The 240,744-nt window shown below is 34.5% G+C and overlaps 19 protein-coding genes across 30 annotated transcripts; 8 read left to right on the top strand and 11 right to left on the bottom strand.

The window, feature by feature from the left end:
• The first annotated feature begins 6,646 nt into the window (after positions 1–6,646).
• Taf5 (TATA-box binding protein associated factor 5) lies at positions 6,647–14,279 on the top strand. Its single transcript, XM_073080454.1, has 12 exons — positions 6,647–6,850; positions 7,712–7,897; positions 8,281–8,483; positions 9,128–9,327; positions 9,603–9,804; positions 9,983–10,172; positions 10,331–10,406; positions 11,222–11,359; positions 11,863–12,056; positions 12,457–12,570; positions 13,197–13,377; positions 14,016–14,279. Exons 1-12 carry the CDS (start codon positions 6,788–6,790, stop codon positions 14,222–14,224), a joined length of 1,956 nt encoding a protein of 651 aa, XP_072936555.1. The 5' UTR covers positions 6,647–6,787; the 3' UTR covers positions 14,225–14,279.
• On the bottom strand, positions 14,234–16,175 carry IntS10 (integrator complex subunit 10). The gene has a single exon (XM_073080455.1). The coding sequence runs from the start codon at positions 16,033–16,035 to the stop codon at positions 14,302–14,304; it is 1,734 nt and encodes a 577-aa protein (XP_072936556.1). The 5' UTR covers positions 16,036–16,175; the 3' UTR covers positions 14,234–14,301.
• Positions 16,176–16,658: 483 nt separating this feature from the next.
• On the top strand, positions 16,659–18,635 carry Fsn (F-box synaptic protein). 2 transcript variants are annotated; one of them, XM_073080601.1, is made up of 4 exons: positions 16,659–17,188; positions 17,271–17,583; positions 18,043–18,133; positions 18,291–18,635. In XM_073080601.1, the coding sequence occupies exons 1-4, from the start codon at positions 16,863–16,865 to the stop codon at positions 18,383–18,385; spliced, it is 825 nt and encodes a 274-aa protein (XP_072936702.1). In that variant the 5' UTR covers positions 16,659–16,862; the 3' UTR covers positions 18,386–18,635. The 2 variants fall into 2 exon arrangements, with proteins under 2 accessions (XP_072936702.1, XP_072936703.1); XM_073080602.1 differs by having other exon boundaries at positions 16,660–17,188; positions 17,271–17,544.
• Positions 18,636–25,757: 7,122 nt separating this feature from the next.
• Positions 25,758–29,974, bottom strand: LOC140747834 (transmembrane protein 164). The gene is made up of 6 exons (XM_073080453.1): positions 29,708–29,974; positions 29,363–29,545; positions 28,336–28,452; positions 28,189–28,267; positions 27,985–28,085; positions 25,758–27,445 (listed from the first exon to the last, which is right to left on the bottom strand). The coding sequence occupies exons 1-6, from the start codon at positions 29,840–29,842 to the stop codon at positions 27,200–27,202; spliced, it is 861 nt and encodes a 286-aa protein (XP_072936554.1). The 5' UTR covers positions 29,843–29,974; the 3' UTR covers positions 25,758–27,199.
• Positions 29,975–34,139: 4,165 nt separating this feature from the next.
• Positions 34,140–48,226, bottom strand: Col4a1 (Collagen type IV alpha 1). The gene is made up of 12 exons (XM_073080451.1): positions 48,134–48,226; positions 47,889–47,928; positions 42,311–42,604; positions 41,955–42,197; positions 41,640–41,864; positions 41,243–41,548; positions 40,457–40,924; positions 39,980–40,363; positions 39,425–39,881; positions 37,259–38,776; positions 35,688–36,919; positions 34,140–35,237 (listed from the first exon to the last, which is right to left on the bottom strand). Exons 1-12 carry the CDS (start codon positions 48,151–48,153, stop codon positions 34,980–34,982), a joined length of 5,445 nt encoding a protein of 1,814 aa, XP_072936552.1. The 5' UTR covers positions 48,154–48,226; the 3' UTR covers positions 34,140–34,979.
• Positions 48,227–48,294: 68 nt separating this feature from the next.
• On the top strand, positions 48,295–77,336 carry vkg (Collagen alpha-1(IV) chain viking). Its single transcript, XM_073080450.1, has 15 exons — positions 48,295–48,432; positions 67,218–67,403; positions 67,483–67,527; positions 67,660–67,944; positions 68,336–68,584; positions 68,870–69,653; positions 69,766–70,026; positions 71,143–71,365; positions 71,848–71,963; positions 72,097–72,497; positions 72,707–74,777; positions 75,100–75,277; positions 75,693–75,807; positions 75,972–76,192; positions 76,761–77,336. The coding sequence occupies exons 1-15, from the start codon at positions 48,340–48,342 to the stop codon at positions 76,921–76,923; spliced, it is 5,391 nt and encodes a 1,796-aa protein (XP_072936551.1). The 5' UTR covers positions 48,295–48,339; the 3' UTR covers positions 76,924–77,336.
• A 1,373-nt stretch (positions 77,337–78,709) lies between these two features.
• Positions 78,710–80,618, bottom strand: LOC140747829 (PITH domain-containing protein GA19395). Of its 2 annotated transcripts, none has more exons than XM_073080448.1 (4): positions 80,244–80,618; positions 79,908–80,029; positions 79,508–79,612; positions 78,710–78,976 (listed from the first exon to the last, which is right to left on the bottom strand). In XM_073080448.1, the coding sequence occupies exons 1-4, from the start codon at positions 80,424–80,426 to the stop codon at positions 78,766–78,768; spliced, it is 621 nt and encodes a 206-aa protein (XP_072936549.1). In that variant the 5' UTR covers positions 80,427–80,618; the 3' UTR covers positions 78,710–78,765. The 2 variants fall into 2 exon arrangements, with proteins under 2 accessions (XP_072936549.1, XP_072936550.1); XM_073080449.1 differs by having other exon boundaries at positions 80,291–80,430.
• A 1,118-nt stretch (positions 80,619–81,736) lies between these two features.
• SelT (selenoprotein T) lies at positions 81,737–83,624 on the top strand. The gene is made up of 3 exons (XM_073080551.1): positions 81,737–82,046; positions 82,471–82,600; positions 82,786–83,624. Exons 1-3 carry the CDS (start codon positions 81,886–81,888, stop codon positions 83,098–83,100), a joined length of 606 nt encoding a protein of 201 aa, XP_072936652.1. The 5' UTR covers positions 81,737–81,885; the 3' UTR covers positions 83,101–83,624.
• Positions 83,625–89,807: 6,183 nt separating this feature from the next.
• Positions 89,808–103,848, bottom strand: Oseg4 (intraflagellar transport protein Oseg4). 3 transcript variants are annotated; one of them, XM_073080438.1, is made up of 22 exons: positions 103,580–103,848; positions 103,384–103,495; positions 102,708–102,850; positions 102,294–102,396; positions 102,041–102,201; positions 101,706–101,853; positions 101,177–101,307; positions 100,633–100,836; positions 99,578–99,692; positions 99,255–99,368; positions 98,826–99,054; positions 98,222–98,447; positions 97,507–97,676; positions 96,978–97,193; positions 96,545–96,688; positions 96,108–96,231; positions 95,494–95,622; positions 94,492–94,585; positions 93,242–93,414; positions 91,045–91,131; positions 90,759–90,868; positions 89,808–90,291 (listed from the first exon to the last, which is right to left on the bottom strand). In XM_073080438.1, the coding sequence occupies exons 1-22, from the start codon at positions 103,601–103,603 to the stop codon at positions 90,126–90,128; spliced, it is 3,123 nt and encodes a 1,040-aa protein (XP_072936539.1). In that variant the 5' UTR covers positions 103,604–103,848; the 3' UTR covers positions 89,808–90,125. The 3 variants fall into 3 exon arrangements, with proteins under 3 accessions (XP_072936539.1, XP_072936540.1, XP_072936541.1); XM_073080439.1 differs by having other exon boundaries at positions 98,826–99,045; XM_073080440.1 differs by lacking the exons at positions 89,808–90,291; positions 93,242–93,414.
• A 300-nt stretch (positions 103,849–104,148) lies between these two features.
• Positions 104,149–120,668, top strand: na (sodium leak channel non-selective protein na). Its single transcript, XM_073080435.1, has 35 exons — positions 104,149–104,561; positions 105,086–105,271; positions 105,476–105,699; positions 105,927–106,055; positions 106,141–106,286; positions 106,372–106,480; positions 106,624–106,823; positions 107,039–107,199; positions 107,282–107,449; positions 107,821–108,012; positions 108,244–108,381; positions 108,487–108,693; positions 108,960–109,174; positions 109,655–109,780; positions 110,105–110,293; positions 110,920–111,099; positions 111,354–111,474; positions 111,638–111,769; positions 112,136–112,303; positions 112,674–112,741; positions 112,940–113,080; positions 113,317–113,437; positions 113,519–113,652; positions 114,454–114,619; positions 115,005–115,199; positions 115,512–115,729; positions 116,075–116,298; positions 116,635–116,771; positions 116,990–117,126; positions 117,355–117,514; positions 117,916–118,020; positions 118,211–118,274; positions 118,360–118,450; positions 118,564–118,640; positions 119,126–120,668. Exons 1-35 carry the CDS (start codon positions 104,376–104,378, stop codon positions 119,242–119,244), a joined length of 5,334 nt encoding a protein of 1,777 aa, XP_072936536.1. The 5' UTR covers positions 104,149–104,375; the 3' UTR covers positions 119,245–120,668.
• Positions 120,667–129,272, bottom strand: l(2)34Fd (nucleolar protein 10 lethal (2) 34Fd). The gene is made up of 19 exons (XM_073080436.1): positions 129,059–129,272; positions 128,690–128,950; positions 128,455–128,595; positions 127,971–128,179; positions 127,518–127,746; positions 127,100–127,226; positions 126,734–126,902; positions 126,248–126,482; positions 125,983–126,117; positions 125,492–125,907; positions 125,302–125,319; positions 124,285–124,381; positions 124,007–124,081; positions 123,767–123,930; positions 123,323–123,524; positions 122,967–123,142; positions 122,509–122,689; positions 121,354–121,569; positions 120,667–120,990 (listed from the first exon to the last, which is right to left on the bottom strand). Exons 1-19 carry the CDS (start codon positions 129,122–129,124, stop codon positions 120,748–120,750), a joined length of 3,360 nt encoding a protein of 1,119 aa, XP_072936537.1. The 5' UTR covers positions 129,125–129,272; the 3' UTR covers positions 120,667–120,747.
• A 1,369-nt stretch (positions 129,273–130,641) lies between these two features.
• On the top strand, positions 130,642–132,074 carry LOC140747808 (M-phase phosphoprotein 6). The gene has a single exon (XM_073080431.1). It carries the CDS (start codon positions 130,733–130,735, stop codon positions 131,135–131,137), a length of 405 nt encoding a protein of 134 aa, XP_072936532.1. The 5' UTR covers positions 130,642–130,732; the 3' UTR covers positions 131,138–132,074.
• Positions 132,075–132,279: 205 nt separating this feature from the next.
• LOC140747807 (katanin p80 WD40 repeat-containing subunit B1) lies at positions 132,280–141,442 on the bottom strand. 3 transcript variants are annotated; one of them, XM_073080429.1, is made up of 17 exons: positions 141,208–141,442; positions 141,004–141,134; positions 140,454–140,787; positions 139,903–140,101; positions 139,452–139,602; positions 139,100–139,274; positions 138,432–138,566; positions 138,277–138,333; positions 137,402–137,569; positions 136,675–136,815; positions 136,105–136,207; positions 135,763–135,898; positions 134,200–134,328; positions 133,761–133,873; positions 133,598–133,672; positions 132,793–133,407; positions 132,280–132,639 (listed from the first exon to the last, which is right to left on the bottom strand). In XM_073080429.1, the coding sequence occupies exons 1-16, from the start codon at positions 141,236–141,238 to the stop codon at positions 133,152–133,154; spliced, it is 2,334 nt and encodes a 777-aa protein (XP_072936530.1). In that variant the 5' UTR covers positions 141,239–141,442; the 3' UTR covers positions 132,280–132,639; positions 132,793–133,151. The 3 variants fall into 3 exon arrangements, with proteins under 3 accessions (XP_072936530.1, XP_072936529.1, XP_072936531.1); XM_073080428.1 differs by having other exon boundaries at positions 135,763–135,901; positions 141,208–141,441; XM_073080430.1 differs by having other exon boundaries at positions 135,763–135,901; positions 138,489–138,566; positions 141,208–141,441.
• A 357-nt stretch (positions 141,443–141,799) lies between these two features.
• On the top strand, positions 141,800–142,925 carry LOC140748000 (UPF0598 protein CG30010). The gene is made up of 2 exons (XM_073080678.1): positions 141,800–142,079; positions 142,162–142,925. The coding sequence occupies exons 1-2, from the start codon at positions 141,930–141,932 to the stop codon at positions 142,678–142,680; spliced, it is 669 nt and encodes a 222-aa protein (XP_072936779.1). The 5' UTR covers positions 141,800–141,929; the 3' UTR covers positions 142,681–142,925.
• A 299-nt stretch (positions 142,926–143,224) lies between these two features.
• Positions 143,225–145,323, bottom strand: LOC140747999 (protein crossbronx homolog). Its single transcript, XM_073080677.1, has 5 exons — positions 145,098–145,323; positions 144,852–144,916; positions 144,546–144,646; positions 144,013–144,200; positions 143,225–143,769 (listed from the first exon to the last, which is right to left on the bottom strand). Exons 1-5 carry the CDS (start codon positions 145,181–145,183, stop codon positions 143,523–143,525), a joined length of 687 nt encoding a protein of 228 aa, XP_072936778.1. The 5' UTR covers positions 145,184–145,323; the 3' UTR covers positions 143,225–143,522.
• Positions 145,324–155,417: 10,094 nt separating this feature from the next.
• LOC140748101 (protein big brother) lies at positions 155,418–163,940 on the bottom strand. The gene is made up of 3 exons (XM_073080818.1): positions 163,597–163,940; positions 161,558–161,737; positions 155,418–156,851 (listed from the first exon to the last, which is right to left on the bottom strand). Exons 1-3 carry the CDS (start codon positions 163,768–163,770, stop codon positions 156,498–156,500), a joined length of 708 nt encoding a protein of 235 aa, XP_072936919.1. The 5' UTR covers positions 163,771–163,940; the 3' UTR covers positions 155,418–156,497.
• Positions 163,941–199,258: 35,318 nt separating this feature from the next.
• On the bottom strand, positions 199,259–201,875 carry Dus2 (Dihydrouridine synthase 2). The gene is made up of 6 exons (XM_073080679.1): positions 201,544–201,875; positions 201,314–201,452; positions 200,907–201,239; positions 200,301–200,588; positions 200,060–200,219; positions 199,259–199,558 (listed from the first exon to the last, which is right to left on the bottom strand). The coding sequence occupies exons 1-6, from the start codon at positions 201,692–201,694 to the stop codon at positions 199,280–199,282; spliced, it is 1,350 nt and encodes a 449-aa protein (XP_072936780.1). The 5' UTR covers positions 201,695–201,875; the 3' UTR covers positions 199,259–199,279.
• A 2,891-nt stretch (positions 201,876–204,766) lies between these two features.
• Dp (transcription factor Dp) lies at positions 204,767–215,592 on the bottom strand. 6 transcript variants are annotated; one of them, XM_073080417.1, is made up of 12 exons: positions 215,473–215,584; positions 215,089–215,192; positions 214,676–214,797; positions 213,421–213,469; positions 212,243–212,325; positions 211,620–211,789; positions 207,874–208,042; positions 206,892–207,104; positions 206,662–206,810; positions 205,942–206,024; positions 205,643–205,726; positions 204,767–205,262 (listed from the first exon to the last, which is right to left on the bottom strand). In XM_073080417.1, the coding sequence occupies exons 2-12, from the start codon at positions 215,135–215,137 to the stop codon at positions 205,093–205,095; spliced, it is 1,341 nt and encodes a 446-aa protein (XP_072936518.1). In that variant the 5' UTR covers positions 215,138–215,192; positions 215,473–215,584; the 3' UTR covers positions 204,767–205,092. The 6 variants fall into 6 exon arrangements, with proteins under 6 accessions (XP_072936518.1, XP_072936517.1, XP_072936515.1 ...); XM_073080416.1 differs by having other exon boundaries at positions 215,337–215,478; XM_073080414.1 differs by lacking the exon at positions 215,473–215,584 and adding an exon at positions 215,420–215,444.
• A 481-nt stretch (positions 215,593–216,073) lies between these two features.
• On the top strand, positions 216,074–223,989 carry Eogt (EGF-domain O-GlcNAc transferase). Its single transcript, XM_073080413.1, has 8 exons — positions 216,074–216,617; positions 217,210–217,300; positions 217,706–217,806; positions 218,273–218,449; positions 218,867–219,141; positions 219,753–220,087; positions 220,527–220,629; positions 220,884–223,989. The coding sequence occupies exons 1-8, from the start codon at positions 216,302–216,304 to the stop codon at positions 221,049–221,051; spliced, it is 1,566 nt and encodes a 521-aa protein (XP_072936514.1). The 5' UTR covers positions 216,074–216,301; the 3' UTR covers positions 221,052–223,989.
• The last annotated feature ends 16,755 nt before the right edge of the window (positions 223,990–240,744 follow it).

Here is a 240,744-nt window from a genome sequence, read left to right as displayed (position 1 = left end):
TACATTAATTATATCTTGCCCCCTTTTCTTAGAGAAACGTTTGTATATGTTTTTCGTGGATATAGATAATATGAATTATATTTATTATTAAATTATATGAATTAAAATTAATAGAATTAGATTTTTAATAATACCATTGCCAAATAAATGCGTAGGGTTAGTTTACACAATCCTACAACGAGAGTTGGAAGGTTTTCTGCAAATACTTAGTGTACCCGCAGTCCCAAAAGCCATTTTATAATAATATACATAATTATTGTCATTGCATTGGCGGACTAAAGTGGGGGGCGCAGCAGAGGTGGTTCACCCCGGGCCTCTGATTCTATGTTTTTTTTTTTTTGTTTAAGATTCTTTATTTCTCAAAAAGATTTACAATCACTTACTGAGAAATGAGGTTTAACAATAATTCTCGTATTTAATTTTGTGACCAAAAGAGTGGGTAGGCGGATATTTTTTGCTTGTAAACGTTAGCCGAGTCAGAAGTAATTAACAGAACGCGCCCAGTTACACCATGTACTTAATTAATTGATTAATGTTCATATTTTACTTCCAAGATTCTAGTTCCAAATGTCTACAAATTCCCTTGTAGACATTTGTAAAAGCATGTAACATTAGATCAATTTCTTAGACTGGGGACTTCAACTTTCCGCCCCGGGCTTCATTCAACATTTCCGCTCGGACCTACGACGAGCTAAGTTCGCCACTGAGTCATTGTTGTTTCATTTTGTTTGCTGTTTTCGATGTAATATATGAACTAAGTACTACATTTCAAATATTTCCAATCTTCTAGATACTATTTTCTCTCGATTGACTGATTCCAAAAGCCAAATAGAAAAAAATAAGTAGATACTAAGTATATTATTAGACATATTTAGTTAGTAGAAAACCCTTCATAGGTAGACTAAAAGCGTCTGCATAAGTATTTGTGTTTCCTTTACCAGAGGATTTCATATTATACATATATTAATCACAATACATTTTATACAAATAGGTACATATATGAATAACCGTTGATTGATTGAGGAATTAATTCAAAGTTATCAATAATTCAGAAACATGAAAATATTTATATCAAGAGAATAACATATTAAGTAAAGTAAGGATATTAGATATTGAGATCTTTGGCGTGAAATAATAGTGATTTATTTAGCATATACTTTTAACTTACAAAAACTATCAATAATTGAGGCGATTTTAAGTTAAAATAGAACAAAACAGCCCATTATACCCTAGACAAAATAAAATAACCCATTAATTAGGCATTTTTAAAAGTATAATAATTACGAAAACTTACCGAAATCTAAAAGAAAATATGTCTTTTACTATTGACGTTAATCAGAGGCCAAAAGCCGGAAACTGTCTTTTAGTGTGCTATGAAAGGAGCCTTGCTTCATATTTTGCGACCTACGTGACAAAATTCATAAAGATGAAATCCGTACACGAAAAAGGTTACCGACATAACTCTTAGAATTACAGGTCGATCTAACAATAGGTCGGTCGTAATGCTCGGAGGGCTAATAAACGGTGGAGATGAAAGACCCTCCAATGACGACCAAGCCTTGGCTAAAAAGAGCCTTGTTGGTTCTCGACCAACTGGACCGATGATCTGAATAGGACTGCGTGAATCAGCAATGTGACGTCAATTGGACAGACCTGAGTAAAAAAGTGGACGTTAAAAAATTGATGATTTCGATTTAGTTAAAATAAATAATAGTTTAAACGAACGGGCGATGTCGAACACAAAAGAAATGCACAAATGTTTTTAAATGAACGCCGTCATTACACTGGCTCTCGCTAAACTGGGGCTGGATAACATTAACAAGTGGAATTACGACATTTTTACTGTAAGCCACTTCACGCCGATGACCTGAATATGCAAAAATATATAAAGTTTTTTAGTACGACTACTTGTAACTTTAATACATATATTTGTTAATGATTCTTCTACCTTAATCTATAGCTTTACTTATTATCGACCAAGATACATTTAGTACAGTAGACTAGATATCTTTAAAGTTAAGAACTGAACTCGTTATTTAAAAACCTTTTCATAATATAATGACCTATTTATTACGATACCTCTTAACGCAATACTAGCCATATAGGTAGTAATTGTTATATAGGTAATAATAGACGGATCTTAAGACTGACACTGACTCTACAGAAATCTAACAGATAAATAAGTTAACTAACCTTACTTGATATCTTAAGATGTGTTTATTATTCCTTTTTAAGAAATTTCTAGCTTTTGTTAAAAATAGGACTTCTTGATTATGTAGATGAATGAGAATGACCTGTAAACATATCTCTTATAGATAAATTTTATGCTGATGATAGCTACTTAATGCATTTAATTAGAATAATTTAATGGTTTAAAATATTAAATAAATATTTCGTTTTAAAATCGAATTAGGTAAGTAAGTACTTAATTTTGTTTTTCCGAAATCATTGAGTATTTTATATAATTTACACAATATTATATCATTTAATTAAATTATAGGTAGAATCATAAAATGAGTAGATTTTTTATTGTATTAAGTAATCCTCATAAAACTTTTCTTTTTTAATTAGGTGATCACGAGGTTTTTACATTGAAATAGTAAAATGTATGAAAGCACTTCGGTGGTATAGATAATAATGAATAATAAGTATAGTCCGCGCCAAACTTTTAGTCCGCTCTGAAGTGGTTGCGCGCAGGTTTAGTTAGCACGTACCTACTCCGTAACGTAAGGGCCCATTAACTGCGCTATGTACCCGTGGGCGAAAGCGGGCAGCGGACGGGTGCCGGGTGTGTCCCGCGCTGTATTCTTCCCGCTTATATATACACATTAGTATTGGGACGCGAATCGTTTCTATATTCGGAGCGGACTAGCAATTTGGCGCGGACTCTAACTAGCTCGCCCAGAAGCAGAAGAAGCTGGACTATAATACATTTTGTTTCTTTTTTCAATAACTATTAAGCTCATCAATAGCTACCAAGCAAAAATAAAATAGATTGACAAATAAATTCTAAAATAATACATTTTTGCCTTAGCCTATTTATACTCGTATATAGAAGATGCTTTGTTTAAATTTTCTTATTCTCGACTTAACACATTTGTTTAAGTTTTTTCTCGTAATAAACATCTATTCAGCAATAATTATGTAGGGTATTATTAATTGTTTAATATATAGCCACAGAAACCCCGTCACCCCTTTAACCTTCTTTAGGTGGTATTATAATACTTTTAAGTAAATACATCAATTAACTCGAATAACCACAATACAACTTTTTAATTTTTTGCTTATTAGAAGTTATAATGATCATACACATTATCACATACTAAAAAATACTTATAAATATAATATTTGCATGAGCCGCACCACGAAGGAAGATAATAGCGACCTGCAGAAATAAATACAATATATTTTGTTTCTAATTTATTTTGTATTACAATTAAATTTAAATATAATATGTATAACATCATTTCGCGTTATTAATATTCGTATAAAGGTATGTGTGTACCTTGCGTAGAGAGAAATTAATGCATAATTCCCTGAACCCGCTTCACCTTTGTATGCCTTTTTCGAAATTAGACATTCGATGGTTCCATATTTAAATTGTGCGTAATTTAATAACAGAAGAATAGGCAACATTACCGCCAAATACCTACAAGTAACTACTTGTTTATCAATTTTCGACGTTTTCTAATTAACCTAGATCCTAGGTAGACCACCATCGTCCAATTAGTTAGAATGCTTATTAAATGTAGAAAATCGGCAGTATTTTTTTTATTTCAATATTAAAGTGAATAAAATGTGGAGTATAGTTATATAAATACTGCTGAAACGATATAATATGTATCTAGATATTAAATATGAATATTTTGCATCCCTGATGCCTTAAGAAAATAAGTTTTATATGGTATTATTATTGTTTAAAGTAGGTATGTATTTTAGTGCAATGCTCCTGTAATTTTGTAATACCCTGAAGTGCGATTTATAATAAACGTTCATACCTACAAATACTTTGTTTTATTTTTCTTTTTATATTCCAAAGATATACCTAATCCAAAAATCTCCACACATAAACGTATTGATAAATGCTCTGTAGATTGCAATAATAATAAAAAACTGGAATTCAATAAAATATTTTAACATACGCAGTTACCTACACAGACTCAATGTGCAATAATCGATTTTTGATTACATATTGTAAATTTCTTGATAATCTTATGATACAAATAAAATTATATTATTATACTCTGACAAACTTTTTTGTGCGTGTGGCGCTTTTCGATAATAATAATTTGATGTTAGTAAAAACGTTTACATTTGTACGTTAACCAAAAAAAAATACGTACTTATCTTTTAGACCGTACGAGACAGTTTTCATTTTCATATCATTCGTGATCAGTGTCACAATTGTCATTGATATTTGACAGTTGTCAATATGACACGACTAATGGAGCCCATGAATAATAATATTTATCGTTATTCAATATCGATAAACTTTAAAAGAGAAAATGGTAATGAGAGAATTAAAAATGACACTCACTCCCACCGTCGTTGTTTCCCAATACATATGATCTGGGATTGTTCAAGTCAATGGCGAATAGGCTACTTCTAGACAAGCGTGTTTTGTTTAAGGCTGCGTCTTTATTAACATCAGGTAAGGTTGCTGTCAAACGTAAGCTTATTGTTAGAAAAAAAAGAATTAAATAGGAAATATAATTTGTTTGCTTATTTACATAAGTAGAAAGTGTCTCTATATATCATCAATGAACCACTTTTACAACGTATATGGTGATATATGGATATCGATAAATGATACATTTTAGTATACATTCTATACTCGAAAGTCAACAATATTAAATTTATCTCTGCAGTTATATAAAATAAATAAATGAATGAATAGCAAATAAATGATATTTCATTTTACGCGAATATTTAAATCTCTCAATAAAATTTTCTCTCAAAACCATTATCGATATAGAATTTCGGTAAATGTTATTTATGGTCTTGTTAATCGTGTCATATTCACAACTGTAATTGACAATTATAACACAACTGTCACCCGCACCAGCTCACGGACTATAACAACTATACCTTAAATTATTTGTTAATAAAATTAATAATTGTTGTTATTTAATACATTAGAGATACGTTGTTAAATATAAATAAACATAACTGTTAAAATAGTCTCCTTCTTATAGTCTGATTCATAATTAGGTGTCCAAAATGTAAACAATGGTGGTGTAAAAAATACGTTAAAATGGTAGTTTCTTATTTTTGTCGATATAAAGTATTACAACAATAATAAAATAATAATCTAAATAAATTAAGACTAATTCATATTTTCTAATATTTATATCACCTCAATTTCGTCTCATATAGTAATAATAATAAAAAACAAAGTTTATGGTAGAAAATTAAAATGTGATAATGGTAACACAATCGGAATCCAAGACATTTTTTGTGCTGTCATTTTTAAGTTTCGTAACTGATATTATTCATTTTCGTGATTGTGATCGAACTCGAATGTTTTCTCGTTTACACAATACGTTTACGGATCCATCTCGAATACATCTCGTTTACGAATATACACAATTTACCAAATGCGTTATCATTTGTTAAATTGTGTATATTTGTTAAATTTTCGTTTTTTGTTGAGTTTGTTAAAGTTTTTGTTTCTTGTTAATTTTGACAGTGACATTTCTTTGTTTACATTTTGGACACCTAATGAATCAGACTATAGGTAATTTTGATCAAAGAGTATAGTAACCTATATAGGTTTTGACAATCTAGAAACATTATGATTGCCAAAAAGTTTGTTGGACTATAAATATGCGTGTGGCGCATTACCAAAAAAACTATACTTTATTGCTTATGGTCATGATCATATTTTGTTGTCAGCTATATGAGGGATTTTTCAAATAAACTATACTAATAATACGGTATTCAATGTTTAAATACAGTATATGGCGTATACCATTGTTGTAAGAATGCAATGGCTTAGTTACTAGAGCTGAGTACTCGAATTTAGTTCGACCTGTCAAAACGCTTATAATTTTATTAAGATTTTCATAAAATAACAAAATCCAAATAAATACATAGTATGAGAAAAACAAAATACTGTCACCTTACATTAGTTCATCATCATCATCAACCCATTACTGTCCCACTGTTAGGCACGGGTATCCTTTAATAAAATGTAATCCTTTAATAATGAGAAGGATTAGGCCATGGTTCACCGCGCTGGCCAAGTGCGTATTGGTAGACTTCACATACCTTTCAGATTTTTTTTTTATAAATCTCCCAGGTATGCAGGTTTCCTCACGATGTTTTCCTTCACCGTTTAGCAAGTGACAATTAATTTTTAATACGCACATAACTTTGAGAAAACGGAGGTGGGTGCGAACCTAGGACCCCTTTGTACAATTTGATATCATTTATATTATAGTACTTATTTTTTAGCATTCATTAAAAATATATTAAATCAGAATATATCGTTAAAACAACTGTTCGTCCCACCTCTAGTCATCTAATCATAGACTATTCATTCTGATAATTTAGACACTTGACAGTTGACATTTGACAGTCTGCCATCAGCCATATTGTTTTATAGTTCATGTCACTCATAGAGTATTATAATATACATGTTAATGTCACTTCATGTTTGTGTATTTAGATTTACGAGCATAAGAGGATTTCACAATTTTTTTAAATTCTGAGAATAATACTATAAATACGACATATAGTAAATAATTGTTGAATTTTTAAGGACTGAAACTAAGTAAGGACGACAATGGGGGAAAAATCAGCACCCCTCTTAGCTGTGTTACAACTTCTTCGAAAATACAACTTAAAGGTACGTGCAGTAAATTATTATGTCTAAGAAATCTATTGGTTTAGTTACAAATTGTTTTAGCTATACGGAAGATAAATATCCGTTAATATAAATGTAATTAACATGTAACACATGCACTTTGCACCTTTTACTATACTGTTACCATTTCTACCAGTTTGTTCTTTTCTATGTCCCACTAACATATATGTTTTTATGTATAACCCGTATGAATATTATCTTTCTGCTCCTTCACATGTTTTTTTTTATAATATAGGAGTACCAGACGAGCATGCAGTCCACCTGATGGTAAGTGACTACTGCCGCCCATGGACATCTGTAATCAACTCCATATAGGATTAGATATTCCTTCCTGAGGTCGGCCAAAGACGCGCCGCTGCCCCTGAGGACTAAGCTGGAACGCCTCGGAAAAGTATGTCTCCTTTACCACACCCTTCAAACCAGAACACAGCAGCGCCTAACACTGCTGTTATTAGGTAGAAATAGGTGTGGCAGTAGTGCCACCGGAGTCGAACCACAATGGGTTCTACCACCTGCATATTCTAGATCACATGCTAGATATTTGTTACAGTTATGTTATGACTGCTATAACCCATCTTTATGTTTCCTCTTAGTTATTGTTAAATATTAAAGGCGACAGAGCTACATATTTCTTGTTTGACTGTTAAAACACTCATAAAATGTTAAAACACTCGCCTTCACCGAGTTCAGTAGCCATTTTAATACATATTAAGATTTTTTATTTTCATTTACTGGGTTTACTAGTAAATTATTTTTTCTACATAATGGAAACTAAAGAAAATTATTTTTTTCTCTTCATTTTTATTTTAACCTTACACTGTTCTTTATTCCGTTTTTACTTAGGGCACTGAGGAGATTTTAAGAAAGGAAGCTAGCCTAGGTGATGTTGAATTTGAGAGTTTGGACCTGCCGGAGGTGGAATTGGCCAGCATCCTCACCACCCATCACACTGAGAGTGATCCATACACTTATGAGTTGGCCTACGACAGCCTCAAGAAGTTTGTTGAGAATTCATTAGATATGTATAAGGTTTGTTTTTCATGCATGTTTCTTGTATGAGTAGCCTAAATTCTTACTATACCAGAAATAAAAACTTGCAATCTTCATTTTACTTTCACTCGGCTTAGACATTTATTTTTATTCACATTGTAATCAGAATAATCTTAATAATACATTGTAACAAATTGTGAATTTAATCCTAAATAATATTATGAATGCAAAAGGCACTTTGTTTCTTTGTTTGTTAAGTTTTCATGCCTTAACTATCAATCAGGAAGTTAGACACATCGGATGCCTTTTACCCTGAAAAAAACATCTATTTTGATTTGATTTCTGACGACGAGCTAAGCCGAGGAAAAACTAATAGTATATAAAAATTATAGAAACCATTTCATAATTTATTTTATTTTCAGTATGAACTATCAACACTCTTATATCCAGTATTCGTCCACATGTATCTGATTCTGATTTTGTACGACCATAATGAACACGCTTATAAGTTCTTTGAAAGATTTGCTGCTGATCAAGAGGACTATTACCAGGAGGACTTGAAAAGGCTATCTTTAGTAAAAAACAAGGACCAGATAAAAGGAAATGAACTTGCTGAGATATACAGGTTGACTAGTAAATATCATGTAAAATCTTGTTAGTGAAAAATAAAATTGTTATTTTTTTTTATAATATACGAGTAGCAGACGAGCATACAGTCCACGTGATGGTAAGTGGCTATTGCCGCCCATGGACGTCTGTAATCAACCCCAGATAGGATTAGATATTCCTACCTGAGGTTGGCCACAGATACGCCGCCACCCCTGAGGACTACGCTGGAACGCCTCGGAAAAATCTGTCTCCCTTACCACACCCTTCAAACGCAGCGCCTAACACTGCTGTTATTAGGTAGAAATAGGTGTGGCGGTGGTACCGCCGGAGTCGAACCACAAAGGGTTATACCACCTTAATAATGTATAATTGTTCTATAGTAAAAATTAATACAAAACCACACATATACAAAGATCAATGAGTTTAATGTTATTAAACTGCTTAGTTTTATGTCTGAATGTATTGTTTTCCTGAAATAAAAATATTTATTTACATTTGAATATAACTAGACTAATTAATATGAGTTGTGCACCAGCATTAGTTATATATGGTTATCCTGCACAATTTTTCTTTAATACCAAACAAGTCACTTTTTTACTTTAATACCATTAAAAACCTATAAAACCCAATGGAAATTTAAAACTTATACATTTGTAACAGCTCAAACAAATTTGAAGTGCAATTGTCAAGAGATGCTTCATCACAATTGAAACGGTTCTTGCACGAACAGAAGAACTCTTCAGTTGTTATCAACATCATCAACAATCACATCCAGATTGAAGTGCATGACGGTCCGGGACGCACACAATCACAGGTCAGAGCTGTGGCTGGCGGGATTTTGGGAGAAGCAGCTCGAAATGGTAAATTGTCTTAAAAATTATTTTAATTATATTTATTTTAAGAGTAGTGAACTAGGTGTCATATAACAATATTGCTTGTAGTTGTCTTAAATTATTGATGGCTATTTTCTAAATATTTCTTTATTATTTAGCTATTCACACTGTCACACTTAGTTATCAATGTTATCATATATGGTATAGTCCGCGGCAAACTGCTAGTCCGCTCTGAAGTTGTTGCGAGCAGATGTAAGTCAGGAAGATCCACAAACCTTAAAAAGTAATATTTACCATTTTAGAAAATCGCGCAAAAGTATTCTATGGTTTGCTGAAAGAGCCTGATATTCAAGTACTGCCTGCACCCGTTGAAGACGAAGATGATATTGAAGAAACTCCGGATAAACCCAAGAAAAAGAAGGCTAAAAAAGATAACATATTTATGAAGAAGCCCAAGTCAGATCCTAACGCACCTCCAAATGATAGGATACCTCTGCCTGAGCTGTAAGTTTGGTTTATGAAGAAATTAAAAACTTACCATAACAGAGCACATCCATTCTTGTATCTTTAACTACAGAAACATAACTTCATCATTTTCATATAGTTATTATTGTTAATGACATGCATTTAAAATATTTGTATATATAAGCATTAAACATCAAAATATTTTGTATGTTTCCAGGAAAGAAAATGATAAAATCGAAAAGGGCAAAGCTATTAGAGAAGCGGCAAAACGTGTGCAACTCGGCCCTGAAACACTGCCATCTATATGTTTCTACACTCTACTGAACAGTGGCAATACGGCACTATGTGCCGACATCTGTGACGATTCCACACTGTTGGCTGTGGGTTTTAACAATTCTAATATAAAGGTATGTTGGTATACATTTTTTCATACTATTAATCTATATACAGGGATATTTTTTTTAAAACACTACATACATAATTACTTTCGTGAGCTGCTAATTTATTTATTTTAAAAGGAAAATGTATTTTAAATTCATATTTTATGGGTAAATATTTATTTTAGGTATGGACTCTGACTACTGCAAGGCTCAGAGGAATGAAATCAGCAGACAAGCTTCAAGAAATTGATAGAGATGCTGGCAAGTATTTGAATTGCGTATAAATCGTTATAATGATGTGTGTAAAGTATATTTTTTATTACATTTAATTAAGTGCGTAGATCTAATTCTCGCTAAACTATCCCCACTCGGAACATTTTGTGTATAGAGTAAAAGTCGCGCGCTGCGTTCATTAATTTATGTAAAATGCAATACTGAGCAGTGTTAGGCGCTGCTTTGTTCCGGTTTGAAGGGTGTGGTAAGGGAGACAGACTTTTCCGAGGCGTTCCAGCTTAGTCCTCAGGGGTAGCGGCGCATCTGTGGCCGACCTCGGGTAGGAATATCTAATCCTATCTGAGGTTGATTACAGATGTCCATGGGCGGCAGTAGCCACTTACCATCAGGTGGACTGCATGCTCGTCTGCTACTCTTATATTATAAATAAAATATATATTCGCATTTCATGCTATTTCATAGAAACAATGAATTATATTATGCAGTGTAAATCAATTATAAGCAGTCTATATAATTTTATTTTAGTGGTTAAGAAACTTGGCCTCTTGATCAAGGGGGTCCGAGGCACGCAGCTCTGATTTTATGTTATGTGCGTATTAGATATTAATTATCGCCTGCTTTAAACGGTGAAGCAAAACATCGTGAGGAAACCTGCATACCTGAAAAATCTTAAAAACAAAAAAAGAGTTTTCAAAGGTATGTGAAGTCTACTAATTCACACTTGGCCAGCGCGGTGGACTATGGCACAATCCTTCTTATTCTGAGAGGAGACCCATGCCCAGCATTGGGACAGTAATTGGTTGATGATGATATGAATTATACTAATTCGTTTAATATTATAGGTGATGTCCTTGTGAGAATGATGGAAGAAAAAGATAGAGACACTTCTCGCACGCTGTTTGGACACTCTGGCCCAGTTTACAAAGTTGGATTTGATCCCTTCAAAACTATGTTACTGTCATGTTCTGAGGATGACACAAGTAAGTAAATGAAAACTTAGTAATTAACTGTGGATTTTTCCAATATATTGATCTCTAATGAATACAATTAATTAACTAATAGAGAAACCTAAGTCAGTTTCAACGGCAGACAACTACATGAATTTTAATACATGAACTGACTGAAAACTACCAGTCTGTATGAGGGAAACCTGTACGCCGTTTGTCCACCGCAAGCGTCACCGAGCCGATACCGATAATTAATGACGGCGCCGAAGTAGCGCTACATATATTTACTATAGCCGTTTGTCCACCGCACGTCGACACCGAGATTTTTCCATACACTGCCGTCACACGCTTGACAACTGGACAAAATAAACCGCCGATATCGATTGCGGTGGTCACGTCATATAACAATCGGCCCGAAATAATTTCGTTCTCGGTATCGGCTCGGTGACGTTGCGGTGCACAAACGACCTAACAGCATAAATCTACCTATTTGGAAAATATATAAAGTATAAATGAATATTTTTCGCCTGTGACAGTCCGCTTGTGGTCACTGCAATGTTGGACCTGCCTGGTGGTGTACCGCGGGCACGTGTGGCCCGTCTGGGACGTGAGGTGGTCGCCGCACGGCTACTACTTCGTCTCCAGCAGCCACGACCGCACCGCTCGCCTCTGGGCGACTGACCACCACGAACCACTCCGGGTCTTCGCCGGACATTTGTCTGATGTTGATGTGAGTGCTAGTTAATCAATCTATCCATTTTCACATCAAAAACTCATTACTGTTCCATTGCATCCCAAGTTTGTTACAAAGCTCTTTTAAAAACTATGACATGGGACTCTTCAAGGTGTAAGAAGAGCTCTCCTCCAAAGCCGGCGATGCATTGGCGACTCCTCTGGTATAGCAAATGTCCATAGGCGAAGGTGACTGCTTTCCATCAGGCAGCCCGTCTGCCTCATTGTTTAGGTATAATGAAAAAAAAACCTACATTTTGGTTATAATCCATAATCAGGCAAGGAACATTGGTTTTATCCTTGTTGATTCTTGTGTTAAGAGTACTGCCTGCAAATGTTGAATTCTTGTTTAAATTATTAAGAAAGTATTTCTCAATTACAAATCGTTACTTTTTCAGTGTGTCCAGTTTCATCCTAATTCAAATTATATAGCAACAGGCTCAAGTGACAGAACTGTTCGCGTATGGGACTGTTTGACTGGGGTTCAAGTTCGTATAATGACTGGACATAAGGTATGAACAATAATTTATAAAATTTCAATAGTAGAATTAAAGTAAAAGCATTTAATTAAATCACTTCTTTGCAACTGTAATCTAGGATATTACAATCTTAATAATAAGCCTAATCTTAAGGCATGCTCACTATTCATAAGGTTAATATTATTATACATTATATTGAATTACTGCCCCTGAGATCTAAATTGGAATATAGTTTGACTATTTCTGTCTTATCCTTTTAACTAAAATATAACTTTTGTTATAAGCACTTTTAAGGAAAAAAATCTTGACATGTCAATGTCAATGATCTTGCCAACAAAAGTAAAATTTTTAGATAAAGGGAAAAAAACGGAACCCGGAAATTTCTACAGAGTATGCATAATAGTGGGCACTTTAACTACAAATCCTAAAAAGAAAACAAATCAATATAAGAGGGAATGCTCAATGCTCGTACAAGAAATCACTATTTTCAGAGTTTTTCTATTGAACCGTAATAATAATAGGTAGACATTTCATATTTTCATAATACATGCACTTCATTGGCTGCTATAATAATAAATAGTAAAAAGAAAATGCTAGTGGTATGGAACCGAGTTCGACTTGCACCTTGCCAATCATTAAAATATTTGTATGTATTTCAGTCGACAATATACACACTCGCGTTCTCTGTGTGCGGGCGGTGGCTGGCGTCGGGCGGCGGCGGCGGCGAGGTGCTGGTGTTCGACCTGAGCTCGGGCGCGCCCGCCGCCGCCGCGCCGCCCTGCCACAGCGCGCCCGTGCACGCGCTGGCGTTCAGCCGTGACGGCACTATCTTGTCTTCAGGTAATATAGTAAAGTATCGCAGTGCGGCTCTATAAGCTCTCTTAATTTCGTCATTTGCGGGGGTCATGCACACAGGCTATTCTTATTCCTTCCTCTTTATTCATACAATGCGTACAAGTGCAGTACAGTCCGCGCCAAACTGCTAGTCCACTCCGAATATAGAAACGAGTCGCATCGCAATAGCTAATTACAGATATTAGCGGAATGAAGACAGCCCGGGACCCTCCCGGCACCCGTCCGCTGCCCGCTCTCGGCCACGGGTACATAGCTGCGTTAGTGTACCTTACGTTACAGAGTATATGCTAACCAGCGGGCACTATATTTTGGTAAAACATTTAAACCTTCCTTGTGAGGCAGTGATGTTATAGTCATAAGAATTCTGGTCTTTCAGTCCAGTTCGTATGTCACCTGACTATGATATATTAAAATCATGTTCGTTTTAAAATTATACATCAATTAAATAGAGAATAGTGAAGAAAAAGTAATTTAAACATATTTTCATATGAATTTTCTGTTATCTTCTCTTAAGTTCTAAATCATACTTGCATATCATATATTTAAAAATAGTATAATCAAGGGTATAAGTAACATTAGAACCCATTTAATGAGTTAAAAAAAAACAATATTTATTCTTTCAGGTTCATTAGACTGCAATATAAAGCTATGGGATTTCACTGCCATCACTGAAGAAGCTACCGGAGAAGAACCTGGAGTTAATACGTCAACTTTAAAAGAAGATAAATTTTTATTAAGATCTTTTTCCACTAAAAATTCTCCTATAAAAAGTTTACATTTCACTCGGCGTAATTTACTATTAGCTGTGGGAACCTATGAAGGAAGTTCGTAATAAAACACCTTATATTATTATATTTTATTCTTAATACAATAAATCATTTTATATATCCATAATTTTATTTGAGAAACTTATAATATTTGAAGGAGTCTTTCATTAGTGATGAATTGAATCATTAAATTTAAAATTGATTCATTACTCCTTGCAACTTGAGTTTTCATAGCTTGTTTGAAGTCTTCTTTCACACCCTTATCTGCCCCTCTAGTTCCAATCCTCCTCTGTCCCAGATGTTGCTGTGAATTGGGTAAGATGTCCAAAACAATATTTTTTCCGTCATTCCATATAAAACTGAGTTCTTCTAAAATATCTATATGTATAATATAGGCTGAGAATAGATGATAATGAAAAACGCCTCTCTGTTTTATAATTTCTAGTATATGTATGAAAACTGCTTCCTCTTGAGGCCAGCCGAGTTGCATTAATACAAGCATGTGACCATATGTTAAATCAGCAGTATTTCCTGAATTTAATAGTATCCTTATAAGCAAAGTGCAGAAGTAATGCATAATTGCAACTTTAGTCACTGGCAGAAAATGGAGATGTCTATGCTTGCCTCCAACAATTAAGTCTGATTCCAGTACTCCTTCTACTGATGGTAACAGCGGCAGAGCTATTAAAATATTTTCAATACAAGCTGTATAGTTCTTTTGAAAGAAACATATGGAAACCCTTACTACACTGGATGCCAGTGAGGTTACAGTAGGAGGTGGCATTGCTTCGTCATATCGTCCACGATATAGGGCTAGTTCTTCAGAGAAGCCTTCACACCATGGCTTTATTTGTAACTGTGAAGTGAGTTTCATGAACTCTCGTGATATTACTTCACTACTGTGTAAGAGCTCCCAACAATTAGCCGCAGCTTGAAACTGATGTGCTGATATGCCTGACACTTCAATGTCACCTTTCTTTCTCTTCGATAAAGGCATTTCTGGGTCTGAAAGGGCTTCAATTAATATGTGATTCCCCTTTAAAGACTTTTGTTCAAACAATGACCTTAGAAAGAATGCCACACCACAATATAGCAGTTGTCTGCAATCTTGACTGTTCCTTAACGTCATCAACTTTTGAAAATATGATTCTTTATTCAAACTGTTACTGTAGTTGACTAAATATGTATCCCATCCTAATTGTCTACCCAATAGATCTAGTACACCATACAGCCGCTGCCATGGATCGGTAATATCGTTTTCTGCATCATTATAGACATAAGAATTGTAGAAATCAATTGCTTTTACTACCAGCCTCTGTAGTAACCGAGGTGATTCTAATGAGCTGAGAAGAGGCAAGGTCTCAACCACCAGCAAACGAGCATATCTATTATCATAGAATACCTTTTCAGTATTTATTAAGGTCTTCACAAGACTGTCAACACCCAATTGCGGAAACTTTTTTAGAAGTAACACTAAAAGTCTACAATGTTCCATAGTATCATCACTGTTCTCCACACTGGTTTTAAGAATGGTTAACTGTATATCTGGACTTATCTTATCAAACATCTGACTCAGGAAACTTGGATCGTTTGATTTCAATGCATTAGCAATTGCCGATATTTCTGGCAACAGATTAGGTAGGTTTTGTCTCGGCATCATCAATGAACTAAAACATTCTGCTGCTTCTAATACATTACCAGACTGTTTCTCCATTAAATAGGCTTCAAACTGAATTTTAAAATTAGTAGGAAATAATGTTTTGGCAGTAAGCATCCAAGCCTTAGCGGAATGAATATTGTATTTCTGAGCTTCCTTAGCTCGCGATATAATATAATCTTCATCGTCCTCTGTCATGATCGTTTCCAATGCTGGCATTCTATGTAACCTCAACTCAATAGTTAACTTAGCTTATTATAAACTTATTCAATTTAATAATATCTTAAATTAAATAACTAACTCCTGGAAGAATAACGAGACTAGCCTCCTTTAAAAAATAAATACAATTGACATTGACAATTAACACTATTGACATTTGACAAGAACGTAGGTACGGACGATGGTCTGAGATCGATTAATCAAACTATCGATTTTTTTAATCGATCTCTAGTAATGGATCGATATTTCATCCCAGAAAATCGAAATTCGATTTTTTCGAAGTTGATTGAACTAACAAACTTTTACTAATGTGTTATATAGACATTTTGTGCTGGCAGACACGGATTTCACTGATTGTTAAGTTCTGACGACCTTTTGTTATCGCTAGGTACATCCCTAAATAGCGATTTGAATCGAATCGAATCAAGAATCGATCTTTTTCAGAAGGAATCGCCATCTCTAAGGTGAGGCACTTAGCACACGTATTTTTTTAATTTATATTGTTGGCTTCTTGCCTTTTAGCCAACATTTATATATATATTTTTTAACATTATTTTGTAACATTGGTAAAGTGAGGCCGAAAAACAAGAAGCCAACGCCATGGAACATTGTAACAAAAAATGATTTAAATTGAAATATGTCAAAAAATCTCATGAAATGAAAATACAATAATGTTGTAAATATTTTAAACTCAGTCAGTACAGCAATTGATTTCGATTATTATAAGAACCTAAATCGTCTTCATTTCATACTCAAACAAAGAAAATAAACTATTTTCATGTATAAACCCAGACTAAAGTGAAAAAGTGGATTTGAAATCCTAAATCATGAGTAGGGTTAGATTTAACTTTTACGATCATTCACCTGAACTACCAGATCACATTTTAGAGACAATATTTTCATATTTGAGTGTATTAGAACTACGGCATTGTGCATTGGTGTGTAAAAGGTGGTATAGGGTTTTAAATGATGAAGATAGTGACGTATGGAGAACACACTGCATGAAAAAGTTAACCGAAGAAGTTGTTAAATCAGAATTATTGATCCCTCTGCCGTCATTTAAAGCAAAGTTAAGAGCATTTTACCATGCTTGGAATCCATATGATTGTTCCAGAAACATATACATTAAACCAAATGGTTTTACTCTGCACAGGTAAAATTATTTAAACTGTTTTTAGATGTTGTTGTGTTATTTAAATCCTTTATTATTTATTTCATATATAATTTCATTACAGAAACCCTGTAGCACAGAGTACTGATGCATGCAGGGGAAAAATTGGCTTCCAACGTGGGAGACATACTTGGGACATAGTTTGGGATGGCCCACTGGGAACTGTGGCTGTTATTGGTATTTCCACAAAGGAAGCACCTTTGCAATGTCAGGGTTATGTAGGCCTGCTTGGATCAGATCAACACAGTTGGGGCTGGAATCTAGTAGACAATCAGCTATTACACAATGGAGAGACTAGAGGCCACTATCCTCTCTTAAATAATTGTCCCAGATATCAAGTATGTAACTTTTCGTATCATGGATGGAAGGGATGGAAGGTTCACAAAATTTTAATTTTTGTATTATATTTTAAGTTGACGCAACAATATTTTGTCTGGGAAGGCACATACCACCACCACTGCGCATATTTGTAGTGTGAAGCAGTTCTGCATTTTTGTGCATGCAGGCCAACTTATATATGCGGCAATCATTATAGTCCTCAAGAATGGCAACACATCTGTGATTGGTTTCAGATTCTCTATTCATGTATGTAGTTGATTATAGATGTCCATACACAGCACTGACTACTTATGATCAGATGAATAGTTTTTTAAACATTTTAAAATAAGAACAAACTTATGATATTGGTAAATACTACTTATAGAGATGAAACCCAGTCAAGAAATCCCATAAATGAAGCCTTCATTCGGAGGTCTTCTTTCATGCTTTGTGTAAATTATATCGTAATACTTTGTTCATTGCCTTAAAGAAATGAATTAAATGTGTCTATTTTGCAGGTAGGTGAACGCATAAGAGTAATATTAGACTGTGAAAAACATTCATTGGCCTTTGAAAGAGGATATGAGTTTTTAGGTGTTGCATTTAAAGGTAAGAATTGTAACAAACTTTCAAACTTTATTTAAATAAAAAATAGCATTTTCAAGTATATTTCTATATTCCTTTTAGAAAATAGCATTTATTAGATCTTATGTTGTCATAAATGTAGTTTTTTTCACTTGCAATATATAATATTGGCTCTTTCCAGATCTTCCACATGAAATAATATTTCCAGCCATATCGGCTGTATATGGAAATACAGAAGTGTCTATGGTTTACTCTGGAGTTCCGATGGATGGTTGATAATTAGAGAATTTTAAGGATTTTTAGTAATAAAACATGTGTGATATAATTTAATTTACCACTAGTTTTAAGATATTGAGTTATTCAGTCCTAATATTGGATGTGGCACTGTATGAATACTTTTGCAATAGCTTTAATTTCACCATTAATTTTAATTTATTTGTGATTTACTATTCTAGTCATTTTACTTTTGTAATAGTAATAAAACCATGTACAAACTTGTATAAAAATTGTGAAAACGATGACATATACAAACAAATACGAATCATCTAAGTGTGGAAAGTAAACTATAATTATAAAATATAAATTGAATACTCATTTGCTTGCTTGTATCTTGAAATTGTTGAAATGAAAACTAATTGATGGATCAAAAATGCCCCAGAATTTATTTGTAAAATCAAATTAATGTTAATAAATTTGTAAAGTAAGAGTATGTACTTACTGCGTGTAATATACATAAATTGAAAGGATGTTTTTTGTTTTTCTCACCAGGACAGTGAAACTTATAATTGTCTCATGTTTTTATGTGTTTACATAATAACATTAGATAAGTGAGTAAAATGTCCTTGTTTGAATGTTAATAGTGTTACACCAATCATCATGTTTTATGTATCATTAGTAACATGGAAATTTAGATAAAATATGTCCGTGTCTATGTTGTATTCTAATGGAGAATCTGATATGTATTACATACATTTAAGAGTTAGGATTCATAATCATAACAGTGAGTTCATTTACTGTTTGTTTGCTTGTTATTGCGCATTTCATTTATTAATAATTGTTCAGATGATTGCCTGTTTTGACTTTCTACATCATTGAGTGTGAATTCCACTGATATACCTAATGTAGTAAGGTCATCTTTGCCTAAACTAGTCCTTAAATGATATATTTAGCTAGATATAGGTAATTAATAAAAATTGAGCACTTGTACATTGATAGTTAGGACCCGGCCACATTTTAATAAAGAAATGCACCTATAGCCCACTTATATGTATAAAAAAGCAACATAATAAATTATTGATACTAATTTAATAATAATAATATAATTGTATGATATTAACTGATTACGTTTTACCAACAAATTTATATTAAGCTCATATGCAATTTGTTCATTATATTAAAGACTGCGACGAAATGATAAAACAACTCCAAATATAATACCTGCATACCAGTTGCATTTTTAACTAGATTTAGTCAATTGTTTGCGTTATATTTATTCTTATGGTCAGAGAGGCAAAATCTAAAAGAAAGATCTAAATCAACCCTATAAATAAATAATCTCTAATTATAAATGTATGTATCTTTGTAAAGTGGGTAGGTATAAATTATAGTAGGTATGCGTTAAAAACTTTACTTTGATCCAAATTATCCTAATTTAATTTATTTTGATGCTTTCCATGTGGAAATAAATGTAAATCCATGTACCTGTAAGGTAGTTCCCCGCAGTTTCATACAACATTCCTCCCAAAATGAGTATATTTCATAACAATAATTTTATTTACAAACATGTATTGTCTTGACTTGTTTTTGTTAAAGTTAATAATTCTGCTTGTGTAGTAGAATTGTAGGTAGAAAAAGTAATTATTTGAAATAATTCATAAAAAATATAGAATCTGCATCAAATGTATCCCATAGGTATTCTGGTTAAGAAAACTTAATTGTATGTGTTCAAAGATGATTATATGAAAAGGTTAATACTTTTCCTACTGTTTTTCCTTTTGCACTCTATTGGTATTGTTAATACATTCTAAATGTTTTTTTTTATATTCAACTTTGTTGTTATATTATATGTACTATGTACTAAATTTTTAATGGAATCAGCTCGGGGAACAACCAATCATATCTTGAAGAAATAACTATACATTCTGTTCTGTATTTATTTATTAATTAAATGCTTTGTTCTTGCTATGACATGTTATATTTATAAAAAGTATTTTTAAATTCGTTAATTTTTATTTGCTCCATCCAAAATAAAATTAAGAATCAAATTAATTAATAAACGACAAAATATGTATAATGTGTACTACCTCAGGTAATACTTTGATTACCTGAAGCTGAAGCTGATCATAGATTTGTTGCTACTATTGCGGATAAACTTGAAGATTGTTATTGTCAGAATTATTCCTTACTTCTAATGAAGTAGAAAAATACGTACCTATGCAAAATATCTAATACCAACGTTTTTAAGAAATCCTAAATAACTTGAATCCTCTGGGTGGGTAATGTGACCTGGATGGAGTCCAATGCATTTGAATTGCTACTATTCCTTTCCTCCTTTAATTTTTCTACTAGTGATTTCATCATGTGGTCTTTTAAAAAAGTAGTAGATTTTATTAATTATCTATCGCGAAATAAAGCCCTTTGTCAAAAAAATAGCGGCTAACGGGCTTACTGAAATATGGACGCCTTTGCCTCATAACGACAATGCATTAATTGCGATTTGACGGGAAATTTCTCCCACATTTCTCAGGATTATCGAGTTATGGAAATCAAGACAGGACTTCTATTTATATAATTATATACATTATAGATCAGTATGCAAAAGCTACACTGACCATTTAACATTTTATAATACCGCTCATTATTCGGTAATTATTTAATTAACTGTTATTTTCTATATTCAATTTCTTTTTTTATAGTATAGGAGTAGCAGACGAGCATGCAGTCCACCTGATGGTAAGTGGCTAGTGCTGCCCATGGACATCTGTAATCAACCCCAGATAGGATTAGATATTCCTACCTGAAGTCGGTCACAGACTTGCCGCTACCCCTGAGGACTAAGTTGGTACGCCTCGGAAGTCTGTCTCCCTTACCACACCCTTCAGAACGGAACACAGCAGCGCCTAACACTGCTGTTATTAGGTAGAAATAGGTGTGGCGGTGGTGCCGCCGGAATCGAACCACAAAGGTTTGTGGTTCGACACCACCTGGTTATTTCCGCGACACTGAAATTTAAAAATATATACTTTTGCTTGTCGGCCTATTATTTTACATATTTTTTTAAACTAAACATTTAACTTTTTTACTAGACTCCTGCTAATAAATGTTATTTTGTGAAATGGCCCCACAATCCATTTTTAGGGTTCTGTACCCAAAAGGTAAAAACGGAACCTTATTACTAAGACTTCGCTGTCTGTCCGTCTGTCCCAGGGCTCTATCTTCGGAACTGTAATAATAATAGATAGACACTTGCATTTTTGCAGAGGATGAATAATGGCCGCTATAACAACAAATGCTAAAAAAGAGGAATATTAAAGGAGATCTGCAATCTGCATACAACATCGGTTTTTGTAGATTTAACTGTTAAATCGTACTAGAAAGACAGCTGACATTTTTACAATCCATTTACTATAACTGCTATAAATAACACAAATAAGAACAATAAAACATATTTTAATAAAATTATCTCAATTTTATTATACGTTGTTTACGTATCATTCATCACGCCGTGTAAATATTGTTGAAAATAATACAATGAATAAAGGAAGAGTAAAAATTGAGTAACATTTGGTGGTACGGACGCCCCTATGTGCGAGTTCGAATTATTTAAACTTATTTTAGTATAATTCACCTGTATGAATCTGAATTATTTGTAGGTAAAATAAACAAAAAAGAATAAAACATTTGCAATGTGTAAACAAACTTTATTATTTCGAATACTGGCGCAGGTTGCACAGTGTTGAGATTTAAAGCACACTTACATATTAACCTACACATAAATAAAACAGTGTTTTAGTGGTTTTAACCCATACAATACTTAACAATTTCTGTTATATTTTAAAGCAGGCAGGCAACAAGGCGAACTCTGGCTGTTAGAATAATAATAAGGTATTGCTTGTAGGTACTCAACCAGGTCAAACTTTATAAAAACAATGTGGGGTGAATAGTTTCTTTAAGATAATAAAGAGTCACAAAAAAAATCACATTTCCAAAAAGGAAACGAGTTGTAGTATAGGTAAGTAAAACCTAGATACTCACTTTCTGATTAACCAAATCAATTTCAATAAGTCATATTTCTATATGTGTACCTTAGTATAGTCCGCTCCAAACTGCTAGTCCGCTCTGAAGTTGTTGCGAGCAAGTGTAGTCATACAATTTTCCATGGCGACGCGATTCATTTCTATATTAATAGCGGACTAGCAGATTTACGCGGACTATAATTAGGTTCAATTATCTATTTAACAATTCTGTGTTTACCAGTAACGAATCCCTAGCCATACTTACAATATAAGTACTTTTACAATATTTTTATTAAACTAAGTTGGTTGGAAAAGATACGTTAAGATAGCTGTTTAATAAGGAATGTAACATATTCTATAAGTATATTGGAAATAATTCCAATACAAAATAAGTATGGTGAGCGACCTTATTTTATTACGTGCTTTAGTGAAATGCCGATTTATGCACCAAGCTAAAATCATTACTACAATAGGTAAAACTACACATTAGACAAAACATATTAAATAATTATATGTTTTATCGGTAACAATCGTAGAACTGTGAATTGTGTACTAAGTACTTTAAAGTTGCAGCAAATGTTTATTAATTTTAGATTAATTTAAGATTTTATAATTGATGATGCTTGCAAGTATTAGATATACCTACTACCGTACCTACGGTAAATTTGTAATTAATACTGCAAGGCTGCTAAGTGTATTAAAGTATATTTGAACAAATATTAATACATATACTCAAGAACCCATAAAAATCATCTTTGAGCAATGAGTACTTTTTACTAATTTTTGATATATATTTTTTTACTTATTTTGAATTCTTGTTAGCTCTCTGAGTATGAAGATCTTTGATTAAAACTAAAAATGTAAGTAATTTACTGTATGCACATACAAAAAAATATATTCCTACATTTATTGTTACAGAATAATGTACCCATTCAATGACACATTTTATATTATTCCGTAAATATTTTGAAAACTTTGTTAAGGTCTTAGCTACGTATTGACTCCCATTTAATAGTTTATTTATTCAGTTTTAGTCGCAAATAAGTTAACAAGGCAAATTAGTTAGATCAATATGCACTAAGCAGACCTGACGCACTTAGTTCACCTAGCAAATAACACCTGGGTAAGTAGATTCTGCAGTTTTAAATTAATTAAATTCATTTGTGTTTTGTTTTTATTTTTAGCAAATGAAGTTCTTAAAACTTGAAAGTTACGAATGATAATTTATTTCGTTCAATTTATAACAAACAAACGGACAATTGTAATCCAAGGCGAACCATAAATTAAAATTAAATGGCAATAATAAATTTGCGTGAATCGAACTGCTGGAAAAAGCTACTATGTTCATACAATGATTTACATAATTATTTTGCACATAATTCGAGATTCGTACTGCATACAAAAGTGCAGTAAAAACTATTATAGGTATTTGAAATGCAAATTATAATCTAGAAAGAGCAAAGTACTTCTTATATTGTATATTTGCATAGACGGCGTGTCAGTTAACCAGACTATGACTTTTTATTAGACGATCAATCCATAAGCTCGAACAGTATGTTTTGGATGTAAAGTGCAGTACAATTCCAAATAAACACCTAATGATAAAAAATGTAACTACACGTAATTTTATATGTAATGTAATACGGTTACCTTACATATATATCTCACATCAGTTTATAATTATAATCATAAGATTTTTTTCTGTTAAATCATAATTAAGAAGTCAGAATTATAGAAAGTTAATAGTATTATTTGTAATATTACTCTAGCCTTGCAACATTCGTTATGGAAAAGTACTAAGTAAATACTACATAACATGACATAGAACATTATATTAAATTATACATATTATTGTATATACGAGCTTAAAGTTCATAACATGCTATTTATTTACAATAAGGGTATAGGAGGAAAACTTAAGAGATGTATTTATATGTGTAAACTTATAAATACATATACTTAGGTATGTATATTACTACACAGTATACTTTTCTTAATACAAATTACTAAGCAATACTTATATTGGGTTATATCTAGCACCAAAAGTACTTGCTTAGTTTTCCATTACGAAGACCTTTTAGGGCACAATATAATTTACATAGGACGTTCCAGATTTTCTACAAATGTCATACATTGACTCCAGTAGAATGAGCAAACATCATATAAGGTATGATACAAGTGACGACTATGAGGTAAGCTTTTGCCGCGTGAATAAACAACATTTGCTCGTGCTATTCACACACTAAAATCGTAGCTCTAATGTGTAACTATGTAAAGCGCCATCTATACAGCATACATAAAATAAAAAGAGGAACTAAATTCTTGTTTATATCGACTTAAACATATTTGTGTAATACTACAGACGGCAATATCATCCACAATCAGGCGTAGCGTGCGAGAGCAGTTCGCGCCGCGCGACAGGTTTTGAGGGGCGGCAATATTTCAAATACGAGGCTCATACTGAACCCGGCGGCACCCAAGCTACGCTACTGTGCACATAAGCATCTCAAAAAATAGATTCTGCTGCATGGTATTGGTCCGATAAACATGGTGTGGCGTGGTATTATAGACATCTTGAGTTAGAAGGAAAAGTAGGAAATGCGAATAGGTACATATAATTAATTACAGGTATATAAATTATGAACTATAGCTAGAATAGTTTCTGGTTAAATTGGCATAAGTATGATAACCAATCCTTTTTAGGTTTGCATGCTACATTTCCTACGCAATTTTAATGTACTACTAAGTGTTGTACAGCCATTACCTATCAACGTATAACACTAAACATCACTATAGGCCTGACATTAATACACTGTTTTGTTATGTTTATCACAAACTTCACGTTTAATAGCGGCAGTACCTAGTATGAGCAACAATTTCATATTCATATCTAGACAATTTAAATACATGAAGATCATCGAGCATTATTGTACGGAACCAGGCGATTTCGATTGACACAGGTTTATTACAACCCAAAATTGTTTTTTTTCCAAAATGGCGACTCCAAAGGCATTCCCCATTTTTCAATAATTTCAGATAAAACATCAAACGATTAATTAGTCTACCGTGTATTGTCGTGTAACGTGATATTGAATTCTGAAACTAAATATACTAGGCACATAAGAAAATTAGACTAGAATAAAAATTCGAGACTTAAAATAGGTGCAACCTTAGTTCGTTGCTTCTATAAATTATTAAGATCTGTTCAACGATTAATTTTAAATCATGTACTACGCAATAATCATTACATGTATAGTCAGACAAACTTTTCTGTGCGTGTGGCTACTAGCCATTATAGGTAATGTTGCTACTACCAAAGAAATAGAAAATGTTAACGATTCATCAATGTATATATATAATGACGAATCTCAAAAGTCAATGTGAAAAGTTTTCATGAATTTCATGAAATTCGTTTTATTGACAAATAACATGGGATCTAGTTTTCAAGATCTTAATTTTATTAAGAAAAATCGCTTTCGAAGCTGAAAAACAATAAAAGTTTGTTTGACTATAACTACGTACACATTGAAGGTAGTAAAGATTATTTTGGAACAGCACTAGGAAATAAATTATAAGTAGGTAGCATAGTTTTGAACAATCATGTACAACATACATCCCAATAAAGAGTTAATAATCTTAAAAAACTCAATATAGCAGGTGGGTATACGATCTTTGAGACTGACGTCGAGTAGGTACAGCTGTGTATTGTAACCAATAGGTCTAATATCGAAAAATAGATCACTTAAGGCTTAGTAAGTAATATAAAAAAATGTATTTTATTAAATATGACTGTCTCTTTGGTTTACCCATATTATTATCATAGCTTTTTAGAATTATATCCTTTTAAGTCACATTATTCGATGGCGTAGTAATAAAAGTGTATTTTATTTCATTGAAATAAACACATCTAACTACTGGCTAACAAAGAAGATTTTTAATTATACAGTTAAAATCTTTGTCCAAATCGTCACCCTAATTACGTTAAGCCTTTTGAATATTCTTAGGTATATTTTCGAATTTAACCATCCCCACTACCGGTTGAGATTTTCTGTATTTTATTAAGTAACATTTGTGGATCTAAGAGTTTTAGATAGGCAGTCAGTATTTTTAGTTTCATTTAAGATGCCTACTATACGAATACGATGGACGCAATTATGGGAAGTTACAAACAACGCCCAATCCAAATATAATAATTAACTGAAGCTTCCCTGTGTGATTCCGTTCTAACTATTCGTTGGTAAATTCTATGTTCTCTTTGTTCAAAGGTAACTTAGCTGCGATTCTGGTAACTTTCAAGTTTTTGATTAAATATTTAAGAACAGTTGTACTAAGTATGGTGTATATGTTACATATTATTATTATAATCGATCTCAGATCAGATCAGATCTTTGTCTCTTATTTTTGTGTTTGAGATTCTAATAGAAAACAACATAATTATAAAAGTTCATAACAATAGTGGAACATAATAATCGATCACTGAGAGTGTAAATAATAATTAATACTAGAGCCTTAAAAGCTTATAAAATTTACGTAATTTGGAGTTGCTGCTACTCTACTGCAATAATATTTCTCCTTTTTATTAACAATTTTAAAGGCAATACACTTTAATCTAAATAACACTCTACTAAGTAGTGAATACAGCACCACAAAATGTAGAGAAGAGATTAGGCATTCGTCTTAATATACCAATGAGTATTTTTAATTAGAAACCAATCTTATTTATTAAGCCTAACTTCACCGCTTACTGACTAGACACAGCCATACCGAATTATACCAGTACCCAACAGAATAACACTAAGGCTGTGAAAGAAATAAATTTAAGGTACTTAGTGTAACCTAAATTTACCTTAATCCACTAATTATTGTGTTCATGTTTGTCTTCCTTGACTAATTTCTCATCTAGTAAATGATCCTTCATTTGCGGCTTCACTTTGGTTGGAGGAAATTTAGTAAGACAAAACTCTGCAATTAGGCAAAAGAGTTTACAGAGCAAGGGACAAAGGATTGCTTGATGTGTTACAGCAGCTATACGGTACCAAGGGCCATCGAAAGGGTCCAATATCGCCGGGCACAGCATGTGGTTCAAGTTAACTTGGGCAGGCTGTAAATAATCAATGTAATTATGAATACAATATTTTTAAAGAAAATTTTTCATGAACTACAGCTTAACTTCACTATTTTGATAACTAACTGAACTTAACTACTACAGTTAAACAGTCTCATTCAAGATTTTCTAAGCTAAGCTTTGTGATATTTCCTGAAGAGTGTATATGCATGCATTAGAGGCATATTTTTGAAGAAATCTTATTTTTAGAAGGGAAATTGAAAATGCCACAGCTGAATAATATCTGAATTTTAAACTTTTGAATAGAAGCAACACAACAAAAAATATTAAGTTCTTTAGTATTCTAATCCTGACAATAATTATTCATAGGTAAGTTTAAAAATCACTGACCAAAATCTTTTTTCTTTTGCACTTTTAGGACATGTAATTCCATAAAAGTAAATGAATCTTCTGAGAATAAAAAGCTTTTACTATACAATAGGTATAATATTATCTATGCAATATTAATTATTATTATATTGAAGAAAGTAAAAGTGTTTAATTATTTATTTTAGATTACTCAAAAAATTACTTACAATTGCAATTGGTTGAAGGATAATGAAGTGATACAACAAATTTAAACAGTAGCTGAAGATGGCCCAATTGAAGTCCCATAATGGTTCCACATTATACACACCTATAAATAAAAATAAAAAATCTATCAATCTGGTTTAAATATACTTAACTTCCTTGCGTTTAGGAATGAAATAAATATATTATGTATAATATTTAGAACATACCACCAATTCGCAGCAAGTAATATGGTATCACAAACATCATCCCATGTTGTATCCAATACAATGCAGCTTCAGCTAAAATCTAAGGAGTAAAAAGGTTAAACAAAATAATTGGACAAAATATATAAAATAACAATGTCAATATCTTACTGTTCTAGATGCGGTTTCTGGAAATAGGAACGCTAAAAGGGGCCCATTTAATAGGTTTAAGTGTATTCTAAACAATGCAGTGACAGTCTTACTTGGTGGTGCCGATAACAAATATATCTGAAAATGAGAAAAATATACTGGTAAATGATACTCATTAAAACCAAATTGAACATTCAAATGTGCTATTATATTGAAGAGAATATATTTTTAATATAAAATGTTAGCTCATTTGTAACAAATATTATTGTATAGGCTATACAAATATTCAATTATTAATGTAAATTATAATATGCACAGCACCTTCAGGCAAAATCCATATGCATATTTGAAGATTTTTTTTTATTTTTTATACATAAACCTCTGGGGTTTTGTATGCCCAAAGAGGCAGCAAAGTTGGTAAAAAAGCTTTGTTTGGCTATCCATATAATACAACTATAGTGAAAGTAGCATTTGTTTTAAAATTATAAGAAAACTTAGGTTTTATATAAAAAGATTATTTTGTCCTTATAAGTCAGGTTTCCCTGTCCATTACCTTTGTAACAATGACACATATATAATGTATGTTCTTTTCACTACATTATAATGAATAAATTAGTATAAAGTATAACATTACATAAACAATTTGTATACTAATGTTATCACAAATAAAAATATAACTGGTTTGACCACTTTGTTGATCCACTGTCAATTATAATTTTAATGTTTTTACTTTAATTTATCCAGAAGCTAATTGTAAAACATAAAATTTTAATATAATTAAATTTGTGATAGAGAAGTGAAGACCTAAATAGGGTGAATAGACCTGAAATGTTCAGCATATGACACATTTAATTTAGATTAATTCAATTAATATAAATTTGTAGAACTTTACAATATACATTCATTGTAACAGGTCAATTCACGAACATTATATGCTAATGATGTATTCAATGGTAAGTAGTAAGATGTTTTAGGTCAGTGTAACTCTGCATCATTTGTAAAAAAAATGCTAGTTGAAAAGGTATACATATGAATAATTTGGACAGACCTGTATTAATGTAGTAACATGACAAGGGTTAAGCAAGTATATAACGGTGCGAGACGCAAATTTAAACCCTATTTCCATCCCCCAAAGCAATGCCAAAAGGATCACAAGTAACCTCTTGCCACCTCTGTCACTCTTCACATAGTCGGTATCTTGGGATATTTGTAATTTTGGATAAGTTTTAATCTGCAAAAAGAAAATAAAGGACATACAGTTAAACTGGACAATTTATTTTACATTATCAGTAATACGTAAAATATATCGTAAATTTTTAAATGAATTTATATTGACTAAGCTATAATCTAATTAAAAAACTAGCGGTTTACAGTACCCTTCAGTTATACTTACTATAAAATACACGCAAGCTGCTGTAACTATTACAGTTTCAATTATTTGTCTTTGAGGTGGTAAAAAATATGCACATTCGGGACCAACATTGCGAGGGACGGCTTTATTCGCACCACTATATGCCCATTCAAACATAGTAAAAAAATGTATCAAACATATAACACAATAGGTACTATAATTAAACAATTTAATACACTAATTGTCTTTCGATTTTCAGTAAATAATTGAGTTTCTGTTGATTTCCCGCTATATGACAATAGTCTTTCAAGTGTTGCTATAAATCAATAAAATTGTTATTCTTTCTTTGTAATGAAGTATAATAGCAATAATGTTACTTTTCCAAAGTATAGATACGCTGAATTGATTTAGTCCTGAAACACTACTAACTTAGTCTGATATATTCCTAAATAATTAATCTATCAGAAAACTTATTTTTTTCTTTACGGTATAAAGTGGCTTTTAAAAATAGTGGTTTTCCGTATTTTGTGATTATTGGCAACATTTAAAAATAAAACAACGGACTGGAAGTTCACTTGTCTTCAGGATAGAGTATTAATATATTGGGATGGTGCGTCCACACCTTGCTTCTCGCGTTACTCCTAGTCAGCCCTAGTGTTGCCGGGATTATTTCAGTCATGGTGATACGCTGCCCTACTCGTGTCGGTAAGGCTGCAACTTTTTTTGAAGAAATAGTATTTTATATCACGGCGTGCGTAAATGGACGTTTTACGCACGCTTCGCGTGCGCAAAACCCCCGTTTCCGACCCCGTAATATAAAATTTTATACAACACGCGGACGAAAAATGTTTTATATCACGGTGTGCGTAAATGGACGTTTTACGCACGCTTCGCGTGCGCAAAACCCCCATTTCCGACCCCGTAATATAAAATTTTATACAACACGCGGACGAAAAATGTTTTTCTGACTCGTGTGATTGCAGTCCTCGCCTGCGGCTCGGCCTGCAAACTCACACTTGTCAGAAAAAAATTTTTCGTCCTCGTATTGTAATGTACTATTATATCACGGCGTGCGTAAATTGACGTTTTACGCACGCTTCGCGTGCGCAAAACCCCCATTTCCGACCCCGTAATATAAAATTTTATACAACACGCTTTTCTGACTCGTGTGATTGCAGTCCTCGCCTGCGGCTCGGCCTGCAAACTCACACTTGTCAGAAAAAAATTTTTCGTCCTCGTATTGTAATGTACTATTTTTACAAAAACACCGCAAAAATATAATACTTTAGGAAAAAATAAAATAAGTATACATTTAGATTTCGCCAATTAATTTTATTGTAATTATGAGTAGGGATACCTATACATTTTTATGATAACTATTTTCTATAATATAAGCTAAAAAAACATATTTTACATTTTTCTGATAATCATTGTCTATAATATACACCAAGAAGATGTACATTATATTTTTCAGATGGCCTCTTTTTTAAAAAGATTATCATGAAACGAATTTAAGGGATGACTACGATTATCAATGATGCTAAAGTATCTTGAGTACGACATAACTTATGGTATAATAAATAATATGGTATAAGTAATAATTATTTGTCTACAATATATAGTACAATTGAGTAAAATATAACAGAATACTATATATTTTCAAAGCAGTGGCAATCGTAAAAATCTGACAAAATTCGATAAATGATCGGCAGGACGAGAGGCATGATGAGAGCCTGGCCCCATGTCCCTGCCCACTTCCGGCTTCTCTCATTATTTCCCTTGCCATTCGACGAGTATGTGGCTGCACTGTACAAGGCTAGTCCACATGTTTAAAATAGATTCTATATTGCCTTCGATCACTAATATTGCGTATATTTTTCTGGCAACTTAATTAAAAAAAAACTTGCGACATAAGTTATAGACCTTCGTTATAGATCGATAAACTTTTTTATTGTGCGTGTCGCAGTGGCGCTACTGGCCATTGTAATATTGCCAGGTTGTCAAAACTACCTAAAAATGGAAAATGTTGAGGAACATGTTTGTCAATATTTTCCATATTATTATGAATCTCTAAGAATAATGTTCAAATTATTCATTTTATTAACAAGTAATATAATTTCTATTTTTTAATATCGTAATTTCATGAAATAGGTAAACATAAAAATTAAAAAATCTTTTACTTTTAATTGAAAAATCATTAACGTAGTTGACAACAAATGAAGTTTCCGAAAGAAACCACACGCGATTAAAAGTTGTCGGACTATAATAATTCACTGTGTGACGTCTTGAGACAGGTAATTAGAGATCCATCATCAGACCATCCATCTGAGATCGATTTCTTCAATAAAAAAATCGATTCTTTTAATCGTTATCTAATGAGTGAATCGAAATTTCATATTTCGGTAACAGTATAAAAATAACTACATTGCTTGAATGTACTACACATATAAAGAAATGTGAATTATCATTTCTTTTTTTATTTTTAGTAGGGTAAATGATTAGTTATTGGCCACTTAGCGACCGCAGACTAAATTCGTTTTAAATATGCATATGATAGTTAGATTAAAAATATAAAATACTAAATACTATATCTACGTTTATCTGGGTTGCATACGTTTTAATCATTTATTAAATAATACGATTAACGTTAAGTCATAAATGACAAATTTATAGTTATAAATGGTATTGGCGGGTTCATTACAGGTATTGGCCATATTAACAAATCATAAAATGAAACAAAATTGAACAAAAAATCTAGGGTTTTATAACTAAAACATATCATCATGACGATCTTCGATATCGAAATCCTTAAATGTATAGATAAATAATAGCCCCATATTTCATTGAATTCCAAATACTATAACTACTTAAAATTATTTTGAAAATCTTTATACATATATTTCGTATGTGCGTGTGTGTCACTGAACTCCTTCTAAACGACTGGACTGATTTTGATGAAATCTGTTGTGTGTGTTCAAGGGGACTTGAGAATGGTTTACATTCACAATTTAGTCCGTGGGAAAAGGTTTTTTTTATTAATTTTTAATTCGTAAGTAGTTATAGAATCGGAAACTATGCATTTGATCAAGTGATGATCTTTAGCAAAGTTGTTGTCCAAGAGCCCACGAGGGTTTGGGAGTTGGTAAGCACAATTTTCGACAGATGACATCACTGTCATTCCAATGCAGGTACAAATTTTCCGTTTTATGTATGACATAAAAAAAATACATGTTATGTATAATCCTTAAGGATTAATATGCCAATGTATGGAAAAATATGTATTTTCTTCAAAATTTTCCGTTTCCTTTAATTTGTCACATAATATTACTTTCCAGATTTTTATCCTTATAAGCAACATTATTAGATAGTGGAATAATATAGAGGGTATATTTTTTTCAAAATGAACTCGTTCGATTCCCGGCTAGGGAAAAATTTATTTTAAAGAAATAATTATGCAGTTTTAGTTTTTACCAAAATCGGCCTCGTAACTCCTTTCAGCATTTTTCGCTAATCCTTATAGTTTCGGATTTGACCCTGAAGGCCCGTTTGAAAAATTCACCCTGTATATATCTTTAAAATGCGGACGAAGCCGCGGGCACCACTAGTAAAATATAAAAATTATCTCTTGTCCTAATATTTTTAACAAACTAGGTAACATGTTTTCGTTCTATCGGAAAAAACACAAAGTCACAAAAAGATCATAATCTTTTTTTAGTTCACGAGGGGCAAACCTTCAAAAGGTACCCGATGCCGTGGGAGCGACACAGGGTTATGTGGGACTTTTATCGCACTAAAACCCCCCGCTGGCTGTACTCGGCGCTGCGTAGAGGACTCCGGGATCTGCAAAGGAACGCAACCGGAGTCCTCTTAACGCGCTGAGCATGACGCTCGCCACACCGTCTAATACGTACGACGGTATGCGACCACACTTACCGCCGACCTTCCCGGGGCCGGGCGGTTCGACTTTGTAATCATAGCCACCATAGAAGTAAATGCATTGTGAAAATTTGAACTGTTATATTATTGATTACGCTTCAATAGATAAAGCGAAAAACGCTGAAAAATGGCTTGCATGGCCCATATATTCTTATTTTTAGTATTTGTTGTTATAACGGCCACTATTACACACATTCAGTAAAATTTTCAAGTGCCTATTTATTAGGATTCCAAAAATAGAGCCTTAAGAGAAACGGGCAGACAGTGGAGGCTTAGTAATAATAATTAACTTACCTCGTGTATAATATTCTATTGTAATAGGGTTCCGTTTTTAACTCGTTGTCAATGTTTTAAGACTTCCCTAAGTCTAACAATGTTTTAATGTTCGGCAGCTATAAAAATTCTAGTAACTTTTACAGCACTAATTATATAAAAGGTAATTATATATAGGTATTACATACCTAATACTTGTAAAGTTTCAATATTTCTAATGAGTTCGCAATACTGAAGATGAAATTTAAGGGAACATTTAAACATCTTGTATTTTTTAAGTTTTTTTTATTTAAATGAATTCTTATTATAGATAGAACTACATAATATTAATTTATCTACATGGCAGTGCTTATATCGACATAAATATCAATTCCAGTACAATGTTATGTGAATATTTATATTAAAAGTTGTTTATTATTATATTGTTGATTGATATTTTTTATGGATAATAAATGCACGTCGGTTATATGTTCTTGCAAAGTTAAAATTATAAATTTTAGTTTAAAAGGAATATAATATAAAAACGATAAATCACAATATATTATAAAAGTATGTCACAAACTTGGAGTAAATTTATTTTGTTAATAATATGTATGTATTTTTGAGTCCAATGCAAGTTAACTTATTTGATCCTTTTTATTACTATTTTGATTTTCAATGTGACTAGTGTAAATACACGATGACTTAAAATTTAAAAAGAAAAGTTATTTTACACAACTAAACTATTTATTATCTATATCGTAATGTTACTAAGGACAAAAATCACATGGTATAACTGTCGCAGAAATAGAATGCAATTAAATAATCTATATAACATATACTGTACTTAATAATAAATCTTATTTTCAAGTAACTTTGGTTTATTTTAATAGACTCAAGTAATATGGAGGAACTATTATTGTCTTCAGTTATAGCTTATGTTTACCACCATCAATACTACTGATAATAATTTTAAATTGGAGAAAATATAATGTGTAGATATTTAACATGTAAAACATATTATTATTATGTACTTTAATAGGTATTTAGAATAAATATTAAACATAGCTACAACACGAGTGTGTCTGTGCAAAATGAGTGTTGTGTAAAGTCGAATATCATTGGACTATGTGTTTTTTATGCAAACTGCGCATCTAGATACACGCTGCAACAGCCGACCTGCTTTTATTGTTTCCCGCTGGGGCATGGCAAACTGTTTGTTGTCATCGATAGTTGTAAGCCAGAAACTAAGTTTGTTGGCGAAGTGATGACACGTGCCACCTTCTCCATTGCATTCAATGAACGGTGTCGCGCGGAAATCTTCCAAACAAGAGCCAGGACTCGCCAAAGCTTGTCCACCACCTTGGCCACCTGCACCAGTGTGCTGAAAGAAAAGCGAAAATGTGGTATATTCTCCGTGGATCAACAATTGTATTGAACATGTAACCTACCTAATGATATAATATGTAGTTATGACAAATATTTATTGGTTCCATTCCACATTAGAACAGTGTAGTATAGTGTACCCCAGGCCTTACCCACTTGCGAGAGGAGCCACGTGTTTATGAGACACAAAAAGTCATTAAGTATATTAAAACTGTGGAACCACAACATCAAACTAATTGTAGGTATGATGACTACTTTATTACAATTCGACTAGGATCAATCTTCAATTATAAACATTACACGATGACCATATGCATCTCTTTCGCGTAATACTAATCTAATGCACGCAAACCCCCCAGTGTCCCGTGTAGATACCATAAACTTCAATGAGTCCAGAATAAAAAATATTGTGTAATAAGTAGATGTGCTTATTAATAAAAAAACTTACCATTACAAAACTGTATCCAATCCACAACGGACTCCAGTTTACAGGGCACCTTGGAATATCCAGTGTTTGACTGTGTACAGCTATAACATTGGCTGGTACTTCGCAAACAACACATCGCGATATGTATCTTGAAATTTCATTACTTTCAACCGGCATCATAGGTATTGGTTGGTTAGTGGATAACCAATAACTCCTATCGTTTCTACTTGCGTAATTACAGACATCATTCAGATCACAGAATAGGAACGGCATTGTGCTGAATTTTCTAACGCATGAGCCTGCATAGCCTAGGTCTTGATTGTGTGCTTTTTCATTTCCATCAATGTAAAGTAAAGAATATCCGTCCCATAACTTAATATGACCCTCTTCACATTTAGGTACCATATCAGTTTGACTATGTCTAACCAAAAGTATTCCTGTCAAGTAGTCACTTGTAACGCAAGGAGCACCAGGTGGGCCTGGAGGACCTGGCAATCCAGTTCGTCCATTAAATCCTCTTTCACCTGCTAACCCTTGTATTCCTTGAAGACCTTGGAGACCAGGAGGTCCAGGTACTCCAGGGAATCCACGGTCGCCTTTGATCCCTGGAGGTCCATCGATTCCAGGTGAACCCGGAGCACCATCACGACCACTCATTCCATCCAAGCCAGGAGGACCCCGTGGGCCTGGTTCTCCCTTGGGACCGAAAACAATATTGGCTGGTTCACCTTTATCTCCCTTATGCCCCATGGCGCCAAACGAACCCGGTCTGCCTATCATTCCCTTATCACCCTTTTCACCTTCAAGTCCCCTGGGTCCGTCCTGACCAGGTAAGCCATCTAATCCTCGATCACCTTTGTCTCCCTTTTCACCTGGTACTCCAGTAAGGCCACCTGGGCCCCGTTCTCCTTTCTCACCTGGTGGACCATAACCTGTTTCACCTTTCTCACCCCTTTCACCTTTTTCGCCTGCGATACCAGGTAGGCCTGGTAAACCAACTTGGCCTGGCATACCTGGTGGACCTGCAATACCCTCACGTCCTTGGTCACCCTTGGCGCCTCTTGGACCTGGAAGACCTGGTGTACCAGCTTGCCCAATTTCTCCAGGTAGACCTGGTAGTCCTTGCTCGCCCTTATCTCCCGGTGATCCAGGTGGTCCTTGTCGTCCATGTCTGCCTGGTATACCAGGAAGTCCCTTTTCTCCCTTAATTGTAAGTCCTGGTATACCCGCTGGTCCAGCTGGGCCTCTTTCTCCTGTATAAACAAGTTATTTGATAGTTAACCAAATAGTTTTTTTTAAACGATTTTGCATAATTTAGCAAACGAAAACATCAAATATTACTCTACATTGTCTCACACCTAAAGATTATAATTAGTGTCGTAACTCTTTCTTAGGGCTTATGCGATATATTTTTCTTACATGGCAAATGGACATATGTAATATAAAATAGGAGCATTACCTAAATGTAAACACGGAGCTACGCCAGCTTTGTCTTTAAAATAAGTATTTTAAATTACTTTACTAAAACTCATTTCACTTGTTCATTGCTTATTTTTTTAAATACTCTAACTATAATCGGAGGAACAACTTACCTTTATTTCCTGTTCTGCCAATTTGGCCCATTTCTCCTTTTTGTCCCATAAAACCACGATCTCCTTTTTCACCTTGTAGACCTTGGAGACCAGGTATACCACGTTCTCCCTTGTCACCTCGTAATCCTGGTGCACCAGGAGATCCAATTTCTCCTTTATCTCCCTTAGTATCTATAGCAACTCCAGGAAGACCTTGGTTTCCTTTTGGCCCAGCAGGTCCTTGAGGTCCAGGTGGTCCCATTGGACCAATAGGCCCACGTTCTCCTTTAACACCATTAAAGCCGTCTCTTCCACGGAAACCCATTTCTCCTTTGTTTCCTTTTTCACCCGGAAAACCTGGCATACCTATTTCACCCGGTATCCCTGGAGCACCATCCATACCAGGCGAACCTGGTTGACCTGATTGACCCGGTAAACCTCTATCACCTTTTAGGCCTGGCAATCCTTGATAACCCTGGTCACCTTTATCGCCACGTTCTCCTGGGAAACCATCCAATCCAGGAGGTCCAATATCGCCTTTAATACCAATTGCTCCAGGTGTTCCAAGGCCAGGCAGACCTCGGTCTCCCTTGTCACCTTTGGTGCCATTTAACCCTGGTGCACCATCAAAACCTCTAAGTCCTTCTATTCCAATTTCACCCTTTTGACCTTTTTGTGCTGCTAGTCCTGCCTCTCCTTTCGGTCCAATCTGGCCAGTATAACCACGATCTCCTTTATCACCTTTCAAGCCTTGCCTTCCAGGAGGCCCTGGAGGGCTTGGATAGCCCTGGTCTCCCTTCATACCTGCTTCACCTTTAGGTCCTGGTGGACCATCAAATCCACTTTGCCCAGGTAGTCCAGGATTGCCAATTTGTCCTTTGTCTCCTTTTGCTCCAGGAGTTCCATCTATTCCCACGTTACCGGGAAGACCAGATCGTCCACGTGGCCCTGGGAACCCTTTGGGTCCATCGGGACCTTGTATTCCTGGTTCTCCCTTATATCCCGGTAATCCTATAACACCTGGTTTTCCGTACAGGCCTGGATAGCCTTGCTGTCCTTTTTGGCCTTGTCTTCCAGGCGTACCAGGTATGCCCGGAACTCCAGGTGGCCCTACAGGACCATCGTCACCTTTTGGACCGGGTGGACCAGTGGGACCTTGGCTTCCAGTATATCCTCTATCTCCTTTTTCACCTTGCAAACCAATTGGGCCCGGAGGACCATCGTTACCGGGCGTACCAGGTATACCTCTTAAACCGGTCTCTCCTTTAAGACCTCGCATACCAGGTAATCCTTGTGGTCCTGGCATGGACGGACCTATCTCGCCCTTATCTCCTTTGATTCCTGGTGGGCCTGGTAAACCTCTAGCACCAACTTCACCGGTAGTTCCCGGGAAGCCCATTGAACCTGTTTCACCTTTGTCACCCTTTTGACCCAAAAATCCACGGGGCCCTACAGCTCCTTGTGCTCCTGGCAATCCCATTTCACCTTTGTCACCCGTTTTACCAGGATAACCTCTATCTCCTTTATCTCCCTTATCACCTGAAAAAAATATATATATTACTATAACGTCCCGATTAGATGAAGGCGGACTAATAGATTAAGTGAATACATATTTACTATAAAATGTAACATTAATAATGCGAAAAATAAGTATACTTATATGTAATATTTTGCACCCTAATAAACATGCAATCCACGTGATGGTAAGTGGTCATCGCTGCTCATAGATAGGACAGGATTTAACCAAACGAATGTTTGCCAAGACTAAGATATATTTTTTTGCGATAGTTCAGACACTTTTAGGTTATGTGAAAAAAATTGTACTATTTCCACCACTACTACCCCTTATATCACCCTCATACTTGCCATCCAGTTTTATTTATTTTTCTACCTATAATCCATTTATTTAGCTGTTACTATTTTTTTCTTATAAAAATCTGGTTTAAATTCTCTTAATTGTACCTGTAATTAGTTATTGTTCAGGTACTTGTGAAATAACTCTATAAAAATATGAATATATATACAAATATAATTGTGCGATAAGAATATCACACAATTATATCACAGAAGCAAATTATTTAAATACTCATCGGAATCAAATCTTATTTAAAACTCTTTATTTCTTCGAACAGTTTTTTTATAAAAAAAAAAACATATTACATTTAAACATATACGAGATAGTTTTACCTTGTGGTCCTTCAGGTCCTGGTGCACCAGTAAAACCCTTATCGCCTTTAGTTAATGCTTGTAAATTGGCGGGACATTGACCTGGTTCACCCTTTATACCGAGTCTGCCGGGGAATCCCTTATCACCCTTCTGTCCAAAATCTCCTGGTACACCTTTTTCTCCTTTAATTGAAAGTCCATTTCGTCCTGGAACGCCTGGTATTCCATCGTTGCCTGGAATACCATCTATTCCTGGAGGGCCCATTCTACCCTCGTCGCCTTTGAGTCCGGGCATTCCACTAAGACCCCGATCACCTTTAAGACCGTCACTGCCTCTTTCACCCTTAGGACCCATTCGACCTTTCTCGCCTTGCGAACCTTTATCACCTTTTTTTCCTTGTATCAAATTAGAAGGTATCATGGCATCTTTTCCGGGCTCTCCTGGTGGTCCTATGGGTCCGTCTTCACCCCGGTCACCCTAACAAACATTATAAATGTTAAAAAAATTCACTCTGTTCTACTCGTAGCATTAATTTAATAGAATTTAATTTAGGAAAAATAAATAAAATGACGTACCGGTGCACCAGGTGATCCTGGGAATCCGTTGAGGCCATCAGCGCCTCGTTCACCAGGAACTCCAGTTGGCCCTGGTGGTCCTCGGTCACCTTGCTCCCCAGGAGTACCATCACTACCTCGGTCTCCTTTCATTCCTTGACTGCCGGGCCAGCATTCGTTGCAACGTCCTCCGATATCACCTTTTGCTCCAGGATTACCTGGTATACCGTCGAATCCTGGACTTCCTTTATCACCCTTATCACCAGGAGGTCCCATTTCCCCTGGCATTCCCGGAGTTCCCCTTGTAGAGTTACCAGGTGATCCTCTCAATCCCGTGTAACCTTTTTCACCTTTTTGACCTTTATCGCCGAAACGACCAGGTAAACCAGCGCTACCTTTTTCCCCCTAAAACATTAAAATAATATATTTGTTACGACGCTTCTTATTAAAAACATCAATGTTATAACATAATAGCCACTAGATTAAAAACAATCTTACTGGTATAGTAAGTCCATTTTCACCCTTAGCGCCTCTTGGTCCTTGTGGCCCTGTTGGACCATCGTAGCCCCTAGGACCAATTTCGCCCTTTGCACCTTCTAAGCCAGGTTCACCTTTCTCGCCCTTCACTCCTGCTGGCCCTTCTCTACCAGGAGTACCAGGTTCACCTTGACCACCAGGAGGACCCATTGGACCTGTTTGTCCTCTATCACCAGGTTTTCCAGCAGTACCTGGTGCGCCTGATGGTCCTTGATAACCACGAGGGCCGGGCGGGCCTGGAGGTCCACGAGCTCCTGCACGCCCACCTGGAGCTCCAGGTACCCCTCTCAATCCCCTTAACCCGGGGGTCCCATCCTTGCCAGGTTCACCTTTACTTCCTGGTCTACCAGGTAGCCCAGATATTCCGTCATATCCTCTATCTCCCTTTGGTCCCATAGGTCCAGGCGGCCCATACATACCGTCTCTGCCCTGGAATAACACGTGTCAAATTGAACTTTAAAAAACATACGTGTACCTTAAGGTGCTCCAAGAAAGCTATGTTACTTTATCATGTTTTAAGAATCCCTTCAAATAATACTTGTAAATAGTTCAAGGTTTTATACAAAATTTAAAAAGTCATCAAAAATCAATGTGTAATTCAAATTTCAAATCAATATTCGGTCCGTCATAATTTTTTAACTTATAAAGTACTGTACCTAAAAAAGTTATAACACAGAAAAACATGCTGGAACCTCTTTTATTGGGCCCCCTTAAATTGTTTGTATTAATATTTATATTTATGCTTACTCTTTCGCCAGGATTTCCTCTTATGCCTTTTTCTCCTTTATCACCTGGTTGACCTGGTAAACCTGGTTCACCTGTATTTCCCATGTCACCTTTGATACCTTGATTTCCAGGTTCACCTTTTTCACCTTTATGTCCCATATTCCCTTTTACGCCTTTGATGGCACCTTTATTATCCAAAGACGGTAAAATCACATCGGGACAACTTGGCCCTTTATGTCCCCGATCTCCTCTCTCACCTTTGTCTCCTTGTATCGATAGACCTTTAACACCTTTAGACCCTTTGTCGCCCTTCGCTCCTTGTGGTCCCTTTAAAAAGTGTTAAGATTTTTATTTTATTTATAATAAAAGATCTTAACAATATGTATCAACATTAAAATTAGAAAAAAGGTAAAGTTACCATTGGACCCGTACTTCCCCTAGGTCCTTGCAACCCAGGAGGTCCAGTAGGTCCAACAGGACCTTGAATGCCTTGCATTCCGTCAAGTCCAGGCTCTCCTTTCTGACCTTTGTCGGGATAACGACCAGTATGGGCTGCTTCTCCTTTGTCACCTTTGTCTCCTTTAGGGCCTGGAAAACCGCGTGGACCTTGCATTCCTTGTGGCCCCTGTGGTCCTGGTTCACCCTGAGAAAATGTATGATTACTTAGTGTGTTTTATATTTTAATATTATATGTGTTCTTCATACATTTTTTTCTGTTGTCGAAGATACTTACGTCCGTTCCGTTACAACCATCTCTACCCGGTATTCCTGGCAATCCAGGGTTACCTTGAACACCCGGAGGCCCTGATAAACCAATAAAACCTTGAGCTCCGGGTTTTCCTCTCTCACCACTAGGCCCACGTGGACCCTGGGGGCCTATTTGTCCCTTCTGACCTTTTGGACCTTGAGGGCCTTCAATACCCTCATGACCAGGTAGACCTCGAAGGCCTTGAGGACCAGGAGATCCTGGTATTCCCTACAATAAACACATAATTATAATATGAATAGCAAGGAAAATTTAAGTTAATGGATAAAACAATAAAATGGATCTCAAGATTTTAGGTAAATACAAATAATCTATGAACTTACTCTGTTACCCTTTTCAGCAAAACATTTTGGAACACAGCAGCCGGGTGCAGTACAGTTGCGATCGAATTGAGTGGTCCGTTGTCTTGTGACAGGGTCGTACACAGCAAAATTTAAACCAATATTTGGTTGCGGCCGTGGCGGCGGCACTGGCGCTGGATAATCTTGTCTCGCGTACAGACCGTATGTATTCTGTGGTGGAGGTGCCTCCGGAACATTTTGCATGTAAAACTCATTATCGTCTGTATATAATATGTTATTATTATCTCCCATATCGCCTCTTCCATAGTTTTCTTGCTGTAAAATAATACGTAAAAACAAAATAAGAGTAATATCTACTATTATATTTGTCGTTGTGCCCAAAATTCACAATATTTATAATAATTTATAATTTGCAACATTTGCACGTGTAAAGTTTTTAACGCTCGAGTCTCGAGCGTTTCAGACTCACACTTTAGCGCTTGACTTCCGCCCTCAATATGTATATCTAATAAACATCGATAATAAAATATATTGTTTTCTATCATAGGTAATCCATATCGAAAGACTAGAAATAGTTATTTAATGGGATATTTAAAAAAATATATAGTTAGAGATTATAATTCTGTCGTGCATCATCTATTATATATATCATAAATAAATAGTTACAGATAAAACCATTTTACAATTGCTTGTATGCCTGTTTGCCCTGACGCTCACGCTTAAGTCAGAATCGAGCATCGAGTCCGACGCTTTTGGCAAACTTTTTTACGAAAACACTCAAGAAACTGCTCGAGCGTTATAGAAACGACTAATTTCCCGACTTGAGCGTTTTAAACTGCTCGAGCATTGACTCAAACGTTTAAGCTCCGACTCGAGCACGTTTATAGCAGTGCATGTATCTATATAACCAAGGAAATTATATCAGACTTTTTAACATATTCGAAAGTTATTGTATATAGATCATTCGATTATAAGTGTCTTATTTTTTAAGTCCACGATACTTCATATGTACCTACTATGATGTAGATACCAACAATGATTATAAAATCACAAATATACATTTTGTAGGTATGACCTGATAAGATTCTAATCTGATTATTTAAAGAATACAATTAACGCACTCTGCAGTTCTTAAGTTACCTATTTTAAAAGGAAGTCATTTGAAACTGGTAACCAGAAACACAATTTCCGCGCGATTCGCCAATTGTATGCGCTATACGATAATTTTATATAAATACTAGTGGTGCCCGCGGCTTCGCCCGCGTTTTAAAGAAATAATATGACATACATAAAACGGAAAATTTGGAATTGGAATTGGCATTCGAATGACAGTGGTCCCATCTGTCTAAAATTGGTCTTACCAACTCCCAAGCCCGCGTGGGCTCTTGGACAACAACTTTGCTAAAGACCATCACTTGATCAAATGCATAGTTTCCAATTCTATAACTACTTACGAATTAATAGGAGGAGTTCAGTGACATACACACGCACGTAAGAAATATATATATATAAAAATACATATTATGTACTTGTACCGTTTTATGCATTAGTTAAGTTTAGGCAGGTCAACAGAAAATTAGATTTTTTAAGTAATAACTTATTTATGAGACCATACAAAACTTTACCTGCTAAAAAACGCAAATATTTTTTTAAATCCTGTTTAAGATCAAGTATGTTGATTAAATAAATACATAAATGTAAAAATAAAATTGCATAAGAAATAAATAAATAAATTCTTGACCATCTGGTCACGGTGTATTCATCTGAATACACCGTGTACACCTCTAGGTGTATGGTACCACATGTCATGCATAGTTGGAAAAGAGATACCCTCAAGATGTAGTACTTGTATAGGTTAAAGTTTTAACAGTGTCAAAGTCCATCGGTCTGGACGTATCTTTATATAGATATAACATATTATTATATCTATACATAAATATTTCAATTTAGACAGCCAGTAAACATTCTACAATTAGTGCTCGCTATGACACATGATATTTTGCATCGTCTGCACTTTGTCGTAAAATGATCCTTTGTGCTTACGATCACCATGTTTTAAACATCTTGAAGTATTATAAAATCACATTTAGTATTGTAATATTTGTTCGTTAAGCATCATATCATATAATCCATAAACAATAGACAAGGATTAATATATTCTATCATTATAAACTTACAAAATAGATACAGATCAATCGTTTTTTAACAAAAATAATAATAACAAACTTATTCTTTATTCTTTATGCAAAATATACAAAAATAATCTTTACACCAATATTATATTTATATTAAAACCACCAGATACTAATTAACATGTTATTTTATTAACATTATCCAGCTAGGTATGTTTACATACCTATGGATAAAATAAAATCATCACTTCAAATCTCTTATGTAACCTAAAGTTCAATTGGCAAAACATTTCTGCAATTAATTTTAATGTAAACGGCCATTATTAAGTAACCAAGAATAAAGCTTGATAAAAGCGGCCTGATTATTATGCTACTTTTATTGATAACGAGTTAACGAACTTTACCGCTGGATTCTGCAGTTATACTTAGGGATAATTCAGAAGTGTTTACTGGGTAGTTATCAAAGTATCCCCGTAGCCTCAAGACCAGAATAAGGCTACGGTACTGAAACTACGGAAAAAGGCGAATAAAAGGGTTTTCCGGGGATGCAGGTAACAAGTGAGTGCTCTAACCGCCGTAGCGATCAACCCGTATAGAAGAATAGAATGACAAAACAGATTTTTTGAAGTTGTGTCAAAAAATACATACCTATAATAAAAATATACCTACAACCTAAGTAACGCTGTATTTACATTACTAAAGACAAAAATACTATATCTACATCCAATTAAAATGCAAGTCGATACGACCTGTATATTTTAGGGTTTTATACCTATTAAAAATATATTATTGAGCGTAGACCTAAACTGTCCGCATTCTTTATTTGATTCTTATATAAATATAAAAGAGTTTAAAATCGCTTTAGTTACACAATATTTTAGAAGTCAAGAACGACTGGACCAATTTTTATGATTTTTGGTTTTGTTGGTTTTGTCTCATCCTGGATTCGCAGAATAACTATTAAAACATTTGAAAAAATAAGGAAAAAATATTATATCGACGTTTTTCGGGTACCTTTTTTTGGCGAACGCAGCAGAAATTATGAAGAAAGTATTTATGGCAAATTTGTTCATTATAAAAAGGTTCACACAAAAGTCCTCGACAGTATATATCTACTGTCGCCTATACCAGGGGTTCCCAAAGTGTGCGCCGCGGCGCCCTGGTGCGCCGTAGAAAGTAAAGAGGGGCGCCGTGAGTCGATCCTCTAATTATTGGACACCACAAATATTGGCGTTTTGGTCATCGATTCAAAATGAATATCCAAATTTAACATCCAAAGCATTAAAAAATTTCATTCCGTTTGCAACATCATATCTATGTGAAGCTGGGTTTTCAGATGTAGCTATGATAAAGAACAAATATCGGATCAATGTGGAGCAAGAAATGAGAATAGCAGTGTTAAGTGATATTCCCCGCTTTGAAAAACTGCGCGGAGATCACTTAGCTCACCCTTCACATTGATTTGACTGAATAAATATCGTATTTTATTTTTGTTATCCTCAAGTCTTTCTTCTAGTTTTCCGTTTAAATTATTTTATAATAATGTATTGTACAATTTCATATTGTGGTGTTTTAAATTCGTTTCGATCAACCTAAGGTAACTACTATTATTGTAGTTACCTATTTCTTTCGACTGTCTTCTTCAAATAGTTAGCTAGGACAGGGCACAGGGCGCCGTGAAAGAATATTAAACTTGTAACTGCGCCGCGGGTTACAAAAGATTGGGAACCCCTGGCCTATACAATATATTATATAAATAAAAAAGTAATTACCCGCAATTACTTTTTTTATTTTTTATGTTTAAAAAGAAATAAATACCTTAAATGGATGTTTCGATGGGTTTAATAGACATCAAATATAGATAAAATTTGCTTTGTCACTTACAAAATATTAAATCAAATTATTTAAGGTGGTACGAAGTCACCGTCGTCTACTTAGTAATAAATACGAAACAAAACAAAAACATCTAAATGAATGAGAATTAAAAAAAACCGACTAAGAAAGGCTTATTTTAATGTATTTGTTCTTTCCTAAGCAAAAAGGATAATGCATACAGGCGTCAGCGTAAGAAATAAATAGGTGGACCAACGCAGTCGAATCATGAAGTATTCTATCACTTTTAAAACTGTATCCATACAGGATCCTCATAGCTTAAGTAGCATTGACACTTAACTTTTTTTAATATCCGTCACTTACGTCTAGCATGTACCTACTAAATATTAATATGCGGATGTCTTTAAGAATAATATATTTAGCAATATGTGTTTCGTTGCATCGAACAGGTTATCGACCAAGTAAGAACATTACCAGCCACGATTTTTTAATCACGTATAAGTAGAGACAGATTAGATGACATAACTTGGCGTTGTTGACACCTATACCGTTTATTACAGTTGCAACTAGAAATTGCTAATAAAATTATCATTTTACCAGTAGGAAAAAATATGAATTTAAATTATATTTCACACATTAGTAGTTAATATTTTTTGAGCTTTTATCACTCAAGTAAAATATTACAAAATAATTATATTCATACGTTATTTAATGTTTCATTAATTTTTATTTTTTATAAAAAATAAGCAATATTTAAGCAAATTTCTGTTTCTCTAACACAAGTATTTAAATAATAAATTCATCGTAGAATTATGGGAAATATTTGTACTTAGACATTAAACAATATATTTTAGAAACCAACACTAGATTCGAACTAATATAAAAAAGAATCAAGCAAAGTATTTTTGTAATAATATATTGCAATTTCTCTATACTTAGTGTTTGTTTTTTTTTTTGTAAAAAAAATAATGAGAAACAAATGTCTTCAAGTGTAAATATTGGTCGTTCGCCAAGCTATTATAGGCCTGGGGCTTTATTAAATGTAATTATATTTTAATTTAAACAATATTGACCAAAACAGGAATTAATTGAAAGTTTTACTTTAATATTTTGTAATTTATTGAAATACTATAATAATATGGATTTTGGTCATTGTTTCAAATGTGCATTAATATTTAATTGATAGATAGGTATTTTATGAAACATTAGTTTGCGCAATGCCGACACTTAACATCCGAGTGATGATAAACTTTGTCGGCCTCGTGTACATTTGCGTTATACTTAAATATTTGATTATTGAGGAATAGATTAATCCTGCCAAGAAATATCACAAATTGATATATTAAACTTTTTTTTAGAACAACACACATTTTGTCAGCACCTTCCTATTAAAAAAAAATAATTTCTTACAGAATAAATTACCACACAAAACCTTGATAAATCTTGCATTTTTGAGAAATTGCAAAAAGACGATTGCAAGCGGACGGTCGAGTCGGCCCGCGCGCCCTCGTGCCGCGGAACATTCCCTAATTCCAATAAGTAATGTATTTGAAATCAGTTTCTTATAAGAATATCAATTCATATAAGTAACTATCGAAAATACTTTATTATTTAAAAATATAAAAATGACTTACCGAATTTACAACCGCTAAAAGTGCCAGAGCGGCCACCAACCTAAGAAGATAAATATTTTATCAATTTATAATGTCTGAAGTTACAACAATATGAAAAATATATGCATAAACTATTTTTTCTCAATACGTAATAATGATTGAATTATTATTAATATGAACAGTTAAAGTCGAATATATATCTAATAAATCATAAATATTATTTGCATATTTTTTTACAAATATGAAGAATAGAGTTAGAATCTTACCATAACTCGTTGACCGCCATGGCACGGTGCGCGCCGCGCCTTTGTCCCGTGCGCGCGCGCCGTTTGTGCCGGGATACTAAGGAAAGAAGAGAGCTCGGGCGGCAGCCTGTGCACCCCCGCCCCGCCGCGGAGAGGCGGTGGTGCGGGCGCGGCGCCTGCGGCCCCGGCCAGCAGCGAGGGCGCGCGTCCAGTAGTGTGGCGCAGCCATGTCGGGTCCGGCGCGTGCGCGCCTGTTCGCGACCCGGTTCATACTTGCCGCCTTTCTGCTGCTGCACTGGAACCTGCACTCTGTTTCAGCGGTAAGTTCATCACCATTCACCAATACTGTGTCTGTTATTGAAAACTTGAAAGTTGACGACAAAAAGACATCAACGCATTGCTTGATTCACTTGACTCTACATTCAACTTATAAGATATTTCAATGTCAATATTTGTAACGTTTGGGCTGAAAAGCTTTCTAACTTTCAATGAAACATGCATTACTATCTTAATTACGAACAGTTATGTACAATAGAACTCGAGATATAAACGTTATTTAAATACATTATGTTACGTTTACATACGTACTAAAATTGCATTGTAATTATGTATTTGTTGCTGCAAAATTCCCGCCTTCTGTTCACCATTTGCGGCCGTTTCTCACGAAAAACTTTATACTAAAGCTTTTATAATTAATAACACCCTCAATCATAATGAAAACTGCAATACATGTATAAGTACTTTTACGGGTCAAACTATAGAATTTACGAATAATGATTTTATTAGTCAGCTTAATAAAAATGAACGTGTTATTTCAAGAAAAGCTCTTATTTATTATACTTACTCTTGAAAAGCTTAGATACTTGTTAAAGAAAAAAATAATTTTAATAGTTGATGTGCAGATTTTAGGGCTTTTTAAATGAATTCAAACATAGTTGTAGTGGGCATATAAGTACTTCATTATATATTTTTCCGGATTCTAAGTTATTTAGCAAATATTTTAAATATGGCAAAATAAAACAAACTACGATTTTATCGATACCATCTTTATGTTTATAAGATATTCACATAAAGTAACGAAAATTTAATATCTAACCGCTTTGTCAACAAATTACACGATAAAAATCTAGGAGTTCTTTCTTTAGAAGGAGAACATAATAATTATTGGCGGAGACAGGTTTTTTTGAAAAGACTACAAGTTACCACAAAAAGTTAAAAGAGTTAAAGCACCAACAAGAATATTAATAGAAATAAGGACAATGATTAAAGCCCTTAATCTTTATATCATCCAACTTCTTATCGTTAACATTATCATAATGCTTGTTATGAAATGTTACTGTTTTGTACTTTTATATTAAATACGTCTGCATCACTATCATCATAGTTGGGTTGCTGTGCAACTGCTAGTAGGTACATGACTTCTTTCAGGTTTAAAGTTTTAGATCATCTTCTTTTTCTTTTTTATAATAGGAGTAGCAGACGAGCATGCAGTCCACCTGATGGTAAGTGGCTACTGCCGCCCATGGACATCTGTAATCGACTCCAGATAGGATCAGATATTCGCATTGGAGGTCGGCCACAGATGCGCCGCTACCCCTAAGGACTAAGCTGGAACGCCGCGGAAAAGTATGTCTCCCTTACCACACCCTTCAAAGCAGAACACAGCAGCGCTTATACTGCTGTTATAAGGCAGAAATAGGTGTGGCGGTGGTGCCGCCGGAGTCGAACCACAAAGGGTTCTAATCAATCAATCAATGTGTGGATTGACAAACTTCACACAATAGGTATAACTTTGACAAGGTTAATATGATGTAGAGCTCCCAAGCATGTAGATTTCCTCACAAGGTAAACCAAAATACAATTGATTTATAATTACAAGAAATTGAAAATTACATTACCACAATATCTAATATATTTTGTTAGATAGGTCTCAAACCAGCTTTCAGCCTGATGATATGTGGTCAATGACTTCAAAAATTTCAAATTAAATATTAAATTGAACGTTCATACTTATTTTAGTTTCTGTTGCTATAGTTGTAGCTTAAGACAATGTAAGTTGGCATCTACCGTTGAATTATTTATATGTTTATTTTTCAGGATTTTCTCATAAACCTCAGGACATCATATAGAGCATATTTTTCCTTATTTACAATTGTATATAATGAGTCTAATTATCCGAAATACGATAATTCTATCTAGTTCATCTTGCCATGGACATCGGACTTACATTTGTATTTATGAAAAATAAAATTGGTTAATGGAATGGCGGGATTTTGCACTTTAATGCTTAAAACTATATGAAAGTTGGGCATTTCGATGAGAGTTGCTAGATTATTTCACAATAAATCTAATTAAGTACGTAACAGACTGTTTATGTTGGCCATGCTGTCTGCTCAATAATGTAATATCTTAAAATGAAGCTATTACGTATACGATGAAAACGTATATGTTATATACATAGCATACATGTATAAGTTTGTATCTAAAGAAATCGATCATTCATTATAGGTACTAGCTGAAATTGTTTACGTTACATTGAAATTCATTGAATAATTCTGATGTCGTTAAGGTTGTTTGATAATGGAAGCGAAAAGTCGTTATTCCCTAGTGACCGTAAACCCTCCATTTTGGGTCACTTTTAGATAAATGTAAAAAAAGTAAAAAACATGTATGGAAAGTTATCTGAGGGCACGACAATAATAAGTTAAGCAAAAACAAAAAGGGCATACCGTAACTATCTTTTCTGAAAGCCATCGGGGCATCTTAAAACCCCCTATAACTTCGTTTCGGATAAAGCTAGAAGCATGGATTTTAGTGTCCAAGAGGGCATAATATGGCTAAGTATATACCTAAATTTCATTAAATTCAACCTGAAGTTTGCGAATAATTATAAATTCCTTTATTTTGTCACTAAAACAATCATCGAAAAAATATATGGAAAAATTTACCTGACCGGGTTTTACATCAGATCTCGCAAATCTTAACAGTGACGTACGATTGTGTACATTTAATGTTTTTAATGGGATGGGATTTTGATCTTGGTATCTGTAATTTCAAAGGCATAATTTCGGGGAAGTTAGGGTGATTTTTTTTGTTTATGTATCGACGTGCAGTTTTTAGGGAATACTTAATAAGACGAATCTTGGACGAAAGTAACAAGATCTAGGCTACTCAATCATAGACCCAGAAAAACATATTTTAACCTTTTTTTCTATCCAAGCTTATCGAAAACCAACATGTTATATTTATTAGCTTACTTTAAAATTATAATTAAATGATATCATGTATCGGATGTTCGATATAATGTATAAAACTTACGAGGCTCTTTATTTTTAAACATTCATGTAAATGTTATCTAGGCCTTCGATTACACATAAAATGTAACACAAATGCTATCAAATAACATCATTATTTGAAACTTATGTTATTCTACGCGTGAATTTCGTCAAATAAACGTTTTATGCTTTGACATAGCATTTTAATTAATATATATATTATACGTTAGTATTTTAGTTATGAAATTGCTACTTATTATATGTATTTATACTAAAGCTGTTCTTCAATTTTAATAGTTGAACACATAAATGTAAACGTTGAAATAGTGACATTTGAAACTAAATACTAATTAGGTTAACTCCTACGTGGGGGTTAACCCAATTATTTAAGTTTAAGGTATTTTATTATGTCTATCGTTTAAGGCATGTTTGCCTCCGAAAATTATGTCCAATAATGAAACATTTAAATACATTGTCAATATGATCTAAAAACTCATATTTAATTTAAGAGTATAAGATGTTAATTGATTTAAACATTTGCATGAAACCTAATCGTAATTCGGTGTTCGATATGACGAACCTCGAAATATGGTTAGGTTGTAAGAAGAAAGATTTTTTACTTTGTATTACAAGCAACAAAAATGCAAAGCTTACGAGACATACTAGATATAAACATAACTATTTACTATTACTTAATTAAAACATCAATAAATATGAATGTGAGCCTTGCTTACGCGATAAAAATTAAAACAAAAATGAAAAATAAAGGGCTGTGGAACCCATAATGTAATTTGCAGTTATGATAGGATTTGCAATGAAGTTTTTTTTTCTCACTGCCAAAATCTATAATATAATTGATTGTATGAGTAATATAAATGAGTAAGAAAATATTATTAAACGGTTGAGTGTTCGTGAACCCTGCTTGGACACGATTGTATATGACGCTGCGGTAGTGTCGCGTTTACACGGCGTATGCGCGGCGTTGTCGCAACGTCTCTATCTACCTAACACGCCTATCGAACTACGCTGAAAAATGCTCATGGTAATAGGTATACCAATAAAAAAATACGAAAATTCACTCATGATTATGCACTGATTTCGAACACTGGACGAACAGTATTTTAAAGGATTTTATTTAAAATATTATGAAAATAAAAATAACCTAAGTATGTGCAAAATTTCAGAACTCTACCTTCAGCTTTGCATTGATCTCTGGCACAGTGAATTAGTAATTTAATTTCTTAATTTATATATATACATATATATTCACGCCATTTTGTTTATTTTTTTTTCAAACAACTATCTAAGGACTCTTAGGTATGTATTTAAGACGAATATAACGACACCCTTAATATAGAATTCCCTCCAGCGGTGTGGAAGATCAGAGGGTATTAACAAATTTACAAACATATAAAATGCGAGCAAAAGCATTACCCTTCCTTGGCAGTGGCGTAAATAGTAAAGAGTAAGATTTGGGTCACAGAAAATCGTTCATAATGTTCGCTTTGTAGTGACAAAACAGTGGATCTTAATAGGTTTACCTAAGAATATAAAAAACTGTTAAACTTACGTTTATATTTTAATTTTTGTAAAGCGGACGTGGACTAAAAGTTGAAAAGAATGAATTTAAACGATTTTGTTCATTATATATAATAGGCCTATAAAATTAGACCATTGTCCAATAAATAGGACCATCTCTAACGGATTTTACGGTACATATCTGTATATCTCCTCATATAATTAATTTTATTTAATTCTTAATGAGGATAAATTCGTAACGAAATTGGTATCTATAAAATAAAAATAATAGGAATGATTAAATTTTAATATACAAAATTAATGTATACAATGATAGATAAGATTTCATTCAAGCAGCATTAATAGGTACCTCCTTCTTATGATTGGTTGTTTAAAGTCATCAAATTACAGTTGGCTGCTTGTGGAGCAAAAAATTCAGTGATAAGATAATTCGATACAGAGGCTATCTTAATACAACATAACACTAGTGTCATCATTTTAGCCAATTAGGTATAAATATGAAATACAAACAAAAATCCGATACACAAAAATACTTATATAAATACAGGCCATTTTTAATAACTAGTTTATCACTTCCTTTAATTATAATATAATTAAGTATTCTTCAGAAAAGTATTTTTATAAAGTGTATCAACGAAATAACTATTTAACTGTATCTGGATGAAATGCAACGATGTTTTCAACTAAATATTATTATGATTTCCATGTTCTAACCCTTTTGTAGAGCTTGCCCACCTAATTTTCAAAAACCGTGATATTCCTGATTTTCCGCGACATTATATCGTTCAACATTGATAACCAGGTAACCTGTAAATGAACGGACGATCCAAAAATAAACATACAATCACGTTGTTGGCGTCACGTTTTTAATCGATAATACAGTTTCTTGTTAATTTGACAATCTAGTGTTACCGTAACCTTTGATCTACTTTATCATATACGTTTTTATTCGGTACATCTCAGCTAGCAACTACTCATCGTTATCTATATACAGCCTCGTGACCTAAAAAAACATTGTTAACTTTAAAAATTACAATACATTGCAATTATATAATGACTATTTTACTTCATATTGGATTTTGGCCTCCAGGCATCTAACATCTCCAAAAATGATTGTTATCAGCTGCGTTACACCAATCAGCTAGTGCAAAGAGTTTCTCTATTAATTTATAAAAAAATTAAAACACTAAAAAAGTCATTGAGTGGTACTAGAGATCAACATTTATAAATTAATTAATATTTATTCATAATTCATAAATTCATATTCATAATTCAAATTTAATTCAGGTGGTAGAATCCCTTGTGATTTGACTCCGGCAGCACCACCTATTCCTGCCTAATAACAACAGTGTTAAGCGCTCTGTGTTCTGGTTTGAAGCGAAAGGACACATACTTTTCCGAGGCGTTTCAGTTTAGCCCTCAGGGGTACCGGCGCATCTGTGGCCGACCTCAGGTAGCAATATCTAATCATATTACAGAAGTCCATGGCCGTCCATGGGTGTTAGTAGCCACTAACCATCAGGTTATGCATACTGCATGCTCATTTGCTACTCCTATATTATAAAACAAATATTAAATTGGAAATATCCAATCAGACTATCTGCCAAAAAGTACAACCTAATCTTCGTCCCTTGTAGAAAATTAAGGTTAGACATTTTGTCAATGGTAAGATAAGGTAAGAGGTTGTTTTCGTTGTTTTCATTTCATGCATAGCTTTTTTTTATATAATATAAGAGTAGCAAGTAGTAGTCAAAGTGTGTTGTTATTATGTTAATATCATATACCTAAACTACTCGTATAAGATCTCGACTCCGGCAGTACCACCGCCACACCTATTTCTGCCTCATAACAGCAGTGTTGGGCACAGCTGTGTTGCGCTTTGAAGCGTGTGGTAAGGGAGACATACTTTTCCGAGGCGTTCCAACTTAGTCCTCAGGGGTAGAGGCGCATCTGTGACCGACCTCAGATAGGAATATCTAAACTTATCTGGGTTTGTACCTACCTTCAAGTACGAGTATGTTCTTTCAAGAAAATAACAAACATAAATTTTAAGACAAAACATAATGTTTAAGAAAATCTTATTACACTCATTTATAATAAATATAACTGTAATATAAAACAAAGCAGGATAAGTATAGCAGAATGTAAATTATCTTATCAAATGAATATTAAACTAATTCTCATTATGAGAGGTTGTAACCTCTGATAATTTGGCGGACAAATTACGCACAACATTTTTTATAATGACATCCTATATACTTAACCGATTTCATGAACTTAATTTTAAAACACGGATACGTACTCGTATATAAGATAATAATCCTTCTTTAATTCTTCTTTTTTTAATAACATTTTTACTTACGTGCCAGTTATTTTATCTTTCAAAGAGAGAAGGGGTTAGTTAATACTATGGTTACTTTAGCAAAAGTTGTTATAAACTCGCAGGCGTGTAGCCTACCTGCCTTATATATTAAGCTAAGATTAATATATATATGCTATAGCTAAGATTAATAGCTAATATATATAATGTACGTATATAATAAAGTCGTATTAGTTACGCTATTTTCAACTCAAGAACGTCTGAACCGATCTGGCTGAAAATTGGTGGAAAACCAGCTTAGAACCAGGAGACGGACATACGATCTGCGATATTTTAACATAGGAATTTTTAGAGACGTAAGTCAGTATTTGATCTTGAACCGAGCCACTAGGAGTATATTTTTGGTGATCATGGCAAGAATATGTTTTTAAAGTGGCTATCTAAGCTCGATTTATACAATTTTTTGTTTGTGTAAATATTGTGTTGTCTTTAATGTCATTTGGTAGTGTGCCAAATTATATACAATATAATATGTAATTATTGATGCTGTCACATTCTAGAATTGTAATCTAGGCGCATAACCGGCATAACAGAGGTGAAGCTTTTCGGGAACGAAGGGGACGATTCACCAAAGGCCAAACACATTTAGCAAAAATAGCGTTTTTGTATTATTTTACGTGTATATCCTAAAGGAAGACCTTGAAATTAACTATGGCCCCGAGAGGCACCTTTCAAAGACCATTTAGTCTTGACGATATTTTTTTGTTTATGATATGGTTAAATTTCTTTTTAACGCGGGTGAAACCGCGGGGCACAGCTAGTCTTAGATATAATCATGGCGTTTTTCTTCACTATTAAAAATATTGCATTGCAATTAATATCAAACCGCAACAAACAAACGTATTGTGATTCGAAGACCAAACATTAAGTTAACCTGTAATTGCTACGAAGCATCGATCTACACTCCCATCAATTTGTCAACCCTTTTGCGCCTATTACTGCACGTAGAACTTGAAAATGCTAATGCTATTAAACTTAATAATGAGTAAGTCGCAAATTATTACGGAAGTTAAATCGTCGCTTTAGATTTAGTTATAGATATTTGGAACTGTATATCACAGAATATAAAATAGGTCAAAATCGGCTTCCATTGACAAAGCTTTCGTAACGAGGTCGCGACATATACAGCGGGACCTGTTATCAGTGTCACAGGAAATAATTATCAAGTTGTCGTTAGGTATATAACACAATTTTTGCAATTGTTGCCGAAATAATGATATAACTCCCACAATTTTATATCATTTTGTTGAAAGGGCATACATGACACATCAGATGTAGAATTATACGTATTTTTTTAATTGGAGGACTAATGTTCTAATTAATTTCTTCTTAAATGAAGATAGCATTGATATTAGCATAACTTGAATTACGAACAAAGATAATTTAATTATTTGATGATATGCACAGCTGCTGCGCTGGCCCTATTCTTTTAAATAGGAAAAGCTCAGATGTCGATTAGGTGATAATTGCAGAAATAATATATACTAGAATATAAATAAACCTGAGGTAATGTAACAAACTATTTCCAATTCAATGTCTATGTCGGATTAATATTTCGTTGCACGGACGTTCCGTTTAACATATACCAATCATATAAAATATCATTTTAGTGAAAGCGGGAAGAAACTCATGCGCGAGTTTCTTGTAAGTTTATATTTTATCTTCGGATCTGAGAGTTTTACACAATACATTGATTTGTTGTGTTGTTGGCTCAGTCTTCCGTTGAATATACTTCATTCTGGGGTGAGTCGCCCTGTCAATGCACGGCGCAATTCATGAGTCGGTGTTTTATCATCGTGACGTACTCTAGCGTAGAACATTGAACCCAAGAGGAAGTATCTGATACTCTTCAATTTTTAACATCGATATCTACTGTCCATGACAATAAATTAATAATCTTACATATATTATTAGAAACAGTTTGTGGCAGAAAGTTAGTGCCTACATTGACTTTAAAAGTTCTATAGGGAGCATTATTGCACGAGAGGAAGAAAAGTAACGTGACTTATAACTTTATTTTTGCTTCATTGCCTGTACTGTGGGATTGAGCTTTATAAGATTATGCAAAATAGTGAACGTATAAACAATCTCTGGAAACCCTATAGACGGTAAAAATAGTGCAAAGTTAAAGGTAAAATATTAATAAAAAATAGTAGGTAGGTACATAATCATACTTAACACTTGCTTTCAAATAGAAGAATATCCGAATACTTTAAAATACATATTAATTATGTATTCTCGGTTAAAAGATTGGAAAAAACAAACATCAAAGAATTAAGAAGGATTAAACAAAACATCACCAGGAAACATATACCTACCTACGCCTGAGAGGTCATTAATAAAAAAATCTCAAATAGAGTGAAGGCTGTCAATTCTCACTTAACCAATGCGCTGGCCAGTGGCCTAGACTACTCTTATTCTGAGAAATGAACCATATCGAGCCGTGGGACCGTATGGGTCGGCGACAAGAACGGCGAGATCGATATTTTTTTACGTGATGATTACCACCATTCCTCCAATCACAAGCCGTGTTAAGGAAAGCCCGAAACTGTTTTGTGTTCTGATCTGATTGATCTGATGATGATGATTGATGATCTCATCGTTCCGGTTTCGTTGCAGTGCTACTGAGTAGTTCGGAGGTAGGCAGGAGTATTTATGTACATAAGCATACAGCGGTAGGTACCTATACCCCGCTGAACGCTTGCGGTTTTGTTGCTCACAAGTCGATTTTATGGCAGTACCAATGCACTGAAAGTTATTGCTTACTTCCAGTAAAGTGAAATAGGTCAATAGTTTCAGTGCAGTAAAGAGCCAGTTGAACGTACTGTTGTTCACCATCTATTTTTAGCGCGACTGACAGCATTTGATGGGCCTTACTAGTAAGAAAACAACACATAAATATTGTTAATTCAATTACATAATATTAAATCGACCGTGCATGCAATAATGTAATAAAGTATGCAATGATTGTGCATAATTACGTTTATTGTAAGCAATCATTTATTGATTTTTCGTTTGTTTATAAATGTAATATATCTAATTATCTATACTAATATCATAAAGAGGAAAACTTTGTTTGTTTGTTTGATTGTAATGAATAGGCACATAGGCTCTAGGCAAAAACTACTGGACCGATTTTAAAAATTCTTTAACCATTCGAAAGCTACATTATCCACGAGTAACATAGGCTATATATTTATATGAAATATATTTGATAAATAGATTTGAGGCGGTACAAAGTTTGCCGGATCAGCTAGTGTAGTATATTTTTAAACATAAAAATAGACTCAATTTAAGAAATAAAGTAATTTGTTTTTGTAAGAACCACTAATAAGAACCAGTAAATCGTGGAAAACTGTGCTGGTTGCAAAGTTAAATAAAATGTTAGACGTAATCATATTACAGTAATAATGAATTTTGTTACTGCTTGTTTTCTCTAATAAATTTAAAAAAAACTATGTAAGTATTATGGAAGGCTTTGCACCTGGATAGTCCATGCTAACATAGTTAATATTAACTAGTTAAGATATTTCAGAAAAGATTGTTAAATTTCCTACCGACTTATCAGATTATTAGTGTTAATAAATATAAGAAAAAATATATACCTACTACCACCTACACGTGTTTCGCTCCAAAACGGAGGATCATCATTATTCAGCGTGTGGCGATAAGGGGTATCTAGGTGGTCGTATTTCTACAGTCTAGTACTGACAATTTTACTATGTTTTGTAGTTTAATTGATCTCAAATACAATTTTTGAGGACGAAAGCTTTTTTTACAATGTAATGTGGTGCGTATATCATCACCAGAAAAAAAAAAATGTGAGCCGTCACGGGACGCCTGGCAGATGTGAAACATCGACATTATTTTGTAAAAGTAGGTAATATGCAGAAAAAAACATATTAATTTTTTAATGTTCATATTTATAACAAATAAGAAAAAACTTTCGTGCGCTGCACGCCATCAGCTGATTTTGAAATACAATTCTGTCAGTCTTAATAAATTTATTCTCTGAGAAGAATGACATTAAAATTAATTAATAATTTAAAAACATTGTATGCAATGATTTTTATGTGAATTTTAATCTACCAAGATAGTAGATTTTACATTTGCTGGCGCTCAAAACACACCAAATATACGCGTGCTTAATGCACAGATAAATGCATACTTTAATTATAAAAAAATAATTAACTTACTGATGACTTGATGGTGTGTCATAGTGTGATTTTGCTTTCTTTGCAGAAGGCTGATCACTTTCACTCTCTAAATTATCACGGTCAGACATTTTATTATCAGAAAAATAAGCGGGCAATACTTAAAACATACAAAATACGTCAAGTGGTGTAAAACGAGTTAAAACGACTCCAGTCGCTCTCGCGCGGCGTAGTAATACACACGAATGTCACTGAACACGTTAAACGTCATTATTTTGAATTTTAAGCCTCAAAATGCCTTCTTGTGCAATGCATAAATGCAAAAATTATGCTCGAAAAAGAAACAAGATTCATGGAATCACCTATCACACGTAAATGAAGAGAAATTATTAAATTTTGTTTATTTTTCGTGTTCGATCCGCCATGATTACATGAGTAACCAGAAAGAGACAAAGTATGTTTTTGTCAATGAAAGTGATAAAGACGCAAAATGCATGACCATGCATTTTGCGTCTTTCATTGACAAAAACTTTCATTGTTGAATTGAACTGTCATAGATCAATGAAAAAAATTTCATTGATCTATGACCATAGATCAACAGAACAGAAGTGACATTTTATTGAAGCTCACGATGTTCATACGTGTATGTTATAGTTTAAGATCCCACTGCTTAATTTTTATATTAGTGTGTTTTAGTCAAAATATAACTTTTTATAGTTTATTTTAATAAAATAAAATCGATATATGTGAAAATCTGTATCCTAATCTCTAAATTTTCTTCGATATCTGTGGTAAATAATAAAAAATATTACCATAAAATTTATATAGGATAGTATACGGTATTTTAAAATTTCTTTAATTGAATAAATTAACCTAAACATAATTTAATAAACAATCTTTGTATAGCCAGAAATTAATCCTCAAAAAGACCACGGTAAGATTATATAAAATTCGCATGTCACGATGTTAGTTACTGTACTCCTGCGAAACGCTCTTACTGATTTTCATCAAAATTTATATGCATATTCAGTAAGTCTGAGAATTGGCTACTATCTATCTATTTTTCATATCTCTTAAGTGATAAGGGTTGTTCACCCTTAACATTTTTTTTATTTATATGGCAACACAATGTTTGCTGGGTCAGCTAGTACATTTATAAAATGTACACAACTTTGCAATTAATGGTCGTGTGTAAAATAAAACTGAAAATAATAAACATAAATTAGTAAAGATACTTCGCCGCCTTGAAATTGAATGAAGCCACAAACGGCTTATTAGTAAGTTTTTTTTGAATTCTTGACAAATAAAAACATTTTTAGAGAAAATTTACAAATAAATAACTAATACTGCGTAATTTACATAATAGATAAATAATTATTTCAAATATTTTAGGGACATTTTAGCACGGAGACGTGGCAAAACTTTTTTACGCAACTATTTCAATTCTCAAAACTGGGTACATTTTCTTGTTAGGAGTGAGTAATCTTTACTAATATACGATAATAAATATAAACAATTTTTAAATCGTATATTTTAAACCAGTCGATACATCTGTATAGATACATTCTTTCATCAAATTATATATTTATATAATAATAATTTATTTAGTTAAACTGTACTATAACATTTCTACGTAAACGATGTACTAAAACTATTATCGACAGTTCTGGACATTTTTTACCTTCTGTTCCATTATTTCATTGTCTTTGACAAGCATGAGTATCAATGAGAAATATACGTCCATACGTCCCGTTTTTAACGGGACAGTCCCTTTTTTCGATGCTTCGTGCCGTTGTCTCCGAAATGAACCGTTGCCATTGTCAATTAAGTAACAGTAAATATAATAATTGTGAAAAAAACATGGGGTGCTCCATTTATCAGTTTTCATAAAGCGCCCCACATTTTTTGCACAATTATACTATTTACTTTTCCTTAAATGATTCCTAGATTGAAAATTATTTTCTACTTTTTAGTTAATTTTATCATAAAAGCGTGTTTTTTATTATTTCTAACTATATTTTTTCAAGTAAAAAGTATTTGACATAAAAAAATCGATGTCCCGTTTTGACTGAAGTAATCATTGGTCACTATATTCCATGGTCAATATTTACGTTTGCGTACACTTGAAACGCAAGGTCAAACACTAGTTGTCTTTTTTTATCACATTGTTCTAATAGCTCTGTCCCTTATAGAACATTTGTCTATGTAGTTAAAGGTAATCGTCGCCACGCCAGAAATCTTTTTTACGTGCGGCTATAGATGTTTCACATCAAAAAATTATTGTCTTGAAGATATTTAGTTCCTTTAATTTTAAATTGTATTTGTCTAGTTTTACTTATTTTGTCTGTGGCCATCCTTGCATTTTAACAGTTAAATTTTCGCAAATAACAAATTCCTTAACTTTAACACCAGTTAAAAATTAGTGCATAACCTATAACGTCATTTCGCAGCAAGAATCATACGCGAGGTGTATCGGGAACGCGTAAAGTTTATGAGCCCCGGGTCACCAGATTCCGACAAACTGCTCGTAAATTCCAGAGTTGTTCCATTTTTTAATCTTTCGACACAGTTACAATCATATCTAAAAATAACGAATATTATTAAATGTACCTACCAACAACAAATACATAATTTAGATCACTTGGCTCAGTGAATATCACGTCACATTAAAAGTTCCTACTTCGATGAACGATCGGTTAAAATATCTAAATATGGGTAGGTATTAGCTTAGCATAATCAGGCTTGAACACATTTTTTATCCTTAATTTGTAAGTTAATAACATTATCAATATGAACATTTAACTTATCGAACAACTTTATTGTTATTTCCTGGTCAGCGATATCAACTTTGAAGTAGGGGTAATAGTTATGCTTTATTATCAGCACTGATAGCCTAGTGGTTTTAAATTCGACTTCTTAATGAGAGATCCGTGCTTAGAATATCGCTTAGAATGTAGTGAGAAGATCTACTCGCCTCAATATTCTTTAACAATGGTTCTAAAAGTTGTCAGATTAATAGGTACACACTTGCTCAGGGTGGTAGATTATGGCCCAAACGGCATAAACCCCTGTCACTCTGAGAAATAACTCGTGCTCAGAAGTGGGACAGAAATGGGTTGACAATACTGTTTATTTAAAAATCGTATACATGTGTTGTATTAACGTGTTTGTGGCGGACAGCGGGCAGAGGCAGCGAGGCGGGGCGGCGTCGCGGGATGTGCGAATGGCCGTTATCGCCTGGGACACTGCAATGATTGTTTATCCAGCCCGTTCCTTGAATTGCAACTAATGAGTCACCCATTCTATAATCGCCTGCTTCTCTAATACCTACAACATATCGTCATGCCTAACATGTTTGTTTTTACAGATTTTACAACTTCCGCCAACGCAAAATAAGAGCGTTTTGATAAACTTTAGATTCTAAATAATTATCTAACATGCATCTAAGACAAATTTAAGTAACAAATTTTACTAAATATAAGTTACGTTTCGTTTGAAATTCAATCTTCAAATATTCCGTTCAATTATATCATTATGAGTCTGCGAGATATTACTAAATAAATTGAATCAAATGAAAGCTCACAAATGTGCTCAGTGTTCAGTGTTTCCTATAGTAAATGATTCAGCAAGAAAGTTACATGACTTTCAGGAATAATACCAATAGTACTATCATAAAGTAAGATATCCCTGATATTCAGACCATAACATGACATACTAGTGATAGTACACTGTACAACATCCACGTTAGTCGTTAATACGTACGTGTGGCGTTGCCGCCGGACGCAATGTTCGCTCCGCCCACGCGCGCCGCACCGGAAGCTCGAGCTGGTACGGTTTGCAACTCCACGAATTACAGATTGCAATGTCACATTGTCAAACGGTTTCATCGTATCTTAAGAAAAAGAGCTAGCTGCCCCTTTTAAGCTTCGAACTTATGAGAAGCTTTGACATAGGCTATGCTTTTCGTAAAAGCTCTCGCGGAGAAGTATGTCTGAAAGTTGAGTACGAGGAAGGGAAGCCAGTTATTATAGCGTATAATCACAGTGATTAGGAGATTCAAAGACTCTATACATGCGCATGATGACTCAAATGTTGCGCGCAACATCGTCCTATATAAGAAAGCTTTTAGCCGCCCTAACTGTCAAAAGCACAACTATTCCTCAATGATCTATTTTGCGATTCCAAATGTTTTGTTGGTATAGGGTTTTCATAAATGGCATCAGGCTAAAATTTGCCTATTGCCTTGGTTTAGAACTCGGATGTTAATTTTCAGTGACCTTAGACTTCTGTAACATCACATGGATGTTCAGGAAACATGAAAACTCACAAGTGCATTACTTAAATCAAAAAACAATAGCATAGTATAGTAATATAAAACTGTGTATTAATTTGTTGTTATGATGATGTAAGCAGCAGAATCTCATTCTTCATTTATTGCAGTTTATGATCCTTTATATTTTACTATCGCAACGCTGACACACTTTCAGTGATCGTAGGAAAATTGTTCCTAATATTAAATGAATGATTGACGGGGACCGGCGCGTTCCGAGCAAAATAATGTTTCCATCTACTAAAGTTTATGTACAAACAGGCAAGGATGAATTGATAATTATATTATAAAAATAACGGTTTCGCGCGGCTCATCCTATATTTACAGACCTGTACCTACACATACCTACATACAAAGACAACCTACAAGTACATGTAATTAAAAATATTAATATCCCTACTTATATCCGATTGATTTATTGAAGAAGGTTACTAGTGTAATAAAATATATTTAAAAAGGAAAAGGTTTTTACATAAATATATTTGTCATTTCCTTTCTATAACCCCATCTAACAGAACAAATTTAACTTATCAAAAAATTGCAGTTATTGCTTGTATTGGCAAAATCATCATTCATCTAGTAAAAATATATGATAAATTAAAATAAGCATAATTGATTAATTATACAAAAATATAGTACGGGATCCTACACAATAGGTGCAGATAATTGAACAAAAAGATTGTATTAGGGAATTTAACATTAAGTTTTATCCCGTAGGTATATTTAATTACATATAGGTATGAGGTAGGTAATACAAATTTATTAAGATTATTATATTTAAACCTCTGCAGATATATTTAATCTCAACTATTTCTTATAATTACAAATAATTTGATTTTGATAATGAATAGCTGTTTTAGTTCCGTATAAAGAAAAAAATCGCTCATTTTCACACATGACACTTATAAACCCATTAATTTGTATAAGGTAATCTATTGTAATGACCTGATTGGGAGCATAAACTGTTGCTAGCACAATGAACGTGCCTTATCGACGGGACCTCTGACATACATTCCGCAGTCGGAGCAACTGGAGACCTGTTTGCACTTCCTACTTTTTATTTTACATATTTTTGTTATATAGGTACAGTTAGTCTTTTCAATTAAAATTAAAAATCAAAAGCTAATTCAGTTTTATATTAAATTTAATACTAAAAATATAATACTAAAAAAGTGTTTCGAAGGGAACTTTAACCTTTCTGTTCCACTTGTTATCGTTGCGATGCAAACGTTAAAATTAGTGGCTTGGAGAGCTTTTTGGGCTATTTGAAAGAATTCCGACACAGTTTATATCCAACAGATATGCAGCCATGCAATACACAATAATAATCATAATAATAGCTCCTGGTTATAACACAATACGATGGCAATAAAGACAATGGTAATTGATAAAGCAGTAATTCTGTAAATTATGTCACCAGGGCCAGCCGTCAAGAAAATGAATTTAACAGCCCGACGTAGTATAAATAATGGGTATAGTCAATTAGATCATTTAGTATGTCTGATCTATACAACATTGAAGTGACTCTCGATATTTTTTAAATAATAAACACATTATTAGGGCATATGTGGCGTCTTGCCACAATGCCTAGAGTATAATTGCATTTCTGGCTGAAAAAAAAAATATTATGCATGCCTACAAGACATGGACCCGATAGGGAACATTAGAACTCTGAAACCCAGCTCAATGCCCAATCATGCATAGAGAGCAAGCCCTGGCGTAATAGAAGTCATAATCATAGCTCAGGGTAGCATAACTGAATATTTAGATTAAAATTAGATTTATTGTAATAGATTTGTATTAATTTCGAAATGACGAAAGTAACTGCTTTGATATCAGTAGAAATATTCTAGTAGTGGTAGTTATAATTATCTACAGATAGAAGAGATCCCTCACAAGATGAAATGGTACATTATAGCTACAGCTTACTTAAGGAGGAAAGGTCCAAAAGCAGTGGCATAGGCGAGGTCGCTGAAAAAAACGTTAAACATCGACTAAAAACGTGAAATATCGACTAAAAACCATTCCCCTTGCATACCCAAGAGTACCTTATTGATTAATGATATCAAAGAACTTCGTTACCATAAACTGTGGCATTAAGTATATTAAAATAAAGTTTTATTTGCAGCAAAAAATCGTAAGAAATTTGCATATCTTATGCCGCGCATTGAATTAAAGCTAGGTAGGTAGGTATACTATAGGATCGTATATCTGATTGCTTTGTTATAATTATAGACGAGTAGGCACTCGTTATTCTAATACCGAGGTAGCATAAGCATACAGGAATGTTGCCATATATGCTATTCTTTACTTGGAATAGCAGTCACAAGACACCATCTTCGTTGATTAAGTACCTAGGCATTTCAAATAATATCAATTTACACATGTCATAACTGATTTTGCTTGTCTATGTAATACAGTCGTCGTCCAGTTGTTCATAGCTCTGCAATAATTTTCGTATGATTGAATAATTTATTATCACACTTGCGTACGATCGTAGACGATATAGGTAAGAGATTCAAGGTTGCTTGTGATGTTTTGTCTATACTATAACAACAATAATACCTACCTAATTACTAATTTATTTATCGATATTCGTGTCTCCATCAGCGACATATGTAGATGTTTGTTTTTTTTTATTTAATTTTGTTTTTGTTTTATTTTATACTCAATATTTCCTAAAAGTAATAACTTTTGTAGATTATTTTACCATGCTATCTAAATTATACGCCTGGGATTTGAGGTTTGGACCCTAAGCCTGAAAGGCAGATTTAAAATGTTTTTTTTCCGCCCATTACAACTATTACTGTTGTCAACCTCAGATAAGAGTCCTACCTGAAATCGGCTTTAGCTACCCATTACCCCTGTCCTAGTCAGTTACTATGACCAAGAACGGGAGTGACCACTTCAACAGGGGCCTACACCATCTTTTAAAAACGATCATAGTTCAGGAAAATTTTATTTCAATATTGTATCAACACAATTTTTTTTCGTATCACGACCTCCTTGAAGCAGATCGTGGCACAAAAATCCAATGTATGATTAAAATAATATTGTTTTAAGAGATGGAAGTAACCCCCCAGGTGTACCTACAGCATACTCGTTTCCTACTTCAATCTTGTAAAATAAAATTATTTTACCCGACTGCGGTAGAGTGAGATGTTTGTCGAGTTCATAAATATATTCGAGTGTGTCTATTTCTTTGGCTCTGGCCTGTTTATCTTCATAGTATGTAATATAAAGCGTCGTTAGATTCGTTCAATTAGTGCAACCGACACTGAGTTCATTAAATTTTCAAACAATCAGAACGGCGTCTTTTATTTCCTTTTTTTTAACTCAGAATATGCGAATTATTCACACAAGTTTCTTTTTTTACTTAACTTTTATTTAATTTTAATAATGATCAAAGCTTAATTCATTCTTTCAGGTGGTATGCAACCAGACTGTGTGCGATTGTGCAGGCATAAAAGGTGACAGAGGAGACGTGGGTCCGCCTGGAATACCAGGTTCACAAGGGGAGTATGGGTATGATGGACCAGAAGGTCCTATGGGACCACCGGGTGAAGTTGGAGACTGGGGTGAACGGGGTGATATGGGTGACAAAGGAGTGCGGGTAAGTTATATAAATACACTTCAAAAATAAGCAAGAGACCATATTAGTAGAAATTATTAAACCTTTCTATTCATTTCAGGGTGCCGATGGTCGTTACGGCATAAGAGGAAATGATGGTCTTCAGGTATTTAAAACACACAATATATTATCATACAATTATTTTATCCAAAATACATGTTACATTTTGAAAAAAAATATCTTATTTAAAAAACTGTATTCGTTTTTGTGAAACTCAAATATTTTTCTAACATTTTAGGGGCCACCAGGATTAGAAGGAGTGAGAGGTTTCGCAGGTTTAGATGGATGCAGCGGAGTCGATGGCATGACAGGACCAGTAGGTCGGCCAGGCATTCCGGGTTTCAGAGGATTAGTGGGTGCGTACGGTGATAAAGGTGCACCGGGTTTGGCTGGCGAAGGTGGTGTCAACTCTAGAGGTGCAAAGGGACAACAAGGTGAACCAGGACGCCCCGGTACGCTTGGAATTATTGGTCCTATGGGATTCGCGGGAGACAGCGGACTTCACGGAGAAAGGGGCGATCAGGTATCTATATTTTACACAATTACTCGTATTACCTGCTAAAATATTTTTAAATAGTTGCATTCGACTTTACCGGTAAATACCTATACATGTAATTATGTATATTATATTATACAAGGTGTCCCGTAAGTACCACGACAAACTTGGAGTGAAAATATATAGCTTAGGGTCTGACCACTCAAGGAAGGAAAAAATACCTTAGTAACAGTGTCACTATTTTTGACCTATCGATTGTTTTTTTTTTTAAATCAGCCTTCTTCATTTTCTTTCGTGTTTATTTTTTCTGTTAAATACTATCAGATAGTTGGTCTCCCATATTGAAATGTAAATTGGTTAAAAGATGTAAAGGAACCATGAAAAAAATAGAAGAAACAAATACCATGACTATTTTTAGGGTCCGAGAGGATTTCGAGGAGATCCAGGTTACAGAGGAGATCCCGGTACCGATGTGATAGGACCTCCTGGTGAAAAGGGAAATCAAGGTGAACCCGGTGAAGTGGGAAGACCACCAAAATATATTTACGTAGATCACGTGAAAGAAAATGTTACTATCCTATCAAAAGGTAATATGGGTGAGAAAGGGTTGCCAGGCATGCAAGGCGTAAAAGGAATCAAAGGAGAGATTGGATCAACGGGTGCACCAGTACGTACAAATCATATATCATACAGTTTTATAATACTTAGTATTTTAATTTTCGAATAAATCATATGAATTCACCTTGTTGAAACAACATAATTTCCTAAAAAAATAATTTTGTAATATATGTTTATTTAATCCGCCACAATCAAAATTATAGCTATGTTGACGATATTTAAAAAATGTACATAGTTAATTAGTAGTTTTATTCCAGACGATTGAAGTGACGGATGAAAATTAAGTTGTTATCCATCCTTTATCAATATAAACAGTATATATTATTATTTCTAGGGTCCATATGGCATAAATGGTCTTCAAGGTTATAAAGGCGACCAAGGTGAGGAGGGATATCGAGGAAAACCAGGCCATCGAGGTCCAAAAGGTCCACCAGGTCCTAGAGGTGACAAAGGAGCACCCGGTAATCCAGGACCAGATGGTGAAGATGGATATAAAGGTGAAACTGGCGAAGATGGAAGACCAGGAATACCTGGCGAGCAGGGACCTATTGGAGAACCGGGGTTATATGATGAAAGGCTTAACGAACCCTTACTACCTGGAGCTATGGGTCCTCAAGGATCAATAGGTTTTCCAGGATTCGAAGGACAACCGGGGCCAGACGGATTACCGGGAATCCCTGGTATTCAAGGACCACAAGGTTTACCTGGTACAAAAGGTCTTCCTGGTAGACCAGGAAATCCGGGTACCTCACCCAAAGGTGAACAAGGCGATGATGGCTATAATGGATTACCAGGTTTACGTGGTCCTTATGGACCTGAAGGAATGCCAGGAATTTTAGGTCCTAAAGGTTTCAAAGGTTCGACTGTAATTGGCCCGGATGGTGAAGATGGTATGCCTGGCCTTGATGGAATACCTGGTACACGTGGTGAAAGAGGTGAAATTGGATCTACGGGTCCACCTGGATTTCCTGGTACTGGAGTATATAGAGTTGGGCCACCAGGTGAAGACGGCTTACCTGGTCTTGCGGGTCCAACAGGTGATGCTGGAAATCCTGGGATTCCAGGCTTTCCTGGTTCAAAAGGAGAACGCGGCGAAAATTGTCCTTTCTGCCCACCAGGTAATAATTGAATACGGTTGTAATAAATTTTTAGTACTCGTATTACCTATCTTTTACCTGCGCATGTAGCACATGTTGTATTTTTTCATAGTTATAAAATAAACTATTTTAGGATTGCCTGGACCAAAGGGTCCTAGAGGAGACGTTGGCTTGCCCGGGCTAAAAGGAGTGCTGGGTTATGAGGGATTATCTGGCCCACGAGGTCAAAAAGGTGGACAAGGTTCTTCAGGTATACCAGGACCTGCTGGACCAAAGGGCAATAGGGGACAACAAGGTATGGAAGGACCAAGAGGACTTAAAGGAGCCGCGGGACAAGTTATACGACCGCCACTGTCCCTGACAGCAGCTGAACGCGGGCAACGTGGAGATCCAGGTATACAATACAAACCAATTCTAAACATGGTAATATTCTTCATATTTTGAATGAAGCACGGTCAAACCCATTTTGTCTTATGCTAGGAGTATAGCTACTTAAACTGTCTACTGTATTTTTAAGGCAAATGTGCTCACGTGAATTGTTCCTAATCTAACTATTTAAAGTTGATTGTAGATGTCCAAAGTCGAAAGTGACCACTTAATATAATGTGGATCGTGTGGTTTTCTACTTCTTCAAAATATGTTAAATTTATTATTATGAGATATGAGTAGCCAAATGCGGTTACCAAATCATGATTTATTTATTAAATGCGGTTATTTATTAAATGCGGAAATAACCGAAAAACCATACAAGTTGGATCAGTAGTTTTTGAAAAAATCGCGGACATACAAACTTACATACATACTCGTACATAGCGGTCGACTACAGAACCTGTTTTTTGAAATCGATTAATGTCAAATATTAATCCAGTTACGATAACATGTTGTTAAATAGTTAATTAATTATAATAATTTAAATGTGACCGGAGGTTTGTTATTCCCATAGTGGTCTAAGATCCCGATATAAGACGACCTTATCCTGGACTGATATTTTTAGTCAACATATTTAATTTGATATAAACAAACGTTTCAATCATTAACCAACTCGGTGAAGGTCGTCAGATACTGGGATCCTCTACTATAGGAAGGTTCTCAATAAATTAACCGACTTGGTTGTACAAAATGTACATTACATCTCACAACTTTTTACGATAAAAGGAATATATTACGAATTATTTCAATTTTGCAATGAAGATTACGACACTTCATTTCTCACGAGGGTCGCCCAATCGCACCTGTAACCTAATAAGTATTATTTTATTACAAAGCTTCTGACTCCTGACCGTATGTAGAGCTAGGGGTCGATACTAAATTAAGTTTTTTCCTATATTACTTCAGATAATAGTATAGGTACAGACAAGACAAATTATGAAGTAAGTCATAACTACATGTTTTCGCTATCTTTATAACGGTTAGTGTATATAAGATAAGGTAATTGGTAAAGATAAGGTAATTGGCGTTAAAAACTAAATTAAACATTAAAAACGTTAAATAAAAACATTTAACTTTACAGGATTTTCTGGGGACCAAGGACTTCGCGGTGACTCTGGCTGGCCAGGAATATCGGGAGATTCGGGACAAAGAGGGCCTAAAGGCCCCACGGGAACTGATGGCTTCCCTGGCCAGCCTGGAAGAAACGGTTCACGCGGCCGTGACGGCATGTCAGGAAGACCAGGGAGTCAAGCGACTATTCCTTACTTTGCACTAACGGGGCAAAAAGGAGAAGCAGGAATTAAGTATGTATATTTTAAGCTATTAAGTACTTAGTAGAATTCCTATAAAAATACACAGTATATAAATCAAATATACATATTATCTTCAAGTTACTAATACGTGCGAGGAGTGCGAATTTTAGCATAATTAAAGCTCATAAGAGAAGGATATTTACCTAAGTATATTATACGTTACAAATATATTAAATAAATAAAATAATACATCTATTTTTTGAATTCCTTCTGCTAATTTAATAATACTTATAAATACAATACTCTGTCAAAGAATGGCTTATTAGTATTACTATTAGATATGGCTGAGCAAAGTTTAATTGTCGACTTATAGTTTAATTGTCGACTTATATAATTCTGTTACTGAATATGACTTAATTTGAAATTGAGCATAAATAACTCGAATAAACTTACCTACAATAGTAATTGGAAATGCTCGTAAGTGCACCTAACATAAACGCAATATTTTCTAATGTATACCTATGTTTTATTAGGGGTGTAATGGGCGAACCTGGCGACGACGGTGCACCAGGAGAAACCGGCGAATCTCTTGATCACGGGATTAACGTTAGAGGCGATAGAGGAGATGTAGGTCCCCCAGGCAGAAAAGGTAAATAAATTGTATACGAAGGCTTTCGTAGCAAAAATATTAATTAAGCCTGGTTCTTTGACTATCCAGTTTATTATCCCACTGGATACATACTTAACAAAAGTAACAAATTCAATGCATGTGCTTTTTATAGGTATACAAGGGTGGAAAGGAGAACGCGGCGACCTAGGTTTTGAAGGACTCGTTGGTATGCGTGGAGACAAGGGTTTTCCTGGTATCTCACGAGAGGGCCCCAAGGGATTTAAAGGATCTATCGGAGAAAAAGGTGATATTGGCCCTTACGGAGAACCGGGAAGTAAAGGAACTCGTGGACCTGACGGTTATTTAGCTCTTAAAGGCAAAAAAGGATCACGTGGTGATGCTGGGTATGCCACATTATATGGTGAAAGAGGAGTTGATGGCAGTCCAGGAGAACCTGGTGAGGACGGCCCGCCAGGGTACCCCGGTTCCCCTGGTCGTGCTGGTACTCTAGGAATCAAGGGACAAGTAGGAATTCCTGGTGACCTTGGATTTGTAGGACCTATGGGACCAATTGTAAGTAACTTACATTTTATTTACGATTATTGTCATAGGGTGTGTTTCGTCTGTACAATAGGCCAACAGACGAAATAATTCACATTAATTTAAGTTGTAAAGACATGTCTCTACAAGTGTCGTGTACATTAATCTAGGGATGATAAAATAAGACATTAGACGCTGTTCAAAATTAGAGGACAATATTTAACACTTTATTTCGTTAACAGGGACGAAAAGGAATTCAAGGAAACATAATACAAGGGGCGCCAGGTCTACCGGGAAGTCCTGGTTTTCCAGGACCTAATGGCCCTATAGGTGAACCTGGCTTACAAGGCCAAAATGGATTACAAGGTGACATCGGACCTAAAGGAATGAAGGGGGAGGCTGGTTCTCCCGGTAAAAGAGGACCTTCTGGAGAACGTGGACTTACAGGTTTCCGAGGTTTTCCAGGATTATTGGGGAAACCAGGTTTCACTGGAGAGACAGGTGATAAAGGTGATTCTGGAGTACCGGGAAATCCTGGGCGACAGGGAAAGATCGGTTTACAGGGCCCGTTTGGTGATAAAGGGGAACAGGGAGACGCCGGTATACCAGGACTAAAAGGTTTAGATGGCTGGCCTGGCATGAAAGGAGAACAAGGTGATATAGGCTTGAGAGGACCTCAAGGATTTAGGGGCGATGATGCTATCAGCGGGATGAAAGGTGAAATGGGAGAAAAAGGTTTTATGGGAATGCCAGGACTACCTGGTTTACGTGGTTTTAAAGGACAAAAAGGAAACCAAGGTGATATTGGTTTCTCAAGTCAAGGTTACGACGGCTACAAAGGTGAAGTGGGTGACGTAGGACGACCTGGATTACCAGGACCAAAAGGAATAAAGGGAGACATCGGAGAATACGGTCAATTGGGACTAAAAGGAGAAATAGGAGATAAAGGATTTCAAGGCAGTCCTGGATTTCCCGGAAGACACGGACTCGATGGAACAAAAGGAAAACCAGGCAGTAGAGGATTTCTTGGGATGTTGGGTGAAGTAGGAGACAGAGGTGCGGACGGTGAACCTGGAAATATGGGCTTAGATGGCCTACCTGGTGATAGAGGCTTTGAAGGTCCAGAGGGACAATTCGGTGAAATAGGTTTTAAAGGAGAACAAGGTGCACCCGGTTCTACTAGTTACTTAATTGGAACCAAAGGTGATATGGGCGATACTGGTATCGAAGGCATTCCTGGGTTAACCGGTGAAAAAGGTGAACCGGGCCTTTTTGGATTAAGGGGTATTAAAGGAGAAGTGGGCGACATAGGTTATCAAGGAAAATTTGGAGAATATGGATTGCCCGGGCTTCAAGGTATGGTTGGAGATCTAGGACCTCCCGGTTTGCCTGGTTTAAATGGATTCAACGCAGAAAGGGGGGAAAGAGGTAGGAATGGTACCGATGGTCTATCAGGGTGGTATGGTTCCATGGGACAAAAAGGTGCTCCTGGAGAATATGGTGTTGATGGCCCTAGAGGAACACCTGGACAACCTGGGCTAACTTTCGAAGGCCCTAAAGGAATAAAAGGAATGGATGGTCTAGTTGGTCCTCAAGGCCAACGTGGTATACCTGGTATTCGGGGAATGGAAGGAGCACCCGGTTTAGTAGGTCTCAAAGGAGATGTTGGTGAAATAGGTTTTTACATCAGCCAGAAAGGCCAAAGAGGAGATCAAGGTTGGCAAGGGTATGAAGGAAGTAGAGGAGAAAAAGGCGAATTAGGTGAATTTGGCAGCAACGGATATCTGGGACGCCAAGGAGAACGTGGATTTAAGGGAATGCAGGGTGATGAAGGACTTTGGGGCCCGCCAGGATTTCCAGGCCCTAAGGGATTAAAAGGAGACGTTGGTGATGGCATGAATCCAATAGATATTAAACCTGGCGAACGTGGTGACATGGGGCCATCAGGATATGATGGACTTCCAGGTAAAGATGGTATACCTGGATCCTTTGGAAGTAATGGCTTACCTGGACCAAAAGGTGAAATGGGTGATAAGGGTTATGTGGGAAGAATGGGAGAACAAGGTCCTCAAGGATTTCAGGGACAAAAAGGAATTATGGGGATAACAGGCATAGATGGTTATCAAGGTCCAAGAGGTGCAGCTGGTGTACCTGCACCGCCACCACCCACACCAAAATCACGAGGCTTCTATTTTGCGGTTCATTCGCAAACGATAATGGTCCCACAGTGTCCGAAAGGAACATTGCCACTTTGGGATGGATTTTCCCTAATCCATATTATCGCAAATGGAAAAGCACAAGGGCAAGATCTAGGTATGTATTAACATACTTATTTGTCTAATCTCGTCCCACAAACTGCACAAATTAGAGTTGTTGATATTTGATAGGGTTATATTCATTATTGACATTATTATTATTATTACGTATGTATAAATGATGTGCATATTGTGTCAATGATTTGCAATGAATAATGATATAAAGCTGGCGCCTGAAAATGATTCGTTATGAATAGCAGAATTTTCTTTACACTAGCGGTTAACATTTGTAGGTGCTAGTCGGCCCATAGAGTTGGATTTTTTTAATATGAAACAAAGTATACAACAATAATTATTAATTAAATATTTCAATATTCCAGGGGATGCAGGAAGTTGCTTGCGAAGATTTTCAACAATGCCTTTCATGTTCTGTAATATAAACGACGTATGTGATTTCGCTCAGCGCGAGGATTACAGTTTCTGGTTATCAACGCCGGAACCTATGCCTATGACCATGGCACCCATTCAAGCTGAAAATGTTGGACCATACATTTCAAGGTTGATAAATAATAATTTTAACTTGTGCCACATTTCTTCATTAAGTCCTAATTTAAATAGTAATATAGTTAGGAGCTAATAATTTAAGCGTGCATAGCTCCAGGGTTTGTGTAGATCGAAAGTGCAATGTACAAAGACGTACCTTCATAAATAATTACAATCGTTAAATAAATATTTTGATCTACTCTTATTACCATAAGTTGAGTTAAAAGAATATTAGTATTTTAAGGTAGTAGCTTTTAAAGCTAATAAACGAATCACCTATATAAGTAATCAGAATTTTATGACGACACGTAGGTACTACGTGGATTAAATTTAGATGTCGCGTTAAATTTTAATTTAATGTTAAAGTAAAACAAAATTTAAAAGTTCTTTAAATTGCTTAATCATAGTAACATATGAATATCTTATTTAGGTGCCAAGTGTGTGAATCGTCCACGAGAACAATTGCAATTCATAGTCAAAGTGATACCGTGCCCACTTGTCCACCGGATTGGGAAGAATTGTGGATTGGATTCAGCTTCTTGATGGTAATGTGCTTTTCCATATGTTTACTAAATTTATATTTACTGTTGATAGGCCCTTACATACAATTTATTTTTAAATGGCTTAAGGGGGGTTGCTCCCCAATCAAAATACGATGTTCTGTCTTTTGAGGATAGGTATATTACATAGTTTAATACTATATTTACAGCATACTGCCGGAGCTGATGCATCAGGACAGAGTTTAATATCGCCCGGATCATGCCTACGTGATTTCCGCACCAGGCCTTTTATAGAATGCAACGGATTGGGCCGCTGCAATTACTTTGCAACTTCAGTTTCCTATTGGCTATCAATTATAGATGACTACAGAATGTTCCAAAAACCTCAACAAGAAACTATAAAGAGGGATCAAGTGTCGAAAGTCAGCAGGTATGCACAAATTATATCATTTTTCAGTTTAGGCTAGGTACCCACCTAGCCACCACCTAGTTAACCTAAGTCACTAACATCATTCCTAACCTCGCTAAATAGCCGAATTTATATATTACTAGCTGACCCAGCAAACCTTGTCTTGCCATATAAATAAAAAAATGTTAAGGGTGAACAACCCTTATCACTTAGGGGTATAAAAATTGATTGATTGAGTAGCCGATTCTCAGACGTACTAAATATGCATATAAAATTTGTTGAAAATCGGTAGCCGTTTCGGAGGAGTACGGTAAGTAACATTGTGACACGAGAGTTATATATATACCTATATATAAAATATTGGCCGAGGTAAGCTCTGACTAATGAGAAACACTAAGGCCTTAACCAGGAGTGAAGACAATGCTTTAATTCTGTAATTTGCATTGGTTGCTATTTGATGTATTTAATGGTAACATCGAACCTACGTATGATTCATTTGTACGTGTACATAAAATTCGTTCATTGATGTATTTGTGTGCAGCCCAACACTATTAATACATCTTGTAAATATTTACATTTTACTCCGCAGATGCGCGGTTTGCATGAGGAGGCAGCCAGGAGTGACCGCGAGACCAACGTATCTAGAATCGGTGCCGAACGCTGTGCGCCGACAACCAGCCAGCAACCGCGGAAGGGGGCCGGGCGGTCGCCGCTTCAACCGTTTCGTTCGTGGAAGACGCCGACCTGTTTAATGTGATAAATACATTTTTATAATCTAATCAAGAAATAGTCTTAACAAGTGATAAAATGCAAAGTAAACGTAGAATTATAATGTATGAGACTATCACTGCCATCTACATAATTTAAAGTAAATAGAGCCTAATATTTATTTAACTTTATGTGCTACCTACTTACTACGTTTAGTTAAATATTGAACAAATCGAATTTGAAATTGATACGAAATAAAATGTCAGTAAAAGCATAGCATAATAATTACATTTTTAAAATTGATATTTACTGTAATTGATACCTACACTTACCTATTATTACATACCTACTTAAATCTTATTTGTCTAGCACTTTCTACAACGAAGTAATGTAAATATATGTACTACTTACTTATAACTAGTAAAATTATATTTTAATAAAAGTTTAATAATTAGTATTGATCTGTTTCTTTATGTGCATTCATTCTTTTAACATAAAACAACATCGTAGTGGTTTAACTGCGACAAATCGCCACATAAATATTTTTATTTTATAATATAGGAGTAGCAAACGAGCATGCAGTCCACCTGATGGTAAGTGGCTACTGCCGCCTATGGACATCTGTAATCAACTCCAGATAGGATTAGATATTCCTACCTGAAGTCGGCAAGTCGGCCACAGATGCGCCGCTACTCCTCAGGACTAAGCTGGAACGCCTCGGAAAAGTAGATATGTCTCCCTTACCACACCCTTAAAACCAGAACACAGCACAGAACAGAAGGGTTCTACCACCTTCGAATATTTGTTTTACTATAATAAAAGTGTTGTTCTATGAATAAGATGTTACAAGGTAAATACGGGGTAGTTTGACATGTATTCAAAAGCAGCATCTACTTACCATCTGACTACTGACAATCATAAAATCGTTTTATATCACACCAGAATGGTTGGTTTTGCATTAGTGGCTATAGCGGCGCATTTGTGCACAGTAAGTAGGTAGGTAGGTACACGTCAATATCATGATTTTTAAACAAGTGATTTTTTCATTAAATTTGCATATTTCTATATACGTCTGTGTTTTTGATATACAAATTGTAAGGAACAATTGGTACTTTGCACAGTATTTAAAAAAAACGCTTTTTAGATTAATAACCTCAGCCATGTGCCGGTGAAGCCATAAGAACATACATACTAATACATAAATCTAGACCCAAAATAGAAATCTAAACTGAGCCTAAAATTCAATTCACACAGGTCATCTACCTATTACAGACACTACTCAATTTAATTTCTATTAATTATTTTTTAAAAAGCATCGAAATGCCACAATTCATACGTAAATACGGTACACATATAAATATAACAAACTGTTTATTATTTATGTGGGCAACATCAGCTTTGAAGTGCTGGCACAAAACAAATGAGTGTATGTGTTAACCAAATATTAAAATTTCTATAATAATTAGCAAGTTTAGGGTTCGTACACAAAACTGCGATGCGACGTCGCATCGCAAAAATCTGCGAGCTCCCTCGACGCATCGCAAGAACTTGCGAATTGATTCGCATCGCACAGTGGTTGTTGTTGTTGGTCACCCTGAGAGACACTACGCCGCACGATATCGCATCGCAGCAATTCGCATCGCAATTTTCTGCGTTGCGAATTCGCATCGCGTCGCATCGCAGTTTTGTGTTCGAGCCCTTAGCAGTTAAGAACTACATATTATACTTAAGATCAATGCCCCTAAATTCAGTAGGAGCTGACTAAGCTTCAATTACGTAGAATACCTATTTATATTATAATAATATAAGGTGATTAGAATAAAAATCAGATTATTTTTTTATCAATGATTTAATAAATAAATGTTGCAAAGTTTACTTTAATTGTATTATTCAATATGTTTAGTAACAGAATCTAAGTGTTTTAATTTGTGGTCATCCAAATTAGGCCTGGCTTCATATGTGCAAATGGTGACTCCATGCCTGTGTCCTGGTGTCCATTCCCCTTTTAAACCAATATAATAAATCTTTGTATTTTCAGCACCAAAGTTACTGGGGAAATGCATTGTCAAATGTGACACAGAAGAAAATGTAACAATCCTGTAACAAGATGATAAAAACAAATTATTTATAATATCTATACATACTGTATATACTTATAAGTAGCGCATCATTTGCTTAGAAGTTTTGCAAATTTTTCCAAACCAGTTTCTAAAGTGGTGTTGTATTGTTTATAGACATAATATGAAAAAGTTCCATGTCAACGTCTTATAGGGCTCTCGGGAATTACCATAAAAATGGAAAAACTATTAATATTATGAATTAAACTATTTAATTCATAACTAAAAGAGCATCACATTTGCCTGATAGACCCATGTGTGCGATAACACATTAAAAAAATGTGTGAAATCTTGTGATCACTGTCGCCTAATTTAATTATCTACATGGGATTCCTTTAATCTGATTTAGTAATAATTAAGATTAAGATACCCAACACCGCACACTTGTTGATGTAACAATGTGATTATGCCATGGCACACAAGCATTAGAAAAATATCTGAAGGAAGCTCATTCCAACTTGTACAGCTAAGAAAACAAAGATTAAATTGTGGTGACACCACCGTAACTCACTTTGGCATGTACTCCAAAACCCCTTCGCTATCTTTTTGTAATTCAAACTCTTGTTCTGCTTCCATAGACACATCATCAAAAGTCATGTTGGGCTTATTCTTAAACCTGTAATTAAATTAAATTACTTCATGGTATAATATTGTAACACATACAATGGAATATGCTACAGAATAAAAATAAGAGCTTTGCTATGAAAATCCTATAAGTGTACATGATGTTTATTCCTGGGTATTATTTGGTTATTAATACTGCCACCTTAAATATTTAAATTGATATTTATTTCTACTGCCTGCTATGGAAAAGCCTTTATCAATTCTTATATAATGCCTAAGACCATTTTAGTAATAGGGTTTTGTTTCTTACCCTTAGTGTACAGAACCCTAAAAATATCTGAACTTACAATCTTAATTTGGAAGGATGTGTCGGAGAGTCTTCTGAGGCTATTCTTATTCCCTTTAGTTTAACATTTCCAGTAAAAGGTATGTTAAAAAGTAATTCTTCATCGGCATCACTTTCAACAAACTGGAATGGAAAACAGATATTTTACTATTAATACAATTAAAGTTTGGGTGTATCATGTCATAAGCCACAAAAGCAGAATTAAATGTAATGTAATATCTGTTGCAATAAATATAAAAGTATCTATTTAATCACTACATACGAAGCTATGAGAACATACACAACCTCATATTTACATAAATAAATGCTAAAGGTATTACTTAAAATCGGTACTAACATTATTTCTATCTAGTCTGTTTTCCCATGACTTAAATACTGTTTTACCTGATCCATCAATTGTTTCATTTAGACATTGCAAATTATGTTTGTCGATTTTCTCATACAAATTGTATTGAATACCAATATCTTCTGCATTACCGTGATCGTGATCACAATGTCCATGACAATTACCGTGAGACATTACTGTATTATTTGAATATTCCAAATTCACGGTTTGCAACCAACGAAGTCTCAATAAATAATTTAGTCCTATGTTGTTTTTATACTGTCCAGAAATTAAAGGAGATAAAAGATTCTAATGTATCTAATCAAATTGTCAATAAAATTCGTCATGTCATCCTGAATCCTAACATCACAATCTGACAAGTGACAACTGAATGACAATTGACAATTCAGACATTTAATTTCACGTTAATGTCGCGACCAGAATAAGCATCTGTGTAACGCGAGCATTAGGCCAATAACACACTGCGCACGTCTGTTACTCCAAATAATCATGGAAACCTATCCTATATAGGTTACTATACTCTTTGCCTGTCACTACATTTGTGACAGGTTACTTGTGCACTCCGTATGCTATTGCTGAATGAGTTTATAACCTAATTGCTGCGACATATAACTTTGCTGAGTAAGGAAGTGTGCCCTATATGATAGCCTATATAAGAGCAAGTGGCATATAGAAGCTCCTATACAGGAGCTTGATGGATGTCCCTACTATTAATTCAGGACGACTACGACTTAGCAATGTGGTACTTTTATTCATACTCGTAACTCACGCTCGACAGAGAGATTCAGTAATATTTAAGAAAAGGGAAAGGTTCCCCCAGGTAGAGTTTTTTGATTAATTAAATGAAACGGTCACCGTAAAAACAAGAACTTATGCTAATTTTTAATAAAATGTGTGGCGACCTCCCGCTACTCGTCAAGAGATGGCGCCACGAGTATTCTGAATCATGCTATCGAAGTTTTCTAAATATCTGGCATATATACAAGTTCCGAACTGAGACTGTCGGAGCACGGCCGCTCCCCGGGCATGATCACCTAGCCCGGCGGGAGATCTCCTTTTGCCAAAAAAATATTATAATTTTAATATTATAAAAGATTAATCATAAAATGTTAAATATTAATAAACATAAAGGTTGCAATTTTCAGCTTCTTATAAAGATAGTTTTGACAATTTAGCAACAAAAACGTTTGGCGAACTATATTTATATCGTTTAGCCCAAGTACTGCAATAAATAAACAATGTAGTATTGTATTGTAGTGTATTGTATTGTATTGATATGAGGCATCTGCCATCTAGCCCATTATGTATTCGTAAACTGTGCCTAATGAGCGTAGACTAAATAAGTACACATTTAGTTAAATACCATAATAAGTTATAGTAATACACAAGCCAAGTCTGGTCGCGCTCTAAATGTATTTAGTTTGTTTATCTGTTAAGAGTACATGCTCATGTCTATAGTTAGTGATTTATGTTATCTGTTCTGTAGCTTTACTGTGGCCTGTGGCTGTCTAGTTAAAAATTGCTTGCGCTTTAAGATCTTGTAATCAATCGAGTTTTCTCCTTCATTTGCTAATGTAAAGTCGCTATAATTGAACAATTTATGATTATAATAACTAGATATTATTAACGCACTATGGCTTGGTCTACCAACGTTTGTGTAGCTTTTTTTGTTACAAGTTTGTTCCTTTGTCTTATTTTATCGGCTGATAACTTCGTCCAAGCAAATGAACATGAAGCTGAGAGTATCTCAAAAATTGGTCAAGGCGTTGGGCATATAATGAATATATATTACTGGTACTTATTAATTTCATAGTTTCACCTAAGTATTTTTCATTAAGTAAATATTAAATAAGAAACATCACTTTTATTCCGACACATTAGTCACGTTTTCATTGGTAAAAATCAATGTTGTTGTCATATGATATCAATTTGTATGCTTTAGCTCTGAGAGATGTCTAGAGTGTATCGGCAAATTGAACTTAAAAGCAGCGTACCTAATTTTTTTTCTAGTTAAAAATAATGCATTTCTTAATATAACTACCTAGCTTAACTTATACTTTAGAAATCATCTTGAAGTATGTCCCGAGATATTTGTGAAGTATTTGTAAAGTGAGAATACCTACATATTAGTACATAAGATTTATGTCCTCTTCTTAATTGATTCAGGTAGGGTTATAATAGTAATGGGCAGATCATAGTTCTTTGTATTTTTTTACAGTTATTCATGTGGATATCGTAAAGTTTTTGAAGATTATGCTGGGATAATACAGCAAAAGTATCCTGAAATCTCAGTTATGGGAGCAAACTATGATCCACCGGGCTTCAACATGTACATGTCAAGATTAGTTGTGAGTAATTTCTTATATCTTATCATCATGTAGCTGATAAGTACAACCTTCATCATTGTCTTGTTTATTGACTTATTTGACTTGTTTATTCTGTTTAAGTTTCACTATTTACATATATTTAAAAAAAATAAATATAATGTTAGCAATTAGTAAGATTTTATAACTATTAAAATGTTGTATTCCAGGGTTTTGGAAAGATGATACTAATTATGTGCATATTGAGTGGCGTCAACATATTTGCATGGTTAAATAAACCCCAGCCTGCCTGGTGGAGCTGGTGCCTGGAAAACAAGTTATATGCATGCATGATGATGTTCTTCTTATCCAACATGATCGAAGGCCAGTTAGTGTCTTCAGGAGCATTTGAAATATCTTTGAACAACATTCCACTGTGGTCTAAACTAGAAACTGGAAGAATTCCTCAGCCACCTGAACTATTTCAAATTATTGATAATACACTACAGTTTTCTAAGATAGATACTAATAATTTTGGTCAATAGGCCAACTAATAGATAAAACATTATGTTTAATGTATGCATTATTAATTTCATAACACAGGATAATATATTATAACACAAGAATAGGAAAAAGATGCATTTTATTTTTAAATCCAAAACTGTTTACAACAATCATAGATTATAATATGAGAAAAATATTTATCTGCTTGTTTAGATAATTGGTAGATATACACAATTTATTATTATTTGCTCATTAGCTGATAAACAAAATTTATTAAAGAAAATTTAAGCTGGTCCTGGTCCTGAGCATTAGGCTAGTCTATAATATATTTTAATAGACTATAAGAGATGCATTATAATGTAACCAAAAAGTTACAACAAAATACTTTTATTATAAACTTAAATCAATTTTTACCTGTCACTGATCAATATCCTACCTACTCAAGTAAATTTTAATTATCTAGTCAGATAATTGTAATTCAAAATACAACAATATCAAAGATTATATCCATAAAAATATTGTGATTGTGACCACCTTGTTAAATAAAGGTTATAGTATAAATAAATTTGTCTTTTAATAACATTCCTTAGAACATATTAAATTAGTACTGATTTATATACTCTGAAATGTCATTATTTATCAATCTACCCAACATTTGGGCTATCAAAGATCGAAATTTGTCATTCCTGCCTATGAGAAATAATCAAAATTCGATCTTTGATGGGCAAAAATTGGATAGATTAAATAATAACAGATTTAAATCGTTAGCCTAATAGGTAAGTATCTAACTGATCTATAACTTCCAATAAAAACTGTGAAACACCACATTTCATCATGATAATAACAATGAAACTGGTTTAGAATTAGTTTGCACCAAATATTTCTGCAGTGGCGAACTATGGTCGTCGGAGGTCTGAGTGTTAAAAGTTGGTTCGATTACACAAAATGACAAATGTGTCATAGAATTATTCATCTGATTCGGTGACCTGTTTTTAGTAACTGTGTTTGGGGGCCCCAGGGTGGACCGCCCCTTCCATGGATCAGGATTGTCCCTGTAGAATACACTAAATACTATTAGCAGTTCCAGTAGCCAGTTCCCTTATCCCTGATGGTTACGGGTAAAACATTTCAAGTATATTAGACTCTAGAGATGATGAAACAAATGTATGCATACAGATGCACGATACCCCAAATATTTCTACCACCCCTTGGAATTCCCGGCAATTTCAACTGTTTCTCGTGATAGCTGGAGGATATTTACAGAGTAGTAGTCACCAATGCAGCTGCTGTTTGTGACTACATTTTTATAATTTTGTAAATCTTTAGGGTCTTGCTAGTATGAACGTCGTCGAACTAAGATTTTTTTACGAAATAAAATCAATTATATATTTTTATTTCTTTATTTATTTAATGGACGGAATTTCTTACAAACTAACATACTAATCTAACTAACTAACAAGATCTTAAAAGTTTTCAGTGGAATAATTATGTTACTTTTAGTCATCATTACAAATCAATTTTAACTGTGCCGATCCACCAAATATTGATTTATAATAATAATTTTCACCTTTTACAACTGTCTGGCTCAACAAGGCCAAGTTCTTGAACTTCTTGATCTCTGCTATTAGCGGCGCTAATCGAATTTACACGTTAGTGTCGTGCCCCACATACAAAATTCGTTGTTATATATCCCAGCTGCAAACTATATACAGTGTGGCCCATCGGCAAGTGACCGCCCGAAATTTTCTGAATATTCATGAAAAATGATGGAAAATAAACTTCAAAAGGGGGGGTCTATCTTTAATATTTTTGAAGTTATTCAATTTTTTACTTTTTAAGTAGCGTTTGTGACCTTGGTTTACATTTTTTACCATATCTCCTACGTTTTTGGCTCGATTTGGATTTTGTTTATTGTTTCTAAAAGCTGATGAGTTACTTTAACTGATTTAGTAACATTTCTTTCAAAACTTTATAGACTATGAAAAAAAAGGGACGTTTAGCCTTTTTTTTTCAAAAAAAATGTTGTTTTTTTTTGAAAATCAAGTGTAATTCCAAAAAATGTCCCCATAATAGCACTTTTTAAATAATTATTTATAATCTACTACATAACAGCTACAAATTCACAGAACATCATTAATACCTACCTGTAACAAAATCCAATGATAAACTATTACGGCCTTACAAATAAAAATATACTTATACCATGGTTATGCTATGAATAGTTATATTTAGCATAAATTATGCATAAAAAAAATTTAATTTTCTAACAAATAAACTCGGCATAACATCGTCATAACTATACCCAATTTACGTACAACTGCACGAAACGGCAACGTCGCATTTCACAAAAAAAGTAGACAATTGTTTATGGATATTATGTCAATTGTATCACCAAAGATTACAGTTGACGTTTTTAATGTCATTTGAACATATTTATTATTTTCTCAAGTTCAAATATTCAAATTATTCACATCGTATATTTTCATAAATATTGAAAAGTTTATTGAAGATAAGCCACCTCCACGCCTATCCACTCCTAGAGAATCACCAAATAAGTGGTCCAAAAACATGACACCTTCCTTGGAAAATCGATATTTTATACGAAATTCTGCATCATTGAATAATTCAAAAGGATTTTCTCTTTTTTTATAAGTTTTTGTCCTTCTTACAATATGTAAATTGTTTATTACATAATTAACTTCCTCTACTTCTTCTACAGCTCTTACTCCCATCATAATGCTTTCAATTTAATTAAACAAACAATTTTTATAAAAAAATGGAGCGATGTTATATTATAGAATGTCAAAGATTTTATGTTATACGGAACTTAAACAAGGGTGAGGGATTGTATAACTCTTGTATGGACGGTTATATAGACGATATACTATGTATAAGCTATTACAAGTTTATTTGTAGGAATTTCGCTTATTCTCCATTTATGCTTAACATAACATTTTATGACACGTTTATTTGTAAGGCTGTTAGAGTTTATTGTCAGTTTACTGTCAATAGTAAAATTTACGAAAAAAATAGGAAAGTCAATTTAATATCCCTGCTCTTAGCAGTGAGTACTAAAAGCTTAAAATAATTATGAGGATGATAATTAAAAACAATCAATCAATAAAAATATCTTTATAACATAAACATAAAAAAACACACGAACATAAAAAAATAAGAATGTTAGTTGATTAGATGTTCAAAATGTCCCCCACCCTCCTGTAAACAAACTAAAGCCCTTATGGCTACACTTGTGGTAGTACGACGCAATTCTGCACGTTTTTCTTTTATTTCCGCAGCAGCAGCAAAAATTCTGGTTGAAAATTGCTCGCGGTTTTCAATGGGCATGGCATAAACTTTCTGTTTCATGTAGCCCCAAAGATAAAAATCTAGGGGCGTAAGGTCGGGAGATCGCGGCGGCCAAGCAATGGGACCTCCTCGGCCAATCCACCGCGGATAATTTTCATTTAAATAACTACGAACTAGACGCGCAAAGTGTGCTGGAGCTCCATCTAATTGCAGCTGCATCCGCCTTCTTGTTTCCAGCGGTACATCCTCCAAAAGCATTGGTAACGTATTTTTTAAAAAATCCAAATACGCGTGTTGATCCAGCCTGTTTGGTAATACGAATGGGCCAATTAGGTGTTCGTCTATCATTCCAGCCCATACATTTATGGAAAACTGTGACTGGAAAGTGGTTTCCCGAATGGCATGTGGATTTTCAGTGGCCCATACGTGGAGGTTGCGGTGATTTGTTATACCCGCCCTTGTGAAAGTGGCCTCATCTGTCCACAAAATCTTCCTCATAAAATTGATGTAAGTTCTTTGCTGTGCAAGTATCCAATTACAAAAAACAGATCTCGGACCGTAATCGATACCTTCCAAACGTTGTGCTCGTCGGAAATGATAAGGGTGCAGGCCTTCTTTTTTGAGAATTCTCCATATTCTTACTCTCGGTATACCGACTCTTATCGATAGGAGACTAATGCTTAGCATAGGGTTAGCGCGTATTAAACGTAACACTTCCTCTTCCACGCCTACATCAATAATCACGCCGGGCTCATTTTGTTGTGGAAATAATCCTCTTTCGCAAAAATTACGATGTACGGCAATGAAAGATCTGTACCCAAGTGCTGGTCTATCTGGATAGCGTCGTCTGTACTCTTTGACAGCTGCGCGTGCATTCCCATTACAAACACCGTAAATAAAATGCATATCTGCCACATGAGATGGCTGTAGATCACACAATCGAACCATTGTAGAGATAAAAAAATACGTGTGGCACTCGGAGACTGCCGCGGTAAAGCTATTGCATAGCATTTTTTATCAAACAAACAAAAATGGCGCCAAAAATCATAATGGCGTTTTGATTTTGTACTGTCAAGTCTGTCAGTTGTAATTATACGTTTAAAAATTACAAACATTCTTTTACGTTATTTTATTAATCCAGAATTCAATATAGCTTATGTTGATAGAACATACTATTTGGATAATGTGGGAATATAATTTTGAATTTTATAATGGGAATATAAAATGTACTTCACACAATTTTAAGATTTCCGAACGGATTATAAGCCAAAATTAAAGCCCGCGATAAAAGCTATGCAATAGCTTAAAATTAACTTTTCTTCACTAAATTAAATAGGGCACAAATAAAAAAATACGTAGCGTCACAGGAACAGTTAACAAGCAACTAAATGAAGTAACGCTAGCCGATAAGTCGACAACAATGCGCACGAGGTGTGGACCCATTGTTAAAAAACTGTTTCTAGGAACCGTTTTTATTTGAATCATGCCAAATGTTCAAGAAGTTATTTGTTAAATTTTTTTAATAGATAGGTATTAATAATGTTTTGTGAATTTGTAGCTGTTATGTAGTAAATTATAAATAATGGTTATAAAAGTACTCTTATGGGGACATTTTATGGAGTTCCACTTGATTTAAAAAAAAAATCAACATATTTTTTTTGAAAAAAAAAGGCTAAACGTCCCTTTTTTTTCATAGTCTATAAAGTTTTGAAAGAAATGTTACTAAATCCGTTAAAGTAACTCATCAGCTTTTAGAAACAATAAACAAAATCCAAATCGAGCCAAAAACGTAGGAGATATGGTAAAAAATGTAAACCAAGGTCACAAACGCTACTTAAAAAGTAAAAAATTGAATAACTTCAAAAATATTAAAGATAGACCCCCCCTTTTGAAGTTTATTTTCCATCATTTTTCATGAATATTCAGAATATTTCGGGCGGTCACTTGTCGATGGGCGACATTGTATAATAAATTATTTAAATATTGCTCATTTTATCATCTATTACGAATGCGATCAACTAATAGGTTTAACAAAGGTGTTTAAATAAGTTAACGTGCATATAGTCATTATATGCTTGGAAGGGTAGATTGAAACAGAGTTCATGTAAGATTAAGCCAGTGGCTGTTCAGTTAAGCTTTGACTTTGTCGCTATAAATAAAGACTTGATCTGGTCTTATCGACAAAAAAAATAATTATTTGAATATTTTTTAATAACGCGATTCAACAACATTCTGGTCTGGGAGACCTTTTCCGCCGTCAAATTATTGTGGTAAAATGTTAGCTTGTTCAGCCTAGAGACCGATTAATACCCGACCCTAGGAGGATAGTAATGTTTTTCTCTCTTTGGTGTGTCTTCCAGCCTAAGCGCCTTAACGGATTTTTACCACGCTTCTATTGGCTTTACCTATATGTAATGGATTATATGAACTTGATTTTATTGATTTTTACTTTGAACAGTCAGTCAGAATTATCAAGAAGGACAGGATTAATGATTAGTTGATTACCCTTTTAGTACTTTTTAGTTTTTTAAACTATGATATCGTATTATAAAATGTGAGGTGTCCTTGGATTTATCTAAATTGTGGGATAACATATTTGTCAGCAGTTGCGTTTTGTGTTTATATTAGTCTTTTGTCGAAGTTAGCTCAATGATATAATCACTAAAGATACGTTACTAGCGGGAAAAACTTAAAACATACAAAATGCCATCTCGACTCGGTCGTTCTCGCTCGGCGTAATTATTGATACGTACATATGTTACTGTACCCGTTAAACGTCAATGTCTATATAGTAAACTGAAAGTCATAAAACGTGCGTGGTGTGCTGTCAATGCGCTAACGCAGGGGTTCCCAAAGTGTGCACCGCGGCGCCCTGGTGCGCCGTAGAAAGTAAAGAGGGGCGCCGTAAGTCGATCCTCTAATTATTGGACACCACAAATATTGGCGTTTTGGTTATCGATTCAAAATGAATATTCAAATTTAACATCCAAAGCATTAAAAATTTTCATTCTGTTTGCAACATCATATCTATGTAAAGCTGGGTTTCAAGCTGTAGCTCTGAAAAGAACAAAGGCTCAAGGATCAATGTAGAGCAAGAAATTAGAGTAGCAGTGTCAAGTCATATTCCACGCTTTGAAAAACTGCGCGGAGATCACCAAGCTCACCCTTCACATTGATTTGACTGAATAAATATCGTATTTAATTTTTGCTTTTTCTAAAGCCTTTCTTGCTTTCCGTTTAAAGTCTTTTATAATAACATATTGTACAATTTCATATTGTGGTGTTTTAATTTTCGTTTCGATCAATCTAACATAACTACTATTATTGTAGGTACCTATTTATTTCGACTGTCTTCTTGAAATAGTTAGATAGAACAGGGCGCCGTGAAAAAATATTAAACTTTTAATTGCGCCACGGGTTACAAAAGATTGGGAACCCCTGCGCTAACGTATCCAGTGGCGGACTAAGGTCGTCGGAGGCCCGGGGCGGAAAGTTGAATGGAGGCCCCCACTATAGTAAGTTCACCTGTGATTCGGTGACCTTTCTTTTTGGCTGACTGATATACATTTTATAAATTGTTTGGTGCTGACGACCTTTTTTTAGTAACTGTGTTGGGAGGCCCCCCAGGATCGGAAGCCCGGGGTGGCAACCCTTTTAAGCCGCTAGAGAGCGTATCGCTCACTTTTTCGAGTTTTTCAAATTGGGTATGTATTGTATTTATACATTTTATATATGATAGAGTTATCCGTGCGTGTAGGGTCTACGGCCTCGGCGCGTGGCACACGGGGCAGGCGTGTCGCAGCACCAGCTCGTGCGGCGCTGCGCGCGCGGCGCAGTGCGCGCAGCGCCAGGCGCGCGCGGGCAGGCGCCGCGCCGACACCGCGCACGCCGCCGCCTCCGCGCCGCAGCCCGGACACGCGCCCGCCCTGCGCACATAACACAACTTAACGCCGGCTCAGTGTTGCCAGCTCAGATTTGTAATTACTGTGCATCTGGCAACACTGCGGCTATACAAACCGTACAGTTAGCCTCTGGGACAAAACATTCAAACACACCATTTTACAGTTGGTTAAAAGGTAAAAAGGAAACCATAATGCTAAGCCTCCAGTATCTGACCATTGTCTATATAAAATCTTAAGTTCTATTCCTCTGTTATAATCAATTTATTGTTATTGCTTTTGAATACTATTTCATATAAAGCGTTAAATATGAAATTTTTGATAGAATCAAAAATATGTGTTTCAAATAGACTAAAGCTTTTTAGATCAATTTCTGGCATCATTAACAACTGTAAATGACCATTTGCATATCAAGATGGACTTCTATGGGCTACTTACATTTATTATTGATACTAACGCAATATACATCCTTTGCCTATTCAATAAATACTTACCAATCAGGCATAGAAATATTGCATTGCGGACATTCCACTTTAGTTCCTTTTGCATCCTTTGGCTTACATCTTGTAAATATCTCTATAGCCAAATTTTCAAATACTTCCGGCTGGAAATTAATGTTTACGTTATAAAAAAATGTTTTATGAATACCTATCATTTTAGCAACAAACATGTTATATACCATTAACGTGCAAAGCTTATTAATCCAAATATCTCTGGGGTAAAAACAAAATTTATATTTACTTTTGCAAGAACCAATTAAAATTAGCATATAAAACTTACATCAAGTGCTTCCAACTTTATAAACGCTTGAGAGCATAAATCAAAAGCGCGAGCTTGAATAGCAATCGATGCAACCGTGCACCACACCTTGAAAAAAGAAACTTTATTTTAGTAACTATTATGGTTGTGAAAATACCTACTGTACCTATGATAATGTATACTTACTGCCAGTAGGTCAAAATATGATTATTGCGTTCTTTAATTTATTGAAACAGGTATTTGAATATCTATTGTTTTAAGACACTTAAAGGTTATTTAAGTAGACCTTGTTTCGGTCCGGAAAAAAACCTTGACTAATTAAGAAATAATAATACAAAAGATTAAGATTTCAACTACAGGCAATGAACTGTATACTTTAACGAGGGGGAAACCTTCAAAGGGTACCCGACGACGTGCGAGCAACGTCGAGTTATGTGGGATTTTTACCACACTAAAACCCCCCCCGGTGGCCGTCCTCATCGCTTGTTGGAGAACTCCGGGATCTCCGACGGAACACAACCGGACTCCTCCAAGCGCGATGCCCCGATCGGGCTCTGCCCTGGGAGAGCAGTTTTCGCTCCTCCCAAACCATCTGGTGTTCACGACGGTATGCTGGACGGTTCGAGCTCCCACTCTTGTCGCCCGCAACCCCTGAAGCCCCCTTTTAGTTGCCTCTTACAACAGGCAGGAGTAACCGTAGCCCTATTCGAGTCCCGGAACTACAGGGACAAATGAACTGTATAACCTTAGCGGTCTAATTTGCTGTACACTGAGTATTAGACAGTCTTAAAATTACTTTTGAGGCATTTAAGCATGGAGTTCTATGTGTCGTTGGCAGACTAATTCAGCAGCATTCAACGGTCCGCCCAGGGTCTCTAGTCCACGTGGCCCTCCTAATACAGCAGTAGATCATCATCATCATCATCAACAACCTATTACTATCCCACTGCTGGGCACGGGTCTCCTCTCAGAATGAGAAGGATCCATAGAATCACCGCGCTGGCCAAGTTCGTATTGGTAGACTTCACATAACCATGAGATTTATTTTATAAATCTCTCAGGTGGGATTTGAACGTCGAACCCCTCGATCGAGAGGCCGAGTTCCTTAACCACTAGGCTATCAATGCGTTTAGCGTTAGTAGTAGATCGATAGATAGTAATAGTGGCTGAAAAGTCATCAGACGGTATTTATCTGGCGAAAAAACCAAACAATCTCTGAAATGGGTATTTATCAGCGCAAAAAGTTGGTCCTCGGACCAAAAATACTTCCAAAGGTCTACAAGTTCCCCTTCATTAAATTGAAAGCGTGTCACCGTGTCGAAATGGTATAGTCCGCGGCGTAGCAAAACTTCAATTCCGCTCTGAAGTTAATGTGTGCAGGTGTGTCAGAGAGCCGATGCGGTCGAACACAACTACAAGCGTATATTCCGTAGCAACGTAAGGGCACACTAACGCAGCTATGTCCCCGTGAGCGAGAGCAGGCAGCGGACGGGTGCCGTGGGGGTCCCTAGCTGTCTGCGTCCCGCTAATATCTACAATTTGCTGTTGCAACGCGACTCGTTTCTATATTCGTAGCGGACTATCAGTTTGTTGTAGGGATTTGGAAGTGAAAAAATAGATCGATATATCGATAAAATTTAAAATTATAAATTAATATATCGATGTCGCTGTCAATACATTTCTAAAAATATATCGATAATCAGTAAAATTTTCAAAATATTTGGCGGTTTTAAAATAATAATATATTAATTTCAACCTAAGTCAATAATTTCAATAGGTTTTTTTTATATAATATAAAGGTATACATTATTTTAATTTACAAAGTATTTCTTTTTAATAGCCAAATTACAAAATTTAAATATCGTGTCGTGTATCAGTACTGATGGAATAAAAAATTTATCGTTCTTTATACAATTTTCGATATTGGATTTGATTTGGATTTTGTATCGATATATCGGGTTAAAATGTATCGGCAAAAAAACGATATATAGATTAAAAATATCGATGTTACGATATATCGATATTTTTTCAACATCCCTACTAGTAGTCATTTTATTATGTACGGGTTCTCACGATATGCGTTTTTTATTGCCGATATTTCGACCCAGTTCGACCCAAACTCGGTGACTCGTGAGTTACATAATAATATGTCTCAATTCCGCGATAATTTTAGTCCAAAATCATATATCCCTAGTAGTATCAAGATCGCTGCGTGTACCTGCAGCAGCTGCGCGCGGTGCAGCTGCGCGGCGGCGGCGGCGAGGCGCGCGGCGGCGCGCAGCGCGGCGTCGGGGCGGGCCGGGCCGCGCGCGCGCGCCGCCGCCAGCCGCAGCCAGTGCTGCGCGCCGCCCGCGCGGTAGCTGCGCGCCGCCTCGCGCCCCCGCGCACCCTCTGCGACAACCATACGTTACTAAACATTACTCACTCCTGACAAGAAAATGTAACCAGTTGTGACTATTGAAATTGTCACTGTCATCTATTTTCGTGTTTGAAAATATTTAAAAAATGTAGTTTTTAGATCATTTACGAATGAAACGATATTTCTCTGCACTTTTTCTCCGATTTCGTATTTTTGCACCACCTGCACATGTCGGCATTGTTCCGCGTAATTTACAACATGACAGCCATTAAATGGCTGACAGGTTTGTCAGCCATTTAATGACTTCCTTCAATTACAAGGCGGTGAGATATCTATACTTATCTATGGCGACAACCCGCAATGTTATGCAACATAACGGAAAACAATGTTTTTAGGGCTCCATACCCCAAGGAAAATTGGAACCCCATTGTATGTGCTTCCACTGTATGTGCGTCTGTCACAGGGCTCTATGTCTTGAACCGTATTCGATAGAAAATTGATTTTTTACAGAGTGTATTGCTATAGCCGCTTATATCAACGTATGCTTAAAATAATATAATAAATCATTGGAAATAAGAAACAGTCTCCAAAGGAACCAATACTTTTTGGGGATACGAAACAACTTGGTTAATAATTATTAATGCTATCATTTCATTGATAAAAAAAATATATATTTGACGGCACTTGTTAGAAATCGAGTGATACCGCGGGTGTCATAGATGTGATTTTTATCACTACCCTCTATTAAGTAATATTAAGCTATTTTCATCATCCTTTGAGATCAAGCACTGGAGGGGCAGCCGCCTAATTAACAGTCAGTTCGATCGTAACCTCCGACTGATGCACACGCGCTCCGCGTGCCCCGTGGAACGTCGTTAAGTGTTTTAATTACAGAAAAAACGGTTAAGTGTGTGTTTCTTTCGGCGTTAAAATTTATTTCCTCAGCCTTATACACTTACTGCATATAATTTCGTGATAGGCGAAGAATCTGAGGCTCCTGTGCTATTGCTTACACATTTTACTTACCATCTATTCATTACATTTATGTTTAATAGTATTTATACTAAACATCATGCAAAACCTTTTTGTTCTAGAAATTTTATATTTACCAACTGAACATTGAGTGTATAGATGGCCCGCTAAAATGTATAGTTTCTTTATTCGCGATGGAGAAGCCCTCTTCGATGCCTCAATATTCGCCAACTACACAAAATAATATCGTATTTATTACCTATTACTTATGCTTATTAAAACTTTTTTCATACATGTAACTAATACAATTACAAAGGAGCGTAAATCTTATATAATATAAAATAACTTCTACAATTTATGAAAATGTAATCAACCCTAAATAAAACAAGCCTGTTATCTGCGATGAAATGGTCATTGCTGCCAACAAGGACTAACAAAGTAGGTCTGTTTTTAAAAATTCTTATGCCTTACAAATCAAATCTGACCAACATAATCGAACACAATGTATTACAAATACTATGTAGCCAACCAAAAAATATGTACTTATATACCACGACATAACTAATGCATAAAATTTAAAAAATACTTAAATTCCTCGTTTAGCATCATGTTGACCAGGCATAGAACCTATTATTAATTCTAGGGCAGACCAGTGCGATGTCTACGTAATGTTATTCATTAAATTATTATTCATTAATAAAAAGGTACATTTTTTTATAATATAGGAGTAGCAGACGAGCATGCAGTCCACCTGATGGTAAGTGTCTACTGCCGCCCATGGACATCTATAATCAACCTCAGATAGGATTAGATATTCCTACCTGGGGTCGGCCACAGATGCGCCGCTACCCCTGAGGACTAAGCTGGAACGCCTCGGAAAAGTCTGTCTCCTTTACCACACCCTTCAAACCGGAACACAGCAGCGCCTAACACTGCTGTTATTAGGTAGAAATAGGTATGGCGGTGGTGGCGCCGGAGTCGAACCACAAAGGGTTCTACCACCTTCAAGGATTCTACCACATTATGATTGGCGTGCAAATCCCACTAAAATATATGCGTATAAATCATATATGCGAAATACCAACAAAAAGTCCTTCTAACTGCATTAAAGTGATCTATCGATAGATAAATTGTGTGACCTGGAACGCCATAGCTGCAGCTTGCATGGTTTTGCCGCTCTCTTTAAGCTGTGTTATCGCCTGTATCGACGGCATCTGGTTGCTTACGTCACTCTTTTCGTCCATGTACATCTGTTTCGCCAGACCATCCTGAAATATAATGAAATCAAGTGAGTAAACCAACAAAATGTATTTAGATATAGAAACACAATACATTTCAAGCATTTATTTTAATAATATTGAAAATATAAGTATTGTATGTAGTGGTAGTAATAATTTGAGACGTCAATTGTTGCATCATTATATTCTGTTACATATTTTAATAGTCACTTAAACGACGATTTATTCCTTATTTTCAAAATATATTTCACAAAAAGGTCTTAATGTAGGTATTGTATTTGTAGTTTTACTGTTCGATAGCTTAAAGAGCCAATGATCTTACAGTTCGTTGTTATTATAGTGCACAACAATCATACCAATCTCAGGCATGGTATGTTGTACCATACCAATAAAATTAAAAATGTTACACTTATAGTGTCAACAACAATACTGTAAATAATATCACAAATATCTTGAAATATATATCTCTGACAAGAGAACCAATAAATTTATTTATTACAAAGTAATAATAATACCTTTTGAAGTCTAGGTGAGCCTGCCATAAGCTTAGATAAAGATTCATTATCTTCTAACGCCATATAACACTTCTTCAAGCCTTCGTTGTTATTTGACATTGTATAATATTCAATCGCACCAGTCCTGCGAATTTATATTAAAACAAATTTGAAATAATATTGCACAAAAAATAATCAACGACTTGTTAGAGTACGTAAATTTATTGTAACTAAAATAAAAAAATAAAAGATATGGCAATAACAATATAAAGTACAATTTTATAAAAACTGCACGTTTGTAAAACATTTTACCATTATTACGGGCGTTGGAAGATGTTTTTACGATGACTACAATTACTGGCAATAAAAACGGCAATATAACAAACGAGAAAATCACTCGAACAATATTCCCCAATATTTCATTCTTTAAAAATCAATCAATTCAATAACCAATTTACCAATTTTGTCTATCTAGGTAATAGTCTCCAATATGAGTATAGGCTTGCTTCACTTGGGCTTCAGACGCGTTCACCGACAACTTTAGTAACTCCACAACGCGAAACCAATGGCCCAACCTCTTTCTTAACGCTATAGCCAAGTCCCTGAAACAAATACATGATGTAAAAGTAGCTGTAAAACATATTATAAAATAATAAAATCCCTTTTTAAAATAAACAGCAGGTATTACATGATAATAACAATAAATCAATGCATATTTAAAAAAAACTGTATTCAATGTGTCGTTTTCATGTGACGGTGTGCGCTTTATATTCAAATAATAGTCCTGTCATTTCCTCTAATGTGACTGTATCTTCTAATATGTATATCTTCGTATAAGTCTATCTTCAATAAGTACTCCTGTGTCTCCTTTAAACATAAACAGAACCTCACCTCCTATCCTCATCCAGGTATATTTTCTCGGCAGCATCAAAATCCTTGAAGTACGCACAGATTTCAGCCTTTTTGAGCGCGTTAGAATGCAGTGCGTTAACTCGCGCCACAAATCTTATTCCGGCGTAATCGTTGCGTCTCACGAACGCAGCCTCCGCAGTTTCCAATGCTGATTCCGATTCAAAGTTTTTCAGGGCAGCTTCGGCTAGCAATAACCTAAAGAAATGAAGATAAAAAAATCAACAATTTTTCCGATCATATTCATAGCATAGCAGGGTTTAAAGCAATGAGAATTAGGAATAACATTAGGTTGTTTTATTAATCCTTGTGTGTCCTGCTATAAGTAAATGTACATAATCCAAATATGTCCATATAGACATGATAAGTTTTCGTGTAAGAACAAAAAACTTTGTAAAGTTTCTTTATTATATGTTCATGTTAATTCTCTATCCTACATTTGTATAGGGCCTGATAATTAGCTCGAAAAACTATATTGTTATATTTTATTGTATAGACATTTTTGGCATACCAAAGTTGCGGATGTGGATTATCCTTTATAAAGTTTTCAGCTTCCTTTAAGCCTACTTTTTCAATAAGTTGACGAGTATCCCGCAATGACTTTACTTCCACGCGTACAATATGTTGTGGTGTACACTTATCGGTAATATTGTCCAATAAGGCCATAGTTATCTCCAATTCCTGAAAATAAATTATATTATTTAAACGGGTATTGACGTATTTACTGATGGCAATAAAAACCGGTACCGCTATCGTACATGCTTATTAAATATTACGAAACACAGTAATTTTATCACTAAAACAATTTTATGAAGATGTTTAGTTTGAGAGTACAGTATTTAATGTGCCATCTACGAAAATGGACAGAGTTGTGTCTGCCGAGCTTGTAATGCTCTTCAATTTTGAGGTTCGACATAACATTTTCGACTGCTACCTAAATGTAGAATAACTATTAATTTAGTATTCTATGTAAGAGTTTTAATTTCCAGCTTATTTATACTGATAATTCTGCATCTTAAATTGATCAATAGCTTCAAAGTTATCAAGAATTATCAATTTAGTATTCGATTACAGGGTCATTTAATGCCTGGCGACAGACCGCGTATTTTAGCTCCGCGCTGGGCTTTAGCGCTTTTAATTTTAGCAGTTTTAATTTCTAGCTATTACTATTTTAATTGACTGATACCTAATTCTACATTTCGCATCAACCTAACTCTCAGAGCGACCTTAAACTTGCACAAGTAGCCTTGCATCTGGAGCGGCTCCTCGGGCTCGGCGTCGCGCACGACGTACAGGCGCGCCTTCTCGGCGACGGCGAGCGCGCGCGCGCCGTCCGCCGCCCAGCGCGCCGCCCACGCGTCGCGCCGCACCGCCTGCCCCACGCTCACGTTGTTCGCCATGTCCGTGTCCAGCATGTACAGCGACCCGCCCTGGTCGATCACGAAGAATTTGCTGCGAACGTTGCATGTTTGGATGTGTCATTTTGTTGATTTCTGTTTTTTTTTGTTGTTTGGTTTGGCTTTGATAAATTATTCGGATTGTATGAAAATATAATAGGTACATGTAGGTATTTTTATTATTTATTATAGTAATTTCATTAGGCTTTTATTACAAGTTGAAAAGTACTAAAAATATCACATTATGCATCCCAATGACTGGTAGATATAGTACATTTACAAAAATATCGTAAATAACATATATCACAATAAAGGGCCGCTTAAGAAAATCTCTAATATTTTTCTCTACGTAGCGAAACTTTTAACATTACAATGATAAATTAACATTCTTAAACGAATTTGATTACATTTAAAATATTATAACATTGCTTACCTCGAATTTGAATTTAAACCTAGTTTATACGGTTTTGTATTTATATTAATTGACGTGATTTTCTTGAAATTAACCAAGGAAAAGAGTAGTATAGTTCCAGAGTGTCTTCCTATCAAGAGATGGCTATCCGAACACGTTATACAGCATATTGCATCGTCTAAAAAACCTCCATCTCCAGTTACAGGCAACCCATCCGCATGATAAAGTTGTTCATTAATTCCTGCAATTACTTTAAAAATAAACACTTAGCTAAGCATTGAGGAAAAGATGACGGTAAAATTTTAATACACGAGTACGCATCGCCCAGCAAAAACGAAATGATTGAAGTTGTGATAAAATATTAAGCACTTGTTTTCACTTTTAACGCAAATGATTTATAAAGACGTATAGAAAGAACACGCTAAGTAAAAAAATATGTAAAAGACTTACGTGGTCTAGATGGCGTTGAAAATCTCCAAATTAGAAACGATTCCTTTGAAGCAGCCACTGCAATAGCCTTGCTATTTATAGTCACGTATGCCACAGGAATAGAAATGCTCTTTGCTGAAATATAAAAAATCAATATAAACATATTTTTAATTCCATGTATGATTAAGATATATCATTTCGCTAGTCTATTTTTTTTTGGTGTGGCGAACATTTGCGACCAGTAAGCTAACCGCCACCTGTTTTTGCCGGATAGATTTTTAACAAAATCTATAATTCGATACCCCCTATTGAAGTTCTGTGCAGATATAGTACAGATTACCGACCGTCACATTGTATCCCTTGCTGGTTGGATATTATGAGCATGTTCGATGTAGCTATGACACAGTATTCATCAACTCCACACATGTCTATGACATCAGGAATGTGATTTATCCATGACTGAAAAGATTAACACATTAGAATTTAATAAAATAAAGATATATTTATATCTATCATATTTTATCAACAATATTGTATGATTGATTCTATACGAAAAAACAATTAAAAAAATATTTCAGAATAAGCGACGTTTTAAAGAAATGCCTCTATATATTTTGAATATTCCAAGTGAAAGTAAGCATTTTTTTACTCAAAATTTTAATAAATCAGGGGCCGTTCAAGTATTACGTAACGCAATTTTTGAAGATTTTTGACCCCCCCTCCCCCCCTTGTAACGCACCGTAACGTTTTTCTATACCCCCCCCCTCCCCCTCTAAACGTTACGTAACACTCAAGTGTCAATTTTTACCCTAAACTCGCTAAAAAGTTATGTTATAGTTTTTATCCTTGGGCGTGTTCAGCCGAACTAGGTCTCCTGAGTATTCTAAGTTAGTTTAAGTATAGTCAAAGCATATATGCTACTATACTGTACTATACTTAGTCTAACTCAGAATACTCAGCTAATACTGCCGGACTTAGTTCGGCTGAACCCACTCATTCAAGGGATTCCCCGTAAAACGTAAATGAAAAGGGTTGCCAATTTAGGAGTTTTAATTCTCTATTTTTTTATTAAAAAATGTTACGTAACGTGTATTAAGAAAGACCCCCTCCCGCCCCTGTAACGCATCGTAACGTTTTACAAGACCCCCCCCCTCCCCCCCAAATTGCGTTACGTAATACTTGAACGCCCCCTCACCGGCACCGGCACACCAAAGTTTAAAAGGTATACATAGACACAGTTGTTATAGTGTGTATTTCTATGGCTTCTATAACATTAAAAACTAAAAATACTATTTTAAAAATATAAATATTTCATTCAGTACCGAACCCTCCGTATGACAATTCAATTCGCACTTAATCGATCTTTATGTATGTATAAATTATTTAATCCGGTACATACCTGATGGGTAATGGTATCGAAGAATGTAACAGTTTCGTTGCTGGAGACATAGGCTAACGTATTTCCGTAAAAAGCGTATTTGTGATCTGGCTTAACATTAGCGAAATATATAAAAGAATCTATGGCTATGGCGAGCCGCAACGAGCGCCGTTCCCAGCACAGAGCCCTCATTGACCCAGCTGGTACCCGCAGTGTCCTGATGTGCTGAAAAACATACATTTCCTATGTGATTATAGATTATAGTATTATTACTTATTTAGGACTTGTGAAGTCATTATTGAAAGAAATTTTGGACATTTAAAACTATCATATACCCTCGCGGCGCTAAGGACTTGCCAACTCACAATAAAGTAATAAAAAGTAAAATGTTACGTACAAAAACATTTTTAACATAACATTGCATTTGCATGGAAAAATAAATTAAGATTTTATACTTTATTTGATCCATTTTACATTAATAAAAAGTGTAATAAAATTCTTTGTAGATACAGCAGCGACATTACCACTCTTGCAGCTTTTGGTTTCAGATAATCAATTTTTTTACCTCTCCATATGCACTAAAGAACTGAACAGCATTTGCCTGGTCCTGAGTGTAACCAGCAGCAGCCAAAACCGTGCCATTGTGGTTCCAGTGACAATCAATTATAGTCATATTTGTTTCCACCACCACACTATCTGTATAAGAAAACATCAAGACTATGTTAATCTTAATACTATTTCTATTTAAAAAAAATGGTGTGTGGATTTAAATACGCACATAAACAGTTATATTTTTTATGCATTCAAACAAAGAATTGACCAATACACGAAATAAAATATTAAAAAAATGTGTTACACCGAAACGCGCAACATTGTGCCACACCGAAAATATATTATAATCTCTTATCTCAAATGCACCTTCAAAGAATAACTTCAAAAATAGATTTCCAAAGACCTTCAAATTTGTTTCTCAAAAACAATTAACTAGCTTCATGCCAGACTTATTTCTAATGGAGATACTTGGCAAGTTTGGAAGTTTAATATTTTAACAAAAATGTTTACGTTTGTATTTAAAAACAAATAAAAATACAAACCTTCTTCAGTACAACTTCTCATCAGTAGCAAGATACCATTTTTGTAAGAAATGAGTAAAACTGGCCTGTTAGCTGGTCCTCTACCAGAATACCAATCCATGCTTACAATATCCATTGATCCGGTAACGCCATTTTTTGCCACCGGCATCTGAAAATATGGTAGTAATACAATTATATTTTTATTTAAATAATTTAATTAAAATTTCCTACAATACCAATTAATTTCATTTTATTAATTGACCATAGTTTCAAAGAACAATTTCATTTCATAATCAATAACCATTAGTTAAAAATATAAGAATATAAATATTTTCAAGATATCAAAAATAACAGACTGTAAAATTTCCTTGTTCATCATATAAATGTAGTTCTCCATTAGAGAGTGCAAAGAGTAGCAGGCTGTTATCTGGAGACCACTGCACAGCTCTCAATCCTGGCCCTTTAATATCTTTCCCCCACACCCGGGACCCATCCACAGAACCAACAATAACAGCTCCTAAAATTTCATAATAATTAACACCGTTTTTCTGAGCTTTTACATCATTCTTTTATAAATATTTTTTAGTATGTAGTAGTAATAAACTATACCATCTTCATATGCTATGCAAATTTTTTGTCCATCTGACCCCCAAGCCATACTTGTTACTGTGGATTTATTCCTATTGTTTATCATTTCCTCATACCATGAACCCTGAAAATTTAATTCAATATTGTCAACACAGTAAGTTTTTTTTTGTGAACTTAATAATGACACAGGACTTGCCTATAAGAAATATTATTTTCAAATATGTTATTTCAAAATGTATACTACATTATTTAGATTGTGGTGTAGCAGTGGTTGTTTTAGTAAACTAATTTATAATCCATACAAAATCCACTTATTAAATAATAAAATAATAATTATTAATCATTATTATGAATTATTATAAATGTAATGTATAGCTTTAATAAGATTGTATTTTGTAAAGCTATGAGCATAATAATACCCTGTAAAGCAAATACCTTATACAACATCCAAACAATGATGACACCATGTTCATCGCTTGTGGTTAGCTTTTGGAAAACCTCATTCCATGTTGCCACTGCCAGCTGGCCAGTGTGTCCTTCTAAACTTAGATTCATTGATAGATTACCTCCCCCACCTGCTGTGAAATATAAAAACAACTGTATATATCTTTTTTTTTATAATATAGGAGTAGCAGACGAGCATGCAGTCCACCTGATGGTAAGTGGCTACTGCCGCCCATGGACATCTGTAATCAACCCCAGATAGGATTAGATATTCCTACCTGAGGTCGGCCACAGGTGCGCCGCTACCCCTGAGGACTAAGCTGGAACGCCTTGAAAAAGTCTGTCTCCCTTACCACACCCTTAAAACACAGCAGCGCCCAATACTGCTGTTAATAGGTAGAAATAGGAATATCTACTTTCATTATGGAAGTACTAATGGTGTATCTGTTAATGCCTTTTAATTCTTTGTATGCAATGTGATTCTTTTATAAAAATGAAGTAGCAAATGCTATTTTTATCAAAAGCAAAGTAAATTAGGTACATGTCTATAAGATCTTGCTAGTGTTTGGTTAACATCAGGAGGAATACATATCAATGTCTATCTTAACTTCATGAATATTTATTATTCATTCATCACTTTTTTTAAATAATATTAAATTATAATTACCAGATTCCAATTTTAAAACTTTCAACATTCCATCTTCACCACCAACTGCTATGTATCCTGAGGCATGATTCCATGATATGCAGGTCACGTTGGATTGTTTTGGTATCGCAATCTGAAATTATAATACAATATATGAGCATACTGAATTAATAAGGGTTTCTTTATTTAGAAATATAATCGAAATAAGTTATAGTACCTTTTTACTCATATAAACAAACATTTTAGCACTCCTTGGATGTATTTGCACACAATAACAAGTTCTAACTGCTATTGCAATACGTAAGAAGTTAATTTGTTTATCGGATAAATTTACATAATTCGTTTTGAATATGAATCATTATAAATAATTTGTTCATTAAAAACCACAGAACACCTATACTCCTAAAAACTAGCTTTCCAACAACATAGAACACCTATAATAATACTCCTAACGAATGTCCGACAACCACAACGTTGCTAGGATACCGCTTTTAAAAACAATAGTGACATTAGTTAATTTGTTCAGTAATGTTCAGTGTTACCAACGAAAGAGTATAGTGATCGCTGCCAATATTTCCGAATTTAAAAACACTAAATAGTTACTAAAACAATAAAATCTCCTGAGTGTTTAATTTTTTTTAAATCATAGATTAATAGTAATATACACACTAATTTTCAATAATTTATTACACTTTAGTAATAATAACAAATCATTGTTATGTTATCTATATGGTAAAATCAAATATATTAGCTATAAATAATCTGTACGAAAATTGATGGCGCGCGCGCGATAGTTCGATCGATATTTTATTTTGCCTACAAGTTTTCCAATTTTCAATCTATCACAATATTATTCTACGCTACTTGCACCGTTAAGTCCATCTCTAACTAAATATCTATCTTCTAGATTAATCTAGTGAGGTTTTACGTGCCCCATTTCTAGTATCAGAAGTAGATTATCAAAATTTTAAAATGCAAGAACCATATAGAATTCGTAACTAAATCATAACTAAATGAACATTTTAATTTTTACCACAATTATTTTCACCATACAGTCCAACTATAAATCTGCAAAAATTCTGTTTAATAATATAAAGATGTTAGGACGAAAGCAAAGTTTAAAAGGCGAGGCAGTCCTCGCAGATTATGGGCCCGAAGAATCATTAAATGAAAGTGCGGATATAGAATGGGTAAATAAAGTAAGTCGCAAATTATTTATTCTTTTCTTTAGACATAGCATAAGCACATACTTATGTTGAGTGTAAACTTACATTTATTATTCTCTACATTTAGTCATCAATTTAGTCATCATAACCTGGGGTAGGTTATTATTTATACAGTCAAATCAAGTAAATTAATATAATTCAATATTTGTAAATCTAAGCGGCGTTTATACTAAGGCTGCTGCTAAATGTAAGTGCTAGTTGAGCTGGACCTTTTATTTAAAATAAAATAGAAAGTTTTGGCTTTGGATTAATATTATATTAACTGATGGAGACCAATGGTCAACAAACCAATTTTACAGCACTGGGGTTCAATATCTGCAAAGGCACATATATAAATTTGGATCTGCATACTAACTTCAAATGTCTTTGTATGTGTGTATCTGCTGCACCTATGATACAGAATCATAATGCAGAGCTACCACATATTAGAACAACACAACTACAACTACATATTTAAAAATGTTTAATAAGCATTATTTATTTATTTTTAATTACAGGTATGGGTAAGAAGAATCTTAAGATTCTGTGCACTTATCAGTTTAGTATCAGTTTCTTTAAACACACCGAAAACCTTCGAAAAGTACCAATTTCTCCAGACCACAACTTTTGCCATGGATTGCAGTGTTACACTGCTATTTACAGCAGAGATGATAGCAAAAATGCACATAAGGGGAATTCTCAAGGTTTGAAAATAAACTGTTATTGCTTAGTATTCATTGCATTATATATTGTGCAAAGTAAACAAATAAATGTAACAATTATCCTGTAAGAATAATTTGTAAAGGATTCTGTTACTATATTCCCATAATATACATTAAAGTAGATGTAGAAGTAGTTTTAATGGTAATATTTTGTAGAATAATTGTTTCATTTGGGTGTTTTTACAGGGAGACGTTGCATACTTAAAAGATCACTGGTGTCAGTTTGATGCATCTATGGTATTCTTTCTGTGGGTGTCGGTACTGCTGCAGATGTTTGAACTAACTGGAATTGTACCAAGATATAGTTACTTGAGTATATTGAGAGCGCCTCGTCCCCTTATAATGATAAGATTCCTTCGAGTATTCCTAAAATTTTCAATGCCAAAATCAAGAATTAACCAAATCTTCAAGTAAGTGTATTCATAGCTTAATTTATTTGATCACAATTACTTGGAGTAATCCAGGCTACCTCTACTATAAAAAGGCTTGTAGCCAATTAATTTTTGGCAATAGAAATAACCATATTATATTATAGTTTATTTCTTGCAAAAAAATATAGGAAGTATATAGAATGAATATAATAGTTATTATTATTTTAGGATGTATATTTATTAATCATATATTTTGTTGTTTGCAGGAGATCAAGCCAGCAGATTTATAATGTGACTTTGTTCTTTTTATTCTTCATGTCTTTATACAGTTTGTTGGGTGTACAATTCTTCGGAGAATTAACACATCACTGTGTCAGAAATACAACAAAACCAGAGTAAATTATTTTCTATTTTATAATATTGCCCTATTTGTTATTAAGTAACTATATTACTAATGTTTGTTTTTTAAATTCGTTCCAGTGAAATAACTATAAATTCTTTAGCAATTCCTGACACATTTTGCTCTCCAGAGCCAAACTCTGGCTATCAGTGTCCTTCTGGAATGAAATGCATGAAACTGAAATTATCAAAATATATAATGGGGTTTAATGGTTTTGAAGAGTTTGGTAACTATTAACTTATCACTAGTTATCTTCTGATACTCATTATCAGTTTAATTTGGATTATAAGTTATTTTTTTACGTTTTACAGCTACCAGTTTATTCACTGTTTATCAAGCATCTTCTCAAGAGGGTTGGGTTTTCATAATGTATCGCGCTATTGATTCTTTGCCCACTTGGAGATCAGCTCTTTATTTTAGGTAACTCTAATGAAGTTAATAAATGATCTTGTCTAATGCTGTTTTTCTGTATTATTTTACTTTATTATTTATATGTTTTTAATTCCTATCTATACTTCTCAGTTATTGACTTGTCTTTAAATACTAATATTTACAAATTTCAGCACCATGATCTTTTTCCTAGCTTGGCTAGTGAAGAATGTATTCATAGCAGTCATCACAGAAACCTTCAATGAAATCAGAGTTCAATTTCAACAAATGTGGGGTGTCAGGAACCCCATAACAAAAAGTAGTACCACTCAGTTCTTTACAGGAGATGACAATGGTTGGAAACTTGTGACTATTGATGAAAACAAACATTCAGGTATTTATTTATTTTTTTTCATTTTTTTTTTAAAAAGAAAAGTATTTAATTATAAAAATTCGAAATTACATAATAATTCAATATGTCTTAATGATTGTTGTATGTATGAATAAGATGACCAAATAATCATAAAATTACCATCATACTGTTTTACCCATCTTCTACCTTACCATAATGTTCGTAACAATGTAATGTTACATTACATATTCTTTCAGGGAGTGCACCAGAAATATTACATAAATTGCTACGCTCACCTTATTTTAGACTTCTGGTTATGGGAGTGGTTCTTGCTAATGGAATAATCACTGCCACAATGAATTTCAAACATGATGACAGACCCAGGGAATACTTTTATGAAAAATATTATTATATTGAGGTAGAACACCTAAGTGTTTTATGCATTATTTACTTGTGCATACTCTTTCTTTCTACATATTTAAATTAATATAATATTCCAGATCGCATTTACAGTATTCTTGGACCTGGAGGCAATCATCAAAATGTGGTGTTTGGGATGGAAGGGTTACTTCAAACATTCTGTCCACAAATTTGAACTATTGTTGGCTGTAGGAACAACAACTCATACATTGCCCCAATTATATCTGTCGGCCTTCACTTATTTTCAGGTAAGGCGTATGGATTTGTTATTGGAAATCATTTTTTTTTTTGCTTGTATGGTTAATTCTGCTTCGCCATGTTGTGTAAACTAAAGGAAATCTCACCAACTATCAGGCGAGATCTTTTCAAGACTTTCAAGGGTTTCTTGAAACTTTTTATGTAAGAGAAGGATCAATAGGACCATCTATTTTATAATGTTGTCTATTCACTACACCATTTAGACATGTTACAAGCTATCAAAATGCCTAGATTATTGATTTTGTGTCTGCTTCAACAACATTATACTGCTATCACAAAGTAGAATAAGATAGGGCGGTGTCGCCATAGTAATTTCTTAAGTTGTACCACATTAAAACTAATCATAAATAAATAATTACAGGTTCTTCGAATAGTAAGACTCATTAAAGCGTCACCGTTATTGGAAGGCTTCGTATACAAAATCTTTGGGCCTGGCAAGAAACTCGGCAGCCTCATAATATTCACCATGTGTTTGCTTATAATAAGCTCTTCCATCTCGATGCAACTATTCTGCTTCTTGTGCGAGTTCACCAAATTCGAAACATTTCCAGAGGTAAATAAAAGAATTAATAGATTATTTTTAGAAAATAAGTTGTTTGTTTTTGTCCTCAAGCATTTTACACATTCTTGGTTTTATTATGTGGTGCTTATTACAATAATTATTTAAAACATTGCTTTAATATATCAATTATAAAGATACCAATATCACATTAATGACTTGCGCTATTAAATTTTACATTAATTAGAATATACATAAAAGTGATTGTTTGATTTTTCATTCCAGGCGTTCATGTCTATGTTTCAAATATTGACGCAAGAAGCGTGGGTGGAGGTGATGGACGAAACGATGGTGCGCACCAGCCAGACACTCACTCCTCTGGTCGCTATATACTTCATACTCTACCACTTGTTTGTCACTCTGGTATGTAATGTAGTTTAATCTATATAAAATGACAAAAGTACTAGTAAGCATAAGCAATTGAAACAAAACAAAAGCAAGTAACGAAATTTTGAAACCTAATTTCAGATTGTGCTGTCGCTTTTCGTAGCGGTAATTTTGGATAACCTGGAACTTGATGAAGATATAAAAAAGTTGAAGCAACTGAGGTACCGACAGCAGAGCGCAGAAATTAAAGAAAGCTTGCCGTTTCGTTTAAGAATATTCGAAAAGTTTCCTGATAGTCCACAAATGACGCGGTTACATAAAGTTCCTGGCGATTTCAACTTGCCTAAGGTATTTTAATAAACTAAAAATTTAAATCATCATGGAAAATCTTTTGTGGTTTATCATCAGAGGCACCACTGCTGCACTTATTGTGTGTTAACACTGTTGTGTTCTGACTTGAAAGACGTAGTACGAAAGATACACTTATACGGGCATCCTAGCGTAGTCGGTAAGGGTAGCAACATAACTGTGATCACCCTCAGGTAGAACATCCTGTCAAGAAATTGATGAAACTTCCTGTGATTACAAATTCCTGTGATTCTTTTATGGTGCAGGTCCGGGAATCTTTCATGCGTCAGTTCGTGTGCGAGGCGGAGGGCGAGGAGGAGGGCGGCGCGGACGCGTCGCGGCGCGCCTTCGAGTACATCGGCGCGGACAAGATCGCCTTCCCCTACCGCAAGCGCTGCCTCGTCAAGACGCTGGTGGTGGCGCCGCCCTCGCAGCGGCCCAGCGCCGCGCTCAGGCGACACGTCGTCGCCTCTATCATCAAGTCAGTTCAATGCGAGGCAGCCTTTTTTCAAGCCGACTGTATTTTTTTATTAATTTTTGCTACTGTAAAATGCATGCACTATATAGTACAATGTTCAATGTTTTGTCATCCCTGTCACCTATTAAGACAATCCTTGCTGAATTAATTTCGTAGGTACGCAAGGTAGGTGAAAATACAATTAACTGTTAATCACTTACTAAATATTTTTAAATTGCGTGGGATTATAATAATTATTCCGGTTTATTTTGTTCTTTTGTTTATTTTTTATTTTTTTATATTTATTTTTCTTTTATTACAGGTATAACATTTTGTAACATTAGACCTTCTTTTATGCAAGGTAGATATTTGGTTTTATTTTGCATGATTTTTTCTTTATTTTATTTAGTTGATCATACTGAAAATACTTTTTAATTGATTAGATCAGTATTCATTTGTATATGTTAAAATTTATTAATCCATTTTTAATAATATTTTTCGCAGTGATTCAAACGATCACCGTCGGTTGGTATTGGGTGATTCGGCGATGCTGGCCACAGGCGGAAAGTCCGGTCTCAAGTCGCAGGGAACTGTGTCTAGTGCTAAGCAAATTCGTGTTGATCAGAAGAAGTTAGTATGCTTATATTAAGTCCCTTTTAACTAAAGTAAAAATTATCTGTAAACGAGAAAAACCAACACAATTATTATAAATATTAAACTACAAGGTATTTACTATTTTATCTCTATGCATCCATAAACCCATACAAATGAGACACATATGTGTGTGAGCGATTATCTAAGTTTTCATGCAGAGACTACTATTCGATTATTCATTCATTATTTATTATAATGGAAGTAATATTTTGTTTCTAACCCATAAGCAAGTATACAATAATGATTATTTAAAGTATAGCTATTATACAATATATTTTAAGATATTGTATATTCCAACAGGTTCGGTTCCCGTTCGATCCGTCGGTCGGTGCGCAGCGGGTCGATCAAGCTGAAGCAGACGTACGAGCACCTGGTGGAGAACGGCGACATCGGCGCGGCGTCGCGCGTCGTGCCGTCCTCGCGCGCGCGCCCGCCCTACCTCGACATCCGCCTGCTGCAGGCCAAGCGACAGCAGGCCGAGATGAGACGGTACTGCTGTTGGTTATAATAATTGTGTTACAGTTTTGTATAATATTATTGAGGCTTTTATTTTATATCCATATGCGATCAGCTTTCCAAAAGACATAACTGATGAAGGACTGGATGTAACCCTCCCCTAATGAGGGGATTTTGAAGTATTCGCTACATTGAACTGTAATAGTGGCTACATAATTAAAATATTGCAGGGACACGTGTCTACTGATCTTAAGCTCTCAAGAAAAAAAAAATCTTTAATTCTTAAATCTTAAAAAGATGGACTCAAATTTACTTAACAATTTCATCTCTAAAGGCGAAAAAGCATCGCTGAAAACGTTCAAAAATCTGTGTATACTTTTGACCATTTTAGAGTACATGTTTTATTAAAGTGTATTTTTATTTAATGGAAATTCAAGGAAATGCATAAAAACTAAGAGGCCTGGAAATTTTCCGGTTATCCTTAAATGTGCGATTTTCAATGAGTCCACATCACATCTGTGTTACTATTAATTGAGATAACTTTTACAAAGCTCTGCCTATCCCCATGAGGTACTTTAAATATTTTTTTGTTTATCTATACTATACAATGCAAAAAAATTGCTACTTTCACTCATATAACAATAACATTGTGATCGCAGCAACCAGCGCGAGGAGGACCTGCGCGAGAACCACCCGCTGTTCGACACGCCTCTCCTACTGGTGCCGCGCGAGTCCCGCTTCCGCAAGATCTGCCGCGCGCTCGTCGACGCACGGTACGACGCCCGCCTGCGCGACCCCGTCACCGGCAACGAGCGGAAAGTGCACTACAAGAGCTTCCAGTAAGTGATATGACTGTACAAGTCGAACCGGTAACGAACGGAAAGTGCACTACAAGAGCTTTCCAGTAAGTAATATGTGTACGTCTCGACACATTAAAACAGTTATCGACAGGTTGTAATTTATAATGTAAATTGAAAAAAAACGAAAACTTCCCCATCTTGCGTTTCCCGCTTTGAAATTATATATATATTTTATAAATGTGCGTTTAATTCAAAATCATTTACCACTAACAAAAGTCTGTTTTATTTTTCAGTAATTTTCTTGGGCTGGTGACGTACTTGGACTGGGTTATGATTATGGTGACCACACTATCTTGTTTGTCTATGATGTTTGAAACACCAACCTACAGGGTCATGGAAAACTTTGTTTTGCAGGTGATATTTACTATTTTTTTAAATATTCGTCCCAATAGATCCATTTAATGAACGTCTAAGCTATAAAATAATAAAAAAAAGGGTAAAAATGTAAATGGAAGTGTTGTTTTATTCATAGGACTATTAGTTATTTTGTTTATTCATGCTTTGTTTTAATTTTCAGATAGCGGAATACGGTTTTGTGATATTTATGAGCTTGGAATTGGCCCTGAAAATTTTGGCAGACGGCCTGTTTTTCACTCCAAAAGCCTATTTGAAAGATGCTGCTGCGGTGTTAGATGTTTTTATTTACATTGTAAGTAACTTTCAGTGCGATATACTAGTCTGGCCTTACATGCGAACTGCATAACGGATATAATATCAGATAACTTATTACATAATATGTCTACTATCATATTATATTCAAAATTCGTACACTTTGAAAAATAAAATCTATTTTTATTGTTTTAGTAAAAAATGTAGAAAAAGTAAAATTGTTATTAAATTAATTATAAATATTAAAGGTCGTAAGATTATCGTTGTTGTATGTTTCACATTAAGCAACATTTAATGTAACTTAGACAAGCGGGGTACTGAGTAACTTACGGGTATGAATAGCGCATACTAGTGGGTAACGATTAATAACGAACGAGGTATAATGATATGTGTGTGACCGCGGTAGGTGTCGCTGACGTTCCTGTGCTGGATGCCGGTGCGCGTGGCGCCGGGCGGCGCGGCGCAGATGCTGATGATCCTGCGCTGCGTGCGCCCGCTGCGCATCTTCACGCTCGTGCCGCACATGCGCAAGGTCGTTTACGAGCTCTGCCGCGGCTTCAAGGAGATCCTGCTCGTGAGTCACACACATAGAGTGCGGGCCAAACTTCTAGTCCGTTCTGAATATAGAAACTAGCTGAATGCTACGCGAAGCAGCAAATTGTAGATATTAGCAGGATAAAGACAGCGCGGTATCCCCCGACATCCGTCCGCTGCCCGCTCTCGCCCACGGGGACATAGCTGCGTTAGTGTGCCCTTACTGTTGCTACGGAATATATGCTTGTCTGTGTTCGACCGCATTGGCTCGCTGACTACACCTGCGCGCAACAAGATCAGAACGGACTAGAAGTTTGACGCGGACTATACCCTCTTACGCCCACTCAAGCTCGCAAGCACAAATAAAACAAGACTACAGTTTATTTTTAATATTTGTTTGATGATTTCAGGTATCTACGTTACTTATTCTTCTGATGTTCGTGTTTGCAAGCTACGGCGTTCAGTTGTACGGTGGCAGGTAAGATTCCTAAATACAGCATGTATAAACATTAAGAATAAAGCATATCATACGGAGCTTGCTATGACATTACTTCGAAGCCCCCTCCCTCACCCCTTTTGTCACATAGCCATGGTTCTGCCCATGCGGTATTAACATATGTATACCTATAATATGTTAGCACGTGTAAATGAATGACCGATATCTACGGTTGAGCAGGTTAGCGCGTTGCAACGATCCGACGATCACACGGCGCGAGGACTGCGTGGGCGTGTTTATGCGCCGCGTGTTCGTCACCAAGATGAAACTGAAGCCGGGACCCCAGGAGACATTCCCCTCCATGCTCGTGCCCAGAGTATGGTACGTTATAATTACTATAATAATATGATTTATAATTACTTTAATATTATAAATAAATAATAATTACGAATATATTAGCAATTGATCCACATTGGAGAAGGTTTCCAAACTTATGCATCTTTAACCTAATTATTTGTTACATTTATGTTATAAAAGCCCTCCTTCGACTATGTTTTTAAAACAAAAACGACAAACGCTTTGTATAAGATTATATTTTAAGATCTATTTGTTTTCAGGGCGAATCCTAAGCGTTTCAGTTTCGACAACATTGGAGATGCTTTATTAACTCTATTCGAAGTTCTCTCATTCAAGGGGTGGCTCGACGTTCGCGATGTTTTAATTAAAGCTCTGGGTCCAGTAAGCCTTACATTTATCAATTATTTGACTATTCAATAGCAAACTATCTTTTCAGTTTTAAAAAGAGTGTTCCTTTTACAGGTACACGCCATATACATCCACATATATATATTTTTGGGTTGCATGATTGGATTGACATTGTTTGTTGGCGTTGTGATTGCTAACTACTCGGAGAATAAGGGCACAGCTCTGTTGACTGTCGACCAGCGACGATGGTAATTTTTTTTTATAATATTAGAGTAGCAGACGAGCATGCAGTCCACCTGATGGTAAGTGGCTACTGCCGCCCATGGACATCTGTAATCAACCCCAGATAGGATTAGATATTCCTACCTGGGGGGTTACTACCTTCTCTTAACACAATATTATTTATTCATACTTTTACTTTTTTGGTAGAAAAGATAACTTTTTAAGCAAAATATGACAATTTCAGTTGGTTTTATACAATGGATAAGCGAAAAATTAATAAGGGTTTAAGTTTGTTCAACTGTGTATGACGGAATATTTTACTGTTTTAAGGAAGAAATAAAACTTTCCTGAACTATGATGGCTTTTAAAAGATGGTGGTAGGCCCCCTGAGCTCGGCCATAGATGCGCCGCTACCTCTGAGGACTAAGCTGGAAGGCCTCGGAAAAGTCTGTCTCCCTTACCACACCCTTCAAACCGGAACACAGCAGCACCTAACACTGCTGTTATTAGGTAGAAATAGGTGTGGCGGTGGTGCCGCCGGAGTCGAACCACAAAGGGTTCTACCACCTTCGAGTTTAACATACTGAGATCTTATTATGCTTTTGTAAAATATAATAACACATATATGTTGTATTAAACTTAACTATTATATCCCTTATGTGCACTGACAGTTCAGTCCACCCTTTCCTATGTAGGTGAAAACAGGCCGATAGGCTAAACTATTAGAAACTGGGTTTAAGTAGAGGCAGACAAAAAACGAGAACTTGAGATTGCGTTCCATGAAAATAATACATTCATTTCATTCATCAGGCTGTAATTTTTGACAGGTGTGACTTAAAGAAGAGATTGAAAATCGCTCAGCCGCTGCACTTACCCCCTCGTCCAGATGGTAGGAAAATTCGAGCATTTGCATATGACGTCACACAGAACTTGTCCTTTAAACGGGTTATTGCCATCGTCGTACTCGTCAATAGTGGGTTACTGGCGGTAACGGTGAGTAACCAGTATTTATGAATAATAATTTATAAATATAATAAATCATATAACAATAATCAAACAGTTTTCACCGCCATTAACTACTCCCAAAACATATACATAATTACATATATAAACTATTAGCGTGAAACAACAATTACAACAATTCTGCTTACTAAACCAGAACTTTATTCTACTAAACTTTATTCTACGTAAATTATGTACGTTACATTTAACTTTCACCCCCGCTACAGACTCACGCCGAGAACACCCGAGAAGCGTGAATGTGATAGCTTTCTTGCCTTCTGGGTTCTCGCGCAATTTCTCGACTTTACAATAACTCGCAAGCTCCGCGTGTAGAAACACTCACTTACTGTTTTAATAGTAGTCGTTCATGTCACAGTGGTCCCGGCACTATTCATACACGGAGCGTCTGGCGCTGACGTCGGCCATGCTGACGCTGGTGTTCGTGGTGGAAGTGATCCTGAAGACCATCGCGTTCACGCCGCGCGGCTACTGGCAGAGCCGCCGCAACCGATACGACCTGCTCGTCACCGTCACCGGCTGCATCTGGATATTCATGCACTTTACGCTGAAGGTATGTATGAATAGAACTCTCAAGAAATGTTTGTTACAAAAATACCACTTCACATATACAATTTATACTTAACAAATATATAGTAAAATATTATTTTACACGATAATTATTTATTCACAAAAAATGTGTAATAAAGATATTCTATTCAATATAAGCACTTTGCCATTTAAAATTTATTAAGTATTTTAACCCAAACTTCGAGGGCAGCAGTAGAACTCCCACTCCTCTTATGCTTTTAAGTGTTGACAAACTTCATGATCGCTGATTTAGTACCGCCGAAAATAAATAAAGACTACTTAATATTTATTCTAGAATGATCTATCTTACTTCGTGGGCTTCATGGTAGTGATCCTGCGCTTCTTCACGATCACGGGCAAGCACACGACGCTCAAGATGCTGATGCTGACGGTGGGAGTGAGCGTGTGCAAGAGCTTCTTCATCATCTTTGGCATGTTCCTGCTAGTGTTCTTCTATGCGCTCGCTGGTACCATAGTCTTCGGAAATGTCAAGTATGGGGAGGGTATTGGAAGGTAAGTTTTTTTTCTAAGAAAATTGCAAGATAATATTTCACAATTTTTTATGCACACAAATTATATTATGTGGTTTGAAAATAACTTTGACTTTCTAAGTCTTATGCTTCTTTGCATGTCAAAAGTGCTTATAGGCAGACTGCCTCGTAAAACTAAGATATTCAAAGTTTCAGCTTAAATTTTAAATTAATATACAAAATAATGTAAAATTATAAATCCATCCATGTGTAGAGCCATGTATATAATGAATAAATGCCATTTTATTATTAAAATGGCTATTTGATATATTTTGTTCTTATGTCTACAAATTTTTAAATTCTTCCGTTTATGCTAATTGTTTATCAGGCGCGCGAACTTCAACTCGCCGATCCACAGCGTGGCGATGCTGTTCCGCATCGTGACTGGCGAGGACTGGAACAAGATCATGCACGACTGCATGGTGGCGCCGCCGTACTGCACGCCGGCCGACAACTACTGGGAGACGGACTGCGGGAACTTCACCGCCTCGCTCGCGTACTTCTGCACCTTCTACGTCATCATCACCTACATCGTTCTCAATCTGCTTGTCGGTGAGTAACTTCTGGATCGCGTTTGGTGGCTGGTGGAACCTAATATGTACGATTATGGAGAAAGTTTTATATAGATTCTATGGAATTATTTCATTATATTTCACGTCTGTTACTTTAGTGCATTAAAATGTAAGCTGTATATATTGGGATGTTGAGTATTTCTTTATGTGTCCAATATTAGCTGCAACATGCATTTAAATCTGCCAACATAGTGTGGCTAGTGTCTTTATTTTTTTTATATAACTTAGATTTATGTAATCATAATTAAATATTTAATATGTATTTTTTGAGCTTTTTCGATATATTTTACTTTATTACACAAACATTTCCTTGCAGCTATCATAATGGAAAACTTTTCTTTATTCTACTCAAACGAAGAAGATGCACTTTTGTCGTATGCCGACATAAGAAATTTCCAAAACACTTGGAACATAGTCGATGTTCACCAGAAGGGAGTAATTCCAGTTAGAAAGGTAAACATATTTAAAATTTGTAGTTTAATAAACATTCAGTTGCATAGCATACAGTACTTATTTACACTTGTTTTGCAAGAAAACGAGTCTAAGATTTTCACGTTATATAATTTCAGAATGGATATGTATCCAGCTTGTAACAACTAAGTAGTAATAAGTCGACGAAAGAAAAAATATGAAAGAGTAAAAAATGTCTTTAAAGAATATTATATTTTCAGGTGAAATTTATCCTACGGCTTTTGAAAGGTCGTCTAGAATGCGACACGCACAAGGAACGGTTACTCTTTAAATATATGTGCTATGAATTGGAACGATTACATAACGGCGAAGATGTCACATTCCACGATGTTATTAAGTACGTTAGATAGTTCCTTTATAATTTATTCCTCCTCTGTTGATCTTATTTGACTTATACATAAATATGTGTTACGTATTTGTTTTTGATTTATAATATGTGTACGTAATATTAATTCCTTCCACTAATAGTCAACTATAAAAGCACAGACTCGGTTAACAGGCACACACCACTTGTGGTTTTCGAAATTGACATGATAACGTTGTTGTACAATGTACATGATTGCAGTATGCTGTCGTACCGCACGGTGGACATCCGCAAGTCGCTGCAGATGGAGGAGCTGCTGGCGCGCGAGGAGTTCGAGTTCCTCATCGAGGAGGAGGTGGCCAAGCAGACCATCCGCACCTGGCTCGAGGGCTGCCTCAAGCGCATACGGGCCAACAGTGGCGTGCGTGCACTTCTATTTGACCTACCTACTACCTACCTACCTACCTACCTACCTACCTACCTACCGACCTACCTACCTACCTACCTACCTACCTACCTACCTACCTATCTACCTACCTACCTACCTATCTACCTACCTACCTACCTACCTACCTACCTACCTACCTACCTACTGTAGTTTTCTAACTACTGTAGTTCTTACGTACTCATTTTAGAAAACCCTAAAATTCTTAGATTCCATACAAAGAGTAGATTTGTTCTTAAACTCAACTTAAAAGTTTTCTTTCAATTTTATTTAGAAATATTTCCTTATTTTCGTTTAAAAGTAAAAGACGCATGATTTTAGATGAAATCACAAGAAATGATAGATAGCGTTTTAAAAGGAAATAATGTTAATTTCAGAAACAGCAGACAAGTCTAATAGCTGGCCTCAGAAAAACAAACGAACAGATTCTGGATCTCAACGCTGAAAAGGCGGAAAAAGAAAAGGCTGAAGCAGAAGCTCAGGTAAAATAATAAGAAAGATTAAGTTTGAAATAATTATTTGACTGGTGTACATTCTATTAAAACGATAAGTTTGAGTGTGAACTATTGTGAACTGTGGTTGGTATAGTGGAGTTTTAACAAAAAATATCACAGATGCTTGAAACATCTGACCTCATTATAAAATTTAAACTTTTTATTATTTACATTTTAGCAAGCCCTCGCAAATTCTGGACGAACCGAAATAACCGAGTCAGCATCTCAACCCATTATATCAAGTAAGTCAAATTAATAAGTAATATTATACAATACACTTATACCGTACATTAAACTCATAATAACAAACAAAATGTGTGATTATAGACGTGTCGTCGTCGTTTGAATCTCAGCCGAAGAGATCGTCTGCAAAAGGACAATTCAAAAGATCAGGCATTCCAACTATGACTATACCAAGGTATGATTATTATTTCATGTAACATCTGTCTGCGTTTTTCTATAATATGCGCTAATATGTATGAACCGGTACAGTTCTATGAGATTTAACATAGTTTTCGTATTTTATTTCAGACCTGAGAGTCCCGTTAAGAAATATTTACAGCCCACTTTAAGCGATCCTCATCCAGCGCTTAATAAGAAATCAACACGTATGTATATTCATTACATTATAAAAATTGTTCTCACATAATAAAAAGTAATCATTACTCCAATATTATTGTAGTAAGCACATGAAATAAATTATAGGTAATTTAATTTCAATTTTGTAATTCTAGTTTATGAGTAATGATTTCGCAAGTAAATTACAATACATTACATTAATAAAAAATGAATCCATACTTATCTATACGTTATAAATTGCTCAGCATGGTTCCGATTTTCTAAATTATACATTTAGATGTATTCCAGGCCTTAGTGTTTTGTTACTCTTCTGTGTATGTACGCATGGCGCAATATAGGGCATCCTAGTTTAAGCTTAAAACCGTAAAGCCCGCACCACAATCTCGCGCGAACGCGAGAAAAACCCGTTTCGTAAAGCCGGCTCCACATTCTCGTTTCTGGTGTTTTTTCGCGTTCTCGCGAGAATGTGGAGCGGACTTTAGGAGCGATATTAACTTGTGTCGTATGTTGGCAGCGACGGCGAAGAGCACCCGCGGCGCGGCGTCGGCGGGCGAGCACGCGGCGCTGCACGACCTGCACGCGTGGTGGCGCGCGCAGCTGGCGCGCCCGCCGCCCGCCGCCAACGCGCGCTGACACGCACACACACCACACCCCTCACATACTGCTTACACCAGATACAGACTCACGCGAGAACTCATTTGATCTAGAAGAAACTGCGCGAAAATTGAGAAGGTATCTACACCCATGCGACCTTCTCATTCTCATTCTATACCGTTTTCCAGAACGGATGACAGTGCAGCGGCTCTACCTCCACAACAACATACAATGTCATGGTCGCACTGAGATCGAAGAAGAATGTTATACCGTTAGCCGGGGTTATAGCGACTACAGACTCACGCCGAGAACACCCGAGACGCGTGAATGTGATAGGTTTCTTGTCTTCTCGTTCTCGCGCTCGCCTGTTCTCCGATCGGTGTCGGTATTTTTGCCCGCACCAAAAGGTTTCTCGGGCGCACATTCTTCTTCGGTCTCAATGCGACCATGACATTTTATGTTGTTGTGTAGGTAGAACCGCTGGACTGTCGTCCGTTCTGGTTAACGGTTGATAATGCGAATAAGAAGGTCGCATGAGTATAGATGCCTTCTCGGTTCTCGCGCAATTTGACTTCTCACGTGAGTCGGTAGCTGTCTTAAGAATTTGAACAAACTTAAAAATCCAGGTTTGGACGTATACCTTGCGATATGCAGTCGCTTGAGCCAACGATAACAGGCTCACCTGACCTACTCTATACATAATTTAGAATTCATTTATTGTTATTAATAATACAACAAAATATTGTCTACCTTAGAATATAAACAAACGTAAAAATCCAGTTTCAGTCAGTGCCCAGTGTAGTATATAAATGTTTGAAAATAAATTATGCTTCTGGTAACACGATACTTAACAAAACGTGCAGCCAACATAACTCAATATCATTATTATCTAATATTGAATGTGCAGGTTCCTCTAATGAATGGCCATAAACATTTTGAAATTTACTCCACAATGTTGCTCTAAAGCAAAAAAATACAAATGTGTGGACAAGATATTAATCAACAAAACTCAATATTATATATAATCTTTTATTTATTTCATTATTATAGAAGTCGTTCAAGAAATCAATCATTTATACTTGAATTATTATTATAGAACATTTATTACATGTTTTAGATGTATTTTAAACATAATATATGTTGTTATGCCCGATAAATCGATAATTGTTAACATCTTAAATGATTTTATTGAGAACAAAATTTTAGGAAATACTTTATAGAACTTTAGAAAAAAACACTATTTTAAATAGATGACCTTTCTAGTCCGACAAAGGATGGAATAAACGTTCAGTGTCATTAAAGGCCTTTAAAATAAAACTAAAAAAAAAACATACATATACAGCAGTCAACATAATGAGACACTGGCAATGATTACTTTGTTTGTCGGACTTGATACTTTTAGTTTTAAGTATACAAATGAAAGTTGCCATGTAGTGCCAAAATAAATAAACGAGTTACAACTATGACAATTAAAGTACTTTATTTAACGCCTACTTAATCAAATTAATATACATAACATGTAATCAGCATGGTATCCAACGCTCACTGTAAATAGTGGCACATGCCCAAGGCGAAGAGGGCGATGACGGCGAGCGTGAGCAGCAGGCAGAGGTAGCGGCCGGCGATGGGGTAGTGGAAGAGCTTGGCGTGCAGCTTGAGCGTGGCGGCGTAGGCCAGCACCGTGCTGATGTCCTCGTGCGACGTGTCCTGGTGCAGGAAGGGCCGCGCGCACAGCTCGTGCCCCACCGACTGCGTGCGCCGGCACTCCTGCGACAGCCGCGCCGCCTGTACACACACACACCTCACTCTTATACTATTCAGAAATACTAACAGCTTCGTTCTGTATCACCGTATAAAAGCTGTTTTCAAGGCATGAGATAAGAAAACTGACTACAGTAAACCGGCAGTCAGCAAATCGGTAATCCAGCCCTCAGCTTAACCGATTACTTGTAATAAAAAATTTAGCAATCTTTAAATGAACAGGTTACAACCTGGTTACGCGTATTATAAAGGGAAGGCTGTACTTATCGTAGTTCAAAAACTCATTAACTTGCAAAACTGTTGGCGCATCACAGCGACTATTGTGTTCGGTTACCAAACGTACTTCCAATACAAGTAAAATTATATGACACAAACTTTTTAATATACCTGCACAAAAGGCACCACGACGGCGGAAATCCAAAGTAACTGGTTGAGTATGCTGATCCCTACTATGGGCTCGGTTCCGGTGTCCACCTTGTCGAGATTCAGTAGCCACATGACGCCAGATGCTGCCCACGAGATATTCACTATAGTGAACAGACAGACAGCAGGCGCTAGGTCATCATTCAAATATTTGAGCAATTTTCTAAATTCGGCTATTTCCTGTAGAAATATCAAATATAATCTCATAAAAGTCTGGTAGGATTATCTGAAATTTGACCATATTTAAAAGATTAGATATTACAGTACAGTAATACCTCGACTTACGCTACCCCGACTTACGCGAATTCGGAGTTACACGATTTTCAAATCGATCTCGTTCTCGATTCTTCTTTGGTTTGAGCGTCCCGCAACTCTCTATTATGGATTATTATCCATAATTGAGCCATAGTAACCCTTACTGACCCCATAATTATTCATATAAACATTTGTATTTGTTGCGCGAAGTCAACACATTCGAAATCATACCATACGATGTTATGTACATGCATAACCCGACTTACGCGAATTCGACTTACGCGGTTATCACTCGGTCCCACCAATCGTGTAAGTCAGAGGTATTACTGTATTGATTTTTTATAAGTTTAAAGAAGTAAACGAGTTAGGGAAATATGTAACGGGTACTGCTTGAAGCCAACCACCAATGTGTATTAATTTCTTAGAACGTCGATAGTCGCGTCATAATATGCAAGTCAGCCGGCATCTACATGGTGTGGGTGGTACTTCTCTGGTAGAACATAACTTTGAAAATTCAGAACCTTTCAAACTAATTTCAGACTATTTTGTCTGATTTGTTTTAAATCCATTCCTTCTATTCATAAAGTTTGGTAATGATAATAAATTTATATCTATAGATTTATTTTTGACAATAGCATTATATTGACGACCCGCATGGCGGAGCGCTCACCATACCGGTCTGACGCGCAGAGGGTCCCGGGTTCAATACCCGGACAGATGATGAGTTTAGGTCTCTGGGTCTGGGTGTTTGTATATTTTTCTCTGTGTGTGTCCATAGCACCCACGATACAGGGAATCTTAGTGTGGGGCTGTGAGTGTAGAAGGCGTTAAGTGTTACTTAATTTCAACATAATTACTACTTACCCTCATCCAGTTTAAAGGTGATATGGTTCTATTAAGCAGACGTTCTCTTAGAAACATGAGATGAGCCTGCAGCAATTGGGCTTGTAGACAATAACTTGTAATTACGGTTGCCTGCACCATGTCATGAATTAACGTACATATTATAAGCAGAACTTTTAATGCAAGCCTGACATCACTGGAACTGAAAAAATAATTGCGTAATTATGCAACTCATGTACATACATATTACCTTCATATAGATACAGTAGTCATTATGAGAAACTAAGACTTCTGATAGCCTGATAAAATAGGTAATATGAACAACTAGAATCTAGTAAAGTTGGAAGCTAGTTATTTTTTAACGATATTTAATACAATAGACATGCTGAGAAATTTTTGGTTAGTGGCTGATACTCGGACAGCTGATAATATAGGTTAAGTTAGATTAAGTTACAAACAAAAAACTAGTAACAACATACGTTGATTCCATCCATCTGAACATTATAGTTCCTTGGGCCAACATTAGGTTCACTGAACATAACGATATACACATCCATATTATACTAAGGATAATAAAGAACCATAGCATGCGAAGTAGTCGCTTCGGTTTAGCGGTAGGCGTGCCTTGCGGAGCATAAGATGACAATAGAAATACCTGTAAAAATGCAATTAAAAACTTTTTACTCTCCACATTTTGCAAATACATGCCATAAAGATTTTTAAAGGATAATTAACTTATGAAAGAATATTTTAGATAGCAGTGCCCAATGATGCCTAGTAGGTATAATGTCGTTAAAGCTTTGTAGTGATTTATATTAATGCAAGTCTCGCTTACCCTTTCCATAAGATTTTGCAACTGTTCGTTGTCCGATATTCTGAACAAATACAATGCATAAAGAAAACCAAAGAAATGCAATACACTTGGCCCAATGTATGTGAATGTTACGTTTCCGTAACATACTTGCTTGTAATTATCATATTCCAAAGAAGATGTTAAAGCAAGTGGTACTAATTTGTAACAGAATCCCCTGTCTCGCCTGAAAAAATAAAAGTTAAGTTTTTACATTTCTGTAACTTACATAGCTCTTATATAAAATTTAGAGAGAGTAATAGCCATTAAAGTTATAATTATTCATTATGATTAGATTCCACATACCGCTAAAAACAAAAAAGTCAAAGGAAAAGTTCGTTTAGAATTCAGTCCTACAGAGTAGAGGGCGGAATGTCTTACCAATGTTAATAAACTAACTCATAAGAAAATAATAGTCGTAGAACATACCTAAAACATGCCATATATTGTAGAATATATCCTAAAAACATAAACACTGCCACTTGTGCAGTGTGATAATGCGAAAAACATATCGCATATTTGGAGGAGTTGGACACGTCCACGACGGGCCGTAAACCCATTATTGTTAGCAGTTTAAGATACGGTAGTAATATCTGAAATACATAATAATTCCATAAGATTAATTATTAATTAATTTTCTAAAACAATCACATTAAAACCATTAATCACCTTAGATTTACAGTAGTGTAAAATTGCTGAAGTACTCATGTATTCTGTATCTGGAGATTCAGTAATCTCACCTATCTGTAAATCAAAACATTGTTATTACTTATTTAGTTTTATTACTTAGTTGTTTTGCGCATATTTACAGTAAACGGATTGCATACCTACAAACAATAGTTCAAAGAACTTGTTAAGTCAATGTTATTGATATATTATGTGTTTTATATACAAAATAATATACTTATATATTATATAAACTTTATGGAATATTGCAATGAACTCACATCGACGCTATTAGCGTTAAGACTGGATCTGGTGGATCTCTCCATCGCCGGCACTCCCAGCTTCTCGTTGCCCAGTACATGGCTGTCCAGTAGATCACTAGCTTCGCAACCATTTAAAAAATTCACATTATCCACTTTATTGCCCATATCTACACATTAATTGTCATTATGCACATTATACAAAACGATAAATCCTTAATAGTTCTACGTAGTATTGTATCTTAAATATTAACGGTTATACGAGAACAACATCAATCAAGGGCTAGACTTATTTACTTACCACTGCCGTAAGAACCGTTATCGTTTTGCATTTTATTAAGAAAATCTTAAATTGCTACTTTAAATATTTTAATTTACGTAAGTCTTTACGGTCCACGTAAGGTCTGTCATGATTTAATGTATACCCACACGATATAACATTCTACTTACTAATATTGTAACAACAACGGTCAGAAGTAAAAAGCAATGAACTGTAATTTAATGTATGTTTTAATTACTGACTGATAGTTGAAACATACAGTGTTATCCAGAGATGATAAACATTGGGAGCTAAATTTTAATATGAAATCTCAGTCTTTTTTGGCATTAAGTAAATAGTAAAAGGATATTATTAATACATTATTGTTACAAAAAATTATGTTATATGGTTATCAAACGTATAGATAACATATTTTTACTAATAATATATAAAACTTATATGTAATATGTATCGATCAAAATAATGCAGAATGACCTATATGATAAATAAATATATTTTTTGCTAAGAAACACTGTCTCCCATAATCAAATTACTGAATGGAATGACCTATTTTATAAAATTAATTCAAAACAACAACCAATGGTGCGTTGCGAATGTTGCACTCTGATAACCTCATATTATCAAGAAAAATATATTGTTTTTATGCACCCACCACCATTGCATCTGTACAAGTACTGTAGGTACATATACAAATTACTAAGGTATTGCAATTCATCTTCAACAGATTGATTAATAATTTTTAATTTAAAATTAAGTACCTACTAAAATTATTAAAACTGAAAAGTAATACTTTTGAACAAATGTTTTATAAGATTTTTTTTTCATAAAATGTATGATATCAGTAGGTTACGTTATTTCAATGGCTTACGATAATACACTAAACATATTTTAAATAAAACATCAGATAATGTAAAAAAATGTTTTATTATTACTAATTATTACATTTACATTCTAGAAAGCTTTTTCTTCGTCAAAAATCCTGTCCGTCTGACTATTTTCTTCCTTTCTTCATAATGTTTCTTCATTTTCTTCTGATTATCTGAAATATTTTTCTTTCCTCGCATAGAAAACTTCATTTCCTTGTTGCCCCCAGTTCCAGTAACCACCGTGGCGCCTTCTCTGGCGAGACGCTCGCCTAAGCTACTTTTGCTGACACGAACAAGACTTTTAATTGTGGTAGTTTTTGGAGATTTACTAAACTCGTAAATATTGTTGTCGGTTTCTGGTTCATCTTCGTGTTGTTTTTTCCTTATCATTTTGTGTTGTTTTTTAACTTCTTTTGTCCACGCTCGATCTTCATCTGAACTTTCTTCACTCGACTCGTATAACTCACGATCTGAATCGTTTTCTTCAGTCTCTTGAACCTGGAATAAAAATACAAAAATTAGAATAGCCCTGAATTATATTAAGAGTCAAATGTAACTCTATATTATATTTACCTCCATATTATCTGCTTCCGTTTGGATTCTTTCAGTTTTAGATGCAGATTTACTTAATCTTGACAACACTGGATTGAGTAATCTGTATTCATCAGCTTCTTTATCAACTTCGAATTCAGGATTTTCAAACATTGCCTGTAATAATACCAAGATTTATGTTTTTAGCTGTAGATATTTTTATTTTATGTATTATACATACTTCAGCATTATATAATAAAGCTCTGAGTAAATAACCAAGCAAATTTACTAGATATCATCAACTGACCTTAAACCGATCGTCTTTGAGTAAATTACCAGATTGCTTCTTCTTCTTTGTGTCAACGTCTAGCAGCCGAGAAGCTAACTCCCGATTGACCTTAGGTAACTTATCATCGACTTTGATCCGAGCTGGTCGCTCTTGTTCAATTTTTTCTCTAATTTTACGTTTCTTATATTCCTCGAACGCAAATGGATCGGCTATAGATTTCGCTCTCTTGTATAGACGTACGTCTACGAAATATCTGCAAAGGATACATAAAATAAAACAATGAATAAAAAGTATGTTTAGTGCTTAATAGTAGTGGCGGTCTACGCACATTTGTATTTGCATAAATTCAGGTAGGATTCTGCATTCCTCAGGACCACTTACATATGTCTAAAGGTGACGGTGGCCAAGTGCAATTAAATAAGCTACAGACTCGTTTTATTTTACCATTACTTAAAAGAAAAATAAAATACAGAAACATTCTGTATTTTATTTATTAATTCTTACCCGTGCATGTAGGCTCGTAAAAGATTTGTCCCCAGAAGGTGATCTAAGCCCAGCGACTCCAATTCCTGTTTAGTGACGAACTTATAATCGTCATATACTGTCTGTGACGCTGAAGTCTCCAACTCTTCAGTCAAATTGTCTAAGAAAGCACACCACCTTGGTGCAGGGCCTAAAATGTTAATCCATAAATATTGATATATTAATAAATATGAATATTATGCTGTTTGGTTAATTTTTGTGACAATAAGTGTGGTATTGCACAGGAAATTTAATAATTAGTAATTTTCTATATTCCATGATGGATTCATTTAGTTTTACAATCAGATAGAAAATTTGTTATGAAAGTGTTTAGAAGAATTTACCAACCTAAAGATGGTACATAATAAATTTGCATTTTTTGGTCTTCCACTGCCATCATGCTCAAACCAGTGCTTGGAACCACACACAAGTCATTGAAATCTACTGATGACTCGATATTTGTATATTGTTTACCCTGGAAAAATATTTTTATTAAAATAAAAGCAATTAATATACCCTATATTTTATACTCAGTTGATAGTCAAAGCTAAAATAAAAAAATATTTATTGTGAATACACATTGTTTTAGGTTTAAACTCCATGTAAAAAATTGTATTGTTATCTTATATGTTTGTCAGGTCGTTTGTTATATACACTATCTAATAATTACATACTACAATATTATATTACTCAAAAATGTGTGATAAAAATATAAAGGAGATTTCACACATACACGCCAAAGTCATCTCATCTCACCTATACTTACACTATTACTGTCCCAAATTTTTACGACATTAGCATCCATAGAGTACACATAGTTCATATTTTTATGGAATTCTATACATTTAATCGGAATTTCATTCATGTGATCCTTGATTAAAAGAGGTTTACTTGATCTGATGTCATAGAGCAAAATGTGACCTGAAGAAGTTCCAACACCCATTTGTAGAGCACCATTGAATTTTAGGGCTGTTATAGTTGGTAAGGAATTATTTCTGCAAATCAAATTAATAATAAGAGACTGTTCCATTGCCGTCAAATATATCAAATCTAAAATAAACTTAATAAAATAAGTATAATGTCATTGAGGTCCATATTATACATTGCTACATAATATACATATATATAATTCACATCACTCATTTACACATTAGACACGGTTTACTAATTAATATTAGATGTATATACAAAATAAAATATTATACAAAAATATATTCACCTATAGTCTCCATCAGAGCAATGCAGAGCACAATCTAGCAGTCCTTGTCTGGATTTAGTACGTGGGTCCCACGCCTCGACCTGGCCTCCCTCAGTTCCCAGCACTAACAAGCCATGCTCCTCGTTCACACTGCAGCAATTAATTTCATTGGCTTTTGTAACAAAAGGTGCCATGAACTGACCAACTTCTAGATTTAATCTGTATACTTCCTGGAATATCAGTAATAATTATAAAACATTAAAAATATATAATCATTTTAACTATGGATAAAATGATTATTAATTATGTCAGTTTATCACTCCCACAATATAGAAAAATCCAATGATACCTCGTAATACTATTTTATAATCTGTCACACAAATTGGGCTATAGGGTGCGCCAAGGAATGAGATATACATGCATACATATTGAGTAAATAAGTTAAAATATAATAAAATATAATAAAAAAAGCAGGAATAGAAATTAATTTCTATATAAAACTTACACTAGATGCACCAACAACAAATAAATCACAGGAAGGGCGGTGATATGCCATGTCTCTGCCAAAATGTGGGACTCTGAGTCTGTAGTGTCTGCCGTGGCCCACATGGAATTCGACATACCGATCACATTGCAAAAATACAATCTGGAAAAATGTTTGTAATTTTGTTAGTAACCAGATATAGTGAGATTGTACAATAAAACACTGTTTTATTTTAAATAAAAATATAGAAATTCACCTTTGTGTAATCCTCACTAAGTATTTCAAAAGTGACAACTTCAGAATCTAAACAACGCTCAAACTTTAGAGATAAGTTGTTAACATCAAAGCATTTAATCCTAGGTTTGTATATCCCTGTAGCCATTATATACTGTCCATCCTTAGACACTCGTATACTAGTGCTGACACCAGGCATGTCAAACTCTTGGATGAGTTCAATTCTTCTCCTTAAATCTACATTCTTTTTCAAAAGTGCACGCTTCTTTCTTTCTGTCAACCACTGTAAAACAAAATGTCATATTTTCCAAAGATCACAGTATAACGTAGCAAATTTAGTATATATAAATAAATAAAAAAGGTCCAATTAAAGTTTACAATCAAAACTTACATCAGGTAACGACTTGCCAGCACTAAGATTATAAATCTTAACATTATCAATTTCTGAAACCTGCATTGTTTTACTATCACAAATCAAATAATAGAAAAATAGTCCTGTTTATTTCAGGATTTTCAGATTCACTTTTTAATACCATCAGTCTAACCATATCCACTCCACAATCCACATGTTTTTGACTGTACGCTGTCAATTCAATGTTGTCAATTGTCAGTCAGTTGTCAGCGGTTCGGTTTTTGCGCTTAACCAAAGAGTATAGCGGAGGGTACACTTAGAAGAAAAAGTCAGATTCGTTTACGAAAAACGCCATGTATTGAAATGGGGGCATCAATATATAGGTTACTATACTCTTGCACTGGACATCCAGGGGTACCCCACGGCAGGTGTCTATCGCCGATTCCCTACGTCGTCTATACTAACAACATCCTCACCACAACTCACCCTCGAAGCTTCTTGGGAGCATAGGTTACTTATACTATTTGGTAATAGTCCTGATAAATGGAGGTTCCTGTCCTAATAGAGAGCTGAGCCTGTTTGTCGATTAAAGTATCGCAATATTTTTCAGCTGTAACCCAAGACTCTGTATGATTGCGTTGACCAGGGTGCGAAGGAATCCCAATACGTTCGTTCACTTAGAAGCAGGCCGTTTCAGTGTGAGCATCTAAAACAGGCGCCCCTTCACCTGGTGGTCGACTGAAGCTTAGATTCAGCGTTTAGGTTCAACGAGGTTGGCTATCAACTGTTGTTGTGTTATTGTAATATAATGCTTCATATATATCACCAAGAGAACACCGATATTATCAAGCCACCCCATGATATTACACTCCCTTTTTTTTTCGTTACGAGGGGGATACCTTCAAAAGATACCCGACGATGTGGGAGCGACGCCGGGTTATGTGGGATTTTTACCGCATAGAAACCACCTTGGTGGCCGTCCTCAACGGAGAACTCCGGGATCTCCGACGAAACACAACCGGAGTCCTTCAAGCACGATACCCCGATCAGGCTCTGCCCTGGGGGAGCAGTTTTCGCTCCTCCCGAAATATCTCGGATCGCTTACTGGATGGTTCGAGCTCCCATTCTTGCCACCTGTAACACTGGAAGCCCCTTTTTAGTCGCCTCTTAGGCAGGGGTTGCCGTATCCCTATCTCTAGTCCCCTCTAGTCCCGGAACTACAGGGACAATCATAGACTTAGAATTTTTTCGCTAATGGGGACAATGCTATTATACTCCCTAACGCATTTTGCAATCGAAGCTATTGGTTAGGAAGTCCCTTCATTTAGTAGCGATGTGTTTTTTTCCTGTTTCGTGGATGCCTCATTGTTTAACAGACCATTATATTGTTCATTTAAAATAATATTCCTAATCGATTTTAGAGTATTATCGATACTTACTATGCTGGCTTTTGAGGAAATAAGATCATTGGTAATTATAGTCTATAGCAAGAAGCCAAAACTGAATAAAAAACACCAAACCCATTGTCAATGTCAAATGTCAAATACATAGATTATTATTATATACATGCCTACCGAATACATACGGTTTGCTACAGGTCTAATACATGGTCAACCGTCAAATACGACAAATACTTATATTGTGGATGGTGTATTATTTTGTATTTTAAGGTTAATTACATATTTTGTGTAATTCCTAAACTTAGACGGAGTCATGGCTACTAAAAAGAAGCCTCAATTGCCAAAATCTCTCTTAGAGATGAAATTCATGAAAAAAACAAAGGAGCGAATGGAGAAGGAATATCAAAACTTAGAAGATCATGATAAACTGTATTCAGAAACATTACCAAAAGAAGTACACCACGACATTGACAACTACATTACACAGTCTAGCTTCATATACTGTGAGGATTTGTTAGAAGGTAGGATTTCTTTTAAAGGCATGAATCCAGAAATAGAAAGACTTATGGCTGCTGAAGCTGAAACAGCGGAAAGTGAAGGGGAAATGCATAAAGACGTCCCTGATGAAATACTAGCTAAAAAAATGAATAGCTTCCGACGAAAAAGGAGAAATTTAGATACCCCAAGTAAGTACAGCATTATTAAAAAAAAGAAGTAATGGAACGTCTCGGGATAGCAACAGTAATACATTAGTATATAATATGATGTGAAAATCAACATAATGCTTAGTCTCATATACTGACAAACTGTATAAGTGCAGTTGTAAACAATAAATAATATCTTAAGTGTTTTCAGCGATGTATCTCTAAATGTAATTGTTTTTTTTAAGCCCTTGGTGGACTTACATATTGTCAGTACAGTATTTTTGTTACTGAATCAGCACAGAATAGTATATTCTTTCCCACTGCACCTCTTTATATTGAAATTGTTGGATAACAATGATAGTACTATAATAAAAAGGACTTTGATGTGTTACTAGCGCACTGAAAATATAGCGGACAAGAGACTACAATTGTAGTGTGTTTAATATGTAAGTAATTCAGGTAAAATAGCAACTAATAAAAAATGCCATAATTTGTAACATAATTTTATTACATGATATGACTTGAAACATATTTTAATATTATACAAATGAAGCAGTTAATTTAAAAAATAATTTGTCAGTCTACATGTCAATAACATTTCTAAAGTTAAACCAGTTATAAATACAAGGTTACAGAGACTGGAGATTCAATACAATATATTTAAACAAACAGTGTAAATGATTTAGTTTTTATCAATATCATGTTAAATTGTTACTTTTATCATATATTATGTAGAATTCACTGCAATGAAAATGTTATGGTTTGTACAATGGGCATAGCTTTTTATCTTTTGAATAAAGTTTGTGTAATAAGACTTTTTACCTTTTTAACATGCTATGGGTTAAATATTATTTTTGACACAAAAAATTGTGTAATCCTTTAAAACTTGTAATGTAAAAAACCTGTTACAGTTACAGTAAGGTGCATTTGTTATATAATATTTGTAACTAAATGTAAGTAATAGGGAAAATTTTAGTTTCTGTCTATTATATTTTTAACTTAATATCTATATAAATTAGTTTCATTTCACACCACTCAATTTTACGCATACATTTTTTCATTCCTTTCCTTTTTCAAAACACTGTATAATACAATAAATGCTGTTTAATAATGAAACAATGCATCTATCCTAAATTACCTTGTAAATTTGAAATGGACGGATATTATACTAATTATTGATTAATCTGAGTTCCACAGTATGAGTACTGAGGATCCAGCATTGTTTCAACAAATAAAATTACATGTTGAGTTTCAACATTTTTTTTAAATACACACAAAGCCAAATGCTAAAAGACAACATTAATATTTTGTATCATTGTATTATGTATGCAAAACAACAATGAAATGGAAAAATATTTTTTAAACAATATTTCATGTCAATCAGAATATTAAAATAACGCACATTTTATTATAAATATCCTATTAAAAACATTTCGTTGGTACAGTATGTCACAATACATGCGACTATAGATACCCCATGATTTGCCATCAGGGCCGTGGTTATATTCTAATTAATATTGATACACAAACAACATGAGTCGTCAATAATTGCATTCGCAGCTCGTTCGGGGTACACCTCATTGAACGAAAGCGGTCGTCCTATGCCGCGGCGTGACTTCGCCGCTTGGCGCAGGGTCTGCGGGCCTCGAGGGATCCCTCCTTGCCCGGGCAATCTCCTCAGTGGGTAACACTGCCCACCGGTGTTGTGGGCTGCCGTGAGGCAGTACACCTCATTCTGCTCCACATGTATGGATCAGTCAAGGTTTTAATGTCATAAAATTTATGAGAGAAGTAAAGAAGTGAGATCTTAAATTCATTTAATGACATTTTCATGATACTATCAAAGCACATAACGCCAATGTATATTTAAATTTATTGCGATTTTCATAAATGCCAACGGAATAAAGGGCGGAATACGTCAACCTGCGCACGATTGAAAATACTGTTAAAAACTACGGGAAATGCAAATTTGAGCGGGCGCAGGCGATTATTAATTTCGATGCAAATTATGACTGTAAGGAACAATTACGTCAAAATTTATAGCTCGCATCTCGGGCGTCGTAGAAGAGCATTATTGTGGTATGGCGGTCAGTCGAGCCCTTGCTGCATGAGAGTGTGTAGGTCGCGGAAGGCGGCGCCGAGGCGGCCCTGCAGCGTCTGTCGCTTGAGCAGGAAAGCGCGCACGTCGAGCAGCAGGCGGTGGATCTGTGCGCACTTGGCGTAGCGCTCCTCACGCGGGATATCGACGCCCAGCGTGCGAACCGGCGCGCTCACGTTCGCGCGCACCACAGATGAGAAGTTGCGCACGATCAGCCGCAGCGCGTTGCAACCGCATTGCATGTACCTGTATTGATATTCATTATTACCTTAAACTCTACACAATCTTCATTTCTTAATTAAGGGGTAGAATGGTGTAAAAATACCTAAAACCTACTTACTATGAGGAGCAAAAATATTTAATTTACATATCTATTTAGAAACTATATAAGCTATACATGGTAATATTTAATATTAGTAAATAAATATATACTTACGATTCATATTTACTTTGCAATAGTTCATAAATTTTAGGAAGCATCAAAAGGCAAATGTCCAAGTTCCACAGAGATCTGCAAATATAAAATCCATGAGCTTCATAAGATCAATGGTAAATAGTAGTAAATACATCATTGAACATTCTCGTGTTCTATCACTTACGGTTTATGAGCCATGACGTTTAAAATATCCAGAATGACTGATGTATCTTCAAGTGCAATCACTGATTCTAGTGCAGTCTTTAAATTTTTATTTATTCGTACTGAGTGGAATATCTGCAATATGAGGTAGAATAAGTTCAGATTATTTTTTTTTTTGGTACAAATGAATAATCATTAATTTCTGTATGCAAATATTTATTAATTAAACAACAATAAGTCCTAAGACATTTCTTTTTAATGGGCGTTTAAACTCTAAAGTAATTACTAACTAAAATAACATAAGAAATCATCTATAATGTAATTTTACATTTAGTGTATCTAAAAGATTATATAAGTATCAATCACAAACCAGTCACAAGTTTTTGTTAAAAGTTCTATTTATAGGGAGTATCATGCACTTTTCCGACGAAAGTAAGTGTAGTAAGTGTAACGTTGCGAACCTGCAGCGCCCGCTGTCGCGCGCACAGCACGGCCATCATGGAGTCGTGTCCGCGCATCATGACGCCGAGCACCTCCTGCTCGCTGGGCGCCGCGCCGCCGCAGCCGCGCGCCCGCGCGCCGCCCGCACGCTGACAACCAACAAACACATTTATATTACAAGAATTACTTACGTACAGTCCGCGTAAAACTGCGGGTCCGCTCTGAATATAGAAGTGAGTCGCGTGGCCATAGCAAATTGTATGACTACACCTGCTCGCAACAACTTCAGAGCGGAATAGCAGTTTGGCGCCGACTATACTCACGCTCGCATTCTGGCCACATATGGACCGTTTATTTTGAAAGTGGTGTAAGTCCATTTTCTTTTGTTTCGAGAAAATTAAAGGTTACTATATTTGTTGATTTAAAAATACAGGCAAATCATATGAGTTCTGGCATTGTTTCTATTGTTTTATCAACATTTAATTTGTTTATATAAATTTGTTTTTGGCTAATTAGTCTACGACAACACATATTTATGTGCTGTAAATGGACTTACACCACTTTCAAAATTAGACAATTGTAAAAATCGTTTAATTTCAATTTTGAAAAATCAAATTTCGCTTAAAATATTATTTATCGCATTTTAATATAATTTTGTTTACAAATACGCATAACATTACATACAATTTTATTTTAGATGGTAATTACATTGTCATTACAAGATACTGATTACAAGAATTTACTTATTCTCTGCATGTGGTAGTGTTTCATGCATGATGCACCGGTAGTATATAAGGTAGTAGACGCTTCATGCCTTTGTATTTTTAATCGTAATCAGATTGCGGATTTTTCTGCAAGAAGATGGCGCTACTGTTGTTTTTGTTGTTTTTTTAATTCGCCAAAATACGGGCAAAGATCAGGAGTCATACAGCCTTGTCGTATTTATTTTCTTCTCACAGGTTATGCGCTGTAACATTTTCTAATACATTTCTTTACTTTTTTAATATCTATCTTTTAACTTACGAGTAGTGGAAACACGGAGGGGAAACAATGCAAATCGTCCGCGGGTGAAACCGCGGGACACATCTAGTATAAAATAAATGAAAAATAACAAAACACTGATCGGCATCCATCTGCTATGCCACCTACCTTTGTCAATTGGACTTACACCACTTTCATAATCGATGATTATGCAATTTCATTTACCGACCGATTTTAAGTTGTACAAAACATGGGATTTTTTTGAGAAATTAAACACGGACTAGTTATATATAAAAAAAATACATTAAATTAAGCATGAATCACGTGATAGCTCATTTTTCTCAAAAATGGACTTACACCACTTTCAAAATAAACGGTGCATATATTGATTGATATTCGCTTTTTTGTTTAGTTATCCAAAATGAAGTAGTAATAAGAAAAAAACTAGTAATTAAGCACAATCTATATATGTACTTAATTATTACCACATTTTGGGAATTGGATAAACCGAAAATTTTGATACTTTCGACAAATGGACAACCTGCAGTATTAAATTTTATTATTTGTCGAATATGTATATAAAGTAAAGTATAACTACTTACCGGAAGAAATTCATCTAAATCTAAGCCGACAGGCCTGTCAATAGCAAAGGGGACGAATTCTGGTTCAGGTTCAGTATTGGCGGTTTCAACGCTCCGCGACACTACCACGTTTTCTCGACCACCACTGTCGACTCCCCTTCTAAAACATGTGTCAGTTATAAACATATTATGACGTATGAGATATACATGCTCATGCAATAAGTATTCCATAGAAACTTAATACTTAATATTTACAAATAGGACGAATTTTCGATAATCTTGATTGTATTTCATTCCTTATTGTATCTTAATGTTATAAATATGTAAATGACAAAAATTATAATTAATATTTCACACAGGTACCTTGTATTTTGGCTAGACGTTCTCGTAAATGATAATGACCGTGGACCTAACGATGGAGGGCCTAATGATATTTCGCTATTACTTGGACGAAGGTTGTTGCTGGCTGAAAAAAATAGGTATGTTAAAGATTTCAACATATAGAATGAAGACAAATGCAACAAATACACAATAACAAAACTAGTTAATTGTATGACTTTTAGTTACTGTCTAGACGTAAATTATATAAATAAATTATTAACTGGATGATAATTTACATATAATGTGGATAAGAAAATAAATGAATAATGATAAACCATGGCCCAAAAAGTCTATCTTATGTTATTAATCTTGCACTGGAATGTGGACATGTCTAGTGGCACCCCCAATTAGTTTTTAATAAATTAAACTTATTTAATTAATGCCTCCAAATTCTATAAATACGATGTATTTATTTGTTATAAATCTCTAAGTTTATAGTTTTGAGGCAAGATACTTAAGGACACTTTGTATGTCTAAAAAATGAATAACCAACACATATTAAACATATACAGCATTTATATTTAAAAGCTATACACTGAAAATGCAACTCACGTATATCGGATGATGATTTAGTCTCTTTGTATGAGTTGTGTCGATTAAGCGTAGTCGTAGTTAGAGCATTAGAAGCGAATTCGCTTGCAGGTGCGTCTGCTGCTGTGAACACCACCTCGTCCTTATTGCTGTCCATAATTCCTGTTAAGCATGTAGCCATTGTATAACCCGACAAGAAGCAAGCTTTTTTAACGATGCTAAGGAACCACATAGTATATTTACATTGAATCAAATTTATGAAGCACATCACATAAAAATATATAACAAAAATGACTACTGAAGTATTTTTTCATATTTTATTTAAGCATTGAATTTGTTCCTGTGAGGTCACAATGCAACCTTATTACATTCTAAAGTGTGGTTGCAGACTTTTATATAACATTATATAAGCTTTCTTAACACATGTGCTGGATATATATACTTTTTAACTCCCATGAATACCCATCCTGCACAGAGAAATATAGATGTTTTTAAGCGTTTTCAAAGCTGACCATAAGTAGAAGGGAAGCATCTAAAATTTGCAGACAAACATTTTCAATTTTTCTACCTTTCTATATTAAAGATAAAGACTACACCTTTCTCTCCTCTTGTCTCAAGCTAACCTATTTATTTAACTCAATGTATCCTTTGGTCCTTCATATGTATTTAGTAATTTTATCATTTCAACATATTATTTTTATAAACCTTTATATTTAAAGCAACCCTTCAAGTGAATGCCAATACTCACTAGTGTAAATCTCGGACTTCTTCTCGAGCACAGCATAGTGTTCCTTGGAGGTGGGTATGCGCGAGTAGTGGTCGGGGCGCTGGCGCTGCGGCGGCGACGGCTGCGGCGGCGGCCGCGACAGCTCGCGCAGGGACGTGCTCGCACCGCTCTCCAGCTTCGGCAACGGCTCTGGGAACATATACCATCATACATATTGGTAGCGGATTGGTGCGAAGTAGTAGATAATAATAATTGTTATTTATTTATTTCAGACACTTAAAATCCATATCAATATGTTAGTTACATTATATTAGGTATTTAATCTATTATAGAAATGTTCGGATAATGTATGAGATAAGGACAAATTTATTATTTCACCATTATCCGAACAAACCATTTAAACAGCTGGCTATCGCATCTATTTTCTATAGTATTCAAAATGGTGTTGGTGCTCCCGCGGACCCTGTGTACAAGTGAGGCGACTTTCTTACGCATGCACACGAAAAAATCATCCACACGCGCCTCTGCGAACATGCCAGAGGCACTGCAGTGCCGCGGGAGTTCTAACAACATCCTGAATGCATGATTTTAGTTTTAATCGTTCTTAACTTAATAGCATGAATTTCCGCAAAGTAACGCCTGATATAATTAAGTATATGTGGAAACAATGATATTATTTAGTGGAGTTTAACATTCATTTATAATGTGAGGGGTCTCCACATGACATATTAATCTTACTAGAGCTTGATTACAGATAAGTTACTGCATTCCAGTAGTAAGTCGAAATGCCTCATAGCAGTATTTCGGCCTTGCCACGCTCTTCAAATCAAGTATGATAAGACAGAATAGAGTACCCTTTCATGATTTATGTTACAATGTCACAAAAACAGGTTTACCTGACATTGAATAATCTTCAGATGACAAGCTGGTTGCTGGTGGGGGAGTCCTTGTCACTGTAAAAAAAAAATCTTTATTGTAACAGTAACTTTTTACATCAGGCGCGATGTGGGAAATATTACACCTAAGACAGTGGCCCAAAGCCCCTACTTACATGCTCTAGAAGGGCGGAAAATTTCAGTGTAGTCATTAAAATTGGGTATAACAGCACCTGAATCCTCATCAGCTTCAGTCCCTGATGTTGATTCTTCTGCAGTTTTTTCGTCGAGGATAGTTGGCTTATGCAATACTGTAATAATAATACAATTTATAGTATCACAAATAGAAATCTATGGGTTACGGGCAATTTCTTCAAAACAATATAGTGCAGTGTTAATATAAAAAATAAATACTAGAGTGTAAAAATAGATATAATATAAATTATTTATGATGTTACAAAGACCTGAAAATACAGTTCACTTGATTTTACAGGACAATCAATAATTATGGTGTTTATTTGTTGATAGTAAATGAAATAATTGTAGTTTTAGAAGATTTAATTACAAGTAGCAAATGATCATGCAGTCAATCTGGCAATAGACTATCATATACTTTTTTGTTATTAAACACTAAGTTTTAGATCTCAAGTATAAATAAAGTCCAATAAAATAATCTGTTGCATTAGTTTCAACCCAAAATACACATACAATATCATTATTACAAGGGAGAATGATGTGCCATAAATTTGTACTCACCTACACATGACAGGCCCCCAGTCGTTAACTTATTATTAAAATAAATTATTATTTAATTGTTTCAGATGAGAACAATTTTATTGCTTACCTTCTTTAGGTGGTTTTTCTTTTGAAAAGCTTTTACGGACAGTATGGCCTTTTTGGAATGGGGAGAGATCTCTTACATTGGGTGTGGCAATTGGTGGTGGGCCACCAAAAGGGTGGACCTTGTTCAGATCAACAACTGATAATACTACATAGGTCGAATGAAAAGATGCTGCTATCTGTAAAATTGAAATTGTGTTTATTAACTGATGTGAAACCTTATGCTGTATATATTTTGAAATAGACAAATTAGAAAATACTCATAGATCAAGATTACCACAACTTAAAAACTAGATTATCTTCGAAGAAGTATAAAGATAGAATAGTAAAGCTAACTAAATACAATTTGAACTTACAAGTTGAGTTTGAGCAACAGTCATATCATGAATTTGTCCCCAGTGGCCTGGCACTGTATCCAGCACCCTGGCTGGCTCCCAGCCGATCACATGCAGACCATCATTACCACAGCCTAGTAGTGTTGTACCATCATCACTAAATGTCATATGTCTGTAAAACATACATTAAATTTGATTTAACATACATATTTTTGTCAAAGATCCACAATTAAGAACTTCAACAAATAAATATAGAAATTTAGAGAATCCTATCCCTATCCCTTTTTTGTTATACAATTATGTAACGAGGTAGATATTGTTAGAAAAAAAAAATATGTTGTGTAATCTAAATCACCTTGGTCCACCCAATGACCTGAAATTTTAATGACAAGAGAGAACAGATAAAACAGCTCTATATTTACCTAATAGATGTGTTTTTTTGAAATCAAGAGAGAAGGAGACAACACTTTACCTAACAGATGTGTTTTCCTTTTCAAATTTAGAGACCAATTGGAACTTTTCCATGTCCCAGAAGTTTACAGTTCTATCAGCACCACAGCTGGCTAACAGAAACTCATGGGGATGGAATTTCACACACGTAACTGCAGCTGTGTGCTCCATGAACTCTTGCAACACTTTACCAACTCGAACATCCCAAACCTTTACTAAACCTAAAAAAAATTTCACATTATAAAAAATTTGATGTGAATCATTAAAACAAATATTTCACTCCATAAGTAGTTTAGCTGTAGGAACTAGTATTGTTTTGCTCTAAGTACCAGCAAACAACAGACCTTGTAGTCAATGAAATCAGTGTTAATCTACTATGATCATCACCATTAATGGTTATATCTGATACCAGTTAATAATTGCTATGAACCATAATTATGATGCATGTACTTACTCAACTTACTAATGTCACATTTTATTTGATCATACTTATGTTATAGATAGGTAACTGATATTGATAAATGGAAAACATAATTTTGTATTATTTGATTTTCATCACAACAAAATATTTACCATCTTCACAAGCAGATGCTATCCATTGTCCATCGGGACTGAACTGTAGGCTATTGACAGCAAGCCGGTGACTTGAATAAGTCACAATACAGCCTCTTTTTCTTGTGTCCCATAATTTAATATTAGTGTCACAGGATCCTGTAGTCAGATAATCACCATATGGGTGAAAGTCCATGCATTTTATAGCTCCTTTGTGGCCAGTAAATGTTCGCAATAATTTAGCAGCTTCCAAGTCCCATATTTTCAATGCCCCTGTTTGGGACCCAGCACATACAAGATCTTCAGAATGTCCAAAGCACACACATTCCACTGGAGTTGTGTGACCACTTAAGCTCTAGAAACAGAGGTATATTTGTCAATCACATTTTATGAACCTGGATTAATTTGCAGACATAGTAAGCAAATAGAACGCAGATAGAAGAATAATACGGATAAGAGTGGGGATCTCTGTAAAATATACTTGATTTAATTTAAATGAATATAAACATATTTTTAATTTTACTGCATTCCTTATGCACTGTTCTGTTTAACACTTTCTACAAGTACGTACCATTAAACAACTTTGCCTTCCTATGGCCCATAGATTTACTTTTTTATCATCACCTCCAGTTGCTAAGACTTGATTGGATTTGTGTCCCATTGCAAGGCAGTTGACATTTGCCTTGTGGGCGACGAATTCCTCTGCAATATAATTATTACATTAGTTTCCAAGTAATTGGTTAATAATAATCACAACATATTGTATGAAACATACGTAATTTCCATGATCTTCTTACGGTTTCCATTGTAACATTCCGTGAACGTAATATTTAACCTTATATGGATGCGGATTTTATTTTTACAAAATATCGATTAGACTTAACATGATCATATTATCCTGAAACATACACAAATCAATACTAGAAACACCAACTGAAAACAAATTTTAATTGAAAAAGTTGTAAAAGGTTGTCTGTTGAGATAAAAAGATTTTTTGTTGATTTTTTTAATGTGTTGAGTACTTGAATCAATGTTGCCAGATGATACAGAGTACAGACTTGAAGTTACCTTGCGTAAACTTTTTCTAAAGATCCTTACGCTATAAATTTAAATAACTTATTTAGTATATTACCTATGTCATAGCTTGTTTCTTTGCAAAACTAAGTGTTTTTTTAAGTAAATGTTTTTTTTATTTATTGATGAATCAAACATCGGTTTCGATATTCCTATCGATTTCATACATCGATGCCTTTAATCATCAATTTATATCGATCCTAGAAAGGTGCTGCCCTAAAGTATAGTTTGACATTTGATTTTGAATTGACAGTTGACTTGACATTGAAGTAAAATATTATGTCATACTCATATGACATTTGTGATTAGTTTTGAATATAAATAAATAGTTATTTTTTTACAGATTACACTGTTTTCATTTAATTTCTATCTTGTTTTTGCTGTTATACTGTTATTACCTAGCTTTAAATTCTTACATTTGCAATGACTTTATACATGACTTGTTTGCAGAAAAGCTTAAATTCAGCTGCGCATATTATAAGATTGCAAATGCGATTAATTCATTATGTGCAAGGTCAGGAACCTGAGCCAAAAATAAGGGAATATTTTTATTATATTGATCATCAGGGCATGGTAAGATATCTCTGATCTAGATTCTGTAAGACATCAAAGTACTAAATAAAATGAACAACAAATACTAAATTTGCTATTTCAGTTGTTTTTAGATGACTCTAAAATGAAGAATTTCACATCGTGTTTTAAGGAGAAAAAGTTTTTGGAATTCTTCTTTAAGCGTATACGTATAAATAAAACGGGAAGATATCAAGAAGAGTTCCCATTTATATCTCTTTGTGGTAGGGAGAGAAACTATATTAGATGTGATGATCTCCCAATAGTATACACACATGTTATAGAAAAACAACCTCCCGAGAAAGACATTTTAACATTTGGGTATGCAAGTGATTTATTGAAAACTGACTTTATACCAGATAAAATTTTTATGCTACCCACCACAGGAAGAGTGTATCATCCTGCTGATGAAAAGTATGGTGGAATTGGTTTAGTCAGATCAAAGTTATCAATAGAATTGAGTAAAAATTTCACGTTTTCAAATGGAGAATCTGAACCGCCAACACATTTTACTTGGAAAGGTGAGATGTATCAACTGGACCATATGTGGTTTTATAATAACATTAAAAAACATAATATAAAGATTCGTTCTGATCCAGATTAACTTTTAAAGACATGAACCTGAACGCACTACTTGGATGATAATGATTATTATAGTAAATTTTAATTTATTACTATTATTGAAATTTGATAAGCTATATTTATGCGAGATGATATGCTCAATTGAGTAGTATGTAAGGATAGTTTAATTATTACAAGAAATGTTATATATTCAATTTAATATTCATGTATATATAGAAAATAAATTAGTAAAGTTTAAAATTTTATAAATAAATATATTTTTTGCAATTTGTTTTAATTTTACTTAAATATCATTTTAGAAATTATTCACAGGAATTTATTACTGTTTATTGTACATTCTTATACATATATGACTTAGGGAATATTAAATAGAACATCAATTGCATTGGGAAAGGATAGGGAACAGCTAAAACAGTAAATTAGTATAGTCTGCGCTAAACTGCTAGTCCACTCTGAAGTTGTTGCAAGCAGGTTTACTCATACAATTTGTTATGGCGATGAGATTCATTTCTATATTCAGAGAGGACTAGCAATTTTATGCAGACTATAATGGTTTATAAAAAGCCTTTTAATATGTTGTACTGTTTAATGTAATAAAATAAATTCATTATGACAGTTTGTAAATTCATAACATTGCATTATTAATTAATGTAAGCTTTTTTTAAAATCAACATTTCAATAGATATTTGCAATAATTCAATAATGTATAAGTATGATTATCATTATTACTTAATTCCTTTAAATTACTTTGATCATGTGTCATTTTCGCAGTTTATATCACAGATTTGTAATTATGGCTAAATAACATTCAATCAGTCATATATATAATAATTTGTGCAAAGCCTCTGATAAAATTAATAATCATTACATTTCTTCCTTAGAAAATGATTCAAAGGACCCTTGATGCACCCATGAGAAGCCATGAGAGTTTTCATTCAGCGTTGGAGCCTTAAGCATAATATTTTTAGCTGTTTCATGTATACTGGGGTCATATGGCTTAAACGTAATATAGTGCTTGTCTTCTGTCGGAGGATCATCATAAATACGGTTGATGCTGGAAGTTACACATTCCTTTACCTTTTCCATGAATTGCTTTTTGTTGGTTTTGAAGCTAAAAAATAATATGAATTTATGATTAATACATATTTATACAGTTTTTGGAGTTTAGTAGAATCAAATTATTTGTTTCTTATTCTTTCATGTTATTTACTTAGGATCTATTGACAGTATCATCATATATCTTTTATAAATACTATTATACATCCTTGCATCTTAAACTACAACTAATCCCATTACATCAGATGGAATATTAATTAAAAAGTTAGTTATATAATGTACAAATATTCACACTTACTTGAGAGATGCTTCTATATTGGCTGGTGCTTTCATGTTCAGATTGTGGAATATCCAGTGTGTATATTTTAGTATTTGCCAAATGCGGTTCTGTTTTTTATCCCACTGAGGGAAAACTTCATTTAGATTGAGGGCCCCATTATTTGCATCCACTGCTGGATGATATAGTTGTGATGTGAAAGTTAACACCTAAATTGTAAACAAATCATTATGGTTTGTGACAAATTGAAAGTTATTGAGTACAATTATAAGGGAAAAGTATTGTAATAGTGTGACAATGGTATTATTGCCACACCTATTTCATAATATAAAGCAGTTCTTGTGTGTTGGTGGAAAAATGTGGGTGCACATGTTGTGAGAATCTTACTCCTAAGGAATAGCAACACGTTTGTAATTGGTTTCAGATGCAATCCTTGTTTTATTTAGAGTTGTTAACAGGTATTCATGGGTAGAAGTGACCATTTAACATACTGCATGTGTACTGCATACTTCTTTACAACTTTATATGTGAATATATGTTATTTATTAACTTACTGGAACTTTATCATCTGGGAATTTTTCAGGCAAAGTCAATGTGAACCTGAACACTCCACCTTCATATATGCCAGATCTTACAAAAATAACACCATACCATACTGTAACATAATATTGAGTACATTATTACAGAAACAAACTTATAGTGGAATAGACACAAAAATATTACAATAAGAATTGTATTTATATCAAGTGACATTGTGTAGTTAACTTTTTTATTCATTGAATTATCTAAACTGATTAAAAGGCACAAAAGCTAAACGGACCACAATTTTGGGGTATTTATTGGTTTAATAAATCACTTACATAACGAATTTTCATATGAAGGTATAACGTAAATTCCTTGTAAGTTTTCAGTTTGTAGCATACGGCTGAAAATAGCAAAATTGTAATTGTAAATTGTAATAAACTGACTCTGATTAGGTTTGATGCTATTGACATTATTAAAGATGTAACGACTTAACAGATCATGAAGACATAAAATAATTAATTTAGGAATATAAGCAAAAGTATCAAAAACGAAAAACGGTAGAAAAGTTATTTAAAACTTACTATTCGGCCATGATAATGTATTCCTGATGGAATACCGAATAAAGTTCATTCATTTCTTTTGAATTACTGTTATTTTGTTCATTCATTTTTAACTTTACGTTAAGTAATCTATGTGTACATAAATAGGACGTAGGTAATTTATATTTACTTTTAGTTTCTATAATTTCTTTTAGTTATAGTTACACTACTGACTTAACACTATTGACAAATTAGTCTAATTTGACAGCTTGCTGCTTGACGTTTCAATAGCGATTGACATATCCTGTATACATAGATTAGTAAAGATACTTCGCCGCCTAGAAATTGAATGAAGCCACAAAAGGCTGATTTGTCAGTTATTTTTTTTGAATTCTTGACAAATAAAAAATATTTTTAGAGAAAATTTACTAATAAATAACTAATACTGTGTAATTTACAAACTGAAAAATATTTACAATTATAATGAAACTTATAGAAAATTAAATATAATAAAATAAAGTATAGGTAAATATAAAACAACTTATTTACAAAATGTACATATATACAAAAATTAAAAACAAAAACGCTACCATAAAAAATTGTCACCATCACTGTCTTTGGGCAAAATTTACATAATAAATAAACAAGTATTTCAAATATTTTAGGGAAATTTTAGCACGGAGACGTGGCAAAACTTTTTTACGCAACTATTTCAAATCTCAAAACTGGTTACATTTTCTTGTTAGGAGTGAATAATCTTTACTAATCTATGCCTGTATATAATAATACTCTATGGATTGACGTTGGTGGTATGTACCAGTGTTAACAACTCTCAAAAAGATTTATGCCTAAACCTAAGTCAAAACCCCCTAAAATTGCCTCAATTTTTTGAAATTTCTCTTAAAAATATGTTTAATAAAAATAATATATAAATATAATTATGCTATATATAAAATAAAAGTAATATGTAGCAATATTCCTAAATTTTCTTTATTTATAAATTATCTAATACGCTATAAATTATAACAATTTATTCTGAAGAGTCCGCATTTTTAAAATTATATACATTGACATTACATAAACTTAACATTTTTGAAGATGGATTAAATGTAGAGCATGATCCACCATTTATTTGAATATAATTTATTGATCATATTTGAATGACTATTATTGGATTGAATAGTTCTATTATATTCAGTATACAACCCCTAAACATATAAAATTGTACGCGAAGAGTCAAGCAAGACGGGACTTCATACCCACCGGTCTCTCATATGCCGCGTCTGCGTTTGCAATATGGGGGTGGGTAGGGATTATTCGGGTCTCGAGGGTACCCTCTTTGCCCGGGCAAATTCTCAAGGGGGTGAGTACCCCCCGGATTTTTTAATATTCTTTCATAATAATATAATATTATTAATAATATGATAATATAATGAGACAACATTAAAATTATACCAACCCCGCTGTTTAGCGGGGGGTACGGGACTCGGTCAAATTACCAAGCTGGCAGTCCCCCTCCTGATGGTCGGAGGGAGGAACCAACCCTGGGAGCTCCCGCGGAAGCGGCCGCCCCTCAGGTGGTCGATCGTGAAGAGGCGCGAACCCCTTTAGGTGGGAGTGTGGTCCGGCCTCAGCTCGCTCGTACATCGAGCGAGCGAGGCGGACCACAAAATCCTCCACAGACTGCATTTTAAGGTCGCGCTCCAACACGTCGTTCCTGACGTAGCGACCAGCCCCCACGATCACTCGCAAGGCCAGGTTCTGCTGCGCCTGGAGACGCTGCTGGTTCGACCTAGAGACCAACGCGTACCATGCCGGCGCCGCGTAGGTGAGTCGGGAACGAATGTAGGTCTTGTAGATACCTAGTTTCGTTCGTACCGGTAACCTGGATGTAAGCACCGGTCGGAGCATCGCTCGGGCCACTCGGGCCTGGTGGATCGAGTGCTCCACCTGCGGGGTCATACGCAACGAGCGATCGATTCTACATCCTAGGTATTTAACATGGGTCTGCCAAGCTACCTCCATTCCCCGGAGACGTAGCGGCGACGGCATAATACGCTTGCGGCTGAATAGTATTGCGACTGTCTTACCGACATTGACAGCCATGCGCCACTTATCCAACCACATAGGTAATAGGTCGAGCAGGCGCTGCATCCTGGCGGCAGCTAGTTCAGCTCGGCGGGATGACGCGAAGTACGCACTGTCGTCTGCGAACAACGCGAGCATAACGTCCCGTTCCCACTCCTCCAGGTGACCGCGAAGGGTGGGAACGTCGTTGGTGTATAGCGAGTAGAGCCATGTTAGATGCATGTTAGATTAATAGTCTCTTAAACATTTCGACCCAGATTATAGAAGAGTCGGTAACTTTATATAGGTGGTGTGGCATTTGGGTTGTCGTTAACCAAAGAGTATAGTAGTCCATATAGGAACCGTTAACAAAGGTTTCCCCCTCGAAAACAAAAAAAGGTGTATAAACATATAGCGTTATGTTAAAAAACTATTAAAATTATTTCATTATACTTAGTATCATTATGTATTTTTATGATGTGTTATTTTCAAATATTAAGTACTCATAAAATCCCTGGCAAGTAAGATTTTCTGAGTTACTCTAAAAAACAAAAAGAACGGTTCTTGACGTTGGAGTTGTATTTTGAGCGGGAATATTGGCGGGAATAATAAAAGTTGTAATAATACACAGGTACATAAGATTGAGTGTATAATTAAAAATTTGGCGATAGTAATGAATTTGCGATATTACATCGACGTGTAGTCCTTACGTAATGAAATGATGCATGAGTGAGCGACCCTCGTGCGAGCACCTGATGACGGGATCAGCCGACGCGCGCTCTCAATTAGCCGGGATTATCCCACACGTGTCTCTGGATTACGGCTAAAGCTCCTCGTCTCTATTCAAATACTTGATTAATAATTCTTTATTGATTTCGTGTACCCGGATTTTTGGGGAAGTTTCATATTAGGTAACATACCTCCTCTGAATTTGGATATAGGTAGATATTTCTTTTAGGTATTTTTTTATTAAATGGGCTAAGTACCAGTCATAGATTAGTAGTACCAATTAATAACATTTTGCAGTTTATTTTTTGTTTGGTAGCTATAAATGATATCGATATTGGTAGGCAAAACTTTGGATACATTGTATCAGGTAACAAATGTACATAGATTAGTAAAGATTACTCACTCCTAACAAGAAAATGTACCCAGTTTTGAGAATTGAAATAGTTGCGTAAAAAAGTTTAGCCACGTCTCCGTGCTAAAATGTCCCTAAAATATTTGAAATAATTATTTATTTACTAGTTTTTGCCCGCGGCTTCGCCCGCGTTTATAAATATAGCATACTAACATACATAAAACTGAAAATTCGTACCTTCAACTTTGCTAAAGATCATCACTTGATCAAATGCATAGTTTACGATTCAATCCTTACTAATAATATCGATTAAAATAATCGATGTTTTGGGCCCAAAAGATCGATTCTCCGATTAATCGATCTTAGATCGCCATCCTTAGTTCCCGTGGGATTTCCGGGATAAAAACTATCCTATGTCCTTTCTCGGGTCTCAGACTATCTTTGTACAAAATTTCATTAAAATCGGTTCAGTGGTGTAGGCGTGAAGAAGAGACAACCAGACAGACAGACAGAGTTACTTTCGGATTTATAATATTAGTAAAGATTATATAAATTACGCAGTATTAGTTATTTATTCGTAAAATATATCTTAAAATGCTTTTATTTGTAAAGAATTTAAAAAAATAACTTACTAATAAGCAGTTTGTGGCTTCATTCAATTTCAAGGCGGCGAAGTATCTTTACTAATCTATGCAAATGTAAATTACTTATAAATTAAAAAATCTTCAAATTTTCTATAATGATTATGGACGAATTTCGACAGTCAGGCTAAAACTTGTTCTCAATATTACTAATTGAGCGTGGAAGACGTTTAGATTATTAAGCTTATTAGGTTTTTTACCTAGGTATAGGTATGGACAAGAGTCTTAAGTTGATTCTGGCATTTTAATACTTTTATTAACATTTATTTGGTATTTAAATCAAGAAATATAGGTATAACATGAATTTAATACGTATTATCTATGATAGTAGTTCCTCAGATACCGAATTACTTTGCTGCGCTCTATTTTTTCCATCTGGCTTTATATGTTCTCTTTATTATAAACAAACAGTCAATAATGTTTTATGCAGTTGTCTAGATGTTTTACGACGGCAGTTTCGTTCGTAGAAAACAGACGTTAATACGAGGAAACATATGGATAAGATGGCGCTTCTCGCTTTCAAAGTGCCGCTGCTGGATCATAAAACTCTCCCATTTGATGTATGCACTGCAGTCATGTAATTACGTCCGTTGGATAAACAAACAGCTTAAATTAGCATTTGACTTGTCGAGTCAAACGTATCAATAAACGTTTACAAAATGTGGTACGACGTTCTAAATTACATATTTAAGTACAAGCTTTTTCCCTGGCGCTCTACATCCGTTGTTGAATAAGTTCGGTAATACGAAATGAAATGTATGCGTAAATATTCTCAATGACTTTTAGGACATTTTTTATTGTATTAGTTAATTAAAGTTACATCAGCGGTCCAAAACCAATTCGCACATTATCGCATATTAATATAAGTATAGATACGCAATGCAACTGTGAGATATAAAAGCGGAGGTAAATATTATTTTCAACTTTTATTTGAATCTATCCAAATGATAGGTAATTGCAGTGATAATTGAATGTAAGTTATGTATCATTAGAAGGTATCTGTGTTATAAATTTGCAATAGGCATTCAGGTATATGCTCATTCACCTACCTGACTAACTATTTCTCATGGAAACTCAACTTCACACAATAATATTAGGTACCTATATAAAATGTCCTTTGTGTCACATATAATGTATAACTTAGGAGATTATGGCTGAGGTGCGTTACGTCTGTGCTTCTTTTGATATATGCTGTAGATACTAAACATCTTATTCAGTATTCTATAATCTAAAAAAATGAAAAGTAAGTAAATACGATTACAGATCATACTAATCATGTAGGTACGCTTCATAGGCTTACGCCTTAAATTGTAGAGCAAATAAAGAGAATGTAATTTATTTAATAAGTTTCATGTGCAGTGTAGGGTTTCCCTTGACACGCAGACCGCCCGGTCTCGTATCACACTTGAGTGACGCCGGCGTAAGACGCATGCGTGCGGCTTCCCTCCCAAGGATGCTCGGTGACTGCCCTAAGCACAGAGAAACTTTCAAGGCGGCACCGCTTTTGACATAATTGTACGTATCTTCTCTATATTTTAAGTAAGTACGTTTCTTTTGATCAGTAAGTTTAAGATCTGTCTGTCAACCTTAAAAATACTTTGAGCCCCAATCGCTAGTAATTAATGTTGCAACAACTTTCTTTAATTTTTTAATTAACAACAATGTATTCTGTATTTTTTTGCATAGCCAAAGTCCATAAGTAAGTAAGTACCTATACATTGTGTTCTAGGAAATCTTCCCGGCGCGAGTTCGATTCTGTTGATTGGCTATCTTTCAAGTTTACGTTACGTTAAAAATGAATGGTTCGTTTAAAAAATTAAGTGCTAATTTACGATGATTGTCACGCTTCGAGGATGAATGTGTCGAGCCTTGTATGGATATTCCTCTTAAAATAATATAAATAAATTGTGTCTATACAATTATTCTGTAATTTTACTAATAAATTGTTTTATAAAGTCTTGATCTAATTCATATAGGCGATAATATGGCTCTATCTCATCCGAAATATGAAATACAAGATAAAGTAAAGCGAATAAATGTTATTTAACACCAGTATCAACCAATTTAAATATATAAATTTTTATTGAGACGGAATCATTTAGATTAAAGTAGCTACTTATGACGAGACGCACCGTGCGCTGTTCCCACGCTTTGCTCGCGGATTACACGGAATGCCCTTTTGGTGCTTCGCTCCTACACTGACCTGCGTTTTTTTGCTTAAAAAGAACAGTCTGATAAATCACAGGGCATTGTACATCAGATCTGGATAACGTTCCCCGATTTTTGTCCAAGTTTTTTGCGAACATCGATCAGGATGATGTCCAATAATGCACGTACCTGCTCAATTTTGACGGTCAAGGTGCCGTACGTCACAATAAAACTAAGATAACATCGCTCTTTATATCTCATACATTTATTTGTATTGCTCAGTTCCGCGTAAAATGTAATTTTACCTATAAGTCTAGTATTGTGATATATCTTAGACACGAACAATAAAAAAAAACAGTTTTTTGTAATCGAGCTCTTATTATGTGGCTTTTATCTCTTAGCTACCATGTTCCTTACGATTGTGCACTAAAATGTAATTGAAAAACAATAGGCACAAGTTCAAAAACACTTTATTTTTTGTGAACCATGAAGGAATATTAAACGGAAACGAATTTAAAACTATTCATTCGTTAAAATGTAGCAATTAACCGTGTGTTCAATGAGCATAAATGTGAGCATTTCCTTCACTAAATTGGGTATAATGAGCGAGGGTGGCGTGGGGTGCGCGGGCGCAGGCACAGGTGCGCCGCGCGTGCAGCGCCGAGTGGCGCGGCAAGCCTCTACACATGAACACCATGTGACGGACACCTAATTACATGTAATTGACCTAACGTGCGTAACAGGAAAGGGATGGTTTATATAACAAGATAACCTATTTAGGTATTTTATCGAACTACATACTATTTTCAGTGAAATACCAATTTTATGAACTCAATAAGCTTTTTTCATTAAAAGAATTGGTTCACAAGTTTTAACTAGGCTTTGTTTCTTATCGTGGTAAGTAACTACGGGACACACAAGAGTACATACTTACATAAAGGGAAAATTTCGATATTCATGCTTGATCCACTGTGGACAGTGTAGGTAAAATATATATTTTTGTTATTTATGTATTTTTTACCTTTTTACATCCCATATTGACTTTAATATCGAACGAACACCGAACAACAACGAATAATAAATACGTTCAATAGCACTACGACTCAAAAGTAGTAATCCTTTTGGAAAGTAGATGTGGACCTATTATGGACTAGGTAGGTATATTATTTCAAAAGGGACATACAAAAGTCAAGGCAAAAACAGAGGCCTTTGTAACATGTTTAATAATGTATATTCAGATTCCAGTTGTTACTTAGCTACGCCACTAAGATTGTTAGTTGTTGGTGATCAAACACACATCCATTCAGGCAAATAAAATTTTACTGTTACTAAATTACAGCTTGTAGGTCAAATTTAGGTGGATGTTAGATATATAAATGTAAAAAGTAGGTATGCTAATGTATATCAAAAGCTAAATGTGGTCTTCACATCTATTACCAGTATGGATATACAGGTGAATTTTTCAAACAGGCCTTCAGGGCCAAATCCGAAACTATACTTAAGGAATAGCGAAAAATGCTGAAACGAGTCCGATTTTGACAAAAACTATAAAAACTAAAACTGCATCATTACTTTTTTAAAAATTATTTTTCCTTAGCCGGGAATTGGATGAGTTCATTTTGAAAAAAAATACACCTATATTATTCCACAATATAAATTCTTGGAGAACAAAACGTCCGCTTTCGAAAGATGTTAAACGTTAGGCCAAAAAATTAGTTAATACGCGAAATGTTTAAATTAATGAATAGCGGGAACTTGACTGCCAAATGAATAAGAAAAAAAATACGTGTGGCACTCGGAGACTGCCGCGGTAAAGCTATTGCATAGCATTTTTTATGCTATGAAAACGCTCAGAAGGAATTCCAGAAATACAATATATTCTTCCATAATCATCAACATTTACATTAATACATCTTTATCCACTATTTTATCATATCTCCATTATATAAGACATTGCAAATATCAGCTGACATTTCATAACTCCAAGCAAGACTGAACATTCTAAAATATAAAATAGAAGAGTATTTAATAAGTGACGTAAAGTATTAACAACCAGCAATATAAATGGATCAATGTGCCTGTGACATTTGGCCGAATGTTACAGGTACATCGCATTTTTCATTAATAAATGCACTTTGCTTGTTCAAATTTAAAACACTTTGTACACAAATTATTTGTACCATAAATCATAATGGCGTTTTGATTTTGTGCTGTCAAGTCTGTCAGTTGTAATTGTACGTTTAAAAATAACAAACACTCTTTTACGTTATTTTATCAATCCAGAATTCAACATAGCTTATGTTGATAAAACATATTATTTTGATAATATAGTAATATAATTTTGAATTTTATAATGGGAATATAAAATATACTTCTCGCAATTTTAAGATTTCTGTACGGATTATAAAAAAATGTGTATTACTGCCATCTGTGTTCAAGTTGACGAATTAAGGTTATCAAATAAAATAATAAGGAATGTAAAATAATACTTTATTAAATTATATCCATATTTTTCTATTGACAATCAACAACTCGGTTGCCTGGAGACTTGATATCCAACAGTCCTCCACCGCTATTTTCACTTACACCACCAGGGGCGCCGGCAGCATTTGGTCAAGATGCCATTTTCAATTCTGACTTCATAATGGAGTCTACCTAATCTTCGGATGACGACTCCGAACTCCCATTTAACTCTTGGGTTGGTGTAACTGCGGACTTGTACCTTATCACCTTGTCCGAACTCCTGCGTTGGCGGTGCATTGTAATGTAATCTGGATAGTGGGGCGGATTTCTTAAATAAGGCATGCATATAGGTTCTTATCTCTCTGCCGAACATTAACTGATAAGGTGATAACTCTTTTGTATTAGGTGTACGTCTCAAGCGTGCCTTGACAGTTAACAGTTTACCAAATAAACTTCCGCTCTTGCTGATATAAAAGAACATTCAGGTATTAGCCGATTATTTTCTTTTTGTACATTCAAAAATTTAAATTTTAGCTTTGTATATATTTCTTCAAATTCGTACATGTATTTTATTTCCTCTTCTAAATTTTCTTCTTCTGTAGGCCATTCAATTTTTTCTTGAATCGCGTAGAATTTGTTCAAATTTTCTTGTAAAGAATTCAGTCGTATATTTATTTCTTCATTGTCAATTTTTTCTATTCCCGAAATGTAATTTTCGGTTCGTTTCATTAACCCACGTAATGTGGCTCGTATTTTCTTATTGTTTTTTAGTTCATTCGACATCTCGTCGCCAATATCAAATAAAATAATAAGGAATGTAAAATAATACTTTATTCAATTATATCCATATTTTTCTATTGACAGTCAACAACTCGGTTGCCTGGAGACTTGATAGTTGGATATCAAGTCTCCAGGCAACCGAGTTGTTGAAAGGTGTTACTTATTTTCGTTACGGAATTTCTCGATTCGGTCGCCGCGCTCAAAGCCCGCGATAAAAGCTATGCAATAGCTTAAAAATATGTATTTTCTTAAAACTGAGGCTTTTCCTTTAGTTTGTCGTTTATCATTACTTCCCAGAATTTGTATCCTTATAAGCAACACTATCGGATAGTGGAATAATATAGGTGTATTTTTTTTCAAAATGAACTCGTTCGACTCCCGGCAGAGGAAAAAGATATTTTAAAAAACTAATGAAGACGTTTTAGTTTTTATCAAAATCGGCCTCGTAACTCCTTTCAGCATTTTTCGCTAATCGTTATAGTTTCGGATTTGGCCCTGAAAGAAAGGCCTATTTAAAAAAATTCACCCCGTATATTTATATAATTCGTTTTAAATATACAGTAGAATCTTGAGTTAAATAAGTTGATAGAGTTATTTGCTGTTTAAAAGGACAGTTCTATACTGAGCAATCACAAAATCTATATTTGCAATAACCCTATGAATATTTGGAGGACAAACATTTCTCACGGATTATTTGTATATGTAGACCTTTGTACTGATTTTATATTTTAATATCATACAAAAGCCATAAAATATATAAAGTAGATATAAAGTTGTAGACGTTAAGGTCCTCCCTTCTCGCAAACATAAATTATGGAGTATCTACCTCATCGTTATAGAGAGCAATTTTAAATGCACACATACTTAATTAAAAAAATCTGTGTCCAGGAGGATAACAAGAAAACACTTCAATAAGAAGTGTAGCAGAAAATCAGTGCTCATACCTCTTTTTATGCAGTTCTATTAGTACGAGTAAATGTAGTAAATGGGAATACCTATATTATTTTATTACAACCCTATTTATTTATGATATCGATTCCTAGTAATATAACACACAAGAGATATTACTTTTTGATTATGATTTGGGTAGGTACAACTACCATATTGATTAAATTATAATAAGTAGTTCCTACAATATATTTCCACACTTAATTTGGTATAGGGATGAAAATAATTACAACATTTGCGTACATTATTCTAATGGTTTATTTACACATACTATCACAATAAATCGAGTTTTGTTTTCATTACATATAAATTGAACTTAAAAGTAAATAACATTAAGTACCCAATTTTAAACAACAAATCTTTTAATATGAATAAAAGTTATGGGTAATTAAAAATTAATTAACAAATAATTGAAAAATGTTTCTTAGCTTACCTATCAGTTGTTTAAAGAAAATTATATAATTTCGATTTTAAATTGCACGTTAATAATAATACCTAGCTAAGGGAATACATATGTGTGCTATATTAATCGCTAGCGAAGCTTTAGATATTTCTTATGTCTGAGCATTGAAATTTGTCAACGATGGTTATCTACAGCGAGCCTTAATTAGGTATCTATTTTTTCTTAAAAGGAAAAAAGATTTTTTGCCTTAATATTTCCTGCTAGTATTATACTTAAGTAGCAAATGCCACATGTCTGTAGGAGTAAATATATTTAAAAAAGATTTGCTAAATATTTTTCAATAGCACATGCTGATGGTGTTGTGAACAGTTAATTATTTATTTTATTGTAGCTTATTAATATAGGTTAAAGTAAAAATACACATTTTCCTTTAAAGTAATTTAAAATATTAATTACCTACTGTATATTTGGTAGTGGTATCCTGCATGTATATGTATGTATGTGTGTTTTATGTGATGATATTATTATGCTACATTGTATTGACAACTTACTCATATTTTAAGGTATATGTAGGCAGATAATTATAATTATCGTATTTGTTTGTTATTTGTGTAATGGCTTAGTCTAGGGAGCTAATGTAGTTTGAGAAACTACCAATCTGTACCTCTTATAATACCTACGATGATATAAATAATTATTGTTGAGAAGGATTGGCGGTTAATTAAACTGATCCTAGTTTTTAATTTCATACACATGAAACTTGCGTTAAATTAAACGTTCGGTAACGCAAGTTAAATTAAACTTTAAAATTTACTTTTCGCTTTAGATTTGTAGGTGATAGCAAATTTTCACAGGGATAATAATATACCACTATGAAAACTCGTTCGGAATAACTGTCATACAATACCAGTTTAAGAAATGAGAGCTCCCTGGGAGTGTGGTTTGATATGGACAGGATGCGTGGCGTGAGTGTGCGAGGGGTGGGAGATGTGGGGCGGCTGGCGGGCCTGGTGGCAGCGCTGAGCTTGCAAGTGCGAGTGTGCACGAAGTTCTTCGCCGTGTTCGCGATAGGCTCTGTGCTTGTCCTCGAAGTCTCGCAGTCGTTGGTTGTAACGTTCTATTTGGTCTCTTAGGGCGGCGTCTTCAATAGCAGCCCGCTCTTCATCTAGTTCCAGGCACCCTACACCGTCCAAGCGTTCCAAGTCGATCCAACCTCGCCAACGGACGCACACGCCGTTCATGATAAATCTTGATACAATGTGTGCCTGCCAACAAAAACAAAACTCGTCACTTTACGTAATTAATGGTTTGCCTTCCAGGAAAACAAAAAAGGTTAGCAAAAAATCACACGGTAGGTGGTAGGGAAGTGAACGATTGCAAAGGAACCGTTGACCATTTGTCCAATAGTAAATAATGTCATAAATTCAAAAGTTCATTGTTTAATTTTTGTTTCGTATTCACGGCTAATCAAGAAGGTAATCTTAAAGAAAGTTTGCTGAAATCTAGAGCCCACTACAGAAATGAACTCTAGAGAAGTGGTTACTTTGGATTGTTTATAGGTAGATATATTTGTCTTTGTTTTGGGGTAGACAGTAGTTTAACAGAGTAGGATTTTATTTAGTTTTTTGTCTTTGATTGATGTTATTCATTACACTCATCGGATTTAATAAAATATAGTTTTAGGTCTTCCGTAGAAAGAAAAGTATTAGCATAGTCGACGGATTTTTGACCCATTTGATTAATTAAATTGTCATTTTAAATGTGACCGTTGAAATAAAATAAATATGAAACCCTAAAAAAGCCGAATGTTACATAAACGCAGATATAGATACGAAAATCGATTAAATAAAATTTATTTTCCGACCCAGTTGTCTAGGTCCAAATTTCTCGGGAATTTTAATGTAAGGCTAATCCTGTAGTCTCTAAACATTATTGAATTTTAGGTTATTAATTTAAAAGTCTAACTAAAACTATCTAAGATATTAAAACGCAATTCATTAAGCACTCGTTTTTTTCTACAGTCTCAATTTTGATTTTTTACCATTTATTTAGGGTTTAACGCGCCTAGCAAAAAAGTCTTTTTTTAACAAATGTTGGGTTTGATTTGTACCTGTTACAAAACGCCATAAGGCAGGCGGGCAATTCGGATCGCGTGCTTGCTTTGTTCCGGCATCCGCTTCACACAAACATTTAATTATGTAGACACTTTTCCAATGCGTGCAATTTTGGAAATAATGAACTTTTTAATTTTGAAATTAAGCATTATTATACAAAATAAGCCAGCATTAAACGCTCGCCGTATGGCTTTTGACCTCCACGTTTCTAGAGCCAAAAACATAAAACCTTATACAACGAAATATTTGTATAAGTCCTTTTTTTTGATTATACATTATTTTTCTGAAGTTCTACAAAAGATTTACTTTTGTTCAAAGGTAAAATAGAAGGTACAGTATCTTGCTATTTAGGTCTTTACATTGTTAGCACTTAGCAAAAATAGCAATGCAATACATATGGGAAGGATCGAAAGTACATGAGACATTCTAGAAACACGATATAGATCTTCTTTTTTTACAACTGCAATATAATTCTGTAGAGTTAAAAATAAACAATCATAAGTATCGATATATATATAATTCTTTATAATAATTTAATGCACCACCACCTCTCCTTTCAACCTTATTTTCAATAATAATATCAAAAATGATTCTTATTTGCTTTTGTTCGATTGTAAATGTTATGGGGCTTGGTACCGGTTTTTAGTTTGTGTATTCGTATTACAATCCAGCAAGCTGTACACGTATTTATACTGCTACAGGGAGGAGGGTGGCAACTCAGAGCAATGGCGGCCATGATGGCTGGGCGGGCGGGGCGTCGCGGCGCCCTGCGATCTCCCTCGTTTTCCCGTATCGATTGGGGGGGAAAATGCTTCGTATCTGAATCCATTTTGGAGGATCTAAATTTTCAATGAATTGGATGGATAAAATTGGATAAAACTTCCAATATTTTTGAACAAATCTACGATCAGGCATATTTATTCATTTAAAAGCGTTTCATTGAAAAGTATAACTAAGTTCTTATTTTTGAGTTTCTTTTTATAACTATTTAGCTATATATAGTCACTGTTTTGACTTCACGCTTTCCCATTTCTGCCCATTGAACAATTCGCACCCTAATACAATTTCCTCTGACACGGAACTAACAAGAACTAGTATGAATACGCTCTCGAATTCTGTTAAATGAACCAAGCGTAAATAAATATAAGTATTCATATAGAAACGCAGCAGGCGGCCCCTACAAGTAAGGGGCTAAATTCAATAAAGAACGAGTATGGCACCAAATGCGCGCTTCTTGGGCCTCTACTTGAAATGGTTACGGATAGTACTCGATTAAACATCTCATTCAAAGTCAATATCAATATTAATGTAGGTACGAGTAATTTAAAGTTGTGTAATCGAGAAATAATGAGACAGTCAGCCTCTCAATCGACGGGTCTGGAATTCAAATCCCTAGCATGTCTAATTTTTCATAGTTGTGCGCATTAGAAATTAATTATCACGTCCCTTGACAGTGAAGGATAACAACGTAAGTAAACCTACACGTCTGAAACTTCTTTGAAACGTCTCTCTTTCAAAAGCACTTGTAGTCTACTAATGCGCACTTTACCAATGACCTGTAGGAGTGGACCTCCTCACTCCGAAAGGAGATCAGTGGTCAGTAAGACGTAGAGAGTAAGAGAAGTAAGAGATGAGTCCCCGACGATTGAGAAATACAATAACCTAAGTAAGCAAGGTTTGATCTGAAAATATCCATGCTTATACATCATTTGAAAAACCATTCGAGAAATAACCCTATCGTAGGTGCGTATCGTAGATAAAATGTTGAGAGTACTACTCTCAACATTCTATCTTGTAAGAAAAATATAGCACTATTTCTGTTTAATAATCGTATGTTGAATTTGAATTATTGATATTTAATTATTAAGATATAAACATGTACCATAGCCCGGAATAGCGGGGCCGCCGGGGACTGGGGGCCGTGGCTTTTCTGCACCTTTCATGGGGGGTTATTGCCATAGTCACCGCGCCTGGCATGCGTGTTGGTGACCGCAGTGGGTGTTATTTATTTTACACAGGAAGATGCTGCTGCCCATCTCCTGGTATTGTCCCTTAGTCGACTCTTACGAAATCCACGGGAAGAGAGGGAGTGGTGCTATTCGAGGCCGGCACCACACGGCAGATCGCTCGGAGGACCGATAACCGATGGGGAAGAAAGGTCCTCGAGTGGCGACCACGCGTAGGCAAAAGGAGTTCAGGCCGCCCCCCGACCAGGTGGACCGACGACCTAAAGAAGACGGCGGGAAACCGCTGGATTCAAAGGGCACGGGACCGGTTGGAGTGGCGCCAATTAGGGGAGGACATAGGCCTCCAGCAGTGGACCTCAAAGGGCTGATGGATGGATGGAAACATGTACTAATTGTTTACTATATCCAAGAATTTTGTTTCGCAATCTTATTTCGCGTATATTATTAGATATTTTGTCGAACTTAATTATTTTTTAATTAGAACCAGTTGCTTAATAACAGTGATTATACGCTTTATTAATGCATTAGCATGTTTTGATGTGTTCGACGCGCATTAGTGGACATAATTCCTGTTAGAAAAGATGTCATTCATTCAACATGTACAAAACGACTTCAGAGCGTGACAGGCACGTTGTGTGCGGTGTTACGGCTTTATATTTTTTCACTACGGTTTAAAGTAATTTATGTCTTAATTTCGTTATCAGAATGTGGGCCGGAAGCAGCGTGCGTTGATGACGCGCCATCAGCCACGACCGGCCAGTGATGAATGGTGTTATTACTTAAATGTACGAAATAGACGTACGGAATGTGTTTTGATGATTAATATTATTAATGCAATGAACGCAATTTGTCAATTTTTATATTTATATGGAGTAGTTATACATCACGTTTAGTAAAGATACAACACATTTGTATAATTGGAGGGAATACCTAATTAATACAATAATGATAGAGCTAGGTTTCTCGAATGTTTATTTTATATTGCTATTTTATCTATTGTTTGAGTATTTGATACGTTGCATATTATGAACACGTTTGTAATTATTATAGCTGATATATTATGATGGAAATGATCGATATATTGTGATTGTGCTCATAAGCTTAAGCAATGCAAGGTCGATTCGACTGGAAAATTCTCGTGGACATTTCCAAGCTTCATGAGCTTTGCATAAATGAAGTATTCTGGCGAATGTTGTAATTGTAAATAGGAATATAAAGAGAAATTTCCTTAAACAATCAAATCTATAACCCGATAACTAGTAACAATAAGTCTGAGTTGAACACAGAATATAATACAGATCTGTGGAGTTGAAGGTACTATTTCACATTCGAACTTATAACTTGAAATCCTAATTTTTGTACTCTAGTTGAGGTGTCGTTGGACAAGTTTTAATTGTAAAAGTGACATACTCGTACGTTATATTTGATAGCAGTCGGGGTTTATGTTTTTATGATAATACTCTAGTTCCATGATTTTGACCCTTTCAAATAATCATTTAATGAAAATATACGGCCAGAACCTATGTATCTTGAATTAAGTGACAAATGTTTTTTTCATTATTTATTTATTTATCTTTGGTAAAATTTGAAAGTCCTATTTGAAAACAGTGGACTAGGAGAGGGCAGGAGCAGGAGCAGGAGTAGGAGCAGTGTAAGGCGCTGCTGTGTTCCGGTTTGAAGGGTGTGGTAAGGGAGACAGACTTTTCGGAGGCGTTCCAGCTTAGTCCTCAGGGGTAGCGGCGCATCTGTGGCCGACCTCAGGTAGGAATAACTAATCCTATCTGGGGTTCATTACAAATGTCCATGGGCGGCAGTAGCCACTTACCATCAGGTACTGCATGCTCGTTTGCTTCTCCTATATTATAAAAAAAGAGAAAAATGAATCCTTACCTTTCCATTCTCCTTTTGGAAATCGCAGCCTCGGCTGTTGTAGGGCGAGTGGTCGAACACTAGCTGCAGGTTGGTCCCAGTGGCGGTGAAGGCGATCTCGGTGTGGCCTTCGCGGCAGCCGCTCGTGAAGCGCATTTGGCGCTCCTCGGGCGGACGGTCGCGGTATCCAGTGTACCGTACCTGGTTGGAAAATCGTAGCACTGTTAGATGATGTTAAAAGTTGTACCAGCTTCGGTGAAAGGATGCGGACGCCAACTGATTTATTATGAACGCCCATCTTAGGTCCTGTGACAATACATTTGTTATCGGCGTCAGAATCCCTGTTGTATAAGGATTTGGTCCTTGCGCAATAGTGATAGTTTACCATTAGATGGACTGCAGGCTCATTTGATATTTTGATCGCATAAAAAAATGTTTTTTTATCATAGGCATCACCTAAAAGTTAAATTTAGACTACCTGCTATCATGTACAAATAGGATTGAAATAGCGGCGAAGTCAATAATTACTGATCACGATCTAGTATTATATAGTTTATCGAGACGAATCCAACAAGCCACTACGTGGATATCTTGTTGAGAGGCGTTGCTACGGTCAGCATCCGGGTCCATCATATCAGATTAATTCAATAACATCACATTATAACATTGTCATTGAAGTTAAATATGAGAAATTTTTCTTACTTTTTAGATGCCCAAGTAAGTATTTTTTATATTATGGAAATTGAATAACGATTATTCATAATTATTGTACAGCTACGGGTTACCTATACGTAGATGTATTAAGAAAAATCCCCTTATGTATGAAACCATTAGTAAAAATGCTTATAATTTCATTTACCTATTAAATTAAAAACACCTATGTATTTATTCTTCTTATCAGAAAATATGAACTTATGTTAAACAAGGTTCCGTGTACGACTCTACCCAAGATCAACATAATCTGGGGTCCGGGATATTTCGAATTTTGCTAATTGATCACTAAATGTTTATTTAAATTTTCATAACGATGAATATTGACTATTAATATACTTGGAAGTAAATGCATTATGAATATCTAATTAGTGATCTTGACTTATTATGCAATCTGCGCCATCAAACTGACGTAATTTGTTTAGGTCTGATGGTTAAGGAAAGACGAAAGTGGGCACGTTATTCATAAAAACAACATTACACATAATACTAAGTTGTGGTCATCATCCTTGTACGATTCGTAGAAGTTCCTAACTTAGATTCCACCACCACAAGCCCAAAAAAAGTATCTAAAACCATGAATTTTGCGTTATTTTATTACGTTACGATATTAGTTATAAACAGTCGATTAGTATATTTTATGGTTTGACTGCTAAGGCACAATGGCTTCATTTCGGCTTTATAAAAATAGTGTTAAGTGCTGTTTTAGCTTTTACTCGCTACTTTTTTTGACCTATCCGAATATCTATGCGAGGCAGTGATTTCTCACCAAAGGGTGGAGTGCCTATTCCTTTAGTACTTGAATTTCATACTAAAAGTTCTGTAATTGGACATAATAAAAATATACTTTACAGTTTTACGCCGAAAACACGCAGGCAAAGCTCGTTTTTGGTGTCATATTGATTCAAAACGTGAATTACTTTTATTACACATACATATATTATGTAGGTACTCGTAGATGGGTGTGGTTTTCTAGAATGTTCAAAACGCATCGTCGTGTCATCTGGGAAATTCTGCTTGCTCTACGTAGCATTTAATTTAAACATTAACTCTACGTTCATAACTAGAGAGTTCTACATCATTAGATATGATAAGTTATTAGAAAGTCAGTAGATACTATACATTTTGAAATTTGTATCTAAATAAATAGTACTAATTTTACATTGCAATCCAAGTGAATACTTCAATAATGGGACTTCACATTTTCCTGTTAGTTGAAACAGAAAACACCGTGACGCGTATGTTAACATTCATGTTAATTCCTTTCCTTAAATTGTTATAAAATTATAATAATGTAATAAGCTATTATTGTAAATTAAGTAAATAGTTTAAATTATTGGGAAACTCACCTCGCTTTCTCGGCTCAATCTTTTGAAGAGGTCTTCAGTTTCAAATTTGTTTTTCTGATCAGGGACTACTCGGGGCATTTTGAATATGAAACGCGGCTTTGGCTGTTCGTACAGTCCAATGGAGTCGAAGGGCAGCATACCAGCCAGAGCAGCTGGGTCACTCATGGCGTGCATAACACGGTAGACAGTTACAAAACAACACTGCTAATCATAACTATTTACGCGGCACAAACTGACTCAGTTCTGCGAGACCGATGAATCAGAATACAATTACGAAATGCGCTAGTACCTTGTAACGCGACGACTGCCCTACGCGACAATCGGCTACTGAATAACCATCTGCACGGTCACGGGTGCCCGGGGAGAATTTCCATCAGGGCGGGGTCTCCTGATGGAGGGGAGACGAGCGCCAATGACTGGGATCTCTGACGCCGCCCCACTGTATTCGACGCCTTCTTTACACAATTTCGGGAGCTTTCAAGCGAAAAGAGGGTTTTCTCCCCTCGACATGTTTCAAAATAAATACTGTAAGCAACAAAGCGCATGAATGTATAATGATGGGCATTATGCTCTTTCGACGTTTGGAGTGTTTTATGTACTTGTATCACTCCTTTTGTTCCATTGTAACGAGATCAATGTAAGCTATGTGCAGTATGTTTGAAGGGGGAGCATGATCCCAGGATCAGATAAAAATGAAACACGATATTTTTTGAGTTCCTTTAAAACTAAATTATTAATACTACATTCATAATAATAGGGAGTCCCGTAGGAAGGTAATATTTACTAAAGGGCAATTGGCCGTATAGGGACTAGTTGAATAAATCAGTTTTTATTCAAATGTCACTAGAGCAAGTCCGAGTGAGATTGGTACCTAAGCTAAAAAAATTAGTACTTACATAATTTGTAACGATAGTTTACTAAAAAAAAGTTCAGTTTTGATAACCGGTAAGTGCTTCGTTATTGTTTGTAAGCTACAGCATAAAGTTCCCTTAAAAGATATCTACACAAAGGTATCTAATTTTAGTGTAACTTTTAAGGGATTAATTTAGCTGGGAATCTACGTAGGTACCTACGTATCACTAGAAAACAGGTAGTTAAGTATTGCTACATGTACTAGAAGAGCTAAAATTGTGATAAGCCTAAGTAAAAATATAAAAGTAAGTATGTAGAGCTTTTTGCTCTACATACGATTACGTCTTTTAAAATTTTAATTTGAACGCTAAATTTATGCTAAAGCAGAAGTCATGTTAAAAAACAACTATTACATCTATCATGTTTATCGTATCTATCATGGCTTTGTTTAGGAAATTATTAATTTCTTGAGAACCATATTCGTTTACATAAGACAGCAAGCAATTTTCTCTTTAAGATAAGTATCAGGACAGAGGTACATTTCAGTAAGTATAGAGCGGAGTACCTATAGACGGAAATCCTTTACAAAGGATGGCGGCGTGTGTTGTAAAATGTATCAAATGTTTTAAAGCTATCGATAAATGACGATCTATCAGAGATAACGCCACGTCTAAGTGTCGCTTTTGTTGTTACATTTTGTACTTAAACTGTTACTCAAAGCAGCCGACAGCGCAGGTAAAAAGTTGTTTGCTCTTGTTAGAGAGATTTTTCAACTCTACCAAAACATTACCTGTTAAGTAGTTAACATTCTTCAAATATTTTTCCAGGCGTAGGTTTTGCTTAAACATTTGCAAAATCAGGAACTATTGTCTAAATAGGTACTTGTTGGGAGGGGCTTTACATTATTTTTTATATTTCCTTATGAAAAGATAGAACTTATTTGATTAAATTAAGTAAAATTGTAAAAAAGTCTCTCCAGGTTAGTTGCCTTTCCGATAGGAGACTATAAATATTAAATACCAAATATTTGCATTATATTTTACAAAATAGTTTTATTACGATATTACATACCTATGGTAAGGTAATTATAATTTAAGTTTAAAATATACATATACTGTATTTCTGTGATTGATAGGTAAGTACATACTATTCAAATGAATTCTAGTAACACAATATCTACATCTTACTAATGATAGAGTCTCAGTATTTTAAAGAAAGTTGCGTAGGTACTAGGCGTAGAGGGTTGTTAGGTTTTTACTAAAGAATACATTTAAATCTATTTAATGTGGAACTTTTGATATTGTCACGTATTTTGTGTTATTGAAATGATATTGAAGCGGGCAGTCACGTGTCACGGCGCCGCGTTTGATCCCGGGCGTCGGCGGCGAGACGCCGAGCACGCTTCGCTACTCCACATTATCCAAAGAAATCACTTAACAGTTAAGTAACACAATTGTTTCATAATCACGTTTCGTAGTTACTTCAGAATTTTGCTTTTTTTAAATAATAACTAGCTGACCCGGCAAACTTTGTACCACCTCAAAATATATTTATCAAATATATAATATAAAATATAGCCTATGTTACTCGTGGATAATGTAGCTTTCGAATGGTGAAAGAATTTTTAAAATCGGTTTTTGAGCCTATTCATTACAAACAAACATACAAACAAAGGTTTCCTTTTTATAATATTAGTGTAGATAAGAGACAATTTCTGCTTACTAGAAATTGATTATTTATTTATAAAGAACAGAAGCTGATAATAGACATTGGTAACTACTCGTAGTAAGCAACGGATTTCAGAACTTTGCCTTCTTATGAACTAGTTACCTATACCCCTATGTACCTCAATTTTTGGAATTGTAGGAGTTGGAAGAGATATTAAATTACAAAAGGTAAACTTAATTATGATGCTTTGATAAGTTTTGTAATAAATATTGATAATAATAATACACTTAGTCTAAATACTTTACATTCATAAACGCGCGACGACAAACACTGGTGGGAATTTGATAAAGTACTGTAACCACATCCTTTGATAATGATAACAGATATTATGTTGTTCAATATTCTGTAATTTTTGTATTACTTAGGTACTTATGCTGAAATAATAAACAAAATCATTGAATAGTCATAAACAAATGGTTGCAATCAGGAAATTACTAGGTTGACAGGTTAAAATGATGTGGTAACTATTAGGAGGTACTCAAGTATGGTATATTACCAAAGTATCGAGGGGTCCGAGGTTCAAATCCCAGGCACCTCCACTGATATTTCAGAGTTATGTGCGTATTATAAATTAATTATCACTTACTTATACGGTGAAGGAAAACACCTGAGATATCTATAAAAAAAATCTCAAAGGTATATGAAGTCTACCAATACGCACGTGGCCAGCGCGGTGGACTACGGCCTAATCCTTCTCATTTTGAGAGGAGACCTGTGGTGACCATTATTGTCCCAGCAGTGGGACAATAATGGATTGATAATGATGATGAAAGTATAATTCTATCCATAAGATACACTGTTACAACAACATAAAAGAGATCTTGTGTAGATCTCTTTTATGTCCTTGGGTCTTCGCTAATCCAATTAGGCAGTTTTCCAAACCATAACAATTTAGATACATATTTATATAACTCGCTTGCGATAAGTCAGGTTTTACAAACTCTGCTCTAGCATAAATCTTACGTATGAGTGTTTTGATCAGTTTTTTCCTAAAGTGAAATATATTTCTAGGGATAATAATTATTTTTATATTACGATAATTTTTAAGCATAGCAGAATCTATAAACGTAGACGTTCAACGACTTTTAAAACAATTTGTAGTTGGTTATATTTTTAACCGATTCCATCTTGAAAAACTACGTAATATTTTAAATATGGTATGAGAACGTTATTAATAATTAATAACGTTAATAATTACGTTACGTACGTTAATAGTTACGTTAATAACGTTAATAATTAATAATTAATAACGTTCTCGGTACTTACTCGTAGACCCCTTTTTAGAATTTCCTATATTGTGAGTGCCAAGCCTAGTGGTTTAAAATTTGACCACTTATGCTTAGGAGGCCGGAGTTAAAATCCCCCGAACTCTCCGAATTAGTGTGACCTATGTGTGTTATAGAAATTAATTATGACGTATTTTAGCAATAACACAGAAATGTATTAATGAAGATGGGTAATATGGGCATACACAAAGATCCAGAACCAGAGCAGTTTTTTTTTATAATATAGGCGTAGCAGACGAGCATGCAGTCCACCTGATGGTAAGTGGCTACTGCCGCCCATAGGATTCCCCAGATAGGATTAGATATTCCTAGTTCCTACCTAAGATCGGCCACAGATGCGCCGCTACCCCAGAGGACTAAGCTGGAACGCCTGGAAAAAGTCTGCAGCGCCTAACAGTGCTGTTATTAGGTAGAAATAGGTGTAACTGATCTACTCGGAAAGGAACCTGGAACTTGCTGCGTAGCAGTATTGTAACCGTTACGAAATAGGTACACGTCGGCAACTTTAACACAAAAATAGCAAACGATTTTATCTACTAATTGCCTTTTTGCTCTACTTTAATGACTTAATAGCGTCTCTTCAAATTACCAATAATAAAATAAAATTTAAATATGCAGCGTCAAGACAAAGTTCTTTCAGTTGTAGAAAGTTACTTTGTAATGTATGCCTAAAAAGAAAATATTCTTGTAATAAAATAATTTACGAAAGCAACTAGACATCTTTCTTTTATTTTAAATCCGGTTCTTACAAAAGACGAATTGCACTGCATTGTTGAAACAATCCCAGTCTTAGTTCTCACCTCGGTACAAGTTTTTTTCAACGCAACCTGTAATAAATCAACGCATTGTTAGTTGCCCGTTCATTTCCATATTTACTTAGTGACAATGACCGTACCGACGTTTAATTAATTGATCCATAAACCTTTTCACAGATGTAGAGCAAATTGTATGCATTGACCCCCGAATAAAACAATAAAAAATGAATACAAAGAAAGGGTTACAACATGTTCCCATTAGCAAGTATTTTAAGGCGTATTTTGGGCAGTTGACTCATTTGTTATACTGTTTCAATTTTTATTTTACCCTTTTAAATATTGGTGTAAGGGGATTTGTAGAACTAGAAAAAAAACTTTAATTTCGCTAATTTTTAACGTAACACTTTTCGTATTTAAGATTGTTCATTGCTTCTAATAAATTGTAATTCACACTAATAAAAACACCGTTTACTTATTTAGACGATGAATCATAAACGAGCAAACATTGACTTCGAGAGCGTGTGTATTTCCAAACAAGTTCAAGAGAAAAAATACGTATAAACAAGGTTGTATCGACGGGATTTCACCTCGCCCGCGCCGATTAGCGTCACCGATACGATTTACGCCACAATATACCTGTTTCTTCGTAGGTTATAGAAACCAGATTTAGATAAAGGTAATTTCGCTTAACTTAGTTCGGTAAAGTAAAGTATTCCTACTTTATTTGGTATCACTAGCTTTTTGTCACCGGCATACTAAATGTGTGTAAGTACCAAATTTTAACCGATAATTAAAGACACTTCTTTTAAAAATACGTAATGAAATAATTAAACATAAGTGATATACTTATGAATATAATTTTAATTATCTCATTAAATGTTTTATGTTTGCAGTGTTATAGTAACTAACATAAACACCTATTGATACACCGTAATGTAGTTCTTTAGATAGAGATCATTCTCTACATGCTCAAGTATGAGATTAATTAAAGGTTACTAATGACTATCTTCAAAACGTGCGTTTCATATTCTACTAATTAAACGTTTTTATGAAATTTATTATGTACCGAATTACCTAATGTATCTATTTATATTACAAAAATAAACGTGACTTTGATTTTCGAAAGTTGTGAGTCTAGAACATAATGAAAAACCTTATATCTACTTCCGTTTTTGAAGATGGCGTAATGTTAAGGGTCAAAGTAAGAAAGACCTAAACACGCCGTTGGAGACGTGAGTGAAATTTCTAAGTTTAATATGACGAAGTCCATTGACGCGGTGCCGTCTAAGGTCTAAGCCCGTAGGTCGTAAACCGGCAAAGAAGCCGTCAAACATTGTTTATGCGAGCGATTCGGTCAGTGCTTTGTCTTTTGCCGCACGGCCTTCGAACGACACCCTAATAAAAGGCGTGGCAAAAAATGGCCTAATGGCTGTTGATCCCATTTCAAGGCAATAAAATGCAACAAAATTAGCTTTTGTTAAATATAGAATAGTCCGAACCTCTGACGTCGCCAATACGAGTTCTACCGGACCGGCTCAATTATATCTATTGTTTTATGGGCGTATTACTGTTAAACCTATTGTTATATTATGTTAAGGATACAACAACAGCGGCAAACATTCAAAATGAAATATTTTCATAGGAGTTTTATGCTCACTAAATAAATATTTTATACAAAGGACTCACCGACAGTCCTATACTGTCTATACTAAAAGTATACTACTAAAAGTTTATACTTTTAGTAATTATCGCAATAATTGTATTACTTACCTACCTATTTAACAACAACTATCAAATGTTTACAATAAAACGAGATGTGTCTACTTACTAAAACTCGTTATTAATAAATCAACCTAAGCAATTTTTACGCACAAATATTGAAATTTCAGAACTTGTGAAGAATTTGTCAAGTATCGTTCTTTGGCGGGCAAAATATGGACCTTGTGATACATTAAAGTCTATGGATAAATCTACATACGAGTAGATGATAAGTTTATTGTAGTTGTAGTAAACTGATAAGTTTAGGTATTGTTTCCAAGAGAGGGTAACATAAATATATGTTTAAAATTAAATGATCACTATAATTCTTATATCCGTATTTACATCCGTATGAGACAAGATTTTCTGATAAACATAATTATACTTATTAAAGTTATATTTTTAAGTATAAATCTAAAAAAAAACTGTTGTTTATCAATCAGCTTTTTGCGATTTCTACGAACTATATCAATTTCTTAGATATCATTAATAACGTGTATGTAAATACCCGTTTGAAGTGGTTCGTAGAAAATCCTTCTCTATTGCTATGTGTGATAATAACAAGTTAATGCCAATCGTTTAGTAGCTTATTATTAAACATAATTCGAGCGCTCGGGCTCAAGAACGGTTCTTGTGTAAATACAACAACGCGGCTCGAGTTGTTGGATTTAGGTACACAAGAACCGTAAATAAATATATCTGAAGTAGGTAAGTAATAAACTTTAGCTACATCTGGGTATCATGGCAATATTTTATTTATTCGTATTAAAACAAAATGTCACTTATTAGGTTCGATGAATTAATTGTAATTTCTTAGCCTATTTTATATCTATAAAAGCGAAAAGATACTCACGTTCAAAACGTATTAATCAAGGTTTTGACTAAACTACTAAAGCTACAATCATGAAATTTATACTGTAGGTTCAATCTATAACATAGATGCGCACTAAGAATGGATTTTTTTCATATTCCATCGTTAAGGGGGTTAAATAGGGGTTGAAAGTTAGTATGAAAGTCCGTCAGTTTTAAAGCAAACTCGATGATAATTAATATTCAGCTTTCTAATTTAAGATAATAAAAAACTAATCTAAGGGTTTTTCCAAAATCAACCCTTAAGGTGGTCAAATAGGGGTTGACAGCTTATTTTACAATATGCCATTTTGAAAGCCAGCACTATAAAAGTTAGCCATTGCCTTATTGGTTAGATATAGTGGAACTTTATTCCATCGTTTATGGGAAGTTAACCCTTATGTGGGTTAAATAAGGGTTGAAAATTTGTATGAAAGTCCTCCAGTTTTGATGTAATCTCTCTGAAAATCGGTATTTGACTTTTCGGTAGAAAATAATTAAACACCCGTTTCATTGTTTTTGGAAAATCATCCCTCAAGGGCGTTAAAAGGGGGTTGGAATTTTGTTTCAAAATTAAACTACCTGTAAAAACTTGCATTTTTCTTTGCTATTGGAAATAATAGAACTTTTTTAACACCACTTAAAATCTACCCTTAAGATAGTAAAATAGGAGTTGAATGTTTATTGGGAAGTTCGCAGATTTTGATGCAATGTCTATGAAAATTGTTATTTAGCCGTCTGATTAAAAATAATAGAACAACTTTTTCACTGTTTTTGGAAAATCAACCCTTATTAAGGTCGTTTAATTGAGGATGGAATTTTATTTTAAAATCCGTTAATTTAGAAACAAGGACTGTAAAAAAGTATTTAGCTTTCTGGTTCGAAATAATAGACCTTCACATGGTTCATAGAAAATGTACCCTTAAGAGGGTAAAATTGGGGTAGAAACTTCGTTTAGAAGTCCGCAGATTTTGAAGCAAAGTCTATAAAAATTGGTATTTGGCTTTCTGATTGAAAATAATAGGACACCTATTTTACCGTTTCTGGAAAATCAACCCTTAAGGTCTTTTAATAGAGGATGGAACTTTATTTTAAAATCCGTTAATTTGGAAGGAAGCACTATGAAAATTATCATAAGACACAATGAAGCAACTGAGTCACAGTTTTTAGATCAACATTTAAGACGGCTATAAAAGGGTATATGCTGTATGCCTTCCTGCTTACACACCTATATCAGCATTTTTAGCTACTCTGTTGAGTACAAATTAACCCCATTAGGGTACTATATGTAAAGAAAGTTCCTTTATTAAAGTTATACTTCTTTTGGCGTGTCTGGATAAAGAACAGAATCAGAGAGGTTTAGTGCAGGGCGATATTCCACGGGCCGTCGTAACGTATATTTTTATCATGGGACTGAATTGCGCCTGCTGAAGTGCCGAACAGCGGTTTATTAGTAACGCGCAGACCCGCAGGCCACAAGGGAGAGTCGCTGGCCCCACACCACCCATGGGTTACGGGTTGCCGACCGCTGGTGTTGAACATTAGCTTTCAGAAATTAGCTGATGAAATATTTATTGATACATATGCACATAGGAATGTTTTTGAAAATTCACTAAGGAGGTAAAATAATTATTATACGGTATATGTATTATACGGGAATCATTCAGGTTCGAAGTTATAAACGTGAAATTTCCCAAAGTGTCTATTCACAGGTAAGCACTACACCACAACGTGGACGGGTACAAATGTCATATATGATAATGCGTAATTTTATTCACATGGACCACAATTTGGTATACTGATTACAACCACTTTGGATACATTTCTTGCCGACATTTTTTTTGCCGTGGTAAAGTTGTGATTATGCGTGGATTAGTGAGGATGATGTGATAGACACATAGACCTTGCATTAAAATTTTGGGGTAGAACAGGGATACTGTACAGTATCCCCTGCCTTTCGTAAGAGACTAAAGGGGGACTTCTGAGGTTGCGGCAAGAATGGGAGGTCTAACTGTTCAGCCAGAGACCCTGGAAAAAACCACTGTATGTGAGGCCGCATACCTTAAGCTAAGCAACAAAAGTTGTGAAAGGGAGTTTTAGTGCGTTAAGAACTTGCCATACGGTTGCCACCAAAGAGCTGCCTTACGGTTCCCATTAATACGTTTGTGTTTTTTTCATATACCAAGGGATCGTTATGATTTTTGCATAGTGGTTAGTACTTTATGGATCAGAGAATAACATGAACGGTTCCTATCGTGTTAATATTATATTATTAATAGTGAAAATAATGATTATTGTATCCTAACAAGACACTTGTTTTTTAAAGAAGTTTCATTACAGTCCACTGATTAGAGTTTTAATGCATGTTTCTGCAGAAAGCTTGATCAATTTAGGTACGCAATAACGAAAAAATTATGAAGTTAATGAAATATTAAAGCTACTTTACTTATCGTTAAAATTATTAGAGGTAAAAAGTTACAATTACAGTTATTTGTATGTCAAATCATAATTTTTACGCGGGCGAAGCCGCGGGTTCTGCTAGTTATATTATAAAATTGTTAAATCTGTAGAATATATTTCTGGAATCAAAAGAACACAGAATATAGTTCAGATAATTAAAGTTCTGGATGATCATATTTAACATAGTCAATCAACAAATACTTATAGATTTTATACAAGTGGTTTTATGTTTTTTTTTGCTTAGATTTTATTCATTATCATGCAAACGCTATTTAGGCTGTTTTCATGTTTTCAGTTATTTCGGATACAGATCAAAACAAACAATCTAAATATTTTCTTCTATTAGTGTAGATAATTATTAGGCGGTTGAGCCACCACAATCAAACCACAAATAATTTTAAATATAGGTAGATATTTGTAATTAATATGGTTTTCACTGCCTTGTAAAGTCGTTGTGTATCTTGAGACATATCCGCGTACTTCATTCCGTCATATCTACGGATACAAGCTGGTATGCGGTTTGAGGTATAAAGTAACCAAAAGTAGATTTAATTTTTGCCGATAAAGTAAATGATTATTGTTTATATTTAATAAATTGCGTAATTTTTGCCCACCCTTGCATGCTCGGTTACTACTACTTCCATATTATAAAAAAAATATTGTGTTAAAGAGAAATCAGAAAGTAGGTAAACAGAAATATTTTCCTTATATTTTACATTTCCGCTTACATCATTAAGTTGCAGATCCAAATTCCGGCATATAGTAAACAGTATGTGTTATGAGAAGGTCAGTGTTATGTCACGAACGGTTATGGCGCAATGAGTGGAGTGAGGTGCACCGTAAACTTTTTCCTGTTATTTATTTTCTTTGAAGTTGATCTGGGTACAGTTAGCAACGTAATAAAGTAATGATATTTATTTGATAACGTCTTTAGCAAGTAACGTAACTATTTAGAATTATACAACGCAGATTTCCACAAAAATTGAAACCATTTACAATTATGAGGGATATGTACAGAACTCCGAGCCGATCCTTAGATGTTAGACAAAAACCGTACGGAAGTCCAATTTATGTATAATTCGCTAGACCTGGGGGCTTGGCATAGGTACAAGTACTTACAAAAATCTAACAGTTTTAATAATATATTTAACTATCACATTATTCTTACCTACTGTTACGGAGCTTTGGCATAATTATAGTAAATATTAAATTTATATATCCGTTACATGATATTGCAGTCTGTCCCGTCATTACTTGGTGATTTGAGCAGTTAATGTTGCGTTGAGAAGGTCAGTTCTAACTTGGTGGCGGTTACGGTCTGCGTCAGCCGTCAACTATAACCATCGATACAAAAAAATATAACAATTATAGTGAGTTCGTAATTTTAAATACTAAAAATTCTTCATACTAGTTATCATATAGGTGTGTCAATTTTTAGCGATACCAAAACATAGGTACATTAAAATCGGTTATTACTTTTTTAATTCTGACAGAACCGATTTCGATTACTTACTTTTAGAAAAACAAATTTCTAGACAAGGCCCAGTGTGATGTAAGTTTAGTGTCTTTACTCAAAAAAATTACAAGCACCCACATCTACAGAAGTAGTTATTAAATTGATTCTTGGAACGGTATATTATTTATACGATATGTAAATGACTACGTTTTTCTACTAAAACATTAAACTCGTTTATGGAGTGCATATTATATATGAGGAAAATAAATCAATTATCAATTACAAAAATAGAACCGTTTCTCAGAACAAGAGAAGTTGTCGAGCCTCCAATGGCTATAACAACTTTGCCCAAGTTACGTCATGGAACGGAAATTCCTCAGCTCCGCTACTCGTGTTTTGTGACGTTATGGTATTTACAGCTAGAGGATTTGCGTGCGTATGGTATTCATTCTATATGTCCTATTTTACAATTAACCGAAGTTTAAGATAGACTTAAAGTAGTTTGAAAGAAAAAATAAACGTCGGTGTCGCAGAACGTTTGGGAGATTTGAAATATTGCAACTATTTAGGTATTTTTTTACAGAAAATATGCTTGGAAGGTGGTTTAATAGGGGTACGTATAACTTATTACACAATGTTTGGTACCTACCGCACCATCTCATATCCATAACTTTATGCGACATTCCCTATTTGACTTGTTAATTTTAGATGTCAGTTTCTATAAATAAAAAAAAAACCCCTCTCATATATGTTTTACGTTAAAGAAAAATATTCATGCTAATTAATGTGGAAAAATCCACCGTTTCTTTTCTTAGAATAAGAAAGACCTTAGCCAAAGCCTTCAACATAGAGTTTGGCGGCAACAAACACGGATCGGAAATTCCACGCCACTCAGTCACTATCCGTGCGTCGTTATTCTGACGTCACAACTAGCGCTAACATTATTTTATGTTCGGATTTCTCTACATTGGAAATTTTAACAACGATACGGTACAACGATGTTAAAATAATGTTAATAATTTATTATAGAATTCTGTATTAAGTTATAACTTTTAAGGCTTAAAATAAAATAAACATTTTAAGAAGAATTAATTGCGTCTGAGTGTCACTCGCTGTTATTTTACAGATATTAATCGGATTTCAAGTTATTGAAGGAACATGAAATGGTTGCCTACTATTAATCATAGTTTTTTCCGCGCGGCCGCTCTCCAGGCAGATCGCTTACACGTCATTACAGAAAGCTTACATTGTTGTGAGCGGACGGCACCGTTTATAACGCGTTATCTTCAAATCAACACAATAACAAGTTTAATAATGGATGTGATTAATGTGCTCGCAGGATGACGCGCACTTTGCGCCGAGGGTCGAGGGAGGCGCGAGCAAACTCTGCGCAATCCCTTCACCCCTCACCCCTCACCCGCCCCAAATGACCAGACATTATTTAATTGAAATAGAAATGAAAGGGTGACAATTGTAATAGAAAAGAAAAGAAAAAAGGGTTCGCTTTTTGCGAAACTGCCGTGATGAAATATCGCGCAAGCTGTGCATCGCAACATTTGTTCTTTAGTGGATGTGCATGATAATTAGCAACATAATAATTCGAGCTTTTGTATTCTAATATTCAATATTCTACAAACTTCCATATTCAATAGTATCAATAACAGTTTAGTAAATTTACGTTGATTTAATATACGATACAGTTATAAATGATTTTAAGTAAAATATATTTAATTGTTTAGAGATTTTCTAACAATAGATTAAGGCAGCACCTTAAAAGTAAATATTTATGTTTATTTAAACAGATATTGCAAGTGGAAAAACAAATGTGTTAAACGGTCTTAAGGGAAATCATAAATCACGTTCTTAAGTTGTTTACGCGTTTACCTTCTTGTAGATTCAAAAGCGAGTGTCGAAATAGAAATCGGGCTGACATTTAGTAACTAATGATTTTGTCACAATGCTCCGTCGGCCCCTGCCGGGCTACTTGTGACTTTAAACTTCTTTGTCAACGGGAATTTTTAACACTTCACTGTTTGATTTGTGCGAATTTGCGACATCGACAAAAAATCGATTGATACGTAGCGTTTTTATTACTGTTTGTATTGCTACCTGGACCTTTTATAAATTATAGAATAGGGGCAGGATAATTTCTCGCTACCGGTCGATTCTTTACATCACTAGAGGATAACGACACATGACAGACAGACAGAAGTCAGTAACGTTATTGTGCTCAAATGCATATCATGCCGAGAGAATTATTTATGCCCATTGGCAGAATTATTTTATTTCATTATTCCTATTTATTGACCCGTAAATTCTTTCTGTGTTTTCATACCATCGACAGAATTATTCACTGTACAATATTGTAAAATGTTTTCAAAATAATAATTTGTAAATACATATAGGATTACAAAAAAATCTAAATCAATTAAATTACCATGATTATGGATTGATATATAGTTGAACTCAAATAAATAACCAAATGTATCAGATACACATACAAAGGTAGAGTTCAACATACTCGACAAGAAGATCAATAATGTTCAGCTACGAATAAACGAATCAAATTTAGTTAAGTTGCCGTTTCTAGCGTCTTATATTAAAATGATTCATTAATTTGAGTTGCGAATTTTTTACAACATTGTACTTGTTTTATACGAGTATGTAATATTCTATATCTCTGCCATCGAAACAACAAATATTTAATATTCAAATTGTAGTCGCAGGCGTAGCATTGCGGCCTGCGCGGAGGGCGGGAAGCGTGAAATCAAATTGTTAACGCGGACGTTGCGAACATATTGATATTTTAATTAGATTTACAAAGTCGCCTCCGACTGCTCCGTGGGCACACCCAACTCTTTGAGCCGGGCTAATGGCACCCCGCGGGGCTCATTCAAGGGTTGTCGGCGCCCGCTTTTGTACCATTTCAATATTTACTCGCAAATGCATTACTGTAACAATACTTACTTAGTTTTTTAAGTTTTCGTAACAGCTTCCGTGTTATCGTTTTCAAAAGCTTCCAAAATGTCGCTCACGGCGTAATTATAGAGCAGCGCGGCGCAGCAGGTCGCCGGGCGCTGCTACGAATAAAAGCGTAGGTAATTGCTTTTACATCCAAAGGTTCTTGTCGAATAAACCATATGGTGCTAAAGCTTTTGTTTATTTAGCGCTCAAATTATCGATACAAATTACCACAGACTATTACATCGACGTACTTAGCTACAAGATTTTAAAATACTCGTTACAATAATTTTATCAATATAACAAAACACACGGCTCTACGCCAACGCGCAGTGTAATATTATAAAATACTCGTATGTCCAAACATACGAGTGTATTATATATATGTAGTACATGTATTCGATTTGGGCAGATTACTCTGCTTAATTTAACATTGAGATCTTTGTGGAGTATAATATCTCATGTAGGTCCTGTCAATTGCTACATGCTGTTTTTCTTTACTGAAATGAAAGTGATAAATATTTTCCCATAAGCAGGCTGTTTTGAAAACTCAGAAGAGTCGCCCATCACCGTAAAGGAAGAAAGAAAAGAAAATTCATGTTACTGCTTGGTATGCTAGTACGGACTTATCAACATTGTGCTACTGTGATTTGTGTTAAATTGTGTCCATAAGGTCATGTAAAAATGTTTAAAATGCATTTCTGACGTACCTACTTCAGATTTGAATTTCGGTATAATTCTGTAAATAAAAAGGAAATTGTGTAATTATAGTGACAATGCATGCTCTATTCTGTTTTTTAAGTTAAAGTGCATCGTATCAACTTCGGTAGTATTCAACTGTCAAACCTCAGGATTTTAACATAGGTAGAACTACTGTTCTAATGTAATACTACTTGATTAAGGCGCTTATAGTAATAATAACAATGCTTGCGCCAATCCTTCGAGGCTTTGAACTAAACTGTATTATATAAACATACATAGCATGCTTTTACGATGAATAACTGGACTTTAATATACATAGATAGAATGAATGCTCCATAGAAGAACAAGATGGCTGTGACTACATATAGTAAGAGTGCCTACTGCTGTTGAGCTTTGGATGTAAAATGACAATTAATGTCCTTGCTGATTGAAACACAATAATTGAAATGTTGTAATCTATGTTACTATTTATACATTAATTTCTTTAATTAAGAAGGCAAAATATATCCTAATATAAGGTCCGATCACTAAAACATGGATATATGGCAATAAAAATGTCATTAAGATATTGTAATAGAGCGCTCGGCATTAACGAGTGCATTAGTATTTTTGTATTTTTACGTAAAATAACGCCATCAATTTGCGCGTATACAATGGGGACGGTGCCAGCGAGGGTCGCGCAGGTCCCGCGGCGCGCCCCACGCTGCGCTGACGGCACACAGATCTCTAATTGATACACTAAAATAAGTCATGTTGCATATAAAAGCGTTTAGTACGTTATGCCTCCTGGGCTTGTTTTTGACAATCCTAAAAGTTATATACGAACTTGACGCCCCACGACTGGTGACCTGTCTTGCACAGTTTTCATTGTAGCGATCTGCGTCAGAACGATCCACGACTATAAAAGGTAATTTAAAAACACATTTACTACATTTAATTTTGCACATGTACCTATAATTATTTTATTACTATAGTAAGTAGCAGTAATGTATAACTGATTCTGTTAAGTGATATAATCAGTTCCTATATGTATGTTTAATATTAGATATTAGATACTTATTTGTAAATGTAGACGAGTCTAGGGTTTTTAAGTCTGTTATACATATTATCTCTAGGTGTTTTATTGATTTATGTCTATGTAGTGAATAACATACCCTTGAATTAGTAATAACGAAAGAATCATTATTATCGATATTTATACACACATGAATTATAAGTATCGATATTTCCTTTTTTAGCCCCTTAGAGAATTCATATTAATGTGTAGCCCTCATTCGACGACTACCGAGTGCCGACAATAGTCAGCCAGGGGCAAGTATCTACAGAATGCGTGTAATTATTTATTTGCTCTTCGATCCCTCGCTGTGCCCACTACTCTTTCAATGGCCAAACAAATAAATGCAAAGAGAACAATGCTCAAAATGCACGGAATGCGTACTTACTGCGTGCATACATATTCGAAATAGAAAACGCACCTGAATATGCAAACATATCGGAAATTATTGTGTTTAGTCAAATTATACTGGACGCGTCTATATTTTTATATTTAAAGAGATTATCGCATAACAAAGCAAACATATGCATAATTTAAAAAATATACGTAAATACTGTTTAAATTAAACGTATTTTCTTTTGTGTAAAAGTACTCTATTAAGTCCTCTATGTTTAAATAAAAGCTATGTTTAATTTAAATAAAATAAAAATCGCGTTCACGTCATTTTAAAAATAATCTTGTACTTAGGTATAAGCAAACATAAACGAGTACTTTAAATCAAACAATATTTTTATTTCCTGCAAATACGAAATTTCATGTAGGTTATTAGTAATTCGAACTATCTGAGCGAGACCTATTCATTGATCAAGTTATTTTTTTTTATTTAACCAGTCTTCTAAAATATATTAGACATAGTCTAAAGCCTAATGCGCGTGGAAGTTTTGACAGAATTTACACTGAACAATCTTGACTCAGGTAGAGACCTTTTTAAGCTGTGTATTTTAATGAATAAAAAGCTAAAATGGTATCGGTTTTCAGGCAGCCTTTACAAAACATAAAATGCACAATAGCGAACAACAAAGCCGGAGACAAATATCTCGCACTACGTCGCTACTATTTTGACATTTTAATTTCACCCTTGCTCGAAATCCGTTTTGAATGGCGATGGGGGCGCGTTGAGCTCTCTTGATACTTGTATCAAAGTCTCACCCGGCCATGATTGACGTTTATCGCTCGGATTAAAATACAATTAAATCTAATTTTAAATTGTTAACACATTTCCAAAACGTGAACGATGACTTTACCTTGCCCTTTATATACGAATGTTAAAAAATATTTTGTCATCGGTACGGTAGTAGGTACCTAAAATTAAAACTCTTATCTGTATTATAGATATACGAGTATAACAATAATTATTTCATAATATATGTTCGATTGTTACATATTTACGTATCCTATAAAAAGAACTATGTTCTTAGTTAATAAAAGTGAATTAAAAATCAACACAACAGTATTTGACTAATGTGGAGTTTCATTACTAAAGATATATTATATTGTATCGTTACTATAAGCGAATGTGCTTGTCACGTTGACACAAGTATTTTTACTATTAATCGTCACAAAAAATGAAAGCCTAATTCTTTGATCATGTGGTTTATAAAATATAGAATAGAAGAATGTTGTATCTACGTGTAATTAATTACAGTATTTTTTACTTTTTTGTGCTAGAAATAAAATCCCATTTCTTAGTTTAAAGTACAGAATGAAATATTTTATTTGAATTTGTGTATTAACCGATGTATGAGATTTGTCGACAACAGCTAATTTGTGTCAATCACTATTCTATTGTATGGACGTCTACGGGCTGCCTTTTCCCGGAGTGGGCCATTTGCCGTAATTAAAAACTGGGCCCTCGTTTACAAAAGTCAATCGGGAGATTAATGTTCGACGTAAGCGTACCGTTTCCGAATTACACTTCTATGCTCTTTGTAAAGGCTCCCATTAGTACGTCAGTTTGTAAGAGATTAAAATCTAAGTCCTTTGTAATATATATCTACAGACGGTATTTCTAAATGAAATGTCAATCACAGTTGAAATTACTTTGATTAGATAGGTTCAGTACCTTGCATTTTCAAGCGAATTTTTTGACTTAATTTTTTGATCTAGGAACCTACATTTACCAGTACCAACTTACCACATCACATTTTCCCAGGATCTAAATTACAATCGCTTATAACTGGCGAGGGATATACTTGGATTAACCATGACGTTTTCATTACAAATAATAACTTTTATCGCTTCCACAAAACCAATTTCATGACTAAATTTGTTTGCATTTTCGATTTGCACAATTCTTGATATGCGGTGTGCATAGTTCTAACATTTTTCGTCGCCTTCTGTGTGATATAAAATCTGTAGTGAGTAAACGGGACGGCATGCAATAGTTTCCTAGGGTCGTGCCGGTCACGCGGACCAAAGCAACCCTTTCATTTCGCCTGTGACTGGTAAACGATAATTTGATTTCACGGGCATCCGATGATTTATACCGGTACCTTATCGCTCCATATTTTACCGATTTAGTCTTTTTGCCCCTACATGCGTGAGTACAACTTTATCCCTACTTTAAACATGAGCGTGACATACGATATTTTTTATTGTTAACTGATGGATAAATCCCGTCCATAAGACATTGGCGAACAATGATATCATATATGATAAAACAATTATAATAACACTACGCATAATCAATTCTACGAGAAGTCAAATGCATTTAAGCAAACCTAATGCGAGAATAGATCACTCGGATCTTCGAAACTGTAATTACTGTATTTACCATTTTTTTAACGATTTATTACTTGTAACATATTGTTAATCAAAACGCGCGGCTGCGCGTTGGACAAGTTTCCGAAACGTTTCAGCGTGTTTTTTCCCCTATCATCCTACCTAACTTCGTTATTTTTCTACTCAAAGCTTCATAGATTTGGTAAGTACCTATATAAATCTTTACATTATTACATTACATTAGTATTTTAATTGTCTGTGAAAATGTACATACCTAAAATGTTTAAGTATATGCATACCTACATAACTGGTAAATTAGTTTTTTTATATAACATTTTCTTTGTAAACATATTATTTGTAGATAATAAAAAACATATTAAACAATAAACATAATAAACATATTATTTATAATTAATTAGGTAGGTAAATAGGTACTTATTTATAAAAAATTGTCACTATTATGCATTTGTATTATATATTTCTTATGTGCGTGTGTAGGTCACTGAACTCCTCCTAAACGACTGGACTGATTTTGATGAAATTTGTTGTGTGTGTTCAAGGGGACTTAAGAATGATTTAGATTCACAATTTAGTCCGTGGGAAAAGGATTTTTTATTTAATTTTTAATTTATAAGTAGTTGTTGATTTTCGAATGTTTCACATTTGGATTCAACAGACTTCGCTACCATCGCAGTTTCAAATATTCTATCTATTTTTCAAACCCGGAAGTGATAAGGGTTGTTCACCCTTAACATTTTTTTATTTATATGTTTGCCGGGTCAGCTAGTTTATTATAAATTATGTGGCTTCTGCTTAATAAAAAAATATTTTTATTAAGCCGAGGCTTCGTATAGTTCTCAAATTGATGCATAATCAATGTATTTTCACCTTGTTCTGTGTAGCAGTAAACCTCTTTTTTATAAAGAGTAAATAAACAGGAAGTTGTTAAATAGTATAAAAAATACAATACTGTTGTATATTTTATTAAGCTTCTTCAGTACATTAAATCCTCTTAACTCAACAGAGCTTCCTTTGTGTGAAGAAAAGGAGATCCGTCTAATGTTCCCATATTTGTATAATATGTGTTTGAGTAATCAAATAACATTGCGCCTATCCTAATCCTCTCTTAATACGTTTTTGTCCACTGTTTAGATGCTTCACTACGCCCCCGTTCAAATATTTGTTTATCTTCGATGTGCTTACTTTTATCACAAAGAACTAAGCTTTTGTTCGATTTTGGAATATTTTTTTGTTAAAAAAGCTCATATTTTATCTTAAAAATAAAGCTCGCACGCCACGTGTCTGTGATTGATCGTTGATTCGCAAATCAGATGTACACGATACGGCTTTATTGAATGTCAGCGTTGAAAATTATATTCGTAAAGTCTATTAATATACCAATTAAACTATACCGAGTGCCATACCACATTTGGATATGGAAATGTACTCTTAATAATTTATGGATAATTTATCCGATTTAATCTGGCATTCAGCTTTTATTTTAATCGTGCATCGATCAATAGCTACACAATCGCGCTCCCTAAGTGTGAACATCTGTATTTGCGTATGGCGCTCCCACTCATAGTATACCTATTGCGATAAAGCCGTATTCAAATAACTTTAATCGCTTAAGTACACAAATCCAGTCTAGCAACTAACGAATTATAATTATTCATACGCAGTGGCAATGGAACAATCCTTTCGGCCTATCGCCTGCTGTTTGCATAAGTAACATTAACAATTTTTTATTTTAAATCCGATTCGAAAAATACAAATTTGCCACGCTTGGGGATATTCGGATTGTCTTTATTTTCTTAGGAATAAATTTATTTAAGTAGGTACATAAAAAGTCGATAAAATATAGTCAACTGTTAAACCCTTTATTGGGTTTTTGTAGGGTGTGTGTATAGAGCGATCAATAAAATTATCTAGCTCACGCTTCCCGTGTTCAATCGCTTGAAAATGTAAAGCGGAGCTCTTCATTTCGCGCATGGCGGAACAGATCGGTGTGACAAGTTCTCATATGACATGTACTCGTGTAGTCGGCTCTACCGTACGCATCATTTCCATCTATCATCGATATGACAGCTCACCTCACATACATCAGTGATTTTGTACAATGATATCGTGAACGAAACTAATAAAATGATAATACATTTTCGTATCGTATTTTATACCTCTAACGTCGAGTTTTGGTAGAGCCGTGTATAGGGATTGACATTAAAGCAGGAAAAGTTTTTCTTGTTCCGTGCTTTAAAGGTACATTTGGTAGAGCACTAATCTTGCCCAAAATAAAGTTTATCTACTTATACATATAATACATAATGTATTTATTAAATAACTTAGACATTAAATAATAAAGCTCATTTATTACCGATTTCTGAAAGAGCTTGTTTTTACCATAAATATCTTTATTAAAGCAGAACAGAGAAATAACATTAGCGATGGAACAATGGATTTTTCATTTCCACCAGATGTGCGATAAACGTTATCAAGAGGGTTAACCGTGACCTCATAAAAAGCGGAATTTATTACATCTCACGACCCTTGCCCCGAAACTAAGACAGCAGAGGAAATAATAGAAAAATATCGTAATTAAAATCCAACCCTTCCTGTCGTTGCGCCATTTCACTGAGGGCTAAAATTGGAGCGAGGCGCGCGTGACCGATGCGATGATATAGTGGTATTTTAGTGAGGTCCGGAGATCGGCGCGGCGTCGGAGGAGGCGGGCATGAAGCCCCGAGACGAGTTAAGCGATCTTTAATGATTCTGTTACGACCTTTATTAAAATTTGACACATGGCGCTCCTCATTTTTTGTTATTAAACGCCCATATCCGGATCCGTTACAATGCTTAAAAACATACCAATTACACAAGCTTATCCCCTTTTGGATGTTTGCTAATAAGGAATATTTAAAAAGAGCGTTTATTTGTCTTTACGATGGAATATTTTAAATATTCCATTGTAAAGACAAATTAACGTATAGACCTAAGTTAAAAATCTAGGTTGTAGTTAAAAATCTAGTAGTTGTAGAGAAGTAAATAAAATTTTTGACATTTTTTTTTTGTTGATTTTTGAAAACAGATATAATTTGACTTAAACATAAGTCTTTTGTCATATTAAAACTGAATAGGAATTTACATGAATACAGTAACCAGTATCAAAATTATTGAAGCGTACACAGCATAAGTATAATATACCAATTCAAATGTAATAAAAGTTTATTTATTTTTATGGATCATTTCCAACGTTAGCAAAGGGAACGTTTTTTGAAAAATAACTCACTCGAATAACTTTATCGAATAGTTTATTATCCGAAAATGTGGAGTATCATCTCCAAACAGTAGTGTATTATACATGTAGCATTAATCCGATCTCTGTAAACAAAGATATAAATGAATTGTGACCGAAAAAAGTCACTCAAAGATGTTTGGCGTGCACTGATGTTTCAAAATAAGTTTTTTGTGTTTTAAAAATAAATTCTGGCCATCACTAGCGATTGGTCGATCCGGACTCGCTCCATCACGTTTTATATTGTTTTGGGAGCTCTGTTATTAAGTGTAAACTGGCAGCCGCTAATCATACCTGCCACTGCTATTTCCATTTACAATTACTGAACTTATTCTCTCAAAGTTATAATGTATCAAATACTTCTTCTGAATATCTTTACTGCTGCAAATTTGCTCTTCAACGTGATTTTGTGTTTATTATTAAGCAAGTGAGCATTACATTACATTAATATAACATTTGTGTTGTATTTTACTTTACGCATATGTTTATGCGTATAATTTACGGATTAAATTAAAATGAATGACGATTAAAAAGTGAACAACCATTACATTTATGCAATATCCATTGGCAGTTTTACGCTCGACGTGCTACGAAAATGTCTACAATACATAGAATAAAATAGATTATCAAACATAAAAGTGCTCGAACCTTGTAACAAATCCCGATAACATTAAAAAATCCATTGTAAACGTATTCTAAGGTGGAATCTCTTTTATCGAATTACTGACATAGAGCCAAACATTTCAATAAAGTTGTATAAAAACTTGAACTTACACAAAAGATTAAGTAAGAATAACATTGCCTTGTGTTATTATATGCCGCCTCCATTATTTGAAATAGATGTGTAAAGTTATTTTAAACTTTAAAGTAATAGTATTAAATAACATTTTACTTTAATCTTTAGTTAGAACGGTCGGATAGAGCTAGGTGCGATATGCGAGCTGCAACAATGTTTGCTGTTTGTTAAAGTATGCGTGAACAAGAGATCCTTAGACGGCTACTGATTGGTATTCAATAGCAAATACGATGAATGGCTACTTGACAATACGTTACTTCGTTTAGATGTCCGTTTAAGTTCTCTACAAAATTATGATATTGACATGTAATCATCCTATAAGACCGATAAGTCTGGATGGATAAAGAATATTGGTAATTCAAAATGTTTGAAATTAAAATTAAGTACGCAAATCTGCGACGCACATCCGCCACATTTATATACTTCTGACTCGTTGCAATAATGAAATAAATTTTACTTAATTAATGTAGCTTGCATTAACGACCACACCAACTTAATAATTAAACAAAATTAATACTCGACCATTTAGAAAAATTAAAAGTAAACTTTTTTTAAAGTTTATTTCTATAACGTACTGTCTGGATTTAACTTTATGTCTACCTTTGATTATAACTTCATTTAGTTTTTGTTGTATAATTAATAGTAAACACATAAGAGAGTTTTTATGGTTTTGTTATTATGTTATTTATTGAAATGTATAATATAGCTTATAGATATATTACACCAAGGGATTATGACCTATGACGGTCCTTCATTTTGCCGCGATTCATGTAGATCTACGTAGAGTCTATGTTTTAATGTAAGCAAATTACATAATTATTTTCCTTTATGCTTTATGACATGTACTGAACATGCTATGATTTAATAGTAAGTAGTAAAGTCGTATGAGAGAGTGTTACAAAGACCAACCGACAACGCTGGTGGTCCATTCCTTGGTTACCTTTAATGTCCGCCACCATTCTTATCCATTTAAAGCCTCTCTTTGTAAAACTGAGGACTCAATGAAACTTATTCACAGTCATTGTTATCTAAATTTCAATCGAGTGCATTCTAGCGGACGAGTGAACTCGAGTCGGCCAGACATTGCGACGTCTTATATTTTTGTAATAGTAAACACAAATGTTTCATCCCATTTATGCTCATTTGAATCTTAAGACGCAGTAGAATCGTATTGAAGATACGAGTTATCTGATGAAGTTTATATCTGTTAAACAAATAATATGTTGTACTATTTTCGGTTGTTCTAGTCGGCAATTCTTGCACTGCTAATTTCTTGACCTAAGTCAAATAATTGTCGAATCTGTAGTTAGTCAAAATACACATGGAAAGCTCATGATTTTATGGAATTAGTAATACGTATTAAGTAAATATATTATGGAATTTCAAGTTAAACTAGTAACATCGAGTGACTAGATGGAGTAGTAACATTTTATCATTAACATTGTAGGCGACGCGTAGTAGTAGTAGCGATTTTATATAATTGTTTATTTCTTTTTTATATTATCTGTATTGTTTTATATTTTACCTGGGTTTTGTGATTTCCTTTTAATAGTTTGAGTTGTCAAAGAGCCTTGTCACGATATATTTGAGTTGCTAAATAAATTTCCTTAAATATTGCTATCTAATTTTTTCGTGGTTATAACCCAATGATTGTTTGGTCCACAACAAACATCATCTTACTTTTCATGGGTTACTTCCGGTGATTTTTACTATTATGGGACATTGCTTTGGATTAAACATGTAACTAATAAATTGGCCGTGACCTCTTACATAGTAGGGGTACTTAGGTAGGTACATAGTAATTTTGTTAAACACGAGAAATATTATAACGAGAATCAAATATTACTTTAATAATTGTTGGAGAGGTGACGACAAAACGTTTGATTATTTTAGGTAATATGTAGTGACATTGCTATGGAGGGCAGAAACAAAGGGCGGCGTCGGCGGCCGCGCACGCGCCACTTGAAGCTCGTTAGAGTCGTTAGCGACGCACTCGGTACAAAGCGACGACAATGCGAGCCGTACGTTGCCATCATGCTAATTGCACCCGAACTATTGTTTTACTGTACCCCGTGCTCGTCATGCCACGGGGTGCATACGTAGATTTGACATTTGTTTTCAACGTCATAGTGGTTGTCCTCGCAAACATTAAAAATAAACGAATTTTATCCTTTTATAAATCTAGATTATAGAAATATAGGTAATGGTATTTTATAACGGCTTTATGAGTGACTCTACAGCGCACTAATTAAGTATACAGGGTGAATTTTTCAAATAGGCCTTCAGGGCCAAATCCCAAACTATAAGGATTAGCGAAAAATGCTGAAAGGAGTTACGAGGCCGATTTCGATAAAAACTAAAACTGCATCATTAGTTTTTTAAATATCTTTTTCCTTAGCCGGGAATCGAACGAGCTCATTTTGAAAAAAAAAATACCTTTATATTACTCCACTATCTGATAGTGTCGCTTATAAGGATCAAATTCTGGGAAGTAATGTTATGTGACAAATTAAAGGAAAAGGAAAATTTTGAAGAAAATACATATTTTTCCATACATTTACATACTAATCCTCAAAGATTATAGATAACAAATGATTTATGTATAATTCTTTAGAAACATACATAAGTCATACCATTGAAGAATTTTTGGTTAAACAACTAATTATTCGATGTTATGACCATGACATACGGCTTAGTATGAGAAAGTAATAGTTTGGCGAATAAGTTACCGCCGCTTATGTCAATTTACAAATAATAATACCAGAGTTTAGATAAACAGGTAATTTGAGGAAGAAAGTGTGGAAGAAGTAAATGTGAAGAAATACTAAGTTGTTAGGTCATTAGCAGCGGTTCGTGCAAGTATAATGGATTAGGGAGGTCGAATGGAAGAGTAGGTAACATCCTTGCATTATAAATTAAACCGCTACTAGGTAGATACTTACTGGGCGTTAGTTTACTCGACCTGATACATAGTTTTCTTGAGCAACACACGACTGCTTGAACTGTCTGGTCCCATTTTAATACACGTGAGTAAATTTTGTATGTATATTTATTATATTACTAATAATACATACATAATACATATATAATATATACATAATAACCACTAGAATTTATGTCATTATTATGTCATTCTAAGAGGATTGTATATTTAAGTTCATGCACGTATCATTAAGTTGCTGTCTATATTTTTATCGTCTGTCGAATAAAATATTATCTATCTACACTTGCCTAGAATCAACTAAAACCTTTTCATTTTTTAGATTAATCGAGCTGCTCTGTAGCACACTCCAGTGGTGCGTGTGATATGCCCTGCAAGTGGATTAAGTTAATATATAGTTTCTACCTGGATAAAATAGTGAACTACTAGTTTTTGCCTGCGGCTTCGCCCGCGTTTAAAAGAAAATAATATGACATACTAACACACATAAAACTGAAAATTCGTACCTTCATTGGAATGACAGTGGCGTCATCTGGCGAAAATTGGTCGTACCAACTCTGAAACCTTCGTGGGCTCATGGACAACAATTCTGCTAAAGATCATCACTTGATCAAATGCATAGTTTACGATTCAATCCTTACTAATATCGATTAAAATAATCGACTTTTTGGTCCAAAAGATCGATTCTCCGATAAATCGATCTTAGATCGCCATCCCTAGTTCCGATGGGATTTCCGGGATAAAAACTATCCTATGTCTTTCTCGGGTTTTAGACTATCTTTGTACAAAATTTCATTAAAATCGGTTCAGTGGTTTAGGTGTGAAGAAGAAACAACCAGACAGACAGAGTTACTTTCGGATTTATAATATTAGTAAGTATTGTTCGAAGCTACAGGTAGGTAACTCATATAAAACTTAGTACTTTAACATTGTTACCTTGATTGCAAATAAGAATTTTATTTGATGTTACTTAAATAAGAAAAATAAAATAAGTACTGCGAGTTGCTTATGTAAATTCACTTGCACTCATTCATTGACAATCGTTGGCATTGTTCCTGAGTAACGAATAACAATACAATGGGACGAGGTTGTGATCGTGGTTTTACCGGGTGATTTGCTTGTTTAGTCATCATTTCATTAGTACGCAGGATAACAATCAGGTTAGCTGACGTACGGTAGAATGTGCGTAAATCCTTTGCCAAAAATGAATCATTATTATTGATTATGCATTCAATCGAGTGTTAGTTCGCAAACAATATCTACAAGGTCCATATTGCAATATGATTAAGTTTCAATTTCTATTGGGAACAAATAGAATAAAGAGAAAACATAAAGCCCCTAAGAAGTAGAGCAGGTTATGCCTGCTGTGTTGTAGTAAAATTTAGCTATTATATCGAAAAACCTAAAATTTCTTATTCATTAACGACTCTACCTGATCGTATAATATACTTATCTGTTAGAAATATTGTCTATAATTATATGTATGCTTGTATTGTAGTTAATCAAACGATAATCACAAGTTTTTAAAATAGACAGAATTTTCGCTCTTAACTAGACAATTTTTCGAGAAGTACCAACCTAATATACATTTTTATTATTTGTAGACCCAGACTCCTTAAAATTCAAATTAATAATACCCGGAAAACATATTTTTATTAATATTTACGGCTGTTGTTATAAAAGTTAAAACAAAAACAAAACAACTCACAATGACAGGTTTACGGTTGGCACACAATATTTTATTTAACAAAATAAAATTTGTACTCATAACAATAGCGGCACTCAGTAGAAATTTGTGCTCTTTAGTTAAAAGGGCTTTAAAATAAATTGACCGGCAATTTAACCGTTCATGTTGCTGTCAAAAGAGACTGCATACAATCTGTAGGAATGACAATATGTAGGCAATTAAGAAGGAGCAGACGCATTTAACAGCTAATGTGTCTATTAACAAATGTATTTGCCGTGTTCCGTCCCGCTCGTAAATTCCGTGAACAACTGGAGCAGTTGGTTCGCTTTGTCGAATCGATATATCATTCAGTTTTAAATACTGTCTGTCTGTTGTAACAAGATACTATTGCTCTGAGAAAAAAATAATAACTCTATCAAAAAAGATATTTTCAAGACTGATTCGTTATAGCTAAGTTAAAGATCTTTAAAAAATTACTTAGTATGTAGGTAATTAGGAAGGTTCTGATGTTAAAGAAGTTAAACGTTGAAACCCTTCAATGTTTATTGTACTCATAGATTAGTAAAGATTACTCACTCCTAACAAGAAAATGTACCCAGTTTTGAGAATTGAAATAGTTGCGTAAAAAAGTTTTGCCATGTCTCCGTGCTAAAATGTCCCTAAAATATTTCAAATAATTATTTATTTATTACGTAAATTACGTAATTATTACGTAAATTAGTTATTTATTCGTAAATTTTCTCTAAACATGGTTTTATTTGTCAAGGATTCAAAAAAAGAACTTACTAAAATAAGCCGTTTGTGGCTTCATTCAATTTCAAGGCGGCGAAGTATCTTTACTAATCTATGATTGTACTCCAAAAAGTTTATTAGATTTCTGTATTCTTCTACAATATAATTGTATCCCGGGAAAAAAATATTATTTAACAACTAACAACAGAATCGAAATAGATATTTAAATAAATCAATAGTGGTGTCCAAAAATATAGTTTATAGATAGAGTAGCGACTAGCGATCTTACCTATCTAGATCATAGATGAGTTTAGATATCTCACCGCCTTGTAATTGAAGGAAGCCATTAAATGGCTTAAACGGCTGACAATTCTGTCCGCCATTTAATGGCTGTCATGGTGTAATTTACGCGGAACAATGCCGACATGCGCAGTTAAGTGGTGCAAAAACACGAAATCGAAGAAAAAGTGCGGAGAAGTACCGTTTCATTCGTAAATGATCTAAAAACTAATTTTTTTTAATATTTTTCGAACACGAAAATAGATGACAGTGACAATTTCAATTGTCATAACTGATTACATTATCTTGTTAGGATTAAAGATGTAGAGTCAACAATCATAGTTTTACAACAATTACGATGCTGTAAGGAATTACATGAATTGTGTGAATTAGGTTCACTACTTTTATATGTGATTGTATTCCTCTTATCTAGTGCAAACGAACAAAAAGAATCTTGTAATAATAAAATTAAGTAAGTATAACGAATGTTTTTATTGCAAGAGCTACTGTAATATTTGTGATGAAAGAAATGCAAAATAGAAATTTCTCAAAGTTTTTCATGCTCTCAAATGTCATCTGTCTCCGAAAGCGATTTATAGGGATCAGGGCTTACGAGAGCGACATACGAGTAAGATTGCCACCCGCGCGCCGGCACGCGCGCCCTATCCTGCTCTAATAACTTAACCCCCTTTTGTTTTTATATACAAAGCTCTCAATTTATTTATGAGATCTACCTACTGATTATGAACGGGCACGCGTTCCGGCCTAATAGCATTCAACGTTTTGTATTCCTGTCAAAGCGAATCTCTTTTAGATGTTTGTTTATTTATTCGTAGGTGTATTCTGTCTTTATAGCTGGAAGTTATTGAATGTTCTGTGAAGATCTGTTAATTGATGATATTAGGTATAAGATTGCATGATAATTATGTTTTTCAAAATACAAAAACATTTATTCTAAAGTGTTTCTTGATACAATGCAAATATAATATATATTAGAAAAGCTTACATTTATGTATTTCGATTTATGTTTAGTTACACATAAATAAAATACGTACATAAGCAGTAGGTCGTTAGCTCTTGTTGGGGATAGTACTGCTGATGGTGCAATACAAAGATACATAGATAACTTCACAGGGAAACAGGAAAACGCTGCTTTATATTTTCTGGATTTAATCTTTTTGCGTCTAATACGTCCATAGTAAGAAGGATATAAAGTATCATTGATATAAAGTAGTTTTAAACATCATGTAGAAATTACTTAAGTATCATATTATGCCTTAACGGCGAAGGAACGTCACAAAAAAGTTACGTGCTGTTGCAGAGAAGGCTACGGAAAGATCACCAGAGAGAAGAAGTTTAGCATTCCATAAGTGGTCGGTGTGGTGGCCTAAGGTCCTCTCAATCTGACAGAAGGAGGTCCTCCACGGTTCGGTTTGCACGAACGTTCTTGCCACGGACGTGCAAGATGTGGAATGAATTTCCTCCTGAGGTATTCCCGAAGCGCTATGACATGAGGCTCTTCAAGAAAGGTGTAAAAAGAGCTCTCTTCTAAAGCCGGTGATGCATTGGCGACTCCTCTGGTGTTGCAAATGTCCATAGGCGACGATGACTGCTTTCTATCAGGTAGCCCTTCTGCCTCATCGTTTAGTTAATATAAAAAAGGTGACTCGTGCCCAGCAATGAAACAGTGATGGGTGAACGAACGCGCTAGAGAGGTACGAACGTTCTAAATATTTTACAAATCGGATAATCTATTCACTATACAATAAATTTTGATATCATTTTGTAAGTAAAAAAAGTTGAACCATAGTGTCGTATTAATTCCACTCAATTTTTTAAAGTGCAAATATGCGCTGGTGGAGTTTGTAATTTAATTTTTCGGCCCCCATTGTAATGAGAAGCTCCATATTGAGATTTGAAGAGGTCCGCATTGAATTGTCCAAAATTGCGTATGAGTGTCACGTTGCTCGTCATTTAAATATGCAACACAAAACAGTGTGACACATCGTGACGAGTATTGTCATTATAAAATATCAATACGAAACTTTAAATAATTAAAAATTTAAAGCGTTTAAACAATTTCAGTACTGCTCACGGAAAATTGAAGAATATAATTTAATTTAAAATGGACGTAATTTTAATTTTAAAATATATAATTAAAGTATGCAAGTAATTTTAAAATAATGTACTATATAATATGCATTTATGTAATAAAAATGTAAGCTAACTTAGGTAAATTTTCCCTACATAAATATTATTAATAAGATTAATAATGCTTTCAACATTAACGTCACTCTAGGATTGATTTGTCGTGGATATCTACCGTGGACATCATGCTTGGCAAAATATAAATTAACCGTTGAAATGTTTATTAGCTAGTACTGAACCCGGAATCCTTGGCATGTTACATCGGTACCCGTAGCTGGAGTATAGGTATAGTGATGATGTGCATACGAGTAATTTGGTTAAATACATGTAACAGATAATAGGTAAGTAATTGAGGTACGGGTAACTGCAATTCCAAATAATTTTGTTTCACAAACTGTATAGTTTGGAATCATCATACGCTGAAAGAAGAAAAACAGGACAAGTGCTTGTTAAGCTCGTGTGGAGAGGGTTCCGTACACATTTACCTTTTTCTTTTTATAAGTATTCCAGTAGGAAATATGTACGCAAAGAACTATTTTGTATGTGTTTTTTAATTATAGCCTCAGTAGATAAGTAGTTTCTGAGATAAGAGTATAGGATTAAGAGTTCCGTTTTTTTTATTTTTTCGTGCGTTGGAAACCTAAACTCCTAGACATCTGTATCTATTTACTCTTAACTTCAAAAACATCACTGTTAAACGAAATATACTTAGCTTTAATGTCCGGAGAATCAATAACGTTAAAGCTCTTTTTCCTAACTTAGGTAGGTACCTACCTACCTACTTTCTTTATGATTCCCGATATGAGGGCACTGTAGCAATGTAAAATTGTGGTTTCTTGAATTATGCTTTTACAGACGTCATTTTGTTCCGTAATTTCGCGGTCAGCAGCGTGCGGACGTTTTCTACTCAGCCAGAGAGGTAGTAAATCAAAAAACTCATTATTACTACACCATTATAAATCTAAACTTCAACCGCAAGTATTGCAACGCACATTTTATCTTGAAAATCGACATACCTAGACTTAAAACATTTGTAATACTGCAAAATATTGTACAAATAATACCTACCTATAGATAATCGGCAAGGTGTTTCTATCGTAAGATAGATACAAATAAGACTAGTACCTCGTAGTTACCTAGTAGGTAAAAGTTTTTGAGTTCAGAAAATAATATTTATATTCAACTTGGTCGCCCATAACTTCAACATTTTAGGTAGGTACTTATTGTTGCATGTTGAAATACTTATTTCTATCGATTCTAACACTAATTTGGACTTATGTCATAAAGCTAAAGCAGAGCAATTACGGTACGTACTTAGGTATATTAAGTACAAACATGCAAATATATAAGTTTTCGATGACGAAAACCAATGTTAAATTTATTTTATTTAATACAATCAATTGCGATAAAATCTCGACGTTTTATTTGTTTATGTACCTACCTATCAATCATCACAGTGGACATTGATATAAAATAAATAAGTAGACATTGGTAATTTGATGCTCGGCGAGAAGCCGGCGGCGGCTAATAACATAGTGCATCCAACAAGAATAAAACGGAGCTTACACGTGATTCAAAAATTTTGATTCATATTTTGAAAGTTCCCATAATATTTTAATTACAATAAACTTACTATCTAACCTTCCTATCTAATCTATCTTACTTACCTACGTCTTACTGACAAACAACATTTTTTTCTTTAAGTCACAATTGGGTAAAGGCAAGATAGCTAATTACGAACTTGTAAATGAAGTACCTATCTAAACAACAACGCAGATAAATATGATTTACGGCACAGATATAGGTACCTACGAGTATATCTCGTATGTACAGACATACACAGAGTTTACAGAAACGATTTAAAAATAAAAAATCCATGGGTGACAGAACTTATTGCAGTTAGGTTGCGACGGCACCATCAGATACATTAGATACTGCATTATAACAGCAACGCTTACACACATGTGATGTGAATTGAAAGACATGATGGCGTGCCGTTCTCATATAGTCCTGAGTCGTAGCTGTGCATCTGTGGACTTTAGGTAGGACTGAATCGAGTGGAATATAGCTTAGAGCTAGTTTATGGGTACTTTAATAACCTAGGGTCTAGACCAAGGATAGGAAAACTAAGGGACGCGGGCCATCTCCAGCACGGAAACAAACCAGGGAGGTAGGAAATAATAACTAAAAATTACATAATATATCACGAAATATAAAAATATCTATACAATACATACACGCTTCATCGACATTGAAACAAACTTAAATTTATACCGTATTTTCCTTCCGTTATTCCTTTCAAAGTACATAAATACTTATCTGTTATTTTATAGTGTACCCGTAGGCCGTAGGTACTTACATAATAATATTATATCGTATGCTCTTGTTACTTAATATAAGTTATCTTGTACGTTTATAAGTACGTTATTAAATAAGAACTCTTGCTTTAAGTTATTTTAAAATTGCGTCTTTATTATTCTTACAGCAAATGAGCACAACACGCTCATGAAATGAAGGATGCGGCCGCGGTTGCGACAGGAAACCGCAAACTATCCACCTAAATAACTCCGCCGGATCGCTACAACAGACCGATACCTTTTGTTTTTATCTACGAAACGTCGAAGGAACCAGATTACGAGCCATCATCATCAGTCCATTGCCTCAGTCTGATTTTGGCTCTGCTGTTTTCGGGTTTGTAAGGTGTGGTATACCTATAAGATGCTATTCTATCTTTACCCTAAGTACACAAGTCCATACCGACATATCCGGACATATCCGTAATCGACAATTTCTGATCTATACGCATAGTAGCCTCTGAGCGTCAGTAACCTTGAATTCTCATTTTTACGCCTAAAATAATAAAAATCAGGCATGTGGAATACTTCAATACTGTGTTTGTGAGTTAATAAGTTTATTTCTGTCAATAAGTTTTAAATAAACTTTTATCTAAGTTTATTACGATTACCCAATTTACCAACGCGTTATTATGATTCTAGTATCTTGTTTGTTTCTGTTGAGAAGGGAAACCTTCAAAAGATTACTAAGTGATATACGATCGTCCTTCATGGAGTCGCTGGCTAGGCAATTAGAGCTCAAACTCTTGCTGTCCGCAACCCCGCTTGCAACCCCGAAAGGCCCTTCTTAGTCGCGTCTTAAGGGCTCGAACACAAAACTGCGATGCGACGTGATGCGAATTCGCAACGCAGAAAATTGCGATGCGAATTGCTGCGATGCGATATCGTGCGGCGTAGCGTCTCTCAGGGTGACCAACAACAACAACCACTGTGCGATGCGAATCAATTCGCAAGTTCTTGCGATGCGTCGAGGGAGCTCGCAGATTTTTGCGATGCGACGTCGCATCGCAGTTTTGTGTACGAACCCTAAGACAGGCAGGAAATACCACAGCTCTATTCTGGCTGAATTATTTTTTTATTGAATCGATGAAAACGATGTCGGCAATGGTGGTCTTCGACCTTTATAACTTAGTGTCTATGCTTAATATAGAAATATTTAGATTGTTAAGCCTATGTATTTTACTAATCTAAGCCCAAATACTATAAGAAACATTGTTGTGTATTTTTTTGAAATGAGTCAACTAGCCTATTGGAATTATATTACATTGGACATTATATTGGTCTAATTAGACGAAAATCAATTAAGAATTTATTTGACTACATCGGACAAAAAGTTTTTCGTGTAGCGGTCGCATCAATCATAATTATAGACATTATTACTAAGCGATGTTAAGTAATATATTTTTAATAAAAAATATTTCTCTGTATCTACCAAAAACTATACCTACTGTACATATTTAATCTATGGTACCGATGATACCACAGACTGTTAATCAACTTTAACAGACTATTAAGAAAAAATAAAAGGTACTCACCGACAAACTTTTTTGCACGTGTAGGTTAAAATTGGAAAATTTTAGTGACAATTTTATCAAATTTTAATATATTGTTACGAATCTTTATTATTAATTTTAAAAATTATTAATTTTAAAAATTATTCATTTGACAAATTTGACAACTAACTTGAACCTATTTTTAAGCTCGTAATTTTATTAAATTGAACGCTAGACCAAAAAATAGTTTACCTATAGGAAATTGAAAAATGACCGCAGACAATACAGATGTTGTACAGGATAAGAGTTGGAATCAATTATCGATATTATTTCGAAGGGCTTTAATACGGATAATCGATAACGAATATTTCAACGCAATTTTATCGATAAGTTCAATCTCTACAAATTATTCACTTTTATTCGCTAAATAATTTGAAGGATCATTAATTTCGATTTCAATGAACTTATCTTTTACGCCATAACGTATTCATGACATATTTAAATTTTCGAATCGTATTCTACAAAGCGTATAGTAACGTATATGGTATTTTATCATAAAAAAGAAAGACAGTTACATTGACAATTGACATTGCGACTGACAATACTGACATTTATCGTTGACGTCTAATGTCATATGTCTATTACCTTCGCCTGAACCCGATATTACAGTATACTATATGAGTATAATAAATATGAATTGTTTGAGGTTGACTCGAGTTTTGGTTAAATATACATTTTAACTGTAAAATTATACTACAAAATCGAGCAAAATATGGATAAGTATAACAAGCCGAGTCTGCCTAGTCCACGATGTGTGCTCGAAGATCTGTCTACTCTGATGATTGACGAACTAAAGGAACCTTTGAAATTTTCAATTGGCGATGAAACTTTACGAGACGCATACAATAGCTACTTGAATTACAAGCAATTAAGAAATGATATAAAAGAACAACAAGAATTAAACACCACCCTAGAAGCTCTGAATAAACAATTGATGGATAACATAGAAAGCATGAAAAAGCAGCAAAGTGCTAATGAATAAGTAACTGTATGTAAACAATAGCATTTGTGTTTTTAATACCATATTATAATTGTTAATAATATTTCTATCTTTAAATAAACAAGCATGCAGTCTGTGTAATGCAGGTGGTAATTGAGAATTTATAAGCAGTGTTGTAAGATGGAAATCTACTTTTGACAGAATTTACGTTGGCACACATCTATTGCGAATCTTCTATAGTGTTCTTTAAACTGAAGTATAATATTAGTCATATCCTTTAGCAACTTTACGGGCAGTTCACCTTAATATTAAAAACTCTTATTAGCAATGTAAAATAGGTTTAAAATAAAGTAGAAGATAATAAGGCATAAAAGTTTATTTATTTTATAACACTGCCTAACTTTACAAGTTCTTCCCGGGACACTACACCCAAATAGTACAAACAGACTAAAGCGGCACTTTGTTCAGCAAACTTCTTGTTCTTCTCCCAAAATGTTGAAGTATATTTTTTGCCTTTAAATGACAGAATTGTACGAAAGAGTTTTTCTACTTGCTGTGTTTCATATGTGGGTAATTTGCATCCATTTCTGCCTGCCCAAACATGAAGTTGAGTTTTTGGCAAATTTAAGTCATTGAAATTTGCACGAATGAAACAAACCTGAAAAAAAATTGCATAGGTATGATGCATTTAATTTGTTATACAGCTATAACTGGAAGAATTTTAAAAGAAAAGAAGCTTTGCAAATCTAAAAATTGTTACACCTGAGACTTCAATGTAAAAATAAATAAGTAACATACTAATTTATGTTCTTAATTAATAAAGTTATGCTGCATGTGTGTTTTTCAAAATTAATGTTTAAATAGCTTCTATTATCTTTTCAGTTCCAAAAAATGAGTAACTTTGCTTAGTAATCTTCATTAATTATTTTATTCTATTTTCTGGGATGAACTCATGGTGTTCATGTTTACTTAATTCTTTTATGGTGCCAGTCACTATTGACTACTCAATCACTAATTCGATCCTATTAGTGATCTTCGGTGCCATCACATTAGCCTTACTACCTAAGTATTTACTACTCTGGCAATGGAATGATTGCTTTCCATTTACCAGTTTTAACATTAAAATTAAACAAATTTCATTAAATAGACCAATGCTTACCTTCATTTGTTCTACACCATCAAGGTTTATTTCTTCAATTTTTGATTTCTTGTTGGGTGGTTCCAACTCATCCGGAGTTACTTGCCATCTACCCTGTATTCCCATACTTTGATATTCATCTTGCTTTTTCTTACAATACTCATCCAAGTCCCATATTGCACTAAAACATATAATAAATAAACACAATACTATGTTCTGTCTCCCTAAACATAAATAAATTATATAATAAATAAAAACAAACCAGATTTGTTCCACTGTTTGACTTTCTAAGAATTTTCGACCTCTTGGTGTCTCTTGCAGGTCTCTAAGTATATTCTGGACGCAGTACTTTGTATTAGATGGTGAATTATCATAATCAACTGCAAGTTTAAGATAATCAGTGATAACAGTATCAATAGGTAATAGACCATTCTTTCTAAAAATAGAGCAATTCCATTCAGCTGCCCTTGCTATCATGACACTGGAGCAACCCGTCATTTCCTTAAATTTATAAATGTCACTGTGTTTTTCTATCTCTTTAGAACCCCCACTGAAAAGTGAATTTAGAAAAAATTTAAACTTGTGAATTCCTAAAGCAGTAACATAATTGATTTTTAGGCGTACAATGAAAGTATTAAACTCTACACAACCTTTACAAGATCCAGGAGAATTCCAAGTAAATATCCTTTCCTTTACATTATTTGCATGTTTTTTAACAAGTAGTCTGTATATTCTAATATGTAATTTTCACCTTTGGATTTGGCACTAGACATGTTGGTTGTGTATTCAATGAGTACACCTGTCTCAATTATTACTGTGAGGCATTATGTGTGTGAGGCATTATTACGTGTATGTGTCTATTACTTACTTTGCAATAACTTGTATAGGGACTCTCTCAGCTACATACTTAATAATGTCTGTGTTTACAGCATGTTGTGGTCTCTCATTTCTCGTTCTGCCGTGAATGCCAATAGCTTTAATACCTGAGCTGATCAATTTGTTCACAACTTTCAATGTTTCTTCTGGTGTCGGAAATATCCTAATTTTACATGTAACTGGTATTGAAATGTTGTCTACTAGAGTCTTTAGTATATTATAAGCTTTATCGGGATCTTCAAGAAGTGCAATTCCCATACCTCCTTTGATGGAGAATTCTTTTGGACAACCCATATTAATATCTATAGCGGCTACATCATTTTCCCTGCAAAGTGAGTGTACGTAAAAGAATATGTATACATTTTTTTTGCATTAAACAAATATATTTTATATACTTACACCATTTTGGCAACCTTAAGAGCTCTATCTGCGCTGCAAGTACCAAGTTGTAAGACAACCCTTTCCTTTTCTTCATCACACGTACGAAAAACTATGGTACCATCTGTCTGATCAACGAAATCTACTGTTTTGAGAATATCTGTAAAAAGTAAATATATATATATATATATATATATTGGTTATTTATCAATGAAAGGCGTAAGATGTTACAACTAAAATTCCTGACTTACCATTGTATCTTCGTTTCGAACGTAGTAATTTCCAGTCTATCAGCTCCTCCGTGTACACAATATCAGCTCCATACCGTAGAGCCAGGAGTCGCATGGGCAGAGTATTAATACGCACCATTGGTGCAAGTATTATTTTGTTATCATATATCATCTTTTTTTTATTATTCCCGAGTCATTTAAATTCAATATCCCATTTAATTGTGTACATGTACTTACACCGAAGATAAAAATCGATAATCTTATCAACAATGGACTGAAAACATTTAATAAGTCAAAAATCACATTGTTGATAACAATTTTGATAATGTGATATTGACAAATTTCACATTGACATTTGACATTGACAATCATCTGCTATTAACAATTTATAGTTCGCAAAATTTGTCTGTGCGTGACAGGAGCGCCATTGGCCATCATAATGCTAGGTTTTCAAAACTACGTAAATGGATATTTTTTACGATTATGTTTACCAATATTTAATATATTATGACAAACATCTGCTTATAGTGTAAAAGAAATCCTTATTTTGTTGACAAATAGCATAACTTGATTTAAATTTCGTAATTTTTATTTAGGAAAATTGAAAAAACTTTAATGAAGCTGACCTCAATCTACTGCAATTCTGAAAACCACCACACGCAAAGAAAAAAATGTCGAATTACATTAAGCAAAATCGTATTATATTTTTCGTTATTTAATAGTATGTATAAATCGAATATATTTTTTTTAGTCTGTAATACTTACATCGGTAATATTCATGAAGTTATAGGTATTTACCTATAACTTCATGGTAATATTGACAAAGGGAATCCAAATATTCCCAAAGTCAATGTCATTGTCAGTCGTTGTATGACATTTGTCTCCGAACGGAATTAAAATTCCTCATATTTATTTCAGCTATTTTTCTGCTGTGAAATTGAATTCGATTTAATTGCATATTCTTTGCAAACATGAAACCAACAGTTGCGGCTGATGAAATGTTTCCCGAAGGAGTCGGACCGTATATGGACTTAGAAGAGGTATTTTTGTATTTGCATATAGAAAATATAAATAAAGATTCATGAACAATCTCATATACCACTGTAATCCAAATTATTTCCTATTAAATATTAACAATAACACATCCTTTCTCGAATTTCTGTGAAATGTGTAGTGTTAGAAAATACATAAAATAAAATCTGAAGGTGGTAGAACCCTTTGTGGTTCGACTTCGGCGGCACCACCGCCACACCTATTTCTACCTAATAACAGCAGTGTTAGGCGCTGCTGTGTTCCGGTTTGAAGGGTGTGGTAAGGGAGATAGACTTTTCCGAGGCGTTCCAGCTTAGTCCTCAGGGGTAGCGGCGCATCTGTGGCCGACCTCAGGTAGGAATATCTAATCCTATCTGGGGTTGATTACAGATGTCCATGGGCGGCAGTAGCCCCTTACCATCAGGTGGACTGCATGCTCGTCTGCTACTCTTATATTATAAAAAAAAAAAAACATTTGTATTGTATGGATGCATACTCATAAAGTCGTTGAATCAGGCTTGCCATTAAATCGTCGACATGTAGAAAGAGGATGGGGCAATAAAATATAGTTCATTGACTGATCTATACAGGTGGTGGGAGATAACGTCAATTGTAACTCATTAAATTGTTCAGATTAAGGGTTTAACTAGTGGAGGAACACAAGTACAATGAGCCACTCCAAATCCGAATTTGGTGTGGCTCATTTCTAGATCAGTAACCAATGCCACCAGAAAAGGCAGTTTTAGGATTGCCTTAACGGTGGTATTGTATGCCAGCTGACATGAGGACATATTAGTGCTCGGGACTGGCAATACATTTGATTGGCTTCAGGTAGAACTTGTGCTATATATAGTTTGACATTGATTTTCTAGAAAAAACTAATTGTGAGATTTTACTGTGCAGCATTATTGTTTTATCAATTATTTAATATGTTCAGGCTGGTGGTGCATCTAACCTGCTTATGGATTTAGCGGCAAATGAGAAAGCAGTTCATGCGGACTTTTTTAATGGTAAGACTTATTTATGTATTAATAAAACCTTTATTGAAATTATGTGCCAGATTGGAAATTGAATAATTTATGAATAAGTTATTAAGATTTTTTTATCTTTTTTCCAGATTTTGATGATCTTTTTGATGATGAAGATTTAAAGTGAATGATGAAAAACTTAACCATGATTTAAATGTCCTTTAAATGACCTTTGTGTTGTAAATATTTTGTAGGATTAATGCCTTTAATTATAATTTTCGTTTAAAATCATGTGTTTCTATCTCCCATAAAAATAAATAAATAATTCGCCAAGTACGAGTCGAACACGCACATGGAGGCTTCCGTGCCACCATTCATTATTTTGTACTTATTTTTATTCATTTTATTATTTTCAACAATACTTAGTTCTATGACACAGCAATAGATGGCGTTGGGGTGATGATGTATGATATGTAAACAACGTATAATAAAATTAAAATAACTATATTAAAATATGTTTTATGGTTCTTATTTGTATTTATTATAATACCAGTTATAGTAGTAAACAGATTGTAAAAATTTCAAGTCTTCCTAGTACGGTTTAACAGTTAGATCGAAAAATGCCAAAAAATACCAGTTGGTTGTATGGAGACCCCCTTTAATAATCAACTTTATTTTATTTTTAGTATTTGTTGTTATAGCAGCCACCGTTATGAATCCTCTGTAAAAAATACATGTCTTTCTATTACGGTTCCGGAGATATAGCCCTGTGACAGACAGCAGTCTTAGTAATAGGGTTTTGTTTTTATTCTTTGGGTACGAAACCCTAAAAAATGTATTCAGTCAGGTTATAGGGGTATAAAAAATACAGATACAAAGAAACAAGAGGGAAACTTCTGGAACACAATATTGAAGCATATATAGTACTTGAACTATATTATTAAATGCTCGGCAAATAAATAAATGCAATTGTCTTTTACTGACTGAACTTATAAAAATTGTATTTCAAATATTTGTGAAATCTAGAACTCAACTGGCAAGTTCGACGAGAACAAATTCATTATATGCTACTTAGATGTAATGAATATAACATGTACTGTTATTTCTTCTGGAAGTATATTATGTTTGTCAATTTTATGCAAGTTTAACAAACTTATGATCAGCCATAAAACCACTTCGAGGAAATATGTATGTATGTCATTATTTATTTTTCATTTATTCAATTAAACTAAAAGAAACAACACTTTTATAAACACATTATTTATTTCATAATATTTGCCCCAACAACACAAGTTACATTGCACTGAAGGCTTTCATCATTCATTGTCTATTATGTAAGATTTAAGTAACAATTTTGTGTGGCGTTTAAAATAAGGAAGCATAGTAATAATGCCATAGTGGCTAATAAATCAACAACAAATTTTCACCATACACTATTGTAAAATTAAAATATTGTCTTACATGTGTATAATGCATTATGCACAAGGACCGAAATCAGAGATCACGTTATCAACCTGTCCTGTAAATTTTGCGAATAATACTAGTGGCGCATGGAGCGCGTCGTTAGTCGCTACACGTCTACGTCACTACTGTCTTCACTATATTCGTTGGCGTCAGCGTCATCTTGATCTTCTTCACCATCTTGCTCCCCTAATGGGTCATCATCATCATCCCCTCCCTCATCTACATCCTCTTCTTCAAGTATATTAGATAGAGAAGTATTTACTCCTCGACCCATTTCTAAAAAATAATTTAAACAAAACATTCTTATTAGTATTTAGGAGGGGAATTTTCGAATAATTGAAATATATTAGCAATATAAATCAATGCAAAACGATAAACATGTAAATTTTGTTAAATATATTTTTTTTAAATTTCAAGAAAAATCTCGTTTTTTCCAAAAGAATTTAATAAAAAGCAATGATTTTTATCATCGGAAATTTCATTGAACGAAAACGCAAAATTATTGATCAGTTAGACATCCATAGCTTAGATATCTTGCACATCTCTGGTGGAGTCGCTCTTAAGGTCAGGAGTTGTCATATTTATATGCAGCTAACTATGCTATACTCGTATATGAACCAGACTTTATCAAACATGTCAATTTATATACAACTTACGTTCAACATAATATTCCAATGATTTTGGTACCATACTTTTTACTTTTTCAAGATCTTCTTCGGAACAGTCTCCTTTATCTAATCCTGAAATATAAACATTATTTTTACACACATGCATACTTTTTTGTACCACAAAATTGATTCTTCAAACCACATCACATAACAGACATGACAGATTAAAACTAATGTCTACAAAAGAACCATGAGAACTATAGAATGCACAAATTATATTCTTGATCTAACATTGTTTTGTGTAGTAAATAATAAATTTTATTATTGATAAAAAGTATTATTCTTACCAAACAACAGGCCCATCCTTTTTAATATGTCAATGTCATCATGAATTTGGAACCTTTTGTTGAAGTTAAACATATATTCCGTTCTGTAAAAATTGCATAATTATTTTGTTAGATAAAGAAATACTCTGTTAATTAAGATGTACAATTATAAATTAATATACAATACAGCATATTCTAATTATAATTACATTACTATTGAAGGAGGGATTTATCTTTTTTAATATTAAAAGTGTGATGAATTAAAGTCCTCTAAGTAATCTTATGTTATGAACCACTGGTCAATATTGACCAAAATGAAGATTTGAATGACTCCATTATCCTTTGATAGTGTATAAGTTAACACAACATTTTAATAATGATTGTCATTTGTAATGGATCATAATTAAATGCGTAATTACACAGTATAGAATAGTAGACCAATTTTAGATATAGAAAAAAAATTAAAGTCAACAAATATATAAGTACTGTTTGCTTATGTAGTTCAGAGCAAATTGCAATGCAAAATGCATGCTTTAATCATTATAAGTACAAGCATATCATGAAGTATATAAGCACAATATTAACATTGTAAGAGTAGGTATGTCTGGTTAAAACTTCTTGATTATTGGAACTAAACTACTAGATATAATTTAGTAGGTATCGAAACAAATCATTATTGGAGGCCGACTGTTAGGATTACAGGATTTGTTACAATCACATTTATTCAAAGGTTTTACTTACTTGTCATTAGAAATACTACAATCAATCAAAGCTTTATCACTAGTATTTACAACTATGAATGGCAGATGTATAGCTGACGAGGGTGATGGTTTCACACCTTTACTTTCTGCCTCCTTATTTCTTTCTATTAGACTTTTGAATGAAATGTGCTAAAAACAAAATTTGTAAATCTTTACATTGTAAACAATATATCAGTAATGCATTGTTCAACAAATTTTTGCCAATAATACCTGTAAAATTAATTCTTGTAACTGTTGTGTCTTTTTTTGTATTTGCTCTACTTTTGCCTGTTTTTCCTTTTCTAAGGCTGTACATTCTTGTACTGAATTTGTTGGTAAGCCGAGCCATCGGATTTCTTTTTTCTCCTTCGATATTATATTCATTGCCATTAAAACATTTAGGGCATCATAAACTCTTCGACGAATATTCTTTTGATCATATTGCTGTAACGTTAAGATTCTCTGAATTACATTTATACAAAGCAAAGTGCCTTCTTCCATTATGAAATAATAAATACTAGTTTTCAAGTGATGCTCAAAATTTTATTGATACATATAAAACGTCGCCGTGTCACACACCCAAAACTGGCGAGGCAATAAATAATATGCAATTGGGTATAGAGGTGAAATGGCGATCATTAATTTATTTGCTCTATTCTGCAGTATTTGATAATTACCAATACTAAAGTAATGGTAAATTATAATTATGTTAATAATAATATATTGTATTCAAAAGACGATATAAAAGGCTAATTCAATATTATATAGATAAAAAATAGGCTAAGACAAAACACTTTATTTGTTGACAGATTTTTGCTTGATAGCTATCTCTATAATTTTGTTCTTATAAGCGACACTATCAGATAGTGGAATAATATAGAGGGTGTATTTTTTTTTCAAAATAAACTCGTTCGATTCCCGGCTAGGGAAAAAGTTATTTTAAAAAAGTAATTATGCAGTTTTAGTTTTTATCAAAATCGGCCTCGTAACTCCTTTCAGCATTTTTAGCTAATCCTTATAGTTTCGGATTTGGCCCTGAAGGCCCGTTTGAAAAATTCACCCTGTATATTATCTTGTAATTGTTTTTACACTTCTACATATTTTGGTCATTCTTAAAGTACCATGATTTGATAATATAAACAAAAACTTTTTTAAAGTACATGTAACGAACATATAATTACTTATTATAAAATAATCTGTAAATGACACATACTTGGCTGTCTGCGGACCCATGCATCCCCGCTGCAAATTCCAGAACTAGCTCATCAGCCACTTCGTTGTACGATGTAAAACCCTTGTTTCTAACTTTTTCACAAACCTTCATAGAAAAATGCCTTAAACCTTTGCCAACTTTATCAGCATGTTTACGCCTTTTAGTAGTACTGAAAAAAGAAAAATATAATAACTGAGTAATGAGATATAAATACATATACTAGTTCAGTAGGTTACTTGATTTCTATATGTACTCTGAACATTTAGGTTGTGAAATGGCGCGAGGACCTAAAATAAGGCGTGGTCTCCGACAATATGAGTCTCCATTTCGGTCTATTCTGCGTCATCTTCTGTCAGTGGTCTGCTCAATTAATCAATCTTCTTAAATTCGGATTACGTTAATCTACGTTGCAACAACAAAACAGATATGTGAGATAGCCTTTGCAGTATTGGCATATTTATTAGGAAAAAAATTGACATAGGATTTTGAAACAAAAAAAAAAATTCGTAATTCAAATTCGCAGGGAATGCTGTATTAGTATTCCTTGTACGTAAAATAAAGATAATTAATTTTCGCGTCTGCTGAGTCCCTACAATTAGTAATTTTGAGTGAATAATGACTGCAATATCGCAAATATTAGAGAAACATGCTAATAAAATATTTCTTTTGACAAAAACTGATTTCAATGCCACAATAATGCGTGTTACGAGGGTACGTTTTTAAGTTCGCGGAATGAGGGACAAGGAGCGAAAATAAAATGTCAAAATTATTTTTCTTTTTCTACATGTTCTCCTGCAAGACGAATGCATTTTTCAGATCTTTGTATTAACTTATTTAAACCCTCATAAAAAAATGTTTTGTCCTTGTCGGAAAAATACGAGGAAATTGCGTCCTTTACTTCTTCGTCTGTAGAAAATTTCTTTCCACGAAGCTCTTTTTTCATTTTTGGAAAGAGATAATAATCGCTGGGAGCCAGGTCTGGACTATAGGGTGGGTGATTTAAAATATCAAAGCCCACCTTATGCAGGGCAGCCAGTGCAATACGGCTCTTGTGTACGGGCGCATTGTCGTGCAACAGCAGGACACCTCTGGATAATTTTCCTCGTCTTTTTTCTTTGATGGCTTCTTTTAACCGCTCCAAGATTGTTGCGTAATATTCTCCGGTTATAGAGACACCTTTATCTTTGTAATCTATTAACAAAATTCCTTCTGCATCCCAAAAGACTGTCGTCATGAGTTTGCCGGCCGATTGTGACACCTTAAACTTTTTAGGAGGTGCTGTACCCTTTTTATGCCACTGCATGGAGTCTTGTTTAGACTCAGGTTCATAATGGTGAACCCAAGTTTCATCTCCAGTAACAATTCGATTCAGTACAATATCCTTATCTTCTCCACAGAGGTTCAAAAACGCACGGGAACATTCAACGCGCTGTTGTTTCTGAGGCGGCGTGAGCATTCTCGGCACCCACCGCGCGCTGACCTTAGTCATGCCAAGATGGTCATGCAGAATTTTAAAAATGGTTGTATCCGATACTCCAACCATTTCTGCAAGCTGTTTCTTCTTTAGCCGAGCATCTTCCAGTACTAATTTTTCGACTTCCGCTATAGTTTCCGGAATGGTCACCTCAACAGACCGTCCTGGTCGTGGGTCGTCTTCAAGTGAATCCCTGCCTTGCTTAAAAAGGTTGTTCCACTTGTAAACCATCGTTTTTCCAGGGCAAGAGTCCCCGTAAACCGATGACATCTCTTCCATTATGATTTGCACAGACTTTCCTTGCTTGGTAAGGAACTTTATAACGGCGCGATGCTCGATTTTCTCCATACTTCCAATTTTCTTCCGGATTGAGTTGTTTAATTGTCGATAGTTTTAAAACTAATGATGCAATTGTGATAAAACTTTATATTTATACTATTTATGAGTCACTTAACACGTACCGCCCTTAACGAGCCCGCTATCCCCCCTCCAACCCTGCCATTCCGCGGACTTAAAAACGCACCCTCGTAGTCTAAGCAAAGGTCAAAATCGGACAAATGTCTACTACACAGTGATCATCAGTTCTTCCATCATTTGTAGGCACAAAGTTGGATAGATCAATTATTATTGATAATATGGACCGTTTATTTTGAAAGTGGTGTAAGTCCATTTTTGAGAAAAATTAACTATCACGTATATCATACTTAATTTAATGTAATTTTTTTATATATAACTAGTCCGTGTTTAATTTCTCAAAAAAATCCCATGTTTTTTACAACTTAAAATCGGTCGGTAAATGAAATTGCATAATCATCGATTATGAAACTGGTGTAAGTCCAATTGACTAGTAAGACCAAGAATAACCTGTGAGAAGAAAATAAATAGAAATGGCATTGAGAAAAATGAATTTTGTGTACACACCACAAAATTACTATAATGGAATAGCGCAAGGTAGAAAACAGCTATTTCTACCCAATAACAGCAGTGTTAGGCACTGCTGTGTTCCGGTTCGAAGGGTGTGGTAAAGGAGACAGACTTTTCCGAGGCGTTCCAGCTTAGTCCTCAGGGGTAGCGGCGCATCTGTGGCCGATCTCAGGTAGGAATATCTAATCCTATCTGGGGTTGATTACAGATGTCCATGGGCGGCAGTAGCCACTTACCATCAGGTGGACTGCATGCTCGTCTGCTACTCTTATATTATAAAAAAAAAAAATAAAAAAAACAGGATAAATTCATTTTATATGAAATGAAACGGAAGAATTTCATTTCAAAAAAAATCTCCAAAATGCAATTAAAAAATACTAATGGGGAACAGGTCAATTGGTTACAAATATGTTCGTTGAGGTTCCTCAAAATTGCACCATATACCATTTTTTATAAAACAAAGATGACGGACGCAGAATTTAAAATTATCAATTAATTACCTCTACGTCCTGGAAGACTGTTAAAATTTGAAAAAATCGCCCTGGAGCCTTTGTACCAAAATGCCAGACCTATTGCGTACGAAAAATATAAAGATATGAAGCAGCTACTACCCTATATACCTCTGGTGCATCATGCATATTTTGAAACACTACCACATGCAGGGAATAAGTAAATTCTTGTAATCAGTATCTTGTAATGACAATGTAATTGCCGTTTAAAAAAAAAATTATGTGTTGTTATGCGTATTTGTAAACAAAATTATATTAAAATGAAGTACATATATTTTAAGCGATATTTGATTTTTCAAAATTGAAATTAAATGATTTTTACAATTGTCTAATTTTGAAAGTGGTGTAAGTCCATTAACAGCACATAAATATGTGTTATTGTAGTCTAATTAGACAAAAACAAATTTATATAAACAAATAAAATGTTGATAAAACAATAGAAACAATGCCAGACCTCATATGATTTGCCTGTATTTTTAAATCAACAAATATAGTAAGTAACCTTTAATTTTCTCGAAACAAAAGAAAATGGACTTACACCACTTTCAAAATATATGGTCCATATGTTGATAGGATGTTGAGGCGTTCATCTCATAGACAGCAATGACCAATTACCAACAAACAGGTGGCACATTTTTTTACTACTTTAGGGAATACAGAGAAAGCAATGGTACTTTTTGATTTAAGGATGATATGAGAAATCGTATAACATAAGTCCCATTTTAATTGTTCATCAAGTTTATATTATGTTCTTTAAATAGAAATCTTGTTCAAAATCCTGTTTGAAGCTTGATAATTTGGAAGGATTCAAAGTTATAAAAAAAAAAATGTTTACTTACTATTCTGTAGGAGGATCATTATCCGAATCATGTCTTTTTCTGGACGCGTGTGACATTGTAGTTGATTGGTCTGTGTTTATATCTGTGTTAAGAACTTCAACTTCCGACTTGCCAATGATTGGTACTAGTTCAGGTAAAGTTGGAACAAAATTAAGTTCCACAGGATCTTGCTGAAATAAATGTAATTATAATTAATCAGTGTTGTGTTTAGTTTCTACATATTTTCATTTAACATAAGCTTTCTCTCTTGATAAACCTATTTATCTCTTAAACACAAACTCCCTATAGGTTTAATAAAATGGTGTTGCATTGTTTGAATTAATACATTTTTAGAAATTTTACACTTCAATACGACAAAAAAATACTTTATTATTTCTGCTTTTCTGCGATGGCATTATGGCAGATGTTATAAGTCCTAGTAGGATCCTTTAGGCAGAGTTTAAGAAGGAATTAAAAAGCATGTTAATAGAAATCACATACACAGAACAGCAGTCAGGAATCGAACCCGGGATCCTCCATATTGCTAATCAGCATGGTGAGCATTGGGACACATGGACATATTGTTATTAGCCATTACTAATAATTATAAAACAAATAATATTTGAGAGTATACACTTTTATACCTGATCTTCTACTTTGATGGAGGTTGTATTGGGGGAGACTTTTTGCAAACGTGCTAATGTGTCAACAGGCACCTGAACTAATTCTGAAAAAGAGGGAAGACAAATTTATAACATTACAATGCTATACATTACATTAATATATGCTAGCATAATATAAACAGTTTTAAAGTTGCAGTAAGTAGTGGATGAGAACATTGTTACATTCTACATGTTGTTTTCTATGTGTATGTGTACTTACTAAAAGTTTTAACAGTATCTAAGATGGGAAGATAAAAAAAATATTAAATATGTTACACATTGTATACAGATTTATATAAAGGACTATTTTAATATTAATATGTACATAATTCAGCCCTTAATTTGTCCACTGCCCACTTTTATATTGTGTTAGAGTATATTTGACATATCTTAGATTTACAGTCAGTAAGACTCAACTAACTTTCTATACTGAATACACTAAATGCTATAGCAAATCAGGATGCAATAAGATACAAATATAGTAATATATTTCATGTCTGATATCATAGCAGAAATAAGTGGGTGGTGGTGCCCCATTTTGTTATGAAAGAGTATCATTTCAAAGCAATACTTGATGATTTCATCACACTAGAAAGAAGATTACCCTCCTCAGATACAGTTTTATAAAGGTTATGTTAATCAGGTTCTGATGGTAATACAGTTTTTACAGTTGAATATAAAATACAGTAAACACAGTTGAGTGGCATTGTTATGTATGACATGGCTAAGTTCAAATTTTCTCTTTTAAACTACAACACATCATATTTGGAATTACCATGGAAATTTTACATGAAATAGACTGCATGCTTGTTTGCCACTATATAATAAAGATGTTTGAATTGATTTAAGTTAGCTGGTATAGTTAGTTAGATTAGCAGGTTGAGAAATGAGTGGCACTCAAATTCAAATCATAAAATAGAATTGATGGAAGTGACACATGAAATGAACCAGGCTACATCTGAATCCATTTAGTTCAGAATCTTTTGTTCCAATGGCTTATTTACTAAACATTTTTTTCTAAATCAAGTATGTAACTATTGTCTTTAATCGGTTCTACCCAGGCATAATAGTTTATGATAGTAAAAACAGACTTAATAAAATAAATGCTACCTGCTACCTACTAGTTATCAAAAATATACAATTAATTTGAAATTACTTACTAGATGCACATTTAATTCCAGTGAGTGTTATTGGACGATACACTGGAGCCTGAAATTAAAAGAAAAAATACTTATATTTTTGTAATGGGTACTCATTTCCCACCTTCAACACTTGATAGAAGCAATTTTAGGATTCGAAAATCTATAGACAAATAATTATTATTAAGTGGCAAATATTCATCATGCAGTCTTCAGATTTTAGTGTAGCGAATATTATTTGAAAAATGCAAAATGATTTATAGAAACAAAGTGACAATTAGAGTCCACCTGATGATAAGTGCCTATGGAAACCTGCATATAATATCATAAAAAACCATTTAAATGCTTATGATACACCTTACCACTACACACCTGATCTATCCTCATAACAAAACTAGGTGTATATAAAACATGTATTGTGTATCTTTAGGTTTCTCCTGAGTTACTCTCCAGGTGGTAAGGTCTATGGTGTGACTGCAACACAACTATCATCATTCCTAATCAGTAGGAGGGCTGGTACTGCTGTACTCTAGTCTGGTGGGTATGGCAGGAGCACCAAAAGATTCCTTAGGAGCAACAACACATCCGTTACTAACCTCAAATTTTATTTCTGTGCCCCTTTCAATACAAAAAAATACTGTGTCATTTCAAAAGAGAAAGGTGGCTGCAATCATTGTATATGTTGTTGAAAAGTGAGTATTTCAAAATATTGATTTCTTTGAAATTAAAAGATAAATACTGTTTAAAAGACTACAGTATAATTCTATCACTGTCAACTTATCAGGAAAGAGGAATTTATTATGAAGGCATGCCACATCTTAGATCACACATTAGCTGATCAAATTTGGCTACCCCATTGGGCTATGGCCCTCTTTGCAAGCCTTGCAAGCCTCTTTGCAGCCTGACCATAAGGGGAAAGTCTTAGGTTCACAGAAATGAAATTGTTACCTTACAAATGTTCAAATCATAAAAAAATAGTAGAATATGAAAAGTGGAAACAATACTTAAAAACTCAAATCACTCATACAATATTGTTAGCAGAATTGAAAAGGAATATGTGGATATACAATAGAGACTTCATTTAACATGTGTAATGTATTTTTAATGTATTTAACACTTACTATTGAGCACCTTATAATGAAAGTACAAGGGTCAGAACATGAACCATCAATAAAAATCCGAGTAAATAGTTAAGCCGGAAAAATAGATCTTTAGCAAAATTTGGCATCTAGTTGATCTTTTTCTTATTTTTACTAGGTAATAGCAAGTTACTCACCTCAAAATTCCCCTCTACAGATGTAGGCACCTTGTAAACTTTTAAAGGTTTCGGTTTTATTTTGATTTGCGCAAGGGATTGATTATTTGTATTTTGCACTACCTTAACCATTTGAGGTTGTCCTACAACAAGCAAAAAACACAACAAATTATCTACTCGTTTACGAAACTGGCCATCTGGTCGATGTTAAACAATTTATACCATAATTGATAGAACAGTTTAATGTAAACAAACAAAATGTACTACGACCAGCTACGTTCAATAATGGATACAGCTGTAACCGACGCCTATATCAGAGTGATTTCTTATATATGAGAAGCTAAGAATAATTACACCTTTGTCTACAAATGAAAGGATTACTTGGAACGTAATAAAAAGGGAAAAATCAACGAAATCTAGCGTCACTTACTAACCATTGGCGTCATGTATTAGGAAATTTACTACACTAGTTTTCTGGGACATTTTCGGCGTAGTCCTCTCAATAGGGCATCCATTTACATATCTCACTAGACCAACTCTATGAAATAAAGAAACAAAAATAAACTATATCAATCCAACTTGCATTACTTGAATGGTCAAAATGGCGACAACATATTTTTAAAAATGGACAAGTTTTAAAGGTCAGGCATTGCAATGGTGGACGTTCTATAAAATAAACCACCTAAAATTTTACAGCTTCTGGCACTATTTCAAAATATATAACCACTCTGATTAATCGAACACAAAGGCGGAAAACTAATCTACTTCATGCACTGGAAGATGGGCAACGACGAGCCAGCGCCGGTCTCAAAATTTACCAGCTGATTGGATGACGCTGTTCACGTGTACTCAAAACCAGAAACCCCCGCCGCGCCGGATTTAGTTCCGGAAAAGGCGCGAAATATACTAAGTAGTAGTGACATCTGTCGAAAGTTCACTGGATAATTTTGACAGTTCTTGGTCCATAGAGTTTAAAAATAGTTCGATTCATATTTAGAAAAAGATTCACACAATAATTCAAATTATGCCAAGATCAAGTTTAGGTTATATTATTTTCGTTTTTAAAGTACATTAAATTATACCTATTTTTAATTTATGTATAGGAATTTAAGATTTTAGATATAAACAAATAAAACAATTCTTTAGATATTTCGAGTAGTATTTTTTCTATAAAATTGGGCAAACCTTCTTAAGAAAATTTAGTTAATTAATTATAGTTAACATTGCTATTACATTGTGTACAAATGTATTTAATATAACGTAGTAAAAATCTAAGTATACTTTATAATACACGAATAGTAAGCCTTATTTAAATTATTCCTTTTAAGGGTGTAAAAACTAGAATCCAAGGATATGAAAATATATTTCTTAAATGAAGATTGTCATATTGACATCAAATGTCAGAATTGTCAACTTAAATGACAATTTGACAATGATAAAGTTGGCTATAAAATAATACAACTGAAAAGTTGTTTTGTTTGCAGTTTGCTGTCGGTATATGTTTGGATTTTTCTGTTTATTTCGCGAAATGGAATTGCTATTTAATGGCAAAAATTATTAAACTAAATATTGATTCTAGAAACACTAAAACCGATAGAAAAAATCCTCTTAATTCAACATTTAAACTCCTAATTCAAAATTGTGAAGATGTGGGTGTTTTTTTTGCTATATTTGCTAATATCCTTGAACGATACTAGTTCGATAAATATAAGTGACTTAAATGTGCCACCTGAGCATATGGTGTATTTGTTTAACTCATTTCAAAGTCTAGCAGAGTCTTGTAAAGCAGATACAGAATGTAAGTTCAAGAATCATGTGGATAGAAAAGCCTGTTGGGGATATGAGGCTAATTGTGATAAAAAGAAAGCTTATCACATTAGGCCTCGTTGTCCTGGCGATCATCGGGGTTGGGTGAGGACGAAGGATGCACAGTATGACACATTTTACACCCAAGCTGACTTTGGTGAGTATTATTTAAATTTACGGTGCGCTGAAACATTTACGTAATGTTACTTTATAAGGAGTTGTCCACTTAATCCTCTATCATTTTTATATTGTAAGTTATAATACGCATGCTTAAAGGTAAAAGGGCCTATAGCTAAGGGTTAATAGGGATTTATGCTGAAAGGGCACATAAAATTTTTTTTTTTGCCATTCGGTTTGAAATTATCTGAAACGTAAAAATTTTTTAGTTCGGTTTGAAATTATCTAAAACGTTAAAAAACGTTAAATGTTAAAAATTAAACACATAAAATTTTTTTTTTTGCCATTCGGTTTGAAATTATCTGAAACGTAAAAATTTTTTACGCTTTAGATAATTTCAAACCGAACTAAAAAATTTTTACGTTTCAGATAATTTCAAACCGAATGGCAAAAAAAAATTTTTTTATGTGCCCTTTCAGCATAAATCCCTATTAACCCTTAGCTATAGGCCCTTTTACCTTTAAGCACGCGAATAGTTTGTTCTTACATCACAGATTAGTTCTTACATCATAACTTTGAATAAACTATGTTTAAAGCATAATAATTCGTATGTTTTCAAATGTTTATTTCAGGATATATTAAAGAACAAATAGAAGACTTGATGGTGATGTGTGAAGCTTCCTATCCCCATGATAGTTCCCTGGAATGTTCAAAATATCTAAGGTCTGTAATTTTTTGTAACCTATAACTCTAATTAAATTATATTGAATTAATTGTCAAGTATTATAATCATCCAGAAGATCTCTGTTCAAGGGTGGGCCAAGGGGGCAGTGGCTGCAGTTGCCGCTTTAGAAATTAAAAAATGTCTTACACATTGGATTGGCATGCCTAAGATTGGCATTTAAACCATGTGAATGCAAAAACCTTATGCAAGCTACACTCTCCTGGATAATTGATGTGGACTACTATCACCTGTAAGGATTTTTCCTTGGCTAGTGTATAGGTTGAACTCCTACAAATAAGGTTTCTTTAATAGAACAACAGCAATAGAAAACAGTGTTGGATATATATATTAACTTAAAAATCAAGTTGAAAATGAAAATTATCAGAAAGTCTTTATTATTTCAGATTCTGTAGAGGACGAAATATTGTTCTGAATTTTACTGGCCTAATAGGCCGTGGAGATAATTTACGCTATAAGATGGATATTTTAGGTCCTGGACAAATCGGTGAGTTTTATTAATATCTAAGACTATAATACTTGTGTGAGATCTTAGTCATATGGTTTCCGCTTATATTGATGTAACTAGTGTAAAGTGTGAAGCTTACTGGATAGGGGATAACTACTCTGTTTTCTAACTGTTCTCATAAATATTATACGTATGTAAGTTTAATTATAATTGTAAATATTTTTCAGTTAATAAAAGTATGGTATTGCTTAAAAAATCAGAGGTTACTGTAAAATATGTATTAAAACGTAAATTATCTATACAATTTTTTCCTTATTACTGTTACAATTGCTGGTATCACAATATGTTAGATTATAAGCGCCTACTTTAAATTGGCTAATAATCTCTTAACTGACTTAAAAATTCCATTTATTCACATCCACAATCCAACAAATCCACAAAATGTATTCCATTCTTTTATTACATCATTTATCATAATTGATGGTTATTTCTTTTTTATTTTCAGGTGGTTATTGCAATTTTTATGAAGAAAGGCTCAAAAAGGAGGCAGAACACATGAGTGCTCTGCAGTCATGGGGTCCAGAATTTATTCACTTTGTTAAAACTCAAAAGAGGCCAATTCCTGATGGAATGTGTGATGTGGTTATAGAGAAGCCAACATACATTATGAAGTTAGATGCAAGTATGTATTCCCTATTAACTTACTATGAATGATGACTGAAAACGAATGGAAAATACTATGTTTAGCATAATTATGTCCGCAGTGACAGCTCATAGTCATATACCTATAAGCCATAGCCATATCTATAAATTAATGAAGAAACTATAATTAATGAAGTAAATTATAACTTTTCACCAATTGATTTACAGTTATTTAATTTAAATGTTTTAAAATTTTGGTTTGAGTTTAAAAATACATGTAGATTGTAGTCCCACTTACAATTATATCAATAATTCATAAGCATCTGTACAAAATCTTAAGTCCATTTACAAATCACGATTTACACAAGACATATCTGAAAGTTAAAGTGAAGTAAAATTCATTGGTACTATAAAATTTGTAGTCAAAGAAATGTTTATGTATTGTATTTTTTTTCAGCGGTCAACATGTACCATCATTTTTGTGATTTCTTCAATCTGTATGCTTCCCTGCATGTGAATTCAACACATCCATCTACATTTTCGAGAGATAATCACATATTGATTTGGGAGACATTTACCTACGATTCAGCCTTTAAGGATGCATTTAAAGCATTTACCATTAATCCTATTTGGGATTTAAAGAAATTTCGTGGGAAAGTAGTTTGTTTTAAAAACGCAGTATTCCCTTTATTACCACGGATGATATTTGGCCTGTACTACAATACACCTTTGGTGAGTGAAATTGTGGTATTAACTTGTAGCCATAACAGCTATTGTAATCATTGAATAAATATCAAGTTTCAATTGGACTAAAGGTTTAAAAACCTTATAATATTCAACTTGATAGCAGTAATCTCATGACTGCACTGCTATCACAATCTAGCAAGTAAGAAAGTCTGAAGGTGGTAGTACCCTTTGTGGTTCGGTTTGAAGGGTATGGTAAGGGTGACAGACTTTTGCGAGGCGTTCCAGCTTAGTCCTCAGGGGTAGCAGCGCATCTGTGGCCGACCTCAAGTAGGAATATCTAATCCTATCTGGGGTTGATTACAGATGTCCATGGGCGGCAGTAGCCACTTACCATCAGGTGGACTGCATGCTCGTTTGCTACTCTTATATTATAAAAAAAAATAACATAGTCCTATTGAGGGAAACAACACATCTACGTTCAGCTTATATCAGTAGGACTTCTGTTCTATGTGGAGTTAGTTTTAGATGTCCACTACAGGACATGCTCGGTAGCTGTTTCTTTGTATAGAAAAATACATTATTTACAATATACAAATGACACATTATTTATGTAGGTACGGTTATGTAGGTAGGTATTGAATCTTTTCTATTTTCAGATTTATGGTTGCGAAAGAAGTGGTCTGTTTCACGCATTCTCGAAACACATTTTACATTCATTGAATGTTAAACTTCAAATACGAAAGAATGACAAAGTAAGAGTAACACTGCTTTCAAGAGGAACTACATATAGGTCTATAATAAATGAACAGCAAATAGTAGAGGCTTTGTTAAAAGTAAAAGGCTATTATGTGCAAAGAGTTGTGTATGACAAGAGTATCCCATTCACGAAGCAATTGGAGATAACTCATAATTCTGATATCTTGATTGGGATGCATGGTGCAGGGTTGACACATCTCCTGTTCTTACCCGATTGGGCGGCCGTATTTGAAGTGTAAGTTAGTAGCTTCTTTACGTATTTAATAGACGTCTAAGACTGGTTAAATTACCGGCTTTAGAAAAATGCAAGCCTTTTTCTGTCAATTACAGTGGTCTTAGTAATAATCAATAATAATTACTAAGACCACTATAATATTATTTCACCATTTAGAGAAAAAAACGTTTGTGACGTTCTTATACTTTACGTGGAAAGATCATTTTACTCTAATGGCTATCATTTGTATTCCACTTCACGTATCGCTATGAACCATACATTCTATAAAACTGCATTGTAATACACAACGATCTAACGTTTGTATATAGTCGTGATATGTACCGTTAGGGAAAACTAAAAAAGTATACTCGGCGACTCACTGCGTATTAATAAATATATTGATGAAGTATTTGCCTCATGTGAATCATTTAATAATAAGTATTTGCATTGTCTTTTCCAGATACAATTGTGAGGATCCTAACTGCTACTCTGATCTGGCGCGACTCCGCGGACTTAAGTATGTGACATGGGAGAATAAAACGAAACTAGAAGCACAAGATGAGGTGACTATTAAATAAAACTTATAATAAAAACATTGGCTTGGCTTTAAAAATAGTTATAGGTTAGAGGATTTTCGAATAGGAATAGGACTGCATTAAAAAGATTAAAAAGTCTGAAAATTTTGGTAGGTAAATAATTATTACGATTTTTTAATGATATCACAGTCATGGAACCTATAATAGGTACGTAGTTAATATTAGCGGGTTTGAAGAGTGAATAGAAAGTAACTGGAGGTACAAATTGTGATATTTTTCAGGGACACGGTCCAGGGGGTGTTTCCCACGCAAAATTTACAAATTATTCTTTCGATGTGGAAGAGTTTCTAAGGCTAGTAGAAAAATGTGCGGCGTATGTACGAGGAAGACAGGATTTTAAGAACTACGTTGCCGCGTCGCTGTTGAAGCAATCTCACGAAGAATTGTAGTGGATAATGGAATGTATGAGAAGTAGGTGTGCGGTTAACCTCCGTCTGGAACAAAATTCCTTAATGTTTTGTCGCAAAATAATAATAATGAAACAATATTAAGTCATCGAGATTTGGTATGTTTTAAACAAATAACAAAAAAGCGTAAAAAAAGTTTTTAATCACGCATACAGTATTGAGGTTATATAACCGGCTCATATAGGAAGAGACAGAGATAGAGAGAGAAAGTCGTAAGGGCGTCACGCTTTTAGGGTTCCGTACCCAAAAGGGTAAAAACGGAACCCTATTACTAAGACTTCGCTGTCTGTCCGTCTGTCACAGGGCTATATCTCCGGAACCGTAATAGATAGGAACATGAATTTACAGAGGATGCATAACGGTGGCCGCTATAACAACAAATATTAAAAATAAAATAAAGTTGAATATTAAAGGGGGTCTCCATACAACAAACCGGTATTTTTTGGGATTTTTCGATTTAACTGTTAAACCGTACTAGGAAGACGATTGAGATTTTTACAATCCATTTAGTACTATAACTGGTATTATAATAAATACAAATAACAACCATAACACATATTTTAATATAGTTATTTAATTTTATTAATAATATTATACGTTGTTTACATATCAATAATCATCACCCCAACGCCATCTATTGCTGTGTCATATAACTAAGTATTGTTGAAAATAATAAAATGAATAAAAATAAGTAAAAAATAATGAACAATTGATGGTACGGAAGCCTCCATGTTCTCGTACTTGGCGAAATATTTCCTTACGTGACGATTTGTACCATTTAACTCCTATCGCACGCCGCGTTAAGGAACATCGTTCCCATAATTGAGGCTGCTAGAACCAGAGTAGCCTAACTGCATTTTAATGATTTTCGTAATTTAAAAATACGCTCTGAATATAAAAATGAATCGCGTCGCCATAGTAAATTCTATGACTACACCTCCTCGCAAACAACTTCAGAGCGGACTATACACTTACTTTTCTCCATATTGTAAATCATGTTTTTGGAGTTAGGCTACTCTGGTTCTAGCAGCCTCAATAGTGCTAATTACTTATTGTTTGAAGTATGTGGTAGATTATAACGATTGTACAAAAATATGATCTGAGTCGACGTGCATTTGATATGTCGCTATTGAGCTGTGACAAATGTAGTATTAATTTTGTATATAATAATGTGATATATGCTACGCTTAGTTTTAAATGTTTAATGTTATGGTGTGTTTAGATCAAATGAACAGGAGAAAACACGTAACAATCAATATTTATAAATATAAGCAAACTTATATTATTATAAGCTTTTTTATGCGTTACTCCAACGTGCGATTGGTTTCCGCAACACATTCTATGCTATTTATTAAGAGTTAGTCAGATATCACTAGCTTGTAGATCCAAGTGCTCTCACCATCGACAAATACTTAGATTTTTAACATGTATCCAAAATTTATTCTTCAATGAGAGTCCATTATAAATTTCAATTTTTACAAATATTTAAAACAAATTTTCAACAAATTAATAACTTTTCCGTTCGATCCCTGAGAAGGTAAAATAAAGTTAAATGATAAAGTTGTCCCCACGCATCTAAGATATGAAAACCTTAGCGTGGATATATGAGCATGGAAACCGTAATGTTATATACAAAATTCAACATTTTGGCTACATGAGTAAACTGAAAGTGTTCTAAAGAAAATAACATATTTGCGATGTACAGTGTCTTTTCCTTCTATTTATCAAAAACAAGTGTCACGAAGTATGTCACCAAGTTATTTCTCTGAGAAAAGTGTACCTTCGCTCAGTAATGGAACATTATACAGTATAAAATTATACCTATGTGTAGCAGCGGAGTCGATGCAAATAATAGATCTTTGTCAATGGTTGAGCCATTCAAAAGAGCGAAAGTATCGTATTTCGCTTTCCTACACTTTGACTTCTCGTTATGAGTACAAAAAGGGAGATTTTTCCCTGTCACATTCTGGTTCGTGATAGTCACTCACAAGCAACTAAACGTACCTAAGTTTATCCACGAATAAGACTCGCGATTTCCGGGTGCTTTTCCGAACGTGAGAAAGTTGGATGTAGCTATAGCAATGGTGTACCTATACTTTGTTTTCAGCTATTGAAATATTTCTTGACGTTTCAACTGACGCCCACTATTAATGATCAATCTATCCAATGTTATAAAGATTTGAAAATGGTTGTTTACTACAAAGGGGCGTCAATCGATTAATAAGATTAAAATGGGTTTTGAAACAAAATCGCTCTTTCGGAAATTCTACTGTTTTACGTAAATATATTAAGGTTTACGAATATCCCATTTTTTAAGTATTCTATTATGAAGAAGAATTAAGGGTTGATACTAAAAAGCGTTGTGAACTTGAAACGCGGTGCCGCAACGTAGTGCGTCACTGTACGTTCAGCACTGATTCGCAAAGCGAGGTCCTATCCAAGACCAGGCCATTAATAATTATTCAATCAAATGCTGAAATATCTAATATAAATCGAATTTATAATGTAAATAGGCGTGATGTGTCGCCAATTTAGACCTTATTACATGGTAAAGTTTATTATGTTTTAGGGCCAACATACAGGCATTACGTTTCGCGGTAGCGCGCTTGAGTGTGTCGGCTCTTAATAATGTAGTTAATTTGGTATATACAATACAACGTCCTTATTGTGGGTCAAAAAGTCTTCAAGTATCAAAAAGTCAAAAAGGTAAATAAATATAAATATATATGCATAATATTTTTTACATAATTGTAGCATATGTCGATGTACCTATAGTATTCAATGATCTGTTCTCATGTGGTTTAGGAAATACATTAACATGGCCTACATTTTCCGTTAAGGTTTTGTACTTAATACTCATTTTTAATTATAATTTAACTGTAATTTTATTATCATAATTTAATAAATGTTATTTTTTGCATTTTTGTGTATTATTAAAATAAAACCAATAATTTATTATGATGACTAAAATCATATATTAAGATATCGTTTAAAGTACTCACTCATAATAACATAAATAAATAAGTTGTAATTTCGTTTATATACGGTAGGGATGGTAAATATGAAATTTTTGATCACTAACATAAGAACCTCGTATGTAGGTCGTAAAAATATTATATGTGATATATAATCACATACTTTTGTTTTTGTTTCCGAGAGGGAAACTTTCAAAAGGTACCCTATGCCGTGGAAGCGACACGGGGTTATGCGGGATTCTTAACGGGTTTTTACCCGGTCGTTGGGAAGAAATAGGGTTTAAACCCGAAAATGGGTTTTTATTCGGGTATTTACTATTTTCACGCATATCTATCCTTTTTTAAGCGCAATTATTACTTTGATGATGATACTGTACTAAATATGGACTTTAAAAAAACATTTACAGCGCCAAAATGCTATTTTATCACGCCATTATAGATGCAGACTTAAGTAAGAAGCCTAGCAGCGTATGCTTTTGATGCAAATTTCAAACAATGTCCACGTCCCGTTGTTATTCTAGAATATATCCAGTGGCCGCTATAACAACAAATACTAAAAATAAAAAAAAAAACATCAAATAAATGGGAGACGCTGTACAAGGACCCGCTTTTTTCAGCATATTTCGCTTTATCTATTGAACCGTAGACAGTTCAAATTTTCACAAGACATTTACTTCTATGGTTGCTATGAAAAAATATATGACAATTGGGTGGTCCGGAACCCTCCTTGTGTGAGTTCGACTTGTATCAGGAAACGTGTATGTTTCCTTGATAAAAAGTAGTATATGTCGTCCTCTGACTACAGTATTCAAAATATTTATTATAGGGTGAAATTTTGAAGTGAGCCTTCAAGACCAAATCCTAAACTATAAGGATCAGCTAAAAAAGCTGAAGAGAGTTACGAGGCCGATATTGAGAAAACTAAAACTGCATTAGTTTTTTAAAATATTACTTTTCCTTTAGTTTGTGATATATCACTACCTTCCAGAATTGGACCCTTGTAAGCGACACTATGCGATGATGGAATAATACAGGGTGTGGTTTTTTTTAATGAACTCGTTTTCGATTCCCGGATTTTCAAAAATTCTAATGATGCAGTTTTAGTTTTTAGCACAATTGACCTCGTAACTCCTTTCAGTTTTTTTTTTAACTCCTATCTATGAAAAAATGACACTTAGGTATTTTAGACAAATATAACGATAACTGTCGAAATTTATCTAACCAGATCCGAATGTATTAAAAATATTTACAAACATACAAAATATGCGCAAAAAACATAACCGTTCCGTGGCAGTCGGGTAAAAAAGTAAGTAAAACCTCAAAAATAACATTAAAAAATGTAAAAACGTTGAAAATACCGTATAAACTTCTATTACATCTATTCAATAAATATTTGAACTATTTTAAAAAAATTCTACAGATTTTATGAAATCAATGTTAAATACCCAAATAAATACCCTGTGGGAAGGTATAAACGGGTATTTATCGGGTTTAAACCCAGTACTGGGTTTAAACCGGGTGTTTTGCCCATCTCTAGTTGTGCACGACGGTATGCGACCACACATACCGTCGTCCTTCCCAGGGTCGCTAGCTCTCACTCTTGCCGCCCGCAACTCTGGAAGCCCCCGTTGAGTCGCCTCTTAGGACAGGCAGGGGATACCGTAGCCCTATTCTAGTCCCGGGACTACAGGGACAAAATGTCAGATAAACCTACGCATAATAAACTGATGGTCCTTATAAGATTCAAAACAGAAAGCCGATGAGCGTAACAGATTTAATCGCTTTTATTTATTATTCCATGAAAACACCGCTAGTTGAATTGTTGAATTGTAACAGCGCCGTTGAACGTAATCTGCCGTAATTATAGCCCGCGATATTCAGATAAATTGTCGAGATCCAATGAACGCGAGCTTCTTGGCCAACTGAATTATTGGTATGTCCTGATACAGTTAATCCTCAGAATCTTTGGGAATCACTTGTTAAAAATTAAATTGGCGCATTTTTTCAAGTAAGTACCTACTCACTTTAAATGGGATCTGTTTTACGATCTTGTGATGTTATTTACAACATCGTATTATTTGTTTTATTACTGGCACAATTTTAATATATTATTTACAGTAGCTACTGTAAAAGAAAAAGAAATAATCCCTCTTGAATTACCTACGAATTATGTTAAAGTTACTGGCCTAATTGAGACGTTAAAAAGTCAAAGGTTTGGTGTCATTGGTATTCGTGAGAATCTAGGTAACAATTGACCCTTCGTTTTTGGAAGTGTAGTTTATAAAGTGAGATTAAGTATTTATGGGTAGTGTTTTAGATTATTAAATAAATACTAGCTGACCCGGCAAACGTTGTGTTGCCATATAAATAAAAAATGTTAAGGGTGAACTACACTTATCACTTAGGGGTATGAAAATCAGATAGTAGCCGATTCTCAGACCTACTGAATATGCATACAAAATTTGGTGAAAATTGGTAAAGCCGTTTCGGAGGAGTTCGGTAACTAACATTGTGACATGACATTTTATTATGTAACGGGTACTCACGATATGCGTTTTTTATTGCCGATATTTCGACCCAGTTGCATGGATCGTGGTCACGGCGAAACTGAGGTGGAGGGGAGAAACCGTTGACAAGTACTAGTGGTAGATTAATCTATCTACCCTACGTCTAGTTCGTTTTTCTTTTCTAGGTTTCATATCACGACACACAACACTGACAATATCCTTACGCTCCGTACTTTGCACTATTTGTGACTTGCATAAACTAACCACTGGATTCCACGTTTGGGCTAACTTAAAACCATCTTCTCTATTGAAGTTCCTAGGATGTTTCTTGATCTCTATTGCTTCTCTTACTAAACGAGGAAAGTAATGAAGCTCAGTGGAGATCACCTGAGGTTTGTGTAATTCAATCCAGTGGTTACAACCTGAACTGAGGATGTGTTCGGCTACCGCAGATTTCTTAGGGTCATTATTTTTGACTGCGCTGATATGTTCCTTAATGCGTTGTGATATGGCTCGTTTTGTCTGCCCAATATACGAGCTACCACAACTACAGTCAACCTTATAGACCCCTGGGCACTGGTATGGAATAGTATCCTTGGGGGAACGAAGATAGGCCGCGAGCTTTTTAAAAGGCGTAAATATACTTTTTATGTTATATTTTCGATCTAAAATCCTCCCTATCTTATCCGTGACACCTTTCACATACGGGAAATATGCGGAATGCCTTTCTACTACGCTGGTGGTGTTATGATTCCGTTCAGTTCGTTTGGCTATAGTTACGTGGCCATTGAGACGCAGGACCTTCTCCAGGTGTTCCAACTCCTGCGCCAAATGATCACTGTCACATAATTCATAGGCCCGGTTCGTGAGGGACTTTGCAACCACCACCCCAGACACTTAGCTTCGGTTGCAAGGTTGAAAGGTGTCACGGATAAGATAGGGAGGATTTTAGATCGAAAATATAACATAAAAAGTATATTTACGCCTTTTAAAAAGCTCGCGGCCTATCTTCGTTCCCCCAAGGATACTATTCCATACCAGTGCCCAGGGGTCTATAAGGTTGACTGTAGTTGTGGTAGCTCGTATATTGGGCAGACAAAACGAGCCATATCACAACGCATTAAGGAACATATCAGCGCAGTCAAAAATAATGACCCTAAGAAATCTGCGGTAGCCGAACACATCCTCAGTTCAGGTTGTAACCACTGGATTGAATTACACAAACCTCAGGTGATCTCCACTGAGCGTCATTACTTTCCTCGTTTAGTAAGAGAAGCAATAGAGATCAAGAAACATCCTAGGAACTTCAATAGAGAAGATGGTTTTAAGTTAGCCCAAACGTGGAATCCAGTGGTTAGTTTATGCAAGTCACAAATAGTGCAAAGTACGGAGCGTAAGGATATTGTCAGTGTTGTGTGTCGTGATATGAAACCTAGAAAAGAAAAACGAACTAGACGTAGGGTAGATAGATTAATCTACCACTAGTACTTGTCAACGGTTTCTCCCCTCCACCTCAGTTTCGCCGTGACCACGATCCATGCAACTGGGTCGAAATATCGGCAATAAAAAACGCATATCGTGAGTACCCGTTACATAATAAAATGTCTCAATTCCGCGATAATTTTAGTCTAAAATCATATATTGTGACATGAGAATTTTATATATAAGATGTGTTAAGTACACATCGTAGTTGCTGACGGCAGTTTGTATGATTTGTTGTCATTTAAACTGCGTTGTTTATTTACAAACACTCGTTGGTCTGTAAAACGCCGAAGGCAAGTGGTATGGAGGCTCGTCATTTTGTAATAGTCCATTAAACCCAATGACGATTCGAAAGCCATTTACAAAATACCGCCGCAAATTGTCCTAAGTACTTATACCCAGCCATAATCGTGTAAATAAGCTAATAAGTGTCTTAGTAATTTATCGTAGAGTCTAAATATCCCATGATCCTGAAGTGAAACATAATAGGAAATTCATAATCATAATAATATTCATTTATTTGCTTTTAAATGTGGTACAATCTGGAATGGTACGAATATTAACAATTTTCCTCACTTTTCCGCAGCTTCAGGGAAGCATGCAAATTTTTAAAATTACGTTATAATTATATTAATAACGATTAAATTACATTTTATTTTACAATATAAACAAGGACGTTTAAACATGAGAAAATTATTAAATTTATTTTTTTAGCATTAATTTGGTACATATAAAAGGAGAACCTAAATGAATCGAGCGCACAAGTCGCCGCCGAGTGAGTAGTAGGTATCAGACTGAAATTGATACGATAAGAAACATTTAACTTCCTATTTACGCCAACCGTTGTCCTAGTAAAGGACAACTACCTACCTGACATTAGATGTGAAAGTACATTTATTAGGAGTAGACTAAGATACGATTATTACAGGTTCCCAAAAATAAATAAAACTAATAGTTACCGTAATACTTAAGTAAGGAGGTCTATCTACAATAGAATTGAGCTTAAGCCTCGCTTTTGCTAAATTTGTAGTAGGTAGTGGTAAGGTTTTAATTTTAGGGTTCCATGTGACTGAACCCTAAACGTTAAAAACGCAGAGGAGAAGCGGTAAATCGTAAAACAGTCGTATATGGAGGTAATATTTACAGACGGAAATTAATGACCAAAGCCCGCGCGGCCCCGGGCTTCGTGCTTATAACTTTCGTCTTAACCAGATTGTATCAATGTATAAGAATCAAACAGCTAATTGAAATAAATTCGAAGTTGTTTTAAGATGAAATCTTAAATAGGATTCAGATGTATCTTAATAAAATTGCTTTTTGGCACTGTACAATTTTATTGAAGCCTTTTCTCCATTGTGAATGTTTCACTCTAGGCGTTTCATTCACATTAGTTCCCTATATAGGTCTTTATGTACATACTTAGGTGCATTTGCAGTGTTGATTTTACATATTTTATAGCGCCAGGCACAAGGTTTTTTTGGTTTTAAGTAATGTAAAAGTGGTTGATGTTCTAATATGACCAGTATTTTTATAAATCTATCAGTGATGTTATTGGTTCACGACATCGACGATTTCGATAGTTACCCACCTGTGTTTTAGGTAGATTACCTATCTAAAAAATATCTAGTCATCTTCAATAATCCATTAACCAATCTTAATCTTTGTTTTACTACTTAAGACGGTTATGCTATTATCAAAAAAGAATTAAGAACATACGCACCTGTCGTAAGCAAGGTAAATATCGTAAAATGTTATTGGAAATATAAGCATTTCAAGATTGTCGCAGATTGCAAATTGATCGTGATAGGAAATCGCAATGGCATTTATTCAATGAAAGTGTGTATACTTGGCTAAGTGTAGGTGCAGCGTCTGGTCTGGGCGCTGGGTGGTGCCGGTGGCGAGCCCGGTGGTCGGCAACGCGACGACGCCACTGATTCATGTCGCTGATAGCAATCGTAGGCGCCTGGCGCCCAGCACTATTTTCTATATTTATCACCATTTGCGTACTATCCGCACTGCGCTTTTGAATAAACGTATCTGTAATTTCACTCAAATATGTACTTTCCTGCGGCAAAATAATGGACGTTTGTTATAAAATGTCTAACTTTAACGTAATGTGTGTATTTATGATCGTAAATATGCCTAATGCGTAAAAGCTTTGATCCTTAAATTACACCCAGAAATGCTGTGTGGATAAAACAAGCGTGAAGTTATTTTCTAATTTAATTCTTCCGCTTTATTCAACTTTAAAGGAATACTTCTATAGGAACTTTTAAATTGCTATCACTATTTACTTATCCTTTATATTTAGGTATATCAAAATGCAGGTATCTACCGTGAAAGCTCATTGAATTAAACTAAACAGTTTAATAAATAACAGGTGATTTGCAAAGTAGATACGTACCTGTTACTTTAAAAACTTGAATCAGTCAATGAATGTAACAAGCGGTAGATTAACAATGGCGAACACACAAACAGAAGGTAACAAAACGTAGACAAACATTGTACAAAAAGCTTTGTACAATAGACGTCATCAATTACAGGCAATAGATCGCCCAACATCATTTGTCCGTCCGTCCGTTACTCGACTGGGGCATTCCCACGGCTCGCGGGACGGTCGTGTTTGTTGTCGGAATATGTCCAACGAGAAATAGTAATAGAAAATTGTTTCTGATTGCACTAGCTCTCTACTTTAGCACTGTTATCTACCTTCTCACCTTTATTACGAACTATATTTGCCATCTACTTACATTAACGGCTAGCTATAGCTATAATAATATTATGTACCTATATTTTAACGTTTTAGGTACCTTCCTCACTTATTTCCCTCTCAAATAGGTGTAGAGCATATTGGGTACGTAATTTTTAATACTATTATACTTAAAACCTAGTTTGATTTGGCTTTACTTATATTTTTCGGTTCTTTTTGTTTACTTGCAGACAAGAATGAAGAATTGATGAGAAATTGATAGTCACTTGTTAGATAATCCTTAAAGCTAGTTCACGATCGAACTTCTTAATTGTTTCCTATTACTTATTTTATGAACAATTAAACATCTAGGCACTACTAAGCTTATCAACCTTAAACTCTTATAAAGATCTATTTAGGTACATCGGCACGGACCTACCTAAATAGTTCTGCTAATGAGGACTTCTCCTAGTTTGACTGGGTAAATTATATAACGTAGGTTATATAAAATAATTAAATTATGTAATTAAGTTCTATAGATACTTGTCGACTACCTACGTCTTAAAAATATTACCTAATATTTAAAAAAACATCGCAATGAATTTACGTGTTTTATCCTTTTATCCTGAGATTATAATTATGCACGACGATGCAAAACCGCTGTTCTTCCGATGTTATCGACAACAAGACCGAAGAGAAATTGCTTCGATCAAAAGATAATCTCCCCGGAACCGAAATTGATCATTGATAGGAGGCGCGCGTCCCACCGCGGCCCGCCATCAGCACCAACCCACGCCCAGCGTCAATGCCATACTCATTTTTAATTTCGCGATGTTTGTACATTTAAATTGGCAATTTATTTTTATAACACCATAACTTCATAAGGATAAAGTATCAAATTTATTAAATACAATATGGTGATCTTATAAGTGTGAAACTCGGGGGCCAGTAGATCATTATTTACACATATTAGCCACAGATTTAGGTCACCTCTGAGTGTAGCCTCATTCTATCTCTCGGTCAATAAATATCAGATTAAAGTGCCGCTATTGTAGCCTTCACGCACAAACTAGTACCGTGGCTTTCAATAACGGTTCGCACTATGCAGATTATCACCGCGGCGATAACCGCGACGTGAAAGCGATAGGAGCGACACGATGCCGTGCAGCCAGTGGAGTGTGCTCGCTGTCCCGACCGCCTGCATCACACTCTTTTGTTGGTTTCTACTAACTAAGAATCAGTTACGACACGTGTATGTATATGTAATAAGTAAGGCGTAACCAATGCACATTTATGGTCTAATAGGGGGGGACATTTCTCGGAAAACCTAACACCAATTTATAGGTATTTATTCAAAAAATAGATATGTGTAAAAAAATTTAAATTCGAACAATGTTAAATAGGAGATGTACGACGGAGATGTATGATGTGCACGACGAGATTCATCTATAGGTATTTTTAGCTCAGGGCATTTATGACTAAACCTAGTCGGATACCCTTAGGTTATTTCTACATTCTGTGGGTGGGTAGGGTGTTGGTGGAACGAGTTGAACAAATCAATGCTTTTATTTCATGTGGATAATAGTATCTAGTATCTATTTGGAGGCACGTAATTGTTTCGCCAAGTTTGAACCACAAGGCATGGGTCCACCAGGCAGGCAAATACCTACACGAATTTAGAATGTAACATGACCTGGTTGAGCTAAATCTAAGTATTTAGTTTAATATTAATGAGGTCTTTATATAAAGATATTTTACGAAAATCCGAAGTTACGTAAGATGGTGGTCATCTTTTTGGTATATATTGTCACTGTCCTACATCTAGTTTGGTCGTACCTTTTTGTGAGGAAACCTCTCATGGGTTCCTGTTAGCCGCGTGGGCAGAGGAGAGGATGCGCCGGACTCCTACCGGCTAAAACACCATTGAGTTCCTCTAGGCGCCCTTTGCCGGGGCCACGGCATGTTACATTACATTACGTGCATTTATATTTTCATTTTCATATCCCATGTCCCTGGGATGGATGAGGATTATTTGAGTAGAGCAGAATCGAACAGTACCCTTACCAGGAGTTTTTACGTTTCGACAAATATGACTGTTTTGGTATTTGTTTACGTATTTGCCCATACAAATTCCAATCAGCACCCCTAGCGGATTGTGTCAGAACTAGGAAATCGTATTGGCCCATACGTAAACAAATACCAAAACAGTCATATTTGTCGAAACGTAAAAACTCCTCGTAACGCTACAAATTCTTAAAGAGATAGGTATAAATATCTAATTCCTTCAATAAATATTTATTCGTAATAGTATCTACTAAAACTATTATTAAATAATGAAATAACATTAATAAATAATTTATATCAATCCTACTGTTTACTATGTAAAAACATAAACATAAACTTAAGATTTGGTTTTGTGATTTATTTTATATTGTGCCTCTTTAGAGTAGGAACCTTCTTGTATATAGTTTTAATAAAAATAGCTCTTATAGATGATAGCTAATAGCGACGATAGCGATGATAGCTAATAGCGACGACCTGATAGCTAATTTATAATAATTATCTGATAATGAGCCTTGGCCATTCCCGCATGTCGTGTCTAATCCCCGTGATCCGAGGAACCAGCGACAACATGTGTCAAGTGACACTAACCATCGGGTGGTTCATCTCATCTCGTTTATTTTAGTAGAAATCTAGGTCCCGACTTTATTCACTCGGGTGGGCAAAATGTCTCATTATACATGTTACAGTTATGTTAACTTTTCATTGCTCTTGACTGCGTTAATAATACCTACTACCTATTTTACTGTGTTTGTCCATGTACTGCGGCTTTTGATTTCTAAATAATTGCTTAAGCTTAAATTATTTTAAATTAGCCCGTGCAGATAAAGTTTACAAATAATCTCTTAAAGAAGTGGAATGAAATCTGCAAGGATAGAATCTACTTTTTGAATATTATGCCATTGCATTGAATCATCGTCATCATCAACTCATTACTGTCCCACTGCTGGGCACGGGTCTCCTCTCCGAATGAGAAGGATTAGGCCATAGTCCACCGCGTTGGCCAAGTGAGTATTGGCAGACTTCACATATCTTTGAAAACTTTTTTTTAAGATTTTTCAGGTATGGAGGTTTCCTCGCGATGTTTTTGTTCACCGTTTAAGCAAGTGATAAAAATATCTAATTCTAACGCGCGGATAACTTTGAAAAATCATAGCCTGAGATTTGAACCTCGGAACTCTCGATCAAGAGGCCGAGTTTCTTAACTACTAGACTATACAGTATGCTTGCATTGAATACTTTAGATAAATTACCACTGTGATGAAACGTAGCCTAGAACTTGTCACTTACATGATTTTAAATAAGTTCAAATGAGGTTCATTGAAAATGTTTGTTGTATTAGAATCGAAGCAATGCAATAAATGGCGCAACAATTCATTCCTTCGTAGCAGCTGGCGCCACTTGACGATTCTGTCATAGCTAGACAGTTCAAAAGACTCTGAAGACATAAAGCTGAAGTGACACTTCAAATAATATTAGTAATTTAGCTGCCCTGCTGTTAAGCCTTGTCTAGTTTGAAAGAACCTCATAAATAAAGTTTTCCAATACATATAGACTAAAAGGAAGCGTTCCTTTTCTGTAAACAGCTTCGGGAAGCCAAACATTCAAAAATCGTCTTTCACATTGCTGTCCTACCGGTTGGCTCGGCTAAAAGTTATCCTCTCTTCTCCTACCACCGTTCGCCATCAACATCGCTACTTCCATTTCATACACCAGCATCCTGGATGATCGCCTCCCGACGTTTGTTCCTTGAGCTGTAATGATCAATAAATGTCAGGTGCATTCCTGTTTATCCATAATAGGTACCTATATCAAAAGTTCAATTCAAAAGATTAAAATGTGAACTGTGATTTGTGTCAATCACGATTAATCTGAGACATATACAAAAAATAAGTGAATGACCTAACGTGTCAAGGTATTGGCATATCCCAATAAACACACGTTTGTGTGCAAGTAGCACTCAATTAAGCCAGCAAGGTCGATTTGCTGTCAAATGTTTTGAAAGTAAGTATTCATGGCATAAAGATTGCAAAGTCACTATTAGCTATGATTATCGATATTCCAGATGAAAACATTGAAATGTCAAGAACTCAAAATCTCAGTTAATAAACCACTTTAGCAATAAGACCACCTCTTTAAGGAATGTTTGCGCTCGATTGACCTACTGTATAATTATTATTGATACTTTTTGACCAACAAAGTAATGTTATTGAAGCTCTATAATTTTTCTAATAACACCGCATGCTCATATCGACCCCTCCTACGTATAATATCGCAAAATGACAACTTTACAGGAGAGCGTTTCAAAGTTTCGAATATGCTAAAATTCGTATAAAATCTGCATTTCTTCAGGTATCTCTATGAAATTTGGTATATATATTGCATTTTATACGCTTTATAACGATACCTATGTCGACAAAAAAACATTAAAATAAAGCAATTAATGCAATAAAAACGAAAAGGTACCTTTGTGGGTTACGATTTTATACGTAAGAGGGGTCGATATACTTAATATAAATTCAATTTAATGTAGGTACATCTGTAACGAACAGCTTATAGAACTACCCGAAGTAGATCATAGATGCGTTGTCATTCCATTCATACTACCATTTCTTAACACAATATTATTTTAATCATACTTTTACTTTTTTGCAGTAAATTTAACTTTTTAAGCAAAATATGACCATTTCAGTTGGTTTTATACAACGGAAAAGCGAAAAATTAATAAGGGTTTAAGTTTGTTCAACTGTGAATGACGGAATATTTTACTGTTTTAAAGAGGAAATAAAACTTTCCTGAACTATGATAGTTTTTAAAAGATAGTGGAAGGCCCCCTGAGGATAAAGGTGGTCGTCATAAAATATAAGTCAGCCGGATGAGATTAATCCTAAGAGATCGGAAAGAGGTGCATTGCCTAAAGGTCTAAGTTAAAAGGTTTTGTACAAAACTGTCTTTGTCTTTAAACGTAGCAGTGCTTAAAACTGTTGTTATAAGGCAGAACGCGGTGTGGCGGTGATGCTTCCAGAGTAGAACCGCAGAGGAGCCTATAACTTAAAAGATGACTCATTAAACATTAATTTAAAATAAAGTCAAGACTTGGATGCAGTTTGTAGAGTCGCAATGGCGCAGTCACATTCGCTACTTCCTGAAGGGAAAGGATGAAAAAGAGTGAAGAGCTTTACCGTATTGTATTAGTTTGACATCATTTAAGATCATAAACATCATTTAAGAAACTGGTTTCTAGGTTATTAAAATGTCTGTACAAGATAGACTTCTATAATCAGATCATCATATAGGTATATACCAGATCAGACTAATTTACTCATTCAATATCTAAATTCGTCATTCCGTTCTGCCAGATATTGCATACCATACCATGGCACCACCATACCATGGCAGGTAAATATGAAGAGCAGCAGGTTATAAGTCCTACAAGTACAATATATAATTGGACTAGTGCACGACAAAGAAGTGGCTGTATATGTATGCTATACGTAATAACTTTATGTTGCAGCGATCATTTTAATAGGCGCCCAACTTTGAATGAATAAAAATTTAGTGTTCAGCAGGAGGGTCAGATGTCTATCTATGGTATTTTACTAGAGTCATGTATCTACTCAACAATTCGATAGTTTCGATCACATATAAAAGTCCAATATTTAAATTAGTTATGTATTTGTACACAATCTACCAATTGTTGACAATTGACCATCCGGCGGACTGTGCTGCATTCTCTGGTAGTTCTATTACATCTAATACCATAATTACCAACTTTATTGCGCAGTATATATTAATAATGAAATTAATGTTTTGATGATCATTTTCTGTAAGGTACAATCTGCTGTACTTATAATCAGTTGTAAAAATATGTTTGTCCCAATTTTTTCTTTTAAAATTTAACTGCGTATATTTTGTTTACAATGCAATATGTTGCAACACTTGCAACCATGAATTAGCCAACAGAACGATTAAACAACGCTACTTCTATAAAGATGCTGAAGTGTTCGGCGTGGGTGTCGTGCGCAAACAGAAATAAGAATCCTGACACCTCAGTCATTCAATGATAGCCTCTTGACCTTTATCATGTGCACCCTAACCAAACTAAATCATAACTAAATAACTGACAGATCTAAGTGTACCCTTCTTTTACCATTTCAAGTATTTATGTTGTCTACGTCTACATAAGTCGCTTGATGGGTGTCTGTTTCGGAATATGAATGCGATGCACTTTAAAGGAGATCTCGGATGAATTGATCATTGTCAGGTGCCATAGATTTTGCTATTTCAATCGAACCCCATGCTATTAGACTTTCACCGCCTTCATGACTCATTCTAAGTAAGGATAACTGTTTGTTTGGTTTAAAATAGAAAGACTATAAATAGTGAAATATTAATAGATCTTTAAAATAAGAAAGAGGTAATTATTTAATTTAACTCTTTAGTAGGGAGGTATGTAGAGCGCAGCTGCACCAATTTCTGTTATAAGTTATTATTGATCAAATATATGTAATTAAATCGGAGCCACATAGTAAAGTTTTAAGATTTAAGTAGCAAACGAGCATGTATTTCACCTGATCAAAAGTGGTAACTGCAGCCTGGACATCTGTAGGAAACCATACCAATAGCATAGGGGACTCTACTTGAATTCAATTATAGATGCTTTGCCAATGCCGAGTGATCGATTCATGAAAAGGTCAGCTACCATCCACACTTTTGCTTCGAAACACAAGAACTGCTTCATGCTAGAAATATAGCACAGGTACCTCTTCGATCGAATTATATTGGTTCTATACCAAAGAAATTGGAGATATGTGTTTTAAAGCAAAGTAACCTTGACCGAGTAGTTACACTGGTAGTTAGGTGTCGCTCGTCACAGGTGATGGTGGAAGGAGGCTGTGTATGGAGTGCGATGCAGCGCCGATAGCGAGTGTGTCGCGCTATGTCGGGACACGGCCGATACACGAGATAAGGCGGAGGCAGCGCGTGTCCTGCGAAGCGCCTAATGGCCGACATCGCCGCGGGCGCAACGTGCCTCACAGTTTAAATTGAACGTCAAGCTATCGATTTGCATAAATCACACCGTTACCATTTTCAATTATTTGAACGTTACGTTGGACACGAACAATGTTTTTTTTTTCCTTTTAATATCAATTAATTTGCATCTCTCTAGACAGCGAGTCTCAAAGGCGTATTCATACCCACGCTATTAAATTACCGCAATAAACCTTTCAGAACCACTTAAAACCAAATAATCATTTTTCGTAATAATGCATAAATAAGCAGTGTGAGCATTGAGGGAAAGTCGACGACGTGAATAATTTTTTATTGCTCGATTCATTTATTACTTACTTCAGCTCCGAGTTCCATAAATTATGATTCTTTATTTTGACAATATTCACTGTAAGCAGCATCTTTTGAATAATACTTACTTTCAATTAGTTTGATGCCAGTTCTTTATTTTCGGAGCATTTATTTTGATTTATGAATTGATGAAGTCTCCGTTATGTAGGTACAGTAGAAGCTAGCTACTACAGGTATGTATGTATGTTAATTAAATACATCTCTAATTCAGTTACAGTGCTGGTGAACAATAGCCTCCCATAATAATAATCATACAAGCTCTCGCTTCTCGCGACCACGCCTGATTCTTTCCGCGAACAACTTGACAGTTCCGATGTACATGTATGTAGTTATGTACCTTATTTAAATATTTATGAATGCGACTCATTCTGTACTCGTCATTGAATGATAACATAATTAAGACCCAGATCGTGCTTATTACTATGCAGAGAAATCTTGATCAACTACTTTTTGTGAACAATGCTTTATTTTTTTACCTTTGATGATGTCCTAATATCCGTATCCCATCGTAGATATAGGTTTAAATATCTCAGCTCAGTACTTTACCGTCATCTCATTACTATCCCAGCTACTGCTGGGTACGGTGTCTTCTCGAAATGACAAAGGTTTAGGTCATATTTCATCGCGCTGACCAAGTGCGAATCGGTGTACTTCAAATTTCCTTGTGAAGTTTTTAAAAAGGCGTTCAGGCGTGTAGGTTTGAAGTTGGTAGAACCCTGTGGTGCTACGGCGGGGGCACTGACGGCAGACCTGTTTCCACCTAATAACGGCGGTCTTAAGCACTGCTGTATTAAGTTTGGAAGGAAGGCAATGCATCCGTGGCCAATCTCAGGTATGAACCCAATATTATCAGGGGTTGATGAGTATATGTCCATGAGCAGCAGTAACCACTTACTATCACGTGGACTGCATGCTCGTTTGTGGCTTCAGTATTATAAAAAAAGTTTTCTCACGATGTTTATCTTCACTGCTCAAGCAATCGATAATTAATTTACACGAGTTCTGTTATTTTTTAGCGAAACAATAGGAAATTGCAGTTTTAGTCCTATTTATCACATCATAACATAAATATTGGTTACGATTCATTTTGCTTCCCTCGTCGCAAGTAAACAAACGTTTATGCGCCTTGCGTCTGCTGCAGCGGTGTCATGATAATTAAAATTGACAAGTAACTTGTACAACTAGTCAACATAGTGGCACCGGGGGCATTGAGCAGGGGGCCTACCACCATCTTTTAAAAGCCATCATAGTTCAGGAAAGTTTTATTTTAATACTGCATCAACATTATTTTGTTTCGTACCACGACCTTCTTAAAACAGTTTTGTTTTATCCTGTTGAGTGATCTAAAAGAATGAATAATTGGCGTATTCCTTATCCAAGAGGAAAAGAGACATCTTCATCTTCGTCTTGATTGTGTTCCGTCATACGCAGTTGAACAAACTTTAACCCTTATTCATTTAATACTTATCTATTGTATAAAACCAACTGAAACGGTCATATTATGCTTAAAAAGTTAAATTTCCTGCAAAGAAAATAATGAATAATTTCGACCGACATAATACAAAACTGCTTATTGTAATAGGTATTATAAAAACAATCTTACTTTAACGAGGTTGTAACGAAATTTCAACGTATGATTAAAATATTGTTTTAAGAGATGGTAGTAACCCCCCAGGTCCGTGTAATTGCGGGCGGGCACGCGACTGCCCGAGGCATCCAAGCTTTACCAACTTTTTGTCGCCGACATACCTGAATACTCTTATGTCAGCGCTTCACATGGTGTAGTAGTATCACTATATTTAAAAATGTAGTAAACTGATAAATACTTCACACGCGTTATCTGAATATGTAACTGCAGTTGTCATATCACTTGTGGTGGTGGTATGGTAAATATGGTAAATATTTTTCATATATTCGAAGGTAGTAAAACCCTTTGTTGTTTGACTCTGGTGGCATCACCGCCACAACTATTTCTGCCTAATAATAATAGCGTTAAGCACAGTTATTCCGGTTTAAAGGGCATGATAAGAAAGATATACTACTTGTCAAAGATGTTCCAAGATAGTGCCTTATTACCTATATACGAGTATTATAATTAAATCCGATAATATACGATATACTTTCTATACATATCCGTGTAATGGTAAATGTTGTACACGTACACCAAGTGATGCCCCAACATAACCCTTACTTGCAATTAAGCGTTTGTACCGCGAAACTGTCGTGGTAATAGTTTTGATACTTTTTACTCTACGTATATCTTATTCGGGAATATCAACATTATATTTTTTATCAACACATGTTCGTAAACATTACTATCATCCCTTTGCAGAGCACTGTCTTCTTTTCTCAGTTTTACAGGCGTTCAAAGAACTTCCTGGATAACTTTTATGCACGTTTACATGGGCATATCAAAAGGTTCACAGGATAACAACATTTAGCTCTTAGCAAAGACGAAAAAATATAGCACAAAGTATTAAAATTAAAAAACATATTAAAATGATATGATATCTGCGGAAGTAGGTATAAGTGCGAATCTGTGAAATAAAATCAAGATGTTCCATGAAGAATTTATATGTGCACTTACCTAGTGTAGTTAC

Source organism: Epargyreus clarus, unplaced genomic scaffold, assembly GCF_041222505.1.
Source record: "Epargyreus clarus isolate Ecla_fem2 unplaced genomic scaffold, WU_Ecla_fem_2.2 ptg000015l, whole genome shotgun sequence".
Classification (NCBI taxonomy): Eukaryota; Metazoa; Arthropoda; class Insecta; order Lepidoptera; family Hesperiidae; genus Epargyreus; species Epargyreus clarus.
Note: the sequence above shows the minus strand (reverse complement) of the source record. Positions and strands in the feature narration are given on the sequence as shown.

What these genes read in the sequence shown, in the direction of transcription:
- IntS10 (XM_073080455.1), bottom strand. Translation starts at nt 16,035, where the DNA reads ATGCCAGCATTGGAAACGATCATGACAGAGGACGATGAAGATTATATT.
- SelT (XM_073080551.1), top strand. Translation starts at nt 81,886, where the DNA reads ATGGCTTGGTCTACCAACGTTTGTGTAGCTTTTTTTGTTACAAGTTTG. An exon ending in ATAATGAATATATATTACTG is followed by an intron (nt 82,047 to 82,470) that starts GTACTTATTAAT and finishes ATTTTTTTACAG; the next exon opens with TTATTCATGTGGATATCGTA. An exon ending in TGTACATGTCAAGATTAGTT is followed by an intron (nt 82,601 to 82,785) that starts GTGAGTAATTTC and finishes GTTGTATTCCAG; the next exon opens with GGTTTTGGAAAGATGATACT.
- Fsn (XM_073080601.1), top strand. Translation starts at nt 16,863, where the DNA reads ATGAGTAGGGTTAGATTTAACTTTTACGATCATTCACCTGAACTACCA. An exon ending in AATGGTTTTACTCTGCACAG is followed by an intron (nt 17,189 to 17,270) that starts GTAAAATTATTT and finishes ATTTCATTACAG; the next exon opens with AAACCCTGTAGCACAGAGTA. An exon ending in TTTAGGTGTTGCATTTAAAG is followed by an intron (nt 18,134 to 18,290) that starts GTAAGAATTGTA and finishes GGCTCTTTCCAG; the next exon opens with ATCTTCCACATGAAATAATA.
- Dus2 (XM_073080679.1), bottom strand. Translation starts at nt 201,694, where the DNA reads ATGATATATGATAACAAAATAATACTTGCACCAATGGTGCGTATTAAT. An exon ending in TTCGAAACGAAGATACAATG is followed by an intron (nt 201,453 to 201,543) that starts GTAAGTCAGGAA and finishes TACTTTTTACAG; the next exon opens with ATATTCTCAAAACAGTAGAT. An exon ending in ATGGTGTAGAACAAATGAAG is followed by an intron (nt 199,559 to 200,059) that starts GTAAGCATTGGT and finishes ATTTTTTTTCAG; the next exon opens with GTTTGTTTCATTCGTGCAAA.
- Dp (XM_073080414.1), bottom strand. An exon ending in CTGTAGAGGGGAATTTTGAG is followed by an intron (nt 213,470 to 214,675) that starts GTGAGTAACTTG and finishes TTTTAATTTCAG; the next exon opens with GCTCCAGTGTATCGTCCAAT. An exon ending in TGGAATTAAATGTGCATCTA is followed by an intron (nt 212,326 to 213,420) that starts GTAAGTAATTTC and finishes CCTCTTTTTCAG; the next exon opens with AATTAGTTCAGGTGCCTGTT.
- LOC140748000 (XM_073080678.1), top strand. Translation starts at nt 141,930, where the DNA reads ATGACTTTATACATGACTTGTTTGCAGAAAAGCTTAAATTCAGCTGCG. An exon ending in ATATTGATCATCAGGGCATG is followed by an intron (nt 142,080 to 142,161) that starts GTAAGATATCTC and finishes TTGCTATTTCAG; the next exon opens with TTGTTTTTAGATGACTCTAA.
- Col4a1 (XM_073080451.1), bottom strand. Translation starts at nt 48,153, where the DNA reads ATGGCGGTCAACGAGTTATG. An exon ending in GGGGAAGTACGGGTCCAATG is followed by an intron (nt 41,549 to 41,639) that starts GTAACTTTACCT and finishes CACTTTTTAAAG; the next exon opens with GGACCACAAGGAGCGAAGGG. An exon ending in TTGGATACAGTTTTGTAATG is followed by an intron (nt 35,238 to 35,687) that starts GTAAGTTTTTTT and finishes CTTTTCTTTCAG; the next exon opens with CACACTGGTGCAGGTGGCCA.
- LOC140748101 (XM_073080818.1), bottom strand. Translation starts at nt 163,770, where the DNA reads ATGCACGCCATGAGTGACCCAGCTGCTCTGGCTGGTATGCTGCCCTTC. An exon ending in GATTGAGCCGAGAAAGCGAG is followed by an intron (nt 161,738 to 163,596) that starts GTGAGTTTCCCA and finishes TTTTCCAACCAG; the next exon opens with GTACGGTACACTGGATACCG. An exon ending in TCCAAAAGGAGAATGGAAAG is followed by an intron (nt 156,852 to 161,557) that starts GTAAGGATTCAT and finishes TTTTGTTGGCAG; the next exon opens with GCACACATTGTATCAAGATT.
- LOC140747808 (XM_073080431.1), top strand. Translation starts at nt 130,733, where the DNA reads ATGGCTACTAAAAAGAAGCCTCAATTGCCAAAATCTCTCTTAGAGATG.
- vkg (XM_073080450.1), top strand. Translation starts at nt 48,340, where the DNA reads ATGTCGGGTCCGGCGCGTGCGCGCCTGTTCGCGACCCGGTTCATACTT. An exon ending in ACCTGCACTCTGTTTCAGCG is followed by an intron (nt 48,433 to 67,217) that starts GTAAGTTCATCA and finishes TCATTCTTTCAG; the next exon opens with GTGGTATGCAACCAGACTGT. An exon ending in TGGGTGACAAAGGAGTGCGG is followed by an intron (nt 67,404 to 67,482) that starts GTAAGTTATATA and finishes TATTCATTTCAG; the next exon opens with GGTGCCGATGGTCGTTACGG.
- LOC140747834 (XM_073080453.1), bottom strand. Translation starts at nt 29,842, where the DNA reads ATGTTTGAATGGGCATATAGTGGTGCGAATAAAGCCGTCCCTCGCAAT. An exon ending in CAGCTTGCGTGTATTTTATA is followed by an intron (nt 29,546 to 29,707) that starts GTAAGTATAACT and finishes TTCTTTTTGCAG; the next exon opens with ATTAAAACTTATCCAAAATT. An exon ending in TTACTTGCTGCGAATTGGTG is followed by an intron (nt 28,086 to 28,188) that starts GTATGTTCTAAA and finishes TTTTATTTATAG; the next exon opens with GTGTGTATAATGTGGAACCA.
- LOC140747999 (XM_073080677.1), bottom strand. Translation starts at nt 145,183, where the DNA reads ATGAATGAACAAAATAACAGTAATTCAAAAGAAATGAATGAACTTTAT. An exon ending in TACATTATCATGGCCGAATA is followed by an intron (nt 144,917 to 145,097) that starts GTAAGTTTTAAA and finishes TGCTATTTTCAG; the next exon opens with CCGTATGCTACAAACTGAAA. An exon ending in AATATAGAAGCATCTCTCAA is followed by an intron (nt 143,770 to 144,012) that starts GTAAGTGTGAAT and finishes ATTATTTTTTAG; the next exon opens with CTTCAAAACCAACAAAAAGC.
- na (XM_073080435.1), top strand. Translation starts at nt 104,376, where the DNA reads ATGAACATTTTAATTTTTACCACAATTATTTTCACCATACAGTCCAAC. An exon ending in TCATGCACTTTACGCTGAAG is followed by an intron (nt 115,200 to 115,511) that starts GTATGTATGAAT and finishes TATTTATTCTAG; the next exon opens with AATGATCTATCTTACTTCGT. An exon ending in ACATTCCACGATGTTATTAA is followed by an intron (nt 117,127 to 117,354) that starts GTACGTTAGATA and finishes ACATGATTGCAG; the next exon opens with TATGCTGTCGTACCGCACGG.
- Eogt (XM_073080413.1), top strand. Translation starts at nt 216,302, where the DNA reads ATGTGGGTGTTTTTTTTGCTATATTTGCTAATATCCTTGAACGATACT. An exon ending in TTTAGGTCCTGGACAAATCG is followed by an intron (nt 217,807 to 218,272) that starts GTGAGTTTTATT and finishes TTTTATTTTCAG; the next exon opens with GTGGTTATTGCAATTTTTAT. An exon ending in TGGGCGGCCGTATTTGAAGT is followed by an intron (nt 220,088 to 220,526) that starts GTAAGTTAGTAG and finishes TGTCTTTTCCAG; the next exon opens with ATACAATTGTGAGGATCCTA.
- LOC140747807 (XM_073080428.1), bottom strand. Translation starts at nt 141,238, where the DNA reads ATGGAAACCGTAAGAAGATCATGGAAATTAC. An exon ending in TGAAGATTATTCAATGTCAG is followed by an intron (nt 137,570 to 138,276) that starts GTAAACCTGTTT and finishes ATATGTTCCCAG; the next exon opens with AGCCGTTGCCGAAGCTGGAG. An exon ending in ACGTCTAGCCAAAATACAAG is followed by an intron (nt 135,902 to 136,104) that starts GTACCTGTGTGA and finishes CACATGTTTTAG; the next exon opens with AAGGGGAGTCGACAGTGGTG.
- Taf5 (XM_073080454.1), top strand. Translation starts at nt 6,788, where the DNA reads ATGGGGGAAAAATCAGCACCCCTCTTAGCTGTGTTACAACTTCTTCGA. An exon ending in GAACTTGCTGAGATATACAG is followed by an intron (nt 8,484 to 9,127) that starts GTTGACTAGTAA and finishes CATTTGTAACAG; the next exon opens with CTCAAACAAATTTGAAGTGC. An exon ending in TTAACAATTCTAATATAAAG is followed by an intron (nt 10,173 to 10,330) that starts GTATGTTGGTAT and finishes TATTTATTTTAG; the next exon opens with GTATGGACTCTGACTACTGC.
- LOC140747829 (XM_073080448.1), bottom strand. Translation starts at nt 80,426, where the DNA reads ATGTCTCACGGTAATTGTCATGGACATTGTGATCACGATCACGGTAAT. An exon ending in CATCCTTCCAAATTAAGATT is followed by an intron (nt 79,613 to 79,907) that starts GTAAGTTCAGAT and finishes ATTTAATTACAG; the next exon opens with GTTTAAGAATAAGCCCAACA. An exon ending in GTTTTGGAGTACATGCCAAA is followed by an intron (nt 78,977 to 79,507) that starts GTGAGTTACGGT and finishes ATCTTGTTACAG; the next exon opens with GATTGTTACATTTTCTTCTG.
- Oseg4 (XM_073080438.1), bottom strand. Translation starts at nt 103,603, where the DNA reads ATGTTTGTTTATATGAGTAAAAAG. An exon ending in GAGAAGTTGTACTGAAGAAG is followed by an intron (nt 101,308 to 101,705) that starts GTTTGTATTTTT and finishes TTTCTTATACAG; the next exon opens with ATAGTGTGGTGGTGGAAACA. An exon ending in GCTACTTGTGCAAGTTTAAG is followed by an intron (nt 97,677 to 98,221) that starts GTCGCTCTGAGA and finishes ATTTATTTTCAG; the next exon opens with GAATTGGAGATAACTATGGC.